This window comes from Octopus bimaculoides, chromosome 22 (genome assembly GCF_046866305.1).
Source record: "Octopus bimaculoides isolate indiv1 chromosome 22, ASM4686630v1, whole genome shotgun sequence".
Classification (NCBI taxonomy): Eukaryota; Metazoa; Mollusca; class Cephalopoda; order Octopoda; family Octopodidae; genus Octopus; species Octopus bimaculoides.
The window spans coordinates 26399088-26666587 of NC_142949.1; the positions used below are offsets into that span (position 1 = coordinate 26399088).

Consider the following 267500-nt stretch of genomic DNA (forward strand, 5'->3'; position numbering starts at 1 on the left):
CAGCCCCAGGTGGAAGTAGCAGGGTAGAGAAAGGCAGAAGTGCAACTGAGTAGGAGTAAGAGAAGTGTCATGTAGATGACATGTGAACTAACAGTCTTCCACAATATGGCTGAGGGAAAAAAATATTCTCACGGAGCATTCCTACATATTAAATATTAACATAACAGGGATCTTATGTCTGTAATATAGGGAGCTGGAAAAAAATCGTTATATTGCTTATCCTTGCACTATTAGAAGACAAAAATTCCCTCCTGAGATATTTAATGCTGTAAGATGAAAAAAAAGAAGCAAGGGAGGTAACTCCAATAAAATCAGTTGACTGCAGTTTTGGAAAATATAGAAACAGCCATATGGACGTGAAGGTGGGTCTGATTTTGAAATTCAACTAGTAAAAGCAATAGATATGTTTTGGTCTTATTACACCTCCTTAGTAAAGTGAATTCTACTCAGTTGGCAACATTAAGCGTGGTCAATATACATATATCTGTATGTGTGAGTATGTGTGTATATCATTTTCTCTCTAAAGATTATAAAATTCTTATGACATCACACGCACACACACACATATATGAGTGAGTCGACAAACTCAACACATTTATTGGGAGTTACATGTATGGATCAAAACAGTTTGATTCAAATTCTTTGGTACTCTGAGATTCAAGCGTAATGTTACTCTTCAGCCAATTTGAATTTGAATCAAATTCAAATTCAAAATTCAAAATTCAAAATGGCTGAAGATTAGCATCATGCTTGAATCTCGGCATACCAATGAATTTGAATCAAACTGTAATGATCCATGTGTGTGTGTGTGTGTGTGTGTGTATGTGTGAGTGTTGTAGGCGTAGGAGTGGCTGTGTGGTAAGTAACTTGCTTACGAACCACATGGTCCCGGGTTCAGTCTCACTGCATGGCACCTTGGGCAAGTGTCTTCAACTATAGCCTTGGGCCGACCAAAGTCTTGTGATTGGATTTGGTAGACGGAAACTGAAAGAAGCCCGTCGTATATATATATATATATATATATGTATGTGTGTGTGTGTATATGTTTGTGTGTCTGTGTTTGTCCCACCAACATCGCTTGACAACCGATGGTGGTGTGTTTATGTCCCCGTAACTTAGCAGTTCGGCAAAAAGAGACCGATAGAATAAGTACTAGACTTCCAAAAAATAAGTCCTGGGGTCGATTTGCTCGACTAAAGGCGGTGCTCCAGCATGGCCGCAGTCAAATGACTGAAACAAGTAAAAGAGTAAAAGAGTACATGACCATACCAGCACAGTTTCCTCTTTTGCACACTATATCTGATGCCTCATGAACCCAGTTTTACTCTACAGCATACACTCCTGATGATGGGCCTTTGAACCTGAAACTTTCTTTTCCATATTGCTAGAAGCCATTGTCATCAGTATCACCATCATCATCATTATTACCATGTAATGTCTATTTTCCAAGCTGGGGCTATACAGTTTGACAGGATCTGATGTGTCCAAGGACTGCTTCATACTCCACTTGTCTGTTTTGGCATGTTTTTACTGTTGGATGCCCTTCCTAATGTTAATCACTTTACAGTGTGGAGTCGGTGCTTTTTTCATGCCACCTGCACTATTGGATCGTAATGCAGTTTCCAGGTCTATTTAAACCTGAAGGAAGTGGGGGGGACAGCTTTATGCCAGGGTATGGAGGGATTCCTCCTATTTTGTTATTTTACTGATATATGTACATATGTATATTGTATACAAATACACATGCACACACAACGTTGTTGTTGGCACTCCGTCGCTTACGAGGTCGAGGGTTCCAGTTGATCCGATCAACGGAACAGCTTGCTCATGAAATTAACATGCAAGTGGCTGAGCACTCCACAGACACGTGTACCCTTAACGTAGTTCTCGGGGATATTCAACGTGACACAGTGTGACAAGGCTGACCCTTTGAATTACAGGCACAACAGAAACAGGATGTAAGAGTGAGAGAAAGTTGTGGTGGAAGAGTACAGCAGGGTTCACCACCATCCCCTGCCGGAGCCTCGTGGAGCTTTAGGTGTTTTCGCTCAATAAACACTCACAGCGCCCAGTCTGGGAAGTGAAACTGCGATCCTACGACCGCGAGTCCGCTGCCCTAACCACTGGGCCATTGCGCCTCCACGCACACACAACACACACATACAAACTGACAGGCACACAGATATTCACACAAACGCATATATGTGCATACACACACACACACACACACAAAAGTTTCTGCACAGTGGGAGTGAACCCAAAAGTCATGTGGTTGCGAAGTGAGTTTCTTAACCAAACAGTCATACCTTCACCTAAGAAAAAAAAAAAAGAATTTCTTCCAGCAAGTCTTTTCTATACAGAAAAAAAAAAAAAGAATAGCAAAATCAAACACAATAACAAAAACAAATAAAAAATAAAAAAAAAAGAAAGAAACAGAAGTTTATTGGTAGTGAAAGATTGGTTGTATGTAATGTTTAGTCCTTTTACATAAAAGAACGAGGAGTGAGTAATGACTAATGTACTTTCAGCAACAGGAGTTAATCCCTGGATAGTGTTTAGCGAAGTAGTACTATATTGCTATATTTACTACTTTACTATAGTTAATTCTATTATTATTATTATTATTATTATTAACTGACTGGCTGACTGTGTCATCTACGATGGAGAAATACCTGTAAATTAAACACCACTTCAATAGAAAGAGACCCAGAGAGACTGTTAAAAGTACTTCTTACACTCAATTACTTCTTTGGGTTACACTTCTTGCCTTTTTGTTTGTATTCATTTTGTTTTTTTTTGTTTTTGTTTGTTTTTACTTTTGTTTTTTTTTGCTTACTGTGTTTTTGTTTTTGTTTTGTTTTGTTTTGTTTTTACTTTTGGTTATTTTGTGTTTTTTTTCTTTTTTAGGCCTACGAGTTTACACCCCGCTCCTCTCGTATGATGCACACATACAGACATATAGATATAAATACATATTCAAAGACATTACACACACACACACACACATACACACACACACACACACATACAAATATCTTTCTATGAATCTATCTCTTTCTTTCTCTCTCTCTATATATATATGTGCATACATACACACACACACACACTCACACACACATATGCACACACATACACGCATACATACACACACATGTATATGTATATATCATATACATATACACAAGTATCCTTTTACACAAATTCATGCATACATATATTTCATATATACATATGTGTATAAGTGGGTATATATATATATATATATATATATATATACACACACACACACGCACATACATATATCATACATACATACATACCCATATACAAAAAGGAAGTTACATACACACACACACACACACACACATATACACATATGTATACATACATCACATTCCACAATACTTATATTACTCATATTCCGATTCCATCTTCTCACCTGTTAATCTAACAAGGTGGGGAGACACCAGAGGAATGGTTTGATATGGCAATACAAAAATCCCCAAAGGATAGAATATTCTGCAAAATTCCAGAAGCGTTTGTGGTTGGTGCCATCACATGAAAAATGGTAAAGCTCCATTTGAGATCTTGTCTTGAAACCCAATAGCAACCATTTTTCTCTATTTTCTGATAATGACCTTGAACAAGAAATTTATGTTGTACGTCAAACTTATTATGATTTACTGCTTCGTAAATATACAGTTGTTGTTGTTGTTTGTTGTTTGTTGCTGCTGTTGTTGTGTTGATTAATTTCTTGGTATAAATTATATTTTTACCACCCTACAGCGCTTAGTTAATTACTCATACACATGCACATACGTAGACATATATATGGACACACACACACGTGTGTGTGTGTGTGTGTAAGTGTGTGTGTGTGTCTGTGTGTGTGAAAGTGTGTGTGTGTGCACGCCTTCATCATCATCATCATTATTTAACGTCTGCTTTCCATGCTGGCATGGGTTAGATGGCTTGACTGGAACTGGTAAACCAGAGAGCTGCACCAGGTTCCAATCTAAATTTGGATTGGTTTCTACAGCTCAATGCCCTTCCTTACACCAATCACTACAAGAGTGTAGTGAGTGCCTTTTACTTGTCACTAGCACAGGGGTACTTTTACCGGGGTGCTTTTACACAGAAGCTGTAATGTGTCACTGACGCCGGCCCACAACTACAATTTTACTTGACTTGACATGTCTTCTCAAGCACAGCAAATCACCAAAGGTCTCAGTCACTTGTTATCACCTCCATGAGACCCCATATTCAAAGATCATACTTCACCACCTCATCCCATGTCTTCCAGGGTCTACTTCCTCCACAGGTTCCCTCCACAGTTAGAGATTGACACTTCTTTATGCAGCTCTCCTCATCCATATGCATCACATGACCATACCAGTGCAGACACACCACATCTGATGCCTCTTATGCCCATTTCTTTCTCTCAAGACACTAACACTCAGTCGTCTACACACACCAACATTGCACATCCAGTGGAACACACTAGATTCATTTCTTTCAAGCCTACGCATGTCCTTGGCAGTCACAGCCCATGTTTCACTGCCATATAGCATAGCTATTCACACACAGGCATCATATAATCTGCCTTTCACTCTGAGGGAGAGACCCTTTGTTGTCAACAAAAATAGAAACTTTCTGAATTTTGCCCAGCCTATTCTTATTCCAGGAGCTGAGCTCTGGAGCATCCACCTCCACTGATGACTTGGTCATCTAGATAATGGAAAGCTATCAACTACTTCTAGGTACATTATTTACATTTGACAGATATTTGTCCTCATCTTGTTTGTTGTTAACACAACGTTTCGGCTGATATACCCTTCAGCCTTCATCAGGTGTCTTGGGGAAATTTTGAACCTGGGTTCTCATTCCTAAGGTACTTTTCAATGTTGTTGTTATTATTATTATTATTATTATTATTATTCAGATCACTGCCTGGAATCGAACTCGGAATCTTGGGGTTAGTAGCCCGCACTCTTAACCACTACGCTATATGCCCATGGGCATAATAATAACATCGGAAAATACCTTAGGAATGAGAACCCAGGTTCGAAATTTCTCTAAGACACCTGATGAAGGCTGGAGGGTATGTCAACCGAAATGTGTTTACAACAAACAAGATGAGGACAAATATCTGTCAATTGTAAATAATGTAAATAATGTACATAATTCCTCATCTCTTAAATATAGAACTGTACTTCTAGGTATCCTTGCCTGACATTTGATGGAGTCTATTTTCTGTATATTTCTAATGTTAACTGCACCTGTGTAGACTATTTTCCCTGTTAACCTTCCTTTGATATTGCTGCACCTCTTATGTGCCCATAGTTTGCACCAGGTACACCTTATGGAGTATACCTTTTCTACATATTGAGCAGGGCAATCTACCTGGAGGAACTTGTGATTTGTGATATCATAATATCACAGTATTGACCAGACTATCAGATGTTGTTATACATCGCTGGCCACAATGCACTTTGCATTGTTTTATCCTTCAAGTGATGTCACTCCACTGGTTAGGCAAGTAGTCCAACATTACTCCTGATCAGAAGGCTATTCCATTGCAGGGAGGGTGACCTATTATCAGCTGAGTAGACTGGAGCAACATGGAATGAAGTATTTTGTTCAAGAACACAGGAATCAAACACTTGACCTACCAATTGTGAAAACAACACCCCCAGCCACTCAGCCATGCACCTTTACACACAAATATACACACACACACACATTAAAATACCCTGGTGATATTGTTGAAATTCCAATGAAGGAGCCTTGGATCTAGGTTAAAAACTGGCTCTTTCTCTATTGGCAAGAAATCTGGAAGTAAACTGAATAATGACATACATACATACACACACACACACACATATCAGAAGGCTATTCCATTGCAGTGGGGTGACACTAACTATCAGATCTTCAATCTGAATGCATCCCTCAAAATACTGCCTGGATTTACCTGGAATTGTACTTAAGGGGCTATACCTTCACAGAACTACGGATTAACCTCCATAACCTCTGGAACAAGATGAACTGTGAACTAGATAGATATGTGTCGTTAATCAAATACTCAGTGAACAGTGTGAAAGTGAACATGCTTTACGGGTAAGCTACCAGATGAATACCATATGATTTATTATCTCATATATATACAGTAAGTAGTGTCTCAAGTTTTAGGACTCAGGGTTAGTTACCTGGTTTCCATGGCTTATAAGTCATCAAGACCACAGTATTCCTTCAAATTGAGACATTATCTATCATTGCATGGTCACTCATTTACAGCTGAGTGGACTGACACAACATAAAATGAAGTGTTTTGCTCAAGAACACAAATGCATTGCCCAGTCGAGGAATTAAAACCATCACCTTACAATTTATGAATGCGACACCCTAACCACTAAGCCACATGCCTCCACACATACACAATCACACACATATGTACAGAGAGAGAATGTTCATAATCTGTTATTACTACTGTAATATATATTGTCGGGACTACTGCCATTCTGGAGCAATCTCAAAGATTTGTTTTAGTTCATCAGCTTTTAATTCAGTCAGTTTCTTAGTTTATCCATTTCTGTTTATCAAGCTGCCATTCTACAGGACTGATAGAGACACAGCATTAACAATTAACCTGGGTTTAGACAGGTGTAAACATAAACTCAGACAGGTACCAACACACGCACACACACACAGATTGTCCAATAAGTTTTTATAAGTCAAATATATTCACTGTTATATTAAATAACACAGCAGGTATATTATTTAAAGAATATAATAATTTCATCTCAATGACCACTTCATGTTACTAAATGGTTTTGTGTTAAAGAACTTTCCAGGTGTTGAAAGATAAATTAACTGTCATGGCTGAATAAAAGAAATTAGCTTGAGCCTATTTTTACTGGTTGTCTGAAACACGTTTTTGTTTCAGTCAGCTCAGTGTTATGGCAGAAGACACTTACCTGATGTTCCATGCAGTCGTTCTGAACCAGAAATCACGTAGTCGAGTGAGAGAGGTGGGGTTTGAGTAAATATGATTGGCCCCCTGGTGTAGTTAGTCTTTAAGTTAGTAATAGTTTCGTCAGTGGATGTTGCAAAAAATTCATGATGGTCAGCCTAACTGTCAAAACAACAACTAATACAGAATTTTGTTTAACTTAACGCATGATAGCATCTCCGTATGTCTGTCTGTCTACCCAGCTTCGTACGCAACTTTCCTCAACTGACTATTTACCCAATGCAAATTATATGCAAATTATATGCAGCTCGGAATTTTGTCAGTGAACAGGTCGCGGTCTCAAAGCGACTAAAATATTTTGACAAATTAAATTTAAATATTGAAGTGTTATTTTAAATGGCTTATAAACACCTTCCACGCTGAAATTATATTTTGTTTTCTCATCAATAAACGGAAAGTGCTAAAAATTTCACTGAAGTTATTTGCTTATTTATATTAAGTGACCAAGGAATCGTGTATTTGTCAGTTCAACGAAAAATTTTTGTTCAGTATTGAAAGACGTTAAAGGGAAATAACTTGTAATCTAGTTATGTCCCTTGAATTACAGCCACGTGGTTTTTTAGGATGCATTGATTTAATAAGTGATTTTGTACTGCTCAATCCAGTCATCGAACCTACGGCTTTATGATCAAGAGCCCTGCACCCTAACCACACGACCATGCACCTTCACAAACACACACGCCTATGTGAATACATAATACATCAGTTTATGTGTTGGCACTCTTTCGCTTACGACGTCGAGGGTTCCAGTTGATCCGATCAACGGAACAGCCTGCTCGTGAAATTAACGTGCATGTGGCTGAGCACTCCACAGACACGTGTACCCTTAACGTAGTTCTCGGGGATATTCAGCGTGACACAGAGTGTGACAAGGCTGACCCTTTGAATTACAGGCACAACAGAAACAGGAAGAAAGAATGAGAGAAAGTTGTGGTGGAAGAGTACAGCAGAGTTCGCTACCATCCCCTGCCGGAACCTCGTGAAACTTCAGGTGTTTTCGCTCAATAAACACTCACAATTCCCAGTCTGGGAATCGAAAACGCGATCCTATGACCGCAAGTCCGCTGCTCTAACCACTGGGCCATTGCGCCTCCACGTGATACATAGACAGCTATTTTAATCAAATGCTGCCTGAATTGCATATACTGAATATATATGTTTGGTTTTTGCTTCATGTCAAATTTTGCTTTTCTTGCTATCAAAGGTTGAGCCAGGTCATGAGGAAGACTTTTACAGCCAGATGCTTGTTTTACCAATCTGAATCTGTTTCTCCAAGTAATTCTTTTTTTATTCCAACAAATTTTTAAAAAGTGCAGAGCAATTTGGTGGTAATGTTAATCAAGAATGCAGAAGTCTTATCCCTGTTTAGCTAAGGCAGTGACAAGCAAAGCAGTAGAATATCACATAAATAGCACCCGAGCTGATGTCATGTATAATGCACCCTGTACACTCTGTAAAGTGGTTGGCATTAGGAAGGGCATCCAGTTATAGAAACCATGCAAAAACTGACATGGAGTTAGGTGTTGCCCTCCAGCTTGCTGGCTCCTGTCAAGACGTCTAATCCATGCCAACAAAGAGAATGGACGTTATATGATGTTGATGATAACGATGCACACATAAGAGGCTTCCTGCAGTTTGCATCAACCATATTTACTAACAGGCGCAGGAGTGGCTGTGTGGTAAGTAGATTGCTTACCAACCACATGGCTCTGGATTCAGTCCCACTGCGTGGCACCTTGGGCAAGTGTCTTCTACTATAGCCTCGGGCCGACCAAAGCCTTGTGAGTGGATTTGGCAGACGGAAACTGAAAGAAGCCCGTCGTATATATATATATATGTGTATATATGTGTGTTTGTGTGTCTGTGTTTGTCCCTACAACATCGCTTGACAACCGATGCTGGTGTGTTTACGTCCCCGTAACTTAGCAGTTCGGCAAAAGAGACCGATAGAATAAGTACTAGGCTTATAAAGAATAAGTCCTGGGGTCGATGTGCTCGACTAAAGGCGGTGCTCCAGCATGGCCGCAGTCAAATGACTGAAACAAGTAAAAGAGTAAAAGATTGTTTGAGTCAGGGCTATAAAAGACAACACTTGCTCATGAAACCACAGGGTTGAAAGTGAATATCTTAAATCACACATTCAGGCCTTCACTTCGCGTGTGTGTGTGAGGAAGTTAGATTACATTAAAGAACATTCTAAGTTCATTTCATGGCTACAACAGAAAAAATTAAAATGTAGCATTCAAATATTCACCGGAATTGTTGTTGTAGGTTCAAATCTTCATCAGAACAAACAGAAATAACCAAATACTCCACAATGACCGAAAAAAAAAATTTATTATTCCAAAATGTAATAAAAATAAAAAAATGTTACTAAGTTTTTCTTTTATTTTTCATTTTTTGTTAAATTATTTATTTCTTACAACAACTGTTGGAATTTGTGCATCTTCTAAAGTCTAGAACATCATGAGAGGCAGAGATGGTGAGGAGGAGGAGGAGGAGGTTGTAGGATGTGTGAATAATTAATATACTATGTAATTAGGTAATTAAGTCTGATATGTTTTGTTAAATCTAACATGCTTTGATGTTTCAACATATTTGAAGACTGGAAGGTTAACTTGAGAGAGAGAAAGGGGGAGAGAGAAAGAGAGAGGGAGAGAATAACATGACATTGGCACTACAGGCCAGAAATTGTTTGGTTGTGGTGATGGTGGAAGAGTAACATGGGTGATTTCATAGACATGTACTTTTTACATTTTGAGATCAATAATTGGGAAAAAAAACTATGAATTCTACAGGGTATTTTCTTATAAATTACACATTTTATATACAAATACATCATCACATATATCTAATTTTCCACACTGGATGGGTGGATGGACCAATTTTAACAAATTCTTTCCATTGGCTGCAGTCCTTCATTTCTTTTTTGTAAGATGCAACATTCTGACACCAGTCTTCACATGTTTTTTGGTATTCTTCCAGTTCTTTCTGCTTTCGCCCAACTCTCATTCTTCAAGTGTACCGTATATCCACACCATCACAGTTCTCTCCCTTGCACACCATAGCGACGACGTCTTGCTGTTCAGCCACCCCTCTCGTTCTCATCACACACTTGTTGCACTACCATTCATTCATGCATACTGATATCAGAGATCCAGTGAAGCATGCTCACTTCATTTCTTTTCACACTTTGCATATCCACTTTTCAGTATTCGTGTCTCAATGCCTTGCAATATCACACTCCATGCAAATGCAATACTCAGTTCTGATGATAAAAGCCTTTTGTCATGAAGAAGTAACAAGCTCCCTGCAATTTTTCCAACCTTGTCCTTAGTAAAGAAAACAAGAACTCTACAAACGAAAGTGCAGTCAACTTGTGTAGGAGAGAAGCAATTCCAAACACAAGGGACTCTTTAGTCCTGCTGCAGACAATTTAGGACTCGTGCCTTTTTTTTTCCTATATTAGGCACAAAGCCTGATATTTTAGGGGTAGGATTAGTCAATTACATTGACCCCAGTACTTGACTAGTACTTAGTCTATCGACCCCAAAAGGATGAAAGGCAAACTTCACCTCAGCATAAAGCCAGAAGAAATGTTGCTAAGCATTTTGTCTTGTATGCTCACAAGTCTACCAGGTGCAGGAGTGGCTGTGTGGTAAGTAGCTTGCTTACAAACCACATGCTTCCGGGTTCAGTCCCACTGCATGGTACCTTGGGCAAGTGTCTTCTGCTATAGCCTCAGGCCGACCAAAGCCTTGTGAGTGGATTTGGTAGACGGAAACTGAAAGCCCGTCATATATATGTATATATATATATATATATATATGTGTGTGTGTGTATGTGTTTGCCCCCCCCCCCCAACATCGCTTGACAACCGATGGTGTGTTTACGTCCCCGTAACTTAGCAGTTCGGCAAAAGAGACAGATAGAATAAGTACTAGGCTTCCAAAGAATAAGTCCTGGGGTTGATTTGCTCGACTAAAGGTGGTGCTCCAGCATGGCTACGGTCAAATGACTGAAACAAGTAAAAGAGTAAAGATTGATGCCTTAAAAAAAAAAAATGGAATTTCTGACCATGCGTTTTCAGTTGTTCAATCAACTGAATTACCAGGTTCATTGAATTAACATATACATGGTTGAGTATTTCACAGATATGTGTACCCTTAATGTAATTCTCTAGCAGAACCAATGCAACATAGCTGGACTTATGAATCTTTTTGACAAACTTCTACGTAGTGTCTGCCCAGTTTCACTCACAAGGTATGGGCTGACCTGAAGTCTACAGAAAATAAATAACACTTGCCTAAGATTGAACACAAGACCTTGTGATTGCAAAGTGAACTGCTTAACCATGTAGCTATATTACACTTACAACATCTATCATCTACTTGTTTTAGTCAGTGGACTGTAGCCATGCTGGGGCACTGCCTTGAAGAATTTTTTATGAAATAAATTGACACCAGTACTTATTGGTCTCTTACATTGAACTGCTAAGTTAAACAGGATGTAAACACACCAATACCGGTTGTCAAGCAGTAGTAGGGGACAAACAGATATAAAGACACACATACACACAGATATATACATAACAGGCTTCTTTCAGTTTCTGTCTACCGAATCCCCTCACAAGGGTTTGGTTGGCCTGAGGCTGTATTCGGAGACATTTGCCCAAGGTGCCACACAGTGGAACTGAACCTGGAATTATGCCTTGGATAACAGAATCCAAGATAACCTTGAATTAAGAGGTCTCCTAACATGATCCCACATTAGGATTTAGGGAAGCAGTAGGGTAATATCCTAGTTCTGTCTAGAACTGGTTGAAGAAAGACTTTCTTTAATGCTGTTGGATATGCAACTTGTGTATGTCCATGTCCAAGTCTCCATAAGAGCACATCCCTAATGAGTGAAAAATCTCAAAAGATGCCCATAAGGGTCATATGGGATAAACAACAACAACGAATCATACAAACACTAGGGCCCCATGAGGGGACATTTTAGTCTAAATGTTAAACAACTCAATTCCTGCCGTGAGCATGTGGGGGTGGGGGACAGGTGTAGGGAGATGGGTTATAACAGGTTGGCTTGTTTCTTATAATACAAGGGTGGGGGTAGTTTATAAGTGATTCCTTAACCTGCTTGAAATAGCAACCAAATCTCAACCTTCAGTCTTAAATTTTTTAAATTTTGGCAATGTAGGTTGGGACTCACTACACCTGTGGAAAGACAGGATGGTCACAAGTGGAACACCTTTTAATGTTTGCTCAATCAGAGCTAACCTGGGGGACCTAAAACAACAACCTTTATTGTGTCACAATGGCACATTGTGACACAAGACATTGTTAGTACATGAAAGTACAACTGTCAGAGATCAGATGGAAAAGTAATTAATTTGAAAAGGGGGAGGGGAGAACAGTGTCTATCCCTGATTGGTGAGGTCAATGTGGTTGAATGGAGGGAGTTCATTGGGGGATGGGATGACTAGGAGGGAGGAGTTTAGTTTGCAGGGAGAGGGGAAAGTTTATTAAAAGGGAGTGAGGTAGAGGTGATAAACAGTCTTGTTTGGTCGGAAATTTAAGAAAATGCCAGAGGGTTTTAAAAAAAAAACGTCAGCAGGTCCCAACCAGAAATATCAAATATTATATTGGTACTTCCATGCCCACCCCAAACTAAACGAAAAAAAAAAAAATGTACAAACTGTCTCGAACACACCTCTACCTCCACAAACACACTAAAAAGGATCTTAAATCACATATAAAAGTTAATTCTTTGCCTGTCTTGTGTATCCTATGTGATACACAAGACATATTTCCTTGGCCTGCATGAATCATATCTGATAAACATTCCCAATTTTTTTTAATCACCAGAACAACTTGGGATTTATGAAAGAAAAGCTTTATGTTACTCAGGACATATGAAACAAGATGAACTAAAAGTTTGGAGATAAGTTCAGGTGTTTAAGACAAACTTATGAATACATTTTGGACAGCCAAAGGGTTAAAGAATTTAATCATTTTAAAAAAACAAAATCTTTTCAATATTTCCAATAACCAAGTTATTTTACTAATGATGAAATCTCTTAAATTAACACCTTCCATTCAATTTTTGTTTTATAATCCTCAAATGATTTGAGATATAGAAGTAAGTTTGTCATCTCTTTAAAATGAAGTAGAAAAAATATTTAAACCTTTAGTCACCATTGATGTTCATCATTATTATTATTAGTAGTAGTAGTAGTATTAATATTAGTATTAGTGGTATCAATCATCATTCATTATTGTGAAAAATTTTGAAGATCTGAAAAATGTGTATGCCAAAAGATAAGACACTAACTGAAATTATTTTTAGGTATGAGGTGTGAGGGGTCAGTACTGTGGTGCATAGGAAGAGAGAGAGAGAGTGTGTGTGTGTGTGTGTGCGTGCGCGCAGTATGGGAGCAGAGTAATGAATTGAAGGGGTTCAAACTAAAGGCATGGAAAAAAAAAAAAAAAAACAGATGGCATGTATATAAATCTATATATATAACTAATTATATAAATTCCAGTTTCTGGAATAAACAATGGTTGTAACAAATTTATTCATTTTCTTTCCCTTTTTTTGTTTTCGTTTTTGTAAAGTTTTGTACAATTAACCTTAACATTTGTTTAGTTTTTGACAGGGAAAGAAGAGACAGCCTCTTTTGACAGAGACTTGGGAAATGTTTGTATTTACAAATATACTGGCAAGTAATATTCACATTCTCTCTCTTTCACATACACACATACACACCCTCACACACATACAAACCCTCACACACATATACACTGTCACACACAAACAAACACACATGAGTTTTGTTTGAAAAAAAAAAAGATAAAAAACAGATTTTTTTTTTGTTTACTTTTAATTATTTTCCTAATAGAAAAAAAAATTAGAAAACCGGGCAAAAATTGTCAATAAATCCTTTCATAGAAAAGGAGGTATGCTTGTGCTTTCTCCACAAGTGATTCTGGCACCTCTCGAACAAGGGTATCACTAATGTGGTACCATTTCCCAGTTGGTACCAAACTCTCGGGATCGACCTCTTCTTCTTCGGTCTCAGCAGAGATGTTGCTGTCACCTTTCAACAGTGACTCTCTGTACTGCATAATGTATTCCTTAGGATTCAACCTCTTCTGGGCCACAAAGTTATTTGCTTTGTTCAGGTTGTTCTTACAGACTTTAATGTAGGCAGTGTAATGACCTCCTGATAACCGGCCACTGTGTTCGACAATGCCATACAGAGAGTACAGCACTTTCTTCTGACCTGCCTTCACATACTGGAAATAAATAAAATAATAAAATTCTATTAAAGAATTACTTACAAAATATTTACTGAATATTAATTTCTTAAAATAAAATTAGGTACAAACATGGCAGTATGGTGAAGTTTGCTTCCTAACTACAAGGCTCTAGGTTCAGTCCTATTGCATGACACACTGGGGAAGCATCTTCTACTATAGCCCTGGGCTGATCAAAGCCTTGTGAGCGGCTTTAACAGACAGAAACTGAAAGAAGCCTATTGTGTATGTAACTTATATAGTACCTGTATAAACAGGGCTAATTTAGCTGCTGTAGATTGACAAAAATGATGAAGAACCTTATTCAATTTTTGTAGCTTATTGGATCCCCATCAGAGGTGTCTACATCAATTTGACCAATCCTAGAGAAACAAGTAGCCAATCTGTTTATATACTCGACAATTACAGTAGCTACAGGAAACTGGAATTACTAATTTATATACCGTCACTTTATTTAATATCAGGGGCCTGTCAATGTGCATCGCACTCCACATAGTATGAAGGTATCATATAGTATAACAAAACCTATATAGTAGATATATAAACAGGGCTAATTTTGCTATTTCTTTATAGATAAAGAATGATGAACAATTTTAATCGATTTTCATATATTATTGGACTCTCACCAGTAGTGCCAACATCAATTTGACTAATTGCAGAGAAACAAGCAGCTGATCTGTTTATATACTCGACATCTACAATAGCCACAGAAGTCTGAAGCTGTCAACATTTAATGTCTGTTTTACATGCTGGCATGGGTCGGATGATTTTAAAAGAATCTGGTGAGCTGCAGAGCTGTATTGTGCTCCAATGTCAGTTTTGGCATGATTTCTTCAACTGGCCACATTTCCTAACACCATGTGTGTGTGTGTGCCTGCATGTATTTTTGTGTCACCTTCTCTTGACATTGCATGATTGTTGTAAATGAATGTCATTCATTTCCACTATTCTGGGAAAATGTATCTGGCCATAGGGTAATATTACTTTATTCAGAAGCAGACAAAGGTTGGCAACAGGAAAGGCATCTGGCTGTAGAAAATATGCCTCAATAAAACTGTCCCACCATGCTAACATGGAAAAATGGACACACTAAATGATGGTGATGATGATGATGAAATGAGTGAAATAAAACTAAATTTGAAAAATATTAAAATTTCTGGAATTAGAAAATAATTGAAGTAATATTCAATTTTTTTTATAAATAATTTAAATCGAGTTAAATTTTTATGTATCAAAATTTAATTTAAAAGTATTTAAATAAAAATTTTAAAACCATTTAAAAAATATTTAAATAATTTTTAAATTTGAGAGAGAGTTAGTTTGTGAGTGTGAGTGTGAGTGAGTGAGTATGAAGTAAGTGGTAGAATGTAAACCCATGTTTAAACTGAGGAATGAGCCACTGCGGTTTACCTGACTCAATGAACTGCAGAATGGTGCAATATCCAGGAGAAATGGGAACTCTACATGACGGTTAACCTTGCGGGTACTGAAACCAATCTGGAAAACAAGACAAATACAGAACATTATCAACAATACAGAACATTATCAACAATACAGAACATTATCAACAATACAGAACATTATCAACAATACAGAACATTATCAACAATACAGAACATTGTCAACATCTTAAATAACAGATCGGTCAGGAACAGCAACAACAATAATTACAACATTTATTTTAGAACCAGTGGGTAGCCATGGTGAAAGTTAATTACTTATGTCAAACTGTATTGAAATGGATTAACTGAATAAAATATGCAAATTACTCTTAATCATTTAATAGTTGGCACTCCATCGGTTACGACGTCGAGGGTTCCAGTTGATCCGATCAACGGAACAGCCTGCTCGTGAAATTAATGTGCAAGTGGCTGAGCACTCCACAGACACGTGTACCCTTAACGTAGTTCTCGGGGATATTCAGCGTGACACAGTGTGACAAGGCTGACCCTTTGAATTACAGGCACAACAGAAACAGGAAGTAAGAGTGAGAGAAAGTTGTGGTGAAAGAGTACAGCAGGGTTCGCCACCATCCCCTGCCGGAGCCTCATGGAGCTTTAGGCGTTTTCGCTGAATAAACACTCACAACGCCTGGTCTGGGAATCGAAACCGCGATCCTACGACCGCGAGTTTGCTGCCCTAACCACTGGGCCATGCACCTTCACCAGCAAGATGAAATACACACACACACACAGTGAAGGAGAGGAATGTAAGATTGAATGGAGTGAAGACCAAAGCTGTGATGACAGTGCCACTGGGGCAGGAGGCATGACAAGACATGATTACCTGTTCAAATCTCTTCAGGTGAAGTGTCAGAATGGCTGGTGGTCTAAATATAAGGAACTGCTTACTGGCATTTGTATAAATAGCTTCCTTTTCTGGAGAGAGAGAGAGATAAATAAATGGTGAATGAAAGAGAGACAGATAGAGACAGTTGTTCTTACACAAAACTAAAAAATGGAAGTTGCTGGGAGGTGGATGTCGAAAAAAATGTTTTGTGTTGACGGCTGGTTTTGTTCTCTTCTGAAGGAAACAGATCTTTCATTTTGTGGTTTGTGATTTTTATGGAATGTTAATGAGTCTTCACTGGAACATAGAATATGGTTTTGACCACTGGAAAGGTTTTAAAAAGCCATTAATATTGCTTCACTGAGTAGATGGAAGCCAAAATATCTTTTATTAAATAGAAAACTTCTGGATAGGTCTCCTTGTTTAAGTTGGTGAATGCTGCCATTGGCCATATCCAGCCTTAACGTTCTACCTGTTTAATGTTCAAACCAACCAGATCTGGCCTCTTACACTTACCCTACAATGCCATTCTAAAAATAAACCGTCACATTGTTGCAATATGAAAGGTGTGAGATTAATGCATGATTAATTCAAAACAATGTGAATAAACAAACATTAGGTGCAAATATGCAGTTTATTCACCACACCCTGTATGTATGCATGTGTGTATGTGTATATTATATATATATATATATATATATATATATATATATATATATATATATATAAAGATATATATATATATATAATAAGGATAGGGATTCAAAGAATTGCTATATACATTCTGATGTGTAGTCTGTTCATTATGTCACAGCACAATTATATTTATCAATGTGTGTGCACGTATTTATAGGTGTTGAAGGATGTAGTGTCACTTATGTAACTAACATAGTTTATGAAACAGCAATCAACAAATGGAATAACCATCAATTCTCTCACTTCTGTTTTTATGCACACACACACACTCACACACAGTCAATACTAAACTATGATAAAATCCCCAAGAAACAATAGGACACACAAAAGAAACAGAAATACCAACTTACTGTTACTTGAAGAATGTTTCTCTTTCCTCTGGCTACAGTTTTTACACCGTACTTTGTTATTGCCCGTTAGAAGTTCTGCCGATGTGAACTGGTGTAAAGACGACAAGATGGAGCACTTGCGGGTTGTTAAACGAGATCGAGGTGTTAGAGTAGACATAGACTTGGCTTGCGCCTGGCGTTTGATTGAGCTCATGTTGACATATTCTTTGTCATCAATATCGTCGAGGTCACCTTCTTCTGGATGGGCGAGTGGAGGGCCCTGGCTACAGTTTGATAACATCTGAGCAACACACATCGACGATTTTGTCGCCACAGAACTAAGAGTATGGCCTAAACCATGCGAGTTGTTCTCCCCTTCGCACTGTATTTCTTCATGAATGGATACCATTTTGGCTGGCGCCTCCGGTAACGTTTCAGTACTGAAGCATTTGGACACTGATTCCGAAGCTTCAATAGCTCCTTTCTCCAACTCATCGGAGAAAGATGGCTTGATGGAACTATCTGTATTATTTGCTATTTCCATAGAAGAGAAAGTGTCAAATGAAGCCATTTTGTTGCTATCCTCTTCCATGTCATTCAAACTAGAATCTTTGTCCAGGCTACCCCGAGATATTACATTTCCATTCAATTCTAAAGAGGCCAACCTATTTGTTTCATAACTAATTTTGTTCTCTATATTTTCTGTTTCTGTACAATATGTAGCATTTTGGTCTATAGTTTCTAGTGGATGTTGCAAAGAATCCACAGAAGAATTTTCTACATGGTTTGTACTATTAGATTCTTTTAAGGTAGATTCTTCATCCTTCTCTGAATCTTTCTTTAAAGAGCTAGAACTTTCATTTAATTTACTCTTTGATATACTTCGGTTCTCCTTATTTTGAAGACGGTTGCCTTCATTGTCTATATTATCTTCAATATCTGCATCTTTCAAAAAATTAAGAGGGAAAAGAAGAAAATGAAAAAAATAAAGTTAGAATCTTACTAAACACACACATACACTCACACCATCTTAAAATTACACCAAATGCATGCACATACATATACACACACCCAGTCTTAAAATTACACCAAATGCATGCACACACATATACACACAATCAGTCTTAAAATTACACCAAAACCACACACACACAGACATGCAAATGAAAAATTACATCAAATGTATAAACTGACAGTGAAAATGAAACAATTCAAATATTTAATTAAAAATAGCATTTAACAATTAATATTGAATAAATATTTTGGGTGGCAAAGTAATTTAATAATAAAATTCTTCAATATTTTAGTTTTCTTTATTCCTTCACTAATATGGATTGGAGTGGAGGCACGTGGCTTATTGGTTAGGATGTCAGCACCATGATCATAAGATTGTGGTTTCGATTCTTAGAACAGGCGACGCATTGTGTTCTTGAGCAAAACACTTCATTACACGTTGTTCCAGTCCACTCAGCTGGCAAAAATGAGTAACGCTGTGATGGACTGGCGTCCCGTCCAGCTGGGGAACACATACGCCATTGAAACCGAGAAACCGCGCCCATGAGCTTGGCTAGGCTTTAAAAGGGCGCATTTATTTTTTTTTAATATGGGTTGGACATTTGTACAAAATGAACAATTGGTAGTAACCATACTACAACATGTGAATGTTGTAGTATGGTTACCATGTTGAGTCAATAAAGTTGCATGTACATGGTTGTTTGCTAGAAATATCTATAACAGGGAGAAATAATAATGTAAAGTACTCTACTCTGATGAGATCATAATAAGACAGAAATATGTTCAAAGTTTTCTTTTGCAACATAATACAAAATATTATTCATTGAAGATTAAGCATCAGAAATAGCGTTCAAGCATAAAACATTATCTTAAAAAAAGTCACATCCAACACATGCCAGCTTAGAAAAGTGAATGTCAATAGATGATGATTAAAATTGCACCCTTTACTCACCCACTAACTTCATAATTATTACCAATTAATATTATTTTCTTCAAAAGTTTAATTACACATTTCATTTTTGGTGCCCAAAATTCATGATGTCAACTCACGTTGTACCAAATTTTATTGTATCTTGGCAGAGTCATTATACCAATAAATAAACACACACTGTTTGCATTTCACTTCATTATTCATCAATTGGTTAACTATTTAATCGATTGATTAATCATTCAGTTAATCAATCAGTTATGTTTGTCAGCCTGGAGCAATGAGGGCATGTGATTGATGAGGGTGCAAACAGTGACAAAAGGACTTTAACAAAAAATAACTGATTGATCAAGTGGATGATTAATCAAACATTGATGATTAATTCATTGGCTAAATAGTTAACCAATCAACAAATAAGTAATAAAAGAAGTGAGATAGAGCCAGTGCATGTGTTCATTACTGGCATAATGACCGTCCCTAAATACTAGCTATGACTGAGTAAACCGCTAATTGAAGCTATTCCAGCGATGCCCATAAAGTCTGTCTTCCAGAAATTCTTTTTCTTTTCGCCCTTTCAAAGCCTAGCCAGGCTCATGGGCCCGGTTTCTCGGTTTCTATGGCGTATGTGTTCCCTCCAGCTGGACGGGACGCCAGTCCATCGCAGCGTTACTGAAGAAAGAGGAAGAAAGACTGAGAGAAAGTTGGGGCGAAAGAGTACAACAGGGGTCGCCACCACCCCCTTCAGGAGCCTCGTGGAGCTTAGGTGTTTTCGCTCAATAAACACTCACAATGCCCAGTCTGGGAATCGAAACCGCGATCCTCCGACCGAGAGTCCGCTGCCCTAACCACTGGGCCATTGCGCTTCCACGTCTTCCAGAAATAGTCCACCCAAAACTATAATATCAAATATGTCATTATTATCACCATTTAACATCTATTTTCCATGCTAGCATGGACTGGATGGTCTGACAGGATCTGGTAAGCCAGAGAGCTGCACTAAGCTCCAATGTCTGTTTTGGCAAGGTTTCTAAGGCCCAATGCCCTTCCTAATGCCAACCACTTTACAGAGCATAGTGAGTGTTTTTTTTATGTAGCACTACTAGCACTTATGGGAGGCGCAATGGCCCAGTGGTTAGAGAAGCGGACTCACAGTCATAGGATCGTGGTTTCGATTCCCAGACTGGGCGTTGTGAGTGTTTATTGAGCGAAAACACCTAAAGCTCCACGAGGCTCCGGCAGGGGATGGTGGCGAACCCTGCTGTACTTTTCCACCACAACTTTCTCTCATTCTTACTTCATGTTTCTGTTGTGCCTGTAATTCAAAGGGTCAGCCTTGTCACACTGTGTCACGTTGAATATCCCAGAGAACTACGTTAAGGGTACACGTGTCTGTGGAGTGCTCAGCCACTTGCACGTTAATTTCACAAGCAGGCTGTTCCGTTGATCAGATCAACTGGAACCCTCGATGTCATAAGCGACGGAGTGCCAACAGCACTTATGAGGTAACCAACAAACTTACAAAACAAGAACAGGAAAAAGGAAAATAGAAGAAGCCTCCTTGACTTAATGGATGGAGAAAAGTATTCGAGAGGGAGGGAGGTGGTTTTATACCAGATGTTGAGAGACTGAAGTATGATAGGGTGGAAACAGCACAAGTGTCTTGCTAAATAGTAAAGTGTCATTTAAGTGAAATTTAGCTGCTAATTCTAGCAGGTCAATGTACAAACCAACGAACCAATGAATGGAACACTATGACTTACCAGAAGTATCTTCTTTACAATTACTCCTCGTCTCTTCTGCTTTCTCTTGGGATTCTTTCTCATTCTCAACTTCCTCCTCATCTTCTTCCTCATCTTCTCCATTCTCTTCCTCTTCGTTATTGGCCTTCTCTTGCTCACATTTGCTCTCATTCTCCTCAGCTTCGGTCTTCTCTTCGACTGACAACTGACTCAATTGGTTCCGAGCTTTATTCATCTTACGCTGATAAAAAGAAAAAAAAAAAAAAAGAAGAGAGTGAAAAAATATAAAACAGAGATAGATTTGAAAAAAATCAAAGATTGCAGAAGAGTTGAAGACTTTTTCATCAGAAGATTCATTTCTATAGAATGGACAGTGGGTAGGGGTTTGTGGCTGTGTGGTAAGATTCTTGCTTCCCAACCAAATGGGTCTAGGTTCAGTCCCACTGTGTGGCACCTTGGGCCAACCAAAGCCTTGTGAGTGGATTTGGTAGATGGAGACTGAAAGAAGCCCATTGTGTGTGTGTGTGTGTGTGTGTGTGTGTGTGTGTGTGTGTGTGTGTGTGTGTGTGTGTGTGTGTGTGTGTCTTTGTGCCTGTGTTTGTCCCTCCATCACCACTTGACAGCCAGTGTTGGAGTGTTTACATCTCCATAACTTAACAGTTCAGCAAAAGCGACCAATAGAATAAGTACTAGGCTTTAAAAAACAGTAAGTTCTGGGGTTGATTAGTTCAACTAAAATCCTTCAAAGTGATGCTCCAGCATGGCCGCAGTCAAATGACTGAAACAAGTAAAAGAATAGAACAAAAGAATAACTGGGGATACTGGAGTGGGGGGTAAATGTCTAACTGGGGACATTGAAGAGTTTAAGCATCAATTGGTGAGGGGCATCAAGGAAGGGGGTTAAACGTCTATATCTGGGGACAGTGGGGAGAGATAACAGCTGGGGATATTGGGAGATGAGGTTAAACATTAATAACTGGGGGCGTTGAGAGGGGAAAGGGATAAATGACTACAACTGGAGACACTGAAGGGATTAAGCATCAATAGATGAGGACATCAAGGGATGGGGCTTCAACATCTCTAACAGGGGACATTGGAGTGAGATAACAGCTAGAGCTGGGGGCACAAGGGAAGGGGTTAAACATCTTTAACTGGAGACACTGAGACTACCTGTGTCACATCACACCACATGCCACTACCCACATCACAGACCATTTTATTTCAAGGCTGTCAAAGCACAGTTTTCATCATCAGATCTAATATGGAAGCTACTATGTGGTCATTCAACTTTCTAGAGATAGCAGCCAAATTATCCTCAAATAATACTCTACCACTCAACCATCTTAAACAGACACTTTAAGATAATGCAGTCTAAGGTACACAATGCCTGAAAAACATGGAATGGTTATGGCTGGAATATTTTTTCTAACAGATCTACCCAATCAGGGTGGTCTTGGGCTTAACTGTGACAATGGAACATACACAGTAACTGAAGTTAGAAATAGCAACCAAATCTTCCTCAATTTACATTTTGTTGTCTTATGGAAAAAAATGCCATTGATTAATGTTACCCTCCAAATACCATTTCAAAAATAAATGAGATGGTCACAATTGGAGTGTTCCTGATCATAGTTCTCTCCAAAGAGGGCTAACCTGGGCTGAACAACAACAGATGTCTTGAATTAATAAGAAAATCATTGCATGACCTACTAAAATAATGGCCAAATCATTCAACCTACTAAAATAATGGCCAAATCTCTCTCACATCACATTATTGTCTTCAAAATAAAACACACGCACACTAAATAATGTAGCATTACACAACCCCTATAAGACAGGATGGTCACAGCTGGACTGTCACATCAGTTCTCCTCATTTAGGGCTGACTTGCAAGCTAAACAACAACAGCAAACTTACCTTTTCCTTTTTGGTCTGTCTCTTCAACTTGCGTTCAGCATATTTACTCATAGGCTTGGCAACATTTTCCACTACTGGTGCCGTTTCATAAGAATAACCATTTGCAGAATCCTTCTTCTTAGTTCCAACTGACAGGTTTGGTCGAAGAGGCTAAAAACAGATCAATAAAGCATTGATTAGTTCTTGCAAATTTTCTTGAATTTAACAGAGATATTAGTTCATCTGCTAATTCTGAGAATGTGTTTGTGTGTGTGTGAATGTGTGTGTGTGTGTGTGTGTGTGTGTGTGTGTGTGTGTGTGTGTGTGTGTGTGTGTGTGTGTGAGTGTGTGTGTAAGAGACACACACACACACACACAGACAGACTGCTTACCTTTTCTTCAATCACAGGCAGAGAAAGATCCAGAAATGGTTCAAATATCTGAGACATCTAGAAGATAGAAACAAAATGGGGATTCATTAAAACAGGAAAAGAAGAGAAAGTAAAAGATATAAATCTGTGTTTTGTTGGATATCTTCTTGAGTTTACAGTTAAATGTGAAATGAAGTGTTTTGCTAAAAAAAAAAAAAAAACAACATATGATCCAGTTCTGGAACTGAAACCATGATCTTGTGATCATAATCATAACACACTAGTCCAGTGGTTACACTCCTTTTTAATATCCAGACCAGATCCAAAACCTGGATTTTTTTTTAGGGAGCTGCACCAAAAAAGTTATAACACAAGTCAAAGAATTTATTATATTTATAGTGGGAAGACAGTCGGAGATCCACCGGAAGGATGCTTGAGAGCCACATGCACCCCTGGGAACCACAGTTGAAAGCCATTGCCCTAACCACCAAACTACACATCTCCCTACATCATTTTGCAAGACACATAATTTCATTTACTTCAGGACCAAATTTTATTCTTGAAATATTCTCTGGAATGGGTAGACATTTTATTCAGAATTAAGAATCCTCTTTCATTCATCTTTGCAGAATTTAATCCACCATTGTTTAGAAATGCTAGGTTTTGTCGTCACATTACATGAGAGTCTTTGAGGTATATTGTTAGAGTCAAAGGAGTCAGAATACAACAACACAACATTACACACCATGTTTGTTAGAGTCAAAGGAGTCAGAATACAACAACACAACATTACAGACCATGTTAGGGTCAGGGACGAAGAGCAGAAAATTAAGTGGAAAGTGTAGAAAGTTGAAAGACTTACATGTTGGCAGACCCCACATGAGACAGTGCTGATTAGATGGCCTCCAAACAGACGATCAATAAAGGTGTACTTTGCTTGACGGCAATACTCTGCAGAAAACAAGAGGGAAAATAAATGAAGATAATGTGAAAGAATGTCATTTAGGGGCTAGGAAAAAAACAACGGTAGCGTGTGTGAGAGAGAGAGGGGGGAGCAAGAGAGAAATAGAAGAGAGGGAAAGGGAGGAAGGAGGGAAGGAGAAAGAAAGAAAGATTTTACTTAAGTCAGTTAAGTCATCATGAACAACAAAAGTATCCCAGGATTTCAAGATGCCACTTTAAAGGGAGACTGTATTGCCATTTGGTAAGCAAACATCTCAATAGCTATTGTTTAACCCAATTCAGCTCTGATCCAGGAGACCAACATAAAGGCATCCCAGTGATGACCAACCAGTCTTAGTATATTTAGGACAATATAAATGAGGACATCATTATTGTCATCTTTTTTTTTTTTTTTTTGAAGAGGGTAGAATGTGATTTTTAGGAAGATTTAGCAGCTATTTCTAGCAGGCCATGCAACCACGTGAGTCTTTTTGTTGTGGGCCATTTTTTAATCCTCAAAAAACCTACAGTGGGTCATTGTGATTCTCTGAAACATCCAACTAGAAGAACATACAGATATTATAGACAGAGAATCACATGAAGCTACTATATTGGATTTAAAAAAAAGAAGGAATCATAAAAGAAATTAAACGATTTTCTATTTTCTATGTCTAATGAAATCTATTAAAGAAAAAATGGAATAAAAAAAGCAAAAATGAAATTAAGACATGGCTTACCTTTAATTTTACTGTGTGTTTTGTTGTTAATTTTATTTAAATTCACCTTAAAATAATGCTTGATACCCATGTGAGCACGCTAGATAAATAGATAAATATATGACAATTGAGATGAACAGCAACATATGTGATAACATTAGTGAATAAGGAAATGAAAAAGTGAGTCAAGAAGATTAAGAAGTTAATTAATGAAGACCACAGGAAAATGTTTTAATTAACCTCTTAGCGTTTAAACTAGCCATATCTGGCCCAAATACGCTACTTGTTCTATGTTCAAATCAGCCAGTTCCAGCCTTTGACACCTACTTTCAATGCCATTAGGAGTGGCTGTGTGGTAAGTAGCTTGCTTACCAACCACATGGTTCCAGGTTCAGTCCCACTGCGTGGCACCTTGGACAAGTGTCTTCTACTATAGCCTCAGGCTGACCAAAGCCTTGTGAGTGGATTTGGTAGACGGAAACTGAAAAGAAGCCCGTCGTGTATATATATATATATATATATAAGCAATGTTAATTCTCTAAATGAAGTATTAACAGTAACTGCACGATAAAGTGTAGTATATTGCCACTTAAGTGTGGCTGACCCCTAGGGGTGGATGTTACTGTTGCTTTTAGCCCCAGGAGGACATCTCCTCCAGCTGGCTTATCGACACACGACTGTGTCCTGTTTGCCAAGGGAAGTTATCCCTCTCACCTCGATCTGCAGCACGAACGTATCCGGATTTCAGGGTTATTTCCCTTCGGCGGCGTCCGACAGCTGATGACCTTGGTGAGAGAGACAAAAACCTGGCAAACTTATATCTTCTTTTCCAGTGAAATTCTTCACTGATATTGAAAAGGTGAAAACAAGCAATGTTAATTCTCTAAATGAAGTATTAACAGTAACTGCACGATAAAGTGTAGTATATTGCCACTTAAGTGTGGCTGACCCCTAGGGGTGGATGTTACTGTTGCTTTTAGCCCCAGGAGGACATCTCCTCCAGCTGGCTTATCGACACACGACTGTGTCCTGTTTGCCAAGGGAAGTTATCCCTCTCACCTCAATCTGCAGCACGAACGTATCCGGATTTCAGGGTTATTTCCCTTCGGCGGCGTCCGACAGCTGATGACCTTGGTGAGAGAGACAAAAACCTGGCAAACTTATATCTTCTTTTCCAGTGAAATTCTTCACTGATATTGAAAAGGTGAAAACAAGCAATGTTAATTCTCTAAATGAAGTATTAACAGTAACTGCACGATAAAGTGTAGTATATTGCCACTTAAGTGTGGCTGACCCCTAGGGGTGGATGTTACTGTTGCTTTTAGCCCCAGGAGGACATCTCCTCCAGCTGGCTTATCGACACACGACTGTGTCCTGTTTGCCAAGGGAAGTTATCCCTCTCACCTCGATCTGCAGCACGAACGTATCCGGATTTCAGGGTTATTTCCCTTCGGCGGCGTCCGACAGCTGATGACCTTGGTGAGAGAGACAAAAACCTGGCAAACTTATATCTTCTTTTCCAGTGAAATTCTTCACTGATATTGAAAAGGTGAAAACAAGCAATGTTAATTCTCTACTAAAAGCAACAGTAACATCCACCCCTAGGGGTCAGCCACACTTAAGTGGCAATATACTACACTTTATATATATATATATATATATATAGAAATATATATATATATGTATGTGTGTGTATATGTTTGTATGTCTGTGTTTGTACCCCCAACATCGCTTGACAACTGATGCTGGTGTGTTTACGTCCCCGTAACTTAGCGGTTTGGCTAAAGAGACCGATACAATAAGTACTAGGCTTACAAAGAATAAGTCCTGGGGTCGATTAGCTCGACTAAAAAGGTAGTGCTCCAGCATGGCCACAGTCAAATGACTGAAACAAGTAAAAGAGTAAAAGAGTATACAATCACGTCATCAAAATTTCAAAGCTAGGAGATAATGTATAATTAATTAAAAACAATTTGAATGAAAAATTATTACATTTGGCAGAATAATGTGAATGGTAAAGGGTTAAGTGGAGGTAAGGACTGTGTCGAGGAAGTGATTGTATGGTGACACTAATATGGCAGCCTGAGGAGAAAAAGAGTAACAGGGCACCCCCTAAAACCACATGGCGAAGGACCATTGACAAGGAAAAGAAATGACAAGTGTGGAGAAGCTGGGATGAAACCAGAACAATGGCAGAAAACAGAGCTGGTTGGAGAGATTATGTTGCAGCTTCATGTGCCACATGGCATGGAGAGAACTAAGGATTGTGTCAGTTATAGGTTCAAAACATACCACAGCTTTTGTCGAGTTTATAAGTGATCAGTCAATATATTTAATGTATTATCCATAATGGAACAGCCACAGTGACAAACCAGTCAACCCAACTACCATGGCAGTAAACTCCAATCAGCCCAACAGCCAAGGAAGATAGCCCAATGGCCCAAAGTGGCAGCAATGGACTCACCCAACAGTGGACCAGTCCAACAATCACAACAGTGGACCAACATAACAGTTACAATAGTGGGTTGGTCTCATAGTAAATACAGTTTTATACACCAAATTACACAATTATTAAACATAATCCGGTTTAAAGGGTTAAATTCTGCTGCAGCCCTTTAAATATTGACACTACCATCTTCAAGAAATTCTGAAATCTCCTGGTGAAGCTTAAACTTTTCTTTAATACCAATCTATCTGAAACTGTCATACGCTAATACAAAATATCTCATTTTAAAATAGCCCAAATTAAATTAAAAAGGTTATTATCAGGCATGGCTGTGTGGTGAAGAAGCTTGTTTCCCAACCAAGTGGTTCTGGGTTCAGCCCCACTGTGCAACACTACTATAGTCCTGGGCCACCCAAAACCTTGAGAGTCAAATTAGTAGACAGAAACTGAGAGAAGCCCATTGAAAGAGAGTGAGTGAGTGAGTGTGTGTGTGTGTGTGCGTGCGTGCATGTGTGCATGTCCCCTTGTCTTTACATAAAATAATGGCTGTAAATAAGCATCACTGTCACCCAAGCGATGTTGTTCATTTCCAGGCTTTCATGAAAAACATGTCTGACCCTGGAAAAATATTACCATGCCTGGAAATGGATAGGGATTGGCAACAAGAGCATCCAGTTGCAGAAAATCTGCCTTAAAAATTCCGTTTAACCGAAGCAAGCATGGAAAAGTGAACACTAATGATAAAAATATTTTTTCTAAATCCCACTAAATTTCTTGATTATTTTCACAAGTAACTGAGATATACTGGGAATATACATTACATTAGAAATACAGCCACGAAATGGTTTACTGATGCTCATGGTGGCACAGAGTGTCTCTTACCAAAGGGCGGCGAGCTGACAGAAACGTTAGCACACCGGGCGAAATACTTAGTGGTATTTCGTCTGCCATTATGTTCTGAGTTCAAATTCCGCCGAGGTCAACTTTGCCTTTCATCCTTTCAGGGTTGATAAATTAGTACCAGTTAGGCACTGGGGTCGATGTAATCGACTTAGTCCCTTTGTCTGTCCTTGTTTGTCCCCTCTATGTTTAGCCTCTTGTGTGCAATAAAGAAATAAGAGTGTCTTTTACCAGTTTAATGATAACAGGATTTTAAAAACATCAACCTTTTAGAATTCAGATTCTTGTCAAATGTAAGGCACATTGTTTTGAATTAATCATGCATTATCTGACAGATTTGAAATTTCAATGATATTCCTTAAATCCTTTAATTGTTTCAGTCATTTATCTCCAACCATACTGGAGCACCACCTTGATGAATTTTTTAGTTGAATGTATTGACCCCAGGACTTATCTTTTTAAAGTCTGGTGCTTATTCAATTAATCTCATTTGCTGAACCGCTAGGCTGTGGGGACATAAACACACCAGTACTGGTTGTCAAGCAGTGGTGGGGGACAAACACAGACACAAAGGCACACACATTGGTGAATGTGAGTGTGTGTGTGTGTGTGTTATATACGATGGCTTTCTTTCAGTTTTCATCTACCAAATCCACTCAGAAGGCTTTGGTCAGCCTGAGGCTATAATGGAAGGCACTTGCCCAAGGTGCCATACTTTAGAATGACATTTTAGAGTAGGTGTGAGATGTCAAATCTGGCTGGTTTGAACATAAAACAGGTAGAGTGTTTGGGCTGAATGTGGCCAAAGGGTTAAAATGAGATTTCAACTGAAAGATAGAAAATAGAATCAGAAAGCACAGAACTTACCTCTATTTCTTCAGTTCTCATAACATCTAAAAGAGTATGAAGCAACTCATGGCTGTCTTGTTGTTGGAAGCCTTTGAAACGTGGAGCTCTGTCAGGTGAAAGATAAAGAATTCCTCAGTAAATAAAAAGAAGCAGAAGTCTGGTAGAAGAGGGGAATGTTCTACAAAAATTTGGATTTCCTATCAGTCTTGCATTTTACGTGACACTAACACCTGTAAAGGACAAGCCTGTATGTATGGAATACTGCAATTTTACTTAGCTTGATATCTCAAGTACAGCAAATCACCAACAAAATTAATAAAAATATAAAACGGAAAAAAAAACAACTGACTTACTTTTTACAAATCTGGCCAAAAAGGATGTCGGGATGGATGACAGAATTGTTTGAAGAAGAATTTGACATATCGTGTAAGAATTTAAGGAGCGACCGCGTGAGTGGCCCAGCATCTGTGATGACAATGTCAATAGGAGGCTGAAATAGAAAGAAAGCATCATATGTAGAGGAGAGAGAGATTTGTGAAAAAACCAACAGCCAGCAGAATATGTATATAAAAAAAAAAAACCCTGAAACAACATCGTCAGCTTAAGTAAGCTTCTTTGTTTAGTTTTCCTTTTTTTAAAAAATACATACATCCTATGGGGAGAGGGAATTGTTATAATAGTTTCCTCGCTCACTCGATGGAGAAGGGATCAGGCCGTCACTGAGCGGTGGTTCATCTATATCTATAAAAGAGAGGATGTGTGTGTGTGTGTGTGTGTACGTGAATGTAGTTTATGCACGTCCACAAATTAGCACGCATGTCGCTCCAATTTTAGGAGGACATTGTTCATGACCCTATCTGTGTTTTTGTCAACTTTTTCTCTCAGAGGCACCCGCGTATAGCTGTAAAAAATCGATAAACTTTTACCAATTTTGAAGTTTGTTGACATGGCGATGTCAAATCTGTGCGTACGCGCGTGAAGGAGAGAGAGAGAGCAAGAGAGAGAGAAAGAAAGAAAGAAAGAGAAAGAAAGAGAGAAAGAAAGAGAGAAAGAAAGAAAGAGAGAGAGAAAGAAAGAAATAGTGTGTTTGTGACAAGGGGAAAAATAGAGTGTTTGCCAAGCATCTAAAAAAAAAAAAAAAAATGAAAAAGTGGAAGAGGGAGACAAAGTGGCTAAGTACATATATATAACTAGCAGTATAGCCCGGCGCTGCTCGGGATTAAGCTAGGATTATTAAATGATTAAGTGCTTTATTTCAAACCAAAATAAGTAACATCGACATCAGATTTGAGCGAAATCCGTTGAAATTGGTTTGGCTGAAAATGGTTTGCTGGCAATTTGATTGGGAAATCCCATAAGGAATCGGTTTATTGGTTATTTTCACTCATTGACTCTTTTTTTAAATGTTGCATTAGAGATCTGTATAGGAGAAGGTTGATCTGAAGGTTTGGATTGGGGATCTGGATTGGAGTAACTTAGGAAAGCTTACCAACAACCTTAACCAAAAAATAAGGGGCCTGTCCCTTCTAGGTTAACTCTAACCCTAACCCTAACTCTGACCCTAAAACCGTAACCCTAACCTTAATCCTAATCCTAACCATAACACCCTAGTGGAAATCGTGCGGGTGTTAATCTGAAAAATTACCGAACCCTTTTTGTGGTCCGAAAAACGGGGGGGGGGGGGTGACTGACAAATTGTTACATACGTTTTTGTTTCATAGTTGTGAAATATAAACAAAACTCTTTCGCTCCCAAAGTAGTATATGTGCGTATGTGTGAGAGTGAGAGGGGGGGGGGGGGGGAGAAAGATGAACGATTTAAAATAAATAAATGATTTTAAATAAATATATTTTAATTGTTATGTGAGAAAGTATATATAATCGTATTATAGAATATAGTGTCTTTCAAAAACATCTTATATTTGAAACTATATCTCATGTTTAAGAAAAAAAATGCATTTTACTCTGTCTTCCTTAGCTACATTTTCTTTCGTAATATGCTGTCTTCCTCTTCCTCTTGTTCATTCCTTTTTTTTTTTTTTGTTAGACGTTGTCTTGGTGAGAGAAATTTTTTTTTCCTTAGCCGCTTTGTCTCCCTCATCCACTTTTTCATTTTTTTTTTTTTTTAGACGCTTGGCAAACTCTCTATTTTTCCCCTTGTCACAAACTCACTATTCCTTTTTTTCTTTCTCTCTCCTTCACGCGCGTACGCACAGATTTGATTTCACCATGTCAACAAACTTCAAAATTGGTAAAAGTTTATCGATTTTTACAGTTATACGCGGGTGCCTCTGAGAGAAAAAGTTGTCAAAATCACAGATAGGGTCATGAACAATGTCCTCCTAAAATTGGAGCGACATGCGTGCTAATTTGTGGACGTGCATAAACTACATTCACGTACACACACACACATCCTCTCTTTTATAGATATAGATATATATATAGTTTTAGGGAAAAGAACCAAGTTTCAAGAACTCATCGATGAAAATCCACTATCACATATAGAAAAATTAACAATTAAAAGCATAATAAATGAGAAATATCTTATGATATTTACCTTGTTTTATATTATGGATTTTCATTGATGAGTTCTTGAAACTTGGTTCTTTTCCCTAAAACTATATATTTTTATATATATTTTAATCTATAAAGCTCAATTTAATTTTAATTTTTTATAAATTGATTTTAATTGAGTTTTTACCTGTAATTTTGGATTTTGTCCCTAATATTATTATATGTATATATATATATATATATATATATATATATATATATAGGGTGCAGGAGTGGTTGCATGGTAAGAAGTTTGTTTTCCAACCACATTGTTCCAGGTTCAGTCCCACTGCATAGCACTTTGGGCAAGTATGTTCTACTATAGCTCCAGGCCAACCAAAACCTTGTGAGTGGATTTCAGAGATGGAAACTGAAAGAAGCCCATCATGTGTGTGTGTGTGTTACTATCACGTTGCCTTGACAATTTCAGGAGAGTTGTAAACAAGTGCCACCGTCATGCAAGCAGAGTCCTTCATTTCCAATCTTCAGTGAAAAAATGAATTGTCATAGAGAAATATTGCCTCACTTGGAAACAGGTGAGGGTTGGTGACAGGAGGGGCATCTGGTTGTAGAAATTCTGCATAAATAAACTCCATTTGATCCATAAGAGCATGGAAAAGCGGATGTTAAAACAGCCACATATATATTTGTTTATTTGGTTTATATCCATTTTGCCATGTCAGTATGGGTTAGATGGATATACTACTGACAGATTGTTGTATAGTTAGATGCTCTTCCTGTCACTAACCCTTACCAATTTTTCAAATAAGGAATTTTTATTTTCACATGTCTATGAAGGTGTGAAGTAAATGGATAACTTGTTGACAGGGAAAAAAACTACTCAGGTAAGTAACTTTAAAATGTAAGCACACACATAGATACATATACATGTTGTTGTTGTTGGCACTCCGTCGCTTACGACGTCAAGGGTTCCAGTTGATCTGATCAACGGAACAGTCTGCTCGTGAAATTAACGTGCAAGTGGCTGAGCACTCCACAGACACGTGTACCCTTAACGTAGTTCTTGGGGATATTCAGCGTGACACAGTGTGACAAGGCTGACCCTTTGAATTACAGGCACAACAGAAACAGGAAGTAAGAGTGAGAGAAAGTTGTGGTGGAAGAGTACAGCAGGGTTCACCACCATCCCCTGCCGGAGCCTCATGGAGCTTTAGGTGTTTTCGCTCAATAAACACTCACAATGCCTGGTCTGGGAATCGAAACCGCGATCCTATGACCGCGAGTCCGCTCCCCTAACCACTGGGCCATTGCACCTCCACACACCTGAAGAAAACTTATGACAATTTTTTTTAGAAGAGTTGATAATGTGATGGTTAAACAGTTGAATACCTGGAAAAAATGAAGTTTTGTGAATGGGAGAGGGGATAACTTTAAAATTTATGTTGATAATTTAGTAGTGTGAGAAGGAAGGCAGTTAAAGAGAAGAGAATCGGTGAGGGGGAGGGAGAGAGGAGAACAAGTGAGAGAGAAGGAGGGAGAGTCACACATACAATTCAAATATGTACCCGCACACCCATTTCATGTCTATCTATCTATCTATGGATGGATAGATAGACAAACAGACAGACATTTGTTGAGCTATTTTTTCTTTCAATCTTTCACTTTGCATTGGGAATGTGTATTCTTTTGTGTCAGTGTATGTATGGTTTGTATGTGTGTGCATTCAAAGCTGCGGCTCCCCTGCCCTCTCCAGTTGCTATTCTGAGTTTCCCATGCTCACTTGTAAAAACAACAGCAGCAACAATCAATAAACACACAGCAACAGAAGGAAGACCCAGCTCCATCAGACCATTTGACAGAATTGCTAACAGTATTTCTCTCAACCTCACTGAGTCCAACATTGTCTTTTATTCTTCTGAGAATTGTTTAAAACAAAACACCATCATCAGTGCCTCATGAAAACCAGTAAAAGGATAAAAGAATCCAGGCCAGTGGAGTAACAAAACTGTTAAAAGGTCAGGGCCCAGATACCTTCTGGTTCCAACTGTTCAGACAGCAATGCCAGCAATGACCATTTTTGGATGAACACCAATATTTGTGGAAAAGGAAGATCTGCATACCTGTCTTCCAGAAAAAAAAGCTTGCTCAAGGCTTACACATATCTGTGCAGATGCACAATCAACCTTCAATGACAGAAGTCACATATATCACCATCATCGTTGTCGTCGTCATTTAACATCCATTTTTCCATGCTGGCAAAGGGTGGATGGTTTGAACAGGATCTGGCAAGCAAAAAGGCTGCACTAAGTTCCAGTGTCAGTTTTGGCATGGTCTCTACAACTGGATGCCCTTCCAAACACAACCACTTTACAGTGTATTTGGGGATTTTCTTATGTCACCAGCACTAAAGAGGTTGTCACATAACTCGCGAGACAGACAAAAAACTAGGAAGAAGGAAAGCCCCCCTTAACTAAGAGTGTGTGGAAGGAGGGAGTATTTGAGAGGGCAAAGGTAGTTTTATGCAAAGTGTTGAGAGTTTAAAGTCTGACAGAGGGATAAGAACAGGGGTCTTACTATAGAGAAGATACATGGCTATATACGAGAGAGAAAGAGAGAGAAACTAACAAAAACAATACAACCTTTAAGATCCACAAAGGAAAATTACATTTGTTCAAAGCAAAAATAGACAGTGTATTGATATACATCACGCATATATGTGCATACACACACATTATATATATATATGTATATATATATATATATATATATATATTAATACACAGAGAAAAAAGAAACAATGAAATAAAGTGAGGCATGTTATTTTGCTTTGGTGCTTTTCTCATAATTATGAACTTGCAAACAAACAAGGCAACAACATTATTATTATTATTATTATTATTATTGTTTGAATAATGTCAGCGTTATAAAAAAAGACACATCATTGCTCATCTCATCTCAGAAGATGGAGTTCATAACAGCATAGGTTGACATCAAAGCCAAAAATCAGAAGAAACTGGTGGCAAATAAAAAGAGAAATTTGTGTAGACTATAACAATCTAAAAACACACAAATAGCAACAATTTGTAGCTTGGGCTTTTTTTTGTTGTTTTTTTTGATTTTTTTTGCTGATGAAGATAAAAAATAAAATAAGAAACACTGATATCAACTGCAGGATTTATTGATAAAAGTAAAGTAAAAAAAAGGCAATCAGTTAAAAAGACAAATTCGTTTAAAGAAATTTTGCAATTTGGAAAAAAAAAAATATTTGAATAAAAACAATTGCAACTTCACTGAAAAGAAAACAAAATTAAAATCACAACAAAATATAAAGAAAAGCCTAAAAATTTAGGCTGATGCAGCTTCAAAAATAATAATAATAAAAATGAGCAGTTTGGTTGAGATGAAGTAGCCATTACTTAAATGTTAATGTTGTGAAATAACAATCTAAAATATTGATTGTTACTTCACTATTTCAGTCTTTTTGTTGGAATGGTTTTGTTTTGTTTCCTTCCAAAATTTGTGAACCTGTAAACAAAATCTGATAAAGGAAGCTAATTTTGTTTCACAGTATAGACAATACTAACGTGACTAAGTTTGAAATATAGGTGCAACTATAGACATACATACATACACACATACACACAGGTCCATAGATGATGGAACTACTAAGATATGGCTATAATGAAACACTAATTCTACCAAATGATGCCACAAATACTACCAACTTCATACTAACAACATTTATAAAACTATTTAACTTGAAAGGAAGTTGCAGGATAGCACAAGAATTTTTTTTTTTTTTTTTGGAAATCTTGCTACAATATATGATCAATAAACTTTGCAATCAGTTGTTTTGAAATTTGAAGTGGAAATTCCACTGAAGAATTTACCAAAATTTAAGTTTTATTTACTTGAAGATTTTGTTTATTTATTTATTTAAAGAGTCCTGGATTCCTAAAGAAATAATTTGATCTTCAAATCACTTAATATCAGTTCAACTGTCTTCAGCCAAGAAGAAGCACTAACAATTTATTTTTGAGAAAAAATTGATAGACTTAACATTTTAGTAGAAAGGCTAGTTGGTAGTTTGCATTCACAAAAAAAAAAAAATAATAATAAAGTAAGTACACCAGGCTAAGTCCGTAGAACTAAACTAATTCTGTCGATCACCAACTCTATCACAAAAGATCGAGTCGACTGCCAGAGTGTAGTTTGTTCCAGGCTGTTAAGTCAGAGAAACACTATGCTAATACTGAAAGCAAAAATCAGTGATGCTATGCTGGGATGCAATGGGCCAAAGACAATCACCTAAGCTGATCAGGCAAGACAACCATTTAAAGAACAAAAAAAAAAACAAAGGGTAGATAAAAACCACTTACCAGTTCAGAGCGTAGTTCCTAGAGGGGGTAAGAAGGTTTCAAGGTGCTATGAGTACCTAATGCTCAAAGGGAAAAAAAAAATCAACACAAAACTATTCTGAGTTTTAGAATCTTATAAGTTTATAAAGAAAGAGATAGATCGAAGAAGTAGAAGAGGTGGGGGGGGGGGGGGAGAAAACATGTAGAGTTGATGGATAATTTAAGGATTGGGAAGAACGTTAGACAAGAGGTTTCCTACTTTAGAAAGAAATTAATGACATTGGTTACAGTTGCCATCTTCTTCAGCCGCTGAGTTACATGAAGGATGACAGAACTTATAAGAAATAAAATATTTTAAGATTCTTATTTCTTTGTAATGATGGATGAAAACAAGTTAATGACTGAGTTTAATTAATTACAAGACTTTTAAAAAAAAGAACTAATGAATTCTTTAAAATAAATTAAAAAACTTCATAGAAAGTCTATTTTTATCAAAGGACAATAATGCAATATTCCTTTGGATGGTGGGATACAGCTCCCAATTGGAGAGAACAATAGGACAAAGTAAAAACAGGATAGGGAAAACAAGGCATGAAGAGAAATTTATGGAAAAAGGAAGATGGAAAGCCTTAGAGAGAAATTAGAAACATGGAGGGAAATGAGATAAAAGGAGATTATGGTGGTCAGTCTCTCTATTTCACACACACACACACACACAGAGGAGCATAGTCAATTATATCAACCCCAGTAGTCAACAGGAAAAAATTCTGCAATACATTTTGTCCGACACAATTCTACCAATCCACTTCCCCTAATAGTTCTAACATAGGCACGAGGCTTGATTTTTTGAGGGGAGGGGAAGTTGTATAGTTGACTTCAACAGGATCTGAATCCAGAACGCAAAAACCTGGAATAAATACTGCACAGCAATTTCTCCGACACTAATGATTTAGCCAATCCACTGCCTTTGATAACGACAATCTTAGGGGACAGGTCAGCAATTTTAGGGGACAGGACTAGTCGATTACATCAACCCCAGTACCCAACTGGTACGTTATTCTCTCAACCATGAAAGGATGAAAGGCAAAGTTGACCTTGGCAGCATTTGAACCCAGAAGAAATGCTGCTAACCCTTTTTTTCTGTGTGCTAATGACTCTTCCAGCTTGTATACAACAATAATAATGATAATAATGGTTTCAAATTTTGGCACAAGGCCAGCAATTTTGGGGGAGGGGTAAATCGATTACATCAACCCCAGTGCTCAACTGGTACTTATTTTATCGAGCTCAAATGGATGAAAGGCAAAGTCGACCTTGGCGGAATTTGAACACTGGACATAAAGACGGATGAAATACCGTTAAGCATTTTGTCCGGCATGCTAACAATTCTGCCAGCTCACTGGCATAATAATAATAATCCTTTCTACTAAAAGCACAAGGTCTGAGATTATGGGGGAGTGGACTAGTCAATTACATCGACTCCAGTGTTCAACTGGTACTTATTTTATCAACCCCCAAAAGGGTAAAAAGCTAAGTTAACTGTTGTGGAATTTGAACTCAAAATGCAAAGCCACAAGAAATGTTGCTAAACATTTTCCCCAGCATGCTAACAATTCTGCCAACTTGCTGCTTTTAATAAAAATAATAATTTTACTACTACAGGCACAAGGCTAGAAATTTTGGGGATGAGGGTCAGTCAATTACATTGGTCCCAGTGCTCAACTGATACTTATTTTATTGAACCCCCACATACACACATAAAAGAGTAAAAAGCAAAGTCAGAATGTAAGGCCAGAAGAAATGATACTAAGCAGTTTGCCCAATGCACCGATTCCGCCAGCGTACCACTTTACTTTGACTGAGGAGAAAAACCTTACGTTTATGGAGAAAAGGCAGGAAGTTTGAGACCTTATGGTATTCCAGAGGACAATGTAAATGAAGTGACACAGCTACAAGTGAGAATGAAAGGGGTCTGTGTTTACAGAGATTAGCTGTAGTTGAAGATGGGTGGGAGGGTGAAGATGACAATACAATAATAACAATGAAGAAAAGGAAGAAGAAGAAGAAATGAAGGACAAGATTTGTAGAAGCTGAAGTTTAAAGAGAGAGGAGTTACAGAGTGAAGGGGCCAATCAAGAGCTGATCCCACCTGACCTGGTTTTTGGGGCCGTTTGCAGGGATTCCTGATGTAATCTCTGCTCTGAAACTTCTTCGTTCTTTTGTAAACATCCGCCATACAAGGGAGCTGATTCTAGCCTGCATGTAATTCAAAACTTAACGGTCAGTGAGAGACAGCATTAACAACAACAACAGCAACAAGTAATAACAGCAGAAGCAGCAAATAACACCATTCGAAAGAGAAGGAGAGAAGTAACATTGTTTTGCATTGTCTTAGGAATATGTTACTTACAAGAAAACACGGTCAAAGAACAGGCATGGAGGAGAATGAAAAAAATAAAAGATGGAAAGAAAGAACTGTGAAAAATTAAATGCCTAAATGATCAAGCAGAGTTCAACAAGATTTTTCTTGTTCTCACTATTAATCTTCAGACAAGGAAGATGTTCTCTTTTCAACATTCACATTTGCACCACAATTTAACTGGTTTGACCTGTGATCACCTGATGTCTTTATTCCTTGATGTAAATATTATTAGTGGACCACAATAATGGTTAGCTAAGCAACATGCATCAGTGACCTAGTGGACCAGAATGGCATTATTCTCACCATCATCATTTAACATCCGCTTTTCTATGCCATCATGGGTTGGATGTTCTGACAGGAACTAGCCAAAGTTCCATGTCTACTTTGGCCTGGTTTCTATGGTTAGATGCCCTTCCTAATGCCAACCACTTTACAGAGTGTACTGGGTGCTTTTTATGCAGCACCAGCACTAGTGAGGTCATCAAGTAACTTGCAAGATCTCAATTGAGGAGGAAGCTTTGGTTCAAATCTTGTCTGGCTCTGTATCAAATTACAGCTTCCACTTGCAAGGGAAGATAACTTGGGAGCATGTACGATGCTTTTACTAATTACTCCAGAAGATTGTGAAGTTTTCCAGGGGACACAAACACTTTTCAGCTTGCCTAACTTTGACCTACTGGGGAAAAGGTCCATGCCAGCACTGAAAGGACAATATGCAAAGTTGAGCTTAGCAGGATTTAAACCTAACATGTTGGATGAATTGCTTTGCAAAATCTCTTCTGATTCTCTTCACTCTAACAATTATGCCAATCAACCAGCTTTATTCTACAGAGACATCCAAGAATAAAAGATTCAAACATAATCAGGAATAAACTGAACAAAAGATAGGATTGAGGTGTAAATATCTGAAGATCTTTTTATCACCAGTCAAGACTTTTAATTGCTTGAAAAATTACAATCTTAAGAAAGAAAAAAATCCCCGTTTTATAAATTTATACAACTTTTTTCTTTTTTAAATCTGTATCTTTAATAATATCTTAATGCTCTGACAATTCTGCCAATCCAATACACTAACAATGAAACTAATCACAATGATTTCATATGTACAAGGGTTAAAGTTGTGACTCTACTCAACCCCTTATTCACAGGGACAAGAAACGTCAGTGACTTAAATCAACCCTAGTATTCAACTGGTATTTATTTTGAAAATATTAATTAAATAATCTGAGACAAAAAGTTAAAGGTTAAGAAGTAGCTGAGCCCAATAAAATAATTTTCCAAGTTACTCCCACCCAACTTTATATAATGTACGGTAGCCAGGTTGTTGTTGTTGGCACTCCGTCGCTTACAACGTCGAGGGTTCCAGTTGATCCGATCAACGGAACAGCCTGCTCGTGAAATTAATGTGCAAGTGGCTGAGCACTCCACAGACACGTGTACCCTTAACGTAGTTCTCGGGGATATTCAGCGTGACACAGTGTGACAAGGTTGACCCTTTGAATTACAGGCACAACAGAAACAGGTAGTAAGAGTGAGAGAAAGTTGTGGGTGAAAGAGTACAGCAGGGTTCGCCACCATCCCCTGCCGGAGCCTCCTGCAGCTTTAGGTGTTTTCGCTCAATAAACACTCACAACGCCCGGTCTGGGAATCGAAACCGTGATCCTATGACTGCAAGTCCGCTGCCCTAACCACTGGGCCATTGTGTCTCCACAGGGTAGCCAGGTATCACTTCTATATCAAGACACCTGTGCTTGTCCCTCTATCATAATATAAGCCTTTCAACAAAGGGCATAAAGCCACCTCCTCCTCTAAATTACTTCCCACTGCTCAGCTGTGTGGGGCTTTTTATCTTTTCCCTGTTCTTATTCTGTCTTGCAAGTTACTTGACAAACTGCACTAGCGCTGGGGACATGGAAAAAGCAGTCAGTACACACAATAATGTTACGGTCAGAAAAGGCACCCAGCTGTAGAAACCATGTGGAAACAGACAATTGGGGCTCAATGCAGTCCTGCAGCTCCCTAAATCCTGTCAAACCATCCAACCCATGCCAATATGGAAAATGGGCATTAAATAATGATAATGATAGTGGTGGTGGCAGTGACGATGATGATGATGATGGTGATAATGATGATGGCAGTGACGGTGGTGATGATAGCGGTGGTGATGACGATGGTGGTGGTGGTGATGGTGGTGGTGGTGATGACAGTAGTGAGGAGTTGATGACGATGAGTAGAAAAAATATCTTCTTAAAGCTAAGAAACAAAAATCACAAATAAAAATCTAAAGTATGCGATCTTAATATGGATTGTTCTTAAACTATGACACTGTTTAGCCCTAGGTCAGACCTGATTGAGCACATCCTTGATTAAAGTCATTCCATTTATAACAATTCAGTTTTTGTATCTTTATCCCCACCACAATCCTTCTTTTTTCAAGTTAGTATGGTGTAACTTAGGAAGATTTAGCTGCTGTTTCTAGCAGGTCCAGCAACATATGTTTACAGTACAGTTCAGTTCTCACCAACATGTTAATTAGAACAGCGAAAGAGGTGATTGATAATCCAATAAAGAGATAATCCAGATGAGAGCTACTTTGATCCCTGTAATCTGTCAGGTTTATATAAAAGTAATTAGGCAGGGTGTGAGATTTACAGGTTAATTGTTTATTACTTCTCTCCTCATTACATCAAACACCATGAGGTAATGAAGAGGCCTCTAGGAGGTTACTCAATCTGTTAGAAATAGCAACCAAACCATTGGCAGATAACTGCAGCTAAACATCTTGAAAAGTGGAAGGACACACAAGATAATGTATTCCAAGACACACAATACACAAGAAAAGAGCAAGGTGGTGATGATTAGAATCCCTTTGATGATAAGCCAGTTCCATCAGGGCTGACCTGGGGCTAAAACAACAAACATTGTATTTCTACAAAGCAAAGTAATGTGGTTGAATTATTTCCAACATCACAAATTTATAACATCATAAATTCATGACATCATAAGCATATAAGATATCATAAATGACCTCATAAATATATGACATAAACACATTAGACACTATAAACAACAACTGGGGATAGAAAAGAGCAACAGATTCACCAACAGGATATGAACACACACATACAATGGGCTTCCATACAGTTTCCCATCAACCATTTGCATTCACAAGGCATTAGTTGGACCTCCACTGTATAGCGGGACCAAGCCTGGGAACGTCACTGTAAAACAAATTTTTTAATGACCCAGGGGTATCTGTGCCAATGTAGATATATATATATATATATATATATATGTATATATAAGCATTTAGTGTAAATGTATTTTATCTTATACTTGCTTCAGTCATTAGATCATGGCCATGCAGGAGCATTGCCTTGAGCGTTTTATCTATATAAATTAACTCTGGTACTTTATTCTACCAGTTTCTATTGTTTAACGGTTCTATTGCTGAACCGTTAAGATAGTGACATAAACAAACCAACACCGGTTACTAAGAGGCGGGGGTACAAATACAAACACAAAAGCACACACACACACACACACACAACATTGGGCCTCTACACAGTCTCCTGCTGAATTCATTCACAAGACATAGGTTGGCCTGTGGCTATAGTAAGGTGCTGCACAATGAGATTGAACCCAAAGTCACAAGGTTGCAAAGCAAGCTTCATAACCACAGGTACCTAAAACAATAAGTGAAATATTTTTAAAGGATCTCTTAATGCAGACCTGTGGCAGAATCGAACCCTGTCCAGGATGTTCAATGCAGTTGTCTATGTATGTCTTTATCCACAAGACCACATTTAAAATCATCATCATCATCATTTAATGTCCACTTTTCCATGCAAGCATAGGTCAGGTGGAATTTTGTTGAGGTGGAATTTTCTACAGCTGGATGCCCTTCCTGTCACCAACCCACACCTGTTTCTCAGCAAGGTTCCCCATAACCAGGTGTTTCCATGGAAGATTGGAAATGAAGGACACTGCTTGTATGACAGTGACATTCATTTACAACCACCATGCAATGTCAATACAAAGAGACAGTAATACATACACACACACACACACACACACATACATTAAGTTACCTTCTCAAGTCATACCAACTCATAAGAGCTGGTTTCCCGGTTTCATATATTCCCCACCTGGACAGGACACCAGTCCATCGCAGGATTACTCATTTTTGCCAATTGAGTGGACTGGAGCAATATGAAATGAAGTGTTTTGCTCAAGAACACATTGCATCACCTGGTCCAGGAATCGAAACCACAATCTTATGATTATGAGTACAACACCCTAACCAATAGGCTATGCACCTCCACTATATATATATCATCATCATCATCATTTAACGTCCGTTTTCCATGCTAGCATGGGTTGGACGATTTGACTGGAGACTGGCAAACCAGATGGCTACACCAGACTCCAATTTGATCTGGCAGAGTTTCTACAGCTGGATGCCCTTCCTAACGCCAACCACTCCAAGAGTGTAGTGGGTGCTTTTTACGTGCCACCGGCACGAGGGCCAGTCCGGCAATATATATATATACATGCACATGATGGGTTTCTTTCATTTTCCCTCTATGAAACCCACTCCAAAGGCTTTGGTTGGTCTGGGGCAATAGAAGAAACTTGACCAAGGTGCCACACAGTGGGACTGAACCTGAAACCATAGGGTTGGGAAGCAAACTTCTTACCACACAGCCATGTAAAAATCTACCTTTCATTCATTTTCAACAATAGCGTATGGAGAGATTATTTAACAAATGCTAACATTTGCACATGAATGATGAAACTTTAACAATGACTACAAGATAATAAACAACGTAACAAAAGTTCTCAAATGTTAATATAACATCTTTAGATGTATCAGTGTCCACACAATGGCCCTATGTAACTGATGTCTTGCAAACCGAAGGTTCAGTGGGGAAAAGTATTAATTTCTTGCATTAGATACAGACAAAAAAGTAGGTTTATAGGAGTTGGGGTGAAATAAGATTTTCGTATTGAGAATTCATAAGCTGGTTACTTGGTTTCCATGACAAATAACTGACCAAGATCACAACATTCCCTCTGAATGGGACATTCGTCTGTTGCAGGGTGAAAGGTCAGCAAATTTGAGAGTAGGGGACAAGTCAATTGCACCGACCCCAGTACTTGACTGGTACTTTATTTCATAAACCCCAAAAGGATGAAGGGTGAACTCAGAACATAAACAACTGGAAGAAATGTTGCTAACCAACCATTTTATCCAGCAAGTTAACAATTCTGCCACTCACCACCTTGGAATAAGATTAAATGATATCAAGTTATTATAAACACACAAAGATTCTTAAGTGAAGAATATGGAATGAGAGTGCATGACAAATAAGCCTTAACGGCACTAAACTATGCAAGTGGAGTGAAACGAAATTACTACAACCAGGAGTTGTTAGTACTCAGTCTTGGATGCAGCTCACCAGGAATTTAGCTCCTGATGGTTGACTGTTTGAAGAAGAAAAATTATGCATTTTAGGAATGGTTGGAGCATTTCTAAAACATAGTTCTAAGTTGGTTCTTATTGAAAAATTTTCTTCATCTCTGACAAAAACTGGTGTTGTTGAGAGAAAAAAATCCACCAAAAAACAAGAACTGAAATGTTAAGAATATAATATTAAATAATAATAATAATAATAATAATAATAATAATAGATGAAGCAAACAGTAGATTTTAACAGAATATAGCAATTTGCAGATGTCAAGCCAATGACCTGCTAAAAATAGCAGCCAAATCTCCCTTCATACCATATCTTACTGTCTTAAAAAAGTTAAGCATGAAAGACTCACTACGTAATATGTAGTCATGAATATATAGACTGTCTGAAAAATAAAAGGGAATGGTCATGGCTGGAATGCTTTGATAATTGGTCTGCTAGGCTGACCAGACACTAAACAAAAACAACAATTAGCAGGTATCATATTTAGAAACTTTGTTTTAATTAGAATGTGGCTAAACAACCACAACATCATTAAAACAGATCACTGATTTGTCAGGGAAGTAATTTAACTGCCAGACAAAACAGAGGCAATGGTTGGCTGTAAGGAAATCTTCAAAAACGTTTTGCTTTTTTGTTCCAGTGTTAAAAAAAAAAACACTGTAAATATCCCAAATAACAATAGAAAAATTACATACTATTCGCTGTGTGTTATCTTTGGAATTTTCCTCATCGGAATTGTCGTCTGAAATATCCGAGCAACTATCTGTTTCTATTGGTTGGCAACCAGGAAGTCTCAAAGCATTTTTCTTGTTGACATCTTTTAAAATGGTTTCCAGACCATGGGTTTGACTCAAGTTCTGAAAGTAGAAGAAACAGGGAAATGAAATACACTAACCATTACCTTTCCATACTGACATGGCAATTTATAATTTGGAATATGCAACTGAGGCAGCATTTAATTAAAACAACGATCTATGTATCATACATAATGTATTGTTGTTGGGACTCCGTCGCTTACGACGTCGAGGGTTCCAGTTGATCCGATCAATGGAACAGCCTGCTCGTGAAATTAACGTGCAAGTGGCTGAGCACTCCACAGACACATGTACCCTTAACGTAGTTCTCAGGGGGAATTCAGCATGACACAGTGTGACAAGGCTGGCCCTTTGAAATACAGGTACAACAGAAACAGGAAGAAAGAGTGAGAGAAAGTTGTGGTGGAAGAGTACAGCAGGGTTCGCCACCATCCCCTGCCGGAGCCTCGTGGAGCTTTAGGTATTTTTGCTCAATAAACACTCACAACGCCCGGTCTGGGATTCGAAACTGCGATCCTATGACCGCGAGTCCGCTGCCCTAACCACTGGGCCATTGCGCCTCCATGTAATGTATATACACAGTCAATAGCCCAGTTACTGTTGTATTTATCCTGAGATAACATCTCTCATGGACTTACTCTTTCTCTAAGATGGATTGCCTTCCCAACCCAATGAGTTCTATCCATCCAAACGACACAATTTGTTTTCTCTTCCATCTCAATCTGATCCCCACATCTCTCTCTCTCTCTCTCTTTCTCTCTTTCTCTCTCTCTCACACACACACACACACACACAATTTTCCCCTCTGTCCATTTCTCTTATTATCACTCTCTACGTTCCTCATCCCCACCATTGTCTTTGTGTCTCTCATGCTTATTATCCAACTTGCTGCCTAGTTACATTGAATGCAGCAAAAATTGCTACACCAGAAAAAAAATTTCTTACCTGAAGCACAGCATTTAAAAAACATGTGTTGCCCAGGTTACTGATACCCTACAAAAAAAACAAACAGAAAAAATATGAGAGGAAAGAAAAGATTTCAACAGTAATAGACAACAACTTTATAAAACAACACTAAATTGGTGGAAGAAGGAGGTGGGCCGGGTTCTCAACCTCCTCTTGTTTTTTTTTTTTTAGTTCTCCATGCTATAACTGGTTGCCTGTGAGAACAGATTATCATTAGTATGATACATTCTTATCAACATCGCCGATTCCTATGGAAGGTATAATTTGTAATCTTCGAAACATATGTTGGAAATAAAAGTATTCAGTTAATATATGCGTTTTACTCCATTTACTAAATTTACATATACATATATATACCTTGATTCGTACATTCAATGCACTGTTTGTTAACTTTGAAGCTGTTTTGGTCTTGTTCCGTTTGCTATCATTGAGTGACTGCAACGAAGAATCTTTCTGAACTGTAAAAGAGAGAGAAAATGCATGAGGACCAATAGAATTTGAGAGGGGGGGTATGAGTGTATGTGTACATGTATGAATGTGAGCGAGTAAGTGTGTATGTATTTTAGGGCTTTATGTATATTCCCATTGTGTTTCTACATGTGCACCTTTGTCTAGTAAACCTTGGTGAACTGTGCCTCAAATGTCTGACAACCATGTCAACTAATAGAGACCATCACCAGAAGCGTGATCGATGCCAATGTCACCTGACTGACCCCCGTGCCGGTGGCACATAAAAAGCACTCACTGCACTCTCAGAGTGGTTGGCATTAGGAAGGGCATCCAGCTGTAGAAACCTTGCCAAATCAGACTGGAGCCTGGTGCAGCCTCCTAGCTTGCCAGTCCTCAGTCAAACCGTCCAACCCATGCCAGCATGGAAAGCGGATTAAATGATGATGATGATGATTTAGTTGTTCACACACTCAAGAACGTACTCAAAGAGAAGCCAATCTCCAGTAAAGCTACACTCACATCTTACTAGGAAATACTGAAAGAAAAGCTAATCACCTTAGAGATATACTCAAAGCTTTCAAAGAACGCAGAGGACTCCACCCCCGTAACCCTCATCACAGGAATAGCAAATGGAGAAAATTTGAACAGATGAAAGAAAAATAAAAGAAAACAAATCCAGTGAAACCCTTAAAATAACTCACCAGAATCTAAATTAGAAATACCAGCTTCTTTCTTCAGAAAATCTAAACACTCCATAATTTTTTTATTTTTTTCTACAGGTACTTCATCATCACATACGTAACACCTGTAAAAAGAGCAGAATTAAAATCATTATATCATAATTAAAAAGAGTAAGAATTTTAAAAAAGTCAGGCAACAAGAATGAAACAACCAAGATTTTGTACGGAAATGGAAAAAGAAAAAAAATTATGAACTGTAAATGTTTTTACAGTTATTTTACATTTTGAAAATTAAAAAAACAATTATTCATTGATTTACCACCTTGTCCCTTTCATCACCTCCCACAATACATCCCATCCACCTCTTTTGAGTGATCTTGTTTTGCGAGTTACCTGGTAATCTCACTGGTGCTGGTGCCACTTAAAGAGCACCCTGCATGGGCGATCTTACAGTACGAGTCCTAAATATCAGCCTTTTCTGTAAAAAGTGTCTTCGGCGATCTTTACCAAACATTGGCCTTTTCCGTAATACCTGCAGGATCTTCACTATGGTGTTAGGGTTAGGGTTTTAGTGTCAGGGTTAGGGTTTTAGGGTTAGGGTTAGTGTTAGGGCTACGGTTAGGGACGGAATTCCCTAACACAAACCCTAAAATCCAAACCCTAACCCCTTCAAAATAAATCGCGCTCTCTGTATGTCTTTCGCTTTTATGATGTCATTTCCCTGTTTCACTCCAACACTTTTTACAGAAAAGGCCGATGTTTGGTAAAGATCGCCGAAGACACTTTTTACGGAAAAGGCCGATATTAAGGACTCGTTCCGTAAGATCACCCCCTGGATGCCTTGTAAAGTTGTTGGTATCAAGAGGAGCCTCCAACCATAGAAACCATGCCAAAGCTGACATTGGAGCCTGGCACAATACTATGGTTTATTGGTTCCAGTTAAACTGTCCAACCCATGCCAATATGGAGAATGGTCATTAAATGATGATGATGATGATGTCTGTGAAGCAAACTGGTTAAGCACCCAGCCATGTGTATACCCTAACATGTGTTTGTAACTCTTAACTTACCATGCAGTCCACGATGTTGTGTTAATGACAATGAAGTGACATGAATGAGAATTTTCGTAATGTTTCAAAGCATGTTTACTGGTGGAGTTTCGATCACAGCCCTGAAAAAGAAGAGACAGAAATAAATATGGCAAGAAAAAAAAAAAAGATGAACAGATACATACATAAAAACAAACAAAAAAAATTAGTGAATCAAGGAGTCCAGAAGGATGCTAAAATCCAAGAGATGGAAGCCATGGATGTGACTAGATACCCATCCACATCATCATCATCATCGTTCTTAACGTCCAATATTCCATGCTTGCATGGATCAGCAGAGTTTATTGAGGTAGATTTTTTACAGTCAGATGCCTTTCCTGTAGCTAACCCTTACCTATTTCCAAATAAGGTAATATTTCCCCATGACCAGATATGCTTCCATAGAATACTGGAAATGAATAGCATTCATTCATAACAATCACACAATGTCAAGACAGGAAGACACAAATATGATGGATTTCCATCTACCAAATCCACTCACAAGGCTTTGGACAGTCCTTGTGTGAGAAGACCTGCTGTTGTGGAAATATTCCCAGAGGAAAGTTTTCCTCCTAGACACGTGTAGAAATACATCTTGGGCTGTGAACAGCATCATTGGATCATTGGACACAAGCATTTTTGCATCTTTACAATTTGTCAGCAACGAATACCAAATGTCATCCACAGCCTGATAAGAACAAAATTATTCTTACTAAAACAATATGTTTGCTGATATGCATAAGGCTTGGTCAAACTAGAATTAAATAAATAATGTTATGCAAAGCAGCAGAGAATAAAAACTATTCAGTCATATTTAACAATTGAATGTATTGAAGTACAAGAAGACCTTCCTTTGCAGATATCCCAAGAGAAAATTCTCCTCTTTAACATGTGTGAAAACACATTTATGGCTTTGAAATTTCTCATTTGATGTCGGATGCATGTTCTTTCTACATTTTTTCACTTTGTCAGCAATGGACACCAAATCTGATGTTCACAGCTTGATAGACACAAAATAATTCAAATACACTCAAACATTAAATACAACTTTAAAATGAATACATTTTATTCAACACTACTTCATGTCATCATCATCATCATCGTTTAACGTCCGCTTTCCATGCTAGCATGGGTTGGACGATTTGACTGAGGACTGGTGAAACCGGATGGCAACACCAGGCTCCAATCTGATTTGGCAGAGTTTCTACAGCTGGATGCCCTTCCTAACGCCAACCACTCCAAGAGTGTAGTGGGTGCTTTTACATGTCACCCACACGAAGGCCAGTCAGGCGGTACTGGCAACAGCCACACTCAAAATGGTGTATTTTATGTGCCACCCACACAAGAGCCAGCCCAGGGGCACTGGCAACGATCTCAGCATCTGTTTTCCATGCTGGCATGGGTTGGACACTTTGACAGTAGCTGTCAAGCTGGAGAGCTGCACTAAGCTCCAATTGTTTTCACATGGTTACAACAGCTGGGAGCACTTCTTAATGCCAAACCACTTCACAGAGTGTGCTGGGTGCTTTATACACGACACCAACAAGGGTGCTGGCCAAGTGGTATGCACATCAACTAACATACTGCAAACTGTTAACACAGTGTGTGTTTCTTTGGACTCCAAGGACTCCCATGATGATACTAAAAACTGAGTTGAAGAGCAACTAAAGTAATAAAAGAATAATAATCCATCACCTGGTTTCCACATAGAAGACAAACCCACAATGTTCCTTCATAATCATCTCCGTTTACAGCCAGTGGAGTGTCGGAAATTTTCTTATTCTCAGTCTTCTTGGGACAGTCCTGTTTAGGGAAAAACAACATTCACATCATTTCTTGATGGATGTTTACAAATGATTGAAAAATAAAACCATAAACATATACACACACTTATAGAATACATTCACAATTATAAATACTCATTCACAAGTATATATGCATACAAACACACAAATAAAAGATGTATGTACATATACAGTATCTTTCACATACACACACACATGTTGGCACTCCGTCGCTTATGACGTCGAGGGTTCCAGTTGATCAACGGAACAGCCTACTCATGAAATTAACATGCAAGTGGCTGAGCACTCCACAGACATGTGTACCCTTAACATAGTTCTTGGGGATATTCAGCGTGACACAGTGTGACAAGGCTGGCCCTTTGAAATACAGGTACAATAGAAACAGGAAGTAAGAGTGAGAGAAAGTTGTGGTGAAAGAGTACAGCAGGGTTTGCCACCATCCCCTGCCGGAGCCTCGTGGAGCTTTAAGTGTTTTCGCTCAATAAACACCCACAACGCCCAGTCTGGCAATCGAAACCGCAATCCTATGACTGCGAGTCTGCTGCCCTAACCACTGGGCCATTGCGCCTCCACTCACACACACACATCAAAAATTGCAATTATAGTTTTACACAGACATGATATGTACCTTTATTTGGATACAATTTTACACACACAGAAATATATATAAACTTGCTCACATGCACACACACATCTACAAAGGTAATGTAGATATCTTTCACAGATACATGTCTAATCAGAACTTAAACATATATATACAAAGACTTCCATCAAAAACTTGACTGAAACATTCCACTCAAACATACACAACTTTGTTTTGCTACATACTTTGCAAATTCCAAATTTTTCCTTCAGCAATGATTTCTTCATAGCTGCAAAATTCACAGCCTTGTTTACGTGAGGACAACCTTGTCCTAGAGCAAAAGAACAAAAATGGTTGGATATTAGTGAAAATGCATCATTTCAGGATATCTTATAAAAAAAAAAAAATGATAAGCAACTGTTTGCACACCTCGCCGGTCTGGGAATCGAAACCGTGATAATATGAGTGCGAGTCCGCTGCCCTAACCACTATAAAAATATGTAATAGTTCTATATTTAAGAGATGAGGAATTATGTACATTATTTACATTATTACATTATATGCCCACGGGCATATGGCATAATGGTTAAGAGTGCAGGCTACTAACCCCAAGATTCCGAGTTTGATTCCAAGCAGTGACCTGATTAATAATAACATCAAAAAATACCTTAGGAATGAGAACCCAGGTTCAAAATTTCCCCCAAGACATCTGATGAAGGCTGGAAAGTATATCAGCCGAAACGTTGTGTTAACAACAAACAAGATGAGGACAAATATACGTCAAATGTAAATAATGTAAATAATGTAGTATAATACATCTGTCCTTGTTTATCACCGGGGGAGGAGGTAACCGTTAGCATTCAGATTGCTCAGCCAAATGTTATGCTTATTTATTCACATTGTTTGGAACTAATCAGGCATTATCTCATAGCTTTAAACATTTCAATGATGTGATTGTTATTTTTAGAATGGCATTGTAGAGTAGGTGTGAGAGACTAGATCCAGCCAGTTTGAACATAAAACAAGTAGAATATTTAATGTATGTATATATTACTGATGCATATATATCATTAGTGGAGGCACAATGGCCCAGTGGTTAGGGCAGCGGACTCGCTGTCATAGGATCGCAGTTTCGATTCCCAGACCGGGTGTTGTGAGTGTTTACTGAGCGAAAACACTTAAAGCTCCACGAGGCTCCGGCAGGGGATGGTGGCAAACCCTGCTGTACTCTTCCACCACAACTTTCTCGCACTCTTTCTCTTGTACCTGTATTTCAAAGGGGCCAGCCTTGTCACACTGTGTCACGCTGAATATCCCTGAGAACTACGTTAAGGGTACACGTGTCTGTGGAGTGCTCAGCCACTTGCACGTTAATTTCACGAGCAGGCTGTACCGCTGATTGGATCGACTGGAACCCTCGACGTCGTAAGCGACGGAGTGCCAACAATATATATCATTAACCCTTTAGCATTCAGACTACTCTGTCAAATGTAATGCTTGTTTATTCACATTATTTTGAATTAATCATGCATTATCTCATAGCTTTGAGATTTCGAAAAGTCATGTAAACACAAAAGATTTTGGGTAGCTGGGTATTGTGGTTGGTTGTTGAGGTATGTTTTTACAATAAAAGGAAATTTTTTTGACTGATTGCTGACCCATGTTATCACAGATTCATATCTGTGATAAGCGTAACATGGTTCACTGTTAAGCATATGTTATCCTGGGTCAGTGACAAATGAAATGGTGATAAACGAGGTGAAGTGTATTGTTTGTGGCCTACTGTAGAAACCATGATTGAACTGACTTACCTACGAAACTTTCTTCTGAAGATTCAGAGCCATTAACCACTGATTCTCGGTGAGATTTCAGTCGATTCTTCTTACCCATGTTGTAGCTTGAGGACTTGACAGTGTGGGTTAACAATACCATTGAGATATATTCAACGACCCTGATGAGAAGAAAAAAAAAGGAAAACAATAAAAGCAATTCTTGAATAATGACATTAATAGAATATTTCTTTTATTACTGGAAAGGCAACAAACAAGAAGTTGGAATGGCATTATGAGGACAAATCACAAAACACTCGGGGGAACAGTTACTCTTTTACTCTTTTACTTGTTTCAGTCATTTGACTGTGGCCATGCTGGAGCACCGCCTTTAGTCAAGCAAATCGACCCCAGGACTTATTCTTTGTAAGCCTAGTACTTATTCTATCGGTCTCTTGTGCCGAACCGCTAAGTTACGGGGACGTAAACACACCAGCATCGGTTGTCAAGCGATGTTGGGGGGGGGGGGACACAGACACAAACATACACACACACACAGACATATATACATATACATATATACGACGGGCTTCTTTCAGTTTACGTCTACCAAATCCACTCACAAGGCTTTGGTCGGCCCGAGGCTATAGTAGAAGACACTTGCCCAAGGTGCCACGCAGTGGGACTGAACCTGGAACCATGTGGTCGGTACGCAAGCTACTTACCACACATATCAAATTCTTTGTTTTTTTGGGGGTTTTTTTTTTTTTGCTTTTTGAGCCCTAGAACTCTTAAAGCCAGTTACCTGGTTTCCATAACAAATAAGTGACTGAGATCACAGCATTCCTCCTGAATGGGACACCAGTCTGTTGCAGAGTTCAAGGCCAGCCATTTGGCTAGAAGGGGACAAGTCAATTACATTCCCTTTCATCCCTTTCACGGGTCAAGTAGTGGAGTCAAAGTCAACCACAGCAAGATTTGAACTCAGAATGTAAAGATCAAGAAAAAATACTACTAAGCATTATGTCCAACATGCTAACAATTCTTCCAGCTCGCCATCATCATCATCATCATCATCATCATCATCATCGTTTAACGTCCGCTTTCCATGCTAGCATGGGTTGGACGATTTGACTGAGGACTGGTGGAACCCGAAGGCTACACCAGGCTCCAATCTGATTTGGCAGAGTTTCTACAGCTGGATGCCCTTCCTAACGCCAACCACTCAGAGAGTGTAGTAGGTGCTTTTACGTGCCACCGGCACAAAGGCCAGTCAGGCGATACTGGCAACAGCCACGCTCAAAATGGTGTATTTTATGTGCCACCCGCACAAGAGTCAGTCTAGGGGTACTGGCAACGATCTCTCTCGAATGTCCTTACATATGCCACGGGCACAAGTGCCAGAAAGGCGACGCTGGGCACAGGTGCCATCCCGATTTCAAATGTAGTAAACATAAAATGCAAAAACGTATGTAAATATGATTGTTCTCACTTTGCTTGGCAGTAATTATCGTTATAAATGATGAAATTTAATGCCACACAATCTAGATCAGTGGTTCTCAACCAGGGTCCATATGGCCCCTGGGGGTCCATGTAAGATTTGTTAAAATTTATGTCCAATAAATTCTTTATACTTCTACAATACACAAAATATTTTAATTTTTTTCATACGATTCTTAATAACATTTAATTAAGAAATAAATCGAATGGCTATGGAAGTCCAGTAGAGTAAAACAGGAATCAAAGGGATCCATAGGCAAAAAATGGTTGAGAGACACTGATCCAGATGGAATTGGGCTACCTCATAAACCTTTCTTAGGCCCTCAATTCCTGATGAAGTCTTGGAGACATTAAAACTTGGAGGAACTCATCCTTCTCCATGTCTCAACACATCTGATTTCTTCAAGAGAGAGAAAGAGAAATGGGGAGGGAGAGAGGGAGAGAAGAATTGACGACAGTACTAGACTAGTACTTTCTCGACCCACTAAAAAGATGAAAAGGAAAGCTGACCCTGGTGGCATTTGAACTCAAGAGTACAGAGCACCAGAACAAGCACCACAAGGCATTCTATCTGCCATTATCTCTAACAGCTCTGCCAGCTTACAGTCTTTCTTGAACAGATACAAGAAAACACAAGAAGCAATATTTATTGATCGGCAAAGAAACCAATAGCTCTATACTGAGGGACCCTCGATAGAGAACAACAACAACAACAACAACAATAACCCAGACAGAATCCTGATTATAGCAGACACTGCAACAATAGCAGTTAGTCAGTTCTTCACCTCTAACAAACTACAACATACACATACTGTCCTTCTGCCAAAATTTTACAATTCTACTAAGCTCAGTCTTACAATTTTTCACTTTTCATAGCAGAAAATTTTACCACAGCCATCTCGAGTCTTTATGAAAAACAAAATCATACAAGAATTTATTTTTACTATGACTAAAATCTCAACATTCAAAACACAAGCAGAGCTGTGTGTTAAAAAGCTTGCTTTTCAATCACATGGTTTTAGGTTCAACCTCACTGCGTAGCACCTTTGGCAAATTTCTTCTACTATAACCCTGGCTCAACTAAACCATTGTGAGTAAATTTCGTAGACGGAAATAAAGAAATATGTCATATATATATTCTTTTATTCTTTTACTTGTAAATTTTACTATTTTAATTTTCCAATATTTGTTTTTCCTCTTCTTGTGAAACCAAATTATTCACTTCAACCTTATTTTGCAGTCTTTGAGGAAAATAAGATTGTTTTTGAACATGAAAGAAAGATTTGTTATAAACTGAGGAACCAAAAACTTCATCAATAGTCATTGTTCTTGTTATTGTCTACATGGTTTACAAAATCTCGTTTATCACTTCATGGTAATTCCAAAGAGTTTGTACAAGACATGCAGCAACCTACACATTAGACAGTACTTCAGATTTGTTACATGCATGCATGTGCATATATGCTTGCACATTTATGCATGCACACGTAAGGTTTATACAGAACTCTGAAAACCTAAACTTAGGCTTCATTTCATTAATTATCCATGAGCTATACTAATGAGGTTGCAAGAGACTGAAACCTGCATCAACAAATGGTGGGAAAATAATAGGTAAGAAAAAAGAACAAACAATGACATAAAATATTTAAATCTTTAACAGCGTATCTTAAAGTGAATACAACTATAAATAATAGTCAAGATATTGAACATTAAGCATATTGATCAAAGATATCGAATATTAACTGTATTGATCAAAATGGTCGAAAACTTTGTGTGGGACACAAACCATTCATTTTCTGTAATCATGATAGACATATCGATTGCACCAAAGGAACCTTTGGTATGTCTCCCATCAAATTAGAGGCTTTGATTTTACAAGTTAAATCTGATTATGTTTAGAATATATATTCAAAATGTAAATATAAAATAACTTTAACTAGATTTAAATATTCATGTCTTATGACAAAAAAACTGCTTCACTTGGAGGAAGAGGATAAAAATATTTTCTTTTTATGCCAAGCAAAATGCTTAGCAGTATTCCATCTGTCTTTACATTCTGAGTTCAAATTCCACCAAGGTCGACTTTGCCTTTCTTCCTTTCAGGGTCAATACATTAAGTACCAGTTGTGTACTGAGGTTGATCTAATCGACCGGCCCCCTCTCCAAAAGTTCTAGGCCTTGTGCCTAGAGTAGAAAAGAATATATGTGCATGCGAGTAGTGCAGGAAGTTTACTATGTCAATAGTGCTTCTGTACTAAAGTATCTTTGCACATGACATAGGCTAGGCATGTCAAATAAGCAGCCCGCAGACCACATGCAGCCCTTTTCAAACACAAGTGCTACCCATGAGTGTCATAGGTAGAGGTTTAAAAATTAGGAACTCAAAAATTTTTTTAATCATAAAAACAATTAATAATAATTTATCATCATTTAATTAATAAAATTAGGATTATTGATGAGCAAATAAAAGGTTTTTAAAAGATTTAGCATTTTAACTGGCCATATCCAGCCCAAATATTGTACCTGTTTTATGTTCAAACCAGCCAGGTCTGGCCTGTCACACCTGTCTTACAACATCATTCTAAAAATATACAAAATATACATCTAAAAATATATATATATATATAAAAATATACATCTTCAAAACCACAAAGCTATGAGGTAATGCATGATGCATTAAAAAACAATGTGGATAATGGAGTATTACATTTGCCAGAGTGATCTGAATGTTAATGGGTTAAATATTGGTTTCACATTTTGACACAAGGCCAGCAATTACAGGGTGGGGAGTAAATTGATTACACGAACCCCAGTGCTGAACTGGTACTTATTTTATTGACCCCAAAAGGATGAAAGGCAAAGACAACCTTAGCAGAATTTGAACTCAGAATGTGAAGACAGACAAAATGCCACTAAGCATTTTACCTGGCATGGTAACAATCCTGCCAGCTCACAGCCTTCGGTTGTTTTTAATATTACATGCTTTAAGGAACTAAAAAAACTTTTTCCTGAATATGAACTGCTGATATTCAGGTGCATCTAATATGCCTGTTAGTTTTTTATGCCATCAGATACAGTATAAATTTCATAATTAATTTTATCATTAGAATTAGAATGAGGGGTATCCTTGCATCACCTCAGTAGTAAGACACCTGGACGTGTCCCTCCATCATGCTTTAGCCTCTCAAACCCTGGCCAAAAAAAAAAAAAAAAAAAACCCTCCTCTCCCTCTTAAACACTAATCCCCTATTTAGTCAAATTTTTTTCCTTTTCACTCTTTCACTTTTTTGTCTTGCAAGTTACTTAGCAGCTCCACTAGTGCCAGTGGCATGAAAAAAGAGCACCCAGTGCACTCTGTAGAGTGGTTGGCATTAGGAAGGGCATCCAGCCATCAAAATCATGCCAAAGCCGACCCTGGAACTTGAGATGGCCTTACAGTTTGCTGGATCTTGTCAAACCATCAAACTGTTCAACCTGTGCTAACAAAGAAAGCGGATGTCAAATGACGATGATGATGAATTAATCAAAATTTATCTTTAGATTTATAATTTTAATAGCTGGATATAGCTGTTATTTTTAGCACACTAGATGATAGCAGTATGTGTATCAGTGTGAATACGTGAGTGACAGCAGAGTGAGAGACAGAGAGACAAATAGACAGAGTGACGCAGCAACAAAGAGAGAGAGAGAGAGGTACATAAACAGAGGTAAGGAGAGAGAGAGAGTTGTGTATGTTTCTTCAAGGCTTCTGTTCTGAGCTCCCCATGGCCTGAAGTGACAAAATGGATTGTAACAGAAGATAGAAGAAAGCTGCAGTAATGTAAAAGTGTCTGATTATCATGTATTTTTTTTTTTTTTTCGTTGGTAGGGCAAGGGTCTTCCATTTCTTTTTATCTTTTCCTACTCTTCATATTCTTGTTGCAATTATTACTGCTTTTCCTAGCATACAAGAATCAAATATCTTGTTTATTTCTATCATCATCATCATCATCAGAACTGAAGGCCCTGGGTAGGGGGCTGGCAGTGAAATAGCAGCAGAAGTGGACAAAACACATTGCCAGGTTTTACTTAAATCCCTTTATGAGCCAAGTTCAATTTCAACCATTACCTACTGACCTTGCTTTTCTTTTTTTTTTATCCCACCCCTACCACAGCCCCACTCCACACCCTGACAAGGCAATAACAAGAAAGTAACAAACACCAGTTATCTACTGGGAACAGAATTAATCATAAACACCCCCGTCTCCTCTTACAAATTCCATCTTATTCCTCACCATCACCGCCACCACTATTACTACTACTACAACCACCACTACCACTACTACTACAACCACCACCACTACTACTACAACCACCACCACTACTACTACTACAACCACCACCACTACTACTACTACTACAACCACCACCACTACCACTACTACTACAACCACCACTATTACTACTACTACTACAACCACCACCACCACCACTACTACTACTACTACAACCACCACCACCACTACTACTACTACTACAACCACCACCACCACTACTACTACTACTACAACAACTATTACCACCACCACCACCATTAATATTTCTATTAATATTATCCTCCATGTGTACCAGAGTTTAGAGAGCTGAAAAACTGTTCAATATAATGTAAATAAAAAGATAAATAAAGAAGCAACATTGATAATTGTGGAAATCTATTGATTTTTTTTTTACAAAACACATTGCTTCTTTTTGGTGATCTAATCATAGCTCGATGCTGGTTCAACTCCATCCTGCCTACCTTTCTCTCTCTCTCTCTCTGATGATATCTCTTTCTCTCAATCTCACACACCAAATGCATGCTGCCATCACCACCACCACCAACTACTTCAGACACTCAACCACAAATGATCTTTCACTGAATCTCTCTCTCTCTCTCTCTCTCCCTTTCACTCCTAATCTCTTTCTCAAAAATGTAAACACGTGTTTATACATATAACACATCTATATATATATCTTACACATATACATGTGCATGCATTTTCTTTTCACCACTTTCACATTCACACACATCTTAATCTCCTCCATGCATGTACACACACACATATTCTCCATCATTTGTAATGTGTTCGATAAATATAACTTCCACAATAAGACAGTGAAAGAAGTCTTCAGAGATGGTAGGAGGGGGGGGTTAGCCTCTTCCTACCCCTTCTTCACAACAACAAACAGAGAGAGGGAGGAAGTGAACAACATAACATATTTACTGACCCAGTATTACATCTACTCTACTTTCCACCACCACCACCACCAGGTCTATTGGATTAACACACACACACACACACACACACACACACACACACAATAATCTCTGATATCAAAACTATATGAAGGCAGTGGAGTCTCATTTAATTGTGCCATCATCGTTATTTTATTAACCCTTCCTCTGCATCAGCTGTTAATCCTGTCGGGACACAGCATCTTTCAAGAATTCCATGCTTCCCAGAAATTCACCAGCACTACCTCTGATGTGCTTATGTATCCTTTCCCTTTTGTGGTTCTTTCCCTGTTCATTTCTCTCTCTTTGTGTGGTTTATCCCATATATAACACATTTACTTTCAGCTTTCATTATTGTCTTTCTGTACACGACTTATTGCTACTTTCTGTTCCCTCTTTTATTCCTTACTGATAAACTGTAGTACTAGTACACCTGAGAACTGTATACAGTAAGTTCATAATTATTACTCTTTTACTTGTTTCAGTCATTTGACTGTGGCCATGCTGGAGCACCACCTTTAGTCGAGCAAATCGACCCCAGGACTTATTCTTTGTAAGCCTAGTACTTATTCTGTTGGTCTCTTGTGCCGAACTACTAAGTTACGGGGACGTAAACACACAAGCATCGGTTGTCAAGCGATGGTGGGGGGACAAACACAGACATACAAACACACATACATATATATATATATATATATATATATATATATATATATATATATATATATATATACATACATACATATACGACGGACTTCTTTCAGTTTTCCGTCTACCAAATCCACTCACAAGGCTTTGGTCGGCCCGAGGCTATAGTAGAAGACACTTGCCCAAGATGCCACGCAGTGGGACTGAGCCCGGAACCATGTGGTTGGTAAGCAAGCTACTTACCACACAGCCACTCCTGCGCCTATTATTATTATTATTTTTTTTATTTCTTAAGGCAGCGAGCTGGCAAAATTGTTACTACACCAGGCAAAATGTTTAATGGTATTTTGCCCATCATTATGTTCATCATCATCATCATTTAACATCCGTTGTCCATGCTGGCATGGGTTGGACAGTTTGACCAGGGCTGGCAAGCTGGAAGGCTGCACCAGACTCCAGTCTCATTTGGCATGGTTTCTACGGCTGGATGCCCTTCCTAACACCAACCACTCCGAAAGCATAATGGGTGCTTTTACGTGCCTTTTGCATGACATCAGTACCTGCCACGATTGCGATTTTACTTGGCTTGATGGGTCTTCTCAAGCATGACATAATGCCAAAGGTCTTGAACATTGCCTCCGTGAGGCCCAACACTTGAAAGGAGCTCAGCTACTTGGCTTCCGTGAAACCCAATGCTTGAAAGGTCATTTTACATGCTACCAGCATAGGTGCCAGTTATGTGGTACCAGCATCAGCCACAACTACGATTTCACTTGGCTTGACAGGTCTTCTCAAGCGCAGCATATCGCCAAAGGTCTCTCTGAGACCACAGTTTGAAGATCATGCTTCCCCACCTTGTCCCATGTCTTCCTGGGTCTACCTCTACCACAAGTTCCCTCAACAGTTTAGAGCAACAATCATGCCTATATCTATACATATTCGGTAGAGTGTGTGGTGTAGTGATATGTAATATAAAAACTCTGTGTGTGTGTGTGTGTGTGTGTGTGTGTGTGTGTGTGTGTGTGTGTGTGTGTGTGTGTGTGTGATTTTATAGGCGAAAAACAAAGTTGTTTGAATCCAATTAAATATGTAGTGACTGGTGTATCATGTAATGTGTGTGCATGTGTGCGTGGGTGTATGTGTGCATGCGTGTGAGTACAGAAAGAGTGACAGGTGTCAAATGATGATGATACAGAGATAAACAATAAAGTGGGTGTGCTTCTCATACAAAAAGGTGAAAAAGACAGCAATGAAAAGAAATCAAAACTTCTAGTTCGTAAATTTATTTGAATCAGAGAAGGGGAGAGAGGAATGTGGGGGAGTGGCAGAAAAATTAGGTTATTCATTTACAGACGGGGCAAGCCCATAGACCAACCGGTAAAATCCTGTAGCATTCAGATCATTCTGTCAAATGTAATGCTTATTTATTCACATTGCTTTGAATTAATCATACACAATGGACTGAGATTTACAGCTTTTCATATTTTGCGAAAACATTTCTGATCATGGAGAGATACTACTTCAATCGGAAACAAGAGAAGGTTGGCAACTGGAAAAGCATCCAGCCATAGAAAATCCACCTTAAATTCTGTCCAATTAATATGAACTTGGGAAAGTGAACATTAACATGATGATGATGATACAGGCAAGGGTGGGGGTCTATTTCCCCTGGACTTTTATTTTTTCCCCCTCATCTTTCAAGCGAGATCGTTGCCAGTGCCCCTGGACTGGCTCTTGTGCGGGTGGCACATAAAATACACCATTTGAGCGTGGCCGTTGCCAGTACCGCCTGACTGGCCTTCGTGCGGGTGGCACGTAAAAGCACCCACTACACTCTCTGAGTGGTTGACGTTAGGAAGGGCATCCAGCTGTAGAAACTCTGCCAAATCAGATTGGAGCCTGGTGTTGCCATCTGGTTTCACCAGTCCCCAGTCAAATCGTCCAACCCATGCTAGCATGGAAAGAGGACGTTAAATGATGATGATGATGATGAATCTTGTCACTTCAGAATTCTGATCATGCGATTGTTTATTTTTATAATGACATTGTAAGGTAGGTGTGAGAGGCCAGAACATGCAAGTTTATATCGTACTTGTACTTGTCGTGGTTATATATTGCAGGTGAAAATGAGACAACTTTTCACGGCTGACTAGACACGCAGTGTGTTTTGGTGACTGTACCTTATGACTCTATGGGGACAAAAATCACACACGCACACACATGCAGAAATATATACAGAGATAGTGAGAGATATTACAATGTATTACATAAACACACTTGACATAATAACACTTTCCCTCTTCTCAGACACATAAATAGAAACATGTTCACACAGAGGGGGGGGGCGAAGGGGATGGGGAGAGATTGGGGAGGGGAGAAAGAGAACAAAGACATTATAACGTCTGATGTCAAATAAGTCAGCATGAAATCTGTGGTGCTGAACAAGCAGCACCAAAACAGCTGTGCCAAGACATCTTGTACACATTGTGGGTCTCTGTCCTTAATCCCAGTTAGTTACTCTTTGCATCGCAGAAAGCAGGAATAAAACGGTTTTCAGGAAATTTTAAGGCTGAAAACAAGGGAATAAACAAAAAAGATTTTTTGAAAGTTTTTCAAAAACTTTTTCAAAAATCTTTTTTGTTCATTCCCTCGCTTTCAGCCCATGTCTATGTGATAAATAAAGTAGTTTCAGAGCCATTTAGCATCTTCTGCTAGCATGTAACATTACTTGGTAGTTGCCCTTATTATAATGTTATAATTATATTTATAAAATTATATACTTTGTATTAATTTTTACCTAAATTGGTTTTTACATGCTAGCTACTTGATAAAATACTATATAGATTTTATCCTTGATTGTAATTGATATATATATATATATATATATATATATAATAATAATAATATAGATTTAATCAAAAGATTAAATGTGGTACTTAAAATGTTTGCGGCACCAGAATTTGGTAGGGTAAAAACCAAAAACAAAATCAAGAGATTTGGTGAATAAAATTTGAAGAAAAGCAACAAAAATTCAATAGGTTATCGCAGTACGTACGTTTCGTACAAGCTCCATTTATTCATGTAGTGAGAACACTACATAGAATGTACAATGAAAATGTACTCCTTAGCTGCATAATGGAATTTCATTTTAAAATAAATGGAGCTTGTACGAAACGTACGTACTGCGATAACCTATTGAATTTTTGTTGCTTTTCTTCAAATATATATATATATATATATATATATATATATATACTAAAACAAATGATATATAAGCATATGCATGTATATCTACATCTACATGTATATATAGATGCATGTTCGGGTACAAGACATTAGAAAAATGAACGGGAGCATAAAAACAAAACGGACTTTGTTTACAGACAACAGAACGAACACATAGGAAAACAAACAAGCCACTTATGGAATTATTCCTTTATCAGCTGCCTCTATTCTAAAACTAGGCGTTTTGAAGATAAGGCAGGGCACTCTTAGAATAGTTTCTTCCTGAGTAGTGGATTAACCCACGAAACAGAGGATTCCAAGGTAACAAACACAGACAGGAAAAATTGGACAGTGAAAACAACATTAAAAAACCATAATCTGCATGTGTGCGTGTCTTTGTGTCCCCTTCCCCCATGGTACTTCGCAACTGGTGGATGTCGATATATATTTTTATCTGACGAGCTTTTACAGTTTCCATCTACCAAATCTACTCAAGGCTTTCAGTTGGCCCATGGCTATAGTAGAAGACACTTGCCCAAGGTATTACACAGTGGTACTGAACCTGGAACTATGTGGTGGGAAAGCAAGTGTCTTACCACACAACCACACCTGCACCTATATTGCAAATTTTGAAAAAGTCAGGAGCCTGGTGTTGCCATCTGGTTTCACCAGTCCTCAGTCAAATCGTCCAACCCATGCTAGCATGGAAAGCGGACGTTAAACGATGATGATGATGATGATGATGATATTGTTCTTGTTACACTTGATAAATATAGAAACGTAGAAAACATTCTGCAGTTAAAGACTTCACTTCACAACCAGGAGATCTCAAGTTTGATCCACTCCACGGCACCTTGGGTAAGCATCTTCTCAGTCTTATGCTTAAGAAATGCCTTTCGAGTGAAATTAGACGGAAAGTATGCAAAAATGTCACTGCTTATGTCCCATAAGATAAGGATTCATAAGTACCGGACTTCAAAATAAAATACTGAAGTTGACCAAGATGTTATTTACTCCCAGCTCAACCCTAATTGAAAGGACTTATAATTAAAAAGCATTTCATCTCCGTATGTCAAAGATTACAACATCCAAACATTACAACATCCAAACATTACAACATCCAAAGATTACAACATCCAAACATTACAACATCCAAAGATTACAACATCCAAAGATTACAACATCCAAAGATTACAACATCCAAAGATTACAACATCCATCTTTATTTAAGGCAGAAACATGTACGTTTTGAGGTAGATTTAGCTGCACGTCACCTTATCGGCTTCTTGGCTCCCCTTTAGTAAAAAGAAAAAAAGAAGAGGGTGGAAGGAGACAAGAGAATCGTTAGTTCACTTAGCAACAGTCTCTCCTCCACCCTATCCTGCATGGAAACATGATAGTTTGTAATGTCAACAGGATAACAAGATGCAAACATTGAACATGGAAGATCTGTGGCAGAGAGAGAGAGAGAGAGAAAGAGAGAGAGAGAAAGAGAGAGAGAGAGAGAGAGAGAGAGAGAGTGGGGAGAGAGATTAGTGGATGACGTATAAGCCCAAAATGAATTTGCATGAAAGATGAATTGTGTATGAGCAAAGAGTGTGACTGGACAGGCCAAAGCTTACTTATGTTGATGTGGACGTAATATGACTGGGCAGTTGAGTGCTGGGGAAAAAGTCAAGTCCAGTTGTAATTGTTACAGTGTGGCCCTAGATCAGCTCTCATTGAGCAATTACCCCTTGGCAGAGGTACTTGGCTAAATGATCGCCTTTAAGGCACTGCAGTGAGACAGTCTGGATAATGAAAATGGTATTTAGTAAAACAGTAGAATCCAGTAAAATTAGTAATGTTCTCTGTTGGTAAAATCGTTAAACAAATAGTTTAGATAAAAGAAAATACTTGTGTTGTGAGGAAGATGTCAAGTCTAATGTTTCAGAAAAGATGTCCTTCTTTGGGGAGAGAGAGAGAAATAAAGGTCTTAACACTTTAACATTTACATCAGCCATATCCATCCAAATATTGTTTTGTGTTCAAATTGGCGAGACCCAGCCTCATACACCTACTCTACAATGTTGTTTTAAAAAATAAAGAATCATAGGCGCAGGAGGGGCTGTGTGGTAAGTAGCTTGCTTACCAACCACATGGTTCTGGGTTCAGTCCCACTGCGTGGTAGCTTGGGCAAGTGTCTTCTACTACAGCCTTGGGCCGACCAAAGCCTTGTGAGTGGATTTGGTAGACGGAAACTAAAAGAAGCCTGTCGTATATATGTATATATATATATATATATGTATGTATGTGTGTGTATATGTTTGTGTGTCTGTGTTTGTCCCCTCAACATCACTTGACAACCGATGCTGGTGTGTTTACGTCCCCGTAACTTAGCGGTTCGGCAAAAGAGACCGATAGAATAAGTCCTAGGGTCGATTTGCTCGACTAAAGGCGATGCTCCAGCATGGCCGCAGTCAAATGACTGAAACAAGTAATAGAGTAAAAGAGTAAAGAGTAATCATTTCATCAAAAACTTAAAGCTACAAGATATGCATGATTAATTCAAAGTAATGTGAACAGATAAATATTATTCCTTTTCATGCAGTAATCTAAACACTAAAGGGTTGATACCGAGATTTACAGCTTCTCATATTTTGCGAAAACATTTCTGATCATGGAGAGATACTACTTCAATCGGAAACAAGAAAAGGTTGGCAACTGGAAAAGCATCCAGCCATAGAAAATCCACCTTAACAAATTCTGTCCAATTAATATGAATTTGGGAAAGTGAACATTAACGTGATGATGATGATACAGGCAAGGGTGGGGGTCTATTTCCCCTGGACTGTCTTCCCACTCTACATCTATATTCCAAAGACAAAATCCAAAACTCTTCCAATTTCTCTGAATATCAACCTAATAATTTAGATTATAAACCAATCCCATCTTTATATACATGGATATATACATACATACATACACTCTATATATACACACACACACACACATGCACATTCATTAGATGATCAAAAAAAAACACAAACAGTTTTTAGCTAATTACCAGCTAAAGTAGATTGCTTTGACCTAATTCTATAATGTGAAAATTATTGAATAACTGGAGTATACTTAAAATTATAAATAAATAAACATATAGTCTATCACAAGCTGCTGCTGACATCCCCACATGGCCATACATACACATGCACATACAACCACAACTTTATCGTACAATCAGTCAAACTTAGCTGTTTGTAGCTTAACAATATTTCATCAACAGCATCATCATCATTTTAACATTCACTTTTCCATGCTTGTATGGGTCAGAGTTTGTGGAGGCGCAGTGGTTAGGGCAGCGGACTCGCGGTCATAGGATCGCGGTTTCGATTCCCAGACCGGGGCGTTGTGAGTGTTTATTGAGTGAAAACACCTAAAAGCTCCACGAGGCTCCGGCAGGGGATGGTGGCGAACCCTACTGTACTCTTTCACCACAACTTTCTCTCACTCTTTCTTCCTGTTTCTGTTGTGCCTGTAATTCAAAGGGTCAGCCTTGTCACGCTATGTGTCACGCTGAATATCCCCGAGAACTATGTTAAGGGTACGTGTGTCTGTGGAGTGCTCAGCCACTTGCACGTTAATTTCACGAGCAGGCTGTTCCGTTGATCGGATCAACTGGAACCCTCGACGTCATAAGCGACAGAGTGCCAACAACATGGGTCAGAGTTTATTGATGCAGATTTTCTATGGCTGGATGCCCTTCCTGTTACCGACCCTCACCTGTTTCCAACTGAGGCAATATTTCCCCATGGCTAGGCATGTTTTCCCAGAATATTGAAAATGAGAGACCTCGCTTGACACCCAGGCCACATTCCCAGCACCCCCACCCCAACTAACCATCACAAGCATAGACCTCTTTCTGAAGCAAATTCAAAGCAACTGTATTTCACAAATAAAACTTAACCTAAAAGGCGCAGAAGTGGCTGTGTGGTAAGTAGCTTGCTTACCAACCACATGGTTCCGGGTTCAGTCCCACTGCGTGGCACCTTGGGCAGGTGCCTTCTACTATAGCCTGGGCGTTCCATAATCTAAAATGATTTTCAAAATCGTTAGTTTCAAAGTGAGAATCGCTATCTTTGCATATACCATTTCACTAGCAACAAGGGGAATACAGGATGACAGTCAGCCAAAACCGTCGCTATGCTGTCTCTCTTCTTTCCTCTCTGTGTGGGGTTAATAATCTTAATCTTTAGTTAGTTTCTCATTCAAACTACATAATAGGCAGAATTGTCGGAGTAAGACAGTAGGGTGTTTGGAGGGAGATTTAGCTGTTATTTCCACCAGGTCTAGCTACCATGTAAAGGTCTGCATTATTGATATATATTCCTTACGCTTTCCAAAACCGAGTTACAGATTTTGACGTTTGGGGTATCAAAAGATTCAGTACTATTTCAACTACAAATTAAATTTAATTTCCATTCACATATTTGAATTTAACATAATTATTTCCTAATGTGACAGTTCCATGAAGAGAATAATACTACTGTTGATTAGACCTAGGAAGTTGCACCGCTTCCTGTCGGCCTTGACACATTTCCTGTGTCCTTATGTTTACAAGGGAGAGACAAGCATCTCCACCCAGCTAAGCCTGCATCCAGAGACATGTTTCTGAATCTTTGCTCGTTATCAGTCTGAAGTAGCAATGGCCTGCTAGTTGGAGATATACCTGTCAAGCTTTCATAAACATATAATAATTCTAGTGAAACACATTCACTGATTTCAAAAATAGAAATAATACATTTCTAAATTTCTCAGAGAGATTTAAGCAGTAGTGATGCGATAAAGTAGTTGTATACTGTCAACTTAATGTGACAGTCCCATGAAGGGAATAATACTACTGCTATTTAGCCCTAGGAAACTGCACTGCTTCCTGTCAGCCTTGACACATTTCCTGTGTCCTCATGTTTACAAAGGGGAGACGAGTACCTCCACCCAGCGAAGCCTGCATCCAGAGACATGTTTCTGAGTCTTTGCTCGTCATTAGTCTGGAATAGCAATGGCCTGCTAGTTGGAGATGCCTGTCAAGCAGTTAAATCAGTGAATGCATTTCACTAGAATTATTATATGTTTACGAGAGCTTGCTTTTTACATGCCACTGGTATGGGGATGTAGACAGCATTTTTTAACGTCTGGTGCCTTCATGCTTGCAATCCTCAGGCTGTATCCATGCTCTCTGAGCTGTTTTCATCACATGAAACTAATAGCTCATACAAATATATATTGTGTTTATTAAATAAAATAAATATATGTATATATTTACTCTTTTACTTGTTTCAGTCATTTGACTGCAGCCATGCTGGAGCACCCTCTATAGTTGAGCAAATCGACCCCAGGACTTCTTCTTTGTAAGCCTAGTACTTATTTTATTGGTCTCTTTTTGCCAAACCACTAAGTTACGGGGACGTAAACACACCAGCATCGGTTGTCATGCGATGGTGGGGGGACAAACACAGACACACAAACATGTATATATATATATGTTTATATATATATATACAACGGGCTTCTTTCAGTTTCCGTCTACCAAATCCACTCACAAGGCATTGGTCAGCCCGAGGCTATAGTAGAAGACACCTGCCCAAGGTGCCACGCAGTGGGACTGAACCCGGAACCATGTGGTTGGTAAGCAAGCTACTTACCACACAGCCACTCCTGCGCCTACATACACACACATACACACACAAAATGTAGAGAGAGGGAGAGTGAAAGGGAGGAAGAGAGAAAGAGAGAAGTAATGTTAATTGCCACTTCAACATGGCTGTTTGGTAGAGATTTTCTAACAAGCTACTTTGCTTTTATGTGTGTGTGTCTGTGTGTACACATTATCGGTTAGTTGTACATAAGTGAGAGAAAAAAAAGCAAAGTCTAAAAGAGAAATTGGACAGTCATACTTTTATATTGTCAAGTGTTATATTCCTAGTTATGGCATACGATTCCACACCATGTACAGCACTTCACACATAGCGGCAAGAAGCACAAAGACTCATTGATTCCAATATCAAAGGGGATACAAAATAAAACAGGCAAACAATACAACACAAACAACAATATCACCACTAAAATAATAATTTTGCCAATCCACCATCCTTGATAACCTTTTCTATTATAGGCACAAGACCTGAAATTTTGGAGGAGGAGAAGGAGGCTCCCCAGTGCTCAAATGGTACTTATATCATTAACCTCCAAAAGGATGAAAGGCAAAGTTGACCTCGGCAGTATTTGAACTCAAAACCTCAGAATGTAAAGATGAATGTAGAAGCTGCTATGCATTTTGTCTGGTGTGCTAATGATTCAGCCAGTATACCACTTTCTACCACCTAAAAATAATCCTTTTTTTAACCCTTTAGCATTTAAACCAGCCAAAATAATCTACCTGGTTTCATCTTCAAACTGGCCAGATCAGGCCCCTTATACTTATTCGACAATATTATTCTAGAAATGATTTATGGGCGCAGGAGTGGCTGTGTGGTAAGTAGCTAGCTTACGAACCACATGGTTCCGGGTTCAGTCCCACTGTGCGGCACCTTGGGCAAGTGTCTTCTACTGTAGCCTCGGGCCGACCAAAGCCTTGTGAGTGGATTTGGTAGACGGAAACTGAAAGAAGCCTGTCGTATATATGTATATATATATATATATATATATATATATATATATATATATATATATATGTGTGTGTGTGTATGTGTGTTTATATGTTTGTGTGTCTGTGTTTGTCCCCTCAACATTGCTTGACAACCGACGCTGGTGTGTTTACGTCCCCGTAACTTAGTGGTTCAGCAAAAGAGACCAATAGAATAAGTACTGGGCTTACAAAGAATAAGGCGGTGCTCCAGCATGGCCACAGTCAAATGACTGAAACAAGTAAATAAAAGAGTAATCATGAATAAATAAGCATATTACATTTGGCAGTGAAATCTAAATATTAAAGGGTTCATTTAGGTCCAAGGCCAGCAGTTTGAAGAGGATGGCAGGGGTTGATGGGGGTGAGACCCCCACTCCCACCCAAGTATCTGACTGGTCCTTTATTTCATTGACCCAGAAAGAGGAAAATCAAAGTTGATCTCAATAAGATTTGAACTCAAGGAAATAAAGAATAAGACTGTGTGTGTGATCCAAAGGAGATTTAGTTGTTTCTTGTAGAGCAAGCATCATGGAGGTTTGTTTGTTTGTTTGTCAGGTTCACTGATGTGGTTTTCTTGTTGAGTGTCAACCAGAGGTCAGAAGGGGAGGACACAATCAATGGGGTGGATACAGCACCACCACCCTTGTCACAGTGTTGTGGTTAGTGATAAAGGTCTTCTATAAACTGACATTAAACCCAGGACAGCAAAATGAATGGCTTATGGATGACTCATCCCACATATACACAAACAGGCACATACACACACACACACACATCCATACACAAACAGGCATACACTGATACATACAGGCATACACATATAATTCATACAGACATAAGGCATACACACAGAGACACACAAACACATACAGGCATACGCAATTGACACACAGACATACTCATACACAGACATACTCATACACAGACATGCATACATACATAGACACACATACATATAGATACATACACATATACATATACAGGCATACACCACACAGGCATACATACTGAGGTCCTCACAAGCACATACATTTATATACACACACTGGGCAATGGAGGAGTTGGCAGTGAAGCTAAAATGGGAGAGAGGGGAAGAGGAGGCGATTATCGTCCAGAGACTGTATGATCAGAGACGTTCCAACCATGACCGTCTCCTACACACATTGAGCAAGGAGAGATGGGGGGAGGATGAATTTTCAAAGACAGAAGAAGAGGTAAAGAGAGGAGAGAGAGAGAGAGAGAGAGAGAGAGAGAGAGAGAGAGAGAGAGAGAGGGAGGGAGAGCAAACTTAAGCTCCAGCAAACCTAACAAAAGTCGCTTCACCCATGACCACACAAACACAGAGAGCACTGATAAAGTTGGAATCGTGTGGGGGGGGGGTAGTAAAAGACTGGGGGAAGGGGAAAGGAAGGGGAGGAGGGGGAGAGCAAACCCCTGGGCAAAGATATTGAAGCTGTAATCATTCCAACACACACGCACACACACACAAAGGGATTCTTTGCTGATGGAGGATTCATCTGTCCCCCCACAATCCCACCCACCCCCACCCCCATACACAGCCAGACCCTATCTCCCAATCAATCAATCTATATATTCTATTATCTTATTACTCAACTGGCAGGAAGTAAAAGAGATAGAGAGAGAAAGAGAGAGAGAGAGAGAGAGAGAGAGAGAGGGGGTGTGGTGCATGTGCGTGTGTAGAGGGGGGGAAGTTCCATTACTTTCCTTCTTTCCTCCAAAGAATAAACACAGGAACCAGAATCGATATCTTTAAATACAGAATCAGTAGGAATTGGAAGGTGGTGGGGGCAGGGGAGGGGAGGGTAGGAAAGACTGAGTTCTCCTGCTGGAAAGATAAGGTGCTTGGGCGTGGGAGGGCAGGGTGGAGGTGAAAGTGTAGACTGAACAACAGAGAGGTGGGGGGGGCAGGAATAAAAATACATATACACACAAAAGCATGAGTATCAAAGAACAAAAATCACACACACACACACACAGCTTTTCTGATTATCATTTTAAACAATTCTCTCTACTCCCACCATATCAATCTGTCTGTCCATCTCTCTTCTTTCTTCTTCCCTGTTTATCTATCTATTACTACATCTCAGTATCTCTATTACATATTATATATATATATATATATATATATATATATATATATATATGTATATATAAATATATGCGTGTGTATACTCTTTTACTCTTTTGCTTGTTTCAGTCATTTGACTGCGGCCATGCTGGGGCACCGCCTTTAGTCAAGCAAATCGACCCCAGGACTTATTCTTTGGAACCCTAGTACTTGTTCTATCAGTCTCTTTATGCCGAACTGCTAAGTTACGGGGACACAAACACACCAGCATCGGTTGTCAAGCAATGGTGGGGGGACAAACAGACACACAAACACACACATATATCTATATATATACATATACATATATACGACAGGCTTCTTTTCAGTTTCCGTCTACCAAATCCACTCACAAGGCTTTGGTCGGCCCGAGGCTATAGTAGAAGACACTTGCCCAAGGAGCCACGCAGTGGGACTGAACCCGGAACCATGTGGTTGGGAAGCAAGCTACTTACCACACAGCCACTCCTGCGCATATTCTTTTATAGTTTTATTCTTTTATTTGCTTCAGTCGTCAGACTCTGGCCATGCTGGAGCACCGTCTTAAAAGGATTTAGTCAAAGAAACCAACCCCAGGACTAATTCTTTGTAAGCCTAGTACTTACTCGATTGGTCACTTTTGCCAAACTAAGTAACAGGGATGTAAACACACCAACATCAGTTGTCAAGCAATAGCAGAGGGAACAAACACAAACACAGACATACAAGCATTACTTTCAAGTTCGTGCTTCACAGCGTTCATACACACATCATTTTTCTTGTCTGGCCGTAAAGCCTTTTTTGTTTGTTTTCCTGTCTTGTTTTTTGTCCGCCACTACATTCCTCCATGGCAAGATTTAATTTGTGTATACAAATTTAATTTGCGGTCCATGGGAAGAGCCGTTTTAACGATGCGTCCTGCCCAGCTCTTCGAAACGCCGGTCTTAAAACGGGGGTAGCTGATGAAGTAGAATGTTCTCTATGTGGCTTGTGTGTTTTCTCGTAACTGTTTTGTTTGCAATGTCCTGTACCCAGATATGCACCTATACATACAGGTGGATGTCGGTATGCACATACCTGTACGTATATATGCATATACTCATTTACTATTTATATATATATATATATATATATATATGGGAGAATATACAAATAATAACAACAGACGAGGACAGGTGGTGTAAATAACAAAAGTATATATTAGTATGACGCTCGGGAATACGGAAAGTCTTTGACGTTTCGAGCTACGCTCTTCAACAGAAAGAATACGGAGACAAGGAGAAAAACACGGAGAAAAAAAATTGAATAGTGTTCAGTCAACGGTCAATCATATATATATATATACACACACACACTCTGAGAGATTTAGAAATGTATTATTTCTAAATATACATACATACAAAACGGGCTTTTTTAGTTTCTACCTACCAAATCCATTCATAAAGGCTTTGGTTGGCCCAAGGCTAGAGAAGACACTTGCCCAACGTGCCATGCAGTGGGACTGAACCTGGAACCATACAGTTTTGAAGCAAACTTCTTACTACACAGCCACATGCACACACACATACACATGTGTGTGTGTGTGTATACATGCAGGTGGGGTGTGTGTGTGTGTGTGTATATATATATATATATTTTTTTATATATATATATATATATGTATACACACATATATATACGATCATAATTTGCCACTTGTTTCCCAAGTAGTCACGGGTTGAAAAAGGTTATCTGAGACTGCGCTTTATGACCAGATGCCCTTCCTGTTAGCAATCATTTTAGTCACCACTATGATACACACACAGAAACATGCACAACTTATGCAAGCATGGAAAAGTGGACATTAAAACAATGATGATAATTATATACATATGGCTCAAAATTGTACAAAGAAACAAAAAATAAAAAAGCAGAGACAGGTGAAGGAACAACAAAGAAAGGTGCAGCCACAAAGTATTTAGTTTGAATCTCAGGAAAAATGGGTTTTGACATTTCAAGCATATGCTCGTTTATATATATATATATATATATATACATATACACACATGCATATACATATACATACATATAGATACACACACAAAAATCATCTCTATTATAATATATCTCTGAGGGTCAAACAGTGCAGCATATCTCAACAGCAATAATTCATCTTTGTTGGCTTTACTGAGAGGGAGGGAGTAATAGAGAAAGAGGAGGAGAAAGAAACATATGAGAGAAACAGACAATGTATGTGTGAGAGAGGAGTTGTGAAAATATATGCTGTATATATGAGAGAGATAGTGTGTGTGTTTATGAATGAATGAGAGAGAGAGAGAAGAGAAGAGAATGTGTGTATGTGTGTGTGTTTATGAATGAATGAAAGACAGTATGTGCGCGTGAGAGAGAGAGAGAGAGAGAAAGAGAGAGAGAGAGAAAGAGAGAGAGAGAAAGAGAGAGAGAGAGAGAGGTTGCTTTAAATGCTATTATAATGAGTGCTAGTGACTAACATGTAATCCAGTACAACCTACTCCATAGTCAAAGCCATCACCTTCACCAGATCACAGTATTGAAGACAGTTGCTAAGAGGTCAGAAGGCTAGATGACCCCAGTGTGGAACCAGTGATTCTAATCTAGCAATGACAGCAGGACACACACAAAAGCTGGACATGATGGACAAGTATGGTGCAATGCCACACTGAGAATAATGGGCCTCTAGTTTTAGCTATAACATCTGCCTAGGACGGGGTAGACAAGGTTCCTTGGCCATGGTAGCAGGTAATCTATCTGCACTGTCCTACAGCTCTGTGGGTGAGTCCAAGAAGACAAAAGCGAGGGATTGGGACATCATTATCATCATGAGAATTTATCGCCCAGCGCCAGTCTGTTGATCATGAGTTCTACTGCAATGTTTTAAAGCATTTGAGGGAGAACATTCAACAAAAGCAACCAGATCTGTGGAGCACAAAGAACTGGATTCTTCACAACAACAATGCACCTGTCACCAACTTCTCCACACCTGTGAGTTTCTTGCCAAAAGCAACACGGTATCACTTCCACACCTGCCCTATCCACCAGATTTAGTACCTGCAGACTTCCATCTCTTCCTAAAGATGAAAAGGTAGCTCAAAGGTTGCTGTTTTAACACCATTGTTGAGATCAAGGGCGAATTGCACAAGGTCCTCAACTTGCTAACAGAAAATGGCTTCAAGGCCGGATTCCAAAAGTGGCAGGAACACCGAGACCGGGGTGTATTGGTGTGCAAGGTGACTATTTCGAAGGAGGTGATGTTAAAACTTAGCTAAATAAGTTATTTCTTTTATTAAACATGACTAGTCCGGGAACATTTTGATCCCACCTTGTATCTCCATGCCACTATTTGTAATGTAATTTTATTTGCTTCAAGTTCTACAGTTAACAATGAAATTATTTTCCTGTCTCTCAAAGTTTGCAAAACCTTATTATATATATATATATATATATATATATATATATATATATACTGGAGTAAGTACATGAAATGTGCAACAAGGTGGAAAAAAGAGTACTCAAATACCAGAGGTAGAGTAATATCCCGTTCATCGGACAGTTTTGTTAGAACTGTCCGATGAACGGGAACGTGAAACTCAGAGTAACGGTTTTTTTGTTATATTTCTACTGCTTTTAAATAAAGTATATATATATATATATATATATATATATATATATATATATATATATATATATATATAGATATATATATATATATAACAACGGTATTGGTATACAGGGTGTCAATATGAGGAGATGTCGTTCATCCCCTTTTTCAGCCTAGCCTCTTTGTATGCGAGGGTAGATTGTGTGGGTGATTGATGCCGTCTACCAATACCGAAGGATTGTTATCTCTATATATATATGACGAGAGAGAGAGAGAGAGAGAGAGAGAGAGAGAGAGAGAGAGAGAGAGAGCGGCATACACATTACATATGTTTAACAGGGTTATACTAATTCATAGCAAATACAAGGTACGATTCCCGTAAGCATGTTACATCTTTTCAGGTGAGGTAAAGATCCATGATTAGTGCCTATTTTTCCGGATTCACACACACACAAATAGAGGTGGGGGTGCGTGTTCAGCACCTCAGCCATTACATTTAATATCAAAAATAAAAAAAATAAAAAAGCATTCACATTCGGAGCATTGTTTGAGTGAAGTCAAATTTATTTGAGTTTGCACTGCATTTTCATTGTATTTACTCTATTTGTTTTACGACTGCAATAATGCTGGGCCGCTTCGGGAATAAACATTAGAATAAGGTGGGAGAGAATTAGAAACAACAATACGAGAGAAAGATATACAGCGAGAGGTAAATATTATTGTAGAATAGTAGGATCCAAAGAGACTAGTGTTTTGCAAAAAAATCTATTGATCACGTTTTGTCTTCACATTCAGTGTGTGAGAGAGGGTGAGTGAGTGCGTGCGTGCGTGCGTGCGTGCGTGCGTGCGTGCGTGCGTACATAAACAGCATTCGACCATTGCACAAAGGTTTCTAAATTATGTCGGTAAAAGTCTCGTGATTAATCTTTGTAGAAAATCATAGGGAGTTTTGTATCTAAATAAAAATAAATGTTCTGCTCTATATTCATTCATTTCTACCGAGTCCTCATTTGTGCGTATAATCGGTCTCTTAAACACCCTGACTAAGGTAATTGTTAGATAATTCACACCCTCACGGCAGCAAAGCATCAGCCGGACGATAGACAATCACGCATACAATTATTCATTAGTGTGTGTATGAGAGAGGGGCGTGAGCAGACTAAGTAGTTGTGCGAGGGCCTCACGGGTCTGGGGACCCGATCCTGATCTATGTATGAGGTGGCTTTGCAATCAATAAATAAAAACTATAAGACCCAGTGCACTGATTTACCCGGGAGCACATCATCACACAAGACAAATCTATTCGTTGAGGCTGGAACCGTGTGCTCCCCTCCCGTTTGTCTACACGTGTGTTTCAGAAGAGATTTAGAAATAAACATGTGCAGGTAAGGTACCACGAACGTACGCAGTTACACACACACACACACTAGAATAACAGAGAGGATCGATTCACATGACAGAGCGCTGAAATATATGTAGACAGAGAAGGAAGGACAGGAAGAAATATTAGCAGAGAATAAGTAAATTATTAAACAGACGATGGGAAAGATGTCAGTTTTGTTTTCAGCCTCGACAACAGTGCACTAACAATAGTTCACAGTACTACAGTGCAATTAAGTTTTCTGTTACATAAGACACTTTAGGAGTTTAGCGGTATCTCTTACACTAAACTACACACATGTAAACACGTATACATACGTATATACAAACATACACACACACAAGGGTCACAATCCGATGACTGAAATAAGAAGGGTTATATATAATTTTAGACGTTTGTAATGAATACGCACACGTGTAAACGCAATCACAAACTACCATATATAAACATTCAAGCTCAGTACACCTTTACTGGAGAGAGAGAGAGAGATAGACAGACACAGAGAGAAATCTAGAGAGAGATGTGTGTCATGTATATATATCTATAAATATGTTGTGTACAAGCAGTATGGGATATTTAGCTTTATGTCAAAACAAGGATCTCAAACAAATTCAGCTGGAATTCAGCATAAATGCATGTGTGTGTGTGTGTGTGCATTATACACAAGTGCACACAATTATACACGCTGTAATAAAACATGTATAGAACAAATGCTTTTTTTTTTTATATATTCATCAAAATCAATATTAAAACTAGGAGTGCAATTAATTAGACTGCAAAGTTTTCCCCCACCCACTTTTATTTAGAGAGAAAAAAAAACGTAATAAAGCATTTTTTTTTATTACATATCGGTATATTTTATATAAAATAGAATCTATAACATGATTTATTGGATTACAATAGATTATCTACTGCTTTTGAAATTGTTATATACCACTCGTGAACAAACTGCGGCCCGCGGGACTTTCTGAATGAATCGCCAATAAAAGATTACCGCCTGATGATGAACCATGTCTCGTGGCCCGCTTCTCGCAAAAGGGCCGCCCGTGGCTGTTATATAAGGTATGCTCTAAGACAGTGGTTCCTAATCTTTTCACTACCAAAGATCCCTTTTATTTAAATGTGTTTTCCCACGGACCCCAGTACTACCTTTGCGGACCACAGGTTGGGAACCATTGCTCTAAGGTTTCAGATAGTTTCCACCCCTAAATTGAAATGCTTATTATACATTAAATTTGGTGAAACAAAAAGAAAAAAATAATAATAATAAACTACACCCTACTGTTTCGCAAGAAACAGATGGAGAAAGATGGAAATTTGAAATATAGTAACAGAAATACCTCTTCCTCTTGTTCCCTCTCTGAAATGGTGGTGGAGACAGAAACAGAGAATGTGATATAAATATGAAGTGGGAGACAGAGAGAGGTAAGAGACAACAATGGTAATTCTGTTGTCGTTCATTACCTAACAAGTTTTATTAGGATCACAGCGTCTGGAACAATCTGTTGTTTTCACTGAATTCAGGTTTTTCTTCCATTACTTAAACCATAAAATGTGAGAAAAGATCAGATTTATATTTACAGCAACATTAAATAACATACCAACATTATATATATATATTAATATATAAACCTTATCTCATAGCATTCAGCCATAACATGAACACCTCATCTCAACATAAAACTGCCTCCCTCTCTACTGTAGTCCCACTCAGTCAAAGATCTTAGTATTGAAAGTTACATAGTGACTACACTAGTGCTGGTGGCACAAAAAAAAAAAAACTCACAGTACATGCTGTAAAGTAGTTGCCGGTATGAAGGGCATCAAACTGTAGAAACCATGCCAAAGCAGACACTGGAGCACAATGCAGTCTTCGTATTCATCAGATCCATGTCAAACTATCTCTGCTTTAGCATGATTTCTATGGTTGCTTGCCCTTCCTAACATCCCCATCTCATTTGAGGGGGTTTTGTTTTGCAATTTACCTGGTAACCTCACTGGTGTTGGTGCCACGTAAAAAAGCATCCAGTACATTCTGTAAAGCAGTTGACATTAGAAAAGGCATCCAGCCATAGAAACCATGCCAAAGCAGATATTGGAGTGCAATCCTTTGACTTGCCAGCTTCCTCTTGAACCATCCAACCCATACCAGCATGGGAAACAGATGTTAAATGATGATAGTGTCAAGTGTATTTTTGTATGAGCTTCCATTTGTTTTTAAGACGGTAGGGTGCTAAAAGTGAGATTTGTGTAGACCCACCCCCCACCCCGTTGGATTTCTCCTTTCGTTTTATTAGTGAAGCTATCAATTAGATGAGATGTGACAAGGACAGAGAACTCAATGAAACACATTGATACTGGACAAACAAAAAGAAAGAAAAATCACCCAGTAAGACAATCCACCAATAGGTATTTGTATATTTACTTTCTCTGACTTTTGAGAGAGAGGAAGAGTGAAAAGAGAGAGAGAGAGAAAATGGGGATTGAAAACAGAGAGACTGAGTGAGAAGAGGCAAAGTAATAAAGAATATGGGAAGAGAGAAAATAAGACAGGTACTATATGTACAGTGTGAAAAGTTTTATGGAAGTGTGGGGGCGTGAACTGCATGTGCCTGTTTAAGTGCGAGAGATAGAAGTATGTACAAAGCAGGAAGTTTTGTGATTTCTTGGAAATTGGAAAAAAATACTTGGAAATGAATGAAAGGAAGGTGAAAAAATATTTGACATTATTTTATTTTTAATTACCTGGCATAAAGCAACCGCCCTTAATACATCCCCCTCAGTTGAAAAGGTCTTATCTTGCAACCTTACTTAGTGATCTCACCGGGACTAGTGTCATGTAAAAAACACCCAGTACACTCTGTAAAGGGGTGAGTATAAGGAAGGTAAAAAAAAAAGGTAAATTTACCTTCTCAAGTCATACTGACTCATAAAGGCTGGTTTCCTGATTTCATGGCGTATATATTCCCCACCTGGACAGGACGCCAGTCTTTCACAGGATTACTCATTTTTGGCAGCTGAGTGGATTGGAGCAGTGTGAAATGAAGCATTTTGCTCAAGAACACAACATATTGCCTGGACCAGGAATCGAAACCACAATCTTACGATCAGGAGTCCAACACCCTAACCACTAAGCCACACTGGTATTAGGAGAGGCAGCCAGCCATTGAAACCCAAACAGAGCTTGGAGTAGCCCTGTTACTCACCAGCATCCCATGCCAACAAGGAAAACAGATACTGAATGATGATGATGACGGCAATTTGTTGGCCACATTTTCAATTCTCACAGGATAAGAGCTGTGTATATGTGTGTGTGTGTGTGTGTGTGTGTGTGCAACCTCACTCGGTATAAGAATCTGCAGGATTCAATCGTGAACTCTGCATTACAAAAACATCTGAAACATTTCCTATACACAGTTCTGTGTTGTTCATTTACAAAGATAACCCAACAACTAAGAGGTAACCCTTTAGCATTTAAACCAGCCATACCCAGCCCAAATATTCTACCTGTTTTATGCTCAAACTGGCCAGATTTGGCCTTTCACACCTACCCTGCAACACAAACCTCTCACATCTACCTAAACACAAACAGTCACATCATTGAAGCTACAAGATTATGCTTTATTAATTTTACACCAGGCTCCAATCTGATTTGGTAGAAACTCTGCCAAATCAGATTGGAGCCTGGTGTAGCCATCTGGTTTCACCAGCCCTCAGTCAAATCGTCCAATCCATGCTAGCATGGAAAGCGGACGTTAAACGATGATGATGATGTAAATAAATAATTATTACATTTGACTGAGTAATCTGAATGCTAAAGGGTTAACACAGAACCTGCTCCACCAGCAAAAACAACCCACAAGGCATAGTTTTGAAATTAGTGAATCAACAACATACGCTTCATGTGGATCAAGCAGGTGCCCATATTTCCCATAACGATTTACTGAGTCACAAACAGGATCATCCTAAAGAAGTCCTTTAAACAAACTCCAAGTGGATAATCCTAAGACATTTGAAGAAATTGCAATGGAAAGAGGTTCTTTGTGCATTTTGACCAGAAAGGTAGTTAACAAAGCAGATCTATAGTTAAAGGTCCACCAGCCATAACTATCACAGAAGAATGGAAGATTATACATCTGCAAGAATTATTTATTACAGTATTATTCTCATGAAATTCCAATCCGACACAGGTTTCTGCTGGATAGGTATCCTAGTGTCCTTCGATGCAGCATTTACATACATTTAGTTGGTTCATTTGCTGTACACATTCATCCAAGATAGACATTCCTATGCAGCTTTGTTTCAGATTCTACCCTTGCGGGTGGATGAACCAAACCAAGGATTCGAGTATTAGATAATCTCTCTTAAGGTACAGAGTGGTTCAAAAAATTCGATATCATTTCGCAATCTAATAACTTTGCCTGTTCTTGTTCAAATGACTTCAAACTTTAACAGCAGGTGTTGAAACAGGTCAAAATTTTATGTTTAATGTTCACCAGAGTGATCGTTACCAGCATCACCTTCCTAGCACTTGTGCCGATGGCATGTGTAAAGACATTCGAATGAGGTCGTTGCCAGTGCTGCTGGACTGGTTCCTGTGCAGGTGGCACGTAAAATACACCATTTTGAGCGTGGCCGTTGCCAGTACCGTCTGACTGGCCTTCATGCCAGTGGCACATAAAAGCACCCACTACACTCTCGGAGTGGTTGGCATTAGGAAGGGCATCCAGCTGTAGAAACTCTGCCAAATCAGATTGGAGCTTGGTATAACCATCTGGTCCACCAGTCCTCAGTCAAATCGTCCAACCCATGCTAGCATGGAAAACGGATGTTAACCGATGATGATGATGATGATGTTTGTTATGTTTATCTTTTCAGGTATAGAAATGACATTTACTGGAAGAGAAAAGGTGTTTTGTGTGTTGCAGTATGCTCGAACACAGTTGAACAGGACTGTGCAGTGTGCATGAGAGAGTTCTCTAAAAAGTCATCAACGACAATGCAGATTTGGACATGGCGCAAAAAATTCAAAGAGGAAGGTTGTCTGTGCAGGGCAAAAGGATCTGGATGGCCACTAACATCGGAAGAGACGGTCAAGCGGGTTCACCAAAAACTCATGCGAAGCCCCAAGAAGTCCATAAGAAGAACAAGTCTGGAAACCTAGATTCCTCCAACAACAGTTTGGCACGTCCTGAGGAAACACTTGCTAATGAAACCCTACACTGCAGCTCGTTCAGGCCATAACTGCAGATGACAAGTGCAAACATGGGGCTATGTGAAGGACCTGGTCTATGTCCTCCCTCTTCCTGCAAACCTAGAGGAACTCAAGCAGAAAATCCCTACTGCACTGGAGACTGTTACCCAAGACATGTTGCATCTTGTTTGGGAGGAGCTGGACTACCAAGCTGACGTGTGCCATGTCTCAGGCAGTGCGCATACTGAACATTTGTGAAATCATTCATGGAATCCACATACCTTTGAATTTCTCATTTAAATTTGGAGGAATAAATCTTATGCTGCTCAACATTAAGCCTGTTTAGTTTCATTTGCTTTGACCATGTAGTTTCTGTGATATTTACATCTCAAATGATATTAAATTTTTTGAAACACCCTGTATATTCTACATGAGGGATCATATCTCAGGGTACGTGACAGCAAAGTTTGCATTGAAATACGATATGACTATAGTTCTAGCGTCATTTGAACTTAGAATGGCTCTATTCCTTTACATCATGTGTGTGTGTGTGCATGTGTGAATGTATATGTGTGTGTGTGTGTGTGTGTGTGTGTGTGTGTGTGTGTGTGTGTGTGTGTGTGTGTGTATTATAAAGGCGTGGCTGTGTGGGAAGCAACTTGCTTCTCAACCACATGGTTTCAGGTTCAGTCCCACTGCATAACAACACCTTGGGCAAATGTCTTCTACTATAGCCCCAGGCCAACAAATGCCTTGTGCATGGATTTGGCAGGCGAAAACTGAAAGAATCCCATCGTATATAATCATCATCATTTAATGTCCGTTTTCTATGCTGGCATGGGCAGGACAACATCGCCATCGTTTGACGTGTGTGTGTGTATGTGTGTGTGTGTGTGTGTTCGTGTCTCCTTGTCTTGACATCGCATGATTGTTGTAAATGAATATCAGTCATTTACTATCTTTGCGAAAACCTGTCTGGCGATGGAGGTATAGCACCTTACTTGGAAATAGGAAAGGATTGGTGACAGGATGAGCATCCTGTCGTAGAAAATCTGCCTCAATAAACTCCCTCCGACCCATATTATCAGGAAAAAGTGGACGTTAAGGCAATTACATATATTTATATACATACATACATATATGTATGTGTACTGCCTTAATTCTTCGAAACGCCGGAGTTTTAATGGTGGCAGCTGATGAAGGGGATGTTTCTATGTGGCCTGCTTGTTTGTTGCACCTTGTTTACCATTTTGTCCTCGTTCTTTTGCCATGTCATGTACTCAGTTATGTATCTATATGTACATGTAGATGAACGTATATACATACATGTACATATATATGCATATACTCATATATTGTTTGTACATACATATATACATACATAGACATATACACATACATGCATACACACACACGCGAGTGAACAGTGGAAGAAAGTAGCACTCGTGGAGCTAAGTCAAACTTTTACACACACACCCACAGAGGCTACACTGAAGACGGAAAGGTACAGGAGATTTGACTGCTATTTCTAGCCTCTTTAATGGTCCGCGGGCTGTTGGCGACATGAGGAGAGTAACGTCTCTAAACGGCATTCGTCCCGTCCCGCCGCTAACAACTGTCACGTTGTGGTCCTGCCGCAGTCACCGGTGTATGTCAGATGTCGGTTTCCGTAATCACATGTAAGCCTACAGTTGTGTCGGTCTCTCCGTCGGTCACGACGAGGAGCATTAGGTCATTCAATTAACAGGATTAGTACACTCAAAATCAACACGCAAGTGGCTGAATATTCCGCAGACCTGTGTACCCTTATCGCAATTCTCAGACTGTATTAGCGTGACACAATGTAACAAGATTAGACATTACAACGACAAGAAGAAGAAGCAAAATAGACCCTCAGTGCTAAATACGGTCCAAATGGACTATATGTAATCTGAACCTTTCCCCCCTTGTTTTTTGTTTTTTTTTTTTACGGAATCCCACGTTTTAGGCTATGGAGATTCCGATTCTGAAAAATTTTTTTCAAAAATCTCAATTTCAAAATTTCGATCCCCCCCCCCCTGGTTTTTATATAGATCCACAGGGTAAACCTAACCCTAACTCAAACCCTAACCCTAACCCTGACCCTAAACCTAACCCTAATACTAGTTTTGTGAGATTTGGCTGTTATTTCTAGCATGTAAATAGCCTGCTTGGTGGGGGGGGGGTTGAAATTTTTCAAAAATTTTTTTTTCAGAATCGGAATCTCCATAGCCTAAAACGTGGGATTCCGTAAAAAAAAATTAATAAATAAGGTGGGGAAAGGTTCAGATTACATATAGTCCATCTCTACCGCTAATACTTTGTGTGTATCGGACCCAAACGGATGAAAGACAAAACTGAGGCCTGGTGGAACTTGAACTCAGAACGCAGAGAGCCGGAGCTGGAGCTCTCTATCTGACGGTGTAACGATTCTGCCAATTCGCCCCCTTCCCAGTCTAACACGACGAGATGAACAAACAACACATTAATTAATTATAATTATTAATTAATAGGTTCCCCCCCACCATCCATCCACGAAGACATTATACCATTATACCAATCTTTTGTTTATATTATAGCGGCTGGTATGTTGAATTATACACTAAGTGCCGGCTGCTGCTACTTCTACTAATAATGGAGTGAGATTTGCATTAAACAACACATTGCCTCGCTCGGTTCTTCTTCCGAGAAAGCGACTCAGATCGAACACACAAACACAACAGCACAGACTTCAGGAGGAAAATAGAAGTAGAAATTACCATGAAATAAAATTACTTTAAAAATAATTAATTATAACATTTTTTAAAACGGCCTAAAAGCTAACCATTCGAAGACTAACGGGGTACCCCTGAGATAGCAACACACCTTGATTTGAAGGGTGTAAAGACTCCTTCCTCGTTTATTGTGAATGTAACCACACACACATACACACCCTATTGTATATATACCACACACAACCTTTTGTAATAAAAATGCATTCCAATGGGGCACTGTGATTGGGTTCAAGTCCGGCCGAAGCCAACTTTGCCTTTCTTCCCGCCGAGGTCGATAAAATAAAGTGTACCAGGCTAGTACTGGCAGTCTAACAGACTCCCCTCGAAACTTGAGTACTGATAGGATCGTCAGAGCATCGGGAAAATGCCTTGCGGTATTTGTTTCGGTTCTTTATATTCCAAGATTAACTTTGCCTTTCATCGTTTCGGGATTGATAAAATAAAATACAGGTCAAACACCGGTGTCGAAGGTATTATCTAACTCGCCTCCCCTCCAAATCACTGCTAAATTAGAAACCATTATCGTTATTAAGTTAGCGAGCTGACAGAACATTTAGCACGCCAAGCGGCATTTCGTCCGATTACGTTCTTAGTTCAAAATCCGCCGAGATCGACATCCTTTCGGGGTCAATAAAATATCAGCCAAGTACTGGAATCGATGTAATCGAATCCCGTCCCCCGCCCCACCAAAACTGCTGGTCTTACGCTTACAGTACAAAGAATTATTATTATACGTTTATCTCATTTCACTCTTTTTCCTTTCTTTGCCTTCATCTTTTATGTAAGCCCCAACACAAATTCTGTAAATTATATTTTTAATGTCCCCGTCATCTGAGATTCTTGTGGGAAACAAATCATTATTATAAAGTAGCAAGTATAAGGGTAGCTGTAAGCGGTTCCCCCACTGCTTTAAATTTGGGGCCTTGCGTCTAGGTAAGAAATCAATTATGTTCGTGACTCTTAAATACGATGGTGCCATTTGATTTTAAATCAAACAGAGAATACGTTTCTCCAGCTTTATACTCACTACCACCACCAACCTCTTTCAATCAGCTCTAAATCGAACATATCCATGATCAAAGACGTTCCAACCAGGAACACTGTCTTTATTATAATATAACAGACTACACTGTCTGCCAAATATATCTATCTTAGTAGGGTGTGTACTTTCAGGGCGACTTGGTTGCTGCTTTTTCTAGCATGTCTAACGCCCCACACCGGGAGAATAGATTTCGTCGGTTCACCAGTTATTTTTAATGGAATGTAATTAATATAATAACAGGAGACAGAAAGGAATTTTTATTTTTATACACGGGTTTCAATGCACAAACGAGAGAGAGAGAGAGAGAGAGGAAAAAAGACTACACGTATTATAATTCCACTCAGATCTAGAATGTTTTAGGAATACTAAATCGATCGCAATGCTTGATCGGTACTTTGTACATGCTGAGTTTATATATATATATATATGCATACATACACACACACACCGTCAGAGCTATTTGACTGGATTACTATTACTTTGGATGCATGAACGAAATAAATTACTTGCCATGAATATATATATATATATATATATATATATATATATATATGCACACGCGCAGAGGGAGTGTATAATCAGTTACAGTGAAACTGAAACCAAGAGTTATATTGTTTCCTGAACAGAAAAGTAAAAACAATTTCTGTGAAATATTTCTTTTACATACACTTAAAACTATATCCAAAACTATATCCAGTGTAAATATTAATTGACAATTTTAATTTGGTGTGAATACATATATATGTGTGTGTGTGTGTGAGTAGTATGAGAGAGATCATTATTGTAAGCTGGACATAAAAGTAATAAATATTTTATTTTGAAATAATCTTTCGATTAACACTGTCTGTAGTGTAATTATTCATTTGAAATATATATTTCTCAATGTAATATCGAATTTGTACGAATTCTTCGTGTACCGTTAATATCAACTTATTTCTCACATAGTATTTCTTTTTTTTTTAATATATTTATAGTTCAAAGATTGAAATAATATTTCTATTTCTTTTGCAATTTTATGATACGGTAAGAGGAGTGTCCTAATAATTGGTATTTTTAGGAAAGAAGAGGAACAAACATAAATCTAGGATTCAGTATCATTAAAATTGTCTAGATGGTTATAGGGTTAATTCAAGTACCTTGCTTGCTGTGAATGACCAACCTTAATTAATTAAAAGGGGTTTTGATAGATGACAGGAGAGGAGATAAAGAAACGAAGGTGATCATATATAGAAAGGAGAATATATCCAATATTGATCAGGTTATAAATCGCTTATAGTAAGAGGAGTGTCCTAATAATTGGTATTTTTATGAAAGAAGAGGAGCAAACATAAATCTAGGATTCACTATCATAAAATAGTCTCGTTGGTTATTAAGGGTTAAATGAAGTACCTTGCTTGCTGTGTTTGGCAACCTTAATTAAAAGGGGTTTTGATAGATGACAGGAGAGAAGATAAAGAAACGAAGGTGATCGTAAATAGAAAGGAGAATATATCCAATATTGATCAGGTTATAAATCGTTCATAGTTCGAAGCGATTTTCTACCTAAAATCCATCAGCTCCAAGTCTGTAAAACTAACGAGGAAAAAAAAAAGAGAGAGAGAGAGAGGTTTCATACAAGAGGTGTGATAGGGGGAAAAACAAGCAGAAATACAAACGAAAACATATTTGAAATTGGTCAGATTAGAAAGAGGAAAGCTGGAAGTAAATTCCTACCGATCTGACTTGATGACATCTGCTCCAAGTCTGTTAATAAGCTGACAAACGATGCCAGCTCGCTCGACATAATTCAGTAATATTTTCGAAAATCGCCATGTGTCGTTGATTGATCGTATTCAACTGCAGAATTATTTCACTCTAACATCTTTCGTCTTACTCTGAAGAGGATTTCTGCACGGCGGGGACTTCTGCCGATTCAAATTTAAAATAAATTAAATAGAAAATTATTTCTCACTCATGTTTCTTTTATTTCTTCAGAAAAAATGTATTAATAAATAAAATGTTCCGCTTTTATTTTTTTTTCAGAAAATATTATATAAATAAATATAAATAAATAATCTCTTTTATTATATCGTTTATTCTTTTTTTATCTTTTTACTTGTTTCAGTCATTGGACTGCAGCCAAGCTGGGGCACTACCTTGAAGGGTGTTAGTTGAATAAATCGACCTCAATTTTTTTTAAGGTCTGGTACTTATTCTATTAGTTTCTTTTGCCTGACTGCTAAGTCATGGGAACATAAGCAAATCGGCAGTGGTTGTCAAGCAGTTGAAGAACAAACACAAGGACACACTCACACACATACACACACATATATATGACAGGCTTCCACACAGTTTCCATTAACCAAATTCACTCACAAGACTACGATCAGTGCACAGTTATTGTACAGTGTGTCTTTAAAGTCTGGATACATAGACAATCTCATTAACTAATATATTTTTTTTTACCTATATATGTTATATATATTTTACATATATATCTTATATATTACATTTTACCTATATATATTTTCTCATTGAAAATCACAGATGCAACATGCTTGATGGAACACATAAAGAGTGAATGTGCTCAAATTGATGACATTTGTGGAGTTATTACTTTGGGTTCATGTAGATCTTGCAAAGCACATTGACCTTTGCATCATAAATGGTGAAAATCATAGTGAAGATGTTATCTGTTAATATTCCAATTACTCTTTTACTTTTTTCAGTCATTTGACTGCGGCCATGCTGGAGCACCGCCTTTAGTCGAGCAAATTAACCCCAGGACTTAGTCTTTGTGAGCCTAGTACTTATTCTATCGGTCTCTTTTGCCGAACTGCTAAGTTACGGGGACGTAAACACACCAGCATCAGTTGTCAAGCGATGTTGGGGGGGGGGGACAAACACAGACACACAAACATATGCACACACACATACATATATACATATACATATATATACGACGGGCTTCTTTCAGTTTCTGTCTACCAAATCCACTCACAAGGCTTTGGTCAGCTCAAGGCTATAGTAGAAGACACTTGCCCAAGGTGCCACGCAGTGGGACTGAACCCGGGACTAGAGAGGTATGAAGATATGGGAATAAGTACTGAAGGCTGATCTCAAGATGCTGATCCTTGGAAAGGAGATAACAAAAGACTGATTGGTGATTCTCTGTGCTTAAGAACCCATCAATCATTGCAAAAAATTATATCCTAATATCCTAAAAGTATTCTATTTATGCTTGCAATCCATCCTGTCTCATCAAACATTCTCCACATCTCATTCCCTTAATTCCCATTTCTCCTTCACTCCTCTATCTATGTCAGTACTCAGCAGCTGTAATCCCCTGTGAGCAGAATCAGCACCTTTCTTTGCACAATCATTAGCCTTGTAGTTGTGGGTGGGGCCCCTTAGTCTCCTGGCAACCAATATTTTTAGATCCTGTCCACCACTGCTTCTATCTCTCTCACATAGATGGGAAAAGAGGAGTGGAAATGACGTTTTGAGTATGGCTCTTCATCAGAAAGGGAGAAAAGTCCAGAGGGGAGGAAGGAGCAGACAATTCAAGAAAAGCACTAAGTGTGCGTGTATGTGTGCGTATGTGTGTGTGTGTGTTTGTCTCCTACCGCTGATTGACAATCGGTGCCGGTTTGTTTATGTCACCGTAACTTAGTGGCTTGGCAAAAATAAAAATCCCTGATAGAATAAGTACCAGGCTTTAAAAATATGATAAGTACTAGGATCGATTCATTTTACTAAAAATTCTTCAAAGCGGTGCCCCTGCATGGTCGCGATCTAATGCCTGAAACAAGTAAGAGAAAAAAAAGATAAATGTGATTCACATAACGATCCTAATTTCGTAAATTTACTGCTTGTCAAGTGCTGTACTATAGTAACATCTATGACATCACTTCCTGGATGTGGTCCTTGCGAGCCACGCACGTGTTATTTTATTTCAGTCTGGCGATAATTGATAATTAGGAATTAACGCCACTACTTCACATCTGTACAGGCATCAATATACTCCTGCTTATTTATTGATAACGGATTCCATCGATCTGTCAGAATGGTATTGCCGTTGATTGTGTACGTACTAAATTATCATTTATCTCATGTTTTATTGCAGAGTACCCGAGCAAAAATAATGTCTTTAAGAACGAAAATTATGTTATTTTCTTTCTAAAAATTTGATTTATTAATTGTTTAGATTTTTAAAGAGTGAAAATGCAATTATAAAAGTAAAGTAAATTTATATACACACTTTAAATGCCATCAAAACATTCATACGTGGTTATATTTATGGACCTAGTGACCATTTGGAATGAAGACGTTGAAGCATTAATCTTAAGACAACCGATTTTTGGTTTGTTTACGTCCCCGTACCTTGTCGGTTCGGCAAAAGAGACTGATAGAATAAGTACAGGGCTTTAAAAAAAGTACTCGGATCGATTTGTTCGACTGAAATCCTTCAAAGCAGTACCCCAGCATGGCCGTATCGAATGATCGAAACGAGTATAAGATAAATGCTGACAGTCGTTTTAATATATGATTTTGGATGAGGTAAAGAATACGCACACCACTCGTTTTCGACCTAACCCTAACCACCGGGTGTACGTATTCTTTACCTTTGCCATCATTTTCAAAGAATTCGTTTAGAAACTATGAACCATACGATAGAATTTATGATGAAAGTGGCTACAAGTTGAAGGAAACAAGGCAAAATTATGGCGATGTTTGTCACAAGAATATCCGAAAGAGTAGAGGCGCAATGGCCCAGTGGTTAGGGCAGCGGACTCGCGGTTTCGATTCCCAGACCGGGCGCTGTGAGTGTTTATTGAGCGAAAACACCTAAAGCTCCACGAGGCTCCGGCAGGGGATGGTGGCGAACCCTGCTGTACTCTTCCACCACAACTTTCTCTCACTCTTTCTTCCTGTTTCTGTTGTACCTGTATTTCAAAGGTTGAAAGTCGATATCCGCAGAATTTGAACTCCGAACACGAAAGAAAACGTCGCTAAGCATTCTGTCCAACATGCTAACGATCCTTACAAGCTCACGGGCCTTATTAATAGTAGTTGTAAAATGAATATTGTAAATTGATTTTCGTCCCTCCCCTCTTTTGTAGACCTACCAAGACCCAGAAAGGGAAACGAACCTTGGAACGAAGAGAACCAAAAATCTTTGAAAATACCAAAGTGGCCATGATTATCAAAGGAGGGAACACGAGTGAAACTGTCACTAAAGCTTTGAGAGATATCGTAAGTGTTGTTGTTCTTGTGTAGTCTTTCAGGTCTCCTCAGACCATGCAAATCTCTTGGCATATGCGATACACTAATTTATAAGATACACCTCAATTTTGCTAGACCCCTGGTTGTGTGGTAAGTAGCTTGCTTACAACCACATGGTTCCGGGTTCAGTCCCACTGCGTGGCACCTTGGGCAAGTGTCTTCTACTATAGCCTCGGGCCGACCAAAGCCTTGTGAGTGGATTTGGTAGACAGAAACTGAAAGAAGCCCGTCGTATATATGTATATATATATATATATATATATATATATATATGTATGTGTGTGTATTTGTCCCCCCAACTTCGCTTGACAACCGATGCTGGTGTGTGTGTTTACATCCCCGTAACTTAGTGGTTCGGCAAAAGAGACCGATAGAATAAGTACTAGGCTTCTAATGAATAAGTCCTGGGGGTCAATTTGCTCGACTAAAGGCGGTGCTCCAGCATGGCCACAGTCAAATGACTGAAACAAGTAAAAGAGAGAGTATCCCATGAATGGATATTGGTTGGGCAGAATTTGTTGCAAGAGATTTTTTTATTGTAGTAGGATGCCCTTCCTGTCACCAATCCTCACTTGTTTCCAAGTAAGGTAATATTTTCCCATGGCTGGACATGATTCCAGGGAGGACTGGAAATGAACAACCTTGTTTGTCGGATGATGATACTCGTATGTATAAAAGTAGCTGTGCTGGTACCATGTAAAAAGCATCCAGTACACTCTGTAAAGTGGTTGGCATTAGAAAGGACCTCCAGCTGTAGAAACCATGCCAGAGCATTTTCAAGTTCTGTTAATGCTGATGAATCTGTTGTGTTATTCTTCTTTTGTTTTTGTAGTTGGTTTGCAAGATTTTTTATGTGAATTTGTGTATTGAAACAAACCTTGTGTCTTGAGTGGGTCATTACACAAATGCATTGGTTCGGTATCACCTCTTTATTGTTAGTCAATTGGTTAAATGTCTAACCAACTAACTAATCAATTGTTTGTTTAATGTACTAGTTAAATGATCAATTGGTTGTTTGTTAGTCAAAGTAGCTTTTGTTACTATTTGCAACCTTCCCAGTGATTTCCCTCTTTCTCCAAGGTCTGCCTTGGTTTAACCAGTACATTAAACAAATGGTTAGCTATTTAACCAATTAACTAACAATGAAGATTATTTTGTTACGATTATTTCTACATATATTCTATAGAAATTATAGCCAGCACTGATCTTGGTATTGTCTCATAAAAAACATTTAATATACTTCATAGTATATTATAGTTGCATAACGAAATATTATGTACCTACAAATCATTAGTATTAGCAATGAAGTGATATTGAACCAGTGCTTGTGTTATTATTGTTGTAATGACCCTCCCAAGAACCAAGATTCATAATATTGTTCTTTAATTAATTTTTTTTTTATGCAGTATGTCTTGAAGAAACCCAATGCAGTCATGTACAAAAGGTATGTGATTTTTAAAAAGTCTTTTTTAGTCTTTGCTGGTTTTTACATCCATTTTTAATTTCTTCGAGTGATTAGGGAATGGGTTTTTTTTTTTTTTCTTCTAATTAACTTTTATTCTCCAATTAGTCTCATTGGACTGTAGCCATACTGAGACACCCCTTCTATGATATAATTGATTATAGATATGGCTGCGTGGTTTAAGAAGTCTGCTTTCCAAACATATTGTAGCTCCATGATTGATTCCACTGCTCAGTTCCTTGACTCAGGAAAGTTGAGTCAACCAAGAAAATAATGAAGAATTTAGTTAAATAACTGTTATTATTAATCTTGGGCACATGGCTTAGTGGTTAGAGTATTCAGCTCACAGTTGTAAGGGCATGAATTTGATTCCTGGCAGAGCATTTGTATACTTGAGCAAGACACTTGATTTCATGTTGCTCCAGTCCACTCAGCTGACAAAAATGAGGTGCACCTGTACTTCTGTAGAGTGCTTAGCTACTTGCATGCTAATTTCACAAGAAGGCTGTTCTGTTGATCAGATTGTTTCAACATTTTAGCATTTAAGCTGGCCACATCAGGCTTCAAACCTACCATACAATATCATTCAGTAAATATACAATTACATAAACAATTTCAAAGCCATGAGATAATGCATGTTTAATTCAAAACAACGTGATCTGAATTCTAGAGTCTTGTATCATTGAACTAAGAGCAGTTTCAGGTGGATGGAGGGCAAAGTTGACCTCAGCGGAATTTGAACTCAGAACGTAGCAACGGGCAAAAATACTGCTAAACTTTTGATCCTGCTCGTCATTAATGATAATAATAAGACAAGATTTTGTGTGGTATTCTTTTACTTGTTTCAGTTATTTGACTGCGGCCATGCTGGAGCACCACCTTTTAATGTAAAGACAGAAGAAATAACCGCTAAGCATTTCGCCCAGCGTGCTAACGTTTCTGCCAGCTAATGATTCTATTAACTTGCCTCCTTAATATTTGTTTCCGTAAATTGCAAATTACATGAAGGAAGAAAAATAGAGAAAAATTGGAATAAACAAATGTTTTTCTGGAGGAAATTCCTGTATTTGAAGTATTTATATATTTTTGGTATTAGATTATACATGTAATAATAATAGTAATAATGTTTAATTATTTTTGTTTTCTTAGGAAAAATATTATTCGGCCATTTGAGAGTGAAAATTCTTTGGTAAGTACCGGAAATTTTAGAGATTCTTTTAGAGTTTCGTAATATTTTGTTTGATTTATGGAAATTATCCAAGTATAATTGGTGCAGGAAATGGCTGTGCAGATAGGAAGCTTGGTTTGTAACTATGTGGTTTTGAGTTCAGTCCCACTTCACCTTGGGCATGTTTCTTCTATTATAGCCCTGGGCTAACCAATGCCATGTGAGTGAATTTCGTTGATGATGAAAATTGTCTAGAAGCCCATTGTGTGTGTGTGTGTGTATATATATTTATACACACATATATTGATAAGTAGACAGATATATCATCATCGTCGTCATTTAATGCTGGTATGGATTGGACGGTTTGACAGAATCTGATGTGTCTAAGTGATTATGATATATATGTAGATAAAGATGTGTGTGTTTCTTTGTGATTGGCCCCACCATTGTTGTTTGACAACTGGTCCTCGTTTGATTACGTCCCCATTACTTAGTAATTTTGCACACACATAGATCATAGCAGACAAGAATAGTCTGTCATGGGCACCAGAACTCCCATATCGCATGATTTCAGTCTATTGGAAATCAGTGTGAGGTATCTGGTTACCACATACCAGTCAAATCTTGCTACTATGATATATAAAGCATCAGCATCTTTTTAGACTCTGAAGTCGCAAATAGCCAGCAAGTTTATTAAAAATTAGTTATTTGTCATGACACCTCTCCCACTGATGATTTCCAATTGAATGAAATCATGTGAAGTTGGAGTTCCAGTGCCCATGACAGGCAATTCTCGTCTGCTATGGTCTATGTGTGTCCTTTTAGACACCAAGTGCCTGAATGAAAAGATTTCTCGATGTTAATAACAAGCATGCAATGTTTTAACAAGACACCCATTGGTTATAAAGATCAGCTTTTTGTATTAACTCTTTAGCATTCAGATTATTCTGTTGCAAGTGAAGGCGCAATGGCCCAGTGTTTAGGGCAGCGGACTCGTGGTCATAGGATCTCGGTTTCGATTCCCAGACCGGGCATTGTGAGTGTTTATTGAGCGAAAACACCTAAAGCTCCACGAGGCTCCGGCAGGGGATGGTGGCGAACCCTACTGTACTCTTCCACCACAACTTTCTCTCACTCTTACTTCCTGTTTCTGTTGTGCCTGTAATTCAAAGGGTCAGCCTTGTCACACTGTCACGCTGAATATCCCTGAGAACTACGTTAAGGGTACACGTGTCTGTGGAGTGCTCAGCCACTTGCACGTTAATTCACGTTAATTTCACGAGCAGGCTGTTCCGTTGATCGGATCAACTGGAACCCTCAACGTCGTAAGCGATGGAGTGCCAACACGTTTTGGATTGATCATGCAGTATCTCGTGGCTTTGAGATTTCAATGATGTGATTGTTTAGTTTTAGAATGACATTGTAGGGTAAGGTATAAGAGGCCAGATCTGGCTGGCTTGGACAAAAACAGCTAGAATATTTTGGCCAGTTTAAATGCTAAAGGATTAACACTACTTCCAATGCTAATAATTCATTTTATTATGTCTTTATTTAACTTCAATTATTTTTTAATCTATTTTTATTATTTTTAATTTCAGGATTTTTTTTCTGCCAGATCTGATGCTTCCTTGTTTATGTTTGGTTCACATTCCAAGAAAAAACCTGCAAATTTAGTCATTGGTAAAGAATTAATCTATTGTTATTTATTACTTCCAAGATAACCTGTGTATGTGTGTTTATTGATTCTTCAGAAAAATACCGTTCGCCATATTTGATCCTTTCTTTTTATATTTGCATCCTTAAGGTCGATTTTTTGATCATCATGTGATGGACATGATAGAATTAGGAATTGAAGAGTTCAAATCAATGATGGATGAGAAGGTAAATATATGAATTTGTTTTATTTATCTTTGAGGAAGTTAAGTTTGTGGTAGTTCTGAAGCCCCTTTGGTAAAAGATATACATGCAAGACATGTGTTTTTGCAATTTCTGTCTACCAAATTTCATTCGACTATCATAGAAGGCATTTTGGCTGAAGGCATACTGTGCATTGAGATTGAAACCCTTGACCCTTTTAATGGCAACCCACCTGAAAAAGCACCTGCTACACTCTGTAAAGTAGTTGCCATTAGGAAGGGCATCCAACTATAGAAAACAAGCGAAATCAGACTGGAACCTGGTGCAGTTCCGCTCACCAGCTCTGATCAAACCGTCCAATTCATGCCAACATGGAAAATGACATTAAATGATGAATATGATACTTGATGGACTTTGACACAGTTTCCTTCAACCATATTCACTCACAAGGCTTTGGTTGATGCAGAGCTATAGTAGACAGCCCCAGCCACAATTTAGGACTGAACCCAAAACTATGTTGGGATGCAAACTTTTTACCACACAGCCTATTGGTTTATTGATTAATTAATAAAACTGAACCAAGCCTAAACTAATACGTGTGTTTTATTGGTAAAATGATGGCACTCTCTGAAGTACAGTAATATCAACACTTGCTTATACTGCAAAATTCTTGCAAAACAAATTCAAAAATGATGATTTGATGCCAACTTAATGTGGCAGTCCCAGGAAAGGGAAGAGTGCTTCTGCTATTTAGCTCCAAGAAACACCATCTGGATGCTGATTTTGTTGGGTGGAGGTGCTTATCATCCCTGTTTGAAAACTTGAGGACACAGAATGCTTGTGTCACGTAACCAACTAGAAAGGGTGTTTCTTGGAGCTAAATAGCAGTAGCACTCTTCAATGCAATATTTCTAAAATTCAAAATTGAAATGTAATAAGGAAAAAAAAAAATCAACTGATTTTTAAAAAAAACTATTTCTTCTTTTGCAGAGTTCCAAAGTCTCTTTGGGAACCAAGCCATGTCTTTTATTTGCTGGAGATCCATTTGAACAAGATGCTGATTATGTACGATTAAAGAATTTATTTATTGGTAAGTTGTTGTATTGATGATGGTGATGGCCTCTTTTTATTTTTATATCGATTCAATATTTCAAATATTTGACAGGCCTGGCTATTTAGTTAATAAGTTAGTTTTGCACCTATGTGGCGTCTGGGTTCAATCCAGCTGTGTAACATCTTGGGCCTTATGCATGCAGGGGGAGGAAAGGGTGCAGTTTGAGGCAGTAACATTATTCTTTTACTTGTTTCAGTCATTTGACTGCAGCCATGCTGGAGCACCATTTTAAAGGGTTTTAATCAAAGAAATCGACCCTAGGACGTATTCTTTGTAAGCCTAGTACTTATTCTATCGGTTCCTTTTGCCGAACTGCTAGGTTACTGGAATGTGAACTCACCAACATCAGTTGTCAAGCGATGGTGGGGAGACAGACACAAAGACATACACACTTACAAATATATATATATATATATATATCCAAAGTTTTAAATTTTTACATTTAAGAGAGAGATTTGACGCTAATATCCATATCAATGTAATTTATTCCAATGTCAACATTTCTGTATAAAGCTATATTTGACCGTCAAGTTTAAGTCAAACATATAAGTTGCCATACACGTCTTCGGGGAATAATCTTTTAGAACAAACAAACAAATAAATAAATCAAACAAAAAATCAAAATTTGGAGATCAATACCGTATTTCTAGATTTCGTCCATATTTAAATTTACCGTTAAATGGCTCGTTACTATTTCTGCCCCTTTATATATATATATACGTCTACCAAATGCACTCACAAGGCTTATGGTTAATATTTCCATTCTTTATCTTTTATTACAGACTTCTTTCGTGGTGCTGTTGTTGATAATGTACGTCTGGCAGGGTTGGAACACGTTATCATGTTCGTTGCAGCAGACGGCAAGATTTACATGCGGAATTATAAGTAAGTCATTTTTATATATGTATACAAAAGCCCTGCTCTCTCCCCTATTTTTTTTTTTTTTAAAGTTACGTTAGCTACAGTGTGTTTGGTAAGGTATTGAACTACTGATGCTAGCATATTGTAGCTGTTTAGCCCATGGTCAGTTGTGTTCAAATAAACCTTTGCTCAAAAATGTTCCCCCCCCCCCTCATCCATTTTTTTCTAATGGCAAAGTTATTAGAATCAAATAGAGTATTTTGCAAAACTTTTTTCAATTCACTTCACTATGAGTTCAAATTCTACTGGGATCATTTTTCATCAGTCATTATTGTCATCAACTCCTGGACATTATTGTCTGAAGTCCTAGAATTCATGGGGCTAGTTACCTGGTTTCCGTGGTGCATAAATGACCAAGATTACAACAGCACCTCTGAATGAAATGCCAGCCCTTTGCAGAGTTGTTCATTTGCTGCTCAGTGAAATGATGCAATGTGAAATGAAAAGTTTTGCTCATAAACACAACACACCTTCCTGTCAGGGAATTGAAACCACTATCTTGCAATTGTGACTGCAGCATCCTAACTACTTGGTTAGTCACCTTCACTTTTCATTATTCCAGGTTTAGTAAATAGCCCAAATTGGTGACATTGTCAGTGTTTTTTTTTTCTTCTTTATTCTTTTATTTGTTTCAGTCATTTGACTGCGGCCATGCTGGAGCACCGCCTTTAGTCAAGCAAATTGACCCCAGGACTTATTGTTTGGAAGCCTTGTAATTGGTCTCTTTTGCCGAACTGCTAAGATATGGGGACGTTAACACACTAGCATTGGTTGTCGGTTTTGGTTGGCCCGAGGATATAGTAGAAGACACTTGCCCAAGGTGCCATGCAGTGGGACTGCATTAAAGCATGTAATATTAGCACAACTTCACAGATAAAACCCAGGATGATTTTTGTTTGAAACTTGGTATCATGTAAAAAGCACTGGTGCTGGTGCCACATAAAAAAGCAGTGGTGATAGTGTCACACAAAAAGCACTTCAATAAATCAACAATTGATCTTATATGATGTTTAATATGCATTATTTTGTGTGTGTGTGTGTGTGTGTGTTCACACACAAACACATATATATTTAACTTGAGTACATTTTTTTCTCCTGCTTTATTTCTAGAATAACACTGAAGAAGTCTGGTTGCCGCACTCCTTATATTGAACTCTCTGACATGGGACCATCATTTGAGTTTGTTCTCCGGCGCACAAAACTGGCAACAGATGCCTTATTTAAACGTGCTTGCAAGCATCCAAGGGCTGCAAAGGTTTGTCCTACTATTTGTCATCATCATCATCGTTATCATCTTCCTGCTGTCATCTGTGCCTGTCTCGGCATCGCTGACTTGTGGAGTTTTGTCAAGCAGTTGTCATCATAAGTAGAATGGATCTGTCTATTGGCCAAGTCCATCATGAAGGTTACCTTGCTGCTTTAATGGAGCCAGGATTGTTTAACAGTATTCCTCTGTGTGGTGGTCATAGCAAAAATGGTTGTGTAGTAGAGACTTTCTTCTTTGGCTAAGACCACATTGATTTTGTTTCAAATTCCACTTGGAAAGGATGATTGAGGATGGAGAGGAGTGTGCTGTCCTCCTGTTAGTTTGATGAAAGATCAATGAGAGTTTGTAAGAATAAACAGGTCTGTGCTCAGTAAGTGTCTGTAGGCTAGGGAACAACAGCTATGTAGTGGCTGCTTACTCTTGGTATGTGATGTTCATCATTGTCATCACCATTTAACATCCTCCGTCCATGTTAGCATGGGTTGGACGGTTTGACAGGAGCTGGTCAAGCAGAAGCCTGCACCATACTAGAGTGGGCTGAGTGCTTTTTACATGGCACTTTGAAATTTAGTTTCGACAATCTTCCTCTCTGGGGTCTCTGACATTTTTCTATCCTCTGTTTACCAGTTTGCTCTTATCTTTTTCCGTCTTTGATTTTTCTGTAAACTTGGACACTTTTTGTAACTTGTCTCTGTAATATCCCTTCATCAGTCACTCTTCTGGTAGTAATAATAATAATAAAAAAATCTGGGCATAGCAGGGTAGCTCTGCAAATTTAATATATATTAGAATCATTATGTAATATTGCTTTTTAATTCTTCCTTTTTCAGGTCCAGAAGAGGAAAAATATAGCACATGATGCCTTCCGCAATAAAACTGGCCGAATTCATATGGAAAGACAAGACTACAGCAAATTACAAACACGCAAAGTCAAAGCGTACAAAGCCAGGAAGATTGTTGAGAAGAAGAAAAAGAGAGTTTCAACTGAAAATTAAAAGTTCAAGAGAAAATCTTAATAAATTTTGTAAATATATTGTCACTTTCTTGGTTTCCGTTCTTTCAGACACAGTACATTTGAACACATAAATACAGACTGGCCCGAGGCTATAGTAGAAGACACTTGCCCAAAGTGCCACGTAGTGGGACTGAACCCAGAACCATGTGGTTAGTAAGCTAGCTACTTACCACACAGCCACTCCTGCGCCTATATATATATGATTGAGTGAATGATCAAAATACATTTAGTTGGAGTTACATGTTATTTAATAACACAAAATCATGTGGTTGTAAAGTAAATTTCTCACAACCTCAACTCTGAAAATAGAGATATGGTTTATGAGATATCATGTGAGATTTAGTGTAGCAGCTGTTGGTTTATCTCTTCTCCCATACAACCAATCATCTAATGGAGATAGGTGATTGATATTTTTAATTACTTGATACAAAAATGTGGCCCAATAAATCGCTATTGTTTACTTCTAGATCAGTCCTGATCAAATAGATTTATAATGGAAGGAATTCTGGCCGTAACTATCCTCTCCTTTTTTGTATTTCCGTGACTGACTTTGTTATCCAATCTATCCTGCTTTTATGCGTAACAGAAGCAATATTAGTTTAAAATAGCCATCTGTGTATTATATTTAATGCAGATACTTCACAGAAAGCTAAATAAACTGTTGTATTTATCTGGATTATAACACCTCTGTTGAATGTACTGTGTTAAATAACACATATATATTAGTAACACATGAAAATTGTCCAGCAGTGGTAGTAGTCAGAATGTTTGATGTGTGGGATGAATACTACAGTTAATTTGGCTTTTTCTGATGTATTTGCATTAAGTATGATACATAAGTGACGGTCTTATACTTTATTTAACCCTTTAACTGTGAAATTAAATTCCATCATTATTTCAGTAATTAAAATATAGAATTGGTATTTTTTGTTATTCATGTCTCAATAAACTTGACATATCTTATGTAAAATAATTCTGTTCATGACATTCCTCAACAAAAGATTGGTATATAAAACTACTTTCTGCAGTTGAAAGTAATGAAATTTTGAGTGAATCTGATTTCAGCAATAAAAGGGTTAAGATGAAGGTAGAAGTCATTTGAGGGAGGTTTGGTTGATATTTCTTGTAGGGAAATACATAGTTCCCATTGCCTGTACATGGTTACCTGACCTGTTAGAAATAACAACTGAATTGTCCACAAATCACAGTAAGGAAGGACACTGGATGTTGTATTCCTTGCTACATTTATGTCTCTTAAGAAAAAGTGGGAGAATGATCACTACTAGAAACCTGTGATCATAGGTATGTTGGATCAGTACTAGCCTGGGGTTAAACACCACCACTACTAACATCTTGAGTCAATAAAGGGCCATCTATGTGGTTACGTGACTTGCTAGAAATAACAACCAAGTCTCCAAGTTACATTCTACATCTTAAAGAGTATATATAATTTGGTCCGCAGTTTGTTGTACATTAAAAAAACTGATGGGTGGAATACTTTTGATCAGGACTGACCTAGGGCTAAACAAATATACCAACAGAAGAAATGAGAAAAATAATGTGAATAAAAACACTAAGATTTCAGAATTAGAAAATACAAATTTATTTTTCCATTTAAAATTATAAAATTAATGCAAAAGTTAAGCTTCAATAATTAAATTTTCTTTCCTTCAAGAATAGAATTTGACCAAAAATAGAAATATGTTTCTTTGTTCTTTTTTTAAAAAATTTTGTATGTGTGCACATACATGTCTTGTCAATTCTGAATAAAAGTTATTAAAACTTGGGCCAATCTATAATAAATGAAATTTAATACCTCCAAATGTGTCATAGGAACAATTAGCCTTAGAAAACATAACTGGTCCTATTAGCTCAGTAACAGAACTGGTAAGACCCCGTCCGAGTAACATTTGGTAATTAAGTAGTCAAACTGAAGCTGAATAGTCAACTTAAGGCACACCCAAGATGAGAATGGTATAATAGAAGGTATGCCTTATCTTCATGTGTCTGTGTATATACAATACACACACATACACAGATTATATCTACATACATCATCTTTATTTTAACATTCACTTTTCTTTGCTTAAATGGGTTGAACAGTGTTTTTTGAGTCAGATTTTCTTATGGCCAGGCGCTCTTCCTGTCACGAACCTTCACCTGTTTCCAAGGGAGGTAATATTTCCTCATGGCCAGACATGTTTTCACAAATTATCAGAAATGAATGACACTCGTTCACAACAATCACAAGATGTTAAAACAAGGAGACACACACACAAACATATATATATATGACAGGCTTTCTGTAAGTTCTCATGTACCAAATCTACTCAAGGCCTTGGTCAGCCTGGAGCTATAGTAGAAGACACTTTCCCAAGGTGTCCCACAGTAGGATTGAACATAAAACTATTTGGGTGGGAAGCAAACATCTTAACCATACAGATACGCTTGTGCCTGTGCTGTCCATCCATATATCAAGGTATTGACCAGACTTTGATTTTGTTCTACACTGCTAGTCACAATGTGCTTTGCATTGATGCAGCTTTTAAATGATTCCACCCCACTGGGTAGGGCAACATTCTGCCTGAGGAACACCATTCCATTGCAAGGTTGTCCAGTTACAGCTGAGTGGACTGAAGTATTGTGAAATGAAGTGTTTTGCTCAAGAACACAATGCATGCTGGTCTGAGAATCAAAACCACAATCTCACAGTTGTGAGTGTAACATTCTAACCGCTACACCATGTGTCATCAAACACACACACACACACATATATCATTCCGTATATCATACTTTAAGCAAATACACCGTGGAAAGCCTGCCAACTGCAGTTTCTGTCACAAGAAAGTAGCTCTTATAAACATAGTGTTAAAAAAATGCAGACAAAAATCATATATCTGCTTTAAGTATGACACACAGATTGCTATTTTTAAAGAATAAAGCTTCCATTGCTAAGAACAAATTTTTATTTAGCTGGCCGGCTAATTGTGACATCAGTGATTTTTCAGTCACAATTTTTCCATATTAGAAGGTTGGTAGTGGATACAAGGCTCAAAGCAGCAGAAATACATATTAAGCTATGCCACCATTGCTGCTGGACTATTTTCATCTGCTTCTGATATATTTTTGTGCTTTTTAACACTACACGTCTATAAGAGATGCTCTTTTGAGACAAACACCAGTTTAGCAGGCTTTCAATGTTATAACTACGTGTGATATACAGATTGCTATTTTAAACAAATACTGCTTCCATTAACCATAATAAATATGTGTGTGTGGAAACACGTGGCTTAGTGGTTAGGGTGTTGCACTCGTGATTGTAAGATTAAGGTTACAATTCCAGGACTGGGCAATGCATTGTGTGTTCTCGAGCAAAACACTTCATTTCTTGTTGCTCCAGACCACCAGAAGGGAATATATATGCCACAGAATCTGGGAAACTAGTTATATAAGCCTATATAGCAGGGGGAGGATCTTTCATCCTTATGTGTATACTTTAGCAATTATAACTGCAGGGTTCAGAAGTGCATGTGTACTGTGTGGTACCTTGAGCAAGTGTATCTACCACAAATCCAGAGTGACCAATACCTTGTGAGTGAAATTATTCAAATGGAAACAGTACAGAAACCTGCTATATATGTGTATGTGTGAATTTAGATCCATGAAGTTGCCACACACAATTCTGTTGATTAAAAATTGTGTCCAAAAGTAACATAACCACTTGTCAAATACAGATGAATGAAATAAGTATCAAAATAAAAAAAATATTCAGTACGATTGATTAAAATCATTAAAGGTGGTGCCCCAGCATGACCACACTTCAGTGACTTAAAATGAGCAAAAGCCTTTAAGTATATATGCAAAAGCAAAAAAAGAAAAGAGAGAAATATATATTTCTATATATATCTCTATTAAAATGTGTGCGCGTTAGATATACGTGTAGATTTTGTTGCGCTGAATTATTGGAAACCCTAAAATGGTCTGGTTATGTCATTAGTAAATGCAATGAAATTTGGGTAAAATGTTCACACTACATTAAAAACTCCTTTTTATAGTTTAAACCTGTTAGTTAAAATGCCTTGACTATCAGACTATTGGGGTACCCAAAGGCTGCATAAGCATCTGTGTGTTTTGCTTATGTTTTCATTAAATTCTTTGGAGTATTTGTGTAGATATGGAGTGTGTGCAGCAGTACTATATATGTGGAGACTTATATTGGGTGGAAAAAGGGATCAATAAGGTGGATGACCACCATGTTAGGGTGCTTTCGTGTATGTTTGGGTCAAACCCATTGGTGGATTCCCAGATGAATTTGGGGAATTGGTGACTATAGTCACAATGGGGCATGTAGGTATGCTAGAATGTACTTCCTTTCATGTGGGCATGGATTAAAAATTTCATATCTGCTATTCAAATAGATGCCTGAGTGCTGAGAGTTCTTTAATACAGCTCTTTTCTCAGTTAGACATAATCTGCACTTCCTGCTCCTATTGAAGTAAACTCTCCACTTTATGTTGTATTCTATGGCACTCTCCTTCAACTTGCACATGTACTTGCCCAGGGTTGTGATGCTTTGTCTCTCCAGGATGTTGAAATAGGACTTGTGGTTGTTGTATCAGGTTCTGAAAGGCTCTTCAGTTACACCCACATACTTTAGCACATTTGGCTCCCCATTTAGTCCAATTGCTGTTACCTCTGCCATAATGGTTTCTATATTACAGTGGACATGTGGTACTCCTACATGAGCATCCTGTCTCTGTCTCAGGTGTGGGCCTACCAACTAATATCTTTTTTACATTAGGTGCACAACCAAAAGAAGCCCTCAGGGTGTGCCTATTTAATATTTCACTGAACCTATTTGTATCAGGGAAGTGTTTGTCTGCTAAGCTAAGGAAATTCTTACCCATGTGAGTTTTAATGCTTCTCACCTCAAACAACAGAGAGCAGTCACCATATTTTCTTCTATAACTGCCATCTCTGAAGAGTGTAGGGTTAAATAATTGAGCTGTTATCTAACACCCCATCGAACCCCAATGTGAAACAAATTAGTTAGATTGTCTGTAATGGATATATAATACTGTACATGTCAATTAATACATATACATACATACATACATATATATATGTGTGTGTGTGTGTGTTATATATACATACAAATATCCATTTGTCTTTGTATAAATGCGTAGACAGACAGACAGATAGATAGATAGATAAAGAGAGAGAGAGAAAAGAGAAACAGATAGATGCAAAAGAGAGATAGAAAGAGAGAGCAAGTTTATTCATCAAGGTTTGTAATTTTAAACACCCACGCCCAGTCACAGGGTAAGCGTGATGCAGGGATGTTTGGGAGGATAATTTTAAGCCCAATTGAAGGAAAGTAAATGTATCCAATTGGTTTTGGATAACCAAGCATGTAGACATCTGTTCTTGACGTTATTTTTACAGCTCCAAGGATGATAATATTAGTAGTTGGCCAAAACAACATAGTAGCATACACAACTTTTGTGTTGTTTTCCATTTTACTGGTATACCTGGAGGAGAGAGAAATAGCAAAACAAGAAAAACAGATAATGGCATAGAGTGATCATGTATTCATACACACACACACACACACAAACACACACACATAGAGTGGCTGTGTAGTAAGTAACTTGCTTACCAACTACATGGTTCCGGGTTCAGTCCCACTGCTTGGCACCTTGGGCAAGTGTCTTCTACTATAGCCTCGGGCCGACCAAAGCCTTGTGAGTGGATTTGGTAGTCGGAAACTGAAAGAAGCCCGTCGTATCATCATCATCGTTTAACGTCCGCTTTCCTTGCTAGCATGGGTTGGACGATTTGACTGAGGACTGGTGAAACCAGATGGCTACACCAGGCTCCAATCTGATTTGGCAGAGTTTCTACAGCTGGATGCCCTTCCTAACGCCAACCACTCAGAGAGTGTAGTGGGTGCTTTTTACGTGCCACCGGCACGAAGGCCAGTCAGGCGGTACTGGCAACGGCCATGCTCAAAATGGTGTATTTTATGTGCCACGCACACAAGAGCCAGTCCAGGGGCACTGGCAACGATCTAGCTCGAAAGTACTTACACATTCCACGGGCACAAGTGCCAGAAAGGCGTCGCTTGGCACATGTGTGTGTATGTTTGTGTGTCTGACACTGGCATTGTCATTGGCCGATGCCAGTGTCAGGTCAAGGTCCTGTGGCACGTAGAGGGTGTTTTTTATGTGCTGGTAGCATGTTCACTGTGAAGGACTGATGCAGGATGGATCGAAACAATCACCGTGAGCAATAAAGTTTCTCAGATGTTCCATTTTCTGTCTCTATCATTTGCTGTATATATATGTATTCATATATGTATGTGGAGGCGCAATGGCCCAGTGGTTAGGGCAGCGGACTCGCAATCATAGGATAGCGGTTTCGATTCCCAGACCGGGCGTTGTGAGTGCTTATTGAGCAGAAACACATAAAGCTCCACGAGGCTCCGGCAGGGGATGGTAGCGAACCCTGCTGTACTCTTCCACCACAACTTTCTCTCACTCTTACTTCTTGTTTCTGTTGTGCCTGTAATTCAAAGGGTCAGCCTTGTCACACTGTGTCACGCTGAATATCTCCGAGAACTACGTTAAGGGTACACGTGTCTGTGGAGTGCTCAGCCACTTGCACGTTAATTTCACGAGCAGGCTGTTCCATTGATCGGATCAACTGGAACCCTCGATGTCGTAAGCGACGGACTGCCAACAACATATATGTATATGCCCTCCACACCGTTGAATTATTCTACTGTCTTATAAAGTATGAATGGCACATTGCTACATGTTTTGCAAGGTACACTATGTCAGCTAAATGATGGCTGACCTGGGCTAAACAACAAAAACAACAACTTCAGACAAATGAATATAATGAAAGGAAGTATTCTTACCAAACTTTCTTTGTATATGTGTCGTTCTGGTGGGTCCAAGGTTTGCTGGCATAGATGGCCTCTCCATTGACTTTGAGCCATTGACCAACTTGGATCAATCGTTCTTCAAAAATTGGAGCAATACGTCCATCGTGGGTGGGTCCAACGTTCATTAGAAGATTTCCTCCACAGCTAAGAATCAATTAGTTGATACAATCAATCGACAACAACAGCATTAGCAAGCAAAGTCACAGTAATTATCATTATCATTATTATTATTATTATTGCCTTTGCACAGCTTCTAACACTGGAGATGTACTACAGTGTCAGCTGTTCACTACCAGCGAACTAAGGTAACACCTCTTATTTTTCGAGCGGTTTTCTGCAAGTGCTCCACCCTTATTGCAGCCCCTATTTGTTCTATGTACTTCTCGAGATTTTTGCCCACTGTTCCCAGGGCTCTATTATTATTATTATTATTATTATGGCTAATCACCACAAGCCACCACCCCAGCCAAATCGTTGGAGAAGAGAACATGGATCCAGCTTGAAAAATCAGGCAACATGACCGAACAGTCTACGTTGACATTCTTGAATCATACAAGATGGACTCAGCTGTTTATCAAAAAGCAAAGTCTCATAGTCACCAACATAATACAAGATCACAGTGACTGGACATAAAAACACATAACTTCTACAACTGCTTGACCAATCTCCCCAATTAAGCAACCTAGCCATGGCCTCATTTAATATAAAAGCATTCATGTCCACAACTATTTGACCTACCCTACCCTATCAATACATCTACCCCTATCCTTGATCTCTTCAAACAAGAACATAGAACTTCAAACAACAATTTTGTTTTCTAACATAAACACATGGCTTTTAATAACGATGGTAGGAATAGCTGATTAAATCAGCCCCAGTACTTAACTGGTACTTTAATTCCATTAATTCCTGAAAAGGATGTAAAATAAATTGTATTAGGGTCCATAACTAAATAATGTAAGGCATTCTGATTGATTCCCCAACAATTCTTTTAATCCACAAAAATAACAAAAATGAAAATACAAGATACCAAACAAAATGAGTACCAACCTGACAGTCTCAACCAGCAGAGATATCAGCCCTTCGATGGTATAAAAGTCGGCATAGTGAGCATTGCGTCGGAAAACCCAGGCATCTTTATCAATAGTCATGGCATTCTCCCATTTGTGAGTTATCAGTTTACCTGGATGAATGACATTTAGAAGAAGAAGAAGGTTTACTAATGATTATCTCCAGATCTATGTAAATTAATGTATCTTCTCTTTTTTGTGATGATACATTGGGGTTTAAAGTAGACTTGGTCAAGGAACTGGGCTGAGGCATCTTCCATTGGCTCACCACTGGTAGGGTAGTGTTAGTAGGGTATATGTAGGTGTGGTGTCAGCATTTATATATATGGCATGAAATAATAAATGGAGGATAATAAAATTATTTAAACTTTTATTTAACTCAGAAATCTTATTTTAAGCTTTAAGTAGAAAAGATGAAGTTAACAGACAGAATAATGTATTTTCTCTTCAATTTTGAAGAAGATTAAGTTAAGCCAAGCTCATGTCACAGTTTACCTCTTCAACTTTGAAGATCAAATTTTGTCAGCTTATTATCGTCAACAATAAAGGTTGACTTAATTAGAGTTCATGTTAGTTTATTTCTTCAATTTTGGTGCTGAAAGCAAGTTCATGTCAAATAGATCAATTCAAACTGAATGCATGTAACAGTTTATTTCATCAACTTTGAACAGATAACAGATATGCAGTGATCCTGTTATACATGGCCTCAAATCTACTTGATTCAAATCAAGCAGAGTTGAGACTGGTTTAACAGGATTACACACATCAGTTGTTAGTTAATAACATCTGAAGTTGTGTCACAATTACTACAGCTGTAGTAATTTCCAACAGGCTGTTATCATATATAGAAAAAAATTGGTCTCACCTGCCTAAATGTCACACAAAATGCTGTTATATATCTACCTTAGGAACCTGTGATGTTGCTTAACTGGTACTATCATTTTGTACTCACCAGGGTTATATCTATCTTTGCAAGTGTAAAAGTCTCCATGGTGACAAGAAATTCCAGCTCCCCATCGGTCATTAACCACAACAGTGTCTTTCACTGGACTGGAAGAGAAAGACAGAGAAATGGAGGAAAATTTAAGATCATTAAAGATATTTTAGGTATTGAACGATCACAATGTAAAAGATGTACCTGAAAGACAGACAGACAGAGGGGGAGTGAAATGGTTGAATTAAGATGGAAGCAGGGGTGGTGTTGAAATTAAGAAAGAAAGAAACATGAGAGTGAATTAGAGAGGGTGGGGTGACTCGAGAGAAACAGGGGTGAGCTAGAGAGTAAAGGAAGATACAATAAAGAGGAGAGAATTAAAAAGGAATTTCAGAGTCAATGATTGAGGTAAGAATTTGGTTAAAAATGTTTAATTTGAAATATGTGCAGAAGTCATTTTCACTTTCAGGACAAAAATGTTATACCAATGCTGCCATGGAAATAAGAGAAAATTTTCCTGAAATTCCTATGAAACATAGAATTTTCCACATATTGTCCACACTGTATATTGTTTATCTATCACACCAAAAACAATTAGTTTACTTAATCAACCCATTTTTTTTTTCAGATCCAGATGTCTATGTTTAAATTTACTCTCATCACAAGAGCTAATCGTACAGATAACACTCTACTCACCACAAACAAACAAACATTAACTGCTACAATTCAACAACTTCATATAATTAATCGCCAAGTTGGCCCATACAACTATGGTCTTTTTACCTTTGCATACATTTTTTAATAATAATAATAATAGTAATAATAATAATATATATATATATATATATATATATATATATAAAATATATATAGTTTTAGGGAAAATAACCAATTTTCAAGAACTCATCGATGAAAATCCACTATCACATATAGAAAAATTAATAATTAAAAGCACAATAAATGAGTATAATATAAAGTAAAGTAAATATCATAAGATAAATATAATATAATAAATATAATAAATACTTTACTTTATATTATACTCATTTATTGTGCTTTTAATTATTAATTTTTCTATATGTGATAGTGGATTTTCATCGATGAGTTCTTGAAAATTGGTTATTTTCCCTAAAACTATATATTTTATATATACTTTATCTATAAGGCTCAATTTAATTTTAATTTTTTATAAATTGATTTTAATTGAGTTTTTTACCTGTAATTTTGGATTTTGTCCCTAATATTATTATATATATATATATATAAATATATATATATATATATATATATATATATATATATATATATAGTGGCTGTATAGTAAGTAGCTTACTTACCAACCATATGCTCTTGGGTTTAGTCCCACTGTGTGGCACCTTGGGCAAGTGTCTTCTACTATAGCTTCGGGCTGACCAAAGCCTTGTGAGTGGATTTGGTAGACGGAAACTGGAAGAAGCCCGTCGTATATGTATTTACATATATATATGTGTGTGTGTGTGTGTATGTGTATGTTTGTGTGTCTGTGTTTGTCCCCCCAACATTGATTGACAACCGATGCTGGTATGTTAACGTCCCCATAACTTCGGCAAAAAAGACCGATAGAATAAGTACTAGGCTTAAAAAGATTTGCTTGACTTCAGGCGGTGCTCCAGCATGGCCGCAGTCAAATGACTGAAACAAGTAAAAGAATAAAAGAGTATATATACATACCCAGGCCTATTCCTCACTTTTTTGTTTTTAGGAGGGGTAACCAAAACAAGACATATCAGGTATTCCATTCATTTCCCAGCTCAAAGGGGCCAGTCCTGTTCTATGCTCTAGCCAAGGCGCAGAATGCAACCCCCAATATCAGCAGTGGGACCCGATAACATATGCTGGTTTACTGCCACCACATCATGCTGGTTTCATACCCCTTTGAGCAACATCAAAATTCACTCGTCCTTCCACAAATACTCTCCAAGCTTTCCTATCATTTATAAACTCTCAAAGACCATCAATTTCAGGTAAGTGTGTAAGTTGATTAAATTGATTCCAGTATTCAATCCCAAAAGATGAAAGGCAAAGTTGACCTCAGTAGAATCTAAACACAAAACATAAGGACAGATGAAATGCCTGGCATGCTACCAGTTCTGCAAGCCTGCTACCTTAGTTATTATTATTATTATTATTATTATTATTAATAATAATAATAATAATAATAATAATAATAATAATAATAATAATAATAATAATAATAATAATAATAATCACTACCATTTGAGCATGATCGTTACCAGCGTCGCCTTACTGGCACTTGTGCTGGTGGCACGTGAAAAAACATTCAAGTGAGGTAGTTGCCAGTGCCGCTGGACTGGCTCCTGTGTGGGTGGCACATAAAATACACCATCTTGAGCGTGGCCGTTGCCAGTACAGCCTGACTGGCCCTCATGCCGGTGGCACGTAAAAGCATCCACTACACTCTCGGAGTGGTTGGCACTAGGAAGGGTATCCAGCTGTAGAAACTCTGCCAGAGCAGATTGGAGCCTGGTGCAGCCATCTGGTTCGCCAGTCCTCAGTCAAATCGTCCAACCCATGCTAGCATGGAAAGCAGACATTAAACGATGATGATGATCATCATCATCATCATCGTTTAACGTCTGTCTTCCATGCTAGCATGGGTTGGATGGTTTGACAGGAGCTGGCTAGGCAGAAGACTGCACCAGGCTTAAGTGTCTGTTTTGGCAGGGTTTTTATGGCTGAATACCCTTCCTAACACCAGCCACCCCACAAAGTGGATTGAGTGCTTTTTACATGGCATCAGCACAAGCAAGGTCAGTTTTGGCATGGTTCTTACAACTGGATGACCTCCCAAACATCAACCACTTTACAGTGTGGCTTGGGTGCTTTGTATGTGACACCAGCACTGATAGGGTCACCAAGTGACTTGCAAGATGAAGATCCTTTGAGAGGGGAGGGGTTATTGGAAGAGGTGATCTTGTGCCAGATGACGAAAGGTTAGAGCGTGACAGAGAGACAGAAACAGGTGTCTTACTATAGAGGAGAGACATGATTACCCACTCAGAAAGAGAAAGAGAGAGAGAGAGTGATCAAGACTGAGGCCAGAAACAGATGTGTTGCTGAAGAGGAGATATGTGGTTAAACAGTCAGAGGGAAAGAGAGAGAAGGAGAGAGGTGTGGCGAAATCTTGACATCTAAGATTACTTGTTGGAGCCTGATGTTAGGAATTCTTCTTTTCCAAAAGTCTAATCTGTTGTGTGTACATGAATAATAATAATAATAATAATAATAATAATAATAATAATAATAATAATAATAATAATAATGATGATGATGATGATAATAATAATAATGATAATAATAATAATAATAATAATAATAATAATAATAATAATAATAATAATAATAATAATGATGATGATAATAATAATAATAATGGTGATGATAAAAACCTGTCATTATAGAGCCATGCAATAAACTCTGTCGAATTCCAGTATTTATCTGTTGCTTCCCAATCACCATCTGACCAAATTACATCAGGTTTGTAATTCATAACCAGTTCATACAACTCAGGCATAGTTTTCTCCTAAGGACATATTGAAATACATAGTTATTTAGGAAAGAAACACTGAGGACAGACGGACGGATAGATGGACACACACACACACACAAAGATAAAGAATCAAATGAAAAAGTTATTTTTTTAATGCTATTCAGATTGTCTTTTACGAGAGTGATGCACAATATTTTCCAGATGTTCCACAAAATTATTGAAGAGAACTTCAAAGAATACCAAATATAAATTAACTTTTAACTGCATTAAGCTACACAATATGGTAGGATATACGACTTGCTGTGAACCACCATAACTTTGGTGTGGATCACTGGCGGTCTAGGCGAATAAATATAGAGAATTTCCTAGTTACTGAATATAAATAGAGACACCAACACAAGGAATACTTGTGGAATATTCTTATCAAAAATTTCTACCAAGTACATACATGGTCTGATTAATAAGTATCTATACATGGTCTGATTAATAAGTATCTGGACTGTTGCTATAGTAACAAAGCTAAAGCACAGAGAGTGAAGCTGCTTGGCACAGATTGACCTTGAACTCTGCTGTGCATGTGCACTAAGTTTTAACATTCTAGCTCACTTCCACCGTTTACAGCAGTGCTTGGAAGGAAGGTGTGTAGCATGTGATCATCACATTGACCGTGAGAGAGAAAGTTGAGCAGAGAATCTGCATCAAATTTTGCCAAAGGCATGGCAAAACCGGCTGAGAGGTCTATGCAAAGTTTTTAAGTTTTCATTGTTCTTAATACAATCAAGAAATTTTGTGCAACTGAAACCTGAGTGTCTTTTTGGCCAGCACATAGAGTGCACATAAATTTTGAAACATATGTAGGAATTAAAGGAACTTATTGATTATACGCGTTTTGCTCCATTTATTATTATTCTTCATATATATATATATATATATATATATATATATATATATATATATATATATATATATGTATATATGTATCAAGATATATATATATATGTGTGTGTGTGTGTGTGGAGGCACAATGGCCCAGTGGTTAGGGCAGTAGACTTGCAGTCGGAGGATCGTGATTTCGATTCCCAGACCAGGCATTGTGTGTGTTTATTGAGCGAAAACATCTAAAAGCTGCATGAGGCTCCGGCAGGGGGTGGGTGGCGACCCCTGTTGTACTCTTTCGCCCCAACTTTCTCTCACTCTTTCTTCCTGTTTCTTGAGTAACGCTGTGATGGACTGGAATCCTGTCCAGCTGGGGGGAACACATATGCCATAGAAACCGGGAAACCGGGCTCATGAGCCTGGCTAGGCTTTAAAAGGGTGCATAAATAATATATATATATATATATACACACAGCCAATGAGTACAGTGGTCACTAAAGTGACAGGGGGTGCTAATAAGAACTAGCATTGCTAGAAATAAGAGTCAAAACAACTCTTAGCCACGTGAGAGCACTTTTCTAAAAGCTGACAAGGGAGACAGACTCCCTCCCTACGACAAGTGAGATGGAGTCATATCAGCGCTGATTTCAGATTTAATCCATCTTCATCAGTGACCAAATACTCCGTTGCCGAGGGTTAAATTATATATATTAAGTGTATGATTAATTTATGGAATGAAGTTCGACAAATCCAATCATATTTGTCAAAAATGGAGGAGATAAGATGTTAAAAAGTTGTATGAAGTTTATTCATGCATACAATTGTTTCGAACATAGATATAAATTCATATTTGAATTTGAAAATTATCAAAGTACTCATCAGTGCAGAGAGAAAATAATGATAGGAACTTAAAAAAAAGAACAGAGAAGTTGGATCTATGAGTTTCATGTTTATCTGTTCCTATCTGTATGCGATAGTGATGGGAGTCATGTCAAAAGACACACAGATTAAAAGAGAGGCAGACTAACAGACAGATAGACAGACAAAGATAAGCAGGAATTGGTCTGAACTTACCCTAACAAACCTTTGGGTTGTAAAATTGTTGGCTTTGTCTTGTAGATAAATGGGGTGGAACCATTCAAAGAGAGAATGGTACAGACCAAAATGGATCGGAGTCTTCTTGATGGCAGCTGCAAGTTCACCTGAAGGATGAGGGAGAGAAAAAGAAGTCACCTGTAATTGTTTTGTTAGGTATTGGTGGTGGTTGTATTGGTGGGGTGTAAGGAGTGATAGGAATAAATATACTGATGTGAGAGTGAAGAATATGCCAATGGAGGAGGAGGAGGATAACAGTGGTGGTAGTGTTGAAGATTTTCAGGAAAATATAAACTAACCAACAAGGTCTCGTTTTGGCCCCACAGCTTTTGAGTTCCAATTCCAAGAGTATTTAGATGGCCAGTTGGTGTACCCTTCATGGTGTTTGCTTGTTAGAACAATGTACCTAACAAAAGAATTTAGAAAGCAATAAATTAACCCTTAAACAGCAGGAAAGGGTTGTATGAAAGTGTGTGCCAAACGAGCAAAAAACAAAAATAATCTCTTTTTTTCTTAACAGTAATTTTTATATTCATTTTCACTTGAAATAAGTACAAAAAAAAAACTATAATTGTTAGTCTTTTGCACAATAAAATTTACAATCTCATTACAAATCTTATTAAATACAATCTTATTAAAAACTGCCATAAAATACTGACTTTCCTTTGATAATGGCCGAATCCATGTAAAATTTTTGAAACATCAATTGATGATGTCCACTGTTCTTTAATGAAAGATCAATTGATGATGTCAGCTATTTAAGAGTTAATCAATTAATTAACCTTGCATGTGTAAACGAAGCAGGGTTATTGTAGTCAGTTGTTTTAGTCTGTTTGTCTGTGTGTTTACTAAATTAATGGAAAACGGCTGAATGCATTTTCACCAAATTTGGCAAAAATACTCACTGGGTGAGTGGCTTGAAGTCATCAAATTTTGGTTTGATTATCTTCAAAACTAGCAGACAGGTGAAACAAAATGTTTTTTTTCTTTATTACATATGCATAAACAATAAGCAGGGGAAATACCTCTTGATGGCATTTTCTTGAAATATGAATTCATCTGAGAATATATTTATTAAATTAAATCTTATTTTAACCTTGTGTACATGCAGGGGATGCATTGCCCCCACCACCACCCTCCGATGCCTTTTGTTTTTCATTTATCTTTTTTCATTGTTTCAGCCACTAACTGAACTATGACCATGCTGGGAGCATTGCCTTGAAGGGTTTGTTCAACCCCAGTACCCATTTTTCTTTTTTCAGTCAGGTACTTATTTTTTCAGTCGTTTTTGCCAAACTGTTAAGTTACTATCATGTAAGGGACACTTTTTCATTTCCAGTTTTCCCTAAAAACATATCTGGTTGTGGGGAAATATTATCTTGCTTGGAAACAGTTGAAGATTAGTGACAGGAAGGGCATCCAGTCATAGAAAATCTGTCTTAATGAATTCCATCTGACTCATGCCGAGCGTGATCATTGCTAGACAGAACATGGCTCAAATTAGTATTTACTTTGAATATATTTTGATTGGCTGGGGAGAATTGCATGATTAGGTTTATAAATTTTTGTGAGCTCCTCCTATACATCCCATCCCATCTTTAATGTCATATGACAATATGTTTGTTCTGTAAGTTAAATTTGTCATAGTTGAGTGATAAAGGATGATGACATGTGATTCAGACATTGAGATCATGTGATTATTGAAATATTATCGTATTAATTTTATAAATTGAGTATTGGGGTTTGTGGTTGTTGATTTTTCTACAAGTTGTAACTCAGGATATATATATTAATTTCTTTTTGTGTGTTTTGTATGATATATAAATATTATTTAAATATAAAAAATAATAAGTTCTTAATGGTATATAGATTTAAATTATATTTGAGTATAAAATATATTGTTTAATCTTATTGTTTTTGATAATAGTTAATAATATTAATTTGTGTATAGTGTTGTTTATAAGTTAAATTAAATTGATTATAAGTATGTATTTCTTTAGAATATTAGATAATAATAGGGTACTACTAAAGCAGCGCGGACCCGAACGCGCTAGCTAGTCGTGAGTGGTCGATCCTAACCCTAACCCTATTCCTAACCCTAAACACGTATTCATGGGTTAGGGATAGGGTTAGGGATAGGGATAGGGTTAGGGATAGGGTTAGGGTTAGGGACAGGGTTAGGGTTAGGGATAGGGTTTGGATCGACCACTCAAGACTAGCTAGCGCGGACGCATGACTGCGCAATCGGGTCCGCGCTGCTTTAGTAGTACCTAATAATAGTTCTACATGACACATTCTACAAGTATCCGAAGTTTCAAAGTGTTTAGTTAAAAAAAAAATTAATTAAAAAGTCTGTACGTCAAATTGAATAGATCCGAAATAACAATTGAATGTAACTCAAACCAACATTTATAGGCTTTGAATAATAATAATAAAAACTATGGCTACAATGTCCTTCCTGGTAATTGAAAAAATGAGGCCATGACTTGGACAAATGTCACACTCGTGTTGGATCAGGGGAACAACATCATTTAACAAGAGAAACAAAAATAAACAACAACCTGGCACCGGATTTAGTAAATATTTCTGCCCACTGGTTTGGGTCGTAAAACTCTGTGGTGAACATCGGAGCAAAATCCTGGTAGGTGAAACCTGGCCTGTAATTGTCCTTCATAAATTTCACATAGGCAGGACTCTGTTCCGCTACAAGGTACCACCAGAACCAAGCAGAGCGAAAGCTGGGCACAGAAAACACACCCCAATGTAGGAAGATGCCGATTTTGGCCTCGTCATACCATTTTGGTATGGGACGTGTGTCAAGAGATTGCCAATCGGGTGTGTATGGACCACTAGAGTCGCTGGTCCGAAATGCTGCAACGTCCCAGGATAAACTTGTTAGAGACAATATAAGAACTAAGAATAATATCGATGACGGCCTCCAAACAGACACATTTAACTCCGAAGCCATCTTTGTCGTGGCTTGCATTCAAAACCTAGGTTTATATTTCCGCGTGAGTGATTATTAAACTATAAAAGAAAGAAAAACAAACGTTTGACTACTGCTGCTGTTGATACAGCTGCTAATGTTCTCAACGTCTGGTATTGTTTACAACTGCTAATGTTCTCAACGTGTGCTGTTGCCACTACTACTATGTATTTAGCCAGTGCGTGGCTGGTACTTCCTTTTTACGACTCTCCCACCCGCACGATTTTCACTAGGGTGTTAGGGTCAGGGTTAGGGTTAGTTTTAGGGTTTAGGGTCAGGGTTTGGGTTTAGGGTTATGGTTAGGGACGGAATTCCCTAACCCTAACCCCTAACCTAACCCTAAACCCTAACCTAACCCTAAAACCCTAACCCTAACCCCAACACCCTAGTGAAAATCGTGCGGGTGTTAATCTGAAAATTTACCGAGCCAACACTCTTTCATAACTTTTGATTTTTCTTTTAAATCTTTAACATTTATAAAAAATATTTTAGAGATATTTCATTCATTTTTCCTGTTTCCCTTCTTACAGTTTATTATTAAGGCTTTTTAAATTAATAAATTAAGTACCAATTGGGCACTAGGTCGATGTAATGGACTAACCCCTTCCCCAAAATTTTAGGCCTAGTAGAGAAGATTATAAGTTTTCGACTTCGTTGTGTAAGCTGATCTCCATGACAACATGACTACATCGGCAAGGGGACTTTTCGATTGGCTAAATATAATTTAAACACTTGAAACTTCTTTATTATTAATTTCTAAAAAGAGAAAAAAGAAAAAAAAAAACTGAATGCGATTTTCGTCATCAGTATACAAGGATTTTTGAGATGAGATAGTGAAAGAAGAGAAGAAAGAAAAGAATGAAAGAAAGAGAAAGACAAAAAGGAAATGAAGAGTCAGAAAAGAAAAGGGAAGAAAGAAGGGAGAAAAAGAAAGGCAGGAAAGCAGAAAAGAGAAGGAATGAAAAATAGAAAGAAAGGAAAAAAAAAGAAAGAAGGAAAGAGAACGAAAGAAATAAGGAAAAACCAAAGAGAAAGGAAGAAGGAAGGAGACCGAAAAAAAAAAAGAGAGAAAGAAAAACAAAGAAGCCGAAAGGAACTGACGTGTGCAGTTGTATGTTCGAGTGGTTGTGTGTCATGTGACTTTGAGAAAGCGCGCCAAACTTCAATTAATCTGGGTTTGTCACTTCGGTTAATGAGGTAACGTCACAGTAATGACCGATCTTGGACTATCTTTGGATTTCAGTCGTGATGAGGAAGATGTCGAACCTATGACGGCTAATGAAGTCCTCTCGAAACTCGAAGAGGTTTGTTTTTAATAATTAATAACTGGTTATTTATTAGTATGATTACAGTTTAGTGCCCAACTCTCCCACCGATTTTGCTTTTTTATAACTTTGTTAGTAATGCATGGTTTTTAAGGAAATTTTGAAGAGATATTTTATACGAATGCTTAGATGACGATTCTGCCGAGGTAATTAAAAAATATTTGTGCGGAACATGAAATAGTCTTTAGTAGCCTGCTTCCCAACCACCTGGTTACAGATTCAGTCCCACTGCCTGGCACCTATATACTATCTACTATAAGCCTTGGGTCGACCAAAGCGTTTTGAGTGGATTTGGTAGACGGAAATTAATAGAAGCCCGTCGATTATATATGTGTATATGTTTGTCCCCTATCACCGCTTGACAACCGGTGTTGGTGTGTTTACGTCCCAGCTGAATTACAGCGATGTAAACATGCATATGCCCACGGGCATATAATATAATGGATAAGAGTGTGGGCTACTAACCCTTGGATTCTAATAAATAAATAGTATCAACAGAAAAAATAACATCAGCGACATACCTTAGAAATGAGAACAATGTACCCCATTAGTCAAATAAAGGGTTGGATTTGAAATTCCACCAGAACACCTGATGAAGGCTGGAGAGTACATCAGCCAAAATGTGATAACAACAAACAGACAGTATACCAGTTCTGGTTGTCAAGCAGTGGTGGGGCAAACACACACACACATATCAGTAAAGTAGCTAGTTAGAAAATCTCTGTTAGAGATAAAAATAGTAACTACACAGAGAAGTAATATTTGTTGCTACTTCAACATGGCTGTTCCATATGAACCAACATTTTTAACCCCAAGAGGAAGCTTCCTCTAGCTGGTTATCAATGCAATCTGTACTTGATATATATATATATTGCAAGCAGGGAGTGGACCCCTACCATCTTCTAACAACTTGACAGGACCAGTTGACCATCTGGTTTTGAGCTACTTTTGTTCATCCTCAGTGCTGGACACCTGTCTGCTAGAGATAATAGTTTACTGCAGCTCACAATATATAGAAAAATAGGTACCAATGAGTTACTGGTCTTGCAATAAGCTAAGTAGCTAGTTAGCACATCTCTATAAGAGATAAAAGTAGTAATTATACTGAGAAGTAATGTTTGTCACCACTTCAACATGGCTGTTCCATATGAACCGACTTGTTTCGGTTTCCATCTACTGAATCTACTCACAAGGCTTTGGTTGGCCTGAGGCTATATCAAAAGACACTTGCCCAAAGTGCCAAGCAGTGGGACTGAATCTGGAGTCATGTGGTTGGGAAGCAAACTTCTTACCACACAGCCACACCTCTGCCTATAATCCTTGGTATGTTATGTTTCAAAATAAGTAGACAATCACAACTGGAACATCACTGCAAACTTAGAGGCTAAATATTTCAGATAGATTAACTGAGACTATGTATTACAAGAAGCATTCCATCCAAAAGGTTTCAACAGGGTTTTCTGCACACCCACTTTCACATAAAAATCAGGTTGCACCAAAGCTTGTCTCTAATGATAAAAACTGAGAGTCAGCCAAAGAAGTTTTTTCAACATGGAATTAACTCACTCAAAGCTTCGTGTTTATGGTTCAGTCCTTCTCAGAAATTTTTATCTCAAATCAATTCAAGTTTTAATTATTTTGTCACTCAACTCAATTGACAACATTAAATTTGTCATTGGACAGTCACCTTCTCTGAGATGTTTTGTCATTGCTTATTTGGCATTAGGCATTTTAATGTTTCTCTCTAAAGCACTCAATACACTCTATAAAGTGGTTGGCATTAGGAAGGGTATCCAGTCATAGAAAATATGCCAAAGCTGACTTCAGAGTTTGGCACAGTCCTCTGACAAATTGTCCAACCCATGCCAGCATGGAAAATGGATGTTAGATGATGAGGGTGATGATGATCATGATCATGAAATTACAAATAATTAAGCATAGAGGTGCAGCCATGGCTGCATGGTTAAGAAGTTCACTTTGCAGCCACATGTAAAGACAGACAATATGCCACTAAGCATTTTGGGCTAACAGTTCTGCCTTTGGTCATAAATGACTGTAGGATTGTACCAAGAAAGTTCCCCTCTGAGGCACAAGTCTGGGCAAAATCGTTTACAGAAGACCAGCAATCACCCATGCATTCCAGCCTCCCCACTCCATGCCACCGATGTTATCCTAGGCAAAGGCAAAATCCGATACAGCTTGGCACCAGTGATGTTGCAACTCATTTCTACAGCTGAGTGAACTGGTGCAACGTGAAAATAAAGTGTCTTCCTCAAGAACACAACACACAGCATGGTCCAAGAATTGAACTCACTACCTCATTACCACAAAGTGTTTGTCATCATCATCATCATCCTGTTCTTCATAATTTTCTTTTTGTTTTTCAACCCTCTAGGCATGGCTAAACGAGAAGTTCTCTCCTGTTTTACTTGAATCCAAAACAGAAATTGTTGAATGCTTGCTTGAGCAGATTGGTGTCATGGAAGAGAATATCCGCAAGGCCAAAAAAGGAGATTTTAAGGTCAACGTCCACAGAATGGAGGTAAGTTTCAGGGATGATGTTGGGGGAACCATTTTTTAAAACTAACAATGAAATATGCACCTGTTATACTTTTTCAGCAATTCACAAGTCACTCCAGCTTTTGACCCTTCAATCATTAGTAGAGTCATATCTTCTTTCTGTTGTCCAGTGTGTTCTTCTTTGCTCAAGATTATACAGTGGCTTGAGGGAGCTTAGGTAGCTATTTCTGGGAGGTTTCACTAACATGTAAGGTACAAGAATACAAAGGAAAATAGATAAAAACAGCATGAATATCTTTATTAAGCCTTAAGGAACAACTTTTGCTTTGTGGTCAAGTTCACCATGTCTGCTATATTTAAATCTGAAGAATGTAGATGTAGATCTGAAAACAGAATGTGTATATGTGTCCTATAACTTTATGGTTTGACAGAGATAAAAAAATACCATATTTGACTGCATAAAAGATGCAGGGGTATATTAGATGCACCGTAATTTCTGCAGTGTATACTCAGATAAAGAAAAAAAAAATTTTGGTGCCATCAACCCTTTAGCATTCAAATTTTTCTGTCAAATGTAATGCTTATTTATTCATATTGATTTGAATTAGCCATGCATTACGTTGTAGCTTTGAGATTTCAATGATGTAATTGTTTATTTTTAGACTAATATTGTAGAACTGTGAGAGGCCGGATCTGACCAGTTTGAAGATAAAACAGGGCTGAATATTTTGGCTGGTTTAAATGCTAAAGGGTTAAATCATGTAATATAGACCTAACTTTACATATAGGACAGGGGATGGGGGTATTTTTTAATTATATTTTTTAGACGGTTTTTTGTGGTGGGGGGGAAAGTGCATCTTTTATACCATCAAGTGCAAGAAATTAGTGTTGACGTCGAAATGAGTGATTGAAACACTCGAAGATAGTGTCCCAGGAAGGCCATAATTCCAGTGACTGAAACCTGTCAGTAAAAAAGAAAAGAATTTATAGCTGGATTTTTGTCTCTTAAGTGTTGCATGCTAATTTTTTTTTTCTGTCTAATGAAGTTGGATCATAGAATTATCTTCATAATTCTTTTTTTTTTAAGATACTGATAGTTTTATTTAGTAACATATTTTTACTGGGGAAAAATAAATGAAATAAGAAAAACGAATGTAAAAGGGTGGCATTCTGGTTTAAGCAGCCCATGTAATCCTTTCTAACTTTTATTTTCTGGAATTTTCAGAATTTTTTTTTGCCAATTTGTGTTCTACACATGGGAATTCATACGATTGTGAAAAAAAAGTCTTTTTTGAATTTTTGTGCCCCCCCCCCCGCCCCTGAATCTTAAAATTTCCACTCTTTTTTGAATTTAAAAAAAAAATACCAACAGTCCGAATTTATTGCTTAAATCTCACAATGTCAATGATAAAGCAACAAGGAAGATATCAGATAGTCGTGGGATGTGTTAAAAACACCAGCTAAATCGCCTTTAAATTACAAAAAAAAATTTTTATATGTAATCTTTATGTATGTGTTTATTTTCCTTTAACTTAGCAGTTCGGCAAAAAGACCGATAGAAAAAATACTAGTCTCAAAAAAAAGTCCTGGAGTCAAATTGTTCGACAAAAGTACTTCACGACAGTGCTCCAGCATGGCCGCAGTCAAGTGACTGAAATAAAAGAATTTTAAAAAATTGTATGAATTCCTGTTTAGAACTTCCTGAAAATTCAAAAAAATACAAGTTATCGAGTAAAAGAGAAAAAAAACAAGATTACCTCACCAAGGAAACAATGAAAAAAGAGAAAAAAAGGTGGAGAAAGTTACAGGTTGTACACTTCAGATTAAATGGCATGTTCAGCCGCATTTTGTGGACAAGATTCCAAAGGCCTTGCCACAGAGAATGGCCAGCCACAGGTTTCAACAGCCACCTTACATCACGGGGAGTATTTTTCCATAGAATTAAATTCTCAACAAGACATAACTAAATAACTTCCCCTTAGTTAAAGCTGACAGTAAACACCCATGTAGCAAGGGAGGCAAATCTTCCTGCTTCACCTTACTCTTTTACTTGTTTCAGTCATTTGACTGTGGCCATGCTGGAGCACCGCCTTTAGTCGAGCAAATCGACCCCAGGACTTCTTCTTTGGAAGCCTAGTACTTATTCTATCGGTCTGTCTTGCCGAACCGCTAAGTTACGGGGACGTAAACACACCAGCATCGGTTGTCAAGCGATGTTGCGGTGGGGGGGGGGGGGGGTGACAAACACAGACACACATACATACATATATATATATATATAGTTCAAAAACACAATAACAAAAAAACAAAAAAACAACAAAGTGAGGACGTGATATGGATAGTATTATTGGACGCTCAGGAAAGGAAAGAGAGAGTGTATGACGTTTCGGGCGTAGCCCTTCGTCGGAAAGATGGAAAGTTCGGAGAATGGAAGAACGGAGATACACACACACACACACATATATACACACACACACACACACACACATATATATATACATATATATATATATATATATATATACAAACACACACATATATACAACGGCCTTCTTTTAGTTTCTGTCTACCAAATCCACTCACAAGGCTTTGGTCGGCCCGAGGCTATAGTAGAAGACACTTGCCCAAGATGCCACGCAGTGGGACTGAACCCGGAACCATGTGGTTGGTAAGCAAGCTACTTACCACACAGCCACTCCTCAATACCATTTCCCCCCCTCTTTTGTTGATTTCTATCAATGGATACGTTAAAACTTCCACATGGTCACTTGACCATGAAGAAATAATAGCGTAATCTTCTCCCAAATCATGGTCACATACACAGACTTACTTCTAAATTCTGAATCTTTTATTTTTAATTTCTAGCTGGACCGAGTGAGGTTTGTGTTGAACAGTTATTTACGAATACGTCTAGAAAAGGTAAGACGCACTTTTAATTTTTTATCTGTTTCTAGATGACAACTCAGTATCTTTGATTATTTTTTACTCTTCTTTTTTAAGATAAAGGACATTGATGTTTCTGCATCTGAGAAAGAGGGACCCAATTTTAAAATATACATAAAGTGTATTGTTATTTGAATTCATATAAAAAGAAAGAGAATCTGAATCTTAAGTGAGAGAAAAATTTAAACAAGTACAGACATATACATACATACATGCTTACTTTGTAAACAGTAACCTGGTAAAGTGTATTCACATACACACACACACACACACACAATATAAACTGGTAACCTAACAAAGAATACATGTACATACATACATGTTGCTTTTCTATACACAAACTAAGAAGGTATCTTGTAGAACAGCTGTTGTTTTACTGAGATACATCTTGTAATCACCTGAAGAGACACATCTATGCTGACGGATACTCCTAAACCAGTTGTTAAGTATCCTACCCATGAGAGATCAATGCTAGATGGGTCGAAACAATTGTAATGATTAATATACATTCTCGCATCTTTTATCTTCCGTCTTTTTCATTTATCATACACACACACGTATGTATCCATCCATCAACTTGATAAAATTAGACACACACACACACACATATATCTTTGGAAAGATTATCTTTCTAGCCCAAAAGTTCCAGGTCATTAGGTCAGCTGCCTGACTATTCTGAAGGTTAATTGAAATGCTGTATGGAGGTTTGAAATATATTTGTGCAAATCCATATCGAAAATTTTAATATGAATAATGTGTGGTTAAGAAGCTTGCTTTGCAACCACATGGTTTCATGCTGGGGCAATGATTTACCATTGAAGGTCTGGCCTCTCAGGTCCCCCTGACCTAGCTCTCTTGTGGCTCTTTCCTTTGTGGGGAGGGTATCTGAAAGACAAAGTGTTCATACCCCAACTTTCACAGGAGTTAACGTAGCAGATAGGTGATACAGTCAACTCGGTCGATAAGGATATGCTGCTGGCACCGGTGTGGCAAGAACTAGACTATCATGTAGACATCTGCCATGTGGCAAAGGGCACCCATGTTGAATATCTGTGACTGTCAGTAGAAACTTGAAGAGATAGCCTTTCATGTTACACCTGTTTTCTAGCAGTATATTCGTTATAATTCACAGGTATATTTTCTTTTTGTACCATTTATTTTGAATTACCTTGTATATCGTTATCCTATCTGTTTGTTTGTCTATTTGTTCATCTCATTGTTCATCCATTCCACTATCTATCTATCTATTTATCTCTCTAGCCATTCCTCTACTTGTCTGTGTGTCCTTCCATTTGTCTCTGTCTGTTCATTCATCTTCCAAGTGTCTGTCTCTGTCTATCTGTCAGTTTATCCAGCTACTCATCATTCATTCATCCTTTTCTTCTTTCTCTGCTCCATCCATCCATCCATCCATCCATCTCCCTTCCTCCCTCACTCCCTCCAAACATCGCACTTATTCTCTCATTCAATCACTTCAGATCCAATCTCATGCTGCCCATTATATCAACAAGGACAATAGTGAAGATGAAGGACACTCGTTATTTTCACCTGCAGAGTTAGCTTTTGCTAAAGAGTAAGTTTTTTTATTAATGTATTTTCCCTTTCCTTTTTATGTCTCTTTTATTCTCTCTTTCTTTGTCTTTTCTCAGTATCTGTTTCTTTCCCCTAATATTGGGGTCCAGCCCTTACAAACCTAGACTTCTTGCTGAGTAGTAAGGACCACAGTCAATATTATCAGTGCCAAGGACCATCTTTATTCTATCAACTTAAAACCAGTTCAAATATGCTTGAGATGTATTTGAACTTGTAAAAGCTTTTCTCTGTAGTTTGTTGTGGAGAAAAATGTTTTACTTAAGGCAAAAAGGTGTTAAAATCAACAGCATCTGGTGCAGAAGAGTACTAATGAGTTTGAAATGCATCCATCAGTTCAATAATGATACCTCTGAGTTGAGCATAGTGTTGTAACACCTTTTTTGTTTTAAGTTAGAATTTTTTCTCTCTGGCAAATTGCAGTGAAAAGCTTAGTTACAATATAAATACTACTATATATTGCATATAGTCTATACGTCTGTCTTCATCCAATCAATCTATTTGTTTATCTATCCATCTATCTCTATCTTTGGTATTGCTATGTCTATTGATTTCTTAGATTATTTAGTATCATTGTTAAACAATCAACTAACTTAGATTGTGTATTTATATGATCTTTTTTATTTCTCATTTGCCTGTTTTAAGCCACACTTCAGTCTTCTATTTATTCAAATGTAAAGCTTAAATGCATCGTTAGTCCAGCTAACATTGGCTATGTTTGGATTGATGTTTAAAATGTTACCATTTTGAAAATCTTAATGTTTTGAAAATCATATCTGATGATGGTGGATTGTATGTTATGATATAATCTTTTACAACTGTCTTAAATGAAATTCTACCAAAGCAGCTGTCATAAATTTTAAATGCTACATACATATGTAGCTGCATGCATAGCTGTGTGGTAAGAAGCTTCCCAACCATGTTGGGTTTATTTATGTCTTACTCAAGTGCCATGGCCTAGGTGTCGGGAAGACACTTGGAAAGAAATGGGAACAAAATTGAAAGAAGAGGATGATGATAATAATAATAATCCTTTCTGCTATGGGCTCGATGCTTGATATTTTGGGAGAGGGGGATAATTGCTTACATCAACCTCTAAGCTCAACTAGCGCTTACTTTATTGACCCTGAAAGAATGAAAGGTAAAGTTGACCTCGGTGGAATTTGAACTCAGAGCATAAAGATGAATGGAATGCCAGTTAAAATTTTGTCTGGCATCCAAATGATTCTGCTAGCTTACCACCTTAATAATAATAATAATGGTTTCAAATTTTGGCATGAGGCCTACAGTGTCAGTGGTGGTGGGGGAAGTTGATTACATCAACTCCAGTGCTCAGCTGGTACTTATTCTATTGATCATGAGAGGATGAGAAGGCAAGTTGACCTCAGCAGGATTTAAACTCTGGACACAAAGATGGATGGAATGCCACTGATCATTTTGTCTGGCTTGCAAATGATTCTGCCAGGTTACCACCTTTATAATAATGATAATCATCATTTAACGTCCGTCTTCCATGCAGGGGTAGGAAATAATAATAATAATAATCATGATGATGATGATTTCGAATTTTGACATGAGGTCAGCAGTTTCGTGGGAGGGAGTAAGTCAATCACACCAGCCCCAGTGCTTGACTGGTCCTTATTTTATTGACCCCTAAAGGATGAAAGGCAAAGTCGACTTCGACAGAATTTGAACTGAGAATGTAAAGACATTAAATGCCACTAAGCGTTTTGCCCGGCGTGCTAACATTTCTGCCAGCTCACAACCCTAATAATAATAATAATAATAATAATAATCCTTTCTACTGGAAGCACAAGGCCTCAAATGTGTGTGGTGCGGACTAGTCGATTATATCAATCCCAGTGTTTGACTGGTACTTATTTTATCAACCCTGAAAGGATGAAAGGCAGAGTTGACCTCGGTGCAATTTGAACTCAGAATGTAGCGAAAGGCAAAATACTGCTAAGCATTTCGCCTTGCATGCTCGTGATTCTGCCAGCTTGCCACCCTAATAATAATAATAATAATAATAATAATAATAATAATAATAATAATAATTCTTTCTAGTTTTAGCATTAGGTTAGCAATTGTGAAGAGAGGTAGTAAAGTCAACTATATTGATTGTAGTACTCTTTTACTTGTTTCAGTCATTTGACTGCGGCCATGCTGGAGCACCGCCTATAGTCGAGCAAATTGACCCCAGGACTTATTCTTTGTAAGCCTAGTACTTATTCTATCGGTCTCTTTTTGCCGAACCGCTAAGTTAAGGGGACCTAAACACACCAGCATCGGTTGTCAAACAATGCTGGGGGGACAAACACAGACATACAAACACACATACATATATATACATATATACGACGGGCTTCTTTCAGTTTCCGTCTACCAAATCCACTCACAAGGCTTTGGTCGGCCCGAGGCTATAGTAGAAGACACTTGCCCAAGGTGCCACACAGTGGGACTGGACCCGGAACCATGTGGTTGGTAAGCAAGCTACTTACCACACAGCCACTCCTGCGCCAACATTAACCCTGAAAAAATGAAAGGTAAAGTTGACCCTGCCAGCTTTTGAACTCAGAATATAAAGAACCAAAAGAAATGCCGTTAAGCATTTTGTCCAATGCAGTCATGGTTTTGCCAACTTACCACCAAAAAGGATGCCAATGCTAATAAGGAGATATTCAATCTAAAACCAATTCCCCACAGGAATCCCCAAATTTCCTCCTTGGAATCTAAAATTTCCCACACCTCGACATCAGAGGGAAATTTTCTTTGGGACAAGAATTGTACATCTTGGACTACATTATTCAATGTGTTCTGTTGTTTTTGACATGATCTTCCTCTTGTTCTTGTTTTGTTCTTCTCGTTGCAGTTTTGTTGTTGTTGTTATTACTGTTGTTTTTGTTTTCTTGTCACTAGAAAGAGTAGCGACATGCATACACATACATGCATATCATCATCATCATTTAACATCCAATATCACACACACACACACACACTATCCAGGGCGGGTCATTATGCCAATAACAAATACAAAAGTGAAATCATATGTGTGTGTATATAAATATACACATATCTATATATAGGCATAGGAGTGACTGTGTGGTAAGTAGCTTGCTTACAAACCACATGGTTCCGGGTTCAGTCCCACTGCTTGTCATCTTGGGCAAGTGTCTTCTACTATAGCCTCGGGCCGACCAAAGCCTTGTGAGTGGATTTGGTAGACGGAAACTGAAAGGAGCCCGTCGTATGTATGTATGTATATGTATATATATATATATATGTGTGTGTGTGTGTATGTTTGTGTGTCTGTGTATATATGTGTGTGTGTGTATGTTTGTGTGTCTGTGTTTGTGCCCCCAACATCACTTGTCAACCGATGCTAGTGTGTTTACGTCCCCGTAACTTAGCGGTTCGGCAAAAAGAGACCGATAGAATAAGTACTAGGCTTACAAAGAATAAGTCCTGGGGTCGATTTGCTCGACTAAAGGCAGTGCTCCAGCATGGCTGCAGTCAAATGACTGAAACAAGTAAAATAGTATATATAGTGTTTTTATATATATATATATATATATATATATATATATATGCATGCATGCACGCACGTACATATATTTATAGTTTTGAAGGTGAATCATGAATTGACAACAAAGTGAAACTACGTCAACATACCTGGTATACTCAGAGCAGTTACTTACCTGAAGTAGGTGGGTGGCGGTGCAGGCGATGATGGCAGCGCAGTCGTTAACATTGCAGGATTACCCAACACACTATGCCACCATGCTGGTAGTAATAGTAACCATCAGCCAAAATATATTTTACACCTTTTCTGCCGTCTCCGCCGCACCCACACTTAATATTCCAGCAATTTCCTCAACTGAAACCAAAATATTTTCGTTTATGTCAGTATTTCATCTTTACATCTTCTGTCGACTCACGTCAGCACCAAGAGGAATTGACGTCAGTCCCGAGCTCGTTATGATGAGCGCGATGAGGAGGATAATAATGATGGTGGTGATGATGACGACAATGATAATGATGATGGTTATAATGGCGATAACAATGTTGTTGGTGATGGTATACACACACATTCACACACACTCAGTGAAAATGACATGAATATGTTTATGCATAAAATATCTATGTATAATATATGAAGTATGTGTGTAGTATATGCATACATGTGTATAAGAATGTTTACAAGTTCAGGTACTTTTGTCTGCCTTCAGAAAACGTGTGTGTGTGTGCACATGCACACACATACATATGGTAAAGGTAAAGTTACCTTCTCAAGTCTTGCTGATTCACAAGGGCCGGTTTCATGGCGTATATATCCCCCACCTGGACCGGAACGCTGGTCCGTAGCAGGATTACTTATTTTTGCCAGCTGAGTGGACTGGAGTAACATGAAATGAAGAGTTTTGCTCAAGAACACAGTGCATCACCCAGTCCAGGAATCAAAACCACAATCTTATGATCATGAGTACAAGACTCTAACCACTAAGCTACGCACCTCCACATTTGTGTATATGTGTGTGTATATGCATATATATATATATGTGTGTGTGTGTATATATGTATATATATATATGTGTGTGTGTATATATATATATATATATATATATGTATATATGTATATATATGCATATGTATACACATACACATAGTCAATTCAGATAAATGAACAATAAAGTTGACAAGAGCAGATAACAAGAGGATGTGCACAAGGAATGTATTAGTTTGATGCTCAGTAAGAAGAGAGAGTTTTCGACATTTAGAGCATAACTCTTCGTCAGAAAGGAGAAAAGGAAAAGTCCAAAGACAGAAAAGAAATCGCCTACATCATGAGCAAGCTGTTCCGTTGATTGTATCAGCTGGGACCCTCGTCGTTGTTACTGACAGAGTGCTCCTTTATATCATATCTTCATACTGTGTGGACTGAGATCCCTGTTGACAGGACACTGAGAGTAAAGAAAGTGTTAAACATCGAAAGAAATGAAGCTAGCATGATCCGCTGGATGTGTAGTGTCAGTGTGCACAAACGACAGAGTGTAGGTGCCCTGAGAAGCATCGGATGCGGCGTGCAAGAGAGACGTTTGCGTTGGTATGGTCATGTACTATGGATGGATGAGGAGAGCTGTGTGAAGAAGTGCCACTCCCAAACAGTTGAAGGAATCCAGGGTAGAGGGAGACCTAGGAAGACATGGGATGAGGTGGTGAAGCATGACCTTTGAACGTTGGGCCTCAGAGGCAATGACAAAAGACCGAAACCTCTGGAGATATGCAGTGACTGAGAAGACCCAGCAAATAAAGTGATTTCACAGTTGTAACCTACACTAGTGTCACATAGCCAGCCCACTCAAAAGTACCTTGGATTGTAGGGCAACATGCTGTGCTTGAGGAGACCTATTGAGTCAAGTACATAAAAATCAAAATCAAATGGAAATTGTAGTTGTGATCCCCGTGCCAGTGGTACGTAAAAAGCACCAACCAATTGTGGTCGTTGCCAGCCTCCTCTGGCCCCTGTGCTGGTGGCACGTAAAAAGCACCCACTACACTCTCAGAGTGGTTGGCATTAGGAAGGACATCCAGCTGTAGAAACACTGTCAGATCAGACTGGAGCCTGGTTCAGCCTCCTAGCTTCCCAGACCCAGTGCTTACCAACCACATGGTTCTGGGTTCAGTCCCACTGCATGACACCTTGGGCAAGTGTCTTCTACTATAGCCTTGGGCCAACCAAAGCCTCGTCAGTGGATTTGGTGTGTATATGTTTGTGTGTCTGTGTTTGTCCCCCCCCCCCATCATCACTTGACAACCGAAGTTGGTGTGTTTACGTCCCTGTAACTTAGCAGTTCAGCAAAAGGAACTGGTAGGATAAGTACTAAACTTACAAAGAATATGTTCTGGGGTTGATTTGTTCAGCTAAAAGTGGTGCTCCAGCATGGCCGCAGCCAGATGACTGAAACAAGTAAAAGAATGTATGTGTGTACACACCAAAACTGTCTGACAAATCAGAATGTGAAACTCTGAGTAACAGTTTGTTTGATGCCTTTCCAGCTTTATTAATAATGTGTGTGTGTGTGTGTGTATGTATGTGTGTGTGTGTGTGTGTATGTATATATATGTGTGTGTGTATATATGTGTATGTATGTACATATTAGGTTAATCTACTACTCAGGAAGAAACTACTCTAAGAGTGCCCTGCCTTATCTTCAAAACGCCTAGTTTTAGAATAGAGGCAGCTAATGAAGGAATAATTCCAAGTGGCTTGTTTGTTTTCCTATGTGTTCGTTCTGTTGTCTGTAAACAAAGTCCATTTTGTTTTTTATGCTCCCGTTCATTTTTCTAACGTCCTGTACCCAAATATGCATCTATATATACATGTAGATGTAGATATACATGCATATGCTTATATATCATTTGTTTTACGACACAATGAAGTAGAGAAATTTGAAAAGACAACACGAAACCGGTTATTTCTCAAAATACAATGTTTATATACCAAAAAGATTTTATAACATTTTTATTACATTTTTATTACATTTTTCTGACATAATTTAAATATATACTTTAACCATGTAACACAAGCCTTCTGTAGTTTTTTCACTCTTATTATCGTTTATATATATATATATATACACTTAAAAGAGAGAAGGAATAAATTTTATTAATGGGGTCCACTGTTAGGATAAGACTGAGAGGAAAGGATAAAGAAATTCTTTATTAATATCAGTGCTCTCTCATACAGTTGTATGACCTGGCTTCCTGCCTAGACGAAAACAATTTCATATTCCAGCTCGTGTAAATAAAAGTTAGATGCAAAAATAAGCAGATTCTAAGGAGGAAACCTATATTCTCAGTGCTATCATAGATATTTTTTTTTATATATCTCTCTTTCTCTATCTCCTTGACAAAAGGCTTTGCTAAAAATGATCAGTATTCTTATCTACCCTGCAACTTATAGAAATTTGCCAACTTTTATCATTTTGTATCATCACCATCACTATCATCATCAGCACCGTCACTATTATCATTTTCACATTTGCTCTTTCCATTGTGGCACAGTTTGCTTGAGATATATTGAGGCAGTGTTCTACAGTGTAATGCTCTCAGGATTCTCTCTGTTTCCATCTACCAAATCCACAAACAAGGCATTTCTTATCTGGTATTTTATTTTATCAACCTCAGAAAAAAAAAAAACGAAACAAAATGCAATATTCTTTGGAATCCTACTGCAACGCTTCCCATTCTCTGACCCTGACATTTGTCATCCTACCACAGACACACCCAATATTACAAATGTGATGGAATCACCCATTAACAACTTTCTCTTTCACTTTGAATTTCTCTTCCTCATAAATGACATCAGAACAGCTTCCCTAACACAAGATCTCATGTCTGTCCATCAGAGCAACCAGGACCTATTTTTTTTATTTTTTACCTATGGACCCCTTTGATCCCTATTTCATTTGCACAGGCCCTCATAGCCATTCGATGTTTAAAAAAATCCTATCATAAGCACAGGCGTAGCTGTGTCGTAAGAAGCTTGCTGTGTAGCACCTTGGGCAAGGGTCTTTCACGAGGCCAACCAAAGACTCGTGAGTGGTTTTGATAAAGGGAAACTGAAAGAAACCCGTCATATATATATATATATATATATATATATATATATATATATATATATCCCTAGGCACGTGTAAAGACATTCGAGCAAGATCGTTGCCAGTACTGCTGGACTGGCTGCTGTGCAGGTGGCACATAAAATACATCATTTTGAGTGTGGCCATTGCCAGTACCGCCTGACTGGCCTTCATGCCGGTGGCACGTAAAAGCACCCACTACACTCTCTGAGTGGTAGGCGTTAAGAAGGGCATCCAGCTGTAGAAACTCTTCCAAATCAGATTGGAGCCTGGTGCAGCCATCTGGTTCACCAGTCCTCAGTCAAATCGTCCAACCCATGCTAGCATGGAAGGCGGACGTTAAACGATGATGATGATGATATATATATATATATATATATATATGTATATAATTTATTTAAAGGTGACCTATAAATAAATAATATTTGTCTCTCACCAGATAGAGTACTTCTTTTATTGAATTTTCTATCACGGATCAGTACTGTATGTGTGTGTGTTTGTATATATATTCAGGATGCAATGGGTAAATTGTTGCCATTTTATATTCTTAATTATGCACATTGTTTTTGATTTTGTCGACTACACAGTATAGTATGGTCAGTTGGGCACCATCTGAGAAAAACAGCACCCACACACTTATTAATTCCTGTGTGTCTCAGGGTTTGGTTTTGATTATCCCCCCTCCCTTCTACACTTCTCTTATGCATTAATAAACTTCTTGACATCCTCTCCAACACCCATTCCTATATACTTGATATCACCTTTCACTCCTTCCTAACACTCTACATCTCAACACCTTTCACATGCAGTCTAGACACCTTACATCAAACCTAAACTGGTGCCATAATGATCTTGTCTACTTCAACTGCAAAAATACACAATCACCATCATCATCATCATCATCATTTGACGTCCACTTTTCCATGTTTGCCTGGGTCAAATGAAGTTCATTGATGCAGATTTCCTACAGCTGGATGTCCTTCCTGTCATCAACCCTTACCTGTTTCCAAGAAAGGTACTATTTCCCCATGACCAGACATGTTATCCATAGAACACTGAAAATGAGCAATGTTGCTTGTGTGTCTGTAAAAGTCATCATTTTAACATCCATTTTTCCGTGCCTGCATGAGTCAGACGGAATTTGCTATTTTATGGCCAAATGCCCTTTCTATTGCTAACCTTCACCTGTTTCCAAGCATATGTAGGAATTTATATATAGATATGTGTATGAATATGTGTATATATATATATATATATATATATATATGACTGAGTGTGTGTGTGTGTATGTATATATATTTTTTTCATTTTATCATTTTATCTAGTTTCAGCTCATGAGCTGTGGCCTTGCTGGGGCACCGCCATTTATATATATATATATATATATATATATATATATATATATATATATATATGAGATCTATGACTGTGTGTATCATCATGTTCCGTGCTGGCATGGTTACATATGTGTGTGTGTGTGCGTGTATATATATATATATATATATATATATATATATATATATATATTTATGTATGTATGTATTTATGCATATGTATGTGTGTTTGTGTACCTTTGACAGCTTGTTTGTTATTTCAGAGAGAATATTATCTAAGGAATTGTTGTGTATGTTAACTAAATCTCTCTCTCTCTCTCCTCTCACAACTCACCCCACCACCTTTATCTTTTCTAATAATCTCACAGATCTTCTCTTCTCTGCCTTTTAAACAACAATTCCAACCTTATCTTTTCTACATTTCTCAGTCTTTTCTAGGTTATGCACACCCACATTCACTTCCACACAGAAACACTCTCAGACGTGTGTGTTCATATGTTTGTGTGTCTGTGCATGTGTTTGTGTGTGTGTAAAACTCTTCTTGTGGAAACATTTATGTATCTTTTATACTCATCATTTTATGTCCATACTCCATGGTGGAAAGTTTGACAGGATCAAAGGTGTCCAAGGATGGCATCGACCCCAATGTCTGCTTTGGCATGGTTTTTACAGCTTGATCCCTTTTCTAACACAAACCGTTTTACAGTGTGAACTGGGTGTTTTTTCTGTGTCGCCTGCACTATTGAGGTTTGCATAGAGTTCACAGGACTATGAGCCCTGAGATAAGTGGGAGGGGGCGAGCTTCATGTGATATATATATATATATCATCATCATCATCATCATCATCGTTTAACGTCCGCTTTCCAAGCTAGCATGGGTTGGACGATTTGACTGAGAACTGGTGAAACCAGATGGCTACACCAGGCTCCAATCTGATTTGGCAGTGTTTCTACAGCTGGATGCCCTTCCTAACGCCAACCATTCAGAAAGTGTAGTGGGTGCTTTTACGTGTCACCCGCATGAAGGCCAGCCGGGCGGCACTGGCAACGGTCAAGCTCAAAATGGTGCGTCTCATGTGTCACTCGCACAAGAGCCAGCCCAGGTGTTGCCATCTGGTGTTACCATCCGGTTTCACCAGTCCTCAGTCAAATCGTCCAACCCATGCTAGCATGGAAAGCGGACGTTAAACGATGATGATGATGATGATGATGATATATATATATATATATCGACAACTGGCACCCATGCCAACGTTGTCTCCTTCATTGGACACGAAACTCAGCTTGCAAAGACTTATTGGGGCAAGCGAAGGCGAAACCGTGATGGCACCTGTACCCAGCGTCGCCTTTCTGGCACTTGTGCCCGTGGCATGTGTAAGGACTTTCGAGCGAGATTGTTGGCAGTACCCCTGGACTGGCTCTTGTGCGGGTGGCACATAAAATACACCATTTTGAGCATGGCCGTTGCCAGTACCGCCTGACTAGCCTTCGTGCGGGTGACACTACACTATCGGAGTGGTTGGCATTAGGAAGGGCATCCAACTGTAGAAACTCTGCCAAATCAGATTGGAGCCTGGTGCAGCCTTCTGGTTTCACCAGTCCTCAGTCAAATCATCCAACCCATGCTAGCATGGAAAGCGGACGTTAAACGATGATGATGATATATATATATATATATATAGATATAGGGTAAAAATTATTAATTAATTAATAATTAGTAATTTTACCAAGTAGTTCGGTGTGTTAAAAAACCATTATTGGTAAATATATAAACATAATTTAAAATTTAGGGTTCAGCAAGAATTGCTTCACCACACACCGAAAATTAGAAATAGCAGCCAAAACATTTCTTAAAGCCTGGTATTTATTTTGTCATTCTCTTTTGTTTTGTTGAACCACTAAATTACAAGGACATAAACGAACCAACAACAGTTGTCAAATTGGTGGGAGGCAAACAAATGTGTGTGTACATACACAACAGGCTTCTTTCAGTTTCTGTTGACCAAATCTACTCAAGGCCTTGGGCCATAAGAGCTAAGCAGAAGACACTTGCCCAAAGTTCCATACAGTGGGACTGAACCCTGAACCATGTGATCGAAAAGCAAACTTCTTACCACATAGCCATGCTTGTACCTGTATGTGTGTACATGTATGTATATATACCTAGGAGAATTTATGAAAAAAACAACAGACGAGGACAGGTGGTGTAAACAACAAAAGGATGTATTAGTTTAACGCTCGGGAATAGAGAAAGTCTTTAACGTTTCGAGCTACGCTCTTCAACAGAAAGAATAAGGAGAAAAACACGGAGAAAAAAAAAAATTGTGTGTTTGTGTGTGTTTCTTCCCCTCTGCTTGAGAACTGGTGTTGGTTTGTTTACATCTCCAAAACTTAGGGAATCAGCAAAAGAGGCCAATTAGAATAAGCACCAGGTTTTAAAACAACAACAACAAAAGAAGTAGTGGGGTCAATTTGTTCAACTAAACCTGTCAAGGTGATGCTCCAGCATGGCCTACACTCCAATGACTGAAACAAGTGAGAGATGAAAACTGTTTTCTCATACAGAATCTATTGAGACAATTCTTATGAGGAGGCAGCAGTGAAGCATTTGCCTTGCAAATCTATCAACAACACATTTAAAGTTTGTCAGGAATCTTACGAGTTGAATGACCTGCATTGATGTATATAAAGTTACACGTGATGTGTGTGTGTGTGTGTGTGTATAGAGTGTATATACAATGCAAGCATAGCTGATAGAGTAGATGTTGCTAAAGGCATTGAGTAGTTGCAGATGATGAATTAAGTCAACCACTGCATGTATAATGGATGTTTTTTATATGTATACATGCATGTATATATGCATATACACCGACATGAGAAAAGTAAATAGACACCCTTATATTTAGTAGACATGCCTTTTGCATTTTTCAATGCAAGGACTCTATTAGGCATGTCACTGACCAGATGATGAATATTCTCTTGAGGAATTTTTTTTCCAAGTTTCATGCAGTAATCTAAAAAGATCTGACTTTGAGAATGCTTTCTTGGTCTTTTTGTGAATTGTTCTGTCCATTATGCCCCAGAGGTGTTCAATAGGGTTCATATCTGGTGACTAGCTTGACCATGGAAGCTTTTTAATGCCATTCTCTTCCAACCAATCTTGGGTCTTTTTAGCCATGTGACAAGGAACTCCATCTTCCATAAATAAAGTCTTCTTTAATCATTTCACTGCTGGAGAAGATTGGAAGGAGTCTTTCTGCAATATGGAGACGAAAGGGTCTTATTTTATCAGGATAAGGCTCCAACACACAAGTCCTTGTTTTTAATGGCTGTTGTGTGTGACTAGCTTTGAACTGGTTGACCACCCTCCCTTTTCTCTTGTGTTGACCCCATCTGACTATCATCTGTTCTTCAACATGAAAAACACTTGGCTGGGAACCAGTATTGCAGTGTTGACTTTTCTTACCAACAGAACGAAAGCTTCTCCACCAATGGGATTGAAGCTCTCCGACACTGATGGAAGAAATGTGTGGACCACAAGGTGTAGTGTGTTGAAAAATAAATCTCATTTGGTTCATGAGAGTATCTTGGCCAAGCCTTGAACTTTTCTGCCAACCCTTCGTATATATATATATATATATATATATATATATATATATATATATATATATATACATACATACATATAGTCTTGGCCCTTGAGTCACTCTGTTGCTTCTGTTAAATACTAATAAATATATACATGTCCATGTTAGCATGGGTTGGAAGATTTAACAGTTTCTTATTTCTTTACTGCCCACAAGGGGCTACACACAGAGGGGACAAACAAGGACAGACAAAGGGACTAAGTCGATTACATCGACCCCAGTGTGTAACTGGTACTTAATTTATCAACCCCGAAAGGATGAAAGGCAAAGTCGACCTCGGCGGAATTTGAACTCAGAACGTAATGGCAGATGAAATGCCACTAAGCATTTCGCCCGGCGTGCTAACGTTTCTGCCAGCTCGCCGCCTTTGAACTTTTCTGCCAACCCTTCATATATATACATATAGTCTTGGCCCTTGAGTCACTCTGTTGCTTCTGTTAAATACTAATAAATATATACATGTCCACGTTAGCATGGGTTGGAAGGTTTGACAGTTTCTGATGAGTCCAAGGACTGCATCATGCTCCATTGTCTGTGTTTGGGACGGTTTCTATAGCTGGATGCCCTTCGTAATGCCAGCCACTTTACAGTGTGTACTGGGTGCTTTTTCTGTGCTACCCTCACTACTGAGGTTGCCATGCAGTTTGTGAACCCTGGTGGAGAGGTGCAGAGCAGGTTCTTGTAGAGGGATCTGCATGACTACTCATGTCTCATATGGGGGAAAAGGGGAGAGAGAAAAGGAAAATGTTCAGTAGGGGCTGCAGGAGATAGATAATGGCAGTGATGTGCTCAAGTGTCCCCAGAAGGCAAAAAGCTGACTAGAAGTAGGTGGGCAGTTTGCAAGATTATGAGAAGGAGAATGAAGTGATAGGGGGGGATTGCTCAGAAGGAGAATGAAGTGATAGCAGGGGGGGAGATTGCTCAGAAGGAGAATGAAGTGATAGCAGGGGGGAGATTGCTCAGAAGGAGAATGAAGTGATAGCGGGGGTGGGGGGATTGCTCAGAAGGAGAATGAAGTGATAGCGGGGGGGGGGGAGATTGCTCAGAAGGAGAATGAAGTGATAGCGGGGGGGGGTTGCTCAGAAGGAGAATGAAGTGATAGCGGGGGGGGGGGAGATTGCTCAGAAGGAGAATGAAGTGATAGCGGGGGGGGGGGGGATTGCTCAGAAAGAGAATGAAGTGATAGCGGGGTTGGGGGGGAGATTGCTCAGGAGGAGAGGGTTAAAGGGTGGGTGAACAAAGAGCAATATGTTGGGGGGGGGGTACGGGAATGCAGTAAGAGGGAGCATATAGCAGGTGTAGGAAGAAGATACAGTTGCTGGTAGGTGGGGGATGAGAAGGAGATGACATGGTTTGGTGAACTGTAGGAGCTAAAGGGGGGAGACAAGCATAATGTATGAGGTGGGAGTTGGAGAAGGAGAGTCATTGTAACATGGGTGAAGGTCATGAAACAGCCTTTCCACACCATTTCCTCCTATACAAGTCTTACCTGTTGCAACTATATTTACAGACATGCTTGAATAAATACTATGACCAAAAATTTGTTATTTTTCCACACCTTCAATCCCCATTCATGCAAACCATCCATAAAGATATTTCTATATATATATTACAAAACTACACTATTACACCACACCTACTTCTCGCTTCCAATGCTCCTCCCACAAAATGAACCTTTCCCTATTAATAACTAAAGATAATATATGGAAGAATAAAATAATTTACAATCTGGTGTAAACCACAAAGCTGAAACTTTGAAGTTACTATCGACCTTTTCTTTTGTAATAATATAATATAGATATGTACATATACAGGCGCAGGAGTGGCTGTGTGGTAAGTAGCTTGCTTACCAACCACATGGTTCTGGGTTCAGTCCCACTGCGAGGCACCTTGGGCAAGTGTCTTCTATTATAGCCTCGGGCCAACCAATGCCTTGTGAGTGGATTTGGTAGACGAAAACTAAAAGAAGCCCGTCGTATATATGTATATGTATGTGTGTGTATATGTTTGTGTGTCTGTGTTTGTCCCCCCCAACTTCGCTTGACAACCGATGCTGGTGTGTTTACATCCCCATAACTTAGCGGTTCGGCAAAAAGAGACCGATAGAATAAGTACTAGGCTTGCAAAGAATAAGTCCTGGGGTCGATTGCTCGACTAAAAGGCGGTGCTCCAGCATGGCCGCAGTCAAATGACTGAAACAAGTAAAAGAGTAAAAAGTATACTTATCTCTGTACATGTATGTGTGTGGTGTGTGTCTGAGTGTATGTGTATGTCTGAGTGTGTTACATATATATGTACAGGGTGTGAAGAGTGTTTGAGAACATATTTGGTAAATTAGAGTTAACAGATGAGATTCTGATATTCCTGGTATAGAAAACACTTAATAGTGCTCAAATGATTTGAACTTACACTTTGAAACCTTTGCCAGGGACCCAGAGGAATTCAGGTGAACAGATTTGGAGACAATGATGCAAATAAACAAATAAAACCGCTTGGGTTTGGTATAAAAAGCAAAGACTGAAAATTTTCAGATGATGAATATTCGAGTATAAATATATAGATATTTATATATTCTTCTGGTTTTATGTTTTGAGTTTAAATACTGCTGATGTCAACTTTGACTTTCATTCTTTCGAGGTTGATAAAATAAGTACCAGTTGACTACTTGGGTCAATATAATCAACTAACTCCCCCCTCCCCTCAAAATTTCTGGCCTTGTGCCTATGATAAAAATATTTGTTGTCTTTGTTGGGTGTCTTTTCAAGCTACTCTTCAAAACAGAATATTTTTTTATTTTATAGAATATTTTAATTGAAGATTGTTGCATACAGACAGCTTGATGTTCAGTACATAATTTAGTCAACCCAGGGTTTGTAGAGAACGAGAAAAGTTTGTTCTTTTCTTTTAATGAAAATTTTTATTTTACGTAACTCAAAAGAAAACTGCAAAATCAGAATTATTACATTCAGGACATTCACAAGTGAGAACACAAAAAAAAGCATTGTCTCAAAAGACACAGACATTCCAAAATAATATAAAAAAAGGAAGAAAATACTAATGACAATTCCTTTGAGGATTGCACTAGTACCAGCAGTGCTAGTATAGATGTCTCATGTCAACGAAGTTATTCACACGCACACGTGTGGTGCCAAGCCGAAACATAAAGAACATCATAGATGGGTACAGGTTTGCCAGCATAAGAGCCAAGTGGGAACATTTGGCACAAGATTTTTCCTCAAAAAGTTTCTAGAACACGATGTCTCATGAAATAGTTTTGTTGTTACATAACAACTGGTAAAATATATTGTGTGGAGGTGCAATGGCCCAGTGGTTAGGGCAGCGGACTCGCGGACGGAGGATCGCGGTTTCGATTCCCAGACCAAGCGTTGTGAGTGTTTATTGAGCGAAAACACCTAAAGCTCCACGAGGCTTCAGCAGGGTGTGGTGGCGACCCCTGTTGTACTCTTTCGCCCCAACTTTCTCTCACTCTTTCTTCCTGTTTATTGAGTAACGCTGCAATGGACTGGCGTCCCATCCAGCTGGGGAACACATACGCCATAGAAACCGGGAAACCGGGCCCATGAGCCTGGCTAGGCTTTGAAAGGGCGAAAAGGGCAAAATATATTGTAATTTATTTGTGTCATTTAAAAAATGGCAGTTACCCATAAAACAGTAATTAGAGAAGGTCCCTGTTTCAGTTTGGTGGCTTCTGTACCTCAGTGACCCTGGGTGCTATGCCAGTGGAATACAGTCTCCTTGTAGAGTCTCCCATGCTGGACAGATCAAAGGATAAAGCCCATTGCTTCCCAGAGGTAAAAATGGGTTTAGATAGGACTAAGACCTTCAATGCCCTCTCAAAGGTTCTTAGTCTTGCAAGTTACTTGGTGACCCTGCCAGTGCTGGTGCTATGTAAAAAGCACTCAGTTCACACTGTAAAGTGGTTGGTGTTAGGAACAGCATGTCAAAATTGACCCTGCCTGAGCTGGTTCCATGTAAAAAGCACTTGGCCCACTCTGCTAGGTGGTTGGTGTTAGGGAAGGGCATCCAGCTGTAAAAACCGTGCCAAAACAGACACAGAAGTCTGTTGCAGTGTTCTACCTGGCTGGCTCCTGTCAAACCATCCAACCTGTGCCAGCATGGAAGGTGGATGTTAAACGATGATGATGATGAGAAGACATCTACCTTAAAAAAAAATTTCGAAGTTACTGAAGCATCAATGACAATAGAAAACCAACAAGACACAGAGAGGAAGTCCTCTGGCGAGGAGCAGAAAAGAGCAACCCAGGCTCAAAAACTGGAGAAAATTCATCGAGGGTTTCTACTCCAGAGAGAGTGAAGGGCTTAAGTAAAGTAGTAAGTACATAACCTAAAAAGATGGGATAGTCAAGGCTGGAACACTTTTCATCATGGTTAATCTACATTACTCTGTAAGCAGTACAGGGCCAGTCTCCTGGTTTTTCTGGTGTATATATACCTCACTGGATAACAAAACTACCAAGATATTTGTTGTTGGCACTCCGTTGCTTACGATGTCGAGGGTTCCAGTTGATCCGATCAACGGAACAGCCTGCTCGTGAAATTAACGTGCAAGTGGCTGAGCACTCCACAGACACGTGTGCCCTTAACGTAGTTCTCGAGGATATTCAGCGTGACACAGCGTGACAAGGCTGACCCTTTGAATTACAGGCACAACAGAAACAGGAAGTAAGAATGAGAGAAAGTTGTGGTAAAAGAGTACAGCAGGGTTCGCCACCATCCCCTGCCGGAGCCTCGTGGAGCTTTAAGTGTTTTCGCTCAATAAACACTCATAATGCCTGGTCTGGGAATCGAAACCGCGATCCTATGACTGCGAGTCCGCTGCCCTAACCACTGGGCCATTGCGCCTCCACACCAAGATATTACACCATCAACTCATATTTTATATAATTCCCACTCAATAATAATAATAGCAACCTGTAAAGTATATTCTCTACATAATCACCACCTGGCATTAAATATATAATACAATTCTCACAACCCACTAAGCACACTACAAACTAACCCAAATTCTCACACAGCAAATAAGGTAAAACATTGCAAATGATATCACAAACAACAAACCTAACTCAATAACAAGCATTAAATGATTAAACAAAGTCATTTGAAAATCTCATTTTATTATTAATATAAAGAAATTAACAACCAAGGTCTGTTGAGTTTCTTAAAAGATGTCTTAACTCCCCCCTACACACACACTTTCTATCACTCCTACCAACCTCCACTATCACAGCTTTCACCCACCACTACACTACATTCATTAACCCTCTCCTCCAAACTCTTCATTGACGGTCACTTGGCAAGACAACCGCAGACAGATGGACAGGATTACCATTCTATTATTGGGCCATTTTTAGAACGAGGAATATTCTCTCATATATATATATATATATAGGGGTAAAGACCACCACCACAAAATTTCAGACTGTATACCCAGAGTAGAAAGACTCATCATCATTATTGCAGACTCATTAGCATACTGGGAAAAATGCTTCACAGTATTTCATCCATCTTTACATTCTGGGGTTTAATTGGCTGAGTCCCTGTCCTGAAATTGCTGGCCTTGTGCCAAAATCTGAAACCATCATCATCATCATCATCATTATTATTATTATTATTATTCAAATGCCATCAATGTCAACTTTGCCTTTTATCCTTTTGGGGTTGATAAATTAAGTACCAGTGAAACACTGGGGTCGATGTAATCGACTGGTTCCCCCCCCCCCCTAATAAAATTTCAGGCTTTGTGCCTATGGTAGAAAGGATTATTATTATGGTTGCAAGCTGGCAGAATCATTACCATGTTGAGCAAAATGCTTGGCGGCATTTCATCCATCTTTATGTTCGGAGTTCAAATTCCACCGAGATCAACTTTGCCTTTCATTCTGTTATTCTTTTACTTGTTTCAGTCATTTGACTGTGGCCATGCTGGAGCATCACCTTTAGTCGAGCAAATCGACCCCAGGACTTATTCTTTGGAAGCCTAGTACTTATTCTATTGGTCTGTCTTGCCGAACCACTAAGTTACGGGGACGTAAACACATCAGCATCGGTTGTCAAGCGATGTTGGGGGGACAAACACAGATACGCAAACATATACACACACATACATACATATATACATATATACGACGGGCTTCTTTCAGTTTCCATCTACCAAATTCACTCGCAAGACACTTACCCAAGGTGCCACGTAGTGGGACTGAACCCAGAACCATGTGGTTGGTAAGGAAGCTACTTACCACACAGCCACTCCTACGCCTGTTGGGAGACAATAAATTAAGTACCAGCGATACACTGGGGTGTTGATGTAATCGACTATTCTCTCCCCCAAAATTTCAGGCCTTGTGTCTGTAGTAGAAAGGATTGTTATAATTATTATTATTATTATTATTATCTTACAGATATTTATGTATTGCTAAGAGTATTTTTCTGTTTGTAATTTGAAAACACAAAAGCATGTTATTCTTCTGTACACTCACATATGTACATAGAAACATACTCAGATATGTAACCCAAGGACGTTCCTTTAGGCTGTTTTCATATCCAACAACCCAGCCTTTTTCACTTCCTTTCATCTCTCTGTCGCTTTCCCTTTTTCTCCTCTTCTCTAAATCCTATCCACTTTCTTCTCTCTCTTCTCCTCTTTCCCCCTCTGGTGTATGTGGTGTGTATGTATAGCTGTCTCTTATTGTTTCACCATCGGTGTTGGTTTGTTTTTGTTTCCAAAACACTTAACAATTTGGCGAAAAGAGTTCCATAGAATAAGTACAAGATTCAAAATATAAGTAATGAGGTTGACATAAATGTGTGTGTATAGTTGTGAATGTCTGTAGGTATGTGCGCGCGTGTGTATATATATATATATATATAGACATTCGAGCGAGATCGTTGCCAGTGCCGCCGAACTGGCTCCTGTGCAGGTGGCATGTAAAATACACCATTTTGAGCGTGGCCGTTGCCAGTACCGCCTGACTGGCCTTTGTGCCGGTGGCACGTAAAAGCACCTACTACACTCTCGGAGTGGTTGGCGTTAGGAAGGGCATCCAGCTGTAGAAACTCTGCCAAATCAGATTGGAGCCTGGTGTAGCCATCTGGTTCACCAGTCCTCAGTCAAATCGTCCAACCCATGCTAGCATGGAAAGCGGATGTTAAACAACGATGAAGATGATGATGATATATATAAAGGTTAAAGACCCCCTTTGGTCATGAATGGCCATGAGATTGCACCAAGAAAGTCCCCCTCTGAGGTACAAGTCTGAGCAAGATTGTTTATGGAAGACAGATGTTGCTCATGCATACCAGCATGAGTAACATGAAATAGAGTGTCTTGCTTAAGAACACAACACACAGCTCTGTCCAGGAATTTAACTCACTACCTCATGATATATATACATACATATATATATATATATATCTGTAAAAGTATGTGACACTTATTCAGTAGCCATGATAAAACTCTGAGTTTTATCATGGCTACTGAATAAGTGTCACATATTTTTACAGATAAATTCCTCTATTTACATAATATTGAGGTCTCTGTCTTTTGTTGTCCTTCCTGTCAAATATATATATATATATATTAGTTATAGGACATTAGACTATAGCCACATCAACATGTAACATGCCAGAAATGGCTAGGTAATAACAAGATTCACAGGGGTAAAACAACCATGAAAGTATTATGTGTTGATAGACTACTGGGGATATGTAAATACCAAATCCAATTTAAAGCAGAGATCAAATCTGGGTTGGTTTTAGGTGCAGCGTAATTATAAAAAAAAGAATGCAAATGGATTTTAAATTTTACAACAGCTGTGTTGATTGAATTTTATTGATGCGTTCATAGATTACATCATAGCTTTTTCAAGTAAAATTTTAAACAGGTATAAACTGGTTTGATGATCATAAATTCAACCAACATATGTATGTATAAATACTCAGAAGTGTGGTGAATAAACTGTTGTCTAAATTACGCAAAAATGAAAATAACATTGACATCTTATTTTAACAGATATATTTACCAAAATTACATAAAAATATCTTGAAATACTAAAGAGTAAATTTATTCAATAAAATTGCCATTGGCTTCAACCGCAGCCTCCAGATGTCTTCGGAAACTCCTGCAACTCTTCTGGATGGTCTCCTTGTTTAAGTTAGTGAATGCTGCCATAATCCTTGCCTTTAGTTCATGTTTGGTGTTTCAAGAAGTTTTGTTGGTCTCCTGCTCAACTGTGCTCCACACATAATAATCAAGGGGGTTGCAGTCTGGGGAGTTTGGTGACCAGATGCTAAAGGTAATGAGGTCGCAGAAATTGTCTGACAGTCATGACTTGTATGGCACGGTGCAGAGTTCTGTTGCTAGACATAGTCTTTCAGCAGCCACTCTCTTGACCCAGGGAAGCACTACCTCCTCCAGGCAATTGATGTAGACCTCCGTGTTGAGTCTGAGATTGTGTGGGATGATGAAGGGAGGCATAACATCACCATTACTAGTAATCACTCCAAACAACACCATGATGTTGACTGGATGTTTGATTTTTTTATCACTCTCAGTACATACCCTCAGATTGCACTGTCCTCAGATTGACACCTAAACACTCTGAAATGTTTGTATTGGAGCAGCTGGCGCAAATGCCAAGCAGTACAGCATGTCACTTCCAAATTTCAGAGTGAATTGTGTCATAGGGTTGTTTTTCTCACAGGCGGTGCCCAACTGACCCTACCATACTGTGTAGTTGACAATCAAAAACAAACAATGTGCATGCACGAAATTGATAATATAAAATGTATGTATGTGTGTCTATTGCTGTGTCCATTTCTTTCCTTTGTTTTAGCCATACTGGAGCACCTTGTATGTCTGTCACTGTGTGTAATGCATACGTGTCTCTCGCTATATACTTGTTTCTTTTATCTTCAGATATTTGTCTTCTGTTGAAGATCATCTCACAGGCCTTGCCGTCCAACACATGCCAGCTATGTTGCATACATTGAAGTCTAATTTATCCGGTAAGTGTCATCGATCTAGCTTCGTCACATACATCACCACCACCACCATCAATGACAATACCGTCATCATCACTATCATCAGCAACATCAATAACCACCATCAACAATAATACCCTCATCATCATCATCATCATCTGCAACATCATGATCATCACTCATCATCATCACTCATCATCATCACCATCACTCATCATCATCACTCATCATCATCATCACTCATCATCATCACTCACCGTCATCATCATCACTCACAGTCACCATCAACGACATTATTATCAACATCATCATCAGCAGCAGCAACACCAATAACACATTTTGTCTGTCGTATATTAAACACTAATTTATCTGGTCACAACTTTCTGTCTTCATCTCTAACATCAACTTCATCACTTTCACCATTACCAGCATCAATATGTGCTGTCTATAATTCACTCATCGAATAATAATTTATTTGGTGACTCTGCCACGGTCTTCATCACATACACACTTCCATAATTATCATCATCATTAGTAGCAGCCACACCACTATCATCATCATCACCACCACCACCACCACCACCAACATCAAGTCCATCACGACTACCATCATCATCACCTCACCACCAACATTACCAACATCGTCAGCTCCACCAACATTGAGCCCCTCACCATCATCAACCCTGTACCCTCAACAGCTTTAGTGATACCTGGGGACATCAGTAGCCAGAAATTTATACTTTTCCTCCACAAATCTACCCTTAACTTTCTCAATATACCAAATTACTACTTACCCATATCATTACACTAAATACACCCTTGTACACCCTTTATATGCCCTTTTCCTTACCAGCACACTCTTATCTTGTCCAGGGTACCAGATCCATTCTTAACCCTATCAATATTTCATAACTTGTCCTATGCCTAGAGAACACTCTAAAATCAATTTCTAGAAATAGCAACCAAATTTCCCTCAAATTATACATTGTTGTCTTAGAAAAGGACACATTGGATAATGTAGTCCAAGGCTGATTGTATAAACAAAAAAGTAGGGATGGTCAAGGCTGGAATGCCTTTGATCATAAAACTTCTCAATCAGGACTGATACAACACATTAAACACCAGACCTATACTACACCAAGTATATCACTAAACTGTAATTCTACAGTAGATATGTCTAACAGTGGTGCCCCAGCATGGCCACAGTCCTCAAGCTGAAACTAGTAACAGAAAAAGATAAAAGAAATATAAATGTTCTTACATTATTTTTTTAAAATTCCTTTTATTTCTAAATATTACAATAATTTTTCTCTTCTCAAAGGAATCGCTCCTTCTTTGGACAGCTACGTCTTCTTCAAGGTCAACAAAGATGTCGATGGAGTTTTGGTTGAAGAGGAGACATTGGAAACGGGGTGAGTTACAGCTTTGCTCCCTTTCCTAGAATGGTCGAGTGGATTGGGTGATTCAGTAACCCATTTGGTGATATTAGGATTTATAAATGCCAATTCAGGACAGAAAAGGAAAACAGACTCACTCATGGGGCTCAAGTCCTGTATCTATTGTTTTCCAAGCAATCATATTTTGACTTACACAAAAAGCTCATTCCCTTTTCTCAAATTAGGTTTTATAAATAACGACTGGCACCCATGCCAACGTCGTCTCCTTCATTGGACACGAAACTCGGCTTGCGAAGACCTGTTGGGGCAAGCGAAAGCGAAATCGTGATGGCACCTATGCCCAGCATCGCCTTCCTGGCACTTGTGCCGGTGGCATGTGTAAAGACATTCGAGCGAGATTGTTGCCAGTGCCGCTGGACTGGCTCCTGTGCAGGTAGCACGTAAAATACACCATTTCGAGTGTGGTCGTTGCCAGTACCGCCTGACTGGCCTTCGTGCTGGTGGCACGTAAAAGCACCCACTACACTCTCGGAGTGGTTAGCGTTAGGAAGGGCATCCAGCTGTAGAAACTCTGCCAAATCAGATTGGAGCCTGGTGTAGCCATCTGGTTCGTCAGTCCTCAGTCAAATTGTCCAACCCATGCTAGCTTGGAAAGCGGACGTTAAATGATGATGATGATGATGATGATGATTCATCCATGCCAAAATAATCAATGTTCAGTTGTGTGCCCAACTGTCTCATTCTAACATAGCAAAATGTCTCTTTACTCTTTTACCCTATATAAATACACACACACGCACGCACACACACACACACACACACAAAATGTGAATATATTTACCTATTTCTCTCTTTTTTTTCTATTTTCCAGGGATGAAATTGTAGATTTAAAGAAGGGTGATCAACATATAATGCGGTACCTCCCAGTCCAATCGCTGGTGGCTTCTGCTGATATCAGTCTAATATAAAGGACTGATCAAATGAAATTAATCGGATGACATTAAATTATATCTGAGTGTGTGAAATAAAGAGACAGTTTTTTTTTTTTTTTGGAAGGAAGAGAATGGGTGACCAATTATGGACCTATGGACCCATCTTTGTGTATGAGGCACACACACACACACGCATGTTCATACATAGACACACACATTAACACTGCCTTCTTTTACATACCTGTATTTGTTTGTTTAATGTTATTTTCTTTTTTTCTTGCTGGAATGGGTAAGATACAGGGTTATTTTAAGACAGCCTTATTGGTCTATATGTGGAGGCGCAATGGCCCAGTGGTTAGGGAAGCAGACTCGCGGTTTCGATTCCCAGACTGGGCGTTGTGAGTGTTTATTGAGTGAAAACACCTAAAGCTCCACGAGGCTCCGGCAGGGGATGGTGACGAACCCTACTGTACTCTTTCACTACAACTTTCTCTCACTCTTTCTTCCTGTTTCTGTTGTACCTGTAATTCAAAGGGTCAGCTTTGTCACACTGTGTCACGCTGAATATCCCCGAGAACTACGTTAAGGGTACACGTGTCTGTGGAGTGCTCAGCCACTTGCACGCTAATTTCACGAGCAGGCTGTTCCGTTGATCGGATCAAGTGGAACCCTTGACGTCATAAGCGACGGAGTGCCAACAACAACATTGGTCTATATATTGTGATTTGCTGTCAATAAAAAAATGCAATAGGGCCCAGTACATTGCTTTGCCTAGGAACCTATAAAACTACTAAGATGACTCTTGTTAGACAGTGAGTTATTTGAGGCAGGATTTTACAGCCGGATGTTTTTCCTGACACCAACCCTCAACCCTCAATTTTTATTTATTCCAAAGATATTTGAAATTGCAGAGCCATTGGTAGCATTGTCAACAAAGAGTGTCAGCGTCATCACTGTTTTGCTCAGAGGGCGATATGTTTGAAGTATCAGCATCCACACTTACATATACTCTCTTTTACTCTTTTACTTGTTTCAGTCATTTGACTGCGGCCATGCTGGAGCACCGCCTTTAGTCGAGCAAATCGACCCCAGGACTTATTCTTTGTAAGCCTAGTACTTATTCTATCGGTCTTTTTTTGCTGAACCGCTAAGTTACGGGGACATAAACACACCAGCATCGGTTGTCAAGCAATGCTAGGGGGACAAACACAGACACACACACACACACACACACACATATATATATACATATATATGACGGGCTCCTTTCAGTTTCCGTCTACTAAATCCACTCTCAAGGCTTTCGTTGGCCCGAGGCTATAGTAGAAGACACTTGCCCACGGTGCCACTCAGTGGGACTGAACCTGGAACCATGTGGTTGGTAAGCAAGCTACTTACCACACAGCCACTCCTGTGCCTATATACAAACATTTATATTCTGTTATTCTTCTACTTGTTTCATGGTAGTGCACTGCCTTAAATGGTCTTTTAGTCAAACAAATCGACCCCAGAACTTATTCTTTGTAAGCCTAATACTTATTCTATCAGTCTCTTTTACTGAACTGCTAAGTTATGGGGACATAAACACACCAACATCAGTTATCAAGCATTCTGTAAATTTCATTTGTATAAACAGGATGTTCAAAAAGTCTCTCTGCATTAAGTATTTTATTGCAAAATAAATATTTTTATAAGATGGTATAAGACTGCAAAAGAATATATTAGACTTTACAAGAGTTTAAAAAACTTTATAAAAGTGTTGAAAGTGTCGTCTTTCATTTTCAATACATAAGTTGACTCTTCTACGCATGTTTTGAAATACATCTTGGAGAGTCTGACACGGTATGGACCGTGTGGTGAAAGTTATGATTGTGTCCTTTAGCTCATTAATGGTTTTCAGGCGATTCTTGTACCCTGATTCTTTACTGGCTCCCCAGAAAAAACGTCTGGTGGTGTTAAATCAGGTGATCTTGCCGGCCAAAGTCCCTCTGAAATAATCCGTTCATCGTAAAACTTTTGAAGTAGCACCGTTGTGATGCGTGAAGTATGTGGTGTAGCTCCATCTTGCTAAAAGTATGCATTATTACTTTCACTTTCAGTGAGTTGGCCATAAATGGATTTACTCTTTTACTTGTTTCAGCCATGCTGGAGCACCGCCTTTAGTCGAGTTAATCGACCCCAGGACTTATTCTTTGTAAGCCTAGTACTTATTCTATCAGTCTCTTTTGCTGAACCGCTAAGTTATGGGGACGTAAACACACCAGCATCGCATGTCAAGCGATGTTGGGGGGACAAACACAGACACACAAGCATACACATATACATATATATGACGGGCTTCTTTCAGTTTCCGTCTACCAAATCTGCTCACAAGGCTTTGGTCGGCCCGAGGCTATGGCAGAAGACATTTGCCCAAGGTGCCATGAAGTGCGACTGAACCCAGAACCATGTGGTTGGTAAGTAAGCTACTTACCACACAGCCACTCCTGACAATATTTGAGCAATATCTTTCGGTGTTGATGGTGTCTTCAAAAAATATCAGTCCCACAATACGCTTTCTCGTAATTCCTATCCATACTCCAGCTTTTTCAGGATGCAGAGGTTGCTCATCCTTCACGTGTGGATTCTCAGTGCTCCATAACCTTGTGTTTTGCAAATTTACGTATCCCAACATTTGAAACCAAGCCTCATCAGTGTAAAAGCACCCATCCAGCACTTCTATGCCTTTTTCAGCAACAAAGTTTTGGAACCAATGACAATAACGAAGCCTTTTAGCATTATCCATAATCTTCAATTCTTGAATGGCCAGCTCTTTGTATGGAAAGAAATTTTATTTCTTTTTTACTGCCATGTAAGCACTTCCTAGGCTGACTTCCGTTTCCTGTGACAATTTGCATAGGGACTTTGATGGGTTTGGCAACAGTTTATCAGAAATATTAGAGAGTGTTTCAGCTGAAAGAACAGTAGGCCTACCGCTTCTTGCTGCATCTTCCAATGAGCCTGTGTTTTTAAATTTTCTTATCAAATCTCGCACAGTATCACGATGTGGAACAACAGTATTTGGAAAAGAACTTCTGTTTCACAGTATCTGTGTATTTGTTTCCAGCTCGAAACACCCTTTCAACTAAAAATGTACGTTCTTCAATGGTTTGCATGTTGACACGCTGAAGGGTAGGTACACAATGACTGAGGGACAATGACTGACACCCGGCCGACCATGCAGTGGTAGCCAAGTTGTGCATGCGCAGGATTAAAAAAAAAATTCGCTGTGGAGAGACTTTTTGAACACATATATATATATACACATACACACACGATGGGCTTTTTTTCAGTTTCTGTCTACCAAATCCACTCATAAGGTTTTGATTGGCCTGAGGCTATAGTAGAAGACTGGTCTTCCTTTTCAGGACCAGAATATATTTCTTTGCTGATTTATTACTGAATATTTCACAAAACTCAAGAAAGACCCACTTTGGAGTCTGCCCCATCATTGCTGCTGTTGCTACTACAACAGAAGAACAGCTGAGAAGGCATCCAATAAACAAAAGAAAAGAAATAATGAAAAAAAAAAAATGTGATGGATTGATTAAAACCTCCCACCACACCTCACCTACATACTACCACCACTGACGATCATGTTTCCTTCTCCCTTCTCCCTCCCTCTCTCTAACCACTGATACTTTCATGGCTTCTGTTTCTCTAAACCAGTAAAGTGGGTTATAACTCCCTGCTCCTCGCAAGCCCATCTAATGCCCCTGTATTTCCTTTGGTTGTCACCAGTTAATCCATTCATTTTATTCTAATAAATAATAAAGACTTCTAACTCAAGTGCAAGGTTGACCTTTTTATATATATATATATATATATAGGAGGGAGAATACAGATGTTACTGGCATGGATAATCAAGTCAGGTCCTCTACTCTTTTACTTGTTTCAGTCATTTGCCTGCGGCCATGCTGGAGCACCGCCTTTAGTCGAGCAAATCGACCCCAGGACTTAGTCGTTGTAAGCCTAGTACTTATTCTATCGGTCTCTTTTTGCCGAACCGCTAAGTTACGGGGACGTAAACACACCAGCATCGGTTGTCAAGCGATGTTGGAGGGACAAACACAGACACAAACACACACATATATACGACGGGCTTCTTTCAGTTTCCGTCTACCAAATCCACTCACGAGGCTTTGGTTCGCCCGAGGCTATAGTAGAAGACACTTGCCCAAGGTGCCACGCAGTGGGACTAAACCCAGAACCATGTGGTTGGTAAGCAAGCTGCTTACCACACAGCCACTCCTACGCCTCTGATAATATATTTAAAATTGTTATAGTATCACTGACTATAACTGAACTCATTCAAAGTAGAAAGTGGCTGTTTTCAATTGATGTGTATTAAACAACTCACTGTTACACACACACACATCATACATCACAATTATTAAAAGACTGGGATTGCACCTAGAAAGTTCCCCTCTGAGGCACAAGTCCAGGTAAGGTTGTTTGTGGAAGACCAGCAGTCACCCATACATACCAGCCTTCCTTCTCTATGCCACCAAAGTTATCCAAAGGAAAGGCAAAGACTAATACAATTTGGCATCAGTGACATCGCAACTCGTTTCTACAGATGAGTGAACTGGAACAATGTGAAATAAAGTGCCTTGCTCAAGAACACGACATGTAGTCGGATTCAGGAATCAAACTCACTACCTCATGATTGAGAGCCCGTCGCTCTAACTATTAAGCTCGTGTGTATGGATGACAGCGATTTTACTTAGCTTGATGCATCCTCCCAATTACAACAAATTACCACAACTCCCAGTCCCCTGTCATTACCTCAGTGAGGTCCAGTGTCTGAAGATCCTTTCTCGCCACATCGTCTTACATTTTCTTGGGTCTAGTCCTTCCACAGGTTTCCTCCACAATTAGAGCTTGACACTTCTTTATGCAGCTGTCCTCATCCATACATCTCACATGACAAAACCAGTGCAGTCTTCTCTCTTGCACAAAACATCTGATGTCTCTTATATACCCAAGTTTCCTCTTAAATCATTTACACTCTGTCATGTGTGCACACTGACATTACCCATCGAGGGAAGCATAATGTTAAATGGATCCATCATTAGCTGTCTAATTTATGAAACGAAAACATTAAAATGATGATAATTATATTTATATTTACATGGAACATAGACTGGGAGGCCATGCAAATCTGTCGACCACACCTGCTAGGTGGTGGTGTGATGTCCTCATGCTCAACATTATTCATTTATGACAATTGTAGTCTTGGCCTATATTTTGTTTATAGTTTGCATAACTTTACTGACAGCCTATATATTCTGTTTGATTTATATAACTAGTTATGTCCCATATAATCCAATACCGTGACCATTCATTCAAGACAAAGGAGAAGCTAAAAATTTTTTAATTTGCTTTTTCTTCAGTTGTTTTGAAAGTGATGTGAAGGCATAGATGCCCAACTGGATAGATAGAGTAGTTTGACTAAGAGTTGAACAATGGTGGTTTGTATATTGAGAAAGATTTTGTTCTTGTGTTCTATATTCAAGACAAATTTGACTTTTAAATGTCACCATTCCACAGTAAATATATATAAATAAAGAAGCACAGGCATGGCTGCATAGTAAGAAGCAAACTTCCCAACCACATGGTTCTGGGTTCAGTCCTACTGCATGGCATGTTGGGCAAATGTTTTCTACTAAGTGGCTGAGTATTCCACAGGCATGTGTACTCTCAGTGTTAATTCTTTTTTTCCTATTTTAGGTGTGAGTAACCAGGAACATGCTCCACTCTCATAGTAATCCCCCCATCTCCTAGCATGAAACTGACCTATCCCAGGACTTAAACCACCGTAAAGACCCCCTTTGGTCGTGAATGACCATGGAATTGCACTTAGAAAGTTCCCCTCAGGGGCACACGTCCAGGCAAGGTTGTTTATGGAAGAGCAGCAGTCACCCAGGCATACCAGCCTCTCCTCTCCACACCACCAATGTTATCCATGAAAAAGGCAAACGTCAATACAGCTTGGCACCAGTGACATTGCAACTCATTTCTACAGCTGAGTGAACTGGAAACACGTGAAATAAAGTGTCTTGTTCAAGAACACAACACTCAGCCTAGTTCAGGTATCGAACTCATTGAATGCTCAAACTTAAACTTGGAAGTATATAATGATATTACTGGATAGTACTGGGCAATTCTGAAGGTGGATGAGTTTTATACTGTGCTCTTCCACATTCCTAACAGAATATACCGTAACTATAAATTAAGTACCAGTTACGATGTAATTGACTTAATCCCTTTGTCTGTCCTTGTTTGTCCCCTCTATGTTTAGCCCCTTGTGGGCAATAAAGAAATAAGAAACTGAAAGATAGAATAAGTATCAGGCTTAAAAATAAGGCCTAGGGTCAATTTGTTCGACTAAAGCCTTCAAAATGGTGCCCCAGTATGGCTGCAGTCCAATGATTGAAGCAAGTGGAAGATAATATAACAGTATGGCTCTAGGTCTGCTCTATCAACTGAACTGGGGTTAAAAAACAACAACTATTGACAGTTAAATATTCCTTTTAAAAACCCACCCAACCATCTGTTGTTAATAACAACACCACACCAGCCACCCTTCCTCCACTCCTCCTATTGTCAACTGTCTTTTAATTAAATCTGTAATTAGATCCTCGATTGGCCTACAATTTTTCGTGTGAGCAACAAGACAACGTTGTTAAGCTACAAGAAATTAGTCGACTGCTAGAAAGTTATAAATGTTCCCTGTGCAATGTTTGTGATTTAATTAACCAACGTCTTGTACAGTTGTCGAACCAGCAAGAGAAAAGTCTCTTGTTTGGTCATTCAACCAATGATAATTGCAGTGAGGTAGCAATTGTCACATTCAGACCGACTTCCACATTGTTCCTTCCTTCCTTCCTCTCTTGCAACCACTACCAGAATCTTTACATGGTTGTGCTAGAAACAGCAACCAAATGACACTATATCATTTTAAATAAAAACAGGAACAAGCTGGACAGTGTAGTCCTAGATACATTATATACGTCAAGCTGGCTGAATCATTAGCATATTGAACAAAATGCTTAGTGACATTTCTTCTGACTCTTTGTTTTGAGTTCAAATTCTGCTGAGGTCAACTTTGTTTTTCATCCTTTCGAGGTTAACAAAGCTACTATTAATTGAGCACTGGGTTTCATGTAACCGGTTCCCTCTTTACCCCGAAATTTCAAGCCTTGTGCCTATATTAGAAAGAATTATCATCATCATCAAGGCAGTTAGTTCAAATCCTGCCAAGGTTGATTTTGCCTTTCATCCTTTCAGGGTCTATAATGTAGTCCTAGATACACAACAGGCAGCAAGCTGGCAGAATCATTTGCACATTGGACAAAATGTTTAGCAGTATTTATTTCAACTCTTTACATTCTGAATTCAAATCTCACTGAGGCCAACTTTACCTTTCATCCCTTCAGGGTTGATAGCATAATGTACCAATCAAGTACTGGAAGCAACTTAACTGACTTGTCCCCTTCCCCTCAAAATCGCTGGCCTTGAACCCTGCATCAGACTGGTGTCCCATTCAAAGGGAATGCTGTGATCTTGGTCACTTATACATCATAGAAACTAGGTAATTGACCTTAAGAGTCCTACAGTTTAAGAAAAAGACACACAATTCTTAAGAAGATGACAGGATAGTCATGGCCAGCACTGGATTAACCATTCAACCAAATAAACACATGCTTGGAGCATCAAGGGAAGCGGGCATCACAGAAATGCTAAATAGTTTATGGCACAAAAGAAATCACTTTAAACTTGCTAAAATAATATTCGGGATGTTTTATCTCTGCTAAGTATAGAATCAGATGTGTTATGTTAGATTAATTTTGAGAATTTGCTCAAAGATTTTGCAATTAAAAAACATAAGACAAAAATATCCAAATATAAATAAAGTGGAAGTAGACAAAAATAAACATTTTTCATTTTGAAAAATAAAAATTTACTTTATAGTCTATTATTGTTTTGAATTACATATATATGAGGGCACCAACATTTTTTAAGGGCCTCTGTGGGTCTTAATCCAAGAACAACTCACAGCTGGAGCAATTTTTATTCAATAGTCTACACAGCCAAGGCAGATTTAAGTTAAACATTACCATCTATCTTAACAAAGGAAGGATAAATTGAATAATGTAGTCCAAGATACACAATTCATAATCATCATTTTAGCATCCACTTTTCCATACTTGCATTAGTTGGACAGAATTTGTTGAGGTGGATTTTCTACAGATGGATGCACTTCTTGTTCCTAACCCTCATTTGTTTCTAAGTAAGGTTATATTTTTTTCCATGACCAGACATGTTTTCATGAGAGATTGGAAATAAATAACACTGCTTGTATGATAATGACACTCACTGACAACTATCATGTGATATGAAAGCCAGGAGATAGTAAAACACACACACACCAGAACTATCACTGAAGACGCTTTCTCAAGGTGCTATGCAGTAGGACTGAACCTGAAACCATATGGTCAGGAAGCAAACTTCTTAACCACAACAGTCACGCCAACTCTCTTACAAATTCTACCAAATCCAACACCAGAAGTTGATAAATAAGGAAACAGTCTGGGATAGGGAATTACCATAATTTTTTAAGCATTATGTCCTAGTTGGTTTGGTGCCCCCATTTTGGTTGTTGTACTCTCCAGTTTTCTTCAGGTGCGTTGTGATTCACCTTAGTGCCTTGCCTGGGATTGAACTCAAAATCCTTAGGTGACTGCACTGCATTAACCAGAGCCTTTATCCACTACACTGTGCCTGTAGTGTCAGAATGAATTTTTAAGGTTTATAAACCTTCATTGATATTTTATGTTGGCTCCATATTGATTGGATAATACAATTCTATATTTCTGAGATGAGAAATTTTATATTTTGTATTAGTTGGACAAATACATAATGTAAAATTCCTCATGTGTTTATGTCCCCACAACCTAGCAGTTCAGCAAAAGAGACTGATGGACTAAGCACTAAGCTTTGAAAAAAATAAGCCTTGGAGTCAATTTGTTTGACTAAAAACCCTTCAAGTTAGTACTCCAGCATGGTCACAGTCAAAAGACTGAAACAAGTAAAAGATAAAAGATCTTAATACAGAATTGTTAAAGCATTAGGTGAGTAGTCTTGCCATTTCTGTTTTTGGATCTTTATATCTCAAATTCGAACTTTGCTTTGGTGCCAATAACATAAACTTAAAACATAAAGAGTTGGAATAAATACCACATTGCATTTTATCTGATGCTCCAAAGATTCTACCAAAGACCATCACTTTTTTGAGCCAAGATTTGATAATAATATAGAATGCTGCCAGGATTTGAAATCAGAAAGCAAGATGCCTTCAGTCGTATTATAAACAGTAATCTAATGTTCTTTATTACTTACAACCCAATTAAATATATCTTTAATAATTCAGATTTTCTTAATTTTTTTTTTTTTTTTTCACATATTTCATCAAATATATCTTTGCAGAGCAAGAATCAAATAGTTTTAGTGATGGATTTTGAAAACTGTATTTCCTACAGGAAATACTGAAAAATTGAATTGCAGAAGCAGAAAATATCAATTCTAATTTTTGGTGGATAGTTAATATTATGGGAATGACCATGAAATTTAATCACACTCCAAAGGTTTAAAATGACAGGGTATGATTTAATGGAAAATTGGCTGCTATTCCTAGCAGGTTGAATGACCACAAAAATATTCTGGTACAGAATGTCAGTATTGTCTGACAAACAACACCTGTTTGTCTGTAATAGAACAGCAGTTCAATCCAGAAAGTTGTTTCATCTTTCAGTGAGTTAATATTATCAAGTTCTCCTGCAAAATAGCTACCTTTGCATCTTCACTCTACCTTTCTTCCCCTTGGCTGTGGAGACATTTATTCTTATCTTTCGTGGTAGACAGATGATGATGGTGAAGGTGAAGGTTGAAATATGATAGTGAAAGCAGAGTAGCAAGAAAAATGTAAACGATTGGTCTATGTCTCCTAATCTAGTCTATCTATCTATCTACCTACTATCTGTTTGTCTATCTCTCTATCTTTTTTCTTTGTTTTAGTTATTAGACTGAGGTCATGCTGGGGCACTACATTGAAGAATTTTGGTCAGATGAATTGACCCCAATACCTATTATTGTTTTTTTAAAAACCTGGTACTTATTCAATCGGTCCCTTTTGCTGAACTGCTAATTTACGGGTATGTCAATACACCAACACCAGTTGTCAAGCAGTGGTGGGAGAAAAACACAGACTCGTACACACATATACAACAGGCTTCTTTCAGCTTCTGTCTACCAAATCCACTCACAAAGCTTTGGCCAGCCTGAGGCTATAGTAGAAGACACTTGTGCAAAGTGCTACACAGTGGAACTGAACCTAGGACCATGTGATTGAGAAGCAAACTTCTTACTATAGAGCCACCTATCTATTTATCAATCTATCTATATTATATATATTAATGTATAGATATGTATGTATGTATTGAAAGAGAGAGAGAGAATAGAAATGTAAAAGATAGAACGTAGTATGTTGCAAATCAGTGTGTGAGTGAGCGACAGAAGGAAAGTGATATAAGTACATGAGTGAGTGATAAAGAGAGGGAGGGAGAAAGAGACAGGGAGATATGCAAGAGTAAAAGACATCTCTCACCGTACCGTTATCATTACTACTACTACTACTACTACTATCACCAGTATCTCTCTCTCTATAGGCTAACATCATCGTTATCGTCATCGTAACAAATACTGCGCCTCTTTAAAAACGAACAGAATAAATAACAAACAAAACACGAAACTTTATAAATCGAAAACCCACACTTCTAACCGAGCAACCAACCGGAGCTGTTCTACATTTGTATCTCATCAGTTATACTAACTGGAGCCGAATATTACTAGAAAGTAGTGGGGGGTGAAAAACAAGAGCTAAGAGAGAGAAGGAAAAAGAGCGGTGGCTGCGGCCTTGATTCGTGTGCTAACTGCTCAGCGATTTGTCAGTCCTTGTTTGAAAGAGGGTATATAATAGCGCTAAACCTACCCGACTGTTTACCCCTGTTCTTTCTAGCTTGTGTGCAGGAACTGTCGTCTTGTCCTGGTCGTTTCGTTTGTTGTGTCCTCCTCCTTTGATTTTCACTTTTTTTCTTTTCCTTGTTCTTTTCTTTACTACTGACCCAGCTAGACACAAACCTTCAAGTCTTGTGGTTTTGAACTTCAGTTGATAAAAGAAAACAAAAAACTATCGAACCGTTCTATATATATATTAGAATATTACGAAAAACATAAGTAACAAGCAAAAATGCCTTCAACTCCGGAACAAATAGCTCGTTATGAGAAGGTAAGTACTGAAAATTACTTAATTCTTCTTACAATTACTTACAATTATAGATCTTTTAACTTGATTTGATTGATTGACTTAATTCTTCTCTTAATTATTATTACTAAAAACGTTCGTTTTTGTGTGTGTGTGTGTGTGTGTTCCATCCCTCGGTTCAGTGTAAAGCCCCTCTACTATTTTGTGTCTCTTTACTCCCGCGGTAAAAAAATCATCATTGTTGATTATTATTACTATAACTTATTGATACCATTGTATCAACAATATTACTATTATTTAATGGGCGGGTGTGGAATCTTGTACGTCTGACGAAATATATCTCGTATTTATTAAAATTCTGTCTGTTTCTGTAACCTTTCATCTCTCTGGGTGGGGTTAATAAAACGAGTACCTGTCAAGTAACGCGGTGCCAATTAAATATACAGCATCAATTCCTTACCAAAATGTAAGGTCTTGTTCCTGTGTCATGAAACATTATTGCAATTATTAGGGTGGAAATCGTTGAATTTCATATAAAATACACTCTGGTATTTAATTGAAATCTTGTTGGGGTTAATTTTGCCTCTCATTCCACCGAGATCGATAAAACAAGCACCGATTAAATCATTTTCTTCCCTAAAATGTGCGACCTTTCGTTTAAGTTACAGATTATTTCCATTAAGGGTCTCTTACATATGTAAAAGATCAACTGTTACACGTATAAAATATGTCTTGTTGATTTGTCCTGTTTGCATTTTGATGTTATTAAAGTAGGTCTGTACTTTTGTTATATAACATAAATCATGAATGTGTGTATAATGTATACACACACACACACGTAGATGAGTTCCACAAATATGTGTGTATATATAATATATATGTGTGTTTTGATAAAGATTATATTAAGTTACATAACGTTTATACAGAGATCTATATTATATATTTATAAACATGTAATTATTGATGTACATATAGAGATAGACATTGATAACGTATGCGCACATATATATATATATAACATATACACACAGGTTTATATTTATACACATTCACTTACACGACATGTATATAACACAAGACCCAGCAGATGTTTATCAAACACAGATATACATATATCATGTAGACGTATGTTCTAGAGAACGTGGTGTTGTTTCACTCTACGCCAACCGCGATACCAGTGGACTTATGATCAGAAACGTTTCAGTTGTAACCAGCCGCCTTTTATTTACTTATTTTATCAGATACGGTATATCTAACAGTGTAAGATGTAATATATGGTGATTTTGTATGCTATTTTAGCAGTTCGAACACCCATATAGAGGTTTTCTTGTTAGCTGAATGAAGAACATGTTGTTTAGCGCCAGGTCGGCACTGAACGAGCGATCCTACGATCTATGACATTCTAGCCGTAAACATTCTATCTTCTTGGGTATGTAGGACGGTAGTAGCCAGACTAGTCCTATCTAAAATAGTAGGGATGTGATTTGCGGGAAATGTGGTTGTTAATTTTGACAGACCCAGTGACCATGTTGAGATTCCGTCGTTGACTAAATGTAGAGCGTTACAGACGTTATGTTGTATGTGTATGTTATATAGACACATGTAGAAATAATATTTGACTAGAATACACACATACATGTATATAATGTCTGTATACATATACATATGTATATATATATGTGTGTGTGTGTAATAATGGGGCCTCAAGTGCCCACGAAGTCGTAGGAGCACCATCATGACATGCTGTGCACCAGCTTTCTTTCCATCTATCACAGTTTGTGTGGGCGCTTGTATATATTATACCTTGTGTCAACGTCTCGATCTCTAATATGTACATCTATCTATCTATGTATATATTAATTGGTTTATTATGTAGCTGCGATGTTCATAAGTGTATGTGTGAACACACACAAATGTGTGTATAAATGTATAGTAAGCCCGTACATTCGATGTATGTCATAACATATGTCTTACTAGGTTACTACATTTTCTGCTGCATACAGAGGTAATTAAATACCTCCACGTTGGTGTGACGAAGTTGTTAAAAATAACAGCATCAACTGCCACCGAGACCCCTTCAAATTACACCTTAACTTTTGAAACCCATGAAAACCACATTGAATAATACAATCCTAGAAACAAATGTAAAAGACAAGATGATATCAAATGGGCGATGTTTGATCAAATCTGACCTGAAGTTAAACCACAACATATGTACACTTGTCATGAGTGTTTCATTTCGATTATTGATCTACTTGTTCGAGTCTGACCCAAAGCTTATACGTTATATCACTATTAGAACGTAATCGATCGTATATCTGTTAGATGAGGGTTGGCTCGCTACTAAATAAAAACACTGTATTTATGTTGTTTAACAACTGTTTTTGTAACATACAGACGGAGGCCTATAAATGGCTAATTACCAGTTTGTATACACACACACATACATGCATACATACATACATACTCGCATGCATACATACGTACATACATGCATACATACATACTCGCATACATAGACGTATCATAAACTCAGGTGCAGTAGGGTGCGCTTGCACCCGCTAAAATTTTCGGGGGAAATGAAAATGTTTTGAACATCCTAGGTTATGCCTGGGTTTGCACTCCGACCCCCCGCCCCTGCAAATTTCACTCCCATACTCCCGCGCGCGCGCGCGCGTCTGTTTGCGTGAGTAATTAATGTATACAACATAAATGAAGCGAAGATAGCTCAATTCGGGAATTGAAACTCAGCCGCAGATTCGCTTTGTCAGGAGTTTCCTCTACTGACACATTCCGCCCATGATGGCCTCTTATTATATATAATTCATTATAATTCCATCCATATCTATGATTCTTTACATGCACATTATATCGATCCCAAATACTTGACTTCCATCATTTGATCTTAGAACGGAAAGTACCGCCGCTTAATGCTGCAAGCATTGTTTCTTGTTTCCGACTCTAACGATTGTGCCACCAATCTATAATTTCTCGAACCACGCAGAATGACTTGACGTAAATAGTTCGACCTAAATCGTTTTCAGATCACACCCTGCTTTTTTTCTTTTCCTTTCATTTTTAAGGAAGTAGTGCCAAGGCTATCTTGGCAGCATTAAAGGCCCGTGGGTCCTATAATATCTATACATAGATCATAATTGGATTCCTTCAACTCGTGAAACTCCCGTGTAGCTGCCAAGTGCGTCTGCGCCTTTAGACGGTTCTGTGTACTGTTAGATGTATGAAGAATACAGGAAGCTTACTGTGGGAACAACCTCAATTATGCTTTTATTTATGTTTTATTCAAATAGTTATCTGGGTTAATGTTTACTTTAACACCTGGCTACTAAAACAAAAACAAAAAATAAAACCAAACAAGTGTAATAGGTATTTAAAAAATTGTATTAAACGAATATGAAACAAAAATGTGCGCCAACGAGCCGGGGATGGGGTGTGGAGAGAACTATCGGAAAATACACAAGATCCGATTTTTTCCCCTCATAACTTTTAGGAAAATGTATCATGGTGAGAGAAACAAATTCATAAATATGGTGTTGAATATGTTTTCACTATGGAAAAAAAGTTAAGGGTGATTTAGCTGTTGTTTTTAGCACGTTGGGATCTTTTAAAAAAACCTTTTGATCAACGAAAAATAAAAGAATTTCAAACTTCTTTCCATTACACTCAAGCAAAAAAAAAAATACTTTATGAATTTCTTTCTCTTCCAAATTCTTCTCTCCACCTCCTCGGAAAAAAAATTTCCCCACTAATTTCTTTGTAATCGTAATCTATGCTGTTTGAAAGGTATTTGTATGAAATTTCATTAAAAGTTATCCTTTTTCCTAAAAGTTATGAGGGAATAAATCGGATCGTGTGAATTTTCCGAAAGTCCTCTCCCCACCCCCTCGAAAAAGATTTTCTCCACAAATTTCTTTATAATCGTAATCTATGCCGTTTGAAAGGTATTTATATGAAATTTCATTAAAAGTTATCCTTTTTCCTAAAAGTTATGAGAGAAAAAATCGGATCGTGTGAATTTTCCGAAAGTCCTCTCCCCATCCCCCTGTTCGTTGGCGCAAATTTTTGTTTTCATATTCGTTTAATACACATTTTTTTTTCACATCTATTACACTTGTTTCCTGTTTTTGTTTTGTTTTGGTGGCTGGTTGTAAAAGTAAACATTAACCAGTAATTTGCAACGTGATGCATGTTAGTGAAGGGTGACCAAAAAACGAAATAAGCAGTATTGGTTTTGTGTGAGGAATTGGCATGAAGCCCAGAAGAAAAAGAGATGTTTTGCTGAAGAACATAACGTAATACTGCATTGGGTTGCGCTGATAATGGTGTTGCTGTCTGTGATGGTTTCTAACTCTTGTACGGGGACCACATATTTATGCTACAGGGATTCGTTTATATCTTTTACCGTATTTTTCTCCTTTTACTGGTTTGTCATTGGATTGCGGCCATGTTGGGGCACCATTTTGAAGGTTTTTAGTTCAACAAATCGACGCCAGACCCCTTTCTGCCTCACAAGGCTTTGGTCAGTGCAAAGTTATAGTAGAAGATACCCAAGACGCTACACAATGGGACTGAACCGTTGACCTTATGGTTGGGAAGCAAGCTTCTTAACCTCACAGCCAAACCTGTATACTGTTGGTACTTAAGTCAACCATAATGCAACACACACACACACACACACACTTCTTATGATAATTTTATATCAACTTTCCATACTGACATGGGTAGAACACTTCAACAAAATTGTTGGAGGAACACGCTGTCTTCTAGTATCTCATTTTTGGCATGATTTTTATGGATAGTGTTACTCCTAACAATAACCGCTTTACAGAATGTACTGGGTGTATTTTTCATGGCTCCAGCACTATAGTGGTCTCTTTGTCATCAGCAATACTAAATTGCTCTTGAGCCTTGCATTATTGTTGTCCAGATCAATTACCAAACGTGTGTGTGTGTGTGTAGCCAAAGCTCTAAACATCTATTTGAACGATAAAGAAATCTTGAAAATTCCAATTTTAATATATTTTAATAAAAAAAATGTTCTTTCTCTACAGCTTTCATTCTCTGCAATTGCCTCCTCTGTGTTTCCTTGTTTTCAATCTTAAAACTTATATTTACATCTCAGTCACATCTGCCTGCCATTTTCATTTATTTATATATATATATTATAGTGGGGTAGGCTGGTTTATGGGGCAACCCCATAAACTGTTCTACTCCACTGTAATATTAACTGCTCTACATCTTAGAGTGTGCTTTTCCTCCCTGAGAAAATTGCATCGGGTGCAAGAGGTGGAAATACACTGAGCTGGTGGAGAGCTGTCAAAGTAATGGCTGGTAAGCACGGTGGGATCCCATTGAAGTGGGAAGCTGAGGCCTTGCAGGTCAGTCCCTCTGCAGAACTTACAGCATGATTGGCATCACAGTAGGCAGAAGGCCACCAGGCTGGAGGCAGTGGAGGTTGGTTAAAAGTGTTTTGTAGATCAGGGTGCAAGCACTGAGAGGGACAATGTAGTGATTGGGAGTGCAACACTCTAACCACTAGGCCATGCACCTTCACTTATATATGTGTGTGTGTATAAACATTATGAATTTTATATATGTGTACATATATATATATACACCTCTCAAGGTGAAATCAAAATTTGAAAACCCTACAAGACTAGGTGAAAGCGCTAATTTATAAAACATGTAACATATGAATAAAACTTTGTAAACGTACAACCATCCAGACGTCTGAGTACCTGATTATTATTTCTAATATATAATTCCTGTACATCACCTCCAAACCTTCCAATATATATATATATATATATATATATATATATATTGGGTAGGACTCCTGATAGACTAATGCATTCGTTCTTTGTATGGGTAAAAAAAATGAAGGAGAATCTTGATGGAATATTATATACAGTTAAAGTTACTTAAGTTTTGATTAAACATCATATAAAAAGTGAATTATTTGTCAGTATTATATTGTACAATATAGCTTGCTAATTGCCCATTGCTATATTTATGGCAAAAGCTTTCTAATTTAATTTAGTTTGTCTTTAGTTTTCCTTTCCTTATGGTTTTCGAAGCGATTCATGTCTGCCATTATTGTATGGAAGACTTGATTAGAAATAAACAAAAAAGTTTTTCACTTGATTCTATTTCTGGAAGCCTTTACTGTTGCTATTTACTCTCCATCATTGTTGATACTCTCAGAAATTGAAACATCCAGGTTAAAGTCCACCAAATGTATTTTTTTCATGTAACTTATAAAGCCATTGTGTAGACAAGACTTTCTTCTTTGTAATTCTATTATGTTGGGTTAACAGTAACCTAAAATTTATAATCGTGAATTGCTTTTCATAACTTGTGTGTTTTTCGATTCAAGTTAAGAAAAACTGTTTTATGAAGAAGGTCAAACAGACATTGCACTGTTTACAAATGTTTTATGAAAGTATCTTACCTTGATGAACTTTGGTTTCAAACAATGGGTATTTTGGAGTAAAGATTGTTTGCCAACATAACATGGCAGTCCTGATTTAGGACGAATGTTGCTGTAATTTAGCCCCAGGAGACATCGTCTCCAGCTGGTTATACAACACGATCTGTGTCTTTATATTTTCTAACAAGGGAATCTAGCACCCCCATATAAAATACCCTCATATAAAATGGGTATTTTATATTAAATAAATGAGGAGATAGTAGTAACATCACTCTTACCAGACATGTTCCTGTTCTCATCATGGTCAAACTTACAGTTCTCTGGGAGGGCAGATTTGATATTTCCCACCAATAAAGAAAATAAATATCAAAACTTATTAGTTGATGAGGCTCTTGTCAAGGGATAACATGCAGCTTCATTTTCCATTGAAATCAGTTGCCATGGATTTCCAGCTAGATCAGTGTGCTATTTCCTACAGAAGACAGCCCCGAGCCCTGACAACTAAAGAAATCCATCAAGGAGATAGGCAACTGAAACTAACACATGGTGGTTATGGTTGATAAGGGATTGCAAATGGAATCCTTCCGTTGGTGAAAACTAGTTCCATCCTCGCTGCCCCAGTCAGGTGAAGTGTACAGGCTAAAGGGTGAAACGCTTGTGACCCTGAGATACCTGCTGATGATACAAACATATTTCTGGCAACATGATGGCTTTAGAAGAGTTTTCAAAACTTCTGTGTAGCTTTTGCAGCTTCTGTATGGGGCAAAGCATCTCCCATGCTTGTTTCACCTCATCTACTGATAATATACATTTTTAGATTCAAAGGTCTATGTTTGCAGTTCATTTTAGGGGTCACTGTAAAGTATCACCCTCCCATACATACATACACCCTTGCTAGTGACCCAGACACCAACCTTGTTAACCCATTAACATTTAAGCTGGCCATATCTGATCGAATTATTCTACATGTTTTATGCCCTAACTGGCCAGATCTGGCCTCTCCCATCTATCCTATAATGTCATTCTAAAAATAAGCAATCACATCATCAAAATCTCAAAGCAACAAGATAATGCTTGTTTAATTCAAAACCACATGAATTCATGAGTATTACATTTGATAGAATAATCAAATCGACTTAAAGTCAGTTGGTCACAAGTTGGCCTTTTACACTCTTAAGGTACATTCTCAGGTAAAAGTCACACACGGCATTCTGTATTGTACTGTTATACTGGTGATAGTCAAAAATTCTGAAGTCTCAAGCATTCATCTTATAAACAAATACGAGGTTGCTTCAATGTCTCTGTGACAGGAATATTCATCCAACAATCAGGATAACCACAGTGGTGATCGATAACCAAACCTATGGGAAGCGTTTGTTAGCTGACATTATCTGTAGACAGGTTAATTTCTAAGAAATTAATCCCATTAGATTTCAACCGAACTATTTATTATTACTACCGGGAACTGGCGCACCAATCGTCGCAACGTTGATCACTCATAAGTTGGCTAGGTCGTAAGTCAATGACGGCCTGCATAAGAAATTAAAATGACAAAGGAAGCTGTAGGGTAATTAATACACAAACATTCAATTATGAGTGCATTGCATCTAATTGTAGAAACGGCTGTATGCTAATGAAGTGCATGACATAATTTCTTATTCTTTTGTCATGCTAATTTCTTATTACTGCTCTGTACTCAACTGAAACTTCATTCTGAAGTATGAGTTCTAACACCCAGTTTTTAGTATTGCTATGCCTAAGCAAAATAATAATAATATGCTGCCAGAGCAGCCGACTGGCTTCCGTGCCAGTGGCACGTAAAAAGCACCATTCGAACGTGATCGTTACCAGCATCGCCTTACTGGCACTTGTGCCAGTGGCAAGTGAAAAAATATTTGAGAAAGGTCGTTGCCAGTGCCACTGGACTGGCTCCTGTTCAGGTGGCACGTAAAGAACACCACTTGAGCGTGCTCGTTGCCAGTACTGCCTGACTGGCCCTTGTGCCGGTAGCATGTAAAAGCACCCACTACGCTCTTGGAGTGATTTGCGTTAGGAAGGGCAACCAGCTGTAGAAACTCTGCCAAATCATATTGGAGCCTGGTGCAGCCATCTGGTTCGCCAGTCCTCAGTCAAATCGTCCAACCCTTGCTAGCATGGAACATGGACGTTAAACAATGAATATTAATAATAATAATAATAATAATAATAATGGTTACAAATTTTGGCACACGGCCAGTAATTTCGGGGTAGAGAGTAAGTTGATAACATCAACCCCAGTCTTCAATAGGAACCTACTTTATTAACCCATAAAAGATGAAAGGCAAAGTCAACCTCAGCAGAATTTGAACTCAGAATGTAAAGACTGAAGAAATGTCACAATGCATTTTGCCCATCATCCCAGCAATTCTGCCAGCTCACTGCCTAATAATAATAATAATAATTATTATTATTATTGTGTGCTAATAATTCTGCCAGCTTGCTGCTGGCAGAATTGTTGGCATACTGGACGAAATGCTTAGCAGTATTTCACCTGTTTTTATGTTCTGAGTTCAAATTGCGCCGAGGTCGACTTTACCTTTCATCCTTTTGGGGTTGATAAATTAAGTACCTGTTGAGTACTGGGGATCAATATAATCGACTATCCCCTGCCCCCAAATTTCAGGCTTTGTGCCTATAATAGAAAGGATCATTATTATTATTATTATATATTTATCATCATCATCATTTAACGTCCATTTTCCATGTTGGTATGCGTTAGATGGTTTGACTGGAGATGATGAACCAAAGAGCTGCACCATGCTTCAATTTATGTGTGTGTGTGTGTGTGTGTGTTCATATAATGATATCTCCACAATGTATTGGTGAGATAAAACATGTAATTGTTACCAAAATAGCAAAAATTCGTCCACAACGGTCTATAGTAGACTCATTATGGATCGATCTCCTTGGTTATATATCAAAAATTTAAATAAGAGTTTTGATGCTAATATCCATTTATATTAAAGTTTATTTCAAACTATTTATAACAATCCTTCCAAACATTTAATGGAATGTCATTTTGTGGGAATTCCCATCTCCAGCTATTCCAGTGCACCTGTCACATGCGATGTCTATGTTCACAGCTAACCTGTCAACACCTTATACAGAAATGTTGACATAGGTAATAAACTTTAATATAAATGGATATTAGCGTCAAAACTCTTGTTTAAATTTTTGATATATATATATATATATATATATATATATATATATGTAAAGTGGGAAAAAGACAGGACTCAGCTGTCATCAGGGAAATGGCTGCACAATGAAGATGCAGAAAAGGAGTAAGTACTAATTCTCTAACAGTACCCTCTGAAGTTTACATGGTGAAGTATGGATGCACTAGAGGTGAAGTGGAATTACAAACAGGTTAGCTGTGAACATAGACATCGCATGTGACAGGTGCACTGGAATAGCTGGAGATGGGAATTCCCACAAAATGACATTCCATTAAATGTTTGGAAGGATTGTTATAAATAGTTTGAAGTTTTTCTGTTACACAGGTAACCTAATTAACACTGGAAGGTGTGTACTGAAAGGAAAAGGGGGGGGGATCTTTGTCTTGCAAGTTACTTGGTGATCCCACCTGTGTTGGTGCCATGCGAAAAGCTCCCAGTCCACTCTGTTAAGTGGTTGACATTAGGAAGGGAATCCCTCCATAGAAAACAAAACAAAGCAGACCACATTGCATGACACAGTCCTCTGGTTTGCCAGCTCCTATTAAACCATCCAACCCATGCCAGCATGGAAAACAAACGTTAAATAATGATGATGGTGATGATAAAGAAGCCTTAAATAAGGGAATTTTATGGCTTAATGGTTAGAGCATTGGGCTCACAATCACGAGGTAGTGAATTCGTTTCCCAGGCCGTGTGTTGTGTTCTAGAGCAAGACACTTTATTTCACATTGCTCCAGTTCACTCAGCTGTAGAAATGAGTTGTGGCATCAGTTGTGCGAAGCTGTATCGGCCTTTGCTTTTTCCTTGGATAACCTCTGTGGTGTGGAAAGAGGAGGCTGGTATGCATGGACGACTGCTGGTCTTCCATAAACAACCTTGCCCGGACTTGTCCCATGGAGGGTAATTTTCACGGTGCAATCCCATGGTGTCACAGTGGTACTATGTATACAAACATATATATGTATATATACATGCATACACACACATATATACATACACAAACACATTCTTACATCCACTTGTATACATACATACATACACACACACACATACAGTTTCCAACAACCAAATTTACTCACAATGTATTAGTCAGTTGGGAGCTATAGTAGATGACACTTGCCCAAGGTGTCACACAGTGGGACTGAACCTGAAACCATACTGTTGCAAAGTGAATTTCTTCACCGTAACAACAATACCTGCGTGTTTGTGTATTTTTTTACCAGTGTTGTATCTTCTGTTTCAATGTGGGTGGATTCATTTTTGTATTGTTCCATGCCCTTGTCTATTAACCACTAATGATTATTTTGCACATAAGGGTAACAAAAAGGGAAACCCTCTTCAGTCATAAATGACCATGGAATTACAGCTAGAGAGTTCGCCTCTAAGACACAATTCCAGGCAAAGTTGTTTATGGAAGACCAGTAATTGCCCATACAGACCAGCCTTCCTTCTCCATGCCACTCACTGATGTTATCCAAAGGAAAGGCAAAAGCTGATACAACTTGGCACCAGTGATGTCGCAACTCATTTCTACAGATGAGTGAGCTGGAACAAAGTGAAATAAAGTGTCTTGCTCAAGAACACAACACACAGCCCGGTCTGGGAATCGAACTCACTACCTCATGATTATGAGCCCAACACTCCAACCACTGAGCCATGCGCCTTCACTATCTACACCTCTCTCTCTCTCTCTCTCATATATATATATATATACACACACACACACACACACACACACACGTGTTTCGCTTTGTTCTCTATCACCGCTTGACAACTGTTGCTGGTTTGTTTACGTCCTAGTAACTTAGAGGCTCGGTAAAAAGAGTCTAATAGAATAAGTACCAGGCTTTAAAATGAAATGAATAAATACTGCGGTCGATTCGTTCGCTTGTAACCCTTCAAGGCGGTGCCCCAGAATGGCCGCAGTCCAATACCTGAAACACGTAAAGGATAAAAGATAAGATAAAATAAATATCACTTGACTCGATGGTATTAAATTGGCTTTATTTATTATTTCCCCCCCTTAACTTCCAAATGTTACAAGATCGAATCTTGCAAAGCCGACATATATCTCCCACTCCTCTCGGCCATTAGACATGCCATCTCTTTATAAGGAGATTTTGCGCAGCAGACTAAAACGATGGAATGATTGGCTGTACGAAGAGAGAACATATTTCTCACTTAGAAGTAATTCTTTGGCAACGATTCGAACCTATTACCTTCCTTACCGTCCTTCCCCTCGCATCAGAACGTTTCTATTCCTGTATATTCATTCTCTTGTTGTTATTGAAATTATTGTTGTTTTTGTAATTATGATAGTTTTTTTATCTTGTTCAGCGTCGCTCAACAAGCAACGCCCTTCACCATAAAATCATCGCCCCACCATCTAGTTTTTTTCATTGTATTCTTCTCACGTTGTGCATCCTTTGGAAAGGAGAAAAAAAACAAAAGAAAATAAAGAACTAGAGAATATGTGAGATAAAGCAAGAAAGAGAAAGATAGAGAGATTGTGTGTGTGAGAGAGAGAGAGAGAGGGGGGGAAGAGAATATGTATATGTGTACGCGTAAGAGAGATAGGAGTGTGTGTGTGTGTGTGTGAGAGAGAGAGAGAGAGAGGCGGGAATGTGCGCGCGTGTGTGTGAGAGAGAGAGTTAGAGTGAGAAAATGTGTGTATGAGAGAGAGAGAGAGGTGGGAATATGCGTGTGTGTGTGAGAGAGAGAGAGAGAAAGAAAGAACAAAAGAAAGGAAGAGCTACTGAGAGAAAAAGAAACAAATGAGAGAGAGGAAGGAAAACGGAGAATTTGAAAGAGACAGTGAAAGAGAGAGAGAGAGAGAGAAAGAGAAATAGAGAGTACAGGAAAGAAAAACCAATGAAAATGAGAGAAGGGGAGGAGAAAAAGAGAATATTTGCAAGAGATGAAAGAATCAAAATAAAAGGAAAAAACAATTTCAGCCAGAATAAACAAATAGAGAGGAGACAGAGATAGTTAGAGAGTTAAAAAGGAGATCAGATGGTGGACTCTAGCAGTCATGGGGAATCGGCGGCCCGTAGGACTTTCTGAATGGTAAACCTAACGAAAAATTACTGATGATGAACCATGTTTCATGCGACCCGCTTCTGCGAAACGGTTGCCAATCCACGTTTGTCGGGGGGGAAATTTAGCTGTTATTTCTAGCAGAAACTGAGTAGGTCGTTCGAGGCTGTTATTTTTATAGACGATGACGATGGTTGCGAAAGCGTGTTTACATTATTTATTATTATTGTTTTGATCTTTTGTATATTTATTTTTATTTGCAGAAAAGTCAAGCTACTTGAAGGTTGTGGGGGGAGGGGGCTTTGTGTGTTAGATGTGTATATGGATGTGTGTTTATGTGTTCGATGTGTGTGTGTGTTAAGTGTAAGGTGTTGCGAGTAGCTGTTGTGATCTGGTTTGTTTACATGTTTTTGTACTTTTCTGTTTTGATTTAGTTTTTTATGAGTTGGACCACCTTGTCGGCTAGCTCTCACCTCTCTCTCTCTCTCTAATCTCATTTCTATCTTTCTTATCATTTCTCTCTCCCTCTCTTACTACATCTTTCTCTAATCTCATCTCTCTTTCCCTCTCTAATCTCTCTCTCACTCGAACGTCTATGTTATTTTTCTATCACATAAACTCATAAACAGACAAGCCATCTATACGGACGGGCCTTTACTCCTCGGAGTTAGTAGAGCTCAAACTATCTTCGCTACTTCCAATCGGACATTCACCTTCTGCCACTCATTTCTATTCCACTTATCCTCGTTGTGCCCAATCCCCAGCGCCGTCTTAAGGTATGAGCACACAGGGCCGTTTCCCCACAGGCCACAAGGGTCTAGGTACCCAATTCTCACCTACGTATGCTGTGGCTTGCTGTCAATGAATAAATACTATGGGGCCTAGTGCATTGATTTACCCAGGGGGCTTATAGTGCTGCTGAGACGGCCCTGCCTACTCCCACAGCTCACGCAGTAAATCCTACGTCCAATCCTTCGTTCTCAGAACTTCAGCACTCTTGGAATTAATCCCGCCCCCCGTCGGTGTTGACTTACAAAGTTCCAGAGAAACACTAAATCAGTTTTACCGGTCTAGGACGTCCTGCAAGGGCTATTGCACTAACACCTTCCTCCAGACCCAACAAATACACACACACACACACACACACACACACACACACATATAGTGCGCGTTTTTTTAAAAATATTAGTTTGAAGTAATTTGTTTAGAGTAGTGTTTCTCAACAGGGGACCATATGACCATTGGGGATCTGTATAAAATTTGGTTGTTAAAATTTATGCGCAATAGGTTATACTTCTACAATACACAAAATATTTTAAGTGTTTTTTTTTATACAATTCCTAATAATATTTAATTATAAAAATACAGTAGGATTTTTTAGAAGATTGAATATCTGGGGTGGGAGTCCTCAAAGTAGGGGTAGGCATAGGCAAAAAATAGTTGAGAACCACTAGCGTAGCTGGGGGGGGGGCGTAGGGGCGGTCCGCCCCAGGCAGCACTTTTAAAGGGGCGGTACTTTTGGATCTGTTGTGGGCAATATGTGCTTTTTTGTGGGGTCCGGGGGCGACAAACAAGAGGGGCGGCACACACTCTTGCTACGCTAGTGTTGAGAACTACTGGTACTGTACATCTCTTGAATACCAGTCCGGTTTAACACCACCTGCTACGAGTGACGTAGCTTCAGTGTGCCGCCCGGGTAATACTTCTTAGTGAGGCTGAGCAGTTTAAAACCAGTCTTCGTCACTTCTTCCCATGCCTCCCTCGGTTTCCCTCTTCTATAGGTTCACTCCACTTGGAGCATTTAGCAGGTCTTTATGTAGTTGACACCCTCCATGCACTTCAAATGTTCATATCGACGTAGTCTTCTCTAACCTTATTATTCTCTGATTCCTCTCATATCCGATTGTTCTCGTGGCTCACATCTCCGTCGTTCATACACACTAACATTACACATCCAGTGGAGAATGCTCGCTTCATTTCTTTCCAGTCTTGGCAAATTGGTTAACACGATTTACGGTCGTAAAAAATTAAAGTTGTCCCCAAAATCCCCCAGTAAATTGCGATAGAAACCAGAAGTGACGACAGTGAAATCTTAAAATTTCATAAAGAGATCATAAAGAACTCCTTCATCATGTCATATAGCACCTTCTAATATGTTAAGTATTCCAGAAATAGCAGCAACGAACACCACTGAGAGAAGTGTAATTATTTCCATCTTATATTAAATATGTTCGTTCTATACATCTTCTTGGTGGTCCATCGATCTCCGTCAGCGGGAGGAGCACATGTGGATCCGCAGCCTAAAGTTGGAAGCACACAGGCGCCCGCAGGTTGGACACTGGCAGTCTGTGATCAGAACTAAGGATGATGCGGCTCAGTGATGCCTGTCTCTTACGGCTGCGAGGCGTTGCCATGTATCCTCCTCAAGGGTAGCTACAACGGTATAGGTGATTGACCTTCAGGTAGCCCTGTTTGTGGCTGCAGTCTCGAGTTTGCAATGCTAGGTGCCACACTTCTTTAGGCTGCTCTTTAGGGTGACCTTATACAGCTAACTTTGGTTTTCCTTGTTACCATGTACCTTCCTTCAGCACACCGTACATCAGCTGTCTGGGGATGCACTGGTCATTTTTTATTCTGATGACGTGGCCGGTCCAACGTAACTGAGCTTTGAGCAGTTTCATTGGTTACATGAAATTATGGGATGTCACTGTTGTCACTTGCAGTTTCTGTCGCAGTTTACGTTCATTATTTCTAGGGCAATTACGAGCGTAAACAGCATGCTGACTAGCAAAGGTCAATACATTGCTTCCATGCAACATTGCATTTCGTACACAAGTACCAAACAATCTAATCTTTCCCTCTGGTGGTGGTGGTGGGACTAAATAAATAAAAACAGACTTTTCGTAGTCAACAAAGAAGAATAGGTACCGGTAAAAATTTACCGAAAAATAGCCCTCTGAAACTTTCTATCCCGCCCTTATTCTAGCAGCTATATATTCGGAACACCCACCTCAAGTATTAATTAGGTCACCTAGATAGTAAAAGCATTCAACTATTTCTAGGGACCCTCCGAGCTTTCAAAGGAATGTATTTCATGTGGTTTGTTACGGCTAGCTGCTCCTGTGCATCTGTCATATATGATGTCTAGCTTTCTTGTCAGCCTGCGTATGGTACCATTTAACATCTCTTGTGAGTCTATAATTTACGTTGGAAACACTGTAATATTGTATGGAATTCCTACCTACACTTTTCCTATACATGAAGCGTGTGTATGTTTTTGTTTGTTTCTGTGTGTGTGTGTATTTCTGTTTATAGATGTAGGTTCGAGCCTTCAATTTTTTCTATACGAAGGGTTTTTTTTTCTTTAAAATCTGACATGCACACGCTGTTATTTATAGCTTTATCTACTTCGAGTTTCACTGCTGAAAGCGAAATGTGTGTATGTGTGAAAAATGTTTCTTGAATTAAAAATTAATTATATAAAAACTCATTAAAAAAAGGGGAGTTTAACTTGGACTTGATGAATGTTGTTTAATATGCTTTTTCTTTAGTTGAAGATTTTTAAAAATGTAATTAATAATTTTTGATTTTAGAAAAAATCTTTTTTTTAAATGTTAAGACTGTATCCAAGAAAGTTTTAGATTTACTTGGGTTTTCAATACTTCGTAGACTTCTCTACTTCATTGGCATCATCCAAAGTCAATCTGAGGTAAGATATCTGGTATCGATAAAGGCCAGGGGCTTGGTGTATCAGTAATCTTCAGATAACGTTGAAGATTACAGAGAGACCATTTTTATATCAAAAGGAACCTTTGCAGGACATGCTTTAACGAAAGCTAACAACGTTATCTGAAGATTACTGATTTTGTTGTATATTATGCGTTTTTTTTAAAATTTCTAACCACCTTGAGCAAGTGTCTTCTACTATAGCCTCGGGCCGACCAAAGCCTTGTGAGTAAATTTGATAGATGGAAACTGAAAGAAACCCTCCGTATATATATGTGCGTTTGTGTGTGTTTGTCCCCCTGCCATCGCTTGACAACCGATGTTAGTGTGTTTACGTCCCTGTCACTTAGCGGTTCGGCAGTGTGTGTATGTGTGTTTGTCCCCCTGCCATCGCTTGACAACCGATGCTGGTGTGTTTACGTCCCTGTCACTTAGCGGTTCGGCAAAAGAGACCGATAGATAGTGCTGGTGTGTTTACGTCCTTGTAGCCTAGTAGTTCGGCAACCCCTCCCCCAAAAAAACTCCGATAGAATAATTACTAGGTTTTAAGAGAATAAGTCTCGGGGTCGATTTGTTCGAGTAAAAACCCTTCAAGGAGGTGCTCCAGCCTGGCCGCAGTCAAATGACTGAAGCAAAAGCAAAATGTTAACATAGTCATAGCACCGTTTATCTATTGAGTCGTTGTGCACTCTCAGTGACGAAATCTCTCTTAACATCGGACTAGTCTTATTGCCAAGGTCCCATTCCTATGCGTATTTCTATTATAAACTAAAGCGGGGTGTGGGGAGGTTAAAGCGCTGGGATGTTTGTTTACCGTAGACCTTTACATGTGTTCTCTGTCTCACGTTGCAAGTGCTCGCCATAGGATGTAGGTCGATAGACATTCTCTCAAGAGTATCTCTCCGCACTGACGGACCGACATAATGAGATGAGTGGGACACACACACAGCTGCCTTCTTTTTCATGCTCTTTGCCTTCATTCACACACTCTCTTTCTTTCTCTCTTTCTCTTACATTATAACTTTTAACAACAGACTCACCTCTAATAACCGCATCCTCACCGACATACACACTCCAAACATTCAGACTTTATGCGCTTGTGCTTTCAGCTAAAAATAGCAGCCAATTCTCCTTCGGAGCACACTTTAACCATTCACTTCTTTTGACGTAATTAACATCAACATCAGCATCATCACCAACACCAACATCATAAATACCATCATGACGAACAAATGAAGGAACTACTACGTGGCCGCCCGAACATCTAAAAACAACAGTCAAACCTCCTTCAGTTCACATTCCAACGGTTTAGAGAAGAACAAGTTGGATCGTGAAGTTTTGAGTAATACAATAAATAGGATGAGTGTCGCTGAAGAATAAGACAAGATGGTCGTGGCTTGAACTATATATTTATAGTCAACGACATCACCACCACCACCACCACCATCATCATCATCGTCGTCATCACCACCACCACCACCACCATCATCATCATCATCATCACCACCACCACCCTGGCTATCATCGTTATCGTCATCATCATCACAATCTCATCCAAACTAACGCCACCATTAACTTGACTAAACGTTTATAAACATCGATAATTGCCATCGTCATCGTCATCATCAATCTCCAATTGGCTTGCTGACTATCTCCACAGCCACCAACTCCACTGCCGCCGTTGGCGGTACTACTACTACTACTATTACTACTACTATTACTACTACTATTACTACTACTATTACTACTACTACTAATAACACTACTACTGTTGTTGTTGTTGTTACGTCAGCTACTTGTACATACGTACATCTCGAAATATCACAGATGCTTAGGTTTCACTTTACTTAGGAGTCGGGTGTGTTAGCAACCATCCAATCAACAACGAGTATGTGGCTGTGCCCGCTGGGTGTGGGTGTGTTTGTACTTGCATGTGCGTTTCTGTAATTGTAAATGTTTTTGTGTGTGTATGTATGTATGTATGTATGTATACATGCATGTGTGTATATGTATGTATGTACGCATGCACAACCATATATATATATATATATATATATATACACACATGTGCATGCGTACATACATGCATGCATTCATAAATACATACATACATAAATACATGTACATGTTTTTTGTATGTATGTATGTATATATGTATGTATGTATGTATTTATGAATGTATGTATGTATATATATATATATATATATATATATATATATATATATACATACGTCCATGCGTACATACATGCATTTATAAATACATACATACATGCATTACATACGTACATACATGCATACAAACATGTACATGTATATATGTATGTATTTATGAATGTATGTATATATGCATGTATGTCTTCTACAACTAGTAACTAAATCTCGCCGTGCCATCTGAAATCCAGTTGTTTTTATTGGTACAACGGTGACTATACTCGACCATGTACTCACCATTATATTATATTAAACGGAGTGGTCACAAGTAGATCACTCTAGATAAATACCTTTATATACACAAACATAAGATGTAGACGTCTAGATAGACATCACCACTAGAAAGTCGTGTGACCCCATGAAGAGAGAAAGCTCTTATCCCTATCAGATTTCATCTGTTATAGACTCTTAGCATTTCACTTATTATCCCCCCCCTCTCTCTCTCTCCGTGTGTATATGCGTGCGCGGACATGTGTTTGTATGATTGCATCGTAAGAATTTGATACATTAGGTATGGTGATATTTGTGTGTGTGTGTGTGTGTGTGTGTACACTCACACACACATGTCTTCTTCTTGGCACTCCGTCGCTTACGACGTCGAGGGTTCCAGTTGATCCGATCAACGGAACAGTCTGCTCGTGAAATTAACGTGCAAGTGGCTGAGCACTCCACAGACACGTGTACCACTTAACGTAGTTCTCGGGGATATTCAGCGTGACACAGTGTGACAAGGCTGACCCTTTGAATTACAGGCACAAATACACACACACATACATGTACATATAAATATATATTTATATATACTTATATATATTTGTATATACATGTGTGTGTGTTGCTAAATTGGTCAAATTTTGCATTATAGCATATGTGCTGACAAAGGGGATTTATTAATTATTAATACACTATTCAGTTATAACCTAGTAATCTCTCTATGGAGATAAAATGGATACTTTTCCTTTGATGAGGGTCTTAAAAGACTAGAAACTGGTTAACAGATCCCTTTTCCTTCTCTCACAGAGACACAAGACCTGTAGTGTAATCTACTTCACACAAAGATGCTTTCATCTCAATACCTATGTACTATATAGCAGTGCAGAACCAATCAAAAACGATAGGATTTATTTTACTCTTCATTCCATTTTCTTCTTGTGTTTCATGTTGTCTACTTTCAGTTATCCTGGCATTTTTTCATTTTTACCCCATATTTCATCTCATTTTTAACTAATCTTTTGATATGACTAAACATAGACAGCCATTACAAAATTTAATTCACAGAGAATTCACTTGGAAACAATGGACTATAACCATGCAATAAAAATTTCAGAGAAAATTGGTTTCTTGTTTCTTTATGAAATATTTGATATATTGGTAGATGTTTTGGCACAGCCATTTTGGTGCTGTTTACTTAGCATCACTAATTCAATGTTTATTTGATATCAGACATTTGTTATGTTATTTTCTTTTCTCTCTCTCTCTCTATATATATCTAACTATTTATCACACACGATTTATGTGTATGAAGAGATGTTTATGTCACTCATATCTACATTCATGAGGACAGGAGCAAAAAAAAAACCTTACTATTTAGGTAGGTACTTAGATGGAGAAAGTTCATTTCTCAGCCAAACAGTGTTTGCATCTTCAATTGTCATTAAAGTAAGGTTTGCATGTTTCAAGTGTCTTTCATTTGATATCACAGTGCATAGCATTTTCCTTCAATGTCCATACATGCCTTGATAGAGTTGTGACATTTTGCCTCTCTTGGACATTAAATGAGGACATGTGGTTGTTTTTGAATCTAGTTCTGAGAGGACTCTCTGTTGTACTTACATATTCCAGTGTGTTTGTTGCTCCACTGGGATTATTTAACATGATCTTTGCCTCATACACAACAGTGTCTCTGTTGCAATGGCTATCTAATGGGCAAGTGGCTTTACCTCTGCATGAGCAGACTGTTGCCTCTCTTCTAGTTTTGAGCCAACTTAAGATTTTCTTTATACTAGATGTACAGCTCAAAGAAATCTTCAAAGTGTATGTATATACATGTGTTGTGTATGTGTATGTATCTGTCTCTCTATATGTGTGTGTATGTATGTATATATTTATATATACACACACACACATATGCATACATACACACATACATATCTATTTCTTTGTGTGTGTGTGGTGTGTAAAACTGTATGTATGCATACTGCTTACTGTACCTGCCACATCATCTCCCACCATCACCACCACCGCCACCAATACCACCATCATTACAGATGTCTAGCTGTAGATATGGCACCCAAGCTGACGTTTTGTAAGCCCTTGACACACTTTCACAAATATCTCTTTATCTCTCTCTCTCTCTCTCTCTCTCTCTCTCTCTCTCTCTATCTATCTATCTATCTATCTATCTATCTATATATATATATATATATATATATATATATATATATATATATATATATATATATCCTTCAGTAACTTTTATTCTTTCTCTCCCTTGCTTTCCAACTTTCTCTGCCTTTTACTCTCTCTGCCCCCACCTCCACTCTATCTTTTTCTTTGCATCTCTCATTCCATTTCATTTGTTTTATCTGTCTTTCTCTAACACTCAATCTCTCTTTCTCTATCACTCAATCTCTCTTTCTCTTTCTTTATCTCTATCTCTTTGTTCTCTCATCCTCTCTTTCTGTCTCCTCCACTCAATCTCTATCTCCCTCTCTCTCACTTTCTCTGCTCCTCTTGTTCTCTTTTTCTTCTTTCCCTCCACAATTCTTTCTCATCCATCTACTTCCTCTCCTCCTGCTATCGCTCTCTGCTTCTACCTCCACTCCTGTTCCTCTTCCTCTTTCTCTGCCTCTCCCTCTAGTCTATCTCTCCATCTCACACTCGCCTTTTTGCTCTTAACATACATATGCAGACACACACAACACACACACACAAATATGCTTCCCTCTACACTCTTCCTGAGTCTCCCTCTATTTCACTTTCTTGCACACTCCTGCTTCCTTCCCCCTCTCTCTCTTTCTCTCTCTCCTGCTTCTCCCCTCCCTCTGTCTCCCCCCCCTCTCCCACTCTTTTCTAGCTGGCCTATAAACCTTTGTAGGCTTGCTCAGATATGTCTAACAAATGATGTATGTATGTACATATGTATGTCTAGATATGTGTGTGTGTGTGTATGTGTGTGTAGATATGTGTGTGTGCATGTATGTGTGTATGCACACACACATACATACATACATACATACATACATATGTGTATTTAAATATATTGGATAACTAGATGTATGGGGAGTTTCTGTGTGTGTACGTATATATATATATATATATATGTTTGTAAATGTTTGTTTGTTTGTTTGTGTGTGTGAATTAGTATGCCTGAGTGCCAGAATCTATCTGTTCTCCAAAGATTCATGCTTAGGTGTTTGTTTGCATCAGTACATGCCTGTGTATGTAATTATATACCTGTATCTAATATAACTGTATATCTATCTAGCTGCCTTGCTATCTAGCTATCTAGCTCTGTAGCTAGCTACCTAGCCAACAATTTATCTAAGTTTGTCATACTCCCTTTATCTTCTTTCCACCTAAAATTGCAAATGTATTGTAGGACTTTTTTCTGTATACTACTAACAAATAATGGCTTGTTAGGAAAAGTGAACAGCTCAACATTAAACTGGATAACAAACTTCCTTAAACCATATACATATGCATTTCACTGCACTGAACTAAACAAAAGTCTAACTACAAAGCTGACATTTAGTAGTTCCGTCATTGTCATCATCATCGTCATCATTATTATTATTATTATCATCATCATAGGCGCAGGAGTGGCTGTGTGGTAAGTAGCTTGCTTACCAACCACATGGTTCCGGGTTCAGTCCCACTGCGTGGCACCTTGGGCAAGTGTCTTCTACTATAGCCTCGGGCCGACCAAAGCCTTGTGAGTGGATTTGGTAGACGGAAACTGAAAGAAGTCCATCGTATATATGTATGTATGTATGTATATATATATATATGTATGTGTGTATATGTTGTGTATCTGTGTTTGTACCCCAACATTGCTTGACAACGGATGCTGGTGTGTTTAGGTCCCCGTAACTTAGCGGTTCGGCAAAAAGAGACCGATAGAATAAGTACTAGGCTTACAAAGAATAAGTCCTAGGGTCGATTTGATTCGACTAAAGGTGGTGCTCCAGCATGGCCGCAGTCAAATGACTGAAACAAGTTAAAGAATTAAAGAATCATCATCATCATTTAGTGCCTGTTTTCCGTGCTGACAAAAGTTGGATGGTTTAACTGGAATTGGTAAGCTGGAGAGTTGCACCATGCTCCAGTCTGTTTTGGCTTGGTTTCTCTGGCTGGATTGCTTTCCTAACCCCAACCATGCCACAGGGTGTAATGGATACCTTTTACATGTCACCAGCATGGGTGCTTTTTATGTCACTGGCACATGTGCCTCTCATGTGTCACTAGCATGGGTGCTTTTTATGTCACTGGCACATGTGCCTCTCATGTGTGACTAGCATGGGTGCTTTTTATGTCACTGGCACATGTGCCTCTCATGTGTCACTAGCATGGATACCTTTTACATGCCACCAGCACTGGCCACAACTGTGATTTCACTTAGCTTGACATGTCTTCTCAAGCACAGAAAATCATCAAAGGTCTCCATCACTTCTCATCACCTCCATGAGACACAACATCTGAAGATCATGCTTCACCACCTCATCCCATGTCTTCCTGGATCTACCTTTTCCACAAGTTCCTTACACAGTTAGGGATCAACACTTCTTTACACAGCTATCCTATGTTTTCATGTAAAAATATAATCTATAATATCTATTAGACATTTAGTGAATTCATTATGTTACATGTGTGAGTTTATGTATGTGTGTGTGTGTCTGTACTTTATGTTCTTTATTTCGATTGGATTGTAGTTTAGTTCTTATGAACTAACACAATTCTCTCTCTGTTTCTCTATTCATACACATGTGAAAGTAATACACACACATATATGTGTAGCTGCATGCATATATACATATATATATATATATATATATATATATATATATATATATATATATATATATTTGTATGTATATGTATGTGTGTTATCGTATTGTTGTATTGTTGCATCTGTTACATAAGTACAAAACAAAACTAGCCTTCTCTCCTCCTCTTCCTCCCCACTTCTTTCTATGTTATATCTTTTAACACAGATGCTAAACTTTTCATCACAACAACCAACACTACTTCCTCTCTTGCCACTGCCCTCTCCCCACTCTCTAGCTCTCGCTCTCTGCCTCTCTCTCTCTCTCTCTCTCTCATCATTTGTCATGTTGTGTACGATGTTTGTGATGGTAGTTTGGCATGTACTTTGCAAGACTACAAACCCCCAAATGGAGAGTGGGCAAGGGAGAACATTCTGCTAGGAGATTAAGAAGCAGAGGAGAGTAAAGTATGAGAAAGAAGGGCTGGAGCAGAACAGGTTTCTTGCTGTAGGGGAGCTATATGACTACTCGCATAACAGTGTAAAAACTAATTTAAGATAGAAAACAAAACAGGTGCAGGCGTGGGTTTGTGGTAAGAAGCTTGCTTCTCAACCACATGGTTCTGTGTTCATTCCCACCGTGTGGCACCTTGAGCAAGTGTCTTCTACTATAGCATCAGGCCAAAGCCTTGTGAGTGGGTTTGGTAGACGAAAATTGAAAGAAGCTCAGCATATATACTCTTACTCTTTTACTTGTTTCAGTCTTTTGACTGTGGCTATGCTGGAGCACCACCTTTAGTTGAGCAAATCGACCCCAGGACTTATTCTTTGGAAGCCTAGTACTTATTCTATCGGTCTCTTTTTGCTGAACCGCTAAGGTACGGGGACGTAAACACACCAGCATCGGTTGTCAAGCGATGTTGGGAGGACAAACACAGACACACAGACACATACACACATACATACATATATATACATATATACGACGGGCTTCTTTCAGTTTCCATCTACCAAATCCACTCACAAGGCTTTGGTTGTTCTGAGGCTATAGTAGAAGACACTTACCTAAGATGCCACGCAGTGGGACTGAACCCGGGACCATGTGGTTGGTAAGCAAGCTACTTACCACACAGCCACTCCTACATCATTTAACGCCTGTTTTCCATGCTGGCATGGGTTGGACGGTTTGACTGAGGTCTGGAAAGCCAGCAGCTGCACCCGGCTCCAATCTGATCTGGCAATGTTTCTACAGCTGGATGCCTTTCTTAATGTCAACCACTCCAAGAGGGGCTTTTTACATGCTACTGGCACAGGGTTAGGGTTAGGAGCCAGTCAGGTGGGTCTGGCATTGATCGCATTCGGATAGTGCTTTTCACGTGCTGGTGGTGGTGGGGGTGATGTCTTTGTTCCCCATCATTTGACAACCGCAACAACTGGTGTTGGTGTGTTTACGATCCTGTAGCTTAGTGATTCAGCAAAAGCGACTGATAAAATAAGTACCAGGTTCAAAAAGAAAATATTAATCCTGGGGTCAATCCATTTGACTAAAAACTTTCAAGGGGGTGCCCCAGCATGGCCGTAGTCTAATGAGTGAAACAAGTAAAAGAATAAAACAAAACAAAAAAACTCCAAAGACCCAACCCACTAACAAGATCTGGATAACCTGCCTATCACTTACCAATTAGCCATGTTACTGATTAATTAACAGAGCACCTGTCAATCCCTTTCGCGTTTTCTCTCAAATTAGATATTTGATTCTATTTTTGCCTCGTGTTTTATTTTTATTTTAACTGTGCTATTTTTATCTCTACAAGATTCTTATCTCTAAGTCAGGTAGCTACTTAACATAGCAAGACAAGCTAAACTACACACACACACACACATGTATATGCAGGCAAGTTTGCTTCACAACCATTTGGTTTCAAGTTCAGTTCTACCTTGGGCAAGTGTCTCCCCCATGATGGCCCCATGCCAACCAAAGCCATGTGGATTTGGTAGATGGAAACTGGGTCAGTTTAATTCCTTGTAATCTAATTGCCCCTGTATAAAGTTGTATGGTCTTGTACCATTGTAGGAAATCATTATTGTCGTCGTCATCACAGTCTTTCCATAAAGGCATGGGTTGAATGAGTCTTGTTCTTTCAACACTTGTCACAATCTCTCATCATCAGACAGACAGATATTCACACACACACACACACACACACACACACACACACACACACACATGCACATACACACATGCATGCACGTGCACACACACACGCACACACACACACACTGAAGCAGAGCAAACATTCCTACATGATCATTCAAGCTGCTAGAAATAACAGCCCAATTTCCTTCAAATCACACCCAGCTGTCTTATATAAGAACATGTTGGCTAAGTGTTCCTGTGCTTCCTTCACATGTGACCTCATTGGGATGGTCACAGGTAGAACACCTTAGATCATAGGTCTACTTTAATCAGGTCTGATCTTCAGCTAAACAACAACAACAACTTCAGTTTTCAAAATTTGAAAATTTCATTAAAATATTGTTGATGTTATAAGAATTTAGAAACCCTAAGGAACACTCATTGGGTTTTCAGGAGATGCTGTTTCAAACCCCATAGGCAGCTGTTGATTTTTTTCTATCCAAAGAGTTTTCAATCTAATATTTACATGCTATTATTTATAGCTTTATCTGCTTCAAGATTCACTGTTCCAAAAGTAGAATTGTCAAATAATTTTTGCCGCCACAGACCACAACAAATTTTTCTCAAACATTGTGATTTTATTTGTTATAATCACAGTTATTATCTTATCTTTTACCTTGATTGTTTATATTTTTGTCATAGCTTCTATAAAGGTACACTAAAGTTTTGTGCAATGATGATAAGACCTTCTAATTCTGCTTTTGGGCAAACATTGATAAGCTATTTTGGTGTTGTTTCAAACGTAAATATTTTTTTTTATGTGTTAGTCATTTGAGGTAGGGCAGCACTGTTGACCTCTTTGCAAGACTAATGAAACTTAGGTGTCAATGGAATTGAGGAATTTATCCTCAAACCAAAAGCCTCGCAAAAATGCTTCCAAAAGAGTTTAACTCTGATAAAGGTATCCAAGTGCCAGGTGGGGTTAAATTAGACCAGACAACAGATTAAATCTATCAACCTGGTACTTAACTGGTACTTTATTTTACTTTATTTTATTAACCTCTGGAAGGTTGAAATACAGAACCAAGCCAAGCGGGATTTGAACTCAGAACATAAATGATCTCAACTAAATACCATAAGGTATTTTGTTTTGTGTTTCTCTTTATTGAGTCTGGCAATTTACTGCCATTCCTTATACTGATAATAATTCTTTCTTATTTTGACATAAGGGCAACAAACTTTGAGGGGAAGGGCAAAAGTCAGTTACATTGACTCTCCTGCCCTCACCATTACTAGTACTTTATTTTATCAATCCCGAGAGGATGGAAGACGAAGTCAACCTTTGTGGCATTTCAAGTCAGAATGCAAAAAGCTGGACGAATTACTTACTTCTAAGCATTTTCTCTGGCATTGTTAACAATCCTGCCCACTCACTGCTTTTCTCTTTTCGATACTAATGATGTCTAACTTTGGTACAAGACCACACACTTTGTGGGGAGTGGAAATGGTGAATATTATTAACCTCATCCTCTCCTTGGAGGGTGAAAACAAAATCAGCTTTGACATGATTTTGAACTCAGGGCATAAAGGAGATGCATTTAAATACCAAAAGCTATTTCATTTCCTTACTTTGCAGATTCAACCGTCTTCCACCACTTCTCTTTTGACAGTAATGTTTACAACAATAACATCATCAAGTTTAGGTGGACTGTGGTGGTGGTGGTGATAATGAAATGGTGTTAGTTTTTTTTTCTTCTTTTTGTTTTTCGTGGTGACATTTCCAAGCCAAAGGTCAGAAGTAAACAGTTTGGTGAATTAATGCGGTTTCTCGATACGACTCACCACCATCTCCTAGGAAGCTTCTACGTAGTTGTTTGCAATGCTTGGCATAGCAGCCAAGTCTTTATCAAATCACACCCATTTCGGGTTTGTCTGTTTCATTATCATTTAACGTCTGCTCTCCATGCTGGCATGGGTCAGATGGTTTGACAAGGAGCTGGGAAAGTTCATGCTTTTGTTGTTGTTGTTGTTGCCCAATTCTTGTTTTCTTGAAAGATATGGGTTATTGGTCTATCTTTTCTTGTTTTTGTTAAGATGTGCTCCCTACCATTCACCACAACTATCATCTTCCCCCCTTTGATGGTCCCACTGATATCTTTATTATTATTAATATTATTATTATTGTTATTATTATTATTGTTATTATTATTATTATTAATATCATTACCTCCGCTTTAGCGAAGGCGGAGGTATTGTTTTTAGTCATGTATGTTTGTTTGTCCCTGGACAAGATATCTCAAGAACCAGTGGATGGATTCGGATGAAACTTTCAGGGATGTTTGGCCCCATGACTAGCACGAACTGATTAGATTTTGGGATCAATCCAGTCCCAGACCAGGATTCTGGATTATTTTTCCGTTTTTTTTTAATTTAATTTTTGAGAGTCAAGTTTATTTCAGATATTTTCATTTTAAAAATAATTTCTGGCTATTTGTCGAGAGGATGTTGGTGTTGCCTTGACAGAGGTTTGCGCTCTCTGAGTGCTCTTGTTATTATTATTATAATTGTTAGCATGCTGGACGAAATGCTTAGTGGTATTTTGCCCGTCACTATGTTCTGAGGTCAAATTTCACTGAGGTCGAATTTGTGGTCTCAGATTCAGTCTCACTGCATGCCACCTTAGGCAAGTGTCTTCTATTATAGCCCCCAGCCAACAAAATTTATAAGTAAAATAAAGCGCCAAATCCTAAAACACAATACCACCTCGTCTCCTTCCTTTTAACTTTCTAAATCTCTTTATTTTTGTGTTTTTTGCAGATTGAATCTTTGGTGAAAGGTTTCAAGCTGCCATCAGCCACATACCACCAGGTGATGGCATTATGGAAAGAGGAGATGAAAAATGGTTTGGGAAAAACTACCCATGCTACTGCTGATATCAAGATGTTTCCGTCCTACGTCCGTGCATTGCCAGAGGGTTCAGGTAACTATGGAGCACACTCTCTCTTATGATAAACATTTCTAATACTTTCTAGTTTTGACACGAAGCCAGCAATTTTGAGAGGAGGACCAAAGCCAACAGCTTTTAGGACAGCCACCTGATAGCGAGAGTCCACTCTGTTAAATGCCTAAGAATGATCCAAATTGACCAGTGCCCCTCCAAAGCCAGATCTGTTTCTGACCTGTTCTACGATGTACTGCGCTAGGTGGAGGTTGTCATGGATAGACTTACTGAGGATTGCACAGGTTTGTGTGTCCTCGACTACACTACAGACAAGTGCAAGCCTCATGGCAAGCTCCTTAGCTAAATTATTTAATCCAGTGTTGAGCAGAATTATGGGACTAAAGTTTTCAACTATATTTCTCTTGTTTGGATCTTTTCTTAGCAGAGTCACCACTCCTTGGCTCACGTGACTGGGAATGTTCCCAGTCTGTTGCCAGGTGCAGTAGACAGCTACCAAATCTGGAGCAAACAAGTCAGACATGTGGAAATGTAGTTCATGGGGAAGACCATCTGATTCTGGTGATTTGCATCCCACATGGTGGCTCAGTACACCTGCCGCTTCCTCCACTGGAATTGACTTCTAGGAACACTCAATCTCCTTGTCTAATAAGTGCAGCATACCATCAAGATAGATCTCAAAGCCCCCTGTCTCAAGTATGCCACTCCTCAAAAGGAAGCTGGTGAACTGCTGCTAAAACATCACATCTGTTTGGAATTAGGGAACACATGGCCGCTCCAGTCTGTCACAGACTGAATTCTAGATTTGTTGCTGTGCTTTGCCTTCGCTACCCAGGCCTAACCAATGGCTTTTGAGCCTTCATGTTTCAGCGCACACACCCTAGCTCAGACATAGTTCAGTGCAATACTTGTTGCTTTCACATCATTTGCTATCCCCTTTCTGTGCTTTTTCTAGGCTACTAACTAATTTATTATCTATTCTATTGTTTTCTAAAACAATATCTTCGCTAAAATATCCATTTTACCAGGCAAGCCTGGAAAAATTGATGTTAAATGATAGTGATGATTGCATTTAAGTTTTTTTTTAAACCCCTTCAAACTAAAAGAGTCCCAGAAAGTCTTGGAACCATATATATTATACTAATGTGTGGCTATATGACCTATGCCCCAAACAAACAAAAAAATTTGTGTCACTACTTCTGACTGACTAATACCATCATCACCACTGCCATCATCATCATCATCATCATCAGCTGCATTGTCATCATTGTTTTTACCTCTACTTTTTACATGTTTGCATGGGTGAAACAAAATTCGTTGAGGCAGATTTTATAGAACCAGATGCCCTTCCTATTGCCACACCACATGTTTCCAAGTTAGTTAATATTTCCCCTTGGTCAGACATGCTTTTACAGAAAACTGGAAAGGAATGATGCTGCTTGTATGGCAGTGACACTCATTTACAACTATCATGCAGTGTCAAGACACACATACACACACATGCATGCACACACACACACACATGTATATATGATGGGCTTCTTTCAGTCTCCATTTACCAAGTCCACTCACAAGGCTTTGATCATCTCAGAGTTATGGTAGAAATCCCTTGCCCAAGTTACTGTGCAGTGGGATGGAACTAGGGACCATGTGGTTGGGAAGCAAACAGCTTGCCCACACAGCCATGCCTGTGCATGTTTTTTTTTTTTATTCTATGTAAAAAAAAAAATATTATCTTGTTACAATTATATATGTATTAGATGTTTTCAAAAAATTTAAATTATCTAATTATTTGTTTATTTACTTATATTTCTGTAGAGAAGGGCAAATTTTTAGCTCTTGATCTTGGTGGAACCAACTTTCGTGTTTTATTCATTGATCTGAATGGACCCTTGGCAGATATTGTCAGCAAAACCTACCTCATCCCCCAGCAGGTAATGTTGGGTACAGGTGAACAGGTAAGAAACTACTTCATTAATGACCAGCGTTACCTTTTTCTTTGTTTAATCCTTCAGCATTCTGATTAATCTGTGAACTGTAAAGCTTATTTATCCACATTGTTTCAAATTAATCCTGCATTCTACCATGCTCTGAACATGTTGCTTCCCTGGGCATGGACATATTAAAGCTCCAACATCTGGGCAACTGATCTGGTATATATATTACTATTTACTATTTTACTATTTTACTTGTTTCAGTCATTTAACTGCGGCCATGCTGAAGCACCGCCTTTTAGTCGAGCAAATCGACCCCGGGACTTATTCTTTGGAAGCCTAGTACTTATTCTATCGATCTCTTTTGCTGAACCGCTAGCTTATGGAGACGTAAACACACCAGCATCGGTTGTCAAGCGATGTTAGGGGGACAAACACAGATACAAACACACATACTTATAAATATATATATACATATATACGACAAGCTTCTTTCAGTTTCCATCTACCAAATCCACTCACAAGGCTTTGGTCTGCCCGAGGCTATAGTAGAAGACACTTGCCCAAGGTGCCACGCAGTGGGAATGAACCCGGAACCATGTGGTTGGTAAGCAAGCTACTTACCACACAGCCACTCATTTATTATAGTCATGAAAATTTGTTAATCCTTTTGGTACCAACCTACCTGAGGCTATCCCTGGTTCTGTAGTACAAATGTCATGCTTTCAAAAGTTCTAAATTAAATTCTTCCATCAAAACTCAGTGTTAACTTGTTCCAAACATCAGCTTAATAATAACAAAATTATTTTGATAAACTCTTCATTATAGCTAACATTAACTGAAGTGAAAACAGTAGCTCGACAGAAATATGTTAACAAAAGGGTTAAAGAATTTATCTGATTTCATTTTGGTCTTTATATGAATGTAACTTGTGTACAGTTTCTCTCTTTTCTAATCCCGTTTTTCCCTTTTTGTATTTACAGCTGTTTGGGCATGTGGCTAATTGTGTGGCTAATTTCATCCACTTTACTGGACTGGAGACTGAAAGATCACTTTGTCTTGGATTCACATTTTCCTTTCCCCTTGTACAAGATGGCCTTGCCTCTGCTCGTCTGTCAAAATGGACAAAAGGTTTCCGTTGCGAGGGTGTAATTGGTCAAGATGTTTGTCAGCTTCTTCAACAGGCTTTAGTCAAAGCAACAGTAAGTTTTAAATGATTTAATAATTTCTCAATGGTTTATTCTCTTTTGTCACCAAATCTGTACAGCACTATCATGTACTGGCAGAATCATTAGCAATGCAGGGCATAATGCTTAGCAGTGTTTCATCTGACTTTATGTTCTGAGTCCAAATTCTGCTGAGGTCCACTTTGCCTTTCATCCTTTCAGGGTCAATACGATAAATACTAGTTGAGTACCGGGGTTGATGTAATCAACTATCCCCTCCCCCAAATTTCAGACCTTGTGCCTATAGTAGAAAGGATTATTGTTGTTATTATTATTATTATTATTATTATTATTATTGTTATTATTAGTGGTGGTGGTTTCAGTCAGGTTATTGTAACATTGGGTGGAGGCGCAATGGCCCAGTGGTTAGGGCAGTGAACTTGCGGTCATAGGATCGCGGTTTCGATTCTCAGACCGGGCGTTGTGAGTGTTTATTGAGCAAAAACACCTAAAGCTCCACAAGGCTCCGGCAGGGGATGGTGGCGAACCCTGCTGTACTCTTCCACCACAACTTTCTCTCACTCTTTCTTCCTGTTTCTGTTGTACCTGTATTTCAAAGGGTCATCCTTGTCACACTGTGTCACGCTGAATATTCCCAAGAACTACGTTAAGGGTACACGTGTCTGTGGAGTGCTCAGCCACTTGCACGTTAATTTCACGAGCAGGCTGTTCCATTGATCAGTTCAACTGGAACCCTCATCATCATAACCAACGGAGTGCCATGATAAATATATATATATATATACATATATACACACAGACACATATATTTATGGTCATGTCTTTGTGTCTGTTTGTCTCCCCACCATCACTTGATAACCAATGTTGGTGTGTTTATGTCCCTGTAACTTAGTGGTTCAGCAATAGAGCCTGATGGAACAAGTACTAGGCTTACAAATAATAAGTCCTGGAGTAAATTTCTTTGACTAAAACCCTTTAAGAAAGTGCTCCAACATGGCCTCAGTCAAATGACTTAAACAAGTAAAAACATAAAAAAATAAAAGAATAGAATGTGTGTGTGTGTGTATATATATATATATATATATATATATATAATGTGTGTGTGTTAGTGTCTCCTTTACTTGACATTATGTGATAGTTTTGTTCCCATCATGTAACAAGTGTCCTTCATTTCCAATCTTCCAAGACATGTTTGGTCATGGGAAAACATTACATTATTTGGTGGTATGCAGGAGTTGGTGAGAGGAAGGACATCCAGCCATAGAAAAATCTGCTGAAACAACTTTCATCCAGCCGACACAAACATGAAAAAAGTGGATATTAAATGGTGATGGTGATGATTTTTTTTCACTATTTTCAAACTTTGAAACATGCAGACATTGTATTTCATTTGAAATATTCTTGTGGAAAAATTTATAATGTCTAAAGCTCAGAGAGGGAGGGAGGGGGCAGTGAAAGGAAGGGACAAAGACAGAAGGTGGGAAAGAGAGAAGAGTTTAAGAAATAGGTTTAAAAAATAGGATGGTAATTAGCATACAAAGCAATGCTGGACATTAGTTTAAGAAAATGAAGACCAGACAGAATAAAATCCAATCCAAATTAATATTGGTTTCAAATTTTAGCACAAGGCCAGCAAACTCAGGGGAGGGGGTAATTCGATTACAATGACCCCAGTTTACAATCGGTATTTGTTTTATTTACCCTGGAAGGATGAAAAGCAAAGTTGACATTGGTGGAATTTGAACCCAGAATGTAAAAACATACGAAATGTTGCTGAACAGTTTGTCCATCATGCTGACAATTCTATCGGTTTGCCATCTTAGTCCAAATTGATATTTGAAAGCAAAAATGGTAAATTGATGACTAAAAGTAAATGATTCTAGCATTTCTGGATCAAAGGTTGCTGATTAATACACACATTATGTTTGGTAGTGATGTTTTTTAGAGTTATTTTTAGAATAAATAAGTATTAAAGTTAATGAGTAAATAGATAACTAGATAAATATATAAACAAAAAAATATAAAAATACTATTTATAGATTATTGTGATAATTGAAAATCTGAAACAAACAGGAAAAAGAAAATCAACAGAAAACAATTCAATGATATGATAGGAGAAGAAATAGGGGTTCAAATTGTTGTTGTTTGAGCTTTGGGCAGCCCTGAATGAGTCAAGTTGAAATCCCAAACTTTCCAAATATGAACATCATGTCTTTTTGACAGGTATCATCATCATCATCATCATCATCATCATCATCATCATCACTTAACGTCCATTTTCCATGCTGGCATGGGTGGGATGGTTTAACAGGGTCCAACAAACTGCACTAAGCTCCAGTGTCTGCTTTGGTATGGTTTCTACAGCAGAAAGCCCTTCCTAACGTTAACCACTAAACACAGAGTACTGGATGCCTTTCTTGTGCCACCAGCACTTGTGAGTTTACCAAGTAACTTGCAGAGACATAAAAAGAAAACAGAAAAGGACAAAGTCCCCATCATTAGATAGAGAAGTCATTAGGGATAAGAGAAGTGGTTCTCTGCCAAGTGCTGAAGGGCTCTAGTATGATAGAGGGACAAGAACATGTGTCTTGATACAGAGGTGATATATTATTTAAGGGTTGATGGAAGCAGCCAGGAAGAAGATAAAGATGGTATTGATAGGGCGCTAAAACAAACTCTCAAGATACAAGAGCATATGAGAGGATGCAGAGATGAAGGTGTGGGTGGGTAGTTTCATAAGTGTGTGAAGGGGAGAGTAACTGATGGTTGGAGTTGGAGGGGTCGAGGTGAATGTAGGGAGTGTTGAACTGGAGTGGAGGTGCAGTATCTAGGACTATATTATCAGACATTTCCATCTGTTTTTAAAATGGTAGGCCAGGGGTGGGGAAACGATTTAGTGCAGTGAGCAGAAATTTCCAAAAACAAAAGGTCTTTGGGTGGATCATGAGTTCTAACTCTTATATCTGTGTAAATCTTGTATATATCATCGTCGTCGTCGTTTAACGTCCGCTTTCCATGCTAGCATGGGTTGGACGATTTGACTGAGGACTGGTGAACCAGATGGCTACACCAGGCTCCAATCTGATTTGGCAGAGTTTCTACAGCTGGATGCCCTTCCTAACGCCAACCACTCAGAGAGTGTAGAAAAATATATGCCCCAGGTGAGGGGCATATATGTATGTATAATTAGATATACATTAATAAAGATAAGTTTAACACATTAAGTTAACACATGACATCTTCATTAACACCACCCCTGAATTTAGGGTACATTTATATTACTTATGCGGTATTCTATATTTTTCAGCTAGAATGTAGTTGGGTCTGAAGCGGGTGGTACAAACTTAGCAATATGTGTTTTATCAGGAAAACAAAATTTCCATTCAAATGGAAATTGCCAGACAATTTTCTGTTCGAGTCTAACTGTTTTAAGTCATAGTGGAAACGCGACCTTTGTTGCAAAGAGGCATATGAATATTGTATAAATTTTATAATTGTAAAATTGACTATATTTTGTACATACGAGTATACCAGCCTGTGGGCACAATAAAATGGGCTTGCGGGCACAATTGCACCCGTGGGCGGGGGTTTCCCCACCCTTGCAGTAGGCTATAGTTTTGAGGGAGATTTGGCTGCTATTTAATGTTGACTCATACTATTATAGTTATAGTGGTTTAGCCCTTGGTCAGCCCCAACTGAGTACAAGTTTCTAGACCTGATCATTCCATTTAAGACTTTCTCTTTTAATGTAATATGCCTCATTTTTAAGACAGGTTAGTGTGAATCTGAGGGAGATTTGGCTGCTATTTTTGTAGGTTTTTAACCATCTTAATGGTTAACAGTGGCCTGTATTTGATATGATCACGGTCTGTTTTTTGACCACACACACTTATGAACACATGCTTACACAAACACACATTCACACATGCACACATTCACTTCCACATATAACATATTCACACAAATATACATACACACTCATATTCACTCTCATACACATAAACACAAACACATATACACAGCCATTCACTTTCTCACATGCTAACACAGATGTTCAACACACATAAACACGCACCTGCTCACCAGTTACTGTGATAAAGTGTAATTAAAAAAAAGAACTAGTTCACATATTTAGGACTTTCCACAATCTCTCAAGTAGTTATTTTAGTAAAGCGTTTTATTGCTTTGTTTTACAATCTGTTTGGTTTCTGTCTTAGTATATCATTGTCATTATTACCATCGCCACCACCATCACCACTGACCCCACCAGTACCACCATCCTCACTACTATTGCCATCCACACTACTACCGCCATCCCCAACTCTACCACCGTTCCCACCACTACCACCACCGCCATCCCACCACTACCACCACCGCCATCCCACCACTACCACCATCCCCGCCACTACCACCATTCCCACCACACTACCACCGTTCCTTCCACTACCACCATCCCCACCACTACCACCACACTACCACCGTTCCTTCCACTACCACCGTTCCCACCACTACCACCATCCCCACCACTACCACCATCCCTACCACTACCGCCATCCCACCACTACCACCATCCCCACCACTACCACCATCCCCGCCACTACCACCATCCCCGCCACTGCCACCATCCCCACCACTGCCACCATCCCCACCACTACCACCATCCCCAACTCTACCACCATCCCCACCACTACCACTGCAACCAACACCATGATGATTGTTGTCGTCATTATTTAGTGTCCATGTTCCATGCTAACATGGTTTGGCCAGTTTGACGAGATATAATTGACCCCAAGAACTGCATTGCGCTCCAGTGTCTGCTTTGGTATGGTTTCCAGGGCTGGATACCCTTCCTAATGCCAACCACTTTATAGTGTAGCGTATATTGGGCTGCTTTTTCACACCACCAGCATTAGTGCTGTTACCATGCAACATTCATGACTATAAACCCCAAGGAGTAGGGGTCAGGTTTATGCTAGGAGATGAGGTGTCAGAGTATGATAGAGGGGTGGAAGTGGCACCTCAAGGTACGAAATGAATAGGAGTGAATCAGGGCAGAGGAATTAGGAGTTAGGGTTAGGGTCTGTGTTATAGCGAAATCTCTGACTGAACTAAGGGAAATGATATAATTCTGTATTTCTGAGTTGCCAATGTAAGACCTCAGTGAAAGTTTTGTAAGGCGCAGGAGTGGCTGTGTGGTAAGTAGCTTGCTTATCAACCACATGGTTCCGGGTTCAGTCCCACTGCGTGGCACCTTGGGCAAGTGTCTTCTACTGTAGCCTCGGGCCGACCAAAGCCTTGTGAGTGGATTTGGTAGACGGAAACTGAAAGAAGCCCGTCATATATATGTATATATGTGTGTTTGTGTGTCTGTGTTTGTCCCCACAACATCGCTTGACAACCGATGCTGGTGTGTTTATGTCACCGTCACTTAGCAGTTCAGCAAAAGAGACCGATAGAATAAGTACTAGGCTTACAAAGAATAAGTCCCAGGGTCAATGTGCTTGACTAAAGGCGGTGCTCCAGCATGGCCACAGTCAAATGACTGAAACAAGTAAAAGAGTAAACCTTAAAAACTCACTCTGTCACTGCTTGCAGGCATAGCATAGTGGATAAAGGCATTGGTTAATGCAGTGCAGTCACCTAGAGCTTCTGAGTTCAATCCCAGGCAAGGCATCACAAGGTGAATCACAAAACACCTGAAGAAGGCTGGAGCATACACAGCCAAAATAGTGAAAGTAACAATCAAGATGAGGACTTTAGTCCAACGAATGTAAATGGTGTACACAAGCGAAATATGTTTCCATTATTATTTCAATACTATCTGATACTATTTCTTGGTTGTAGTTCCTAATAAAACTGTTACTGTTTATCGTTTTCTAATGGTATATGGTGGTATTTGAACCAAGGATGCACAGTTAGAGTGGATACCACAAGATGTCCAATCTGACACAAAGAATTTCACCAATTCCACCCACCCTCTTGTTGGTTTTATATTTATGAAATGATGAAAGACAAAGTTGACCTCTACACAGTCAGAACAAATGTCACAAAGAATTCTTTCAAATGTTTACAGGACTCTGCCAAATTATCACTTGTGTGTGTATGTGTTTGTGTGCGTGTGTGTGAGAGAGAGAGAGAGCATTTTATAAACAAATGTTGAAGCGCTGAGTAAGTTGATGTTTTAGAAATGAAGGATATCTCAAATACAGGAGAATAGGTGATCTGCGCTCTAGATTTCCTTCATTTTTGAAACACATATGTATGTATTTAAAGATAGATTGCCCGATAGGTAGGTAGAGAGGTGGAGGAAGAGATTAGGAGAGAAAGTAGTAGATAGCTAAATAGATAGATAGAGAGAGAGATAGATACGTAGATATAGATAGATAGATAGATAGATAGATAGATACGTATAGATAGATAGATAGATACGTATAGATAGATAGATAGATAGATAGATAGATACGTATAGATAGATAGATAGATAGATACGTATAGATAGATAGATAGATACGTATAGATAGATAGATAGATACGTATAGATAGATAGATAGATACGTAGAGATAGATAGATAGATAGATAGATAGATAGATACGTAAATAGATAGATATGTAGATATAGATAGATAGATATAGATAGCTAGATACATACATACATACATACAGACAAACAGATAGATATGGAGTGAAAGAGATAGCAGGTAATGATGCATTATTAGAGGTAAATACTATCATTATATTTGAAATCTATTTAAATCTGTCATTACTATAAATGCTTCTTTCAGATGTTCATTATTTTTTTGTTAAATTTCCAAAGGTTGAACTCTTTTAATATGTAGTTTTGCATTAGAAAAGGAGGTTGTTTTTCCAAAACTAATGACTTTTTGACTCTTGATTGTGTATGCTGGTTCTAGTTTGTGACATAGCAGTATGTAGACAATCAGTAACTTTATCTAAATAACCTTTCTGTTGCCCACTGATGAGGGTGATATCTGTGTGTGTGTGTGTGTGTGTGTGTGCATCATTTTATGTACGTACAGCTTCTGGAAAAATGATTCAGGTTTGGTAGGATAATGAAATATGTATTTATTTCATCGTCATCGTCATCATTTAACGTCTGTTCTCCATGCTGGCATGGGTTGGACAGTTTGTCAAGAACTGGTAAACCAGAGGACAGCACCAATCTCAGTCTGCTTTGGCATGGCTTTTACAGCTGGATGCCCTTCCTAATGCCAACCACTTTACAGAGTGTTTATATTTGATCCTAACCCTACATCGTATTATTATTATTATTATTATTATTATTATTATTATTATTAGTTAAGGTGGTGAGCTGGCAGAATCATTAGCACGCCGGGCGAAATGCTTAGCGGTATTTCGTCTGCCATTACGTTCTGAGTTCAAATTCCACCGAGGTCAACTTTGCCTTTCATCCTTTTGGGGTCGATAAATTAAGTACCAGTTACGCACTGGAGTCGATGTAATCGACTTAATCCCCTTGTTTGTCCCCTCTATGTTTAGCCCCTTGTGGGCAATAAAGAAATAAGAATCATTAGCATGCCAGGCAAAATGCTTAGTGGCATTTCGTCTGTCTTTATGTTCTGAGTTCAAATTCTGCTGAGATCGACTTTACCCTTCCTCCTTTCAAAGTTGATGTAATTGACTTTCCCCTCCCCACAAAAACTGCTGGCCTTGTGCCATAATTTGAAACCACTATTATTCATTTGTATATTTTTGTATTTATTTATTTAATTACAGCCAGTGAAAATTGAAGTTGTGGCTGTAATCAATGATGCTGTAGGAACTTTGATGTCTGCCGCTCACACTGACCGAAAGTGTGAGATTGGTTTGATTCTTGGTAAGTAATGAAGCCCACAACTTCACATTCACACGTTCTTTTGATACATTTCATTTGATTTCTTTTCTATTTTTTTTTTATGTCAGAATAGTTGGGGGGTGTTAATAAATGGTGTGGGTGGAGGTAAGATTGTTGTAAGCAGGAAATATAACATGTGAGTGGAGTTTGAATGTAGGAATTACATAAGGTGAGTGGAGGTATGAAATACGTGAATGAGAGTGTTACATCACATCTATGTGTGTGTGTGTGTGTGTATGTGTGTGTATGTACATGTGCATGTATAGCACTTTGGGCAATTGTCTTGTACTATAAGCTCTAGGCTGAGAAAGGCCTTGTAAGTAGATTTGGCAGAAATTGAAAGAACCCCCCATCCCACTGCTAAATACACACACACACACACACACACACATATACATACATACATGCATACACATAGATGCACGCACACACATATATATATCTTTGTATCTGTGTTTGTGTCCCACCACTGCTTGACAACCAGTGTTGGTTTGTTTATATCCCTGTAACTTACCAATTTGATAAAAAAAAAGACTGATAGAATAAGTACCAGGCATTAAAGAAAAAATTACTAGGGTCAATTCATTTGACTAAAAAATTCTTCAAACCAGTGCCCTAGATATATATATATATATATATATATATATATATATGTGTGTGTGTATGTTTGTGTGTCTGTGTTTGTCCCCCCCAACATTGCTTGACAACTGATGCTGGTGTGTTTACGTCCCTGTAACTTAGCGGTTCGGCAAAAGAACCCGATAGAATAAGTACTAGGCTTACAAAGAATAAGTCTTGGGGTCGATTTGTTCGACAAAAAGCGGTGCTCCAGCATGGCCGCTGTCAAATGACTGAAACAAGTAAAAGAGTAAAGAGTATATACATTCAGGCAGTATTTAATTAAAGCAGTTATCTATGCATCATATATAATGTATATAAACATGGTTGATAGGTCGGTTATTGTAGTATTTTTCTCAAGATAACATCTCATATGGACTTGCTGTATTTCAAATACAAAATTTCAGAGTAAAATGAAGATTCGTCCCAGCAGTGTCCTGCAAGAGCACCAGATGTATTTTGGCCTTTTCAGGCCATTTCAATGGCTCATGCTTTCAGCCAGTTACATGCTTAGATGAGAATTCATCATCTCTGATATAGGTAAAAGGGAATAAAACACTCTTGTAGCAAATAGCCACCTGGCTGATAAAAAAATTATATGTTTATATAGATGTCTGGAGGCACATGGCTCAGTGGTTAGGGTGTTGCACTCATGATTGTGAGATTGTGGTTTCGATTCCTGGACAAGATGATGTGTTGTGTTTTGAGCAAATCACTTCATTTCACATTGCTCCAGTCCACTCAGCTGGCAAAAATGAGTTTTCCTGTGACAGACTGGCACTCCATCCAGAGGTGCAGTTTATATGCCACAGAATCTGGGAAACAGGCCTTTATCAGCCAATGGCTTTGGAACAACTTTTGATTCCTTTTTTTTTTTTTTTTTTGTGATATGTGCGCTCCAGCATGGCCAGAGTCAAATGACTGAAACCTGTAAAAGAATAAAATAATATAGCATAGATTACCAATCAATGTCAATTATTAATAAATGTTTCCTTGTGTTTTCCAGGAACAGGATGTAATGCTTGTTATATGGAAAAACTTGAAAATGTGGAAACTGTTTCATTAGATGATGATGAACCTCAACAGGTAAGTTCTTTGATCGTTGAAAATAAAGTTAAACTTAGAAATTACCAAATATATCATTTGTGTTTGGTTGATGCCAGTGCCACCTGACTGGCTCTCATACCGGTGGCATGTAAAAAGGACTATTTGAGTGTGGTCAATGCCAGTGCCACCTGACTAGCCCCCATGCTGGTAGCACATAAAAAGCATCACTACACTCTCGGAGTGGTTGGCATTAGGAAGGGCATCCAGCTGTAGAAAACTTGCCAGATCAGATTGGAGCCTGTACAGGCTCTTGGTTTGCCAGTCCCCAGTCAAACAGTCCAACCCATGCCAGCATGAAAAGTGGACGTTAAACAATGATGATGATGATCATCATCATCATTTCTTTATCTTACGTTTTAAGATCCTCCATCTTGACAACTAAAAAGTTTCAAAGGGTGATCAGCATCTGCGAAAATAGTTCCCATCTGTATTTGCACTAAATGTGTGTGTGTGTGTGTGTGTGTGTGTGCGCGCCTGTAAAGATCTTTAGTTTTGCTTTAGCTATTACACCTAAGGCCATGCTGGAGCACTTCCTTTACTAACATGTGTATATATTTTATTTCTGTATATTTTAATCGAGGGAGTGGCAGGGCAGAGCCCATAGACTTTGCATCCTCTCTCATGCTAGTACACTTGTGGTATCAATATAATTGCTGTTTAGCTTGTACTTCTATGAGTGTGTATGCAGTGTGTATGAATGATGTGAGTGTGTGTGTGTTAGAGAGAGACAGAGAGACAGACAGAAATACCCAGACTAAATACTTCCTAAATATTCTCTCTCTTTCAGGTGATCATCAATACAGAATGGGGCGCATTTGGTGACAACGGTTGTTTGGATATTGTCCGTACAGAATACGACAGAGAGTTGGATACATACTCTATCAACCCAGGAAAACAACTGTGAGTTTGATCTATAGATATGTGTATATGTATAAATATATGTGTGTGTTTGTATGTGTCCACACACACACATACAATTTTTTATGGCTGTGTCTATCTGTTTGTTGTTGCTTGAGTGTGTTTATGTGTTGCTCTGTGTGTGTGTGTTATGAATGTCTGTATGTATTGCTCTATGTGTCTGTACCAGTGCATTTGTGTATTACTATGTGTATGTGTGTCACAGAGATAGATCATCTCCATCAATTTTGTGTAGGGCTTCGGTAAGTGATGTGTGGAGGGAGAGAAGAGAGAAGCCATGATTATTCATGGCTGACTGTAATAGGAAGAAGCAGTATGGCAGGATATTGAGATTTTTTTCTCAGGCTGAAGATGACTTGATCCAACCTGGTCAAAATAAAATATCCACAACCAGAGGATGGACACTGTTATAAACGTGCATGTGTGTGTGTGTAACAATTATAGCATGGAAAGCATATATTAGTTATTGAAAAACACACAAAGACTGTTGACTTCATTTAAACATTTGATATTAAAATTTAGTATTAAAAAGTTTCATTGCACCAACTGTGACCTGGCCACTGATGCTGTTCCACTGCAACAGAATTGGTGGAAGAAAAGGTTTGGCACCAAATAATGAATTTTAAAGAAATGTTTGCGTTTAGGAATGGGTAGTATGTATCTTCCATACTAAAATTGTTTTAGTAGCAACACAGCACACAGTCTCAGATGAAATCATTTGCCTGATAAGTAATTCTTTGATATATACATAGATATATATATATATATATATATATATATATATATATATATATATACATATATATACATATATATCATCATCATCATCATCATCATTGTTTAACGTCCACTTTCCATGCTAGCATAGGTTGGACGATTTGACTAAGGACTGGTGAAACCGGATGGCAACACCAGCCTCCAATCTGATTTGGCAGAGTTTCTACAGCTGGATGCCCTTCCTAACGCCAACCACTCAGAGAGTGTAGTGGGTGCTTTTACGTGTCACCCGCACGAAGGCCAGTCAGGTGGTACTGGCAACAGCCACGCTCAAAATGGTGTATTTTATGTGCCACCCGCACAAGAGCCAGTCCAGGGGCACTGGCAACGATCTCACTCGAAAATCCTTACACATGTCATGGGCACAAGTGCCAGGAAGGCGACGCTGGGCACAGGTGCTATCCCGATTTTGTTATTCGCTTATATATATATATATATATATGAATAATCAGTATATGACATAACTTATTAAACAAAGTTCAACAACTTCATTCATATTTATGAAATGAAGGATATTGGATGTTAAAATGGATTTTAGTTTTGACTGTTTTCATTATCATAATCTTTCTTCACTTACAGGGTTGAAAAAATGATAGGTGGAATGTACCTTGGTGAAATTGTACGGCTGACACTAGAAAGATTGAGCTCTGAAAAACTTATCTTCCTTGGCATTGATCATGATTGTGATTTATTCAACCGTGGAAAGTTCTACACCAAATATCTATCTGAAATTGAAAGGTTTGTGTGTATTTTTACATTGTTTTGTTATTGTGAAGGTGCATGGCTTAGTGGTTAAAGTGTTCAGCTCACAATTATAAGGCTGTGAGTTCAATATTCAGTAGCACATTGTGTTCTTGAGCAAGACATTTTATTTCATGTTCACCCAACTGCCAAACATGAGTTGTACTTGTATCTCAAATGAGTTGTACCTGTATTTCAAAAGAGCCAGCATTATCACATTCTGTGTCACAAGACTGCACCAAGCTCTGCTGTCTGCTTTGGGATGGTTTCTGCAGCTTGGTAGCCAACCAAATGCTAACCACTCTACAGAATGTACTGAGTTTTTTTCCATGTGGCAGCAGCAGCAGCAGCACAAGACCTTTCAACTTTGGAGGAGAAGTATTGAGGGGATGAAAAAAAAGGTGTCGGACATTAGAAGAGAAACATGGCTGCCTCAGATGGAGAGAGAGAGAAAATGAAGTGAGACCATACACCCAAGTAGCAGGAAGTGCATAGAGGGAAGTGTAGACTAAGGATTGGGAGAGAGTGAGTGGATGAGTGAGTTCACAATATATATATATATATATAAATAAAATAACTCAATAGCTCAGTTTTATGCATAGCACTTATCAAAGTTTTATAGATGCAGGAGTGGCTGTGTGGTAAGTAGCTTGCTTACCAACCACATGGTTCTGGGTTCAGTCCCACTGCGTGGCACCTTGGGCAAGTGTCTTCTGCTATGGCCTCGGGCCAACCAAAGCCTTGTGAGTGGATTTGGTAGACGGAAACTGAAAGAAGCCCATTGTATATATGTTTGTGTGTCTGTGTTTGTCCCCCCGACATTGCTTGACAACCGTTGCTGGTGTGTTTACATCCCTGTAACTTAGCGGTTCAGCAAAAGAGACTGATAGAATAAGTACTAGGCTTACAAAGAATAAGTCCCGGGGTAGATTTGCGCGACTAAAGGCAGTGCTCCAGCATGGCTGCAGTCAAATGACTGAAACAAGTAAAAGAGTATATATAAAATTAATATAACTCAATGGCTCAGAGTTTCATGCATAGCACTTATCAAAGTTTTATATATAAATATATATGAGGTGGTGAGGCAAGACCTTCGTACATTGGGCCTCACCGAGGCGATGACTACTGACCGAGACCTTTGGAATTGTGCTGTGCGTGAGAAAACCCGGCAAGCCAAGTAAGATCGTTGCCAGTGCCCCTGGACTGGTTCTTGTGCGGGTGGCACATGAGATGCACCATTTTGAGCGTGGCCGTTGCCAGTACCGCCTGACTGGCTCCTGTAGGATTTTCGAGCGAGATCGTTGCCAGTGCCCCTGGACTGGCTTGTGCGGGTGGCACATAAAAGACACCATTTCGAGCGTGGCCGTTTTCGTGCGGGTGACACGTAAAAGCACCCACTACACTCTCTGAGTGGTTGGCGTTAGGAAGGGCATCCAGCTGTAGAAACTCTGCCAAATCAGACTGGAGCCTGGTGTTGCCATCCGGTTTCACCAGTCCTCAGTCAAATCGTCCAACCCATGCTAGCATGGAAAGCGGACGTTAAACGATGATGATGATGATGATGATAGGTATACACTCATATTTTGAGTTCTATGTTTCCTGTTTTCATCACCAAACCTATACATACATATATATATATATATATATGGGAGAATGTAAAAGCACCCACTACACTCTCTGAGTGGTTGGTGTTAGGAAGGGCATCCAGCTGTAGAAACTCTGCCAAATTAGATTGGAGCCTGGTGTTGCCATCCGGTTTCACCAGTCCTCAGTCAAATTGTCCAACCCATGCTAGCATGGAAAGCGGACGTTAAACGATGATGATGATGATGAATGTACAAAAAAACAACAACAGACGAGGACAGGTGGTGTAAATAACAAAAGGATGTATTAGTATGACGCTCAGGAATACAGAAAGTCTTTGACGTTTCGAGCTACACTCTTCAACAGAAAGAATACGGAGACAAGGAGAAAAACACGGAGAAAAAAAATTGAATAGTGTTCAGTCAACGGTCATATATATAAGAAAATAAGATGACAAAGGGAAACGATGGTTATGTTATGAATTTCATGCCTGAACAAAATACACACACACATGTGTGTGTGTGTGTGTGAAGGCTGAAGTTATGTGATTCTTATCTAAAGTGTCCATAGTTCAGATAGCTTAAATACATTTATATAAAACCTCTATTAGGTGCTGTGAATATCTTAATGAAGGCCTTTGCTGTTATCATCTGAACACCTTATCTATGGTTCTTAGCATTTTCATAAATTAACAGAATGTTAATTAGGTTAGTCATAGCATGACTGATGCAGTGTGTTAAGTAATTGCTTAATACATCATAAGATTCTGATATTAGTTTAGTCATATCTTATCAAAGATAATACTTATCTTATTTATTACGTGTTGTTACTGAGTTGTTTGTCACCTTAGGTTTTGTGTGGTTCAAATGAAAACCATGCCTCCTACCTTTACCTGTCTATGCTTTATTGTTCTGGCCATTGACTTTATACTAACATCCTTTTCACCTTGATCCTCTGGATAGTCAGGGCTCATAAGGCCAGTTTATCCAGTTGACATGGCATATAACTGACCGAGGTCACAACAATCCCCCTGAACAGGACACTGGTCCATTGTAGGTTTCAAGGCCATCAATTTTAAAGGAAGGCAACAAGTTGATTCCATTAACCCCAGTTCATGACTGGTACTTTATTTTATCAATCCTGAAGGGTTGAAAAGTAAAGTTAACCTTGACTGGATTTGAACTCAGAGTGTAATGAACCAGAAGAAATGATTCTAAACATTTTGTCTGATGCACTAACGATACTTCCAGCTCGCTGCTGTATATGGTCACTTGACTTGATAGAAATAACAGCCAAATATCCATCAACTCATACCCTACAAATTTAGAAGTGAATATGTATAATGTGATTCTTAGGTACCAGCACATAGGAAAAAATGAATGGAATGGGCACAAATGGAATGTTCTTGATCATGGGTCTGTTCAATCAGGGCTGATTTGGGGTTCAAGACAACAACCCTCTTTTTTTTATGCCTCAAAGCATCAAGGAAGTTTCTATGTGGTTGTTCAACCTGCTAGAAGTAGCAGTCAAATTTTCTTCATATCACACTGGGTAATGTAGTTCAAGATAGATATGCTATGCTTGAAGGACACTGCAGCAATAACTATGAAAATAGTTCTGTTGGATCAGGGACAAACTTGGGGCTAAACTACAGCCTTTTAGGCTTGGTTACCTCTCTGTTCTTTAGTATTTCCTTTATCTTTTGTTTTTTTTTTCTCCCTCGAATTCTTAAAATATATTCGCTGAATGCTATCCCTTAATCCCTTTAAGTTACTCTCTCCAAAGAAGGTTTCTGTTTGAAATGCTAAAAGCTGTATCTTGTGTCATATCATGACTATCTCAAGTCTTAGGACTCACAGGGCCAGTTATCTGGTTTCTATGATGTATAAATGACTGCGACCACATTTCCACTGAACAGGACAATATGAAATGAACATAAAATGAAATGTTTTGTTCAAAAACACAATGCACTTCTTGGTTTAGGAATTGAAACCATACGTGTATGCTTCATGAGACATAGAGAAAACTCAGATTTAAACCTTCTGTTATAATGTAAGAAACATTTTGTTAAACACCTGGTCTGCCCTGGCGGCTGATTATTGTAAGGGAGATAACCACTTCTAATTTAATCCTGGCATTATTAGAAGTTTCAATTTTAAATCGAAAAGCAACGAAGAAGATGCACAGAATATACATGTATATTTACTCTCTCTCGTAAAGATTTTAACATTTCTACTTCAAAACACTTGCTTAATAATTTAATAAAACCTATCCAAATTTATTATTTTCAAAATTAATCGAAGCTCTTGTATTGTGAATATTTTTTAGAAATACAATGAAGATACAACCCACCTGAGATCACTCTTGGGTTTGTGGCAGAAACTTCCTGATCTAAATTTAAACTTTCCATTAAAAGTTCTTGTTAATTTATGTTCCAAACATCAGCTTAATAATGATGAAGCTATTTTACTGAATTCTTTATTAGTTTAAAAATTAATTGAAAGAAAATTAGTGTAATTTCAACAAACATCATCGTCATTTGACTTCCATATTCCATGCTGGCATGGGTTGGACAGTTTGACAGGATCTGATGGATCCATGGACTGCACTGTGTTCTAGTGCTAGCTTTGGCATGGTTTCTACAGCTGAGTGTTCTTCATTATGTAAACTACTTCACAACATGTACTGGGTGTTTTTTCATGTCACTGGCACTAGTGAAGTTACCCTGAAACTCACAAGACTTGGAAACCTAAGGGAAGGAGGAGCTTTGATGCTGGGAGATAATGGTTTAAGGTATGAAAGAAGGATTTTCATTTCTCTAAATTTGTCAATTTCTTTGTCTTCTGCAGAGATAATGGAGAATTTTTTGAAAACACAAAACAAATTCTCGAAGAACTCGGTGTTGAAACATATACTTTGGAAGACTGCAAGATTGTGAAATATGTGTGTGCCTTGATATCAGCTCGTGCTGCATTCCTTGCATCTGCCGGTATGTAACATTTGTGCATTTCCAGAAGAGGTTTCCTTTTTCCTTTCTTTGGGATGGCATGGTAGTGGCGGCAGCAGTGGTGGTGGTGGTGGAGGCTCAGCAACTCCTGATTTCTGTAGAATTAAACAGGTGAATAAAAGATAAACCCACATCATGGGCAAGGTACCATTACCACCACTGTTGCCACCACCACCACCACATGCCTTTTATCTTTTTACTAGTTTCAGTCACCGGGCTGTGGCTATGCTGGGGTACTACCTTGAAGGGTTTAGTCAAGCAAATCATCCCCAGTACTTATTAGTCTTTAAGTCTGGCACTTACTCAATTGGTCTCTTTTGCTGAACTGTTAAGTTACAGATGACATAAACAAACCAACATTGGTTGTTAAGCAGACGAGTGAAGGAGACAAAAAACAGGCACAAAGACACACATACATACACACGAGTGTACACACACACACACACACATATACATCATCATCATCATTTAATATCCGTTGTCCATGCTGGCATGGGTTGGACGGTTTGGCCAGGGCTGGTAAGCTGAGGGGCTGCACCATACTCCAGTCTGATTTAACATGGTTTCTATGGCTGGATGTCCTTCCTAACACCAACCATTCTGAGAATATATATATATATACTCTTCTACTTGTTTCAGTCATTTGACTGTGGCTATGCTGGAGCACCGCCTTTAGTCGAGCAAATCGACCCCAGGACTTATTCTTTGTATGCTTAGTACTTATTCTATCGGTCTCCTTTGCCGAACCACTAAGTTACGGGGATGTAAACACACCACCATCGGTTGTCAAGCGATGTTGGTGGGACAGACACACACACATACATATATATATATACACATATATACGACAGGCTTCTTTCAGTTTCCGTCTACCAAATCCACTCACAAGGCTTTGGTCAGCCCGAGGCTGTAGTAGAAGACACTTGCCCAAGGTGCCACGCAGTGGGAATGAACCCGGAACCATGTGGTTGGTAAGCAAGCTACTTACCACACAGCCACTCCTGCGCTATATATATATATATATATATATATATATATATATATATAATATTAGCCCATTGTTTGTATTATAGGGCATTGTTGTACCATTCAAAACATTTTATTCTTTACAAACAATACACAATGCTTCAAGTAAACTACAATACTCTTACTCCGGAGACTTTGTCTGATCCAGCTCTATTGTAAAAGACACTTGCACAAGGTGCTGCACTGTGGGATTGAACCCGAAAACACTTGGTTGCAAAGCAAACTTCTTGACACCAGAACCATGCCCACACATGTGTTCGTCATTTAACGTCCGCTTTCCATGCTAGCATGGGTTGGACGATTTGACTGAGGACTGGTGAAACCGGATGGCAACACCAGCCTCCAATCTGATTTGGCAGAGTTTCTACAGCTGGATGCCCTTCCTAACGCCAACCACTCCGAGAGCGTAGTAGGTGCTTTTACATGCCACCGGCACGAAGGCCAGTCAGGCGGTACTGGCAACGGCCACGCTCAAAATGGTGTATTTTACGTGCCACCTGCGCAGGAGCCAGTTCAGCGGCACTGACAACGATCTCGCTCGAATGTTAATATTAATATTAATATTTTAAATGTAAAACCTGTTGCCCCATTGTTAATGGGTTAATACTTAAAAAATAAAGTCTTCATTCTTTACTTAGGTATTTCAACTTTAATCAATTCTTTGAAACGACCAGAAATAACTGTTGCCATTGATGGCTCCCTGTACAGATTTCATCCACGCTTCCACAATTTAATGTCTTTGAAGATCCAAGAGCTTGTTGACCCAAGTTATAAGGTAAGATTTGATGGCTTTCATTCTTCCCACTCTCATCATCATCATCATCATCATCATTTAACGTCCACTTTCCATGCTTGCATGGGTTGAACGATTTGACTGAGGTGAAACCGGACTGGCGAAACCGGATGGCAACACCAGGCTCCAATCTAATTTGGCAGAGTTTCTACAGCTGGATGCCCTTCCTAACGCCAACCACTCAGAGTGTAGTGGGTGCTTTTACGTGTCACCCGCACGAAGGCCAGTCAGGTGGTACTGGCAACGGCCACGCTCAAAATGGTGTCTTTTATGTGCCACCCACACAAGAGCCAGTCCAGGGGCACTGGCAACGATCTCGCTCGAAAATCCTATGAAGGCCAGTCAGGCGGTACTGGCAATGGCCACGCTCAAAATGGTGTCTTTTATGTGCCACCCACACAAGAGCCAGTCCAGGGGTACTGGCAACAATCTCGCTCGAAAATCCTATGAAGGCCAGTCAGGCGGTACTGGCAATGGCCACGCTCAAAATGGTGTCTTTTATGTGCCACCCACACAAGAGCCAGTCCAGGGGTACTGGCAACAATCTCGCTCGAAAATCCTATGAAGGCCAGTCAGGCGGTACTGGCAATGGCCACGCTCAAAATGGTGTCTTTTATGTGCCACCCACACAAGAGCCAGTCCAGGGGTACTGGCAACAATCTCGCTCGAAAATCCTATGAAGGCCAGTCAGGCGGTACTGGCAATGGCCACGCTCAAAATGGTGTCTTTTATGTGCCACCCACACAAGAGCCAGTCCAGGGGCACTGGCAACGGTCTTGCTCGAAAATCCTATGAAGGCCACAAAAGAAAATATTAGTACCAAGAGATGAAATCTCCTTTGATTGTTGTTGTTGTTGTTGTCATTGTGATTGTTGTTCTCTGATGATGTTGTAATAATTCTATTTTTAGTTTAAACTGGTTCTTTCTCACGATGGAAGCGGTAAAGGTGCAGCTATTGTTGCTGCTGTCACAACCCATAGGAAGACAAATACCCATGACAAGAAAGTGCCACCCCAAGTTGATGGTAATTGTATTCCAATTGCTGTGCAGTCATAAGAAAAAATATATATATGAAATAAAAAGAGAAAGAAGAAAAAAAATTTTTTTAATCGTTTTTTTTCTTCTTTTTTTTTTTCAATACTGTCAGACAAAAAAAAAAAACAAACAGAAAGGAATGGAAAAACCAAATTCTATCAACAACATCAACACAAATTAAAAACATTGTTAAAAGAAAGAAAAGTTTGGGGAAGAGGAAGATAACAAAAAACAATCTCTTTTTTTTTTGTGTTTTTGGAGTAAAAAGATTTTTTTTTGTTTATTTGCAAAAATAATCTTGTTTATTTTAGAAGTTATTGTTCAATTGTTCTATGTAGATACTAATTGAACAAAAAACCAATAGATTCTTATAATAACCTTTTATAGTATATTCTTATAGAATCGTATGGTAAACTTAATAGAATTAGAAAAAATAGACTATTTTTGGTCTTATATTTATATCTTTTTATTGCTGGTTTGAGGTTATATAATTTTTTCTTTTTACTTTCTTTCTTTTCTATTTTTTTTTCTTTCTCTCCTCCAAAATTTTAAATTTTTTTGCATAAACCAATCATGTATACATGGAAATTAAGAGAATCTTGTTAATTATGTAAATAGAATGTGAAAAAAAAATAATAGTAATTAATAAGTTATCTTCAATGAAGTATGAGGAGAATAAATATGTAAATTTTTAAGTAGAGTTCTTCCATTAATGTAAGGAACCGGTGAAAAATTCTTTGATGTGTGAATTTTTTTCCTTCTCAAGGCTGCATTAAATATAACCAGATTTATTTTTTTAGTTTTATTTTCTGTATTTACTATTGCCAGTACAGAATGCTATCACATGTAGACTGTGTGAGCAAATGATCCCTTACATGGTCGTTTGATCTGCTAGAAATAACAGCAAAACCTACCTAAATTGACACCTAACCATTTTAAAATTGGAGAAGGACACGTTATCAGATAATGTAGACCTATTGATGCAAAAAGGAAGGATGGTCATAGCTGAATTGCTCTACAGTAAGTTGTTTGCTCAATCAGGATTGCCTTAGTGGTAGTGATGATGTTGAAGGGATTGTGGTTGAGTGCTAAATAACAACAACAAGGCAACTAGCCATTAGATGACTTTTTGAATTCTAGTGAATTCTAAATTTGTAAATAATTTATCTTTGAGAGACACTTGCCACTGAGAACTAGTGATTCTTTAGCAATTTGGAAGAAGGCACTGTTCTTCACTATCTCTCATTTTTTCCCTTTCTCCTCTTCTATCAGTCCTGCTGATTAAAAACCACCCAAACACACATTTGGGACATATATTGGAGAGACTTAATAAACTTTTGGGATAAACGTATAACAGTTTTCCCCATTGTGGCCAGTAAAAGTCAGTCATATATATATATATATGGAGAAATGAAGTTTATTTCTAAGCAGGTAAGGATATAGAATTGGGTTTGGGGTTTGAAAATGCACCTGAGTCTTAAAACAAATTGTAATTTTTAAAATTCTTTAATAAAATACCAAAATATAAAATTTTAAAACTACAACTCATTTTAAGACTAAGGTGCATTTTCAACCCCCAAAACCAACTCTACTACATATATATATATGTGTATATATATATATATAATGCTATGCTGTAGTGGCAAAAGAGTATTCAATATATTAGAATTTATTTATTTATTCAAATTAAAGCTCATTTAGTTTATCTATTCTATGGAACATTCTTCAGGTCTATGTTATGATATCCTAATAACACTTGCCTGATGTATTCCTGGAAATGGTAAACTCGAAGTTGCAACAGTGAAACTTTGGCTTCAAAAAACATTCAACGTGCACACTCGTGTGTGTATATATATATATATATATATATACTCATATATATTTGTGTATGTACGTATGTATGTGTATATATATATATAAATGTGTGTGTGTGTGAATACCTGTGTTTTCTTCTCTGTGTAGATCTTGGTCAAATATTTCATTTTAGCATATGGTGCTATGGTTTGATGCTGAAGTCCACAGACACTAATACACAGAAGTCCAAAAATCTTTGCTCAAATTTTTTGTACTTCAAGTTAATTTGGTATATAAATATTTATTTTGCTAGCTGTTGTAATTGGACAAGATCAGACCAATGTTATTTTAGCTTTACACTCTGAAATAGTTTTGAAGAATCTTCAGGCTGTCACACCTGAGCTCAATATACAATAAGTTCATTATATTATATTTTAATCAAAAGCTCAAATCTCAAAAGGCCTTTTAATTATTATTTGAGTGTTTATCAGATCTTGCTACCAGGATTTCTTAACTTGTCCAAACAATGAGTTGGGGAATCTAGGATTGTTGTTTGTGAAACTATAAAAGAAAAATTTGTGAAAGATTGGGAATGGTATTAGCACAAACAGCAGGCAATTCCTGACCGAAGTTTCTACATGAACACTTGTGCTGTAACTCTTACAATTTGATGAAGAAATTTAGTCAGAAAACATTGCTGATTCTTGGATTGCTTCTTCAAATTCTTACTTAATCTAAGATTAAACATGCTGGAAAGCTCAGGATTTTCAAAATCTCAATATATTACTTGAAATGTTCAATTTCAAGTATTGTTTTCATACATTTGAGACACATTAAACAAGCCAATGAGGCCACTGCCTCGAAATGGCTGTTTGACCTGCTAGAAAAAAACAGCCAAATCTACATCAAATTTTACCATACTGTCTTTTAAAAATGGTAAGGACACATTGGATGATGTGATTCACCATCTCTGCAAGATAGAATGGTCACTGCTGATATATGCCTTTCGTAATATGTCTACTCAATCAGGGTTGATTTGGGGCCATACAATAACAATTAGATTCTAATGATGTTAAATACAGAACGAGAGGAAATTAAAATTAATGCTGATTAATGAATTATTTAATTGCCACAGTGAATTATTTTTACTTTGCAACATTGATCCTTTGATTGTACATGTATTAATAGATTCATATCTGTTTTGGCAAACAAAGGAATGAATTTTGTTTGGCTTGAGAAGTGGTCTAGAAACACATCTCGCAAAGAATTAGGAGGAAACAACACACAGACGTGGAAATCCTTTTAATACCAATCCATTTCTGGTTCTACAATACAAAAAAAAAAAAAAATCTACCATTTTAAAATTCTTCATATTTCAATTTAAACCTCCAATAATTTAATTTATTTTAAAAACCTTTTGATATGTTATGTTCCAAATATTGATTTAATACATGGAAATATTTTAATAAATCCCTCCAAATTCTTGATTATTTTCAGAATTAAGCGAAACAGCAGTTTTGCCTCTTCAGGAATATTATTATTTAAAGGTTTAGAGACAAAAATTTTATTAAGAGCTACAGAGGATTTTTTAATTTTCAAAAAAAAATTTTGGAGCGAGGAAATTTTTTTTTTTTAATATTTTGCTTTAAATAATATTCAGTCAAAAACTGATGTGGTCTGTGATTTTTCTCTCTTTTTTTATTTAATTTTTTTTCTTTCAAAAAGTTTAAATTTTAGGAATTAGATAAGATATTTTTTCTCTCTGAACTATTTACCAATTCATTTGGTAAATAAAAGAAGTTTTTAATTAAATTAACAAAAAAAAAAAAAACTAAAACAAAAAGAAAAATATTGGAAGAAGGAGAAAGGAATGTGTCCCCACCAATAAATGGAGATTTTGTTATTAAGTTCTGCTGCAAAAGAGGTAAGATCTGGAATGTTTTGTAGTTATTGTTTCAGAATAACTTTAGTTCAATAAAGACAAGAATTGCTGCAGCCTGACCTGACTTGTTGCTTTTTCTTTCATTCAGTTTGTTTTCATTTAAAAAAAAATATATATTTTCACCAATTTTACAATTACCAATTCTTAACTTTGGCACAAATTTTTAGATGCGTAGAATTGACTGAATCAATCCCCCCCCCCATCAGTACTTATTTTTTAAGTGGTCTCTTTTTGCCAAATTGCTAAACACACCATCACTGGTTGTCAAGCGGTGGTGGGGGACAAACACATGCACATGTGGATTTCAATGTTGTTTTTGTACACAAATGATTAACCTGCTGCAAGATGTGACTAATTGGCCAGTTGAATTCTTTGTTCCATCACCATAGAAAGAGCATGTAAAATGATGAATATGCCTAGGAATAGATTTTCCAACATGGCTTTCATTTCTAAGTCTAGAAGATTTGGTCCCTATTTCTAGCAGGTGGAGAAACCATGTAGAGGTTCTTCTCTTTCCCATACAGGCATGGGTTGCAGAGTTCATCACACTCCAACTCCTTATTTGGAGTTACTGCTGCTGTCCTACATGGGTCAGAGTTCCACAACTTGCTCATATAATTCATTTTCTATAACTGGATGACCCTCTTATCACCTACCACTTAAGTCTCTCTCTCTCTTCCTATCACTCTAGTTGTACCAAAAAGTTCTGCTGCCAAAACAGTTTGAATGTCCAATCAACCAAGCCCAAACCACCAGCAACCAGACAACTGTGTGCAATCATCTCATTCCACTTTCACAAATCTTCTAAAAGCACCAATATTTACTGTGGTCAATGATCTTGGACAACTACAAAGTTGATAGCAGCAGGAAAGGAATTCTTGAGGGAGAACATTCTGGGAAGGAAGTGGTTGGTACGGAGAATGGTGGTGAGGGATTAGGGACAAAAACATTACAGTACTGAGGGCAATTTATATGACCAAACACTTGAAGGTAGCGCCCCAGGGTAACTGTAGGCCAATGACTAAAACAAATAAACGATAAAGACATTAATTTTCAAGAATATGTTTATTTAAATAAGTTGGGTTTTTTTTCCCCATTTTGTAAAAATTAGGGATTTGTTATAAATATATAAAAGGGGGAGGGGAGATGTCATCAAGAAAGCAAAATAAATAATTAAGTAATAAAAAAATAAAAAAGATGCATTATAACATTTACAAGAAAGTTCCTGTTTACAGAGGTGTTCTTGCACCCTCAGGAATTAACGCCTGGGGTTGTTGTAAACTAAGTAATTGCATGGTCTTTTTTAGGAAAGACTATAGAGGAAGCAATACTAATTACTAATTTCACTAATTAACCTAGCACTGCAAGCTAACAAAACACTCTTCAATTACAATGCTCCCACTGCTTGCAGTGGTTGGCTGTGTCAATCTCAGTGGTACACTGTAGCAACTGGGAGAGTACCGGACAAGACCACAAAAAAAAAAAGGGATTTACTTTACAACTGTTTTATTTGTTTTGTACTTTTGAAGTTTAGAACCGAGTTATTTGTGCAGAAGACAAAAATCTCAGTTTTGTAAAATAAGGTAAAAATTGCTTTGACAGATAGGCACTGAGTGATTCGAGAGATACAGCATGTGTACCTTGATTGGAAGGATGGAGAGATCGTTAGATTGTATGTGTTGATTGGATATCCAGATAAATTGACAGTGAGTGTGTTGTTGCTGGCAGTGTTAGCGTTCAGGCGTACACCTGCACCTGTTCGTGTGACACCTCTACCCCTTCTTGCCTCCTTCATGAAGCCGTGGAGTGTAATGAAATCAATGTCGCAAAGAGAGTTGCTATGGAGACCGGCGTTTGTTATGAAATCGTCTGCTTGACTTCAAGACGCCGATTCTCAAAACCCCCCCAAAAAAAATGGCTAAAAAAAAGCTGAAAGCAATTTTACAAAAATCGGTAAATTCGCCCACACAGGGCAGATTTCCCGTGCAAACAAATTGCACAACCGAATGTATCAGTTGTTGCACAACTTCTACATAGAAAAATATAATCCCAAAACAACTTTTTAAGGCAATAAAAGAGGGTTAAAATAAAGCGTTTGACCCGAGCTCAAAAACGAAATAAAATTTAGTGTAACAGGTGTAAAACAACTTTGCTGGGGAACGAATAGGAGGGAAAAAAATAAATAAATAAAATGCGTGCTCATGCATCAACAGAATACACTGTCTGCAAGTCGTTGGGTACAGCATATTCTCCTCCATTTTCTTATTGCTATATAAATTTAGGGTAAAATATGGATATATATATATATGTATATGGATATATATATATATATATATATATATATATATATATATGGATAAATAATATATATATGGATATCTATATATATATATATATTGTGGCACGTAAAATACACCATTTTGAGCGTGGCCGTTGCCAGTACCACCTGACTGGCCTTCATGCCGGTGGCACATAAAAGCACCCACTACACTCTCGGAGTGGTTGGCGTTAGGGAGGGCATCCAGCTGTAGAAACTCTGCCAAATCAGATTGGAACCTGGTGTAGCCATCTGGTTCACCAGTCCTCAGTCAAATCGTCCAACCCATGCTAGCATGGAAAGCGGACGTTAAACGATGATGATGATGAGTGTGTATGTGTATATTGGCTGGATAGCTACCTAGATGAACACTGTGTGCATATAATATATATATTTTGCCTAGATAGCTAGATAGGTCAACATAGTGTTGTCATCATTATCAGTTCCTTCATTTAATGTCTGCTTTCCATTCTGGTATGGGTTAGATGATTTGATTGAAGCTGGTAAGCTGGAGGGCTGCACCAGGTTCCAATCTGATTTGGTATGGTTTCTATGGCTGGATGCCCTTCCTAACACCAACCACTTCAAGAGTGTAATGGGTGCTTTTTTATGTGCCGGTTACATGACACTGGCATTGGTCACGACTACAATTTCACTTGGCTTGACAGGTCTTCTCAAACGCAGCATATTACCAAAGGTCACTAGAGACATCAACACAGTGTAGACATTGACTTGATACTTACAAATATACACACACTGTGTATATACTGTTTGGCTAGCTAGCTAGATTAAAACAGCTTGTACAGGTAAAACACTAACTTTCCAGACACTGAGGGTTTCAGAACCTCTTATAATCTGCACTAGTTTACATTAATGTATAGGTAGCTGTATTTCATTTAATTATTGAAATAAATTTCTTTTCATATTTGGTTTGTAAGATCTTCGCTGTGAATAGCTATTGGTGAAATAAAGAAGTAGTATTGAACCAGTACGTGTGTTTATTTAATTGGCATAATGACCCTCTCTAGACATAATATTTAAATGAATTTAATATGCATTTAACTTAGAGTGTGTTAACCTAGATAATTAGCCCTGGTTTGGAAAAAAAAATTAATAATCTGGAAAAGCTTCGGAACTAAAGTTTCCAGAAAAATCAATGTTGTAGTTGTATATATGTATGTATGCATGTATATATATATATATATATATATATATACATGTGACCCCCTTTGGTCATGAATGACCATGGGATTGCACCTAGAAAGTTACCCTCTGAGGCACAAGTCCAGGTAAGATTGTTTATGGAAGACCAGCAGTCGCCCATGCATACCAGCCTCTCCTCTCCACACCACCAATGTTATCGAAAGGAAAGCAAAGGCTGATACAGCCTGGCACCAGTGACATCGCAACTCATTACTACAGCTGAGTGAACTGGAGCAACATGAAATAAAGTGTCTTGCTCAAGAACAAAACACACAGCCTGGTCCAGGAATCGAACTCACCACCTCATGATTGCGAGCCCAACACTTCAACCACTGAGCCATGCTATATTTATATATATGGACTCAATAGGTAGATAAATATACATTGTGTGTGTATACATATAGACTTGAGAGCCAGATGGATATACACAGTACAAACATGTTGATTGGATTGCTAGAAAGCTAGACAATGTGTATATAGTAAAAGAGAAGAACTCAAGGATTCTAGTGAATTGGTAAATAGTTATGCAAACTGCTCAAAAAGTGGTGAAAATATTATCCAGAGTGAAGAAGAGAAGAGATCTAATGTTTTGGGCATATATATATATTATTTAAAAGAGTTCCAACTCTGTCTGTTTTTTATGTTTTATTTATATTCTTATAAAATTAATGTGGGATATAGAATATGGAATATATAATATAAATAGTAAAATTAAATGAAGTATTGAATGTCTTATTGAATATATGAAATATTGAGTATTAAATATATATATAGAGGGGCTAGTATACTTTCCTGCTTCATAGCAGTCATCGAGGTCCCATCTGATATATATACACACATACATACATACAAGGGGGTGTTGAAAAGTTCCGGGATTTAAGGGTATCATGAAAGTCCTGGTTGAAAGCTCAACCTTCTGAGTTCTTTTACAGGGTTTAGAAAAACTGAAGGACCACTGCAATAAATGTGTGAATCTGAGAGGAGAATATGATAAATAAAATCCTAATTAACTGACCCTCCTGTATTTTCTTTTACCCAAAGCCAAGAACTTTTCAGCACCGCCTCATAAATATATATAGACATGTCCAACTCATATATCGTATACAGTGAAAAGATATTGAGAAAAAGCTTTAATGGCTGGAGATGGAGGAAATGGTAGAGTTGAAGGTCTAAATAGACTGGAAGAAAAAGGTGTCCAATAACACCTAGAGTAAAGATGTGAGTTTTTTTCTTGGTATTTCCAGATGAAGGCCGAGTAAGGTGACTTTACTGTGGAGTTGTTAAGGGAGTAGTTTGGGGAATTGAAATGTCTAAGTAGGGGATCGAAGATTACTTGGGAGTATTGTGACTATCACTCTCCAATCAAAGGTTCTGTCTGAAACATTAGTCTTTTGTCTAACAACAAAATTTACTCTGATATTAGAAGAGTGTGCATATGGTGACTGGGTAGCGAGATAGACAATGTTGTGTTTTTGATCAGAGAGGCACAGTATGTAAATGTAGGATGGAAAGACAGACAACTTGTAGATGTTAACAGGATTAACCCTTTCATTACCAACCCGGCTGAAACCGCCTCTGGCTCTGTAGTTCAAATGTCTTGTTTTTATAAGTTTTGAATTAAGATCTTCCACCAAACCTTAGTCACAATTTATGTTCCTAACACCAGCTTAATGATAACTAAGTTATTTTACTAAATTCTTTCTAATATTTGAAGTAACTGAAAAAAACACAGAGCATTTCAAAATGAATACAGTAACGAAAGGGTTAATAGGCAGAGTATGTAGATGTTGACTAGATAGATAAGCACTTGGTATAGATATTAACTGGATAAACAGAGTGTAGAAGTTGACTATATGGCCAGATGCAGTGTGTAAATGTTGAGTCAATAAATAGACACAGTGTGTAGATGTTTACTGGATAGACACAAACAATAAACAGATGTTGACTGCATGGATTGACACAGTATGTAGATGTTGAGTAAAATAAATATGATGCGTAGATCTTGACTGGATAAATAGACACAGTCTATCTCCCTTGGCATGATAAAAGGTAATAGTTATCGATTAACCTTTTAGCATTCAGATCACTTTGTCAAATGCAATGCTTATTTATTCACATTGCTTTGGATTAATCATACATTTTCTCATAGCTTCAAGATTTCAATGAAGTGATAGTATTTCTTTAGAAATGACACTGTAGTGTAGGTATGAGAAGCAGGATCTGGTTGGTTTGAACATAAAACAGATAGCATATTTGGGCCGGATATAGCCAGTTGAACTGTTAAAGCGTTAAACCCAGGTCACTTGTGATTGAGTATATCTACAATCAAAAGCTTAACAGTTATAAGTATTCTGTTATTTTAGCAATAGGCAGGATTACATGATGCTAGGAAGTGATTTGAGGGTTATTTAGTAGCTATTTCTAGTAAGCAGAGCAACTATATTGGAGCTCCTTTGTTCAATCATAGGCACGGTAGAATCCTCTCTCACATATATTGATTTCATCATATTCTGAACCGCAACAACTGGTATAGCTATATTTTAAATCTCCAGTTTCTGTAGCATTTAGCTGATAAAAGATTAATTTTACCCAGGGTAGTGAAATTGCCTGTTGCAAACATCAGTGATAGAACTTGGATTCCTTACTGCTAATCTGATGGCCATCATGACTCAACCACATGCATGCAGCTTTCAGAAAATACCAGACTTATTTCCTATACAAGAGCTTCTTTTCATTCTAAGTTCTTCAAAGCTTCAATTTCTTTCTCTGACTTGATATAGTCATCTACATTAAGTCGGTCGAGATCTTCACTGTCACTTTTATCACAGCAAGTAACTAAGGCAACTGAATAAGGTTCAGATTCTTCAACCTTTTTCACTTTTTTCTTCATAATAGGGGGAAGAATTTCTCCATAATTATTTTTGGAAATGAATGGAAATTGTTCTTCATTGTTTTTTTCATTATTTATGTTTCTTTCCATTTCCAAAATCAAAGACTTCTGATAATTAAGTATATCATTCACTAGAAACGGCAACCGTTCTTTGATTGGCTCTGTTTTCACCCAAGGCAATTCCAGAGCGAGATGGAACAACACTTTCTCAATTTCACTAATTCTTTGCTTCACCATTGGAGAGAAAGTCAGTTTATGCTCTTTGCAATATTTCTGAGCAGATATTTTGCACCGCTCCATAGGTTTGTCAGTTTTCCATGATATATATGAAACAGCCAGCAATAACCCAACTGGATTTCTCCCGCTAACCAACCAAAATTTGTTGCTGAGATGAAGCAACTCGTGAGCACGAGAAATAACAGGAACTGTCAGATTCGACTGTGAGAACAGCTGCCGGCTCAGAGCACCAATTCCAGATTGTTCCAGACTCAGTCCAAGTAACTGTACAGCAGTCTTGTAAGCATTGCCAAGATTAAATACGTTGCACCTGGCCAGCTTAGCAATCTCCAGCAGGGTGTACAGAGCATTGTGCTGTCGACAGCTGATGTAGACACAAGCAAGGACTAAATACTCCTTGGATTCCATACCTTTATACTTCACAACGTGTAAATTGTATAATGTGTTGAAATGGTCCTTAGCAAGTTCTTCAATTTCTGGTAAGACTTTCAGCAGAAGACAAATTGTTTCTAAGTAAGATACCAAATTTTGAAATCCTGGACATTTAGAGGTCTTTGACTGACCGACTTTGGACGGAACAAACTAGAAAAAAAAATAAGAGAAAATACTTCAAAAGTCAAAACCCAATACTTTAGAAAACATAAAAATAATAATGATAATAATAATAATAATATTGATAATAATAATCATTGTCCTCTAATGTCTGTTTTCCATGCTGGCATGGATTGGATGGTTTCACTGAAAACTGGTAAGCTGCACCAAGTTCCAGCCTGATTTGGCATGGTTTCTATGGTTTGTGTGGGTGGCACATAAAAGACACCATTTCGAGCGTGGCCGTTGCCAGTATCGCCTGACTGGCCTTTGTGCAGGTGACACGTAAAAGCACCTGCTACACTCTCTGAGTGGTTGGCATTAGGAAGGGCATCCAGCTGTAGAAACTCTGCCAAATTTAGATTGGAGCCTGGTGTTGCCATCCAGTTTCACCAGTCCTCAGTCAAATCGTCCAACCCATGCTAGCATGGAAAGCGGACGTTAAACGATGATGATGATGCTTTTCCTAATGCCAACCACTTGAAGAATGTAGTGGGTGCTTTTTACATGCCACCAGCACAGGTGTCAGTTACGTAAGACTGGCATCAGCCATCACTACAATCTCACTTGGCTCGACAATAATAATAATCCTTTCTGCCATAAGCACAAAGCCTGAAATTTTGGGAAGGGGGATATTCGGCCCCAGTGTATAACTGGTACTTATTTCATCGACTCTGAAAGGATGAATGGCAAAATCAACCATTTCACCTGGTGTGCTAACAATTCTGCCAGCTCATTGCTTTAATAATAATGATAATAATATGAATGCGTGGTTGGCATTAGGAAGGGCATCCAGCTGTAGAAACTCTGCCAAATCAGATTGGAGCCTGGTGTAGCCATCTGGTTTCACCAGTCCTCAGTCAAATCGTCCAACCCATGCTAGCATGGAAAGCGGACGTTAAACGATGATGATGATGATGAAAAGGCCAAAACTGGGCACAAGAATAGCTGGTTCTTGGATCAATCAGACTAAATGGCACATTGGATTTCAGCTTGATGAATACCTTGCAAGTGGAAGTTGTTAAATAGAAATTGTGCAGAAGCCTAGTGAGTGTGCATGTATATGGTTGCATGCATGTATATGCATGCATCATGTGTATATAGATGTATGCATATGAGTTGTATGCATGCATATGTATGTGTGCATTTATACATAAGAGGGAAACCAAGGTAAACCTGCGTAAAACTGAGTGTGAGCTCAGGATGCTGGATCTTACCATCAAGATGAGAAGAGCTGCAGCAAGTGCGGAGATATTAGGTTCAAACGGACTCATCCAACCCATGCAAGCATGGAAAAGTGGATGTGAAAATGACGATGATGGTAATGAGGAGAAGGATATGCACATTATATTGATGAAACATGTAAACAACGACAACAAAACTGACATTCTTGAACCAATAATACCTTGTGATATTTGTGTGGAAAAAAAAACCGAAAGAAAGGAGAGAAGGAAGAAAGATAGCTAGACAGACAGAAATATATCGAGAAGGAAGACAGGTAAAAAGGAAGGTAGATAGATAAATAGATTGATTGTGTAGATATTGGTCTCAAATTCTGGCACAAGGACAGCGATTTTCGACACCCAGCATTCAACAGGTATTTATTTTATCGACCCTGAAAGGAAGAACAGCAAAGTCGACCTCGACGGAATTTGAACCCAGAACGTGAAGGTGTACGAAATACCGTTAGGCATTTTACCCGGCGTGTTAACAATTCTGCCAGCTTACCGCCTTTTGTGTAGATATTGATTTGAAAGATGTGTTAACATGATACATAAAACAAAGTTTCTGCGTCACCAACTTAAGCATTTGTCGGAAAATAACCGAATATTGGAGACTTGTGTATACAAAAATAGGAAAATAAAACGAAGACTAGACAATATACAGATAGGGAAGGATAAATCAACAATTGTTACCTGTTTAATTTCACCTCCAACATCATATTTCGTTGAAACTAAACCAGAATTTTCGACAAGAGACCCACATTCAACGCAAACATAATGTTCATCTGTTCCGTGATAGTCCCTCATGATGGCTCTCTCACCACATGAAGGGCACTCTAAGTCCATTACGTCACACATGTTGACAAATTTCAATGGTTTTTACCTTAATACAACGAACATAAATGAACTTGCTTCGAGCAAAGTTGCCGAAAAGTGAAACTTGGCTGCTATTTCATTTCGACGGTCCGGAAGTTTGATGAATTACTTCCCTTTAAGAGTTGCCGGTAATTTATGAAGGAATTGCCTCCCTTTAGCTATTAAGTGTCGGAAGCAAGAGGTGAATGGGTGGGGCGAACGTGGAAAGGTTGGAACTGTGAGGCTTCTCCAGTCGTCCGGTAGGTCTGAAATACAGAGATACATAGCAGCATAACTGAATATTTAAGAGTACTGGCTGATGTAGTAGCGGAGAGGGTAAAGCGAATTAACAGCGAAAGACCACAAGGAGTAGAGCATGGAAAAATAAGAGAGTATTGTAGTTCGCTTGTTTGTAAAAAATAATAAACGATAATAATGTGTTTTGAATGGCACAACGGTCCAGATGGATTATATGTAATCTGAACCTTCCCCCCCTTGTTATTGGGGGGGGGGGGTAAATGAAATTTTCAAACAATTTTTTTTTCAGAATCATAATCTTCATATTTTTTTTACGCATTTCTAAAAAAAAAAAAAAAAAAAATTTCCGGAAAATATTTTAAAATGAGGAAATTGGGAGTGGGGGGGGGATCCAAATTTTGAATTTGAGATTTTTGAAAAAGTTTTTTTTCAGAATCGGAATCTCCATAGTCTAAAACGTGGGATTCCGTAAATAAATAAATAAATAAATAAATAAATAAATAAGGGGGTGGGAAGGTTCAGATTACATATAGTCCATCTGGACCGGCACAACAATGCACTATAATAACCACAATGGACTTGTTGTTGTCCATTGTTGTTATTATAATGCATTGTTGTGTCATTCAAAACACATTACTATTATTATTCATTATTTCTTGTGGAAAAAAATAAGGTTTTGCAGGGAAGTTGAACACTGCTAGCCTGCCACTGTAAGGAAGAAGAATGATCTAAAATGGAGAAGGATTTGGGAAGTTTCTGTTGCCTTGATCGTAAATATCGCTTCCCACTGTTTGCCACCAAAAAGATCTGTGCTTAAATTGTTGGACAATGAAAGAAAGGTGGTAAAGATGGTTGAGCTGTCAGTTGGTCGAACTGTGCGAAAGCAATAGAAGGTAGGCAATAGGCAGTCCTGTAGAAATATGTGTTAAGAGGATTTGTTGGAATCAGAATTCACTCGATGCTCAAGAGTCTTGGACTAACTACGAAGGAAAGAAAAGATGTTGCCAGAAAATTATCGGAAGCCGCTGAGAAAGCAACCCAAGAGGATGAGTAGATTAATGCAGCAAGAACGGGCGTTGGGAATGGTTGAAACGTCTGGCCCTTTGTCACAACATATGACTCTACAAAATACATGCTGTTGTGTGGGAATTTTGTCGCCTGCATTGGTTGGTCACACCTGGGCAGTTCTAGTGTCGCGGTGAAAAGGTCTAAAAGAAGTACGGTGGGGAATATATACTCTTTTACTTGTTTCAGTCATTTGACTGCGGCCATGCTGGAGCACTGCCTTTAGTCGAGAAAATCGACCGCAGGACTTATTCTTTGTAAGCCTAGTACTTATTCTATCGGTCTCTTTTTGCCGAACCGCTAAGTTACGGGAACGTAAACACACCAGCATCGGTTGTCAAGCGATGGTGGGGGGACAAACAAAGACACACAAACACACATACATACATATATATATATATATATATATATATATATATATATATATATATATATATATATATATATATATATATATATATATATATATATATATATGTATGTATATATATATATATATATATATATATATATATAGACACACACACACACATATATATATACGACGGGCTTCTTTCAGTTTCCGTCTACCAAATCCACTCACAAGGCTTTGGTCGGCCCGAGGCTATAGTAGAAGACACTTGCCCAAGATGCCACGCAGTGGGACTGAACCCGGAACCATGTGGTTGTCACAGAAATTAGGAAAACGGCCTTATAAGTCTATATGACACGGGAACGAGCTTTACTCTTTCCAAAGCGTAGGTTACGACGGTGCGAATAAGGACATTGTGCGATCTAACTTTTTATCAGTGGCTGATGTTTCACCTGTTCCACATTAAGGTTCTTGAGCGATTTTTAAAGTTTGGTTTTTAATTTTTTCAACCATTTGTTGCTTTATTTGCCGAGAAACAAACTATGACATATTCTACATCAGAATCATTCTCTACTGAGCTCATTTCCTGGTTCATAAGTGACAGGATGTGGTACTTTACGTTATTTATTTTCATAACCCCATTTTTTGTTGTTGTTGTTGTTGTTCTCTTTAACTGTTTAGTGGATATTTTCACTTTATCATAGATTGTAGATAAGAAGGTTTGGGTACTACTAAAGCAGCACGGTCCCGAACGCGCAGTCACGCATCCGCGCTAGCTAGTCGTGAGTGGTCGATCCTAACCCTAAACACGTATTCATTTGCACACGCGGGTTAGGGATAGGGTTAGGGTTAGGGTTGGGGATAGGGTTAGGGTTAGGGTTAGATTTAGGGATAGGGTTAGGGTTAGGATCGACCACTCACGACTAGCTAGCGCAGACGCGCGACTGCGCGTTCGGGACCGTGCTGCTTTAGTAGTACCGAAGGTTTGTATCACATTATCATTATCGTCAGCAAGTATGTTGCAAGACAAGACTTCTCAACTGAGGTGGGGAGTAATATTGAGGTAGGTAGCTTTATGCTTCGTCATGGGAAGTATGAGAGAAATACGGAAATAAAGATATTTAGCTGTAGGAGAGATACATGGTGACTTGAGATGGAAGAGAAAGAGGATGGCGGTGAAGACGTATCGGGGCGTACCCTCAAGTTACAGGAAGGCGAATATTTTATAATGACTATAGAAAAGGTGTCAATGAGTCCAAAGATTTTATCTCGGTTTTTGAGCTCTCTTATGTCAATTCCAAGGATGTTGAAATGTGTGGAATACAGTATGAGACTGTCTCAGAAACAGCTCAGATAACATCGTCTTTTTCCATCCCCTTATAACACTGATTCGAAATTTCAAATTTTGGTACATAGCCAGTAAGTTCGGGAGAGGGAGTAAGTCGATTACATCGATCCAAATGCTCAACTGCTACTAATTTTATCGACCTTGAATTAAAAAAGGCAAAGTCGACCACAGTGGAATTTGAACTCAGAACATAATGACGGATGGACACGCCGCATTTGACTCGGCGTGCTAACGATTTTGCCAGTTCTACGCCTTACCTTCCCCTCATAATATTGGTTTCAAATTTTGGCACAAGGCCAGCAAGTTCGGGGTCGGGGTAAGTTGATTACCTCAACCCCAGTGCTCAACTGGTATTTATTTTTATCCACTCCGAAAGGATGAAAGGCAAAGTCGACCTCAGCGGAATTTGAACTCAGAACGCGAAGACAGACGAAATGCCGCCAAGCGTTTTGCCCAGTAGCCTCCCCTTATATAAACGTTCCATTATTATCCCCAAGGCGGTGAGCTGGTAGAATCGTTAGCATGCAAGATAAAATGCTTAGCGGCATTTCGTCCGTCTTTGCGTTCTGAGGTCGACAAAAAAAAGTACCAGTTAAGCTCAGAGGGAGGAGCGGCAGTGTAATCGACTTACACAATCCCTGAAATTACCGGCCTCGTGCCAAAATTCGAAGCCATTATTTTCCACATCTTATACTATTGTATAATTATTATCAATAGTCATTACTTTCTCCATCGTCTTCTTCCTCAGCTATAAAAAGAAAAGGCAAAAATACGTGCGACTCTCTATATTTTATATTCCTGGGATATTTCTCTCTCTCCCCCCCCCCCTCTCTCTCTCTCTCTCTCGCTCCCATACATACATAGACACACACACACACACATTTGCACCACTTGATTTTCTTGCACTGAGACAACTCAGATAAAGATCATTTTAGTCTCTTTTGCTTGGTTTTGTTCTTTTCCCTCTCATAATAGTATTAATGTCTCTTTTTATTTTTCTATCACTTCTAATCATAAATTATATTCAACATTTTGTTTTCTTCGACCGAAAAACAAAACAAAAGACACAAACGTGCAATTCTTTAAGTTTCCCCAGCTGTCGCTCTATTCACTCTCTCTCTCTCTCTCTCTCTCTCATTCCCTCTCTCTCTCTCATTCCCTCTCTCTCTCTCTCCCCTGTCTTTCTGTCTGACTCTTTCTCTCCCTCTCTTTCTTTCTTTCTCTCTCTCCCCTCTCTCACACACACTCTCTCTTTCTGTCTGACTCTTTCTTTCTCTCTCCCCTCTCTCACACACACTCTCTCTTTCTCTCTCTCTCACACACTCTCTCTTTCTGTCTAACTCTCTCTCCCCCTCTCTCTCTTTCTGTCTGACTCTCTCTTCTCTCTCTTTCTCTCGCCAATTCACTTACTCGGAGAAGACAACTCAGATGCAATCGTTTTGAACACCATTGATTTGTTTTTTTCCCCTCCACTTCTAAATATGAATATTCCATTATTTTCCTCTAATAATTATTATAAATATAAATACGAAAGGATACTGGAATGAACACAGTTTGGCGGACGCCGAATTATAAATCTATAATTTTTTAGAAAGTAGCGTTGCAAATATTTGGGCGACCTTTAGATTTCCAGAATTATGTACGGCGATGTTTAAAAATGTCTTATCACAGTGAATTAAAATGTCACAGTGAACAAAAATTAACTTTATGGTTGAAGCGCATACTTGAAATCTTTAATAATAAAAGAAACTTGGAAACCGCATTTAGGTAAAAAAAAAATAAATAATTGGAATTTATAAAAGTTTTCTTGATAGCGTAGACTTTAATAATGGCTTTCTTTTAGTAAAAGTTACATAATCCAAACTAATTTGTCAGCAGATTTCTTTATTATAATATAGATTCGTTATTTCTCCACGATCTTTCTCCTCAGTTAAAATACAAAACAACACAAAACAAAACAAAAATGCATACCTGTCTGTGTAGTCAGTCCCTCTATCTCCCTCCCTCACACCTTTCTCATCATTTTGAAAATTCCATGTATTATCTTATTCCAAAGTGACCACCGATTCTATTCCTGTTATCATTTTATTATGATGTACTCCGCTTGGCAGCCATATTTATTGTGCTATCCTTACTACGTGTCTGCCTCAGCCTTATTAAGATTCTATCTCCACAGGGTCCCTGTGTTCTTACACATATTTCAACAAAATATTCCGTATTTGCGCCATACTTCATCATCATTATCACTTAACGTTCACTTTTCCATGCTTGCAAGGGTCAGACAAATTTTCTTGAGGCAGATTTTGTCTGGTCAGATGCTCTTTCTATCACCAATCTTCGCCTGTTCCCAGGTAAGATAATATTTCCCATGGTCAGATATGTTTTTCCGTTTACAATTATGAAATAATGTCAGGACAAGGATAGGCGTGGTTGTATGGTATGAAGCTTGCTTTCCAACCATATGGTTCCGGGTTCAGTCCCACTGAACCTTGGGCAAGTGTTCTACTATAGTCTCGGGTCGACCAAAGCCTTGTGAGTCGATTTAGTAGACGGAAATTGAAAGATGCCCGTCGTATATATGTATACATTTGCGTGCGCGCGCGCGTGTATGTTTGTTCCCCCACCACCATCACTTGACAGCTGATGTTGGTGTGTTTACGTCTCTTTGGTTAAGCGGTTTGTAAGCACTAAGCTTACAAAGAATAAATCCCGGGATCGATTTGTTCAACTAAAACCCTTGAAGGTAGTGGCCCAGCATGGATGCTGTCAAATGACTGAAACAAGTAAAAAGAATATATTTGTGTATGACGGGTTTTTTTGCAGTTTCCACCTACAAAATCCACTCACAAGGCTTTGGTCCAACCAGGTTTATTAGTAGAAAACAAATACCAAAGGTGCCGCAAAGTGGGACTGAACCGAAGACTACATAGTTGAAAAGCAATCTACTTAAGCAAACAGCCACGCTTGCATTTATGTCTTCATTCATACACCTATATTAAATTTTATGTAGGAAACAGATAGCTATCATACCTTCAGCTTAGCATGTATGCCGTACTATGTGGACGTAGATTCCTATAGAAACATAGCCCTCAAAAGTAGCTATTTAGTAGCTTACTAACCTAGCTTTACTATTAACCTAATACTGGATTACTTTCATTCACTTCTCATGTAGTGGTTTCAAGATGGAAAAACAGACTTTTCGCTCACTCTTTCGGTCTCATATGAATTTATAATCAATAGAGAAAGATGAAGAAGCCTTCAAAGCAGTTGTCTGTAAGTTACCCTCTTTCTTTTTGATTTTGTTAAAGACATTCTCATCTGCAGAGCAGCCGATCTCTACGACGGTACATACTTTTTCTTGTCTGTCCCAAACAACTATATACCCGGCCTGTTATCTTTGCACTTGGTAAAAGTTTTGACCAGAATGTTCCACTGATATTCCCTGTGTTGATGTTTATGCATGGTTTCAATTACAAGGAAGTTCTCTGTATTTATCCCAAGACGTCTTTTTCTGGAAGGCATTATATATTGTTTTTTTACGAGGAGGTGATAAGTTACTGACTTTGGGTAAGAGAAAATACAGGAGGATCAGTTAATTTTGATTTTATTCAACATATTTCCCTCTCAGATTCACACACTTATTGCAGCAGTCTTTCAGTTTTTCTAAGCCCTGTAAAAGAACTCGAAAAGTTGTGCCTCCAGCCAGGCCTTTCATGATACCTTTAAAGCCAGGAACTTTTCAGCACCCCCCCCCCTATATATATATATATATAGATAGATAGATAGATATGAGAGGTGCTGAAAAGTTCATTTCTACAACATGGCATGAAGTGTTTTGCTCAAGAATACAAAATACGGCTCAGTCCGGGAATCGATCTCACTACCTGATGATTGCGAGTCAGGGGACCTTCGCATAATGGAGCATTAGTCACTGAATAATTGTGTCACATTTTTAAAATTCCCCCTCATAAAACAGACGTTCATTGAAGTCCCCAAAATAGTAGTAAAAGATTCATATCGGATCTTCTCTGATTTAACCATAATTTAGGTTGAATTTGACTTCTTCATGTATCCACCGTAAGCAGTAACTTTTCTGTTTTCCTTCAACAAACTTCTTAATTCCACATTTCATCTTCTTCCAACTATTTTCTCTCATGTTTATCAAGTGAAACATTTTTATTTTCAACTTCAATTGCTCTCTTTCCAACAGTGATTTGTATGCTATTTTATTCTCAGTGATTCCAGAAAGTCCTTAACAGACGATACATACTGAATTACTAAGTTCTGCACTATTTTTTTTTTTAGATATACATCTAAGTTCTGTTCTGTAATCTACTTGACAGATCTTGTAAATTTTTCTGGGTGTTTAAATACTAGTCACATTATATTGTAAATGAAGACTGAGATATCTTATCCCAATTTTTCTAAATAGAACCATCTGACAAGACTACTTCCTCTTTGGTTTAAGTAATTAATGTTTGCACTATACTACACCACGTTTACAACTATCAAATGGTTAATTAGATTGGTAAGAGTGCGACAAATAAGCGTAGTATTTCTAGTTCAAGAGCTTCTATTGCACACACACGCACACACACACACTCACTCTCACTCTCTCTCTCTCTCTCTCTCTCGCATACACACGCACACATACAAACACTCATACGGATGACTATCTGTGTGCACATGTGTTGGTATTTATGTATATATGTTTGTGTTCACGCACGTCTGTATGTATGTGTGTGTGTGTGTGTGTTCATACATGCTATATACATATTTGTATGTGAAATATCGACAGACCAATTTTCATTTACGAAACATCTTTGTGGTTGTCTTGTATTTACTATATTTTATCGGTATCGTCCTTAATCACTGGGTTGTTAACGCACCAATAATTTTAATATATTAAACCAGCTCTCTACCAACAAATAACGATATATGCAAATTGTTCTAAATAGTTTATACAAGCCCGTAAAGGTTGCATACCTAATAATGTCTATGTGGACAGTTAATCCATAAAGCGCTGGGATTTGCACTTACATAGCATGGACTGCTGAGCACATTTTATGAAAATGAGACTACCATGCACACATCAAAAACAAAACAAAAATAGTTAAAATATCTTCTTAGTTTATTAATGATGGCAAGTTTTACATCATCTAAAATGTCATTAGTTGAACCGTTAGTCCTCTTGCATTCTGGCGGGTATCGGAGCGTTTGGGTGACATTAGACCCCAACAAACGCCCATAAATGTATCTATCTGGGCCACAATTGTGGCCTGTCGACCTGTGCCTGACGACCACGATCGTGGCCCCTCATGCCTTATGTGTTAACCCTTTAGTGTTCACCTTATTCTGCCGTAATTAATGCTTTTTCGTCCACATTGTTTTGAACTAATCATGCATTATCTTGTAGCTTTTAGATTTTGATGAGGTAGCTGTTAATTTTTAAAATGATATTGAAGGGTTGGTGTGGGAGACCAAATCTGGCCAGTTTGAACATAGAACAGGCAGAATACTTTTGGCCAGATATGGCCTGTTTAAATGCTAAAGGGTTAAAGAGAGTCCTCAGTTGCTGATGAAATCTCAATAGAAGATTGAAACTGGTCTTGTTGCTTCTTTTTTGTCTATCTATGCAGATATTAAATATCCTTTTTTTTTTCTATCTTTTATTTTTTTCTTGTTTTAGCCATTAGACTGTGACCATTCTGGGACACCGCATGTCAAGTATTTGGTTGCTTCTAGCATCTCAGTGGTTTAGCTGTATTGTTATTGTTATTGCCATCCATTGGTCTTGATGGTATGGCTACACTGCTTGAAGCCAACCAGTTTTAAGGGTGTACCACATTGCTTCGTGGATTTTGATTGCTAGTGGCTAAAAAGCACTAGACGTATAGCTGATGACCTTATAAGGAAAAGTGCACCAAAAGATGAAATTGTTTAATGAGATCTTGGTCAAGCATATATCTCGTGAGTCATCATCATCATCATCGTTCAACGTCCGCTTTCCATGCTAGCACGGGTTAGACGATTTGACTGAGGACTGGTGAACCAGATGGCTACACCAGGCTCCAATCTGATCTGGCAGAGTTTCTACAGCTGAATGCCCTTCCTAACGCCAACCACTCCGAGAGTGTAGTGGGTGCTTTTACGTGCCACCTGCATGAAGGCCAGTCAGGCGGTACTGGCAACGGCCACGCTCAAAATGGTGTATTTTATGTGCCACCTGCACAGGAGCCAGTCAAGCGGCACTGTCAACGATCTCGCTCGAATGTCTTTACACGCGCCAGGAAGGCGACGCTGAGCACATCAAATCTCATTTGTGTTTGTTTAATTGTTTTTGTATCAGATTCAGTGATCTGGGTTCAATTTCTAAGCATTTTGGGACTCCCAGATGTTCCTGCGACAGATATATTTCTGCAGTATAAGCACTGAAACACAATCCTATTATTGCACTGGTAATTTATTAATTGAAGTAGACATCAAGAAAGTGTTTCCTTCATATCTATCAGAAGAGGCACAAGCACTTCCACCATTCCCACTGCATGGCACCTTGGGCAAGTGTCTTCTACTATAGCCTCGGGCCGACCAAAGCCTTGTGAGTGGATTTGGTAGACGGAAACTGAAAGAAGCCCGTCGTATATAGGTATATATATATATGTATGTGTGCGTATATGTTTGTGTGTCTGTGTCCCCCCCCCCCCAACATCGCTTGACAACCAATGGTGGTGTGTTTACGTCCCTGCAACTTAGCGGTTCAGCAAAAAGATGATGCTCCAGCATGGCTGCAGTCATATGACTGAAACAAGTAAAAGAATAAAAAGAAAGGATGCATACCTAATGCCTCAGTTTCAAGTTGAGCGCTTCTATGCGGTCTATATGTTTCATAAGAAGAATATAACTATATATATTACACACTTTCCTGAATATGTATTAACTGTGTCCATATTTGTCAACAATTGTATAGATTTATGTTTTCTCACAACATACTTAATCAATTGATAACAAGAATTTCTTTTCTGTCACCCCAGCCTGACAAAAAGCTTTTTTTTTTATGTTGTCTTCCAATTTGTTGAAGCAGCAGCAACACCTGCTGCTTTGCTGCTGTTGTTACACCCTCCCTCCCTCCCTCCTGTTGAGCTCTGATTATGCAGGCGTTTGATGTTTTGATCAAAAGTGCTCCAACTGCGAACAATCTGCTGTTTTGCCTTCTTCTATTTTCTAACCTGAGATAGAATTAACAGCTATTTCTGGCAAGTGAGTCAAACATACAAGAGGCTTCCCTGTTTGTTTGTTGATGACGTCTGGTAGTGACTTCTCTCAAAATTACTCTGATTCTACAATTCCCAGGAACTTTCCTTTTACAGTTATCTTTCTTTATTAGATCACCCTTTCCCCTATTACCCAATTAGGTGATTCAGTTTGTTGTGGGTGTTTAACCCTTCCCTCCACTTCCCTGAGTCAGCCCTGGTCAGGCAGACTTATAATCAATAAGCATTGTAGCTATGAGCATTTCATCCTTTTGTCTGGCAATGCATATCTAGGATCACTTCCATCATCATCATCATCATCATCATCATCACCAGCATTGTTGTCATCATCATCATCATCATCATCATCACCAGCATTGTTGTCATCATCATCATCATCATCATCATCATCATCATCATTGTCATTGCCGTTGTTGTCATTGTCATCATTATCATTGTCATTGTCATCATCATCATAATCGTCAATTTAGCATCCATTTTACAATTGGGACTGATGGAATTTATTGCAGTAGATTTTTCTACAGCTGGATGCCTTTTCTGTCACCAACCCCCACCTGTTTCCAAGAAAGGTAAAATTTCCCTGTGGCCAGACATGTTTTTCACAGAAGATTAAAAGTGAAGGCCACTTTTTGCATGTCAATGACACTTACTTCCAACTATCACACAAAAGAAGGAGACACCAACATACATACACATATATATGCACACACACACACACACATATTTATATAATGGAAACAATAATGAATATAATTAAAATTGACAATTTTTTGATCTTAAATTTATTTTATAAACAAATAATACAATATTACATAAGTTGATAAGTTGTTTACTGCAGTGCATAACTCTTTCACTTGTTTCAGTCATTTGACTGCGGCCATGCCAGAGCACCACCTTTAGTCGAGCAAATCGACCCCAGGACTTATTCTTTCTAAGCCTAGTACTTATTCTATCGGGCTCTTTTGCCGAACTGCTAAATTATAGGGATGTAGACACACCAGCATCGGTTGTCAAGCGATGTTGGGGAGGGGGGGGGACAAACACAGACACACAAACACACACACACACATATATATATACATATACATATATATGGCAGGCATCTTTCAGTTCCCTTCTACCAAATTCACTCACAAGGCTTTGGTCAGCCTGAGGTTATAGTAGAAAACACTTGCCCAAGGTGCCACACAGTGGGACTGAACCCAGAACCATGTGGTTGGTAAGCAGGCTACTTACCACACAGCCACTCCTGCATGTAGGTGAAATTACTGAAATTATGCTACTATTGCTATTATGCTATTCTTTTCTGGAAACTCATTGCGTATCGGCTACTGATAGCTTGCAAACTGGCACTGGTCTGTGGACCACCACTTTGAGTAGCACTGTCTTAGACTATATGTAACATTATCCCTGAGGTAATTTTTAAAAAATATTTCTTTCATGTCTCTTCTTTTGTTTTCCAATTTGTATCTGCATTGTTTTTCGCTTTTGCACACCATACCAACTTATTTCAAGATCCTCACATTGGCAGTTTTTCCATCTTGCTTCCATGCCATGTTTTGATAAGAAGATATTGAAATATCTGTTGGAATACAGAGCTTTTTATTTTTAGCTATTGACAACTATACCTGGATGGTTTACATTGATCCTTTTGTCAGCCGAGTCAGACATGTCCCATACCACTGAGATCATATCATTGTCATGTATGAAGTCTGGTACACGTTTACACTACTTCTTGTCTGCGCTTACACTTAAATGTCAGATTATTATCATTGAGAGAGAGAGAGCAGTACATGCCATCAAAGTGATAATAGCTTGATGTGTCTTCACAAGCACAGCAAGTGACCAAAAGTCTTGGTCATTTGTCATTACCTTTGTGAGACTCAACATCTGAAGATCATATTTCATCACTTCATTCCATGTCTTCTTGGGTCTACCTCTTCCACAGGTTCCCTCCACATTTAGGGATCAGCACTTCTTTACACAGCTGTCCTCTTCCATATGTATTGCATGACCATACCAGAACAGTCTTCTCTCTGGTACACCACATCTGATGCCTCTTACTCATTATGCCAATATTAACAACACACACACCAGTTCAATTCCTTTACTATTAGTCAGTCAGTTAAATATCTATCCAACTAACTCTTGGTTAGACAGTAAATTTTTTGTGTTTTTGTACAGACAAGAAGGTAATATTTCAAACACAGTGTAGCCTTGAAAACAGCAGAAACATTGGGCATTATTTCCCTTATAAGGTAAAAAGAAGTTGTCAACAGACAGCCATGGGACATGAACCCACACCCCTCGGATACCGGCTGAGTACTCTACTATTAAGCTCAACTGCCCACTGACAACAATCTCTGTCAAATTAAGCGCTAAATACAAATTAAGTGCTTTTCTTTCGAATGCAACAACAACATATGTAAACAAACTTATTTTGTTTTTAGAAGTGTTGAATGTGTATTGTGTTATACAGACAAGGAGGTGATATTTCAAACATAGTAAAACTGTGAAAACAGCAGAACGATTATGTATTTTACCTTTATAAGAGGGAAAAAAGTTAACAACAGACAGTCATGTCAAACTCCTTTTGTTGCCATTTACAATCTTTTCACTGGCTTCTCTCCCAATTTGTTTTGGAGGCCATGTTTGCCAGGTTAAACAAACGAGTGATTAACAGTGAAATCAAACCGGTGCGTGTGTTATTAATTTTGGCCTAATGACTCTCTCTAGAGGCAGCAATATATATATATATATATATATATATTATTATTATTATTATTATATGTATCTATTTTCTCCTAGTTAATAATTAACTCGGACAAAATAAATTAGGTAGCAAAGATCACAAAATGACTGTGGTGTAACTCCTGTTTATGAGGTAGAAACTCCTTGTTATCTTGGGTACTTGAGTATATATAAATTTAATGAATGGAGTAAAACGCATATGTTAACTGCATACTTTTATTTCCAACATATGTTTCGAAGATTACAAATTATACCTTCCATAGGAATCGGCGATGTTAAAATTGTAATCTTCTCTTCAGGGAAATGCATGCGAGCCAGCTTAAACGTAAGACATTTTAACCGAATATGAGAATTGTAGTTGGAGAAGGTATATATATATATATATATATCTTATTGTGTCAAGGGTGAGTCATTGTGTGTGTGTGTGTATTAGTGTCTCTTTGTTTTGACTTTGTGTATTGGTTGTAAACGAGTATCTCAGTCATACAAGCAGTGTCCATCATTTTCCAATCTTCTGTGAAAATCTGTCAAGCAATGGGGAAATAGCTTGTTTGGAAACAGGTGAGTGTTGGCGACAAGAAAGGCATTTGACAGCAGAAAAATCTGCCTCAATGAATTCTGTCTGACCCACACAAGCATGGGAAAGTGTACATTGTACATTAAAACAATGATGATGATAATGATGACGACCATGGTGGTGACAATGATGATTATACATGTTCTGAATTGAGTCTAGCTGCTTTGGTGTAAAGTGGTAAAGTGCTGGATAAAGAGGAAATCTGCCCTGCGTTCTGGTTTATAATATCTGTGAGATTTGAGGGGGTTTGATGTGGCGAAGATATGAAGCTGAAGTGGGGATGGGACAACCTGAGATAGAAGGGGTTTAGGGAAGAAGCAGAGATGAGATAAAACTGAGTGATGATGTAGAGCAGGGGTTTTCAAACTTTTTGACTTGCAGACCCCTTTATATTTCAGGCTTTACCTTAGGGACCCCCTTATAAACGCTTATGAAATTTATACATAAATATTTGCTTAAAATAGCATATATTTTTACATTTATTTATTTAACAGTATTTAACAAATAGGTTTATTGTCAATTAAAAGATTTCGATTAAAAAACATGTATAAAATCAAATTGCCCATAAAAAGTATTTGCTGTCTTGTCCTTGCGGACCCCCTGTGGTCCGCGGACCACAGTTTGAAAACCCATGATGTAGAGAGAAAAGAAACTGGGGTGTGGTGTGGTGTGGTGTGGTATGGTATGGATCTGGTGGAGGTGATAAAGTGAGGGAATGACAAGAATAGCACAGAGAGAGAGGGGGGAGAGGAAGAGAGTGAGAGACAGAAAGACAGATACAGAGAGACACAGACAAAAAGACAGAGAGATACAGAGATACACAGACAAAGAGAGGCAGACACAGTAGAAGTGGTATAGCTCAGAGGCAGAGAGATAGATAGACAAAGAGACAGACAGAGGAGAGAGACAAACAAAAAGACAGGACAGGCAGAGACAGATAGAGAGAGTAGAAGTATAGTATAGTTCAGAGAGAGAGGGGGGATGGAGAGAGAGAGAGAAGTTGAACTGTGGTTGTGATGTGGGACAGAGGATAAGCTGAGCAAAAACTGGGTGGATTGATGAGGCTGACACTGAGCTGAGAAGCGGTTGAGTAGTAGATAGAGTTGTGATGGAGGGGGTGGACTGGTATTGAATGTAATAGGTTGGGCGGTAGTGATGTGTGAAGAGGGAGAGAGTGGGGGTGGGGGAAAGCTGAGCTGTAGTTAAGATGATGGTCAGCTGAGCAGAGATAGCACAGAGCTGAGCTAATTTCAGGTGACAGAGAAAGGGTGAGAGAGAGAAAGACAGAGACAAGCACAGGCAGACAAATTGACAGAGAGAGGGGGGGGGAGAAATAAACGAAAGGAAGAGAACATAAAAGAGATAAGGAAATGGAAGCAGAAAATAGGTGTGTGTGTGTGTGTGTGTGTGTATGTATGTATGCGTATGAGTGTGTGTGCGCATACGTGTATGTGTGTGTATGTGCGGGGGAGAGAGAGACAGAGGGAGAGAGAAAGAAGACTGAGTGAACTAGAAGGAAAAGAGAATGAGAACACAAAAAGTAATAAGGAAATGGAAGAGGAAAAAAAGATGCGTGTGTGTGTGTGTAAGTATGAGAGAAAGAGTGGGAAGAAGAATCTGTGTGTGAGTAGTGGCACCAAGGGAGGTCACTGCAGCTGGTCAATGTGCGTTGCATTTAATCAGTTCAATTTTGCTCGCTTCTGCTGCTGCTGCTGCCATGGATGTCATACCAATGTGGTGGTTCTTTATCTCTTGACATTATATTATTAACTGTCGCCTGGTTCCCCCCCCTTTTGTATTTTTTTTTTATAGCTTTATCAACATCATACATCTGATTCTTACCTCTACCAACCAACTGCACATGATAAGGTAACCAACTATATCTTACCTATCATTAGAACACGTGTGTGTGTTTGTGTTTGCTTCTAGATACACACACGCAAACACTTTATACATACATGCATACATACTTTATATATGTATATATAATATGCATGCATGTATTAAGCATTTGTGTTTACCGATATATGTATGAGTTTGCTCCGTGGAAATTAGTGTGTATATATAGAGAGGGAGAGAAAGAGAGAGAGATAGGTTTATATATATATATATACATTTCTATTTGCGTTTGTTTCTCTTTCTTTTTCTCTACTTCTCTCTCTCTCTCTGTCTATATATATATATATATATATATATATATATATATATATATATATATATTTATATATATGTATGTATGTAGTGTTTGTGTTTATTTATAAGTCTATGTTTATGCAAATCTCTGTCTTTGTCCCAAATCGCTCTCATTCTTTATATCTATACAGAGAGCTATGTGTGCATATATATATATATATATCTGTGTGTTGATGACGGCAAAGAAAGCACAGTGTTCGTAATTGTGTTTGGTGTTAAAGTGTTTATATATATATATATGTGTGTGTGTGTATATATTCATGCATGTTTTGCGTGCATAATTTATAAATGTATATATGTGTGAAAATAACAGTATAAACTGATGCAAAGTGTTTGTGTGTGTAATAAAACACCAGTTAGTGCATATTGAATAACTACTTTGTGTTTATATATACACACACACACACATATATATATATAGGTCTGTATACATCTATTTGTGTCGATGCTATATATACATATACAGAAAGAGAACGGCTAGTCAACCGTAAAAGAGACATGCAGATGTTTATAGCTGTCTGTGTATGTATCATCTATCTATCTGTCTGCCTGTCTACCTATCTGTATATATAATCTTACACGAAACCGTTACATGTTTCTATATCCATAGATCTATCTATCTATCTATCTATTTATCTATCTGTCTGTCTGTCTATCTCTAACTCTATTTCTTTCTTCCTTTGTGTGTGTGTAGTTTTTCCCAGTTTGACGATTCAACTGTTTTTTATTACAACAAATTGGTTTCGTTTATTTTATTATTTTCTGTTCTTATCTCATTGTGCACCATTTTCTTATTATCCTACAGTAATAATAGTTGTAGTGATGGTAGAATTGATGGTAATAACATGTGCACCTCCCGCTCTCTCTCTCTATCTATCTTTATATATATATATATATATATATATATATACATACATACATACATAAACACATACATATATAATACATATATATATATATATATATATATATATGCATGCGCGTGGGTGTGGCTTAGTGGTTAGGGCACTCAGCTCACGACTGTTAGATCGTGACTTCGATTCCCGGTGGTGCGTTGGTGTCCTTGAGCAAGACACTTCTTCACGTCCACTCAGCTAGAAAAAATGAGATGTACTTTTATTTCACATTCTGTCACACTGAATCTCCCTACGAACTACGTTAAGGATGCTTGTGTCTGTGGAGTGCTCAGCCACTTTGCACATTAATTTCGCAAGCAGGCTGTTCCGTTGATCGGATCAAATGGAACCCTTGTCATCATAATCAATGGAGTGCCAGTCATGTGTGTGTGTGTGTGTATTTAAGCATACGTTTGTATGCACACGTGTATTCGATAGTTCCAACATATATATACGTATGTATGTAATTGTGAGTATTCATGAGCATATATACGATGCTATTTAAATGTTTATATGTGTGTTGCATGTACATATATGTATGTATACCTCTCTCTCTCTCTCTCTCTCTCTCTCTATATATATATATATATATATATATATATATATATACATACGTGTGTGTATATATGTATGTATTTGTATGAATGTATGTCGTATTTGTATATGTATGTATGTATTTATATGTGTGTGCATGCATGTTTGTGTGTGTATGTGCTTGTATGGTGGCTTCTATGATGCCAATCTGGCAATGATTTAATGCAATTCATAGAATAAGATAAGATCGTGTTCTGTGGGTCTCAGACGTCTTTCGGGCAGGTCCTTTCCTTCAAGGAACAAACAACACTGAATACCTCTTTCGTGTCAAATGTATATTGACGTAAATTGAAGACTATCTCACTGGACTTGCTTATATTATATAGTAACTTAGCATACTATCTCTTGTTGAAAGTGCTTATATGTATATATATATATATATATATATATATTTATATATATATATATATATATGCGTGTGGAAAGTGCTTATATATATATATATATATGTATATATGCGATTTCTAGGATCTGTACTTGGAAAGCTTCCCCTTGTCGACGCAAGCTTCGGCGAGGCTCTTATTTTTGTGGAAGAGTAGCAGTTTACCAATGCTTACAAGTGACCCACCTCTAACGATGATGTCCAAGGGTCAAGAGTAAGACATGTCTTACAAGCTGAGGCAGCTTGGCACCAGTGTCGCCAAAAGTTTGCTACCAAAACTGCATATACCGCCAGACATTCTATCCGACGCTCTTTCTCTCTATCTCCCCATCTCCCCATCTCCCACACACTCTCTCTTCCTTCCTCTACCGCCGTTTCTCTCTCTCTCTTTCTGCCCCATATTTTTCTTTCCATCCTCTCTGGTGCTTTCTCATACATCTTTTCCCTTTCCTTCTCTTCCTCTCTTACACTTTACAATCTCTCCCTCACTTACCTCCTCCTCTCTCTCTCTCTCTACATATATTTATATGTTACCAGGCATATCTACTTAAGAGTGTGAACGTGCATTGATGTGAACTTTAACACTAATTCTATGCATAATACGACTGACTTCAGTCTGAGTGTGTAACAAATTTGTAAACGAATTAAGAGATTAATGAGAACCAGAAGAGAATTGTTATAATGAAAATATGTCATCTTGATGGGTGTGTGTATCTAATGTAACACAGACATAATATGCACCCATCATTGTGTGAGTGGATGTGTATATGTGTATATATGATATTTTTACATTTGCTTTTATCAGCTGGAATGGAATGGACAGGCACTTTGAAGTGGTGCTTTTATGGTCTGGTAGCTTTCTCTATGTCAACCGCTTTTAGTTACCTGTTATAGATTGCATATTTATATACGAACCCCCATACATACATACATACATGCATACATCATCATTTAATGTCATGTTCCATGCTAGAATGGGTTGGATGGTTTGACAGAATGTGATGCATCTAGGGACTGCAATGAGCTCCAATGCCTGCTTTGATAAGGTTCCTACGGCTGGATGCCTTTCCTGGTGCCAAGAACCTTGGTGTTACAGCCGCAGCATGTTAGGTCCTGACTGATGAAACCTTGGTGTAAAGGATGATGCCAGTATGTGCTTGTTGCCATCCACCTAACAATATCCACTCTCACATCTACAACCATCCTCCCTTACCATTCATCAAGCATTGCAGTGATGGGGAAAGTGATGAAAACAGTAGTTCAGAAATGACATTGGAAACTACAGTTTCAATCCTGCATGTTGGCAGTTCAGATTCATGGGTCAACTGATGTTGAATTTGAAATGACATCATCTAACGGCATCCTGAATGTTCAAGCAGTCTTCTCTAAGGTCAATACTGTTTTACTCCATATATATATAGAGAGAGGGAGGGAGATCTAGAAAGGGCAGCTCAACTAAAGCTTTTTTTCTGTTTTCTTCAGATGGCTAGTCACAACTAGTGGGTGTCCTCAAATGTGGTCTAACAGCAACAAACAAACAAACAAGAGGTACACCCTGCTTCACAAAGTGTACAAGCACTAAAGCCCAGTATCAGAATTATGCAAAATGCAGCAGAAAGTGGTCCCCCAGAATGATATTCTAGTCTGGTTACATATGAACTGTCAAGGCTGAGGGTTAACATCATTGCTCTTCATGAAGTTTACTTCCAAAAACACAGCTTTGAACAACATGCTGCTGGTTACATCCTCTACCACTCTCTGCCGTGCCAATGAGCATAAATGCTTTTGTAGAGTTGGTCTTATGATCACAATACAGTTTCTTTGAGGCTTGACAACCTGTTAATGGGTTGTTCTGACCACATTATCTCCCTATACCTCCCAATGCAAGCCAAGCAGTACACTACACCTTTTTGTGTTTATGCATTCACACTTCAAGCCGGTCTTGCAGAAAAAGGCTTTTTACTGAACTGTACAACCTCATACAGATCACCATTGCAGACTACTTCAAGGCTTGAGTAAGCTATGCTACAGAATCCAGAAAAAGCATGCTTGGCCAACATATTGCTAGAAAATGTAATGACAAGAGGTGCTTTTTTGCTGGCATTTTGTGCAGAGCAGCAACTCAATGTCACTAGCTTCCTGCAGAAAGACAATTTGAAAATAGCTTGACTGCATCACCAGTCCTAGCATTGGCTTGTCACAGACTACATCTGGTGCATGCATTTGGTACATCTTTCACACCTGACTAATGACCAGTGCAGTGTCATACAAGTTATTGTCTTTTGCTGATTGTTAACTCAGTTTTTTCATTTCAAACTGAAACTAAATAGAGGAACTTATTTCAGCATAGCAAGCTCCAGTCTGTGTGTGTGTGTTTGTTTGTCTTCTCCATACATCTTTACAGTCACACTGCTTCGGCATCGGTGATGTTTATTTATGGCTCGCATAAATAATATGTCCGCATCTTGACAGTTTTTTATCAGAAAAACCAGTGGGAAACAGTCCATTACTTATAAATGCGAGCTGACATCATGAAAAGTATCTGCATGAAGAATATTGCTTCAAGAAGTCTCCAGAAGTGCATGGAGAATTGAAAGTTGCAAGAACGTTGGGAGCAGTGAAGACTAAATGGTCTAATTTATATTACTCTTTTACTCGTTTCAGTCATTTGACTGCGGCCATGCTGGAGCATCGCCTTTAGTCGAGCAAATCGACCCCAGGACTTATTCTTTGTAAGCCTAGTACTTATACTATCGGTCACTTTTTGCCGAACTGCTAAGTTATGGGGACGTAAACACACCAGCATCGGTTGTCAAGCGATGGTGGAGGGACAAACACAGACACACAAACACACACATATATATATATATATATATATATATATATATATATATATATATATATACATATATATGTATACATATATATATATACATATATACAACAGGCTTCTTTCAGTTTCCGTCTACCAAATCCACTCACAAGGCTTTGGCCGGCCCGAGGCTATAGTAGAAGACACTTGCCCAAGGTGCCACGCAGTGGGACTGAACCCGGAACCATGTGGTTGGTAAGCAAGCTACTTACCACACAGCCACTCACCTTTTGGATTGTGTGTATGTGTGTGTATATATCCTTAGGTTTTGTTGTATGTATATACATGTATGTTTGTGTGTGTGTGTGTGTGTGTGTGTCTAGGTTTATTTCACTGCAATGCCTACAAGTGCTGCTTACTCCTTACCGTGTCATACTCTTATTTCCCTATCACTTACTTTACTGCCATCCTAATCTCCTTCACTCAACCCTGTATCACTCATGCTGTCCATTGACATAGGACCCATTTTCTTCTGTTTTACCACCTTCATCATTTGATATCTCCTACCCAACTCAAGATCTGTATATAAGAAACATATTGGAACTACCTACTCTCTTTCCTTTGACCATCTGCCTTGTCATTTGTCCTCTCCTTCCCATTTCAAAGTCTCTATATAAGCGACCACATTGGACTTATTGTACCCAATACACTCTACTCCCCAACTCTATGTACTGCCAGTCATCACCCTATTCATTCTGAAAAGCGTAGTTTTAAAAGATCCCTTTATCCTGTTGAAAACAGGATGTCTTCTAAGCCAGATATGGATGGTTTAAATGCTAAAAGGTTAAATATATGCTGAGTCTTGACTGTGATGATCTTGTATGGAAAGTAAATGTAAAACAGTGATAAGAATGCTATATATATATATATACATATATATATATATATATGTATCTATGCTGTGAGTATGGTTGTTGTTGGCACTCCGTCGCTTACGACGTCTAGGGTTCCAGTTGATCCGATCAATGGAACAGCCTACTTGTGAAATTAACGTACAAGTGGCTGAGCATTCCACAGACACGTGTACCCTTAACGTAGTTCTCGGGAATATTCAGTGTGACACAGTGTGACAAGGCTGACCCTTTGAATTACAGGCACAACAGAAACAGGAAGAAAGAGTGAGAGAAAGTTGTGGTGAAAGAGTACAGCAGGGTTCGCCACCATCCCTTGCCGGAGCCTCGTGGAGCTTTAGGTGTTTACGCTCAATAAACACTCACAATGCCCGGTCTGGGAATCGAAACCGCGATCCTATGACCGCGAGTCCGCTGCCCTAACCACTGGGCCATTGCGCCTCCACAAGTTTAAACATACATACAGGAGAATTAGGTATAAATCTATTGTTTTTCTATTTTTCTGTTGCTTTGTTTTTAACTGTGAGCAGAAGATCTTTAACACTTGCAAGGTCAACCATGGGTTGGGCAAGGTCTTTAATGATGAGAACAATATTGTTTGGTCTTTCCAATAACAAATGCAATTTAGACAAAACATGATTACATTGCTAAACCAGACTGAAATGATGACATTTAAAAAAAAGTCATTAATTTTGAAACAACCTTACACAACATTGGCACAGATGTATGTATGTTATCTATCTACATGTATACATTACACACATACATACACACACACACATGATCATTGTTTTAACATTCAGTTTTCCATGCCTACATGGGTTGGTGGAGTTTATTGAGATGGATATCTTACAGTTGGATACCCTTCTTGCCACCAACCATCACCTGTAACAAAGCTAGGTTATATTTCACCCTAGCCTGACATGTTCTTGCCGAATATCAGAAATGAATGACACTGCGTGTGTGACTGACACTCATTTGCAACTATTACACTATATGAAGAAAAGGACACACACACACACACACACACATGCATACGATAGTATTCTTTTAGTTTCCATCTGCCAAACCAAATTTAGCTTTGATCGACTTGGGACTGTAATAGAAGACCTTGGTCAAGCTGTCATGCAGTGGAACTGAACCCAAAACCATAATGGTAGGAAGCAAACTTCTTAAATAAACAGCCATGCATGCATCTCTTTCTCTCTCTCCCTCTCTCTCATCATCATCATGTTAGGAAGGGTATCTAGCTGTAAAAAAAACCATGCCAAAATAGACAGTGCAGCCAGGTGTGGTCTTTTGGCTTGCTGGCCTCTGTCAAAACGTCCAACCCTTGCCATGTAAAACAGATGTTGAAAACAGCACAGCTCCCATGACTTTTTGGAAACATTTTTTCACACTCAGAGTTGCTGAAGCATGGAAAAACTACCTGCATCAGTTGTTAGGTGCTGAGACATTGCATCCTTTAAAACTGCCATGCTTCCTGAAATCCATCAACACTACACCTGATATCCACCCACCACACGCAGGCACACATGTATATCATAACTCATACACTGTTCACTTTCCTGACTTCTGTACATAATTCTATGTACTGTACATGCACCTTTGATGAGTTGTAGTGCACCTGAGCACTATACACAATAATTTCATTATTATTAGAGAGTATTGTAGTTCGCTTGAAGCATTGTGTATTGTTTGTAAAGAATAAAAAGTTTAGAAAGGTATAACAATGCACTATAGAACAAAAAATGGACTATATACCTGTTGTAACTTGGTTATTTATAGTCCGATGATATTTCGGAATTAGAATTCCTTCTTCAGATCTTATTTGCTGGAGTCTCTGCTATAAACTGTTTTCCAACGGTTTTCCATTTTTCCGGAAGCGTCTCAGTAGTGGTCTCACGAAGCTTCTTCTGGAATTCCTCATGAGAAATGTGTGAGGTCAGCTGTTTCAATCTCGTGTGTGTTGTGTTGGTACATCTGTGGCGTTGCTTCTAAGTTATGTGTTATTATATCCTTGGGCTGACCGATGCTTTCCGAGTAGATTTGGTCAATAGAAAACTGAAAGCTGCCCAGTGTGTGTTTGTGTGTGTGTGTGCGTTTGTGTGTGAGAGAGAGAGAGAGAGACTGTTTCTTTGCCTTCATATTCTATGATAGTTGTAAACAAGTGTCACCATTTGGCAAGTGGTGTCCTTCATTTCCAATCCTCTGTGGAAAAGACATGTTTGGTCATGGGAAAATGTTACCTTATATGGAAAGAGTTGTGGGCTGGTAACTGGAAGGGCATCCAACCATAGAAAATCTGGCTTAATAAATTCTGTCTGACCTATGCAAGTATGGGTAAAGTAGGCGTCAAAACAATGTCAATGCTAACAGTGCTGACAACACAAACTTTTCTCAAATCTTTTTGACCTACAAACTGCATGGAAGCATTACACACAAAAAGTTATCACCCATTTACGTAATTATAAGAGTATGACCAAAGTTATGCTGGTAAAACTGGAAATCTCTTGTCCCATTTGTTAAGTTCACTGATTTGTAACGAAGAGTTTAAATCACTATAATGATAATAATAATAATAATAATAATAATAGTAATAGTAATAATAATAAATAATGATAATAATAATTGCGTAGAAAGAGTACAAGTGTAGTGTAGACATGACAAGGTAGCCCAAAACCTCCACTGATTACTATGTCGTAAGTATGGATATGAAGTTATAGGTGCTTGGTACCAACATACACCAGAAAAAGTAATGGACGGAAAGGGGAAAGCAAAAATCCGCTGGGGCTTTGACTTCCAGACAGACAAGGTATTAGAGCACCGAAGGCCAAATATAGTAACCTTTAGGAGGGACAAACAAGAGTGCCTGATAATTGATGTGGCCGTGCCAGGGGAGCAATATATCATCATTAAAGAAAGAGAAAAGGTTGATAAATATGATGACCTGAGAATTGAAATCGCTAAGATGTGGCAGCTACGAGAGTCAGACATAAAGGTTATCCCTGTTGTCATCGGAGCCTTGGGTTCAATACTACTCAATCTGAAAACTTTAGAAACACCCTACAATCTAGATGTATTGCAAAAGTCGGCATTACTTGATATTGCATGCATATTGCATAAAGTAATGTCTGCCTGGGGTCCTTGTTGTGACTTGATAAACAGCACAAACCCCCGGTAGACACAATATCAGCAACCTCGCGATATTGTATACTGTGTGACATCTATAATAATAATAATAATAATGGTTTCAAATTTTGCCACAGGAGCAGCAATTTTGGGGGGAGGGGATGAGTTGATTACATCGACCCAAGTGTTCAACTGGTACTTATTTTATTGACCTTGCAAGGAAGAAAGGCAAAATCGACCTTGGCAGAATTTGAACTCAGAACATAGCAGCAACAGACGAAACACTGCTATGCATTTCTCCCGCCATGCTAACGATTCTGCCAGTTCCTCGCTGTAATAATAATAAAAATAATAATAATAATGAGTCCCACCCATGCCAGCATGGAAGACGGACGTTAAACAATGATGATGATGATAATGGTTTCTAGTTTTGGCACAATGCCAGGAAATTTAGGGCAGGGGATAAGCCAATTACATCGATACCAGTGCTTAACTGGTACTTATTTTATTGATCCTGAAAGGATGAAATAGTAAAGTTAGCCTTGGCAGGATTTGAACTCAGAACATAAAGATGGATGAAATACTACCAAGCATTTTGACCAGCGTGCTATCAGTTCTGCCAGCTTGCTACCTTAATAATAATATTAATAATGATAATAATAATAATAATAATAATAATCCTTTCTCCTATAGGCACAAGGCCTGAAATTTGGTGGAAGGGGACTAGTCGATTACATCAACCCCAGTACTCAGCTGGTACTTAACTTATCGACCCCGAAAGGATGAAAGATAAAGTCAACCTCAGCAGAATTTGAACTCAGAATGTAAGAACGGATGAAATTCCGCTATGCATTTTGCCCAGCATGCAAATGATTCTGCCAGCTTACCGACTTAGGTAATAATAATAATAATAATAATAATGATGATGATGATGATGATGATGATGATGATGATTTTTAATTTTGACAGAAGGCCAGGAAATTCGTGGCAGGGGATGATAAGCTGATTACATCGACCCCAGTGCTCAATTGGTACTTGTTTTATTGCTTACCAACCACATGGTTCCGGGTTCAGTCCCACTGCGTGGCATCTTGGGCAAATGTCTTCTACTATAGCCTCGGGCCGACCAAAGCCTTGTGAGTGGATTTGGTAGACGGAAACTGAAAGAAGCCCGTCGTATATATATATATATATATGTGTGTGTGTCTGTGTTTGTCCCCCTAGCATTGCTTGACAACCAATGCTGGTGTGTTTACGTCCCCGTAACTTAGCGGTTCGGCAAAAAAGAGACCGATAGAATAAGTACTAGGCTTACAAAGAATAAGTCCTGGGGTCGACTTGCCCAACTAAAGGCGGTGCTCCAGCATGGCTGCAGTCAATTGACTGAAACAAGTAAAAGAAAGAAAAAGAGAATAATAATAATAATAATATTAATAATAATAATAATAATAATAATAATAATGACGATGATGATGGTGATGAAGTTGTTAGATTTTTTTTATGGAAGAGATAATACATTAAATATTCACCATATTTTATAAATACACTTATGCTCTCACTAGAGATTTTATTGATTAAGTTTCCTACAGTTTTATTATGACATTGAAAACATTCTTAAGTAAAATGTAAGACCAAAACAGGAATAGCAAAGAAGGATTCGTTCTATGTTTCTGTTTATATATACTGTTATATACATTCTGTTTGTGTTTATATATCCTATTGAAATATACAAGGACATATCGTTCATCTGTTACTTGTTTCAGTCATTAGACTGTAGCCATGCTGGAGCACCTCCTTGGAGGGTTTCTGTTGAACAAATCAATTCCAGTATTTATTATTAAGTCTCTTATTCTTTTGATCACTTTTGGCAAACCATTAAGTTACAGAGAATGCAAACAAACCAACACCAGTTGTCAAGAGGTAGTGGAGAGATACACACAGGGCAAAAATACAAGCGCATATAAATATGTGTGCACATATATATGTATATATATATATATTTATTATACACACATACATACATACATACACAGGATGCGATGGGTAAATTGTTGCTATTCTATATTTTGATTTCATGCATGCACATTATTTGTTTTTGATGACAGTATAGTAGGGTCAGTTGGGCACCATCTGTGAGAAAAACAGCACCATGACGCAATTCATCCTGCCAGTAATTTGGAAATGACATGCTGTACTGCTTGGCATTTGCACTGGAAGCTCCAATATGAACATTTCAGAGTGTTTGGGTGTCAATTTGAGGACAGTGCAGAGGATTCAGAAAGAGTTGGATGAGTCTAATGGTGATTATGAAGGTACAGCAGCTCGGAAAACTCATGGTGTTAGCTCTAAATTCTTTAGCAGTTCCAGTTGTTATTTATAGTTTCAATGTGTTGAACTGGAATATGAGCAAAATAAGGAAGATTGACAGGAATGTCCATAAGCTGCTGACTTGCAATAAGATACCCCACCCAAAGGTGGGTGCAGATCATCTTTACCTATCCAGAGCTCAAGGAGGTTGAGGCTTGATCCAATTTGAAATCTCTTACAAAACCACTACAATTGGACTGGCAAAATATCTTGAAACATCTAGCGACTGGATGTTAAAGTTCATTGAAAACCACAAGAGACATAAGAAGCTTCATTCTTTTATGAAGGAAGGCAAAAAATTTTCTAATGAGTTTATGCATAATACCCAGGTTGAATAGCATGGTGGAAGTGCAGCAACTGTAGTTGCAAAGAAGATGAAATCAATAGCAAAGCAAAATTTGTTTGAACAATTGGCTGATAAGTAGGAACAAAAACCTCTGCATGGCAAATATGTGGCCTGTAGCAAACAAGCTGATGTAGACCTGAAGCACACCCATCAGTGGCTACAGAGCTCAGGGTATCAGAAAGATTAATATATGTAGGCATGCATGTGTGGTTAAAAAGTTAATTTCCCAACCCCATGGTTTTGGGTTCAGTCTCACTGCATGGCACCTTGGGTTTCTACTACAGCCCCAGACTGATCAAAACCTTGTAAGTGGATTTGGCCAACAGAAACTGAAAGAACACGCACACACATGCACATGTGTATGTCTCTGTGTGTGTGACTTCGTATGTTTCTCATCTGTACCTGTGTGTTCATTCACTGATCGTAAACTATGGCTTCACGAACAGTGTTGTATGCTTGCAGCCCACCACAAAACTATGTCAAGGCTTCTGCACAAGTCAATATGTTGCATGATCTTTGTAAACAAAATGCTTATTCATACAGTGTCCTTTGTTTCTAGTTCTCCATGTAAACACATCTGGACTGTTGGTTGTTCTATAGACTTGGGGAAACATGTGTGAGTTGGCAACAGGAATGACATGTGGCTATAGAAAATTACCCGAACATACTCCCACCTGAGCCATGTAAAATTTTACATGCAAACATGTAGAATTAGACATTAAAATGATGATGATGATGATATATTGGTTGATATAATGTTAAGTTTGGCACATCTGTCAAAAACAGGCTCTGTGGAATTACTGTCGTCAATGAAGGAGAATATAAAAGATACAATTTTAGATTGTAGACAATCTCATTATCAAAGTCTTCTGTTTCACCACCTTTATTATGGAAAATGCAAATACTTCGTTTATGCTCACATTTCAGTAATGAGAATATTTAAGTATTATCCATATTAAATAAATAAAAAGAAAAATTCCAATAATGAAAATCTTTTCATTCTAATTAAAGATTATGTGAATCCATTTGGCCTAGTGGATAGGGTGTTGCACTCATGATTGTCAGATCAAGGTTTCAACTCTCAGAAGTGCTTTACATTTTGTTCTTGAGGAAAGCACTTCATTTCATGTTGCTCCAGTCCTCTCATCTGTAAATGGATAACCCTGCAATGGACTGGGTTTCTGTTCAAGGGGAATGTTGTGGTTTTAGTCACTTATTTGCCATGGAAACTGGATAACTAGTCCTATGAGTCCTAGGACTGGTGACCCTTGTCATATCATTAAAAAAATATCATAATATTTAATATTATGATAATATCATAGAAAAAATAATTGAAGCATATAAAGAACAGAAGTAATTCAGATTATAAAAATATCTACATTCCATGGAACTACTCATATAAAGTTGAAAGGTCACTTTTTAGTAACGTACTCCTTTACAGCTAATTATCTATGAGATAACAAGCCGTCAACTACTTTTATGGAACTTTCCAAGCAGTTGAAAGAATTTATTTCTTGAATGCTCTTAGTCTTAACTGTTCCTGTATATTTCTTACATAACAAAGATTTTTTCCTTTTATATTAGTTTTCCTGTAATTCCACTGCATCTCCTATATGTAGCAATAGCTTCCTATTGATATCTTCTCTGTTTATTAAGCAAAGCCATTTCTTTGATGGCAGTAGAGTCCTGTCTTCTTTCCTGCTCACTAAAACTTTGTCATTTGAAGCCTCTTAATTCTAAGTTTTACTTCCCTGTTTAGAATGTCTTCTGTAATTCTTTAACTAAGACAGCTCCGAACCCTAAGTCATCAGCATACAGAAGCTCCTACAGACAGCTAGACTTAAATTCCTCTGTTTTATGGCTAGGTAAACCCAAATATACAGGAGAGGGTAGGATGAGAGATGGGAGGCTGAGATCTGAGCATACTAGGCACCTTCCTGGATGCTAAATTGCTTGTTGAGCTCATTGCTAACGCACATCTTACTGATAGCATCTTCATACATATTGAGTTTTCTTACTGACTACCAGACAACAGAGTGTGGTGCTCTATTACAGACTTTCTCAACAAATGCTAGGATTAGTTGTTTTCTCTTAGTTAAAATCTGAAGTCGGCATAAACCCAAACTACACATCTAGGTTAATTCTTTTGCTAATCAGATATGCTATAAATGTTTTGTTACTTTCGTAATCCATCAGTTTCATACCACAGTGGTTACTTTGTAAAATATCTCCTTTGCCCTTGTATCGGTTGTGGGTACTACTTTATCAGTCTTTGGTTATGACAAATCTTTTTAAAATTACCTCTTTGCTTTTCTAACAATTGATGAGGATACTGCTATGCCGGCTTCATTGAATGTCCTACTTCATCTAATTCCTAGAAGTGGTAGGGAAACTTAAAGCAGACAGGCAGATTGAGATAATTTGAGCAATGGTGATATAGAAAGCAAATATCAGACAACTGTTTTTGTTATTAAATATGCAATGTAATACCATAAATACCATAATTAATTGTATATTAATTACACGGGCTGACAAGGAAAGCTTTTGTACAGTTGCTTGTACTGCTAGAAAAAGCTGCCAAATCCTATCACATTAGGAAAATGGTCACATTGAATAATATAATCTTAGATACACTTTTTTTCTGAATAGATGACAGGATTGAGATTCTTCTGGTCATATACCTACTAATTAGGGCGGACCCAGAGCTGAATACATCAATTAGGGAGCCTCTATGTGGTCACTCAATCTGCTATAAATAGCCACCACCACCACCACCACCAAATCTTCATTAAATGAAACCTCATTATTTTAAATAAAGGAAGAAAACATTGGATAATATAGTCTTGGATATTCTATGTATGAAATTGGGATGGTTATGGCTAGTGTGGATTTTCTTTTTGTTGGGGGAGGCATGGTTCCTCCCAACTCATTTAGGATTAACTTGGGGCTAAACAACAACAGTGAATAGACATATCCATCCATCCATTTTCTCTGCTCACTAATCCTAGAAGGGTTTTGGGGTTAGAGTCCTTAGGCACCCTTCTCCTGTGAGAAACAATCATCATTTGACTTTCTGGCTGGATTCCAAAGCATGACCAACTAAGTCTATGGATATTATCCAACCATCTCCTTCTTGGTCGTCCCCTAGGTCTCCTGCTGGTTTGCTCAGCTTGGAGAATCTGTCTTGGGATTCTTTCCTGTGACATTCTGATCAAATGTCCAGAGTACTGTAGCTGTGACCTCTCAATGTGGAGAAGTAGTGGTTTGACCTGGAGAGACCTCCTGATCTCCAAGCTATACATCCTGTTGAGTGATGTTACTCCAGAGATTCTTTGGAAGAATCCCATTTTGGCCACTTTTATTTGCAATTGTACACATTCATGACCATAGGTGAGGAAACCAAATTGAAAATATATGATTATGGTATGTGATTATATAATATACCATCATCGTCATGATAATGACAATTCATTGTCATTTATTATTTTTTTTCCATCCTGGCAGTTAAATGTTTCATGGTTGGTGGGTGAAAGTGCATGCAAAAAGAAAAGTTACCTTCTCAAATCATGCCAACTCATAAGGGCTGGGTTTACTCCATGTTCCCTCTACAATTAAAGATCTGCACCTCTTGATATAACTGTCTTCATTCAAACACATGACATGACCATGCAGTGTTCTCTCTTGCACACTACATTTGATGCCTTGTATACCCAGTTTTTTCTCTCAATTCACTTACAGTCTATCATATATGCACACCGAAAAGTAGACATTAATTGATGCTGATGAATTGAGTTTGTGGTTTGACAGAAATTTGGTTGTTATTTTTAGCAGGTTGAATAACTGACCATCCAGATGTTCTTTCATTGACTCACTGCTGCTGTGGTGGTGTTGTTGGTGGTGGTAGTGGTGTTGCTGCTGCTGCAGTCTTTTGAAATCTGCAATAATTAATATGGTACATGTGTGGATTTCTGATTGATTTATGTGGAATGATGTAGCTTAAGCTTAGCAGAGAATTTTTAATCCGTGATAAGTATGGATTACACAAAGACTGTTATAGTTTAAACAGATCTGTATCACTTTCATCTGGCTTTAGTGAGAAAAAAGACAGGAAAAATAATAATAATAATAATAATACAAAACAAAGCAAAACAGTCAACTGTAAATTAATCTGTTCTGATTAAAACAAATAATAAAATAAATTGATGATGATGATGATAATTATTTCTTTAATAATGATAATAATGATGATGATGATGATGATGATAATAGTAATGATAATAATGTTCAAGGCCAGCAGTTTTAGGGCTGGGGGTAAGTCAATTGAATTGGCCCTAATACTTGACTGATACTTTATTTTATGGACCCCCCCCCCCAAAGGAATGAAGAGTGAAGTTGACCTTGGTGGAATTTGAACTCAGAACACAAGAGACAGACGAAATGCCACCAACAGTTTTGTCCGGTGTGTTAATAATTCTGCCACCTTAATAATTATGGTTTCAAATTTTGGCACAAGGCCAGCAAATTCAAGAGAAGGAGTAAGTCAATTACATTGACCACAAATGCTCAACTGGTTTTTGAACTCAGAACATAAAGATGGTAAAAATGCTGCTAATGATTCTGCCAGCTCACCATCTGGAGACTTCACATATTGCACATAAATTCCTCTCCATGCAAATGCAGCCTTACTCACTCTGATTTTTGTTTATTTTTTTTTTCTCCCACAGACATCTGTGTTTCCAATTGAATGGCACCTCATCTGTTAACATCTTCGGATGCAAAACCTTGTCGTCCCTTGATGTCTCTGGTTGAGACTCCGGTGCAGCTCATATAAATTAAAGCAAAACCAAAACATAATAATAACAATAATAATTATAATAATAATAATAATAATAATAATAATAATGAATGCCCTGATGTAGTACCAGGCAGTGGCTCTCATGGCTTCTGATCTTAATTGATTTGAAGTGTTATCATGTACATTGTTTTGTCTTGGTATAAAAGATGGGCGACAGCAAATATTCTGTTCAATACCACAGATTTGCTTGTCAGTTGTTTGACCGTAACCAGTTGAGCATGTCCCTTGGTAGCTGACGATATGTGCATCTCTGATCACGAGCAGAAGTAGTGGGGGAGCATCATAGCCATGTGTTGAGAGGAATTCTTTGGGGTTTGAATAATTCACCTTTGGAAACATGGGTGTTTTGCTCAACATCCTTAAACAAACCTTATTCAGGGACCTTTTGAGTGAGATGGGCTACTCGACCTGAAGAAAGTTCTAACTGGGCCCCACTTGCGAGGTCATGCGCTGTTTATATTGATATGAGATCACCATGTCGCGCACATATGGTTGTGATGCATGTGCCTGGTGTACCCTTATCAGACGGGTAGTCATGATGGGTATAATGGGCTTCGTATATTTTACCCCAGTGTCACTTTGATGGCATGCACTGCTCTCTCACTCAATAATAATAATAATAATAATAATAATAATGACAATAATAATAATAATGACAATAATAATAATGATGATGATGATGATGATGATGATAAATAATAATAATAAGGTGTAGGCATGGTTGTGTGGTTAAGAAGTTTGCTTCCCAACTATGTGGTTTTAGGTTCAGTCTCACTGCATGCCACCTCGGGCAAATGTCTTCCAGTTTAGCACTGAGCCAACCAAATTTATAAGTAAAATTAAGTACTATGTCCAAAAAAGAACTCAACACCAACTCTGTCCTTTCTTTTTAACCTTCTAAACCTCTCAAAGTTGACCTTGGTGGAAGCTGATCTCAAAATGGATAAAATGGCGCTGAGCATTTTGCGCGGCATTTTAACGACTCTGCCAGCTCCCAATCCTTTCTACTTCAGGCTCAAGGCCAGCAATTTCAGGGGAGCAGGTAAGACAATTACATTGACTCTAGTGATCAACTGATAGTTTTTTTTTGTCACCCCTGAAATTATGAAAGGCACAGTCAACCTCAGTGCTATATGAACTTAGAATGTAAAGACAGACAAAATGCCACTAAGTATTTTGTCCAGTGTGCTAATGGTTCTGCCAGCTCGCCACCACAATAATAATAATAAAAACTGTTGTTGGCACTCCGTCGCTTACGACGACGAGGGTTCCAGTTGATCCGACCAACGGAACAGCCTGCTCGTGAAATTAACGTGCAAGTGGCTGAGCACTCCACAGACACGTGTACCCTTAATGTTGTTCTCGGGGATATTCAGCGTGACACAGAGTGTGACAAGGCTGACCCTTTGAAATACAGGCACAATAGAAACAGGAAGAAAGAGTGAGAGGAAGTTGTGGTGGAAGAGTACAGCAGGGTTCGCCACCATCCCCTGCTGGAGCCTCGTGGAGCTTTAGGTGTTTGCGCTCAATAAACACTCACAACGCCCGGTCTGGGAATCGAAACCGCGATCCTATGACCACAAGTCCGCTGCCCTAACCACTGGGCCATTGCACCTCCTATAATAATAATAATAATAATAATAATAATAATAATAATAACAATAATAATAAAAACTTCTGACACTCAGAAATGCAGACTCTGTGGAAAGAGTGTGGAAAATGTGACCCATTTGGTAAGTGGATGTGAGGGCCTTGCACAAAAAGAATACAAGCACCACCACGATAAAATGTGTGTGTATCTTCATTGGCTCTTCTCATGCCGTAAATACCAATATGAAGAAATCAGCTCACCATTAATAATAATGATAATAATAATAATAATAATAATCCTTTCTACTATAGGTACAAGGCCTGAAATTGTGGGGGAAGGGACTAGTGTTTCGCCGGTTCTTAATTTATCGACCCCCAAAAGGATGAAAAGCAAAGTCGACCTCGGCGAAATTTGAATTCAGAACATAACATAACAGGCAAAATACCACTAAGCATTTTGCCTGGCATGCTAACGATTCTGCCAGCTCACTGCCCTAATAATAATAATAATAATAATAATAATAATAATGCAATTAAACACACGTATCCACATCAAGAATCTTGCACACGAAATACACAAACGAAAAATAATAATGATGATGATGATAATAGTTTCAAATTTTGCCACAAGCGCAGCAATTTTGGGGGAGGAGATGATTCAATTACATCAACCCCAGTGTTCAACTGGTACTTATTGTATTGGCCCTGAAAGGATGAAAGGCAAAGTTGACCTTGGTGGAATTTGAACTCAGAACACGAGGTCGGATGAAATGCCGCTAAGCATTTTGCCTAGCATGCTAACGAGTCTGCCCGCTCACTGCCTTAATAATAATTATAATAATGATAATAATAATGATTATTACAATAGTAACCCTGGGTAGACACAGCTTACAGCCACTGCAAGACTCAATAGCTTGCTCTGCACAATCAGTACGCTATAATTTAATACAGCTGACACTAAATGCTTCACATAATCTCTTGATAATACAACACCACCCTCACCGTTCCTACTGAACACAATTCCATTACAATGAATATAGCACATGCCATACACTTCACAACTGATAATTATTGTATAGCTCTCACTCCACATCAATCTCTAATCAATACATTATTATATGATGCAATCCATGTAATTCACATAATCAATACTCAATTATATAATAATGGAAGCTACACCACTCATATGACCCAAACCCACCCACCCACCCACAATAATGCAATCGACATAATCGATATCCACGTAACCAATATCCAATAGTATATCACAACCCACAAACCACAATATAATGTAATAAATACACCACACACAATCTACAGGTGTGGCTGTGTAGTAAGAAGTTTGCTTCCCAACCACATGGTTCCAGGTTCAGTCCCATGGCATGGCACCTTGGGCAAGTGTTTTCTACTACGCTTAACTTGACCCTTTAATACAACTCAACCCCTTAATATAACTTGACCCCTTAATATAACTTGATCCCTTCATATAACTCAGCCTCTTGATTCGATCCTCAAATGTAATTCTACCCCTTTATATATCATCATCATCGTTTAACGTCCACTTTCCATGCTAGCATGGGTTGGACGATTTGACTGAAGACTGGTGAACCAGATGGCTACATCAGGCTCAACTGGACCCCTTTATATAACTCAACCCCTTTATATAACTCGACTGCTGAATATAACTTGACCGCTGAATATATCTCAACCCCTGAATATTACTTAACTCCTCGATATAACTTAGCCACTCAATAATATAACTGGACCTTCACTTCATATTCTCTACACAAGACACATAAAAATGTCTGCTGCTTCATGCTCACCAATTCTAGGTGGACCTATATGATCTATAGGTATGTGCTGAGCTTTTGAAACTAACTTGAAAATGTCAGGATTTTTAGAAAACCTAAATATAATTCAACCCCTTAATATAACTCGACCCCTTCATGTAACTCAGCCTCTTAATACAACTCAATAATATAACTTGACTCCTTTATATAACTCAGCCTCTTGCCCAAGGTGCCATGTCATGAGATTGAACCTGGAACTTGTGGATGCCTTTATATCTTTGTAGTAAACCGCATTGTTGTGCATCCACCTCTTTTTTAAAATATTACTTTCAAATTTTGATGCAAGGCCAGCAATTTGGTGGGAAGAATAAGTCAATTACATCAATCCCCCAGTGCTCAACTGGTAGTCATGTTATCGACCCTGAAAGGATAAAAGGCAAAGTTGACCTCGGCAGAATTTGAACTCAGAATGTAAAGACAAATGAAATGCTGCAAAGCATTTTGCCCTGCATACTCTTTACTCTTTACTCTTTTACTTGTTTCAGTCATTTGACTGCGGCCATGCTGGAGCACCGCATTTAGTCGAGCAAATCGACCCCAGGACTTATTCTTTGGAAGCCTAGTACTTATTCTATCGGTCTCATTTTGCTCTACCGCTAGGTTACGGGGTTGTAAACACACCAGCATCGGTTGTCAAAGAATGGTGGGGGGACAAACACAGACACACAAACACACACATACACACACATATATATATATATATATATATACATATATATATATATATATATATATATATATATATACACACACAAATATACGACGGGTTTCTTTCAGTTTCCGTCTACCAAATCCATTTACAAGGCTTTGGTCGGCCCGAGGCTATAGTAGAAGACACTTGCCCAAGGTGCCACGCAGTCGAACTGAACCCGGAACCATGTGGTTGGTAAGCAAGCTACTTACCACACAGCCACTCCTGCCCCTGCATGTTAATGGTTCTGCCAACTCACTGCCTTCCTCTGTTTTAAAATGTCACCAAATGGATGTGACAGAGATTGGTGTTGGTGTAACAGGCGGTTGTTGGGTGTCATTTTTCACAGCTGTAGCAACATGGGCTTATTCAATAATGTACTGTTAGATAGACTATGTCTGAAAATGTCAATGCCATGATCTTGGTTTGAATGGTGTTGATCACAATTGGCTAAACAATAATTAACCTCACCACCACCACCACCACCAATGAGGAAATCAAGTATCCAGCAGACCAAAACCTATCATCTTATTAAAAAAAAAAAAAAAGGTGGGACTCTTTTCATGAGATAATGTAGTCATAGATAAAGCCGAAAAGACTACGGTGGCCATATCTGGAATGTCTCTGATTGTAGGTCTCTGCTGAAAGGAAGTTAGCCCATGGCTAAACAAGAACACCCACCACCACCACCACTACCACCACTACTACTACTACTACTACTACTACTACTACTACTACTACCACCACCACCACCACCACCACTACTACTACTACTACTACTATTACCACCACCACCACCATGCCTGCAGCCTCTGTTACTGCCACTGCTACTGCCACCACCACCACCACCACCACCTTCTTGTAATTCAGCAGATTGCTCACCTTGTCATGTGAAAAGACAATGCTGCTTAGTTTTGTTAAGAAGGTTGTAAACAAAAGGCGTCTTTGTTGCCCCCCCCCCTCACCCGTCCATCCACCTTCATTCCTACTTCTTTTGCTCTAATTGTTTTGTCAGGTGATTGGCTACTGATGAAACAAAGCCCAACTCGCCCCCCACAATATTAATATTAATACTACTATAACATGTCGAGGTAGGGTGGGGCATGTTGTCTTAAGCCATCAGACACTTGTTGATGCCTGTTCAGTCTTGTTTCAAATGAGCCCTACACACGCGTGCATGCATGCATACACACACACACACACACATGTTTATTTTCCCCTGCATCAATGTCTCACACCCTGCGCATATATGATTGCTGATGTCAGGAAATACATTGTGTAATTGTGAGGGATGAAGGTAAGCCACTTGTCGTGAGCTAACAGGGCTGACAGAAGACATGTTGTGTGATGGTGATATTGTGCGTTTATGTGTGAGCGAGCTGATGTACATGTATCATATGACAATTTGCGTTTACCCCATGTGTTAGGCGATATCCATTATGCCATATGATATGATGTGGATGTGTTGTGTTCTATGTGACAAGTAATATGATTTGTTGTGAGATATGCGATGTGATGTAGCTGTATCATTTGACATGTCACTGTATTGTGTGACATGACATAGCTTTGTCATGTGACGTGGCATAACTGTATCATAAGATGTGATATAATTCTATCATTTGATATGATGTCACTGTATTGTGTGACATGACATAGCTGTCATGTGACGTGGCATAACTGCATCATGTGATGTGATGTAACTGCATTGTGAGATGTGATATAGCTGTTGTTGGCACTCTGTCGCTCCACACACATACATGTACCCTTAACATAGTTCTCAGGGATATTCAGCGTGACACAGAGTGACAAGGCTGGCCCTTTGAATTACAGGCACAACAGAAACAGGAAGTAAGAGTGAGAGAAAGTTGTGGTGAAAGAGTACAGCAGGGTTCGCCACCATCCCCTGCCGGAGCCTCGTGGAGCTTTAGGTGTTTTCGCTCAATAAACACTCACAACGCCCAGTCTGGGAATCGAAACCGTAATCCTATGACCGCGAGTCTGCTGCCCTAACCACTGGGCCATTGCGCCTCCACCGAGATGTGATATAGCTGTATCATTTGACATGGTGTAGCTGTTATTTGTGTGGTGTGATGTAGCGCTGTCAGGTGATGTGGTATAATCGAATAGCGATGTGATGTAACTGTGTCATGTGGAGTGACATAGCTGTGTCATGTAACATAATGTAACTGTATCATGTGATATGATATAACTGCATAATCAGAGATGACATAGCTGTAACATGTGACATGATGTAGCTGTGTCATGTGATCTTATGTAACTATGTTATGTGATGTTATACAACCATGTCGGGTGATGTGATGTAGCTGAAGCGTGTAATGCATCATGTGACATGAATTAACTGTCATGTGATTTGATCTGAATGTGTGATGTAGATATATATGTCATTATAGTTGTTGTTTATTCACACACCAAATCTGCTCAAACAGCATGTATAGGTTGTGATTCTAGTGCAATTGGGTTGTGTGTGTGTGCATCTGCCATTCATATTATCTCTAGTCTGTACCTGTAATGCCTGAGTGTGTGTGTGTGTGTATGCAGTTGTAGTTTGTATGTGTTTGTACCTGTAATGGGTGTGTTTGAGTGCATTTGTATATATCTGTAGTGTGTGTGTGTGTGTATCTGTAGTTGTTTGGGTATGCATGTATGTTATTCACTTTACTGTGTTGTCAATTTCCTGACCCCAACTTATTACACAACCTGATTTACTCTACGGGTGACTAAGGCATAACCTACTCCACTGGATATCTGAAGTATCTCAATGGTGATTCCTGACAGACCAGGGCTTTCCTTCCCTTCATATCCTCAGTTGCTTTATCTATCATACTGCTGCCAACTAGGGTAGCTGCTCCCTCTGTTGGGTCCATGTTAGGACGACCCTCTTTCTGCCATGCATTTCTCCCACTTAATAAGCCTTTCATAGTAACGCTTCCAGGCGTCTTTCTTTTCAGAATCACTAAGTGCAAGTCTACCATTGTCTGTCTGTACACACTTCTCACTCGCATCTCAATTCCCTCTGATACACTGTCTTGTAATCCAGAGTATCTCATGTCTTTGATGCTCACACTACAGAACATTGGCAAAACCTCTTCCTTTGTGCTTCTCCTTTTGCTATACATATGCATGTGTGTGTGTGTGTGTGTGTGTGTGTGTGTGAGTGAGTGTATGTACAAAAGTGAAAAATGAAATATTCAAAGGAAGATCAAGTTTATATTTCACCTTAAATCCTTCGTACTAACAACCTTAATCCATGATAGGATTTGTTTACATCCACGACTATTTAGTATTATCATCATCACACAATCTCTATTGTATCGATCACTTTGACCACCACCACCACCACCACCATCATCATCATCATTAAATATTTTGTTTTTAAATGACTTTATCAGATATGTAAATGCTACCTCTGTAATCTTTCTCAGGGCCTGCAAGACTGGTGGAAGGGAGGGAGGGAATTTAAACTGAGGACCCCTGCTAAAGGAGACTCGGTGGGTAAGTGGTGCTAGTGGTTGTTGTGATGATGGTGGTGAAGGTGATTTTAAAACCGGGTGGGAGCAGAAGATTAAGTCTACCCCGTGTCCCGCTAAACAGAAACTGTCTTTTAGTCAGAGTTTCTGTCTTCCAAAGACTGTGATTGATCTTTTACACAATGGTAGAAGAGACAATTTTTTCAAGGTGCTGCACAATGAGTCTGAAACCAGAAACCATACGGTTGCTGGTATTGTTAGGAATAAAGCTTATTAACACCACTGGGTCCATTCCCACTGCGTGGCACCTTGGGCAAGTGTCTTCTACTATAGCCTCGGGCCGACCAAAGCCTTGTGAGTGGATTTGGTAGACGGAAACTGAAAGAAGCCTGTCGTATATATGTGTGTATATATATATATATATATATATATATATATATATATGTATGTGTGTGTCTGTGTTTGTCTCCCGAACATCGCTTGACAACCAATGGTGGTGTGTTTACGTCCCCGTAACTTAGCGGTTCGGCAAAAGAGACCGATAGAATAAGTACTAGGCTTACAAAGAATAAGTCCCGGGGTCGATTTGCTCGACTAAAGGCGGTGCTCCAACATGGCCGCAGTCAAATGACAGAAACAAATAAAAGAGTAAAGAGCAATAATAATATCATTATCACCGTCATCAATGCTGTCATCATCATTATTATTAATGCTATCACCATCTTTAATATTATCATCATCGTTATCATGATCAGAGCCATCATCATCATCATCATCAAAACTATCATTACTTCACCATCACCATCATCACTAATTGTCGATATCATTGTCATCACTGTTGTCAGCATCATCAATACTTTTATCATCATCATTAATTACTGCCATCATCATCAGCATCATTATCCTTTTCATCAACATTATCATCAATTTCCTTACCATCATATCTTTATAGTCATCGTTGCCGTTATCGTTAGTACTTTCATTATCGTCATCATCATCCCTTCTGTTCACATTATCTTCATTATCGTCCTTATCATCTTCATTGCCATCCTCCTCCTCCTCCTCATCATCATCATCATCATCATCACCATTGCTATGTGGTCCCAGCTGGAAACCTCAAAAACACTGCTCTATATGATCAGCTGACTGTGCAACATTAGTTCATTTGAGCAGATTTAGGCCAGTAGCTGGCTGACACAAACACCTGCTTTATATCTGTACAGCTTAGATGGACTTAACCATTTGATCTTCTACTACTGCTATTGGGCGTGTATTTGTGTATGTGTGTGTGTGGAAGGCGGGGGGGGGGGTTCTCTCACTCTTTCTTTCACTCTCTTTTTCTCTCCCCTCTCCCTCTTTTTCCCTATCTATATACATATATGCATGTGTGGATTTTATCGGTATATGTTTGTGTGTGTAAATATATATATATATATATATATATATGCATAACAGATATCTGCTGGAGTGTTTATTCATTTTACATCCATTTTCCTATGCTGACATTGGTCAGAAGAGTACATTGGCCGGATACTCTTCTTGTTGCCATCCTTTTACTTGTTTTACAAGTATGGAATACTTTTACTACATCAAAAGTACAGAACTATGGAATGCAATTGTCGGGGATGGTCATGTTGCCAGTTTAGCCAATAAAAATATATAAACATATATATATATATATATGTATATATAAACATATATATATGCATATATATATATATATATATATATATAAATAATTACAGAGGCATCAAGCTGTTAGATCAGGTTATGAAAGTTACAGAGAGGGTCATAGCCCAACTAATTAGGGAGCGAATCAATTTAGATGAGATGCAGTTTGGGTTCGTGCCAGGTAAAAGCACTACTGATGCCTTATTTCTAGTGAGACAGTTGCAAGAGAAATACCTAGCCAAGGATAAACCTCTGTACCTGGCTTTCGTTGACATGGAGAAAGCCTTTGACAGGGTCCCCCGATCCCTTATCTGGTGGTCAATGAGGAAACTTGGGATAGAAGAATGGCTAGTGAGAGCTGTGCGAGCCATGTACAGAGATGCGGCCAGTAAGGTGAGGGTTGGAAATGAGTACAGCAATGAATTCCGGGTAGAGGTAGGGGTCCACCAAGGTTCCGTCCTCAGCCCCCTATTATTTACCATAGTCCTCCAGGCAATCACAGAGGAGTTCAAGACAGGTTGCCCCTGGGAGCTCCTCTATGCTGATGACCTTGCCCTAATTGCGGAGTCACTATCAGAACTAGAGGAGAAGTTTCAGGTGTGGAAGCAAGGTCTAGAATTGAAGGGCCTTAGAGTCAACCTAGCTAAAACCAAAATCCTAATAAGTAGGA

At 38.4% G+C, this 267500-nt stretch overlaps 7 protein-coding genes across 30 annotated transcripts in view; 4 read left to right on the forward strand and 3 right to left on the reverse strand.

The window, feature by feature from the left end:
- Positions 1-9348: 9348 nt before the first annotated feature.
- LOC106877601 (ubiquitin carboxyl-terminal hydrolase 45) lies at positions 9349-87630 on the reverse strand. 21 transcript variants are annotated; one of them, XM_089339902.1, is made up of 24 exons: positions 87527-87630; positions 78250-78324; positions 56417-56474; positions 52436-52575; positions 50870-50955; positions 49932-50039; positions 48219-48319; positions 47170-47273; positions 46376-46476; positions 45998-46045; positions 44933-45094; positions 38490-38591; positions 36357-36374; positions 29818-29954; positions 29483-29570; positions 25291-25369; positions 24474-24562; positions 23633-23689; positions 23262-23411; positions 21366-21585; positions 17685-18608; positions 16636-16727; positions 15760-15846; positions 9349-14328 (listed from the first exon to the last, which is right to left on the reverse strand). In XM_089339902.1, the coding sequence occupies exons 4-24, from the start codon at positions 52554-52556 to the stop codon at positions 13963-13965; spliced, it is 3240 nt and encodes a 1079-aa protein (XP_089196028.1). In that variant the 5' UTR covers positions 52557-52575; positions 56417-56474; positions 78250-78324; positions 87527-87630; the 3' UTR covers positions 9349-13962. The 21 variants fall into 21 exon arrangements, 17 of the variants coding, with proteins under 17 accessions (XP_089196028.1, XP_089196027.1, XP_089196029.1 ...); XM_089339901.1 differs by lacking the exon at positions 78250-78324; XM_089339903.1 differs by lacking the exon at positions 56417-56474.
- Positions 87631-89695: 2065 nt separating this feature from the next.
- Positions 89696-99903, forward strand: LOC106877602 (ribosome production factor 2 homolog). The gene is made up of 10 exons (XM_014926547.3): positions 89696-89878; positions 90916-91048; positions 92485-92522; positions 93690-93729; positions 95307-95388; positions 95513-95589; positions 96556-96655; positions 97462-97564; positions 98711-98855; positions 99698-99903. Exons 1-10 carry the CDS (start codon positions 89859-89861, stop codon positions 99860-99862), a joined length of 903 nt encoding a protein of 300 aa, XP_014782033.1. The 5' UTR covers positions 89696-89858; the 3' UTR covers positions 99863-99903.
- A 1566-nt stretch (positions 99904-101469) lies between these two features.
- On the reverse strand, positions 101470-117365 carry LOC106877605 (alpha-L-fucosidase). The gene is made up of 8 exons (XM_014926550.3): positions 116918-117365; positions 114656-114762; positions 114336-114463; positions 112285-112418; positions 108854-108951; positions 107882-108014; positions 106805-106975; positions 101470-105413 (listed from the first exon to the last, which is right to left on the reverse strand). Exons 1-8 carry the CDS (start codon positions 117340-117342, stop codon positions 105158-105160), a joined length of 1452 nt encoding a protein of 483 aa, XP_014782036.1. The 5' UTR covers positions 117343-117365; the 3' UTR covers positions 101470-105157.
- Positions 117366-118408: 1043 nt separating this feature from the next.
- Positions 118409-153519, forward strand: LOC106877606 (DNA replication complex GINS protein SLD5). The gene is made up of 7 exons (XM_014926551.3): positions 118409-118646; positions 121063-121209; positions 124053-124106; positions 125609-125703; positions 147298-147386; positions 148684-148774; positions 149631-153519. The coding sequence occupies exons 1-7, from the start codon at positions 118554-118556 to the stop codon at positions 149725-149727; spliced, it is 666 nt and encodes a 221-aa protein (XP_014782037.2). The 5' UTR covers positions 118409-118553; the 3' UTR covers positions 149728-153519.
- A 7274-nt stretch (positions 153520-160793) lies between these two features.
- LOC106877604 (hexokinase-2) lies at positions 160794-216173 on the forward strand. 2 transcript variants are annotated; one of them, XR_016238010.1, is made up of 11 exons: positions 160794-161080; positions 189637-189799; positions 191597-191736; positions 192696-192914; positions 200655-200754; positions 202397-202476; positions 203285-203397; positions 204772-204930; positions 209367-209506; positions 211189-211574; positions 211805-212508. XR_016238010.1 is itself a non-coding variant. In XM_089339917.1 (11 exons), exons 1-11 carry the CDS (start codon positions 161042-161044, stop codon positions 212397-212399), a joined length of 1437 nt encoding a protein of 478 aa, XP_089196043.1. In that variant the 5' UTR covers positions 160794-161041; the 3' UTR covers positions 212400-216173. The 2 variants fall into 2 exon arrangements, 1 of the variants encoding a protein (XP_089196043.1); XM_089339917.1 differs by having other exon boundaries at positions 211189-211325; positions 212253-216173.
- A 6059-nt stretch (positions 216174-222232) lies between these two features.
- LOC106877603 (transcription factor IIIB 50 kDa subunit) lies at positions 222233-225565 on the reverse strand. Its single transcript, XM_014926548.3, has 2 exons — positions 225269-225565; positions 222233-223343 (listed from the first exon to the last, which is right to left on the reverse strand). Exons 1-2 carry the CDS (start codon positions 225431-225433, stop codon positions 222366-222368), a joined length of 1143 nt encoding a protein of 380 aa, XP_014782034.1. The 5' UTR covers positions 225434-225565; the 3' UTR covers positions 222233-222365.
- A 5837-nt stretch (positions 225566-231402) lies between these two features.
- The window catches only part of LOC106881177 (acyl-CoA:lysophosphatidylglycerol acyltransferase 1), an 85723-nt gene continuing 49625 nt past the window's right edge, over positions 231403-267500 (forward strand). Inside the window, exon 1 of one of the 3 annotated variants that reach the window (XM_089339898.1) lies at positions 231403-231726. The gene's annotated coding sequence lies outside the window, so the exon portion shown is untranslated. Of the gene's footprint in view, positions 231727-232428; positions 232531-240114; positions 240922-267500 lie in introns of those variants that run through there. The other 2 variants (XM_089339899.1, XM_089339897.1) reach the window with 2 other exon arrangements.

Coding starts and splice junctions, on each gene's coding strand:
- LOC106877601 (XM_089339900.1), bottom strand. CDS start 52,556: ATGGTATTGTTAACCCACACTGTCAAGTCCTCAAGCTACAACATGGGT. Junction 24,563..25,290: donor AACACACAGTAAAATTAAAG/GTAAGCCATGTC, acceptor TGTTTTCTGCAG/AGTATTGCCGTCAAGCAAAG. Junction 18,609..21,365: donor TTGTAAAGAAGATACTTCTG/GTAAGTCATAGT, acceptor ATTTTTTGAAAG/ATGCAGATATTGAAGATAAT.
- LOC106877602 (XM_014926547.3), top strand. CDS start 89,859: ATGGTATTGCCGTTGATTGT. Junction 93,730..95,306: donor TTGAGAGTGAAAATTCTTTG/GTAAGTACCGGA, acceptor TTTTAATTTCAG/GATTTTTTTTCTGCCAGATC. Junction 98,856..99,697: donor AGCATCCAAGGGCTGCAAAG/GTTTGTCCTACT, acceptor TTCCTTTTTCAG/GTCCAGAAGAGGAAAAATAT.
- LOC106877605 (XM_014926550.3), bottom strand. CDS start 117,342: ATGCAAGCCACGACAAAGATGGCTTCGGAGTTAAATGTGTCTGTTTGG. Junction 114,763..116,917: donor TTTACTAAATCCGGTGCCAG/GTTGTTGTTTAT, acceptor TTCTTTTGTTAG/GTACATTGTTCTAACAAGCA. Junction 105,414..106,804: donor ACATATACAAAGAAAGTTTG/GTAAGAATACTT, acceptor TCTCTCCTCCAG/GTATACCAGTAAAATGGAAA.
- LOC106877606 (XM_014926551.3), top strand. CDS start 118,554: ATGACCGATCTTGGACTATCTTTGGATTTCAGTCGTGATGAGGAAGAT. Junction 124,107..125,608: donor TACGAATACGTCTAGAAAAG/GTAAGACGCACT, acceptor CAATCACTTCAG/ATCCAATCTCATGCTGCCCA. Junction 148,775..149,630: donor GAGGAGACATTGGAAACGGG/GTGAGTTACAGC, acceptor TCTATTTTCCAG/GGATGAAATTGTAGATTTAA.
- LOC106877604 (XM_089339917.1), top strand. CDS start 161,042: ATGCCTTCAACTCCGGAACAAATAGCTCGTTATGAGAAG. Junction 200,755..202,396: donor TGAGATTGGTTTGATTCTTG/GTAAGTAATGAA, acceptor TGTGTTTTCCAG/GAACAGGATGTAATGCTTGT. Junction 209,507..211,188: donor TGCATTCCTTGCATCTGCCG/GTATGTAACATT, acceptor TTCTTTACTTAG/GTATTTCAACTTTAATCAAT.
- LOC106877603 (XM_014926548.3), bottom strand. CDS start 225,433: ATGTGTGACGTAATGGACTTAGAGTGCCCTTCATGTGGTGAGAGAGCC. Junction 223,344..225,268: donor TTGGAGGTGAAATTAAACAG/GTAACAATTGTT, acceptor TTTTTTTTCTAG/TTTGTTCCGTCCAAAGTCGG.